Source organism: Botryllus schlosseri, chromosome 12 (assembly GCF_051294905.1).
Source record: "Botryllus schlosseri isolate E-star chromosome 12, Bs_hap1, whole genome shotgun sequence".
Classification (NCBI taxonomy): Eukaryota; Metazoa; Chordata; class Ascidiacea; order Stolidobranchia; family Styelidae; genus Botryllus; species Botryllus schlosseri.
The window spans coordinates 17,075,708-17,347,322 of record NC_137247.1 but is presented as its reverse complement, the minus strand read 5'-3'; the positions used below and the strand labels follow the sequence as shown (position 1 = coordinate 17,347,322).

The 271,615-nt window shown below is 39.4% G+C and overlaps 2 protein-coding genes and 2 long non-coding RNA genes across 5 annotated transcripts; all 4 read right to left on the bottom strand.

Annotated features, from left to right (window-relative positions):
- Positions 1-32,946: 32,946 nt before the first annotated feature.
- Positions 32,947-46,351, bottom strand: LOC145452258 (uncharacterized). Its single transcript, XM_080330467.1, has 4 exons — positions 46,142-46,351; positions 45,771-45,938; positions 34,992-35,159; positions 32,947-34,794 (listed from the first exon to the last, which is right to left on the bottom strand). The coding sequence occupies exons 1-3, from the start codon at positions 46,277-46,279 to the stop codon at positions 35,037-35,039; spliced, it is 429 nt and encodes a 142-aa protein (XP_080186593.1). The 5' UTR covers positions 46,280-46,351; the 3' UTR covers positions 32,947-34,794; positions 34,992-35,036.
- A 10,451-nt stretch (positions 46,352-56,802) lies between these two features.
- LOC145451758 (uncharacterized) lies at positions 56,803-254,584 on the bottom strand. Of its 2 annotated transcripts, XM_080329994.1 has the most exons (16): positions 254,517-254,584; positions 246,592-247,730; positions 240,929-241,091; positions 216,992-217,314; positions 213,664-213,831; positions 182,791-182,958; positions 164,742-164,909; positions 158,279-158,446; positions 132,327-132,494; positions 131,518-131,685; positions 99,914-100,081; positions 94,662-94,829; positions 81,716-81,883; positions 69,948-70,115; positions 61,726-61,893; positions 56,803-61,522 (listed from the first exon to the last, which is right to left on the bottom strand). In XM_080329994.1, the coding sequence occupies exons 1-16, from the start codon at positions 254,575-254,577 to the stop codon at positions 61,265-61,267; spliced, it is 3,792 nt and encodes a 1,263-aa protein (XP_080186120.1). In that variant the 5' UTR covers positions 254,578-254,584; the 3' UTR covers positions 56,803-61,264. The 2 variants fall into 2 exon arrangements, with proteins under 2 accessions (XP_080186120.1, XP_080186121.1); XM_080329995.1 differs by lacking the exon at positions 69,948-70,115.
- Positions 84,438-85,185, bottom strand: LOC145452943 (uncharacterized). The gene is made up of 2 exons (XR_013919596.1): positions 84,770-85,185; positions 84,438-84,587 (listed from the first exon to the last, which is right to left on the bottom strand). It is a non-coding gene; the product is annotated as an uncharacterized LOC145452943 (long non-coding RNA).
- Positions 124,418-124,802, bottom strand: LOC145451744 (uncharacterized). Its single transcript, XR_013919023.1, has 2 exons — positions 124,682-124,802; positions 124,418-124,498 (listed from the first exon to the last, which is right to left on the bottom strand). It is a non-coding gene; the product is annotated as an uncharacterized LOC145451744 (long non-coding RNA).
- Positions 254,585-271,615: the final 17,031 nt, after the last annotated feature.

The following is a 271,615-nucleotide window of genomic DNA, read 5'->3' as shown; positions in this document are numbered from 1 at the left end:
ATTTATACGTTTATCAGTTCAATGATGTGCGTCAATTCCTGTGTTACTATCAAATCCTACCTTCGTTAGTGATTGCTCATTTTGACTCGAGTAAAGTCAAGTCGATCGATATTTGAAGGTGACTCGAGTCGAGCATGCGTAATTGATAGACGGATATTCGCTGAAATCTTCTATATTTATATGTCTAAGCGCCGAATAATCCTGTACCCCAGCGGTATACAGATGCGATGTATGCAAGTGACATTAGTATTGGCCCAACTCATCCATTACCTTTGAAAAATTTTCGCGCTTCGTGCGCATAGTTCGTTAGTGAGCTATACACACTCACTTTTCATGACATGATTGTTGTCGATTCTGATTCGTAGTACTATAACTCTTGTTTTCATCCTTACCTAATCCGGTTTTCACCTATAGGACGACTAAAAAGGTCATCAACATTCAATTAGCCCGCGGAATGGTTCGCAAATCTCATGTATGTTAACCTTTGGCCGCAAAGGTTGGCCACCCCTGGTGTGGTGTGGAGTGTATCGTATAATGTCTATACTGTAGACAAGGGGTCTTCAACACGCGGCCAGCGAGGTCATATTTGGCGGTCCGCGACCTGATTCAACATTTCGGAAGAACGCTTGATAAAGCATTTATTTATTGCCGAAATTTACTTTAGTCAAAAAATATTGTTACTGATGTTCAAAATATGCTATTCTCATGTGCCCGATTTAATGCTACCGAATATTTTGATTATTGGGTACCCGTTCCGTAAAAATACGCATGATTTATATAAATATTCATTTCGTCGTCGGCCTTTACCACACCACAATGCACAAAGACCTATGAAGCTCGGGTCAAAACGAGTCTCACAAAATGTGCTAAAAAGGTCGTCAGCGAGAAATGCTTATCCAAAAAGGATTGATCTTATGATGACCGTAAATCTTAATCTTCGATATAAATATGTATAATTGTACACGTGCCTAAATGACTGACGCCGAATCTTCATGTCGGTACAATTTAATGACATCCCCAAAGAAAAAGTATAACTTGCCAGTGAAGAAATCGCAATGTTGAAATCGTGTGCTTCTTTTAGTTAAGTAAGTTTAGACGATTTAAAAAAAAACTTTGACTATGTTGCGGTCACGAAGTCACAAAATAACAACGTGCGACGAAGTAATTATACCAACGGACCCGCCCGAATATGCCTAACTAATAATTACGTGCCCTACATTTTTCGAAACAGCATCTCACTCAGCTCTACCGGTAGATCTGATTACGTGGGCTGAAAGGGATACAAATTTTATAGCATTAGATACGGAATGACCGATACAAACATGAATTATAGAAATATTTCGCGCTTCGCGCGATCAAGCTACAATTCAGTGGTCGGGAACCTATGGCTCATGAGCCATATACGGCTCTTTTGGGTAGAAGATATGGCTCTTCGATAAATTTTTAATTTTGTACTTAATTTCTCAATATTGCAACAACTTGTTAATAAATTTTCATGACGGCGGGAATAATTATTCTCGTGACATAGCAAAACATGTCTTTGAGAGGTCATGACAGTAAGGTATCCAATGTCAGGGGCTCGTGCGGCCATCTTTTCAAAATCCCCAAATTCAGGTTGGTGTCGCACCGGCGAATAACAGCACTCGCAAATTCGATCCGTACCAACCATCGCGCGCCTAGAAATCTAATCTTGGATTTTACGATACCTTCATTGACGAAAGAGAATAGCAGACATGGCGGCACTTGTAGGACAATGCAGTTTTCAAATACACATTGTCTTCTTGATATACACCGAGAAACAAAATGCCTTGGAAGTGACATTCACAATTACAAATTCAAATTAAAAACAACGCCGTACCTATCCATTTTCTTAATTGGTTATTAGCTTTCTAGCAGCACCAGTATGTGACGCAACGTTACGCCGAATATTTTAAAAGTCGATCATATATACTTGGATTTTCAGACTCAGCGCGACAATTGCATTTGATTAATTTCAGTGATGATAAATTCTAAGCTATTTACGATGAGTTGGGCTGTCACAGGCTAGGCTTGGCCCGTCGGTGCCTCGTCTGAGTCTTACTTCTCCTTTCGCGCTTTATTTTGGAACAATAAATATGAAAACTCCGTGATTTGGGTAACAATAATGTTAAAAATCTAGTCATTCATAAATACCGACAGAGGTACCAATAACCATTGAAGGGTTCACAAATTTCCTTTACTCACACCTGACGAAATCTGAGGCACTGCCTCAGGTTCCCCCCTAACCCCACGTCACTGACGTATCACACGACGCAGGGTATATACTGCTTTAGTGACCATGTTTGACTCCGCCCACCCATGTGTTAGAAAATATAGCGCACACTACGATTCCCATTTATTAGTGCTACCAATACGTCACGGATGCTCTGTTGCAGTGCTTTTCAACCTTTTTGAGCTTCATTCGCACTTTTTTTTGTAAAATAAATTTCATTCGCACAAACTAACCGAATATTGTTATAAAAAAAGAAGATTAAAGTACAACAATTGCTCAGATGTTCAACAAATTGGCTACTATCTATCTTAAGCTATTAAGTGTCTCATTAAATAGACTACTATTTTAACTCGTGTTGATTACAACTATTTCACTAAAACCCTTCTACCAGTGAGTAGTGTAGCTAAGGAATTTTGTCACGCACAAATCAGAGAGCGCCACGTCATCCTAATGGCCACGCCTCCAGGACACCCATTGTCACGTCACCCTAATGGCCACGCCTATATGACGCCCAATGCCACGCCTAGATATTCTAATGTTTTGTGAATTTCAATATTGATTTTCCATGTGTATTTAGCAATATGTATTGAATAACTTGCTTCCGAGAAATAAATAACATTCATTATACGTTAGATGATTAAATTCCAAGACTTTATAATAACTTGCTTTGGAAAAATAAATATAATTCAGATTATACATAACTTTCGAAAATATAAATAAATTCGAAAACTATGATGACTATGCAAGGCTATATTCTCCGGATAATATTATTATGTGTATTTAGGACTTTGTATTTTCACGGATAATATGAGCGACGCTGAACTAGGTGTGGTTTTATGATGATATATCAAAATTCTACATATCACTAATTAATTATTATAAAATGCGATTATGAGCGCTGCGAGTTGATAATATTAATCCCTACGCTTCTGATGCATCATTTTTTGGGATAAGGACCTTGATAACATTCAGAGTCTGCAACGATTGTTTGGATATACATTATAGCAATACCCCACAGAACTATAGGCGGTTATATTACTCTGTTGGTCAGAGATAACTCATCCGTCCATATTTTTAAACTTGATTTTATGTATACTAGTTACGGTCTCTGCAGGCTCCACATTTTACGACATATTTTCATTAGACGCAGGCAAGCGATTCTCAAGTTCGGAGCTACGGAGACAAATTACTCGCATGTGCGATCCGAGGTCTCTGCATCACAAGTTTGGAGCTATGGAAACAAATCACTCGCATGTGCACGTTCCGAAGTCGTGACAGCTTCAGTAGCATATAAGCAAATCCCAAGGCGAAAATAATCGAACGAAGTATAGCCGCAGGCGCGAGATTCGCAGGGCTCTAATTATACAAACACTCTCTCTGCCTGTACGCGAACCCTAGCGTTATAACGACAGGGTCCAATTTGAAGCCATAAATTTATTCAACTTCATTGAGATAGCCATGATTTAAAGATGGTAATCAAGTGTGACAATAGCACTCGTCAAGGTTATACAAACATAACCTTAAACTAATCTTTACTTCAAAAAATATAAAGTTATAAAAGTAAGCAGATGTGTATGAAAACCCGCTACATAGAAGTAAAAGTAGTCTATAAACATAACTACTTACTGAAAAATCGTTACGTTGAAGTGCGGTTAGTCTACGAACATAACCACTTACTTACTTTGAAATCTCTACTTGTACTTGTATTGGAGCAGAATTGTGACCGATGCATTAATGATTGTAATACTCTGTATTTTAAATTACCCACACCTATGAGTCGAAACGTTCTTAAGTAACTCATAATCGTGACCGATGCAAGACGTCGTGAAACAGCGCTTTCGCTCGATTCTTGTAGTGACCACATTTCATACGATTCAGTCCTTTTCATGTCACTAGAATAAGGGGGATTAAACCGACAGTGAAACGCCGCCGGCGTCTTATAACGTAATATTGTAAGCTGCGTCGGGTGCTGCTATAATGTTGGGAGCTAATATAGTAGAAAGTTCACGTCTGGACACCTGTAAGCAGGTGCGCATACTCCCGTAGTAAAACGCATAACAGAATTCACGCAAGAGTCGATATTGCTTTGTGATGATTTTGATGTTGTTCCATACCGAATAGGAAGATAGGACTCCTAATTTCCTAACTAACTACTTAATCCCTAGTAACGTAGTCAGACGCATATCGGAATTTACGCAAAATCGGTATTGCTCTGCAATAATTTTGACCACTATGTTTTGATAATAATTTGCTTCCGAGAAATAAATAACATTCATTATACGTTAGATCATACTCTTCCTTGATGTATTTACGGCTAATGCGACATCACTATGTTGGCGACAGGCCTGATTTGAGCACACTAATTTTGCGAATTAAACTTATCGCCCAACACGGACACTCAATGAAGAGCACCCTGGAGACCCACATAAATGCTCCACAATTCTTGACATATAATATATACTGAGCATATAATAAGCTGTCAAAACCTATACTTGAGTACTCGGGAATGTACAAGTACTTTACCTTTACACGACGTTTTTTGTTCAATGAATACTAATTTTATTGAAAAATAAAAATTATGTACTCAAGTAGGTTTTGTCCACACGCACCAACTACTCAAGTGTTTATGACACAGGAATGATTCATTAAGTATAGCGCAAGCAGGCCAAACGTATACTTGAGTACTCCAAAATGTACAATTACTTGGCTATGTACTCTCTCCACGTAAAAAGTGACTAGGAAAACCTATACTTGAGTACTCGGAAATGTACAAGTACTTTACCTTTACACGACGTTTTGTAAAATGAATACTCATTTTATTGAAAAATAAAAATTATGTACTCAAGTAGGTTTTTGTCCACACGCACCAACTACTCAAGTGTTTATGACACAGGAATGATTCATTAAGTATAGCGCAAGCAGGCCAAACGTATACTTGAGTACTCCAAAATGTACAAGTACTTCGCTATGTACTCCCTCCACGTAAAAAGTGACTAGGTTTTAGACTACTTTATCGATTTTCGATGTTGCGCAAATACCACAAACTTTGCTTGCTTTCAGGGATGGCAACGAAATGCAAGACAGACTTTACGCAAAAGTCTCTATTCTGAAAATTTTATCAAGGTAATAGTTTAAAAACTTATACTTGAGCACTACGAAAAGTACAAGTACTTTACCTTTTCACGACGTTTTTGTAAAATGAATACTAATTTTATTGAAAAAATGAAAAAATAAAAAAGAGCGAAAAATTACATTTTATCCCGGAACGCAACAAGAAAAATCGTATGAATTTGTAAACTACTTATTCATGACATAATAATAATTCTACTTGTACACTTTTTCACATTTTATAACACTTTGGTTTAAGTAGTACTTAACAGTTTCAGTTTTAAATAAAATACGGAATATAAATATAATCGAAAAATTCGGTAACCAATTTCGCGTAGGCTATGCATACAAATGAGGAAAGTTACATCAACGCGTGTTAACTAGTTGTATCGAGTTATCGAATGAGTTTTTCCTTACATCAAAACAACTAGAATGTGTAACTACATTAAAAAACGTATCTAAATGAGCTACAGGGCATTGTGATTATGCAGCATACCAAATGTCATCCCACATTTCATGATGGAACAACTTTAAAACTAACGCAGTTCTATAGCAACTTTTGCCTAAATCTGTTTTCGGTAGCGTGTACATATACATAGTCAGCTTTAATAACAGAATTACCATGCTAATATGTGACTCCTCACCTTGAAACTTGGTACGTAGTTGTAGGACATTGTGATTATGCAGCATACCAAATTTCCCCACGCATTTCATAATGGAACAACTTTAAAACTAACGCGGCTCTACATCGACTTTTTGCGTACATCTGTTTTGCGGGAGCGTATAGCACGTACCTATACATAGTCAACTTTAATAACGGAATTACCATGCTTAACATTGAATCCCAACTCTAGACTTGATACGTAGATGTAGGACATTATGGCAATGCACCATGCTAAATTTCATCACACATCTAATGATGAAACACCCTTGAAACTATCGCAGTCGAATACCGACTTTTACGCATATCTGTTTTTCGTGAACATAGCATATACCCTTACATAGTCAATTTTAATAACAGAATTAGCATGCTAAACATTAAATTCTCACCTTGAACGCTGGTACGCAGTTGTAGGCCATAATAACAATGCATCATACCAAATTTCGTCAGACATTTCATGATGTAACACCTTTAAAACCAACGCAGTTCTATACAGACTTTTGGCTAAATCTGTTTTTCCGTAGCGTAGCACGTAGGGGAGATGTGGTACCGATGGATCAAAAATTGGAAAATGAGCGCTGGCCCCGAAATGTTCTGCCGAAAACAGCAGACCTTTTGCTGGCTCAGCACTTTGATACAAGCTCTACCTATCGCGCACATATACATGAATATCCGCCTTTTCAAAAAATATTTATGGACGTTCAAAATTTGTTGCTCGAACGTGTCATCGGTCCCCACCCGGTGGGTCCAATGGCACACGACCCGGGGACCTATGACACATATACCCTAAAAACTCAGATGTGACTATTTTTCTTACTCAGTATAATAATCTAAGCTACAGCAAGCCAAAGAAGAATGTTCGGTCACAACTGTCAAAAAATAGAATAAATATTAACTCAAATGTTGTCATAAAATCACGTTTCGATTTAGGCTCGGACTTATAATTTTGAGGGTACATACATATTGCCTGAAAATCGTCAGTGTGACTTCCAAATACCTCGTTATAGCGATAAAACATCATATGCAATTATTACATAAACATTTTCTGTACGTAGGAATGTTTCATTTGTTTCATGATTAGTATGCTCGATTATTTTGCTTGATTTGGCTATTGTATCATCGGTCCCCACCCTACGAATTTTATAGATGAATCGAAAAAAAGTCCACTCAAGCGAAGTACTGAAAAAAATATTAGGTGCCATTATATAGCCTGATACAAGCCCTTCACTTCGCAATAAAAATTATTGCTGGTTTGTTCGTGTTGAAGGTTACGAAGAAAAACGTATATGTCGATCTAAATTTAGTTTACACCCCCCAAAACAAAAATCCTCTGTGAGAGACCCCATAGCTCGTGCACGTCGAATTTTTTTGTATGTGAGGAAAGATTTTGCCAGCATGCAATTGTAGACAAGCTCACGGAGTGTAATCATGGAATTATCATAGAGAATTTTCGAAGTATTTTCGGTCCCAGTGATCCATCGGTACCACATCTCCCCTACCTATACATAGTCAACTTTAATAACGTAATTACCATGTTAATAATCGACTCCCTACCTCGAAACTCGGCACGCAGTTTTAAGACATTATGACAATGCACCATGTCAAATTATGTTACGCATTTCATGATTGAACAACTTTACAACTAACGCAGTTCCATACCGACTTTTGCGGGAGCGTGGCACGTACATACTCAACTTTAATAACGGAATTACCGAGCTAAACATTGAAGGCGCAACTTGAAGATTGGTTCAGAGGTGTAGGACATTATGACAATGGAACATATCAAATATCATCACACATTTCATGATGGAACACCTTTAAAACTAACGCAGTTCTATACCAATTTAGCGTGAATCTGTTTGCGGGATCGTAGCACGTACCTATGCGTGATCAACTTTAGTGATGGAATTACATATGTAGGCCTAATTATGTTTCAACACTTTTACAATGATTCGTCTTGCTTCCTATAACATCCCACTCGATGCCCTCGTTATTAGGCTGTAATCTCAGCCTGAGCTATGTCTTGAACCCTACGCAACTCTGCAAATTGTTTCGATTTATTCTGTCCGTTTCAATTTAAGATAAGGAAGCCCATTTCACTCAATGAACCGATGCCTACGGTACTGTACAAAATTTTCTGATTAATTCTTCCTATGCTTATTAATCATAAGAAAGATGATTTGACACCTTGTTCGCTTGAGCTGAGCAGTAGCGCTTGGAGTGGAATTTTACGGGGTATGTGGACTTCTTTCGTAGGGCTCTATGGCATAGGATCATACTTTACGCTCCAATTCGATTCCCACACATTCCATATAATTACTAACAGAACCATTGAGTACCAGCCTTGACATTTTCCGTAGTACTAGATGGCATGTATACAATTTCAGGACATCCGACAGTACGACGGAGACTATCAAAATATCGAGAGAAGCCCTCTATTCTTTTCTGAAATAATCAAGGTTTTATCAGGACTTCTCTTCATATAAACTCCAGCAGAATCACTAATAACCTCTCAAGTTTACTCAATTTACTTTAATCTGATACTCGTGTACCAAATCCCTATTTTGCGCAAGTATGATAGAGGCTATCGCTCGATACTCAACGATTCGTAGTTTTGCTGGAATACAAGTACAATTAGGGATTGAAAAGTAACTGATATAGGTGGTTATGTTTGTAGGATATTTACACTTCTACTTACTGGGTTTTCAGGAGAAACTACCTACGTTTAGGACTTTATATTTCATAGTAGTTTTAGGTTACGTTTGTATCACCTTGACAAGTGCTATTATCAAAAACTGCTTTTGCTAAACTCTTACACTTTCACTAAACTTCTACACCGAATCTTGTAAAGTAGATAGAAAAGGAAAACTATTAACATAAGGTAAGTGAGAAGCACGCAAATTTCGATTGCATACAAATGCCACAAACTGCGCTAACTTTCAGAGTTGTTAAGTATAGAAGTACTCGTACTTCTTGAGAATACCCAAGTAGGTTTTTTGCCTACATGCACCACATACTCTCAAGTCCTTATGATATTGGAGTACATCAACTTCATGATAGCCAGAGTATTAAACAGTAATATACCTAGAGTACTAACGTTTTACGCAATTTTATGTGGTTTTGGATAACATCTAAGATGTAGGCTCACTTTGAAGGTTACTTCGTAAAACTTAAATATTGCGCAGTGAGAGTTCGCAAATTCTCGAAGTATTTTTGTTATTTTTATTGCGATAAGTCATTCTGCAGCGCGAAAATGCGTCGTAGGATATATATATGAAACTAGCACCACTCATCAAGACCGCTGAAAACAGTACATTTCAACATTTAGTAGCGCTAAATTTCTAGTAAAGTACAAGAAGTGATGATTTCCGAGTGAGGTAAAAAGTAAGTATTGCAGGTATAGTTTACCTGAAAACCGAATACTCTGAAATAGAAGTAGATGCAGTGTAAATAGTTAATCACTTGATTAAGTTTAGTGCAAGCTGATAAAACCTATACTTGAGTACTACAAAATGCACGAGTACTTCGCCATCGCCTCCCTCCACGTAATAAGTGACTACGGTTTAAGACTGCTTTTACCGATACTCGTCGGTTTCAGTTTAGAGATAGAATTCGGAAACCAAATAATTTCATAAACATAAGCTAATTTAATGAATTTACTCGAATGTGCTATGCCGCGCTGATAAGAATAATTATAATATACTTATCATGTTAAAGCGATTTTTCTAGCGTAGAAAATCTTTAAAATGTTGTAAGCAGGCCAGTATGAAGATATTCGTTGTGCTGAATAAACATAAAAAATACTCTAGACTACTTTATCGATACTTTACAATTTCAGGTTTAGATAAAATTTGTCCCTTTCACCTATAATTACAACTCCTCGCTATCTAAACATGTTTAGAATATATTATTTGCGATGATACGAGCCCGTGAAGTACTCAAGTAGCTTTTCGTAGGATATAGATGAAAGTGACAACACTCACCAAGACCACTGGTCCACTGAAAGAAGTACATTGTAGCAGTAAAGTCCTACTAAAGTACAAGAAGTAATGATTTCCGAGTGAGTTAAAAAGTAAGTATTGAAGGTATAGTTTGGTCGAAAAAGCGAAAAACTCTGAAATAGAAGTAGATGCAGTGTAAATAGTTAATCACTTCATTAAGTATAGCGCAAGCAGGCCAAACCTATACTCGAGTACTGCAAAATGTACAAGTACTTCGCTATGTTCTCTCTCCACGTAAAAAGTGACTAGGTTTTAGAATACTTTATCGATACTCGACAGTTTCAGTTTTAGATAAAATTTGGTAAGACTTTAAATTTTAAAGTAGTTTGAGCTTACGTTTGTATCGCCTTGACAAGTAACATTATCAGACATGAAAATGATACTATCACCTAATATAGAAGTTAACACACGTCAATGTGCTTCGGAATTCACGAGAAATTGCATACTAAGAGAAGTATATTCTTGTCTACACGATAGTGGAGACAATATTTAAAATGTGTACCACCTAAAAATAGTGCATTGAACGCTCTCTCATTCACGAAATTTCATGCTGGTGACGTCATATTTTTTGATACGATTGTTGATATACAATGTTCTTTCCATTTCTCTACTATTTGCTGACGATTACCCCTGACAAGTGTCAGCCGAAAATATTCGGGTTCATTTCAATATGAATATACTATTCAATACTATGATTTATGTTCATTTGCACAATTATTTCGGGCCCTTTTCAAGCTCCGGCCCTTTTCAAGCTTGGCCGCTCTCCAATTGGGCGGTTTGGGGGCCCCAGTTACGGTCCTGCCCGAAATGAATGAATCGAAAACGAATGATCGCGCAAACTGTGCTGTTTAGCGATGAGTCAGCTCATATGTTCTGTACTTGTCGCCTTCAACATTGCATCTTGAAATTAAGGTATAAAATTGTAATATACCTCGCGGACCGGCAGGAATGTCGTCGCGGACCGGCACCGGTCCGCGGACCGGCGGTTGAGAACCACTGGTCTAGAGTATTTTTTATGTTTATTCAGCACAACGAATATCTTCATACTGGCCTGCTTACTACATTTTAAAGATTTTCTACGCTAGAAAAATCGCTGTAACATGATAAGTATATTATAATTAATCTTATCAGCGTGGCATAGCACATTCGAGTAAATTCATTAAATTAGCTTATGTTTATGAAATTATTTGGTTTCCGAATTCTATCTAAAACTGAAACCGACGAGTATCGGTAAAAGCAGTCTTAAACCGTAGTCACTTATTACGTGGAGGGAGGCGATGGCGAAGTACTCGTGCATTTTGTAGTACTCAAGTATAGGTTTTATCAGCTTGCACTAAACTTAATCAAGTGATTAACTATTTACACTGCATCTACTTCTATTTCAGAGTATTCGGTTTTCAGGTAAACTATACCTGCAATACTTACTTTTTACCTCACTCTGAAATCATCACTTCTTGTACTTTACTAGAAATTTAGCGCTACTAAATGTTGAAATGTACTGTTTTCAGCGGTCTTGATGAGTGGTGCTAGTTTCATCTATATCCTACGACGCATTTTCGCGCTGCAGAATGACTTATCGCAATAAAAATAACAAAAATACTTCGAGAATTTGCGAACTCTCACCGCGCAATATTTGAGTTTTACGAAGTAACCTTCAAAGTGAGCCTACATCTTAGATGTTATCCAAAACCACATAAAATTGCGTAAAACGTTACTACTCTAGGTATATTACTGTTTAATACTCTGGCTATCATGAAGTTGATGTACTCCAATATCATAAGGACTTGAGAGTATGTGGTGCATGTAGGCAAAAAACCTACTTGGGTATTCTCAAGAAGTACGAGTACTTCTATACTTAACAACTCTGAAAGTTAGCGCAGTTTGTGGCATTTGTATGCAATCGAAATTTGCGTGCTTCTCACTTACCTTATGTTAATAGTTTTCCTTTTCTATCTACTTTACAAGATTCGGTGTAGAAGTTTAGTGAAAGTGTAAGAGTTTAGCAAAAGCAGTTTTTGATAATAGCACTTGTCAAGGTGATACAAACGTAACCTAAAACTACTTTGAAATATAAAGTCCTAAACGTGGGTAGTTTCTCCTGAAAACCCAGTAAGTAGAAGTGTAAATATCCTACAAACATAACCACCTATATCAGTTACTTTTCAATCCCTAATTGTACTTGTATTCCAGCAAAACTACGAATCGTTGAGTATCGAGCGATAGCCTCTATCATACTTGCGGAAAATAGGGATTTGGTACACGAGTATCAGATTAAAGTAAATTGAGTAAACTTGAGAGGTTATTAGTGATTCTGCTGGAGTTTATATGAAGAGAAGTCCTGATAAAACCTTGATTATTTCAGAAAAGAATAGAGGGCTTCTCTCGATATTTTGATAGTCTCCGTCGTACTGTCGGATGTCCTGAAATTGTATACATGCCATCTAGTACTACGGAAAATGTCAAGGCTGGTACTCAATGGTTCTGTTAGTAATTATATGGAATGTGTGGGAATCGAATTGGAGCGTAAAGTATGCTCCTATGCCATAGAGCCCTACGAAAGAAGTCCACATACCCCGTAAAATTCCACTCCAAGCGCTACTGCTTAGCTCAAGCGAACAAGTATTTCGTACTTTAGGTGTCAAATCATCTTTCTTATGGTTAATAAGCATAGGAAGAATTATTCAGAAAATTTTGTACAGTACCGTAGGCATCGGTTCATTGAGTGAAATGGGCTTCCTTATCTTAAATTGAAACGGACAGAATAAATCGAAACAATTTGCAGAGTTGCGTAGGGTTCAAGACATAGCTCAGGCTGAGATTACAGCCTAATAACGAGGGCATCGAGTGGGATGTTATAGGAAGCAAGACGAATCATTGTAAAAGTGTTGAAACATAATTAGGCCTACATATGTAATTCCATCACTAAAGTTGATCACGCATAGGTACGTGCTACGATCCCGCAAACAGATTCACGCTAAGTTGGTATAGAACTGCGTTAGTTTTAAAGGTGTTCCATCATGAAATGTGTGATGAAATTTGATATGTTCCATTGTCATAATGTCCTACACCTCTGAACCCATCTTCAAGTTGCGCATTCAATGTTTAGCTCGGTAATTCCGTTATTAAAGTTGAATATGTACGTGCCACGCTCCCGCAAAAGTCGGTATGGAACTGCGTTAGTTGTAAAGTTGTTCAATCATGAAATGCGTAACATAATTTGACATGGTGCATTGTCATAATGTCTTAAAACTGCGTGCCGAGTTTCGAGGTAGGGAGTCGATTATTAACATGGTAATTCCGTTATTAAAGTTGACTATGTATAGGTACGTGCTACGCTACGGAAAAACAGATTTAGCCAAAAGTCTGTATAGAACTGCGTTGGTTTTAAAGGTGTTACATCATGAAATGTCTGACGAAATTTGGTATGATGCATTGTTATTATGGCCTACAACTGCGTACCAACGTTCAAGGTGAGAATTTAATGTTTAGCATGCTAATTCTGTTATTAAAATTGACTATGTATGGGTATATGCTATGTTCACGAAAAACAGATATGCGTAAAAGTCGGTATTCGACTGCGATAGTTTCAAAGATGTTTCATCATTAGATGTGTGATGAAATTTAGCATGGTGCATTGCCATAATGCCCTACAACTGCGTATCAAGTTTAGAGTTGGGATTCAATGTTAAGCATGGTAATTCCGTTATTAAAGTTGGCTTTGTATAGGTACGTGCTATACGCTCCCGCAAAACAGATGTACGCAAAAAGTCGATGTAGAGCCGCGTTAGTTTTAAAGTTGTTACATTATGAAATGCGTGGGGAAATTTGGTATGCTGCATAATCACAATGTCCTACAACTACGTACCAAGTTTCAAGGTGAGGAGTCACATATTAGCATGGTAATTCTGTTATTAAAGCTGACTATGTATATGTACACGCTACCGAAAACAGATTTAGGCAAAAGTTGCTATAGAACTGCGTTAGTTTTAAAGTTGTTCCATCATGAAATGTGGGATGACATTTGGTATGCTGCATAATCACAATGCCCTGGAGCTCATTTAGATACGTTTTTTTAATGTAGTTACACATTCCAGTTGTTTTGATGTAAGGAAATACTCATTCGATAACTCGATACAACTAGTTAACACGCGTTGATGTAACTTTCCTCATTTGTATGCATAGCCTACGCGAAATTGGTTACCGAATTTTTCGATTATATTCCGTATTTTATTTAAAACTGAAACTGTTAAGTACTTCTTAAACCAAAGTGTTATAAAATGTGAAAAAGTGTACAAGTAGAATTATTATTATAACTAGGGCGATTTTTTTTTGACATGTCAAAAAAAGTCAAAATAAGGTCAAAATTTTGGCGTTAGGTCAAAAAATGTCAAAATTATCAAAATATTTCGCAACCTGCATTTTATTTGTATCGTAGATTTTGCGCAATCGGTAAACTTATCGTTTGACATTTTGTGGTTTGTAGCCTACTTTATAGGCCTACCGTGGCAGACGGCGCATTGACTGCTCATTTTGAATCATAAACAGTCAAATGAAACAACTAGGTTGACACGGTGTTATGCTCAACGTACCTCAATATTCTAAGTGAAGCAAGACTGCGTGGGCATTGCATGGTTCTTACAAAAATTGAGATGTACACCATTGTCAGAATGAAGCAACACGGTGTGTCACCAGCAGTGTACGCACGCACAACTTCAGTGCTGCCAGCCAATCGCTGCTACAGTTGAACGTTCTTTCTCCATTCTTCTTGCTGTTGTTGTTTGTATATTGATGGTGTTTGTCGACTACAATGGTCATTTACACCAGACCGATATTCCTTATTTTCGATTCCGTATCCGCCGAGTATCTGCCGACTTGTAGCACGGCCCACTTCTATGCTTTGTGTAAGACACCGCTTATGCGGATGAGATGACAAGGAGGAACCCTAGATAAACCTTTAACACTTGGGTAGGAATTCTGGAGTCGACCTCGGTCGGACTAGAACCTGAAACCCATTGGTGTTGTAGCTGTGGTTTATCCCACTGTGCTATCTTACCATATCTCCATCCTTGGCAAGCTACTAAGTAAAGACAGACACTTTTTACCCGAGAATCAGGGATATCTAGAACTAGATATCTAGATATCCCTGCCGAGAATGCAGCAAAGTATCTTTCGTTGTACTACAACAAATTTTAATTATTTTCACCATAGTACATCATGTACTGGAATTCATCATAGGGCCAGATTCTGTTAAAATAATATTTCGTCATGTAAAAATTTGTCAGTTTTTGAGTCAAATAAGTAAATTCAGGGAAAACTACTTCGTAAGGACAGAAAATTCAAACCAGAAATGAGGATAAGTCGTAAAATACTAACATTTTTTGGGGAAACACCTAATTTGCATACGTTAGGTCAAAATTTGGTCAAAATTTAGTTTTTTAAGGTCAAAAAATGTCAAAATTTAGATTTTTTAGGTCAAAATCTTTCGTTTTTTAGGTCAAAAAAAAATCGCCCTAATTATAACACATTTGAATAAAATATTCATATTGATTCCCGAAGCTTTTCGGCTGACCCTCGTCAGGGGAGTATCGTCAGCAATAATGCGAGAATTCAAGTAACTATGTTCAGCAACAATATATATTGCTAATTATGACGTCACACAGAAAATATACAAAGTTAGGAAAACGAGAGAACTGAAGCGTTGGCATGGAGATAGCGAAGCAAAACAAGTTAATGCGCGATTTTCAAATGATACACAAATTCTTTCTGTTGGCATAAACTAGGTTTACTCATAGTGATGATGGTGGACTCAAGAACAGACAAATGAAATAAATTGCGACCCTTAGCCAATACAGAGAACATGTCCTCGTGGTAGTTAGCAGCACACGTATGATTTTCTAGTAAATGTTTGCCGATAGACGATTTTTGACTCATGGCCTGGTTATGTTCTAGAACAAGCGGATTGTTATGCGGCAATTTCGAGATATATGATTTGACAGACGGTGAGATGTGTTCTTTAATTCGGTCCTGCAACCGTTTGGAAGTTCTCCCTACGTACCGACAATCGCAGTGGCACTTGAATTCATAAATAACGTTACTTTGTTGTAAAGCCGGGAGAACGTCCTTTCGGACTGCAGGAAACATTGGTATCGTGGTAAAAACAACATTGGTTTTCACCGCTGGATAACAGCGATGGACAGCTGAAGTTATCTGTTTCTCAAATCGATAAGAAACCGGGCCAATCCAAGGTAGATGAATGTACACATCCCTATTTTCACGAGAGACTTCTTCGGGGGTTTCGTTTGGCTTGGTATCATTCCGATGACTTAACTTAGTATTTATTGTCCGCTTGATGACATACTCAGGGTATCCGCAGTCAATGAAAATTTTACGGATGTAATCAAGTTCACTATTCAATTTGACCTCTGAACAAATCATCAACGCCCGGTGGACCAAGGTGCCGATTAAATTGATTTTACGACTTTTTGGACTGAAAGAGCTCCATCGAAGGTAATGACCCGAAAACGTGGGCTTCCTATAAACGGAGGTAAGGAATTGGCCATCCCGTTTCTCCACAAGAACGTCAAGGAATGCCAGCCGGTTGTTAATTTCTTTTTCCGACGTGAATTGCAATGCTGGATGTAATTTGTTCAAATTTTCTAGGAAACTATCACAGTCACATTCATTATTGAAGATCACGAACGTGTCATCGACATAGCGATGGTATGATAAGGGCGGTTTACTACAAGAAGAGAAGAGCTTACCTTCATGAAATCCTACAAATATATCGGCTAGGATAGGACCCAATGGTGAACCCATTGCTAAACCGTCAATTTGCAGGAACATGATATTGTTGAAACTAAATTCAACAGAACACACAGCGTTTCTCATCAATTCGATGAAGGTAGCTCTCGAGAAAAGAGGGGGTATTAGCTTGCCGTTATATAGAGCATCAGCGCAAATATTCAACGTCTCATTTAGTGGCACGTTGGTGAAGTCTCGCTTGCCCCGATGAGAAGAATATCATCAACTTATCGGATTACGCACTGTCCTCGACCGAAAAGTTCTCTTTATCGCATGGGTTAAATTTCTGCATTCCACCAATTAATGTCAAGAGTGAGGAGGTTTTCTCTGAATTTGAGATTCTAATAGCTCAATTGAAGCATCGTGAAGCAAAATCAATCAATGACGTGCCAGCTCTCAAAGCAAGACTTACGGACCTGGCACATTCGTATTGTGGATGTCCGGTCGACAAAGCAGATTTCCTGATGACAAAGGAATGCTTTCGTGCCATAAAATCTCTGCGAAGCAACCCTGATATCCACATAACTAAACCAGATAAAGGTACAGGCGTGGTAATTCTAAACAAGAAAGATTACGTTTCAAAAATGATGACTATTCTCGATGATAAATCCAAATTCGCCGTACTTGGCCCGGTCTCGGAATACGACAAAACTGCAAAGTCTGAAAGACGACTACAGCGACGCCTTCGAAACTTGAAAAACGATGACGTAATATCCACTGAAGAATATGACTCCATCAGGCCTGTTGGGTCCCAACGACCACGTATGTACGGATTACCGAAGACGCATAAAGACGATGTGCCACTCAGACCGATACTCAGAATGACTCGGTCAATGCAACACAAGTTGGCGAAGTGGTTAATCAACATACTGGAACCTGTTCGCGAACTTTACGGGTCGCATTGCGTACGCGATTCTTTCACCTTCGCTGATGAGATGCGTCGCTCACAGCTATCCGCGCGCGATAATTTCCTATGCTCATTCGACATAAAGAGCCTTTTCACCAACGTGCCACTAAATGAGACGTTGAATATTTGCGCTGATGCTCTATATAACGGCAAGCTAATACCCCCTCCTTTCTCGAGAGCTACCTTCATCGAATTGATGAGAAACGCTGTGTGTTCTGTTGAATTTAGTTTCAACAATATCATGTTCCTGCAAATTGACGGTTTAGCAATGGGTTCACCATTGGTCCTATCCTAGCCGATATATTTGTAGGATTTCATGAAGGTAAGCTCTTCTCTTCTTGTAGTAAACCGCCCTTATCATACCATCGCTATGTCGATGACACGTTCGTGATCTTCAATAATGAATGTGACTGTGATAGTTTCCTAGAAAATTTGAACAAATTACATCCAGCATTGCAATTCACGTCGGAAAAAGAAATTAACAACCGGCTGGCATTCCTTGACGTTCTTGTGGAGAAACGGGATGGCCAATTCCTTACCTCCGTTTATAGGAAGCCCACGTTTTCGGGTCATTACCTTCGATGGAGCTCTTTCAGTCCAAAAAGTCGTAAAATCAATTTAATCGGCACCTTGGTCCACCGGGCGTTGATGATTTGTTCAGAGGTCAAATTGAATAGTGAACTTGATTACATCCGTAAAATTTTCATTGACAACGGATACCCTGAGTATGTCATCAAGCGGACAATAAATACTAAGTTAAGTCATCGGAATGATACCAAGCCAAACGAAACCCCCGAAGAAGTCTCTCGTGAAAATAGGGATGTGTACATTCATCTACCTTGGATTGGCCCGGTTTCTTATCGATTTGAGAAACAGATAACTTCAGCTGTCCATCGCTGTTATCCAGCGGTGAAAACCAATGTTGTTTTTACCACGATACCAATGTTTCCTGCAGTCCGAAAGGACGTTCTCCCGGCTTTACAACAAAGTAACGTTATTTATGAATTCAAGTGCCACTGCGATTGTCGGTACGTAGGGAGAACTTCCAAACGGCTGCAGGACCGAATTAAAGAACACATCCCACCGTCTGTCAAATCATATATCTCGAAATTGCAGCATAACAATCCGCTTGTTCTAGAACATAACCAGGCCATGAGTCAAAAATCGTCTATTGGCAAACATTTACTAGAAAATCATACGTGTGCTGCTAACTACCACGAGGACATGTTCTCTGTATTGGCTAAGGGTCGCAATTTATTTCATTTGTCTGTTCTTGAGTCCACCATCATCACTATGAGTAAACCTAGTTTATGCCAACAGAAAGAATTTGTGTATCATTTGAAAATCGCGCATTAACTTGTTTTGCTTCGCTATCTCCATGCCAACGCTTCAGTTCTCTCGTTTTCCTAACTTTGTATATTTTCTGTGTGACGTCATAATTAGCGATATATATTGTTGCTGAACATAGTTACTTGAATTCTCGCATTATTGCTGACGATACTCCCCTGACGAGGGTCAGCCGAAAAGCTTCGGGAATAAATATGAATATTTTATTCAAATGTGTTATGAAGTTCTGTACTCCTAATTATTATTATGTCATGAATAAGTAGTTTACAAATTCATACGATTTTTCTTGTTGCGTTCCGGGATAAAATGTAATTTTTCGCTCTTTTTTATTTTTTCATTTTTCAATAAAATTAGTATTTATTTTACAAAAACGTCGTGAAAAGTTAAAGTACTTGTACATTTCGTAGTGCTCAAGTATAAGTTTTTAAACTATTACCTTGATAAAATTTTCAGAATAGAGACTTTTGCGTAAAGTCTGTCTTGCATTTCGTTGCCATCCCTGAAAGCAAGCAAAGTTTGTGGTATTTGCGCAACATCGAAAATCGATGAAGTAGTCTAAAACCTAGTCACTTTTTACGTGGAGGGAGTACATAGCGAAGTACTTGTACATTTCCGAGTACTCAAGTATAGGTTTTCCTAGTCACTTTTTACGTGGAGAGAGTACATAGCGAAGTAATTGTACATTTTGGAGTACTCAAGTATACGCTTGGCCTGCTTGCGCTATACTTAATGAATCATTCCTGTGTCATAAACACTTGAGTAGTTGGTGCGTGTAGACAAAACCTACTTGAGTACATAATTTTTATTTTTCAATAAAATTAGTATTCATTGAACAAAAAACGTCGTGTAAAGGTAAAGTACTTGTACATTCCCGAGTACCCAAGTATAGGTTTTGACAGCTTATTATATGCTCAGTATATATTATATGTCAAGAATTGTGGAGCATTTATGTGGGTCTCCAGGGTGCTCTTCATTGAGTGTCCGTGTTGGGCGATAAGTTTAATTCGCAAAATTAGTGTGCTCAAATCAGGCCTGTCGCCAACATAGTGATGTCGCATTAGCCGTAAATACATCAAGGAAGAGTATCATCTAACGTATATTGAATGTTATTTATTTCTCGGAAGCAAATTATTATCAAAACATAGTGGTCAAAATTATTGCAGAGCAATACCGATTTTGCGTAAATTCCGATATGCGTCTGACTACGTTACTAGGGATTATGTAGTTAGTTAGGAAATTAGGAGTCCTGTCTTCCTATTCGGTATGGAACAACATCAAAATCATCACAAAGCAATATCGACTCTTGCGTGAATTCTGTTATGCGTTTTACTACGGTAGTATGCGCACCTGCTTACAGGTGTCCAGACGTGAACTTTCTACTATATTCGCTCCTAACATTATAGCAGCACCCGACGCAGCTTACAATATTACGTTATAAGACGCCGGCGGCGTTTCACTGTCGGTTTAATCCCCCTTATTCTAGTGACATGAAAAGGACTGAATCGTATGAAATGTGGTCACTACAAGAATCGAGCGAAAGCGCTGTTTCACGACGTCTTGCATCGGTCACGATTATGAGTTACTTAAGAACATTTCGACTCATAGGTGTGGGTAATATAAAATACAGAGTATTACAATCATTAATGCATCGGTCACAATTCTGCTCCAATACAAGTACAAGTAGAGATTTCAAAGTAAGTAAGTGGTTATGTTCGTAGACTAACCGCACTTCAACGTAACGATTTTTCAGTAAGTAGTTATGTTTATAGACTACTTTTACTTCTATGTAGCGGGTTTTCATACAAATCTGCTTACTTTTATAACTTTATATTTTGTGAAGTAAAGATTAGATTAAGGTTATGTTTGTATAACCTTGACGAGTGCTATTATCACACTTGATTACCATCTTTAAATCATGGCTATCTCAATGAAGTTGAATAAATTTATGGCTTCAAATTGTACCCTGTCGTTATAACGCTAGGGTTCGCGTACAGGCAGAGAGAGTGTTTGTATAATTAGAGCCCTGCGAATCTCGCGCCTGCGGCTATACTTCGTTCGATTATTTTCGCCTTGGGATTTGCGTATATGCTACTGAAGCTGTCACGACTTCGGAACGTGCACATGCGAGTGATTTGTTTCCATAGCTCCGAACTTGTGATGCAGAGACCTCGGATCGCACATGCGAGTAATTTGTCTCCGTAGCTCCGAACTTGAGAATCGCTTGCCTGCGTCTAATGAAAATATGTCGTAAAATGTGGAGCCTGCAGAGACCGTAACTAGTATACATAAAATCAAGTTTAAAAATATGGACGGATGAGTTATCTCTGACCAACAGAGTAATATAACCGCCTATAGTTCAGTGGGGTATTGCTATAATGTATATCCAAACAATCGTTGCAGACTCTGAATGTTATCAAGGTCCTTATCCCAAAAAATGATGCATCAGAAGCGTAGGGATTAATATTATCAACTCGCAGCGCTCAAAATCGCATTTTATAATAATTAATTAGTGATGTGTCGAATTTTGATATATCATCATAAAACCACACCTAGTTCAGCGTAGCTCATATTATCCGTGAAAATACAAAGTCCTAAATACACATAATAATATTATCCGGAGAATATAGCCTTGCATAGTCATCATAGTTTTCGAAATTATTTATATTTTCGAAACTTATGAATTATATTTATTTTTCCAAAGCAAGTTATTATAAAGTCTTGGAATTTAATCATCTAACGTATAATGAATGTTATTTATTTCTCGGAAGCAAGTTATTCAATACATATTGCTAAATACACATGGAAAATCAATATTGAAATTCACAAAACATTAGAATATCTAGGCGTGGCATTGGGCATCATATAGGCGTGGCAATTATGGTGACGTGACAATGGGTGTCCTGTAGGCGTGGCCATAAGGATGACGTGGCGCTCTCTGATTGGTGCGTAACAAAATTCCTTAGCTACACTACTCTAGTGTTTGGATGACCAGGTCTTGAAGTCTTTTCTGCACTCCTATCCAACATACAGCGTATTTTTCAGGAGTGAAAAATGCTTGCTGGACAACATTTTGAGATTTTGAGAGCTGACAAAAAGTTCTAGGAGGCTCCGCGCAGTATGTCGTTTGTGTGAATAACTCACCTGTTTGTGTTGAGGCTTTTGTCTTATGTCTTGGAATACAAGGTCCAAATGATCAAGGAGAGTAGGCACATTAGAGCTCGCTACCTTATTATACGTTGCTCCAACTTTTTTTTCGATTTTCCATTTTCCGTCTCCAGAGTATGTGGTAAGAGCAAATAAACTCACGATACTGTGTGTTCTGCTCTCTAGCTCAATCTAACTTGAGAATTCATGACAGTTTAATAGCGTTAAAGTAGTTTTTTAGACTACCACAAAATCTGAGTTTTTGTGGCATCTCGCGACCCGAGCCTCACCCATGAAAAGGAATTCATTTTTAATATTACTGTAGTATGCTATGATGTGACGGACATGCATGACATACAGAACGCGCGCACAACAATTCTATCCAACACAGCTCTACAAAATATGTCTGACGCACGCGATTTCAAATTATGGTGAATTAAATTCCTTTGCGTGTCGCAGTTGTACTACTGTCTAATGCTAATCAGGTTGCAAGAACGAGACTATTCCGAGCTGACAATGGAGCATATCCATATCGAATGAATTGGCCATCCAGTATCGGTCATTTTTTGGCCAAGATTTTGTCGACACTTATGTTTTGGCATCGCATTTTATCAGCTGTTTGTTAACCAAAACTTTCCGTCTTCATGTGACCCGACGCAGAAGGGGTTGGCCTCGAAATGAATGAGTCTCATAGACGTGAACTCGCTCGTTGCACATCCCTAGTCCCTACAGTAGTTCACCCGACGGTCTTCGACCATGTTTTCCAGAAAAACGGGCAAATATTATCATGAATTCTCATGATAAAGCTTATTAGCTCCAGTACCCAACACCGTGACCTTAGATTTGTAAAAGCTATCGCAGGATCTTTGCAATAAATTCTACAAATACATATTAACAGATAGCTCTGGCACCGTGTCGACCCAAAATTATATATTTTGCAGTCCATACTTTAATAACCCTTGAAGAGGTAAGATTTGCGTTACAGTAACCTACAAATGGGAGTCTGTGATTTACTACTATCCTCGTGCCTCTCATTACGGAAGTATGATGATTGTTTAGCGAAAGTAAGCAGAAAGTTAATTCAACGTCATTTTCCCAGCATGTCGCAGGCTCAGACGGGCTGATATACTGTAAGTCTGCCACTACACCAGCTTCCAAACAAAGCTTTTGGTTACGTAACAATTATATAGTGCGAAAATATTAATTCACTACGGCTTGTGAGAGCTACGACTAGTGGTGCGTCGTAAATTAAACAAGTTTTTACAATTGCGTCGCAACAACAAAATTTAGTTACACTGCCCTTGAATTTCCTATAAGGTTTATTTGAATTATTCCAGGTCAGAAAAATTGACAATTATTATTTGCGATTTTTATTCGCACTCATACGGGATTTTCATTCGCACTGTTCGCACCATGCTCGTCATTCGCACTGCAAATTTTTTCATTCGCACAGGTGCGAACCGTCACACAGGTTGAAAAGCACTGCTCTATTGTGACGTAACAGTTGATTGACATGTATGGCTCCTTGAGAGTTACAATTGAAAATATTGGGGCAATATGGCTCTTCGGTCGAAAAAGGTTCCCGACCACTGCTATAAGCCAATCGTTGCTCACACACTGAAATTTAAATCCTATCCTAAGAATCGGCACAACCTACTTTCACCCCTAATTTTAACGAATCGATTGAGGGTGGCCAACTTTTAAAATGTCGGTGATGTTTTTAACACATGTGCGTTATCATAGAATAAACATTTATGTTGTTATAATAGATTTGTATTATCTCCATGTCTTCGGTTGCTTCATATAGCCCAGGGGTGGCCAACCTTTTCAGCCAAAGGGCCACATTCGATTGACGAACTATTGCGCTGGTCACTAGCCGCGCAATGCGCGAAAAGTTTTCGAAGTTCATGTAATAAAAGCTTGCGTTACGGCTTATAATTACAATTTTACTGTGATGCGGCTCGCGAATGGACTCAACTGTTGAATGCGGCCCGTGAGCTGAAAAGTTTGCCCACCCCTGATTTGTACTATCTTGTAATTTTCCAAGTTTTTTATTGCTACTGTAGTATTGGAAACAGTTTTTCATGGCTGAATTATTTAGTTAACAAGGCATGCTTAGCACACCTGTTAATAGGCCTAATTATTATATGTTGTGCTTGTCAGGTTTTAATAAAAATGTACTCTAATTGAAATTATGATTACCCAAAATTTTTATCAAATTACAATTACATTTACACAAAATAAAAATGCTTCAATTTAAACTACAGATATAATTACATGAAAAAGTTATTTAATTACATTCAGCTCAACTAAAAATTACAATTGATCCAACACTGGTGTGAACGGTTGATACAAAATCGGTTTTATCCAATTGCGTGAATATTAAAACAGGACAATCAGAGGCCCAAGATTATAAATCAATCGAATGACAGACAGTCGTTACTCACTTGATTGAACCAAGTCATCGCAATTTGTATCTTTTCACTGCATAGTACTGACCAGAGTCATATGACTGGACTCGTGTCAGGTTCGAGTAGCAATTTTTTTGTTGACTTGACCTGACTTGATATTATAAATGACTCAAGTTACTTAGTGTATTCACCATACTTATACTCGTCATTGCGGACGACTTGAACAAGTTATATGACACGAGACATTCTCATACGGCAAGATTTGAGCCTGTTGTATCAATACTAGTGCTGGCACAAGGATCGGAGTACTCGAATATGAATCGAACATTAACTCGAATGATTCCAGTCGAGTAGTGAGAGATGATATCTTCGATTATACTAACCTTATACGCTCCTTGCTACTAAGCATGAATTACCTAACAATAAAAATTGTACTTTCGATGGTATTTCCGACTGTGGAAGTCTTCAAACCTTGAAGGGTCGTATTGCAATATCATGCGAAACATGCGGGCTAGTTGAAAGCTACGCATGTTAGGGGAAATGGCATGTCTATGACGTCGTGATCAATCCACAGCATTGTAAGAAAGTGGAATGACAAAGGGATGGTAAAATACGAAATAATTTTTGTTGTGACGTAGAAATGCATTATAATCATTGTGGTGCCATAAAGGTACATATTTGAACCTTCCGCATCATGCATACTGATGTATCGTCATGATGATTAATACTGGTATACTCAACTAAACTCGAACACTAACTTTCGAATGGGGATCTAATCACTCAGGTACTCGATTTTGCCTAGCTATATCACTGATATTGGAAAAATATCTCCAGAATATTTCTTTTATCAGTTTGAAAACAAGTTAAGAGTGAGGAAAGTGAGTATATCATGAATCTGAGGCCTTCGATATCAACCAAGAGTTTCCAAAAAGTGAGTTGAACGTGGCTGAAACCCGATAATGAGCAGTGAACATTATGACCTGGACCCGGACTCGAGACTCAACACTATATGAATCAGCTGCGGCAAATCCACTTACAGATAAATCGTTGTCTTTACACCCAATGCAGAATTTGGAGAGTTTCTGTCTCGTCAAATTGCAGTTTTCGAACTGTAGCTCTTTGCAACCAATTGAGTTCAGAGTATATGCGATTTCGAGATAATCGTCGACTGGCATGTTGACATCTAATATATGAAGACTTGATACCTATAAATTAAGGTCGACTTACTTCCTTGTTAATTTGGAAATGGTGAAATATTAATTGTCCATGTAAATAGCGATATGACTATGTATAGAATCGCGTGTGTGACGACCTAGACTTATTACTAATACGACGCTTTCTATCGTAACGATTTCGATAAAAATATATTTCACTAACATAAATTTTATAAGCTATTTTTTTAACTTACCAATATTTGATTTATCTTGCAGGTTGACCCGAAACATTTCAACTTCTGTTTCGAGAGGTCGCAATCTCCGAAACCTACGGCTGAACATCCAGTGATGCCGATGATAGTCGCGACGTCATAAAACACATCTGCTGCCATCTTTCCATCCAATATCGATAGTTTCGTGAGCTGAATGACGTTCAGATTTGTTCAGATTTGTTTGGATTTGAAACAAATAGGGTAGGCCTGCTGGTTTACGCCATCAAGTGACTAATTTAAAAAAAACTCTTGTTCCCCGTTAAGATTTCAACTAAAATGCATATAAACCCTCATCGGCCAAATAGGTAGTTGAGTTTTATACATGAACGTCTAGTCCCTTTAGCTATTGTTTGGATGGCCGAGTCGTTATAAGAACCATCCAGCATCTCTATCCATAATACACCGTATTTTACGCGAGTAAAAAATGCTTGCTGGTAGAAATCGTTTTTACGAGTATGATACAAAGATCCCGAAGGCTCCAGTTCGTCAAAGGAGTGAAAATCCATATCTTTGTTTTGATGCCTCTGCCTAATGGCTTGGAAAACAAGCTCCAAGGGATCAAGGAGTGAAGAAACATTTCGGCTCGCAACCTTTGTTACGCTGCTCCAACTTGTGTAAATGTAAATTAAATGAGTCAAGCAAAGAAAGTCACAATAACATGCGTGTTGCGGCTCTTTATCTCAATCTAATTTGAATAGCAGTTCAATAAATTGACTCACGGTGCTCGGCAGCAATAGCCTTGTATAATGTCTCTTCCGGCCAGAAAACAACGCATAATGGAATCAATCCAGATATGCAGGAACCCGATGTGAAAAGTTGATACAAAATGGGTTTAATTGAATGGCGCGAATATTAAAACAGTACAATGAGTAGGCCTATATATGTCACTGGACACAGATTACAAATCATTAGTAAGGCGAACAGTCGTTGCTCACTTGATTGAACTAAATCAGTGTTTCTTCCAGAGGTGGTCAAAGCAGTCAAGAAAGCTACTCAAGTAGAAGTAGAAGTAGCGACGGAAAAATCTACTGAAGTACAAGTAGAAGTACTTTTTCCATAAGCAACCTAAAACTACTTGAAGTAGAAGTAGAATTGACCGACTTTAAATCTACTCAAGTAAGTAAGTAGTTGTGAAAATGATCCTAATTCGTTCACATGGATTGTCAAAAGGTGCAAATTGAACTATGCGAAAGGTGCCGAGCTCGATCGTACTAATCCTCTGTTTTCTCGAACAGCACGTTTTTGAAAATATCATGCTATGGCGCCTTCCGCCCTATTATAAGGCCCGTAGTTTAGTCGAAGAGCAATACGGAGAAGTTGTATAGGATACGGTGTAAACACTTGGCGCGATTAGCAAACGGTAATAAAAATATGGTGGACCGTAAAATTGCCATATGGTGTAGCTTTATTTCTGGAGAATAAAGGCATTACTGCACTTGCTTTTATATTTCAACATGTATGTTATCCAGACAAAAGAACTGATATTAATTAGAACTCAACGTATATGATACTGGGAATTGAAAGTGAAGTATAAATACTACTTCAAAAAACAGAGCATGTATTTCATGTCTTTAGTCCAGAAAGTTTCAAAGGTGGTATGCTAAAACAGCTCTAAAACTAAAAGAAAAGTCAGAGTCCACTTTTCCAGATTAGGACACACCATGGACATGCTAGATAACGATATGATATGCTAGGTTGCGAAACATCAGTTTCAAACGTTGTGATGAGCCATATATACTGTGATGAAATATTTCATATGGGCGAAGAGCGACAATGTGGTGTGAACGGGACCACGCTAACCCGCTACCTAAATTATATTCACCGATACTTTCGTGAAACCATAGTGGTCACACCATATCCCTTGCGCGCGAAGCGCGACGAAAATTCTGGGCTCTACTCAACTTTTATGAAAATTAAATGTTAATACTCCGTGAAAGCAGCCCCGAAAGTCCTCAGGCCATCTTCCTGACTGGAGGATTGAACTACTTCTACTTGACAAACTGAAAATAGCGAAAAGTAAGTAAGTAGATCACAAAATATTATGAAGTAGAAGTAGAAGTAGGGAAAATCAGATCTACTTGAGTAAGTACCCGAAGTAGAGGAACACTACTTGAGTACTTCGAAATAGTAGAAGTACTTCGTTGCTGACCACCTCTGGTTTCTTCACCTGGGTTCCAGCGACCCCAAGGAGCGTTTGGGATTTTTAGGTTGGTAGAAACACTCAACGGGCACTCAGGGGGGCGCTGGGCTCAGCGAGGCGGCATGGGGGACGCTGAAGAAAGATAATGTCGCGGTATATGATGTAGCAGGAACAACTGATTACACTGGCCAACAAAATGAAAAAAAAAAACATTAGGCAGACCATCTGAGAGCCGTTTCTGGGGTTTTTGAGGTTGCTGATTACGAATATCGCATTAGTTTTGTCAGATTGGCTCTTTGGAAGAAGATATTTATACCCCTAAAAAAGCCAAAAATTACTGTATTTACCCTTAAATATTTCACATGGTTGGAAGAAAATTGTAGTTTTTTTTTTAATTTTATACTGCACATAAATAGCTAATTGACTATGAAGAACCCTCAGGTTATTCTCAGTCATTCTATCAATATTAACATGACATGATTAGAAATATTTGTTTGTCAAAAAAGCAGTTTGTCAATCCTTGAAATAATACTTTTGCCGACCTGAAATACATATTCTCCTGTATCAATAAGTCATTCTACCAAGATTAAAGAGGAGTATAAAGCTGTAAAATTTGTGCTTGAAAGGCTTAGCTACAATACTTCTATGCGTCTCATTTCTCTTGAGGAGTATAAAGCTGTAAAATATGTGCTTGAAAGGCTTAGCTACAATACTTCTATGCGTCTCATCTCTCTTAAATGGATAATTTTCCACTGAGTCAACAAAGTGGGTATACCTAGTAACCCTACTAAACGAGAAGCTTAAATCTGGTATCTGGTATATTGGAGTACCGACGAAAGATTCCAATTTCACTTTAGCATGGAGCTCACCGCATGTAATTTCTCCTAAAATACAGCAAATAAAACTTTTTAGATGATCACAAAGCACCCAGCTACAAACAATTGGTCCGAAAATTCGTATCTGCATATCGAAAACTTGAGCACAAACATGAGCATAAAAGTTCACTTCTTGTTCAGTCATCTGGATATATTTCCTGATTTCCTTGTTGATTAGCAAGGGTAGAGGTTCTACCAAGACACCGGAACAGCAAAAGAAAGATATCAGGGCAGATGAGATGAACAATTGAACATATTATGTCTGACCATTGACGGAACCGTTCGAGGAATTGCACTGGATGTAGCTTACAGGCGAAAATCGTACAAAAACAATTGTGATTTAAAATATATCAATAATATCATATTCCAACTGATTATTTCAAATTCACAATGAGAGGTTGCCTTAAAACTGATTGAATTATTGCCACGTTATTTGATTATCCAGGTAAATACTTATTTACATGACTGGGATTTATTTATGTACATGATATCCGTGAAAGTCTGTAACTATGATAAATGTACTTCCCCTAAATATAGTGCTGTTGCTGTATTTTGATTTTAAAGAGTCTTCTGTGTGTAAAAATAACAAGTAGATTGAATTTCTGAACTTTATAGTACGACTGAGCCCATTTTACATCTAGTCATTACCGCGAAAATGGGGAATTTCGGTCAAAATAGCCCCATGGGTTATCTCCACGACAAGAGCCAATTTGAAAAAAAAAACAAGGTCATATTCGAAATCTGTCCCCTTCAGAACCCCCAAAATTACTCTTACTTTGTCTGCCTAAAAATATGTGTTGACCAGTGTTATATAATAGAACGATAGTTCCATACATCCCTCAATTGACATTGCAAATTAACATTCGAGAAAATCTGTCAAATCCAATAATGTTTCGTTGCGCAAAATATAAACCCACGATGTTTGCAACATGTGTCCACGAAAGCAGTGGTTTAATAATTCAAGTAAAATAAATTGCGGCTTCTTTTAGACCACTTATTCCCCGTTAAAACACTACCGTACCGCTAGGTCGAGTTATTCAACACATAATGTTTCGACGGAAGTATTGTATCGTGTACCGCGCGAGCTTGTCGAAATCGAAGAGGCACCGTGTCACTTTTGAGAGTGAGAGCCCTTCGTACAATAAAGAAGCTTTGAAGACTTTCAGCTAGAAAAATTAAAGTTTTAATTGTAAAATTGAAATAAATGCAAAAGGAAAGAAGCTCAGGATAACTACAAATTACAAAATGTTTGTTCGCATTTACATTTCCACTCAAAAACTGTTGGATTGCATTTGACGAACATTGGGATGCGAAAAGTTTCTGACCCCACTGAATTGGCTATGATTGACCGTAAGATTGGCAGAACACCTCTTCAAATGCGTGATCAAGTTTGATGAAGCTTTGGTTGAAAACTTGAATTACTTTTTGCAATTGTTGCATCACGCCTAAATACTGGTTAAAGATTAAAAAAACTCTAACAGTTGTGTAGGAATTGGTTCAGTACAGGTTTCCGAATAATTTATTTTCTGCTCATCCATTTTTGAAATAGTACGATTTAGACCAGCGGTTGGCAAACAGCATTTTGCGCGGCCCGCGAAGACATCGAGAATATAATTATTGATTGTACGTTTTCTTGATATATTTATCATGATATTGATTAGGTTATAAACTTGATATTTCATTTCCTGATTCTAATGTTAACACATAGATCGACCTTTGGGCCTACGCATTTTATAACGCTTCGGTGGTCAAACATTCAAGAAAATCAAAACGAAAACGTAGAATCCACATATCTATTAGTCAGTGGTCAGTGGTCACTGGTCAGTGGAAACCTATGGCTTGTGAGCCATATATGGCTCTTTTGGGTATAAGATATGACTCTTTGATAAATTTTTAATTCTGTACCTAATTTATCAATATCGCAACAACTTGTTAGTAAATTGTCATGACGGCGGGAATAATTATTCTCGAGGCATAGCACAAACATGTCTTTGAGAGGCCAAGACAGTGGGGTGTCCAAGGTCAGGGGCTCCTGCTGCCCTCGTTCCAAAATCCCAAAATTTAAGTTGCTGTCGCACCGGCAACTAACAACACTGGCAGATGGCACTTCTTCGTTATTCCCCACACATCGAAAAAATGATCCCCATGACACCAATAAATGCTTCCCATGAACAATAACAGAAAAATTTATAAACGTCAAAATGAATATTGTTTTTCGCGTTGGGGTGGGGTAGACGGATATTAGGAATGGAAGAGGGAGATATTAGGGTGGGTTGGGGTTAGGATATCCTAAGATTAGGGTCGGGAGATATTAGGGATGAGGAGGGGGATATTAGGATAGGGTAGGTGAGGGTTCGGATATCCTAATATTAGGGTTGGGGATATTAGGGATGGGGATATTAGGATAGGGTAGGTGAGGCTTCGGATATCCTAATATTAGGGATGGGGGAGGGAGATATTAGCGTGGGTAGGGGTTAGGATATAATAAGATCAGGGTTGGGGATATTAGGGTCGGGATGGGGGGCATTAGGGTGGGTTAGGACATCCTAGGATTAGGGATGAGGGAGGGGATATTAGGGTTAGATTAGGATATCCTAAGATTCGGGATGGGGATATTAGGGTGGTTAGAGTTAGGATATCCTAAGGGTTGGGGATATTAGAGCCGGGAGACATTAGGGTGGGTTAGGATATCCTAAGATAAGGGTTGGGGATATTAGGGATGGGGGATATAAGTGTGGGTTAGGGTCAAGGATTGGGTTAGGATATCCTAAGATTAGGGTTGGGAGTGAAGATGACAATATTCCCAACCCTAATCTTGGGATACCCTGACCCCAAATATAACCCTAATCTTGGGATATCCTAACCCACCCTAATCTTACCCCACGTCACTGACGTATCACACGACGCAGGGTATATACCATGTTTGACTCCGCCCACCCATGTGTTAGAAAATATAGCGCACACTACGATTCCGATTTATTAGTGCTACCAACACGTCACGGATGCTATATTGTGACGTAACAGTTGACTGACATGTATGGCTCCTTGAGAGTCACAATTGAAAATATTAGGGCAATATGGCTCTTTGGTCGAAAAAGGTTCCCGACCACTGCAATAAGCCAATCGTTGCTCATACACTGAGATTTAAATCCTATCCTGAGAATCGGCACAACCTACTTTCATCCCTAATTTTAACGAATCGATTGAGGGTGACCAACTTTTGAAATGTCGGTGATGTTTCTAACACATGTGCGTTATCATAAAATAAACATTTATATTGTTATAATAGATTTGTATTATCTCCATGTCTTCGGTTGGTTCATATAGCCCAGGGGTGGCCAACCTTTTCAGCCAAAGGGCCACATTCGATTGACGAATTATTGCGCGGGCCACTAGCCGCGCGAAGCGCGAAAAGTTTTCAAAGTTCTTAGGTCAATAATATTGAGGCTTGACTATATTGCGGGCCTGCTGTATATCGCTGGGCTCAGTTTGTAATGACTGGACTATTCGACGCCTGGACAAGGAACATATCGATATCGAAAGCTTCGACCAACCAACATGCATCAATAATTTTGTGCCTAGGTTTCATAGTCGACGGTCTTTCTGCTAGCGCAAAAGCAAGTTCGCATATGTTGATCGACACTTTGTCTCGTAATCGCGAATATAGATAGACTCAATCTGATACATTAGGCGTTCTTTCATTTTCACAAAGGGATAACAATATTAATAGCAAGAAATCGAGTGACAACATGTTGTGCGAAGCGTGTAGAAATTTTTTACTTTTGAAAAATCTATCGCATATCATTTTGAATTATTGTAGTGTACGAAGATCTACCAAAATCTGACTGGCTCATGTATCTGCCAATGCGTCGGAACCGATATTTTAGTCATCACCTCTCGAGTGTTGTGGCCAGACTAATCAAATTTTTGGTTGGAGTTGCAAGTTCACAATCTGTGCAATCCATTTTTGATAATGTTACTAATTTCTGAAATTACCTCGCGGGCAACTCAAAACCTTCTCGCGGGCCACGGGTTGGCCGGCCCTGATATAGCCTAATGTAATAACAGCTTGCGTTACGGCTTATAATTACGGTTTTACTGTGATGCGGCTCGCGAATGGACTCAACTGTTGAATGCGGCCCGTGAGCTGAAAAGTTTGCCCACCCCTGATTTGTACTATCTTGTAATTTTCCCAGTTTTTTATTGCTACTGTAGTATTGGAAACAGTTTTTCATGGCTGAATTATTGAATTAACAAGGCATGCTTAGCACACCTGTTAATAGGCCTAATTATTATATGTTGTGCTTGTCAGGTTTTAATAAAAATGTACTCTAATTGAAATTATGATTACCCAAAATTTTTATCAAATTACAATTACATTTACACAAAATAAAAATGCTTCAATTTAAACTACAGATATAATTACATGAAAAAGTTATTTAATTACATTCAGCTCAACTACAAATTACAAATGATCCAACACTGGTGTGAACGGTTGATACAAAATCGGTTTTATCCAATTGCGTGAATATTAAAACAGGACAATCAGAGGCCCAAGATTATAAATCAATCGAATGACAGACAGTCGTTACTCACTTGATTGAACCAAGTCTTCGCAATTTGTATCTTTTCACTGCATAGTACTGACCAGAGTCATATGACTGGACTCGTGTCAGGTTCGAGTAGCAATTTTTTTGTTGACTCGACCTGACTTGATATTATAAATGACTCAAGTTACTTAGTGTATTCACCATACTTATACTAGTCATTGCGGACGACTTGAACAAGTCATATGACACGAGACATTCCCATACGGCAAGATTTCAGCCTGTTGTATCAATACTAGTGCTGGCACAAGGATTGGAGTATACTCGAATATGAATCGAACATTAACTCGAATGATTCCAGTCGAGTAGTGAGAGACGATATCTTCGAGTATACTAACCTTATACGCTCCTTGCTGCTAAGTGTGAATTACCTAACAATAAAAATTGTACTTTCGATGGTATTTCCGACTGTGGAAGTCTTCAAACCTTGATTGGTCGTATTGCAATATCACGCGAAACATGCGGGCTAATTGAAAGCTACGCATGTTAAGGGAAATGACATGTCTATGACGTCGTGATCAATCCACAGCATTGTCAGAAAGTGGAATGACAAAGGTATGGTAAAATACGAAATATTCTTTATTGTGACGTAAAAATGCATTATAATCATTGTGGTGCCATGAAGGTGCATATTTGAACCTTCCGCATCATGCATACTGCTGTGTCGTCATAATGATTAATACTGGTATACTCAACTAAACTCGAACACTAACTTTCGAATGGAGATCTAATCACTCAGGTACTCGATTTTGCCTAGCTAGATCACTGATATTGGAAAAATATCTCCAGAATCTTTCTTTTATCAGTTTGAAAACAAGTTAAGAGTGAGGAAAGTGAGTAAGTGAGTTGAACATGGCTTAAACCCGATAATGAGCAGTGAACATTATGACTTGGACCCGGACTCGAGACTCAACACTATATGAATCGGCTGCGGCAAATCCACTTACAGATAAATCGCTGTCTTTACACCCAATGCAGAATTTGGAGAGTTTCTGTCTCGTCAAATTGCAGTTTTCGAACTGTAGCTCTTTGCAACCAATTGAGTTCAGAGTATATGCGATTTCGAGATAATCGTCGGCTGGCATGTTGACATCCAATATATGAAGACTTGATACCTATAAATTAAGGTCGACTTACTTCCTTGTTAATTTGGAAATGGTGAAATATTAATTGTCCATGTAAATAGCGATATGACTATAATCGCGTGTGTGACGACCTAGACTTATTACTAATACGACGCTTTCTATCGTAACGATTTCGATAAAAATATATTTCACTAACATAAATTTTATAAGCTATTTTTTTAACTTACCAATATTTGATTTATCTTGCAGGTTGACCCGAAACATTTCAACTTCTATTTCGAAAGGTCGCAATCTCCGAAAACTACGGTTGAACATCCAGTGATGCCGATGATAGTCGCAACGTCATAAAACACATCTTCTGCCATCTTTCCATCCCATATCGATAGTTTCGTGAGCTGAATGACGTTCAGATTTGTTCAGATTTGTTCGGATTTGAAACAAATAAGGTAGGCCTGCTGGTTTACGCCATCAAGTGACTAATTTAAAAAAAACACTCTTGTTACCCGTTAAGATTTCAACTAATATGCATTTAAACCCTCATCGGCCAAATAGGTAGTTGAGTTTTGTACATGAACGTCTAGTCCAGCGGTTCTCAACCGGGGGTCCGCGGACCCCTAGGGGTCCGCGAAGCAATTTCAGGGGGTCCGCGAGACCTCTAAATTTTTAAAATGGTTGATAACCTAATTTTTATTTTTATTTTAAATTTGAGAAAGCATGAGGCAGTTTCGCACCACAACTGCTAAAACCTCATGACTCATATCATCATCATAATCGTCTGACATGGACTATCGTAGTGTGGAAACTCATTTTCATTGCCAATTTTCCAATAATTAACCTGCTGATACAAACATATTGATGTTTAGAGACGTTTTGTTGAGGTTTGTGAGGTCGTTTGAAATAAAAATTTCCGAAGTATTTCCACAATTTGTCACAATGCAGGGAACAGCTTCTTGGAGGTACAGAACTTTAATATACAATTGAATAGTGTATTCATATTGAAATGAACCCGAGTATTTTCGGCTGACACTCGTCATAAATCGGACAATGATATACCTGCTCTTAAAGCTCGGCTATCAGATTTGGCGCATTCTTATTGCGGATGCCCTATCGACAATGCTGATTTCTTGATGAACAAGGAGTGTTTCATTGCTATCAAAGCATTACACTCCAACCCTGAAATACACATCACCAGTTATATTGGTATGCAGCCTTGCCTTGTTAATGTTCAATTGTTCATGGTCGAAAATGTTTGCTTGTAAATATATATGTAAACCCGAACAGAACAAGTCGTTTCATGACAGTCTTTCTCTGGTTGGAAAACCTGAAACCATTCTTTGGAGCATAAAATTTGTCTATAGCCTACTTTTAGATTAGGATTTCAGTTTGACGGCAGAAACTCTCTGCGGGCCGATCAAAATGCCGTCGCGGGCCCAATCCGGCCCGTGGTCCGTATGTTGCACGTCCCTGCGCTAGATGCTGGACGTGATATGTTCATAAAAATGTGTTTCTTTATTTTGGTGCCACAAACGTTGCGATCTCACCAAAAGTATCGTCGGAACCGTTCTGCGTTAATATTGCATTAGCCTCAGTATATCTTTGCGGAAATGGTTTTCGGCACTCCTCGTTCATATCAAAACGAAGACGGGATTTTCAAGACACCACCACGTAGGCTACTTCAAGAAATACTGCAGCAAAATTAGCTTTGAAATGATAAAAGTCCACAAAAATAGTATGATGTTATTTTCAAGAAAAATCATTATTTTTCTGTTTATCACAAGCCTACAGTTCATATTTGCACATGACAGATGACGGTTGCACCATAATAGAGCTAAAATTGAACTAAAACTGAGGGGGTCCGCGAGGGTCCGTGACGGTCAAAAGGGGTCCGCGAAGCCAAAAAGGTTGAGAACCACTGGTCTAGTCCCTTTAGCTATTGTTTGGATGGCCGAGTCGTTATAAGAACCATCCAGCATCCCTATCCATAATACACCGTATTTTACGCGAGTAAAAAATGCTTGCTGGTAGAAATCGTTTCTACGAGTATGACACAAAGGTCCCGAAGGCTCCAGTTCGTCAAAGGATTGAAAATCCATATCTTTGTTTTGATGCCTCTGCCTAATGGCATGGAAAACAAGCTCCAAGGGATCAAGGAGTGAAGAAACATTTCGGCTCGCAACCTTTGTTACGCTGCTCCAACTTGTGTAAATGTAAATTAAATGAGTCAAGCAAAGAAAGTCACAATAACGTGCGTGTTTCGGCTCTTTATCTCAATCTAATTTGAATAGCAGTTCAATAAATTGACTCACGGTGCTCGGCAGCAATAGCCTTGTATAATGTCTCTTCCGGCCAGAAAACAACGCATAATGGAATCAATCCAGATATGCAGGAACCCGATGTGAAAAGTTGATACAAAATGGGTTTAATTGAATGGCGCGAATATTAAAACAGTACAATGAGTAGGCCTATATATGTCACTGGACACAGATTACAAATCATTAGTAAGGCAAACAGTCGTTGCTCACTTGATTGAACTTAATCAGTGTTTCTTCCAGAGGTGGTCAAAGCAGTCAAGAAAGCTCCTCAAGTAGAAGTAGAAGTAGCGACGGAAAAATCTACTCAAGTACAAGTAGAAGTACTTTTTCCATAAGCAACCTAAAACTACTTGAAGTAGAAGTAGAATTGACCGACTTTAAATCTACTCAAGTAAGTAAGTAGTTGTGAAAATGATCCTAATTCGTTCACATGGATTGTCAAAAGGTGCAAATTGAACTATGCGAAAGGTGCCGAGCTCGATCGTACTAATCCTCTGTTTTCTCGAACAGCACGTTTTTGAAAATATCATGCTATGGCGCCTTCCGCCCTATTATAAGGCCCGTAGTTTAGTCGAAGAGCAATACGGAGAAGTTGTATAGGATACGGTGTAAACACTTGGCGCGATTAGCAAACGGTAATAAAAATATGGTGGACCGTAAAATTGCCATATGGTGTAGCTTTATTTCTGGAGAATAAAGGCATTACTGCACTTGCTTTTATATTTCAACATGTATGTTATCCAGACAAAAGAACTGATATTAATTAGAACTCAACGTATATGATACTGGGAATTGAAAGTGAAGTATAAATACTACTTCAAAAACAGAGCATGTATTTCATGTCTTTAGTCCAGAAAGTTTCAAAGGTGGTATGCTAAAACAGCTCTAAAACTAAAAGAAAAGTCAGAGTCCACTTTTCCAGATTAGGACACACCATGGACATGCTAGATAACGATATGATATGCTAGGTTGCGAAACATCAGTTTCAAACGTTGTGATGAGCCATATATACTGTGATGAAATATTTCATATGGGCGAAGAGCGACAATGTGGTGTGAACGGGACCACGCTAACCCGCTACCTAAATTATATTCACCGATACTTTCGTGAAACCATAGTGGTCACACCATATCCCTTGCGCGCGAAGCGCGACGAAAATTCTGGGCTCTACTCAACTTTTATGAAAATTAAATGTTAATACTCCGTGAAAGCAGCCCCGAAAGTCCTCAGGCCATCTTCCTGACTGGAGGATTGAACTACTTCTACTTGACAAACTGAAAATAGCGAAAAGTAAGTAAGTAGATCACAAAATATTATGAAGTAGAAGTAGAAGTAGGGAAAATCAGATCTACTTGAGTAAGTACCCGAAGTAGAGGAACACTACTTGAGTACTTCGAAATAGTAGAAGTACTTCGTTGCTGACCACCTCTGGTTTCTTCACCTGGGTTCCAGCGACCCCAAGGAGCGTTTGGGATTTTTAGGTTGGTAGAAACACTCAACTGGCACTCAGGGGGCGCTGGGCTCAGCGAGGCGGCATTGGGGACGCTGAAGAAAGATAATGTCGCGGTATATGATGTAGCAGGAACAACTGATTACACTGGCCAACAAAATGAAAAAAAAAAACATTAGGCAGACCATCTGAGAGCCGTTTCTGGGGTTTTTGAGGTTGCTGATTACGAATATCGCATTAGTTTTGTCAGATTGGATCTTTGGAAGAAGATATTTATACCCCTAAAAAAGCCAAAAATTACTGTATTTACCCTTAAATATTTCACATGGTTGGAAGAAAATTGTAGTTTTTTTTTTAATTTTATACTGCACATAAATAGCTAATTGACTATGAAGAACCCTCAGGTTATTCTCAGTCATTCTATCAATATTAACATGACATGATTAGAAATATTTGTATGTCAAAAAAGCAGTTTGTCAATCCTTGAAATAATACTTTTGCCGACCTGAAATACATATTCTCCTGTATCAATAAGTCATTCTACCAAGATTAAAGAGGAGTATAAAGCTGTAAAATTTTTGCTTGAAAGGCTTAGCTACAATACTTCTATGCGTCTCATTTCTCTTGAGGAGTATAAAGCTGTAAAATATGTGCTTGAAAGGCTTAGCTACAATACTTCTATGCGTCTCATCTCTCTTAAATGGATAATTTTCCACTGAGTCAACAAAGTGGGTATACCTAGTAACCCTACTAAACGAGAAGCTTAAATCTGGTATCTGGTATATTGGAGTACCGACGAAAGATTCCAATTTCACTTTAGCATGGAGCTCACCGCATGTAATTTCTCCTAAAATACAGCAAATAAAACTTTTTAGATGATCACAAAGCACCCAGCTACAAACAATTGGTCCGAAAATTCGTATCTGCATATCGAAAACTTGAGCACAAACATGAGCATAAAAGTTCACTTCTTATTCAGTCATCTGGATATATTTCCTGATTTCCTTGTTGATTAGCAAGGGTAGAGGTTCTACCAAGACACCGGAACAGCAAAAGAAAGATATCAGGGCAGATGAGATGAACAATTGAACATATTATGTCTGACCATTGATGGAACCATTCGAGGAATTGCACTGGATGTAGCTTACAGGCGAAAATCGTACAAAAACAATTGTGATTTAAAATATATCAATAATATCATATTCCAACTGATTATTTCAAATTCACATTGAGAGGTTGCCTTAAAACTGATTGAATTAATGCCACGTTATTTGATTATCCCGGTAAATACTTATGTACATGACTGGGATTTATTTATGTACATGATATCCGTGAAAGTCTGTAACTATGATAAATGTACTTCCCCTAAATATAGTGCTGTTGCTGTATTTTGATTTTAAAGAGTCTTCTGTGTGTAAAAATAACAAGTAGATTGAATTTCTGAACTTTATAGTACGACTGAGCCGATTTTACATCTAGTCATTACCGCGAAAATGGGGAATTTCGGTCAAAATAGCCCCATGGGTTATCTCCACGACAAGAGCCAATTTGAAAAAAAAAACAAGGTCATATTCGAAATCTGTCCCCTTCAGAACCCCCAAAATTACTCTTACTTTGTCTGCCTAAAAATATGTGTTGACCAGTGTTATATAATAAAACGATAGTTCCATACATCCCTCAATTGACATTGCAAATTAACATTCGAGAAAATCTGTCAAATCCAATAATGTTTCGTTGCGCAAAATATAAACCCACGATGTTTGCAACATGTGTCCACGAAAGCAGTGGTTTAATAATTCAAGTAAAATAAATTGCGGCTTCTTTTAGACCACTTATTCCCCGTTAAAACACTACCGTACCGCTAGGTCGAGTTATTCAACACATAATGTTTCGACAGAAGTATTGTATCGTGTACCGCGCGAGCTTGTCGAAATCGAAGAGGCACCGTGTCACTTTTGAGAGTGAGAGCCCTTCGTACAATAAAGAAGCTTTGAAGATTTTCAGCTAGCAAAAGGAAAGAAGCTCAGGATAACTACAAATTACAAAATGTTTGTTCGCATTTACATTTCCACTCAAAAACTGTTGGATTGCATTTGACGAACATTGGGATGCGAAAAGTTTCTGACCCCACTGAACTGGCTATGATTGACCGTAAGATTGGCAGAACACCTCTTCAAATGCGTGATCAAGTTTGATGAAGCTTTGGTTGAAAACTTGAATTCCTTTTTGCAATTGTTGCAGCACGCCAAAATACTGGTTAAAGATTAAAAAACTCTAATAGTTGTGTAGGAATTGGTTCAGTACAGGTTTCCGAATAATTTATTTTCTGCTCATCCATTTTTGAAATATTACGATTTAGACCAGCGGTTGGCAAACAGCATTTTGCGCGGCCCGCGAAGACATCGAGAATATAATTATTGATTGTACGTTTTCTTGATATATTTATCATGATATTGATTAGGTTATAAACTTGATATTTCATTTCCTGATTCTAATGTTAACACATAGATCGACCTTTGGGCCTACGCATTTTATAACGCTTCGGTGGTCAAACATTCAAGAAAATCAAAACGAAAACGTATAATCCACATATCTATTAGTCAGTGGTCAGTGGTCACTGGTCAGTGGAAACCTATGGCTTGTGAGCCATATATGGCTCTTTTGGGTATAAGATATGACTATTTGATAAATTTTTAATTCTGTACCTAATTTATCAATATCGCAACAACTTGTTAGTGAATTGTCATGACGGCGGGAATAATTATTCTCGAGGCATAGCACAAACATGTCTTTGAGAGGCCAAGACAGTGGGGTGTCCAAGGTCAGGGGCTCCTGCTGCCCTCGTTCCAAAATCCCAAAATTTAAGTTGCTGTCGCACCGGCAACTAACAACACTGGCAGATGGCACTTCTTCGTTATTCCCCACACATCGAAAAAATGATCCCCATGACACCAATAAATGCTTCCCATGAACAATAACAGAAAAATTTATAAACGTCAAAATGAATATTGTTTTTCGCGTTGGGGTGGGGTAGACGGATATTAGGAATGGAAGAGGGAGATATTAGGGTGGGTTGGGGTTAGGATATCCTAAGATTAGGGTCGGGAGATATTAGGGATGGGGAGGGGGATATTAGGATAGGGTAGGTGAGGGTTCGGATATCCTAATATTAGGGTTGGGGATATTAGGGATGGGGATATTAGGATAGGGTAGGTGAGGCTTCGGATATCCTAATATTAGGGATGGGGGAGGGAGATATTAGCGTGGGTAGGGGATAGGATATAATAAGATCAGGGTTGGGGATATTAGGGTCGGGATGGGGGGCATTAGGGTGGGTTAGGACATCCTAGGATTAGGGATGAGGGAGGGGATATTAGGGTTAGATTAGGATATCCTAAGTTTCATGATGGGGATATTAGGGTGGTTAGAGTTAGGATATCCTAAGGGTTGGGGATATTAGAGCCGGGAGACATTAGGGTGGGTTAGGATATCCTAAGATAAGGGTTGGGGATATTAGGGATGGGGGATATAAGTGTGGGTTAGGGTCAAGGATTGGGTTAGGATATCCTAAGATTAGGGTTGGGAGTGAAGATGACAATATTCCCAACCCTAATCTTGGGATACCCTGACCCCAAATATAACCCTAATCTTGGGATATCCTAACCCACCCTAATCTTAGGATATCCTAACCCCCCCTAATAACCCCAACCCTAATCTTACGATATCCCAACCTTGACCCTAACCCACCGTAATACCCCCTTCCCACGACCCAAATATCTCCCACCCGACCTTAATATTCCCCTAGCCCTAATCCCAACGCGAAAAACAATTTATTTTGACGTTTATAAATTTTCACATGTTCATAGGAATCATTTATTAGTTTCATGGTGATCACTTCTGAATGTGTGGGGAATAACGAAGAAGTGCCCAAATTCGATCTATACCAACCATGGCGCGCCTATAAATCTTGGATTGTACAATACCTTGATTGACGAAAGAGAATAGCAGACATGACGCCACTTGTAGGACAATGCAGTTTTCAAATACATAATGTCTTCCAGATATACACCGAGAAATAAAAGGCTTTGGAAGTGACATTCACAATTACAAATTCAAATTAAAAACAACGCTGTACCTATTCATTTTCTTGATTGGTTATTAGCTTTCTAGCACCACCAAAAATGTTGTGACGCAACGTTACGTTACGCCGAATATTTTAAAAGTCGATCAAATATAGGCCTACTTCGATTTTCAGACTCAGCGCGACATTTGCATTTGATTAATTTCAGTGATGATAAATTCTAAGCTATTTACGATGAGTTGCGCTGTCACAGGTGAGGCTTGGCCCGTCTGTGACTCGTTTGAGTCTTACCTCTCCTTTCGCGCTTTATTTTCGAACAATAAATATGAAAACTCCGTGATTTTGTTAATAATAATGTTAAAAATCTAGTCATTCATAAATACCGACAGAGGTACCAATAACCATTGAAGGGTTCACAAATTTCCTTTACTCACATCTGACGAAATCTGAGGCACTGCCTCAGTTTCCCCCCTAACCCCACGTCACTGACGTATCACACGACGCAGGGTATATACTGCTTTAGTGACCATGTTTGACTCCGCCCACCCATGTGTTAGAAAATATAGCGCACACTACGATTCCCATTTATTAGTGCTACCAACACGTCACGGATGCTATATTGTGACGTAACAGTTGACTGACATGTATGGCTCCTTGAGAGTCACAATTGAAAATATTAGGGCAATATGGCTCTTTGGTCGAAAAAGGTTCCCGACCACTGCAATAAGCCAATCGTTGCTCATACACTGAGATTTAAATCCTATTCTGAGAATCGGCACAACCTACTTTCATCCCTAATTTTAACGAATCGATTGAGGGTGACCAACTTTTGAAATGTCGGTGATGTTTCTAACACATGTGCGTTATCATAAAATAAACATTTATATTGTTATAATAGATTTGTATTATCTCCATGTCTTCGGTTGCTTCATATAGCCCAGGGGTGGCCAACCTTTTCAGCCATAGGGCCACATTCGATTGACGAATTATTGCGCGGGCCACTAGCCGCGCGAAGCGCGAAAAGTTTTCAAAGTTCATAGGTCAATAATATTGAGGCTTGACTATATTGCGGGCCTGCTGTATATCGCTGGGCTCAGTTTGTAATGACTGGACTATTCGACGCCTGGACAAGGAACATATCGATATCGAAAGCTTCGACCAACCAACATGCGTCAATAATTTTGTGCCTAGGTTTCATAGTCGACGGTCTTTCTGCTAGCGCAAAAGCAAGTTCGCATATGTTGATCGACACTTTGTCTCGTAATCGCGAATATAGATAGACTCAATCTGATACATTAGGCGTTCTTTCATTTTCACAAAGGGATAACAATATTAATAGCAAGAAATCGAGTGACAACATGTTGTGCGAAGCGTGTAGAAATTTTTTACTTTTGAAAAATCTATCGCAGATCATTTTGAATTATTGTAGTGTACGAAGATCTACCAAAATCTGACTGGCTCATGTATCTGCCAATGCGTCGGAACCGATATTTTAGTCATCACCTCTCAAGTGTTGTGGCCAGACTAATCAAATTTTTGGTTGGAGTTGCAAGTTCACAATCTGTGCAATCCATTTTTGATAATGTTACTAATTTCTGAAATTACCTCGCGGGCAACTCAAAACCTTCTCGCGGGCCACGGGTTGGCCGGCCCTGATATAGCCTAATGTAATAAAAGCTTGCGTTACGGCTTATAATTACGGTTTTACTGTGATGCGGCTCGCGAATGGACTCAACTCTTGAATGCGGCCCGTGAGCTGAAAAGTTTGCCCACCCCTGATTTGTACTATCTTGTAATTTTCCCAGTTTTTTATTGCTACTGTAGTATTGGAAACAGTTTTTCATGGCTGAATTATTAAATTAACAAGGCATGCTTAGCACACCTGTTAATAGGCCTAATTATTATATGTTGTGCTTGTCAGGTTTTAATAAAAATGTACTCAAATTGAAATTATGATTACCCAAAATTTTTATCAAATTACAATTACATTTACACAAAATAAAAATGCTTCAATTTAAACTACAGATATAATTACATGAAAAAGTTATTTAATTACATTCAGCTCAACTACAAATTACAAATGATCCAACACTGGTGTGAACGGTTGATACAAAATCGGTTTTATCCAATTGCGTGAATATTAAAACAGGACAATCAGAGGCCCAAGATTATAAATCAATCGAATTACAGACAGTCGTTACTCACTTGATTGAACCAAGTCGTCGCAATTTGTATCTTTTCACTGCATAGTATACTGACCAGAGTCATATGACGGGACTCGTGTCGGGTTCGAGTAGCAATTTTTTTGTTGACTCGACCTGACTTGATATTATAAATGACTCAAGTCACTTAGTGTATTCACCATACTTATACTAGTCATTGCTGACGACTTGAACAAGTCATATGACACGAGACATTCTCATACGGCAAGATTTGAGCCTGTTGTATCAATACTAGTGCTGGCACAAGGATTGGAGTACTCGAATATGAATCGAACATTAACTCGAATGATTCCAGTCGAGTAGTGAGAGACGATATCTTCGAGTATACTAACCTTATACGCTCCTTGCTACTAAGTGTGAATTACCTAACAATAAAAATTATGCTTTCGATGGTAGTTCCGACTGTGGAAGTCTTCAAACCTTGATTGGCCGTATTGCAATATCACGCGAAACATGCGGGCTAATTGAAAGCTACGCATGTTAGGGGAAATGACATGTCTATGACGTCGTGATCAATCCACAGCATTGTCAGAAAGTGGAATGACAAATGTATGGTAAAATACGAAATATTCTTTATTGTGACGTAAAAATGCATTATAATCATTGTGGTGCCATAAAGGTGCATATTTGAACCTTCCGCATCATGCATACTGCTGTGTCGTCATAATGATTAATACTGGTATACTCAACTAAACTCGAACACTAACTTTCGAATGAAGATCTAATCACTCAGGTACTCGATTTTGCCTAGCTATATCACTGATATTGGAAAAATATCTCCAGAATCTTTCTTTTATCAGTTTGAAAACAAGTTAAGAGTGAGGAAAGTGGGTAAGTGAGTTGAACATGGCTTCAACCCGATAATGAGCAGTGAACATTATGACGTGGACCCGGACTCGAGACTCAACATTATATGAATCGGCTGCGGCAAATCCACTTACAGATAAATCGTTGTCTTTACACCCAATGCAGAATTTGGAGAGTTTCTGTCTCGTCAAATTGCAGTTTTCGAACTGTAGCTCTTTGCAACCAATTGAGTTCAGAGTATATGCGATTTCGAGATAATCGTCGGCTGGCATGTTGACATCCAATATATGAAGACTTGATACCTATAAGTTAAGGTCGACTTACTTCTTTGTTAATTTAGAAATGGTGAAATATTAATTGTCCATGTAGATAGCGATATGATTATGTATACAATCGCGTGTGTGACGACATAAACTTATTACTAATAAGACGCTTTTTATCGTAACGATTTCGACATAAATATATTTCAATAACATAAATTTAATGAGCAATTTCTTAAACTTACCAATATTCGATTTATCTTGCCGGTTGACCCGAAACATTTCAACTTCTGTTTCGTGAGGTCGCAATTTCCGAAAACTACGGTTGAACATCCAGTGATACCGATGATAGTCACGACGTCGCAAAAGACATCTGCTGCCATCTTTCCATCCCATATCGATATTTTCGTTAGCTGAATGATAATGAAATCTCTCTGTTCAGATTTGAAACAAATAGGCTAGTATAGTTTAGGCCAGGGTCGGGCAAATTCTCCAGTCGTCGGGCCGGATATAGGAAAATTAGATACATTATCCACATATACAAGGAATAAATCGTATTTAATGAATATATTGAAACGACAGCAATGTCACTTCAAAGCCATTTCTCGTCGATAATGACGAAGGCAATGTGGATTTGAGAAAAGCATATTGTCTGACAGGCGCCTCCATGTCTGCTTCTCTCTGATCAATTAACACACGGTGCAATCCTTGATTAAGATTTCAATGCGTTCGATAGACCCGGTACCCCAAATTTACCAAGATATCAATTCATGAGGTTTGAGTACAACGCAAATGCCGATAATGCAAGTCTTCTCGCTTCGACGAACCTACGCGTGTGCTACACTCTCGTACGCTGTACACATACGTATATAATAACATACAGTCAGGAACGTAACATCACTTCGTCAGCCCCTCCCCCAAACTTTGATATTGTCCCCCCCTAAACGCTAAATGAGCGAAGCGCGAAAAATTTCTATAATTCATGATTGAATCGGTCAATATGATAGGGAATTGTATATATTGCTATCATTTTTTATCCTCTCTCTGTTCACGTAGGCCTACTCATGTTTACCGGTAATAGAGCAGAGTGAGGTGTCTTGGAAAATGTAGGGCCCCTAAATAATAATTCAACACCTTCGGGCGGACCCGTTGGTATAATGACTTCGTTAAATGATGCTATTTCGTGACCTCTTATCTGCTATGACAAAAGATATTGAAATCGCCCAAACTTACTAAACTAAATGACGCACACGATTTCAAATTTATATTTCCTTACTGGCTAATATCATTGTTCCCTGCTTTATGGCATTTGTCTTGTGGAGTTCAGAGCGCCAGGACAGGAACATTCGGCGCCAGCCATTTAGGCGCCAATGGACATTTAAACATATATTTTAAACTTGTATATATATGTCAAAGTTTTCGGTCAGTACAAGGGCAGTCCTTTTCGGCCAAGGTCTTATCGCTGCTGGTCGGTCTGGCACACTTCTCGGAGTCGCATGTTGCAGCATGGCCTATAACTTCATATGTCTTCGTGCGTCGTGGCGCGGTAATGGCCAACGCCAAAGTCTATATTTCTATAAATCTTGCCTATTTTTGTTGGGGGAAGGGTACCCAATAATGGCAATTGTCAACATTAAATCGTGCGCAGCACATAAACGTTTGGAAAAGTTTGCATCAATTTCTAATGAAATACTTCATAATTCATTTAAATTCGCGAAATAATTTTGGCCCCCTTCGACCTCGGCTCCCCCCAATTCGGGGGTTTGGGGTGCGGCAGTTACGGTCTTGCATACAGTCACTAAAATTTGACGTTTAAGCAAGAAGTGGGGAATCTCGGCAGACAGGGGCCCCGGGCCAGATTATCATGTGAGACGGGAAACTGTCCGCGGGCCGGACAAAATCTCATCGGGGGCCGTATGTTGCCCGCCCCTGGTTTAGGCCATCAAGTGACTAATTTAAAAAAAGCTCTTGTTCCCCGTTTAGATGTTAACTAAAATGCATTTAAACCCTCTTCGGCCAAATAGGTAGTTCGGTTTTGTCCCTTAAGCTATTGTTTGGATGGCCGAGTCGTCATAAGAACCATCCAGCATCCCTATTCATAATACAGCGTATTTTACGCGAGTAAAAAAATGCTTTCTGGTAGAAATCGTTTTTACGAGTATGACACAAAGGTCCCGAAGGTTCCAGTTCGTCGAAGGATTGAATATCCATATGTTTGTTTTGATGCCTCTGCCTAATGGTTTGGAAAACTAGCTCAAAAGCGATTAAGGAGTGAAGAAACATTTATGCTCGCAACTTTATGTTACGCTGCTCCAACTTGTGTAAATGAAAAGTAAATGAGCCAAACAAAGAAAGTCACAATAACGTGCGTGTTTTGGCTCTTTAGCTCAATCTAACTTGAAAATTCATAACAGTTCAATAAAAGTTATTGGCTCACGGTGCTCGGCAGCAATAGCCTTGTATAATGTCTCTTCTGGCCAGAAAACAACGCATAATGGAATCAATCAAGATATGCAGAAACCCGGCGTGAAAAGTTGATACAAAATGGGATTAGTTGACTGGCGCGAATATTAAAACACAACAAAGAGTATATATGTCACTGGACACAGATTACAAATCATTAGTAAGGCAAACAGTCGTTACTCACTTGATTGAACTAAATCAGTGTTCTTAACCTAGGCTAGAGCCGCCAAGGAGCGTTTGGGATTTTTGGGTTGGTAGAAACACTCAGCAGGCGATTAGGGGGGCGCTGGGCTCAGCGAGGTGGAATGGGGGACGCTGAAGAAAGATAGTGTCGCCGTATATGAGCAGGGACACATGATTAGCCTACACTGGCCAACAAAATGAAAAAAACAGGCAGACCATCTGAGAGCCGTTTCTGGGGTTTTTGAGGTTGCTGATTACGAATATCGCATTAGTTTCGTCAGATTGGCTCTTTGGAAGAAAATATTTATACCCCTAAAAAGCCCAAAAGTATTTACCCTTAAATATTTCACTTGGTTGGAAGAAAATCGTAGTTTTTTCTAATTTTATACTGCACATAAATAGCCACTTGACTATGAAGAACCCTCATGTCATTTTCAGTCATTCTATCAATATTAACATGACATGATAAGAAATATTTGTATGTCAAAAAAGCAGTGTGTCAAGCCTTGAAATAGTACTTTGGCACAACGGAAATGCATATTCTCCGGTATCTATCAGTCATTCTACCAAGATTAAAGAGGAGTATAAATCTGTAACATTTGTGCTTGAAAGGCTTAACTACAATACTCGTATGCGTCTCATTTCTTTTGACTGGTAAATGGATAATTTTCCGCTGAGTCAACAAAGTGAGTATACCTAGTAACCCTATCAAACGAGAAGCTTAAATCTGATATCTGTTATATTCGAATACCGATGAAAGATTCCAATATCACATTAGCAATGTTCACCGCATGTAATTTCTCCTACAATGTAGCAAATAAAACTTTTTAGATGATCACAATGCACCCAACTACAAACAGTTGGTCGGAAAATTCGTATCTGCATATCGAAAACTTGAGCACAAGCATGAGCATAAAAGTTCACTTCCTGTTCAGTCATCTTAATATATTTCCTGATTTCCTTGTTGATTAGCAAGGGTAGAGGTTCTACCAAGCCACCAGAACAACAAAAGAAGGATATCACGGCAGATAAGATGAACAACTGATGATATTATGTCTGACCATTGCCGGAACCTTTCGAGAAACTGCACTGAATATAGCTTAAAGGCGAAAATCGTACGAAAACAATTGTGATTTAAAATATATCAATAATATTATATTCCAACTGATTATTTCAAATTCACAATGGGTGGTTTCCTCAAAACTGATTGGATTAATTCCACGTTATTTGGGGTAAATACTTATATACATGACTGTGGTTTATTTATATACATGATATCCGAGAAAGTCTGTAACTATGATAAATCTACTACCCCTAAATACAGTGCCGTTACTTTTGATTTAAAAGAGTCTTCTGTGAGTAAAAATAACAAGTAGATTGAATTTCCAAGCTTTATGGTACGACTGAGCCAATTTTATATCTAGTCATTACCGCCAAAATGGGGGATTTTGGTCAATTAGCCCCATGGGTTATCTCTACAACAAGAGCCAATTTGAAAAAAAACAAGGCCATATTCGGAATCAGTGCCCTTCAGAACCCCCAAAACCACTCTTACTTTGTCTGCCTACAAATATGTGTTGACCAGTGTTATATAATAGAACGATACATCCCTGGATTAACATTCGACAAAATCTGTCAAATCCATTAATGTTTCGTGGCGCGAAATATAAACCCACGATGTTTGCAACATGTGTCCACGGAAGCAGTGGTTTATTAATTCAAGTAAAATGAATTGCGGCTACTGTTAGACCACTTATGCCCCGTTAAAACACTACCGTACCGCTAGGTCGCGTTATTTATCACATAATGTTTCGACGGAAGTATTGCATCGTGCATCGCAGAGCGTGTTGAAATCGAAGAGGCACCGTGTCACTTTTGATAGTGAGAGCGCTTCGTACCATAAAGAAGCTTTGAAGATTTGCAGCTAGAAAAATTAAAATATAATTATAAAATTGAAATAAATGCAAAAGTAAAAAAGCTCAAGATAACTACAAATTACAAAATGTTGGTTCGCATTTACATTTCCACTCAAAAACTGCTGGATTGCATTTGATGAAAATTGGGATGCGAAAAGTTTCTGACCCCTCTGAATTGGCTACGATTGAACGTAAAATTGGCGGAACGTCTCTTCAAATGTGTGATCAAGTTTGATCAAGCCTTGGTTGAAAACTTGAATTACTTTTTGTAATTGTTGCAGCAAGCCTAAGCACTGGTTAAAGATTAAAAAAAAAACTCTAACAGTTGTGCAGGAATTGGTTCAGGACAGGTTTCCGAAAAATTTATTTGCTGCTCAAACAGCATTTGCGCGGCCCGCGAAGGCATCGAGAATATAATTAGTGATTGTACGTTTTCTTGATATATTTATCATGATATTGATTGGGTTATGAACTTGATATTTCATTTCCTGATTCTAATGTTAGCACAATAGATCGATATTGGGGCCTACGCATTTTAAAACGCTTCGGTGGTTAAACATTCAAGAAAATCAAAACGAAAAACGCAGATTCCACATATCTATAAGTCAGTGGCCAGTGGTCAGTTGAGATCTATGGCTGTCGAGCCATATATGGCTCTTTTGGGTATAAGATATGGTTCTTTGATAATTTCTTAATTTTGTACTCAATTTATCAATAGCGCAGTAACTTGTTAGTAAATTCTCATGACGGCGGGAATAATTATTCTCGAGGCATAGCACAAACATGTCCTTGAGAGGTCAAGACAGGGGTGTCCAAGGTCAGGGGCTAGTGCTACCTTCTTTTCAAAATCCCCAAATTTAAGTTGATGTCGCACCGGCGACTAACAACACTCGCAAATACCAAGTATTCCTTACCGTGATTCCGTATTTGCCGACTTGTAGAACGGCCTATTTGGGCCTTTTTATGACACTGCTTACTCGAATGAGATTGCGAGGTGAAGGCCAGACAGAACCTTAATACTTTAGATGCTGATGGGTGTATGTAGTGTACCTTGTTCGGAGTCGAAACCGTAACCTGCATCTCGTGAACCAAGCTTCGCACATCAAAATGATATGCCTTTGTAACGCTAAGTTTTTAAAAGCACGTATGACCAATTTTTTTTTGAAACGCAATTCAATGAAACATGCGTCACGCAAGCAATTACATATTGGAGTTCATTATTGTTCTCTGTGGGTGGCATTTGCACTACACGGCACAAATTGGAAGGACTAGACTACTCCGTGCCGACCATCTCGACGGCCGGACTATGTCTAAGGTTTGGGCCAATCAGCAATATTTTTGCACCTCGCCTTTCCCAATCGGTTGCTGGTTTAATTCATGTTTTCATATATCCCGAACAGGAAATACTTATGTTCAATAGTCGCCACGCGCTCGTTGCGCACCCCTCCCCTAGACAAAAGCGTCACAACGGTCTCCAACGGTGAAAGTGATTAAAAGAGAAGTACTGTTTTTTCACAATTCCGATCACGGTTAAATCAATTTCAAAGACGCCACTTCCAATGGTTCTATCGCCTATCGGTATATCTAATCACGTGCAAGGAGGGAAAAGCAGAAATTGAGATTCAATGCCAATGATTTTGACAAAATTCATTCAATTTTATTTCGTGTTTTGCGGTAGTATACATCATACACTTACCTTCACTAGCAATAAATGGTCACAATTTCGGTGCGTGGTAAGCCGATATAAATCAATAGACAAGTTTGGAGTTCCCGCTACGTATTCCGTCTTTTTCGTGAAGTACAATTTTTGTATCACAATGAATCGCCATCCCACCACTTTCCCCATGATCTAATGTTATGCCGGCCGCCGAGTTCAAAGCGTCAGCATTCAGTAACTCAGTCTGCAGCAGGGTGCTCAATCTCCCTTGTATAACGGGCTGCATGTAGGGATGGTATGAACCTCTGAAAGGTTCAGGTTCGTGTGAACGCAATGTTCAAATCGTTTTTTTTTTTAATTGAGTAAGTTAACCCTTTGACTATGTTGCGGTCGGGAAGTCACTAAATAACAACGTGTAACGTAGTAATTGCAGAGGTGGTCAGTAACGAAGTACTTCTACTTTTTAAAAGTACTCAAGTAGTTTTCGTATACTTCTGGTACCTACTCAAGTAGATCTTTTTTTTGCTACTTCTACTTCTACCTCGTAATATTTTGTGAACTACTTACTCACTTCTCGCTATTTTCAGTTTTTCAAGTGGAAGTAGCCTAGTTTAATCCCACAATAAGAAAGATAGCCTGGGGAATTTTGTGGCTGTTTTCACGTAGTACCAACATTTAATTTTCATAAAATTCAGGTAATACCCAGAATGTTCGTAGCGCTTCGTGCACAGAAGGGACAAATATGTGTTTTAACGAAAGTATCGCTGAAAATAATTTGGATACCGGATTGCGTGGTTCCGTTAACACCGCATTGTCCCCTATATCAATTATTTCATCACAGTAAGTATGGCCCCCCATAACGTTTGAAACTACCGTTTCGCAATCTAGCAATTACCTACTATACCTAGCAGCCCATGACGTGTCCTAATCAGGAAAGGTGGACTTTGACTTTTTTAACGTTAGACCTGTTTTTAGCAGACCACAGTTTAAACTTTCTGGACAAAAGATATTAAATATATTTTCCGCTTTTTAGAAGTAGTATTTGTATTTTTTTATCAATTACCACGAGTTTTATACGTTGAGTTCTAATTATAGTTTCAGTTCTTTTGTCTGGAGAACATACATGTTGACGTATGAAAGCAAGTTTAGAAATGCCTTATATTTTCCGAAAATAAAGCCATACACACTATATGTCATTTTTACGATCTGCCATATTTTTAATTAGCCCAACGTATGCTAATCGGGAAAAGTGTTAAAGCCGTATCCGACACAACTTCTCCGTATTGCTCTTCGACTGAACTATACGGGCCTTGTAATATCGGGGAGGGCGCCATGCCATGATATTCTCTAAAACGGGGTGTTCGAGTAAACAAAGGATTAGAATCGACGGCGGAAATAATTATTCTCGTGGCATAGCACAAACCAAATATGTTTCTGAGAGGCCAAGGCAGTGGGGTATCCAAGGTCAGGGGCTCGTGCGGCCCTCTTCTCAAAACCCCCAAATTGAAGTTGCTATCGCACCGGCGACTAACAACACTCGCGAATTCGATCCATACCAACCATTGCGCGTCTAGAAATCTTGGTTTGTACGATACCTTCATTGACGAAAGAGAATAGCAGACATGGCGGCACTTGTAGGACAATGCAGCTTTCAAATACACATTGTCTTCCTGATATACACCGAGAAACAAAATGCCTTGGAAGTGACATTCACAATTAAACACAACGCGAGACCTATACATTTTCTTGATTGGTTATTAGCTTTCTAGCACCACCAAGAATGTAGGCATGGGACGCAACGTTACGTTACGCCGAGTATTCTAAAAGTCGATCATATATACTTCGATTTTCAGACTCAGCGCGACAATGGCATTTGATTAATATCAGTGATGATAAATTCTATTCACGATAAATTCTATTTACGACGAGTTGGGCTGTCACAGGTGAGGCTTGACCCGTCTGTGCCTCGTCTGAGTCTTACTTCTTCTTGGAGCTTTATGTTCGAACAATAAATATGAAAACTCCGTTATTTGGGAAATAAAAATGTGCATAATCTAGTCCAGTGGTTCTTAACCTTTTTTCCTCCAGCGCCCCCTTTCAAAAATGATCGTGCTCCAGCGCCCCCCCCAACTTCATATTGTAAGGAACCCTATCGTGATTTCGATGGTCAGCAAAGTTTGTGTGGCCTGGTTGCCCTAGGTACCAAAATTTTCTATAATGCATGAATGAATAGGTGGTAATTACATATAGAAGTAGAGCCCGACCGATTATCGGGTCGCCGATAATATCGAGTCGATATCACGCTTGGAGAGAAATATCGGTATCGGCCATTGAAGGTAAAAAAAATATCGGCCATTTTTTGTGACGTCGCAACATGGTGGCAGGGAGTCCGAGAAGTCGATAGAAGACGTGATGACGGTAAATTATAAAAATAAATGGCCAATCTGAATATAGTGCATACTGCATACAGGGCAGTAGGCATGCCCACTGCCCATCTGAAAATTATTAGAGATAACTAACCACCGTTATGCCCCACTGACTTCGTGGGAATCCCCTGCAGTAATCGATCACCAAAGACAGAGAGCAGCTGGATGGATAGTTGTCTGCAGAAGATTTCAATCAGTACCGTAAGAGAAAGAAGAACTTCAATCATGCTGGACTGACCCCCGTGATGATAGGGAAAAGCGTCGCGTCGAAACATTTCTCTGAAGATAGTGCTATTGGTTCCGTACCAACAGAGCTAATTATACCAGTAATGTATGAAGTCGTCTGACGCTAACCGAGGCCTGCGGGGCCACCATGATAGGAAATATGCGAGCATAGAGGGCAAGAAAATCAAGAATACGTGGAGTAAAGCCAATAATTGATACGAAAATTTTTGATTCCATGATGACATTGGCCAATTCTGACGAAAGACCGTAAAATATTGATCAATTGATTGTTGAAATGCTGGTCATGGTTAAGGCACAAGGGGGATGGTTGGAGCAGTTGCAGACGTGGACATTTTGAGTTGCTTTGCACATTCTCTTCAGCTATTTGTTGATGATGTGCTGAAGGCTCCAGGTGCACTGCCAGAAGAATATCAATATTTGGTGAAACCATTGAAGGAAAGATACCCTGCAAGGGAGCGGTAGAACCGAAATGAAGAAAGATTTCCAATTCTTGCAGTGCCACTAACTATGGTACCAAGTGAAAGACTGCTCACTGTGTTTAGTACTATATACATCATTTATGGAAGACCACAGAAGTTCACTCCTTGGAGAAAGGGCCGAGAAATTGTGCTTCGTGAACTGTAATCTGCAACTGCTGGATTGATGCTTTTGATATATTTTTATAGTCCCTAGATCGTATTTTTCATGTTCAAGCATATCAATGGCTGTAAAGTTGTTGAAATAAATGCTCTGAGGTGCTAAATATGGGCCTTGGGCTAGATTCCATATCTTTTGAATATCGGCTGAATATATCGGGGTTATCGGTGGAGGTACTGGATATCGGTCTTATCGGTATCGGCTCAAAAATCCAATATCGGTCGGGCTCTATATATAAGTCGCGATAAACTGAGTGAGCTGTTGTATAGGAAGATAAAGGGCACGTAATTAATAATTAAACATATTCGGGCGTGCCCGCAGGTACAATTATTCGTTACCAGGGCCGTAACAGCAATTCGTCAGCCCCCCCAAACAAAAAACGTTGGTCCTGGGCCCCCATCGGGTGATAAACCAAGCATCCGGGGGACTTCACTCCCAGACCCCCATTAGGCTGTCCTCTATTTGCTGAAAGCCTATTAGGTATCTACATTGGGTGTCCATTTACTGAGGCAGCTACTCTCCCCTAGTCGCGCGAAGCGCGAAAAATTTCACTAATTAATGATTGAATTGGTCAATATCATCAGGAATTACATGTAAATTGAGATTAATTTTTATCCTCTCTCTGCTCACGTAAACACATTTACCGGTAGAGCTGAGTGAGGTGCAATGTTCCCTCTAAGCTGCGCACGTGCGCAGTGCTGACACCGTCTCTGCGCACAGAAAATCTACGTTGCGCACAACAAATCCGAAGTTATTACCTTTTTTTAGTCGATACGCACTGTTGTCCAGGGGTCAGCGCAGTGAGTTGTTGAGTGTGCGCAGACTCATCAAAACTTAAAGCGAACATTGTGAGGTTTTTTGGAAACTGTAGGGCCCGTTACTAATAATTGAACATTCGGGCGGGCGAATCCGTTGGTATGACTTCATTGCATGATGTTATTTCGTGACCCCCTGTCTGCAATATCAAAAAATATAGAATCGCTCAACGGGTATATCGCCCAACAGGAATATCCCTGTCGCCCAATCGTACTAAACTAAACGATGCACACGATTTCAGATTGGTATTTCTTCATTGACATACGTCTTCTGGGGTTCAGATTGCCAAGACAGGAACATTCGGTGTCAGTCATTTAGGCGCCGATAGACAATTAAATCTTTATGTATTTTGAAGGCTATATGTAACGAAGTTTTCGGTGTTAATTTGCTCTGAATACTCATTAAGAATATGTCCTATCACCACATCATCTACTGCGAAGCCATTTTTCTCCATCGCCCCCCCATACCGCCACCCTGAGCCCAGCGCCCCCCATATCGCCCCCTGAACGTTTCCGCCCCTTTCAAAATCGCCAGCGCCCCCTGGGGGCAAGGTTAAGAACCACTGATCTAGTCATTTATAAACACCGATAGAGGTACCAATAACCATTGAAGCGTTCACAAATTTCCTTCACTCATTCCTGACGACATCTGAGGCACTGCGTCACTCTCGCCCCTTACCCCACGTCACTGACGTATCACACGGCGCAGGGTATATACTCCTGTAGTCACCATGTTTGACTCCGCCTACCCATGTGACAGAAAATATAGCGCACACTACGAATCCCATTTATTAGTGCTACCAATACGTCATGGATGGTATATTGTGACGTAACAATTGATTGGCACGTAAGGCTCCTTGAGAGTTACAATTGAAAATATTGGGCCAACATGGCTCTTCGGTCGAAAAAGGTTCCCGACCACTGCTATAAGCCAATCGTTGCTCAAATACTAAAATTTAAATCCTATCCTGAGAATCGGCACAACCTACTTTCATCCCTAATTTTAACGAATCGATTGCGGATGGCCAACTTTTTCAATGTCGATGATGTTTCTAACACATGTGCGTTATCATAAAATAAACATTTATATTGTTATAATATATTCATATTATCTCCATGTCTTCGGTTGCTTCATATGGCCTAATGCAGTTTATCCCAACCTTTTTCCACCCACGTACCAGTTCGAGGTTTTATGCAGTGATCCCGTACCACCTACAAGTTACACGCGCCGAAGGCGGTCAAAAATGTTCCACCATTTATTACGTCATAAGCACGTATTTGACCTACGCGAGATGCAATATCAAATTCTAATAAACTATAGGCATTATCAGTCAGGGCTAATGGGATGCATGGAATTGTTTTTTCACCACCAGTCACAAGAAGAACAGCCTAATGAATTAACAACAAACAACAAAAGTCGATTTATTCAATGCGATGGCTGCATTTGTTTATTTTCCAATAGCAAGGGGCGGCTAACCTTCTCGACCAAATGGCACATGAGATTTGCGAACCATTGCGCGGGCCACTTGAATGTCGATAACCTTTTATTTAGCCACCCAATAGGAGGGAACCGAATTAGGTAATGATGAAAAGAAGACTTATATTACTACGCATTAAAATCGATAACAATGATGTCATGAAAAGTAAGTGTGCATAGTGCACTCATGAAGTAACCGCGCGAAGTGCGAAAGCTTTTCATAGTTAGTGAATGAGTTAGGCCAATACTAACGTCACTTGCATATATTGTGGGTCACGTCTGTATACCACTGCTGGGCTCACTTGGCAAGCACAGGATTATTCGGACATATTAATATTTACGATTTCGGTGTGAACATGCGTCTATCATTTTGTGCAAAAGTTTCATCGCCGATCATCTTCATCTCTGCGAGTGCAGACGCGAAGTCGGATGTTATACGGCACGTTTTCTCATAATTGCCAGTATAGTTAATTGAGTAGATTGGGAGTAGTTTTTTTTATTCAGGAAGGGCTAGAAAAAGCAACAAATTGAGTGACAATAAATCGCGCGACGGGCTAAGACTAATATCAAGTCAAATAAATCTACCACGAAATATTCTACTTTATGGTCATATAGGGGGATCTACGAAATATCATGCTGGCCCCTTGCTACCCCAGTGCGTCGGAACTGGTATATAAGTCATCAACCTCCAAAATTTCTGGGTCAGACTAATCAAGTTTTAGGTGGGCCTTGGAAGTTCACAGTAAATTACCTGAGTAATTTATTATTTGATAATATAACTAATTTCGAGAATTATCTCGTGGCCACATTTGGCCCGCGGGCCACGGGTTGGCCGTCCCTGCGCTGGCTGGTCGATGCCTGGCATACGTTTCCTCAAAGCGCATCGAAAGTCATGCATGGGCGCAACAAGTCGGTTTCATTTATTCGACTTGATGGTCGTATAGGGATGGAAATCCTTGCTCGCACTCCCACGTAGAAGGGAAAATATACAGCTGGGGAATAGCGTGACAAGCTAGCGTCGAATACGAGGAGGCGATGCTACAAAATACCTCAAAATCAACCTCACCTGAACTAATAAGTCCCTTCTGTCGAAAAAAATCAGAAACTACTCGCGTACCACCTGGAAGACCTTCGCGTACCACAGGTTGGGAACCACTGGCCTAATGTAATAAAAGCTTGCGTTGCGGCTTATAATTACGATTTTACTATGATGCGGCTCGAAAATGGACTCAACTGTTGAATGCGGCCTGCGAGGTGAAAAGTTTGCCCAGCCCTACTTTGGACTATTTTGCAATTTTCCAAGTTTATTATTGCTACTGAAGTATTGGAAACAATTTGTCATGGCTGAATTATTGACTTAACGAGGCACGCTTAGCACACCTGTTAATAGGCCTAATTATTTTATGTTGTGCTTGTCGGGTTTTAATAAAAATGTACTGTAATTGAAATTATAATTACCCAAAATTTCTATGAAATTACAATTACATTTACACAAAATGAAAATGCTTCTATTGAAATGACAGATATAATTACATGAAAAAGGTATTTAAATACATTCATCTCAATTACAAATTACAAATATCCAACACTGGTGTGAACGGTGGATACGAAATCGGTTTTATCCAATTGCGCGAACATTAAAACAGGACAATCAGTGGCCCAAGATTATAAACCAATCGAATGACAGACAGTCGTTAGCAGTGTTGGGATCAAGTCACTACCTTCGAGTCACGAGTCATTTCGAGTCATTGCACATTTTGACTCGAGTCAAGTCAAGTTAATCAATTTTCAAAGGTGACTCGAGTCAAGTCAAGTCACTCGATTTTTGGAGGTGACTCGAGTCAAGCCGAATCAAGTCAAGTCAAGTCACGAGTCAAGTCACAATTCAAGTCAAGTTGCCTTTTCGAAGTATTGGGCCTGATTAAGTTATTGCGTTTTACTAGCTGTCTGAAATACAGGTTGAGTGGTCATTGATTTTGAACCGATGAACGAATATACAGTTAAATATATATGCGAGAAGGCACTGTATCGCTCACATATAAGTAGGACTGCTAAACCTCTGTTTATAGTTACCAGCCCAGATAGAGAATAGATACGAATTGATAAGATGTAACATATTACGCATTTATAAATCGATATGATACAATTCGAGCCTGGGCCAATGATTGAGGACTATATAAACTGTATTCGAATTCAGTTTCAATAATACAATAGGTTTGGTTTAGGTACAAACAGAGAACAGAATTTTCTTTACTATACTAGTTTACGACAACGTAAGCTGTAAGCTTCGATCACTTCGTTTGCGGTCAATTTATTTGTGAGAGAACAAGGGAGGCTCAGTAAAACGCACGATAATTGAATGATTGGTCGCTCTCACGGGTTACACCAGCGTTTGACGAACAGTTCGAACATATGCAATATACAGTGATTTTGATCGACACCGACTACTTGATGACTTGAAATTGACTCGTGAATTTTGCTCCGAGTCACGAGTCAATCCACATTTCTGATAGGTCGAGTCAAGTCAAGTCAAGTCATTTTACCAAAGTGACTCGAGTCAAGTCAAGTCATACGAAAAAGGTGACTCGAGTCTGACTCGAGTCAAGTCATGACTCGAGTCATCCCAACACTGGTCGTTAGTCACTTGATTGAACCAAGTAATCGCAATTTGTATCATTTCACTGCATAGTACTGACCAGAGTCATATGACTGGTCTCGTGTCGGGTTAGAGTAGCAATTTTTTCTTGAATCGACCTGACTTAATATCACAAATGACTCAAGTTACTTTGTGTATTTACCATAGTTATACTAGTAATTGCTGACGACTTGAACAAGTCATATGACACGAGACATTCTTATATGGAAAGATTTGAGCCTGTTGTATCAATACTAGTGCTGGCACAAGGATTCAAGTACTCGAATTCGAATCGAACATTAACTCGAATTATTCGAGTCGAGTATAGTAGTGAGAGATGATATATTCGAGTATACTAACCTTATACGCTCCTTGCTACTAAGTGTGAATTAACTAACAATAGTAATTATGCTTTCGATGGTATTTCCGACTGTGGAAGTCTTCAAACTTAGATTGGTCGTATTGCAATATAATGCGAAACATGTAGGCTAGTTGAAAGCTACGCATGTTAGGGAAATGACATGTCTATGACGTCGTGATCAATCCACAGCACTGTCAGAACGTGGAATGACAAAGGTATGGTAAAATACGAAATATTCTTTATTTTGACTTAAAAATGCATTATAATCATTGTGCTGCCATAAAAGTGCATATTTGAACCTTCCGCATCATGCATACTGCTGTGTCGTCGTAATGATTGATACCGGTATACTCAACTAAACATGAAGACTAAATTTCGAATGGGGATCGAATCACTCAGGTACTCGATTTTGCACACTGACATTGGAAATGTATTTCCAGAATCTTTCTTTTATCAGTTTAAAAACAATTTAAGACTGAGGGAAGTGAGTATACCGTGAATTTGAGGCCTTCGATATCAACCAAGAGTTTCCAAAAAGTGAGTTGAACATGGCTTAAACCCGATAATGAGCAGTGATCATTATGACTTGGACCCGGACTCGAGATTCAACACTACATGAATCTGCTGCGGCAAATCGACTTACAGATAAATCGTTTTCTTTACACCCAATGCAGAATTTTGAGAGTTTCTGTCTCGTCAAATTGCAGTTTTCGAACTTTATCTCTTTGCAGCCAATTGACTTCAGAGTATTTGCAATTTCGCGATAATCGTCGGCTGGCATGTTGACATCCAATATGACAAGACTCGATACCTATAAATGAAGGTCGATTTTCTTCCTTGTTAATTTAAAAATGGTGAAATAATAATTGTTCATGTAGATAGCGATATGATTATGTATACAATCGCGTATGTGGCGATCTAGACTTATTACTAATACGACACTTTTTATCGTAACGATTTCGCGAAAAATATATTTCAATAACATAAATTTAATGAGCAATTTTTTTAACTTACCAATATATGATTTATCTTGCCGATTGACCCGAAACATTTTAACTTCTGTTTCGTGAGGTCGCAATCTTTGAAAAATACGGTTGAACATCCCGTGACGCCAACAATAGTCGCAACGTCGCAATAGACATCTGGTGCCATCTTTCCATCCTCTATCGACAGTTTCGTGAGCTGAATGATAATGCAACCTCTCAGATGCGATTACACAAAACAAATGATTGATCTTTCCAGTACTTTTAAACCTTTTTGAGCACCATCTGCACATTTTTGCAACAAAATTGTCATCCACCCAAACCAACCTAAAATTGTTATACAAAAATAAAATGAATGTACTTAACAATATTTTGTTTACATGTGCAACAAGTAAGCTATTGGTTTAGGACATCAAAGTGTCTAATTAAAAAGACAAATCTTGTACCTCGTTTAGATATCAACTATGATGCACTGAAGCACTTTTCGGCCGAAGAGGTTGTTGGGTTTTCAACAAGAACGCTTGGTCACTCTAGTGCAGTGGTTATTCAACTTTTTCATATCGTTACCCCCAAGAAGAAAATGACGGGATTCAATTATCCCTTTTCAAAACATAATAATAAAAAACAGCTCGCACTCAATGAATTGTAAAACAGCCCAAAGGCGACGTCATAATGTACTCTGTAATGTACTCTCAAGTCATAGGGGAAGGCTGATGCTGTTTTCGTGTTATCAAGTGGTCAAATTCATGCAACGAGTAGGATAATAGACAGCGTCTCATGTAATTGTCAATCGCACATTTATTTCGTTTTGATAGATAGCATTGCACAAAATCCTACTTCACAGCATTGAAGTAAATTCAATCAGAAGGTTCTATGACATCACGACAAAGATTGGTTATTCATTTTGTAGGCTAACCCAAAGGGCATTTAGATGATTTCAGACTTAATTTTACAGACTAGACTAGACCCCTGCACTTTTCAATACTAACAACTATATTTCTACGATCTTGTTACTACATTATAGGTGTAAAGCTAAACTTAGACGCCCATTGCAGTCTTTCAATTTCCAGTACGCACAGCAGTAGATGATCCGCAATACTGCAAAATAAATTGGACTTGTCGAGCACTATACTAAACTACATTCGACCCTGTTATTCACAATCAATAGTGGCTACTATGATATCACAGCAGGGATGACGTGTTATATTAAGTGAAACAAAATATATACAAGCTCGGAAAAGTATATGTTAGCCTACATTAATTACATACTTCAGTACATCGTTATAAGTATATAAAATTACCTCAATTTGAATTAACCCCCCAAAATGGGTAGATTACCTCTTTGGGGGTAATTAACCCCAGGTTAAGAACCACTGCTCTAGTGCTTGGGTTGCCAAGTCTTTAAAGGAACAATACAGCACCCCTATCCCAAATACAGCGTATATTCCGCTCGTGAAAAATGATTGCTGGCGGAAACAATTACTAGTATGACACAAAGGTCCCGAAGGATCCAGTTGTCAAAGGGTTGAAAAACCCATATACTTGTTTTGATGCGTCTGCCTAATGGCTTGGGAAATAAGCCCCAAAACTACCAAGGAGAAGAGTAACATTACAGCTCGCAATCTTGTGATACGCTACTCCAACTGATGTAAATGTAAAGCGAATGAGCAAAGCAAATCAATGAAAGTCACGATACCAAGTGTGATTTCCGCTCTTCAGCTCAATCGGACTTGAAAGTTCATGACAGTTCAATAACCTTATATTGGTTACGGTACTCGGCAGCAATAGCCTTGAATAATGTCTTCTCTGGTCAGTAAAATATAACGCCTAATGCATTGGTTCCCAGCCTATGGTACGCGTACGGCCTACGGGTAAGAGATCTATAGTCTTAAGCATTGGATTTTTAATTGAATGGCGCGAATATTAAAGTAGGACAATGAGTATATATATCACTGGATGTAGTGTTCTGCATATCTCTCCGTAGTGTTCTGCATGGTTCTGCACATCCCTGAGTTCTTATTGCACATTAACATTCGACAGAATCAATCACATGTATAAATTATTCGTCGCGCTCCACGCAAAATATACACCTGTAATGTTTGCAACATGTTTCCACGACAGCATTGGTTTATCAAATTAATGTACAGAATTGGTGTAATAAATTCATGTAAAATGAATTGCGCGTACTTTACGATCGCTTATTCCCAATTAAAACACTTCCGTCACGCTAGTTCGGGTTATTTCCTTAAAATGTTTCGAACGAAGTATTGTATCCTGCAGTGCACAGCGTGTCGAAATAGAATAGAGAGAGACGCACTGTTGAGGCACTTTTGAGAGTGAGAGTCCTTTGCACATTAAAGAAACTTTAGGCTAAAATACACATGTATTTAGGCGCTACAAAATAAAATCTTTGGAATATTTATTCATCGTATCATAAAGAAATAAGCTATTTAGTGTTGTGAGCGTGACCCACAACGTCACATGAACGTCATGGGGTGATTTGTTTGAATTACCTTTATAATGAAGTTAATAACTGGGTGCAGTACTCAATTCAATGAGAGCTAAGATCTCTACCACATCCCCAGTTGATTTACTATACTTACACAAAGCAATATAACAACATCCAATACCATTAACTTCGCCGTATTGCCAATCGCAAAGGTAAATCTGGCGGGCTCGAATCATATGGTATGAGCCAATACCCAATGGTTGTTATAATAGGGTTATCATATTTTTCAAATCCGAAAAGAGGACACTTTTTCAAAATTTTCAGACTTACAATACCGGAGCAAGATCCTGAAAAAAATGTAAATTTCTCCCGACTTTGTCGTCTTTTGTATAAAAAAGAGGTCAACTTCCCAGCTCAGCTTCCGAAATAGCCGCCTGAGCGTTACTCCAGTGCTGATTTACTGTATTTCAGTCGAATTTCACCATGTATTTAACCAAACTTCTCGAAAAAGAGGATAAATTCTCAAAAAAGAGGACATTTCGGCATCCGCCGAGGACACTTTCAAAGAAGTCAAAAAAGAGGACAAAGAAGACGTATGGTAACCCTATGTTTTACAACTTTGATTTGATGACGAATATAGCACAGTCATTTATTGTAGCATTCATTAGTCGAGTGATCGTCGGGTTGCGATTCAAGAGCTAAATATTGCCAATAGTCAAGTCCCAACTCGAAAATACCGACCGCTCTTCGACCTCTTACCCATTGTTTTTACTGTGGTCCTGAAAATATGGGGGGGGGAGGGCACCAGCTCCTCCTTGACAGTTATCGATAGAGGTGCCCATTAGACACTGTAGAATCATATTAGCGGCGGAGCCACGACTTATGGAGCGGTGCACTATATCTATACATACTGCTAATATATGAGCGTGCCTGTCCATGGCAAATTACCTGCCAGTCCGCTAGACATATCACAGTTTTACATCTATATCTATATTCTCAAATGCGAGAACTTCAAATTATAAATTCATTTAGAAATTTGGTAGGCATTTTTGTGCATGTTATCGGTATGGAGATCATGATGGTCTGCTTAACGCAGGTCACAATTGTTTAAGTGCTGTACAAAACTGTTTAAAGGTAGCCCAAAGCTCGTACGTGTAGAAAAATTTCGTTAAATTTAGGCGGTTCGATCTAGCGACATTTACCAGTAGAATAAAGGCTAGGAAACAGCAAACTCGCATTTCTATAAAAAGAAACCGAACAATACAACTGAGGTAAGAGGTTTTAACGTCACGTAACCCTGCAGAAACTTGAATAGATCGACGGATCACACGTCAAATATCAAAAAGCAGCAACAAATGAAGATTCCAATATCTACTTTTTAGTTGCAAACATTTGTCGAAATGACAATTCGGGTAAATGTTTATTATTATTGTTAGGCTTGCCGGTCCGTAGCACTTATTTGGGAGTTTTACCGGTCCGCGAGTTCGAAAACCTTGAGCAACACTGCTATAGACAGTGGTGAAACACTATAGGGTATAACCTATTGTCTCATACGAACTTATTGTTCATACAAACCCGAAATGTAGGCTACTACCGTTAAATCGTTGTCTATACATCCCGTGAAAAACTCAGTGAGCTTTTGCTTCGTCAAATCGCAGTTTTGGAACTTTATATCTTGCAGTGTGAACTGAACATACATACCCGTTACCTAAATTATATCCACCTATACTTTCGTGAAAGCATATTTATCCCTCCATGTGCGCGAAGCACGACAAAATTATTGGCTTCACTTCACTTGTATGAAAATTAAATGTTGGTACTGCGTGAAAACAGCGCCGAAATTCCTTAGGCTATCTTTCTGATTGCAGAATTTAACTACTTTAGCTTGAAAAACTGAAAATAGCGAAAAGAAAGTAAGTAGATCATAAAATATTATGAAGTAGAAGTACAAGTAACGGGAAATTAGATTTCCTTTAGTAAGTACTGCAAGCGGAAAACTACTTGAGTACTTCGAAAAAACAGAAGTACTGCGTTACAGACAACATCTGGTTACAACCCTGCCTCTCACTATAAAGTTCTCCCGCATGATTGAAAACTCTTTCTGAAGGATCTGATGTTGCAGTCTTGCTGACAAGTTCTAGAGCAACAGCCTTGAGCTAAGGAAATTGATGTTCTTTTTTCCAGTCACTCAAACAACACAGTTCATGCTGCCACGCTCTGCTGTGAAATATCTTATTTCCACTTCATCGACTAATATATTTTCTTCGGTCAGATCTGAAGCAATCTTGCACGTTTTTCTTGATGCAGTTAAGGGCATGAAATTAACAAGCCTGTGTTACCTATCTGTTTTCTCCGGTGCTTTTCTGTTTGTGTTTGAAACTGGAATGTAGCTCACAGAGTAAAAGCTACTATGCCCGCATGGCTTCTATTCGTCACATAACTGTACTATATCAGCAGTGCGATGGTGGATTCACATTGGATTTCTCTGCGGTAGATATTCTTGTTTACTAGCCGCAGTGACGTGCGGTGAGGTTCATGACTGGTGAGGCACGCCCCCCTCAAACATACAAGCACACACACAAAAACAAACACTTACGCACATAACAACGGCAGCGGGCATAGATAGCATTTTCTGTGCACCTGCACACCAATAGCCGTTGCAATTCCATATTTTACAATACATGTAGGACTGGTCGCTATTTTGCTAAATGGGCAGTTTAGACGGATAGTAATTACTATCTCTTCAAGTACCGGTATAAATTATTCTAAGCGCATGAAAATAGCATAGTCAGTTACAAATTTGTTCCGTAAAAAAACACTATTTGCCGAATTTCGAAGGAAAATGTACTAGGCCAAGTCAAAATACACTAGATCTAGTGTAAAAACACTAGGAGTGGCACCACCGACCAAACAACGACAACGCAGGCTATGTAAGTGTAGCTATCACATACCACAATTAGGGGTTATAGGTATTGCAGTCGAACACAGCATAAAGGACACAGACAACGACAATTTAGCTTATGCAAGGAGCTATCACATACCACAATTTAACGTAGCTATGGATGTAAAATATCCAATTTAACGTAGCTATGGATGTAAAATACATAACAGCTACACAAGTAAAGGAAAGTATTGGCTCCGCATTGCGTGTTGGCCGTCGCTACTATATAATTCCTAGTTACAAGACGGTTGGATTCCGGCATCGATAGCGCGTTCCATTGCGCTTCGACTGTCCAATTGTTAGCGAATAGTGCATGAATCAGATTCGTTTGTGCCTCACCTGGCCATTGTTTCTTTGCGATGGCATTGTCTGTAATAAAGCCGAATGTCACCTTCATTGGCGATTTTGAGGGGGTTCTGGTGCTCTGACACTGTTCATATTTGGATTTTCGGAATCAGTGTGACGATAGCCTTTGATTGATACTAATTATTACGAATTCCGGGCTATTTGTGATGAATTGCATTGTCGCAGGTGAGGCACGACCCGCCCGTGCCTCACCTGTGCCTCACCTTACGTTTTCCGCTGTAATTTTTGAATAATAATTAAGCAGATTGATGATGTTGGGTGATAAAAATGTTCAAATTTAGTTATTTATTTATCGATGTAAAACATCAATAAATCATCGACTCATCGAGGGTTTTCACGATTTTCACTTACTCACCCAGACGACAGGTGAGGCACTGCCTCACCTGCCTCATTGGACCGCACGTCACTGACTAGCCGCAAATACCGCGTACAATGGAAATTTTCAGGAAAACAATAAATTACAATAATATTATAATTAAAGCATAGAAACATTTCACTAAATAGATTAAAATTAGATAACTGTCATTTGGCTCTAATTTAGACAAATTAGACAACTAGAACTATCTAGTCGTCAAGTTTGTTTTCAGGCATTATCATAATAATGGTGATTGTTTCATCATAGAAAGGAAACGGTTGTAATCTATTCCAAGGATTTTATAGAATTTGGTTTCCGAACTTGTGAATCAAATATTATCTTTATATTCCCGACCAGGGGTTCTCGACCGTTTTTTAGCTGTGGCCCATTTTTCGACTTGAAAATGTTATGTGGCCCACCTGTGGAGTCAGAGTCCTGTTCAATGTGTGGTAATCGCCGCCGCCAATATGATATTTTTCTAAAATATGCGCATTTTTCTCTTACTATTCATATTTACATTCAGACATGTTGGAATATTTTCAAGTTAAATAAATCTCCAACAAACAACTAACGAAATAATGTTTGACAATTTCGAGCTTCCCCAATTGGGGGTTAGGGTTTCGACAGTTACGACCCTGCAAAATTTCCTACAATAGGAATTGGAGAACTACTGACTAGTGTATCTATTGGTTATTAACTGCTACGGTTAGGTAATGATATGACAAAGCGACTCTGTCTGAACGACTAGGTGCTCTGATAGAGCCGACAAGAGTTAGCCAAGTCAAGAGTCGCCATCAATTACTATTCGTTGCGCTTGTGCAGTATACTTCCAGCAGAAGCGGAAAATTTATAATAAAGTGGTATTCTGGCTATTTTTATGTTACCATAATACGACCTGCTGAAGTACCGTAAATCACATCAAATATACTTCACTCCGAGTTGACGGCAGTCACTTGTCAAAGGCAAACGACGCACGACCCTGTCAGAATACTTGGTTATTTCAGTTTATTTCAGTTTAGGTAACCTCCAGTTATTGCATAGACTAAATTATTTCCGTTGCTGTTGGCCATAGGTTGTCATAGCTCAGTGGAAAAAAGCCGCCGTTTCCCTTCCCATTTCCACTTGTACATTATGACTCCATCCGTGCCACTAAGTCTCATCAGAGTCGGATGAAAAGCTTTATGTATCACACGTAGATTCCGATAATATAAATATATTTTTGAATATATGAACATAAACAATGCAACTAAACATTCACGAATTCTACAATTTTCCAAATAGCTCTATGGCCCACGTCAAATTATTCCTGTGGCCCACCAGTGGTCAATGGCCAACCCTTTCAGAAACCCTGTTCCAGACTTTTTAAATTCACATGGAAATGCTGCAGCTCCTGAGGTATGCGCAATACGAAACTGATGTTATGTGCCATGGTATATTATATTTACTAAATATGCGATATCCCGAACGATAATTCTTAACACTTGATCCCTGTAAACAATTTATGTCGCCCGCGATACATATGTATTTTTGTCGTTGCCTAGATTCACGAACAATGCATGGGCATCACGTGTTTTTACAGTGTATATCATGACTTATAGAGCCTTTGCAGCATTACTTTCTACTTTAATAGCAGCGCTGACTAGTTTGAACACATTTGTCGACAACACTACAACAACGGTGTAACCTCTGAAGAACGATATAGCTGTCACGGAGGACAACGGGATAATTCGAAATAACTATTACAGTAACTTCAGTTGATACAATTCACCCATGAATTCGCTACAAATTAAATCTTGTGAATAGTAACTATATTGTACAACTTTCGTTATGATATACTGCAGTTTTATTTGAACTTGCGATGGTACCAAATTGTAACACGAAAATTCAACTATGGAAATGAGTGTGGATCTATGCTGTTTCACTTCTTATTGATTGGGCTAAGTTTCCATGTCGTCAATGCAGAAATCATTTTCAATTACAACATCATGATATTTGACCATCATGTGTTCTCATAACAGAGCAATGCACTGTTACTTGCAGCAGTCAAAGGAAGAGGAAGGGCCGTATGTTCATTAATATTTACAGTATCGTTTAAAATCAACTGAATATTGCAGTTGCAATCTTCACAATAAATGCACTCACCGTTATTTCGTTTTCGTTACATCCGGTGTAGAATTCAGAAAGCTTCCCACTCGTCAATTCACACTCTTGAAAATATATATTTTTGCAATCGATGGACTTGAGTATAAAGGCGATTTCGTGGTAGTCGACTGGTGACATGTTGGGATCCTTTATGTGCAGCGTCGAGAGCTATGTGAATGATAATTGTACGAATATTATTACCACCGAATATGATAATTGTTATAAGGCGAAATTAAATCGACTTGCAACGTAGAAAAATAAATTGAGCAACAAATGACGTCAACTGCGGTGATGTCAGAAAATATTCTTTAGCGTGAAGTGGACCCAGTGTATCTAGTAGCCTAATGAAATGATAGATATTTGTTATTTTCAATACAAAACGTACTGCTTTACAATTAAAACCCATTTTAGGGTCAATACTGACTTGTCTATACCGCGATCCAAAATTATCAATTCTAAAACATATCAATGCCTAAACCAGTGGTTCTTGACCGCGCCTCCAGCACCCCGCAATGTGCGCTGGCGATTTTGAAGGGGGCGGAAACGCTCAGGGGTGATATGGGGGACGCTGAAGAAAAATGGCTTCGCAATAGATGATGTAGTAGTAGGACATATCCTTATCGAGTATTCAGAGCAAATTAACATTCCACAAAACATGTCAAATCCCAAAATTTCTGGTCGCTCTACGCGGCGATGTTCGCTACATACATAAATGTTTGAAAAATGTACTTGGTTATTATAGTTCATGTAAAACGAAATGCACGTATTGTTATTTTCAACAATGTTTCGAATTAGGTATTATATCCTGCGGCGCACAGCGTGTGAAAATCAGAGAAGGGGGCACTACATATCACTTTTGAGAGTGAGAGCCCCTTGTACATAATATATGTTTTGAAGCTTTGTGCACGAAATGAATAACTCAATATATTTGCATTAGAGAGATACGAAATTAAATCGTCAGAATATTTCTTCATCGTATCATAAAGGATGATACTATTTAGTATTGTGGTTCACAACCTCACATGAACGTTATATAATATGAGTTGCTTTGTTTGGAATACATTCATGTTAAAATTCATACCTGGGTAAAGAACTAAATGCAGTGTTAGCAGATATATGCATCCCATTTTCAGTTGGCTTACTTTGTCACACAAAGCACTAAGACAAAATCCAATACCATTAATTTCCCCGTATTGTCAATCGCATCATGTGAATTTGGGATGGTTCGAACAACAAGGTAGGAGACATCACCGATTATTATTATAACTAGAGCCCGACCGATTATCGGCTCGCCGATAATATCGAGTCGATATCACGCTTGGAGAGAAATATCGGTATCGGCCATTGACGTTTAAAAAATATCGGCCATTTTCGTGACGTCACAACATGGTGGCAGGGACTCAGAGAAGTCGATAGAAGACGTGAGGACGGTAAATTATAAAAATAAAGGGCTAAGCTGCATAAAGTGCATACTGCATACAGGGCAGTAGGCGTGCCTATCTGAAAAATATTATAGATAACTAACCAAACACCGTTATGCCCCACTGACTTCGTGGGAATCCCCCTGCAGTAGTCGATCACCAAAGACAGAGAGCAGCTGGCAGAGATGAGCACGGATTAGGATTAGGTTTTGAAAAAACAGGATTTGTGAAATTTTGTCGGATTTGGATTGGATTTGGATTAGACATTTTTTTCACAACGGATTAGGATTTGGATTGGATTTACCTATTTTATGGGAGATTGAAATGTCGTGTGGCGAATGGCGACAAAATTTATTCAGATCAGTTAATAATGTACTTATGGTTACTAAGTTATCTTGAATCAAGGGAATCGGTGGTTGAGAAAGAAAATTTTCGAATCATTCCATTGCATAAATTAGTTTTTTTTCTTCTGAATTTCCAGTTTGAATCGGATTAGGATTGGACATGGACTTGAATATGAAAAAGTTATGGATTAGGTTTTGGATTTGGATTTGAAGGTTCGGATTTGGATTGGATTAGGACATAGAAATTTCAAATCCGCTCATCTCTGGCAGCTGGATGGAATGATGGATAGTTGTATCTAACTGCATTGCAGAAGATTTCAATCAGTAGGAGAAATGAGAACTCCAATCATGCTGGCCTGACCATCGTGATGATAGAGAAAAGCGTCGCGTCGAAACATTTCTCTGAAGATAGTGCTATTGGTTCGGGACCAACAGAGCTAATTATACCAGTAATGTATGAAGTCGTCTTGACTGAGGCCTGCGGGGCCACCATGATAGGAAATATGCGAGCATAGAGGGCAAGAAAATCAAGAAAACGTGGAGTAAAGCAAATAATTGATACGAAAATGTTTGATTCCGTGATGACATTGGCCAATTCTGACAGAAGAGCGTAAAATATTGATCAATTGATTGTTGAAATGCTGGTAATGGTCAAGGCCCAAGGGGGATGGGTGGAGCAGTTGCAGACGCGGACAATTTGAGTTGCTTTGCACATTCTCTTCAGCTGTTTGTTAATGATGTCCTGAAGGCTCCAGGTGCACTGCCAGAAGAATATCAATAATAATATCAATATTTGGTGAAACCATTGAAGGAAAGATCCCCTGCAAGGGAGTGGTGGAACCGAAATGAAGAAAGATTTCCAATTCTTGCTGTGCCACTAACTATGGTACCAAGTGAAAGATTGCGCACTGTATTTAGTACTATATACATCATTTATGGAAGACCACAGAAGTTCTCTCCTTGGAGAAAGGGCCGAGAAATTGTGCTTCGGGAACTGTAATCTGCAACTGCTGGATTGGTGCTTTTGATATATTTTTATAGCCCCTAGATCATTTATTTCATGTTCAAGCATGTCAATGGCTGTAAATTTGTTGAAATAAATGCTCTGAGGTGTTAAATATGGCCCTTGAGCTAGATTCCATATCTTTTGAATATCGGCTGAATATATCGGGGTTATCGGTGGAGGTACTGGATATCGGTCTTATCGGTATCGGCTCAGAAATCCAATATCGGTCGGGCTCTAATTATAACAACCTTAATGTGACCGTGAATATGCCAGACACAATTATTATATGGTTTATTAGTCGAATGGTCCTCAAGTGCGATTAAAGCGCTAAATATTTCCAATACCAAAGTCCCGAAAACACCGACTGAACTTTGATCTCATACCAGAACCGAAACTGTTGCAACCCAAATCCCCAATCGGCGAGCTTAGAGGGTGCCCTGAATTATTTCGGCGAATGAACATAAATTACACATCATGTTTTGACGAATCCAACGAAAAAATACGCATTATATATATAGAAAATAGAAATTGGCATTTCTGCGTCGGCCATTACCACGTCATGATTCACGAGAACATATGAAGTTCCGGCCAATATGGGACGCCGAGAAGTGCGTCTAAAAGATCGTCAGCGAGAAAACCTTAGGCGAAGAGGATTGCCCTTACGTTGACTGTAAACTCCGATGGATATAAGTCTAATTGTCCATATGTGCTTAAATCGCTCGTGCTGAATTATCATGTCGTCGTAATCTGCACCAAACAGGACAAATAACATCCATCAAAGGAAAATTATTTTCCAGTGAAGAAATGCCAATTTTGAATCGTCTGCTTAATTTAGTGTAATACGTTTATGCGTTTCAATATCTTTTGACTATATAGCGGACAAGAGGTAACAAAATAACAGCATGTAACGAAGTAATTGTACCATCGGGCACGCCCGAATATGTTCAATTATTAATTACGTGGCCTTCCTTTTCCAATACAACAGCTCACTCAGCGCTGCTGGTAAATCTGATTACGTGGGCCGAGAGGAAAGAAAGTTTAAATCGACATATGTGCAATCACCACCTATTCATTTATGCATTATAGAAACTTTTGGCGCCAAGGGCGACCAGTAGGCTACACAAACTTTCCTGACCATCGAAATCACGCAACTGGTTCTTGGGGGCGAAGCCCCCAGAACTTCGGTTTATCACGCTGTGGGCGCGCAAGACACTCGTTTTTCTAGGGGGGCTGACGGAGTGCTGACGGCCCTCCCTCTTACCCCCTTGTCGTTATTACAGTCCTTACAATATGAGGCGGGAAGATAATTTTGGAAAGGGTGCGCTGGAGGAAAAAGGTTAAAAACCACTGGCCTACACGATTAGACCAATTACCACTCGAATTGTATGCGAAGTCGTCTTATTCATAAAATCTTACTTTTATTGTCGTGAGGTAGAAAGAAGAAAGATTTAAACTACAACAATGCTCTTTACAATTATATTTATGTTTTATCAAAACGAGGTTTCCGAACCAATCAGTCTAAAACAGAGGTTCCAAACCTTTTTGCCATTCACGGCATCATTTAGGTTACACATGTCGCCTACGGGCGCCTTCCAGGGTATATAGTCGTAATGTTCTAGCTTTACTCATGTTTAACTGACAAGGGTCCATGTTCATTTCCGGTGAAATACGGACTTTATTCATGTCGGCTGATACTGTAGGCACCGGAATCGGGAGTGGTTATGTTATGAAATTGGCTACGGTCGCAAGAAACACGTCATTATAATTCGCATACAGTTTCAGATCATACATGGAAAAAAGGTGCCAAAACTCAGTGGTGCTTATCGCCTCTTACAGGCAATGTGCACCACGAGACGAATTTTTTGTAATGTCCATTGCGTCTTTGATCTTCGCATCCTCGGGGACGAATTTCATTCTTATCCCTCGATCAATCATGCAGTCTATCAATCTCGGAAGTTAATCCAAGTTACGGTAATCAATTATTTCAATAACACTTGATACAACTAGATACTCAAAATTATTATTTATATATTATTTATAGTGAAACTGGTAAATACACACATATCCCCGGGAAAAACCTGCCCCAAAAAGAAAATCGCAAGATTCAAGAAGATTTGCAAAATTTTCAGTAATACAGGTAAATTGTTTTTCCTGTGCAATACATGAGGATGTCAGAATACAGAATTGCCTTAGAATCTAAGGCTTAGATGAAGTATTAGCAAGGGTAGCAGAGGAGAAGATGATTGAAAATGAAGAATCGAAACTACAGAAATCATGCGGTGATTTACGCGTACAAACGTAATTTCAGTCCAGTGGTGCATTCATGGCCTTCCGAAGAATATACACGATGCCCAATAACGTGATCTTTTTGATCATGTCGAATCGTACGTTTCCCTCAATCTGTTGGATATGACTCATGGGATTTTTGCTTGCGACACCTGTAGCGCCAATGACTATCGGTACAATTTAAGATTTATTTTGTATCGCCACATCCTTTCACATTCCATTCCGAGGTCTGCGTATTTTGCCTGTTTTTCTGATTCCTTTTTTGTATGTTTTGATCAACTTGGACGACAAGCCTTGTGAACAGACATTCTCTTTTCATATCAATTGATCATATTTGGGCGATTGCTTCTGATTTTGCAATCAGTTATAACTGGTACACCCCACAGAGTTTTTTCTTGATCGCCTTCTGTCACTGGTGCTGTACTTTATCATACCAATTTTTTGTCGAATTCAATATGTTATAGTGTTTGCATAATTCGAGATGAATGTGGTACCCGATCCGGATGTGTCTCTATGTGTATTCGGTTGCTTCAAGTGCGCCACAATCAGCCAAGATATATGCTGGAGTTCCATTTTGGTTGTGGCTCATTCTGCTTATGACGTCAGTGTCCTACTTTGGAATTCGTTTGCCATAATACAGTGGTTCTCAACCGGGGGCCCGCGAAGCATTTTCAGGTGGTCCGCGAAGCCTTGAAATAATTCATAACCTAATTTGTATTTTTTAAATTCGGAATACCACGAGGTAGTTTCGCTTCATTATTAGTAAAACTTCAGAACTCACATAAACAGAATGGCCATCGGAGATGAAATGTCCTGCTGTGCAGACTCATTTTAATTGTTCAATTGCCGCGATATCCAGCTGATACAAACATTTTGCTGTTTGGATGTTGTTTTGTTGGGGATTGTGGAAAAAAAGTTGGATGAGTAAGGTCAATCACGGTGACTTCGAAATGTTAACAAAAAAATTTCTCCTGTGATATACACAACTAGTCTTTCCGTCTAATAACTTCAAGATAAGCTGCTAGATAGAAATGACTAGGCTTGGCGTTATATGTTCAATAAAGAAATTTGTTGTTTGCCCTTTTAGTGCCACATTTGTTACGATCATACCCAAATGTGTCGTCGGAAGCGTTATGCGTTATTATTTTATTACATTCGCATCCACCTATATCTGTGGAAATGGTTTTGGGCACTCGTTCATATCAAATCGAAGGGCTATGGCGCGCTATGGCACGCTAACTGGGTATGGACTATACGCCGCGTTCCCTCTAGGGTCCGCAACCGCGACTCGGCGAATACGTTGGTCAGCACTTTATTGTACAACAGAAACTCGAACAGACTAAGGATAAAACATCGGATAAAATAGACAGCGTCGGTCCATCGTAAGATAAAAGCCGGCGTGCATCTAACGATTGTCTTCTTTAAATAGGCGGAACCCTGACACAATGATCAGCAATGATGGTTAATTGGATGATCAGGCGTCGAGAGGGTATGTGCGGTACACCAATCCGCCATAGGCCTGATTTTCAAGAAATGCAGTTGTAGATTTCGCTATGAAATAATCGTCAACCCAATTTCTACATGAATAAAACACTATTTAATTGTATATTGAAGTTCTGTACCTCCAAGAAGCTCTTCTATGAATAATATATGATCTTATGTTCAAAAAAAGTCATTTTGTTGCTGTTTATCACTATAAGCTGTAGGCATCATTTGCACAAGACTGATGACGATTGCACGATAATTGAGCTAAACTTGAAGCAAAACTTCGTGTGGGTCCGCGAGGTCCGTAACGGTCCGAAAGGGGTCCGCGACGACAAAAAGGTTGAGATCCACTGCCATAGTACTTTGTAGGAAGCACTGCCAAAACGGAACCTTCGATTTACTGTTTCCTGCCAGAGTTTGATATCATTCATAATAATATTGTTAATATTGCAAAAACACAGTGTTTCTTATCGCCTATTCCATGCTATGTGCACCATGAGACATATCATTTTGTATTGTCCATAGCGTCTATGACAGTGACCTCAACCTTTTTGTCTTCGCGGACCCCGGTTGAAACCACTGGTCTATGATCTTCGCATTCACGGGGAGGAATTATATTCTCTTCTTTCAGTCAATCGTCAGTCCCTCTCGCTCCCATGTCTCTCTATCATGATCTCTGCTGCCGTCTTATAGCACGGCTCACTTTCAGCCTGGGCTTCGCAGTGTACTACCGTAATAACGAGATCGACGATGAGAAGCCCAAGAAATCTCTTACAGAAGATGGCCAGAACCGGGATTTGAACAGATTTCCATTCGTCTGTAGACTGCCACCAGTAGAACACACCGGTAGATTTCATGAACTGGATGCGTTCGAAAATTCAGACCAAGTTTTAAATGATGATGCATCTTCGGGTAGGACAATTGGTCTTAGTCACTTTGTAACATCCTGTTTTTTCGTAACCTCCTATCAGGATCTTAGGATTGGTGAATATATATTGGAATCGTCCAAACGCCCCAGAAACATTTTTTGTGGGAAGCACACGATGCAGATTTGGTTTTTCTATATGTGGCGCATCCTCCTCTGCTATTCGCATCTGTACTGTGAATCTCAGATTGCAGAGGGCGTTACTTAGGGTTACCATACGTCCTCTTTTAAGAGGATTTGTCCTCTTTTTTGACTTTTTTGAAAGTGTCCTCGGATGACACCCTTTGGTCCTCTTTTTTGAGATTTTGTCCTCATTTTTGAAAATTTAGGTCACATTTAGAGCAAAATGCGAGTGATATGCCGTAAATTAGCACAGAAGTGACGCTCCAGCGGGTATTTCGGAGTGAAAAACGGCGATTGGGCTATCAGCGAAACGTTGACCTTTTTTATAGTCAACCACCTAGCAATGTGGAGAGAAAAAACGGTATTTTGAGCTCTCAGCTAAAAGTTGACCTCTTTTTTAGGCGATCACAAAGTGGGAAAAATTCACCGATTTTTGAGAATTCTTCTCCGGTTTTGCAAGTCTAAAATTTCTGAAAAAATGTCCTCTTTTTAAATTTCCAAAATATGGTAAGCCTAGCGTTACTGTATTAAAATCGAAAAATGAAGTGGCAATGAATCGCGTGTAGCGCGAAGAAAATTGCATAATTAATTAAAATCTCTCAAAAATTTGTCATTAAATTCGTGAATTCAATTTGCACGTCGACGGGCACCAACACATACTAACTGGAATTAAGTTTCGACAGCCGTATAAATATTCGCAGGTTGGCCACCCCTGTACTATATTAAAGTATGCTTGGTACCTGGTAGGTTTGTTTGTTTTATTCACACAAGATTAGCGCTTATCACCTAGGAAGTTATTTGCGCCCAGTACATTAATTTCAGTAATGTCAGATGTCTTTTACGGCCTTTTCGTCATATTACGGACGACTTCCATGCACTCAATCATCTTCCACCACCAGTTTCTCTCTATTTTCAGGCGCCAGCAACTTGATCTATCACTGCCGACTTTCTTGGCTCGGGTCACTATCACTCTATGCCAGTGGTTCTTAACCTTGCCACAAGGGGCAGGGGCACCCCAAAGGGCGCTGGCGATTTTGAAGGGGGCGGAAACGCTCAGGGGCGATATGGGGGGCGCTGGGCTCAGGGGGCGATAAGGAGGCGCTGAAGAAAAATGGCTTTGCCGTAGATGATGTGGTAGTAGAACATATCCTGAATGAGTATTCATAACAAATTAACATTCCACGAAACATGTCTAATACCGAAATATGTGGTTGCGCTACGCGACGATGTTTGCTACATATGTTTTCCTAAATGTATAGTTGACTGTACTGGGTTATTATAGTTCATGTAAAACGAATTGCACGTACTTTTCGATCGCCAAATTCCCGTTATGTTAAAACACTGCCGTCACGCTTCCTAGGGATATTTTCAACAAAATGTTTCGCATTAGGTATTATATCCCGCAGCGCACAGCGTGTGAAAATCGAAGAAGGAGGCACTGTATATCACTTTTGATAGTGACAGCCCCTTGTACATAGAATAGGTTTGAGAGCTACAAAATTAAATCGTCAGAATATTTCTTCATCGTATCATAAAGGATGATACTATCTCGTGTTGCGGTTCACAACCTCACATGAACGTTACATAATATGAGTTTGTTTCGAATACATTCGTGTTAAAATACAGTATACAGTACAGTATACAGTACTAAATGCAATGTGAGCAGATATATGCATCCCGTATTTAGTTGACTTAGTTATAGTTACAGAAAGCATTAAGACAAAATCCAAAACCCTCAATTTCCCCATATTGCCAATCGCCGATGTGAATTCGGTACGGTTCGAACCAAAGGGTATGAGACCGTACCCGATTGTTGTTATAACAACCTGGATTTGACCCTGAATACACCACACATAATTAATATACGGTTTATTATAGACGAATGGTCCTCGAGCGCGATCAAAGCGCGGGATATTTCCAATACCGAAGTCCCAAGAAGACCGACTGAACTTTGACATCTTACCAAGACCAAAACTGCAGACCTGCAACCCAAACCCCCAATCGGTTAGCTCGAAGGGTGCCCTAAATTATTTCGGTGAATGAAAATAAATTAAACATCATGTTTTGACGACTCCCCCACGGAAGAATAAGCGTAATTATAGAAAATAGAAAAAGGCATTTCGGCGTCGGGCATTACCACGCCTCGATGCACGAAGACATGAAGTTCCGGTGAATATGGGACTCCGAGAAGTGTGACAAAAAGATAGCCAGCGAGAAAACCTTAGCCGAAGAGGATTGACCTTATGTTGAGCGTAAACTTCGATGGATATAAGTCTCATTTTACATAGGTGCTAAATCGCTCGTGCCGAATTATCATGTCGTCGTAATCTGCACCCCATAGGACAAATAACATCCATCAGAGAAAATGATTTGCCAGTGACAAAATACCAATCGTGAATCGTGTGCTTACTTTAGTTCAATACGTTTATGCGTTTCAATATCTTTTCACTATATATAGCTGACGAGAGGTAACAAAATAACATGTAACAATTTAATTGTACCAACGGGTACGCCCGAATATGTTCAATTATTAATTACGTGGCCTTCATTTTCCAATACAACAGTTCATTCAGCGCTACTGGTAAATCTGATGTCGTGGGCTGAGAGGATAAAAAGTTTATAAAGACATATATATGCATTTACAACCTATTTCATCCGTGCAATATAGAAAATCTTGGCCCCCAGGGCAACCAGGCCACATAAAGAAGCTGACCCTCGAAATCACGCGACGGGGTTCTTAGGGAGCGAAGCCTCATGAGTTTGGTTTATCACGCTATGGGTCCCCAGGATAATCGTTTTTAGGGGGCTGACGAAGTGCTGTTACGGCCCTCCCTCTCACCCATTGTTTTTATTACAGTCAGGGCCGTAACAGCACTTCCTCAGGACCCCCCAAAACGTTGGTCTTGGGGCCCCCATAGGGTGATAAACGCGAAAATTTTCGATAATTCATCATGAAATCGGTAAAGAAGATCGGGAATTGCATATACATTGCTATCAATTTCTTGTCCTGTCTGCCAACGAAATCAGATTTGACGGTAGAGCTGAGTGAGGTGTCTTTGAAACTGTACAGCCCGTAAATAATAATCACACATCTTCGGGCGGGCGGACTTGTTGGTATGACTTCAGTATACATGATGTTATTTCGTGACCTCCTGTCTGCTATATCAAAAAATATAGAATTGCCGAAACGAACTAAACTAAAAGATCACACGATTTCAAATTTGTATTTCATCACCGGCTTCACCGAGCGAGATAATGTAAAGGTGATGCGTCCGGCTTCTCGTGCGGTAGGTCGTGGGTTCGATCCCTGGCCGGGTTATACCAAAGACCCGAAAATTGGTATCCGCAGCTATCTTGCTAGGCGCAGAGCAATCACAGATAGCATGGAGGAAAAAAAAATGGGGGCGCAGGCTAGATGACCTCACGGCCGTATCGCAACTCCGTCGTCAAAGCATCTCGATGGTGCAGGCGAAAAAGAATATCATCTCTCTCTCTTTCCCTGCGGGATGGTATCTTGTGAGTTTGTGTGATTGCCAAGACAGGGACATTCGGCGCCAGTCATTTAGGCACCTATCGACGATTACACCTATATGCATTTGGTATAAGTTTTCGGTCAGCATAAGGGCAGTCCTTCTCGGCCAAGGTTATCTCGCTACCGATCGTTCTGGCACACTTCTTGGGAGTCGCATGTTACATGGCCTGCCATGCCATGATGCGTCGTGGCCCGGTATAATGGCCAACGCCGATATGCCCATTGCTATAACTCTTGCGTATATAATCAAGATATTTGGCAACTTGAAAAGGTTGCATAAATTTTCAAAAAATACTCTAAAATTTATGCTAATTCACGAAATAATTTGGGCCCCCTTCGAGCTCGCCTCCCCCTAATTGGGGTTTTGGGGTGCGGCATTTACGGCCCTGATTACAGTCCTTACAGATAGACCTACAACACAAAGACACTTGTCGGAGTCGAGACTCCAACCAACAACCATTGGTGCTGTGACGGTGTCAATATGCACACTGTGTCACTCGGTTCCCCGTATACCAGACAGGTATTTTGTGAGGAACTTGTTCTTCGCTTCATTTCAGCTCCTATGACTATATAATGATTTATACGTACGTCAAGGTTTTTGTATTTCAAGAACGTATGAGATGAATATGAAAATCGTTATTCTTACTGTGACTTGACTTTCTTGGAAGCTCTTCCGGAACGATTCCAGTTTTTCCTTTGACAGATTACATTCGGAGAATGCTACACGAGTGCTTCTACACGCTTTGACTATCATCGCGACGTCAGAATACGCGTTCAGAGACATTTTTGGTTCTATGAAGATCAGTCCCTGAAACTGGGTGAGAATAAAAGTTTACAAATTATATTTTGCAGGTATTCTGATCAAGGTATGCACAAAAATGAACACGTGAATTAGCCTACTAAAAAGCTTACAATAACAAAGTCATAACATGGTGTCACTAGGCTATTGCAGCAATTATAGTTAACCATATGCCAAAATGATTTCTTGTAATCTTGTCGCAGAGCGTGGCTGTTTTTAGTACTGTATTACATGTTGCTGTTGTTGTTAATAACGCATATAATTGGCGCTTGCAACTCGTGGTTATTTGCGCCCACACAGTAAATTTCATAATTGCATAATGGCTTCTTTGTTTTCGGCTCATTTGCTGCCCCCTTTCACGAGTTCGGCTCTCTCTTCGTCTGGGCTTTTCAATGCGCTGTATTACAGCGGAATCGGCGATGAGGAGCCCAGATTAACCTCCGACACATAGAAACATGGCAGAGCCGAGACTCGAACCATCAACCATCGATGTCGTGACTACAGCGTTTAACCAACTGCGCCACTCGCTTCCCCACTGAAGTACATGTATTCTTTCTTTAGTGAGAACGCTCATTACAATGCCCCATGACATTTAGGCAGGCATCTTTAACATTAATTAGCCTAAGTTGTAGGTAGAATTGAAATCGATGGAGAATAATTATCCGCTTTAAGGTTGGACAATTGATATATTCTGACTTAACAACCCAATCACGACGTTTAAAGGTCAACTATATCGACCAATACAACTTTGGCTCATTCTGCAGAGTTTTTCATTCTGATTCCAAAAATATACCTCATACCTTCTAAAATTAAGTATTTCTTGAGATATCGCAGTGCAAACTGCCGACTTCTGAGAAACGGTTGTAAAATCAGCAACCGTGTCGATGACGTACTACCAGGATGTTTTGCCGAAACATGGAAAACTGAATGGGATGTCTACTTTAAGTCAATCGTAGGTTGTTGTCTTCGCCTAAACTGCCTGATGCTTCGTTGTTTTGATCCGTCGTGCCCGACTGGAGTTTTCCATCTTCATTTTATGGTACTTTAGGTTCTTATAATTTGCGAGGCCCAGTGTACAACAGGGAGTACAGAAGCGAACGTGCAAGGCAAGTATCAAGTTCTGTTTACATATCATGTATTGATTCCATGGAAACGCCACCTCTTTAGGGTGAGGGCGGCTAGCTACTGTCGCTGTGTATAGGGTTTATTACAACAGTGTATTCACACCATATTATAGCATATAACGTTGACTTCCTATTGGAATGATGTCGAGTGTCTATAAGCTCGTGTAAGAGCTGGTAACTGACAACCTCCAAACCTTCATGAACCTGCTAACCACAAGCAGATATCATTCGATCTGGCTTTCATTCGATCAGAGACAACGGCAGTCAACTATTGTAGGGTGTTGCAATTTATACCGCTGATACAGCTATGAGACAGATGTGAGACACCTGCGCTTGCGGGACCATGTGATAATATCCAACATTGTGTTTCCACGCCATATTAGGAAACGAATAAGACTTCCGATTGTAATGATCACGAGTCTATATAAGCGCATGTTTAGTTGACTCGAGATGAGACTTCATGCTAACCTACTGAATTACGTTTAATAAACTGTGTATGAACAATATATCTGTACGAAGAACTACAACGCAGGACATTCTCTCAGTTAAGTACTCAGACAGCCTCAGCCTATATTGGACTGGACATCATTCTGCCTGAGTTATATTCACAGAGACATAACCTTATAAAGTTGTTGCACTACCCAGCACTTCAATGAAAACAGATGCAGAGAGCGGAAGAAAATCAAGTCCGGATAGACGTTTTTTGCAGTAAAACATGTAAAATACAAGGAAGGCTGTCTTGTTAATAAAAGTGCTCATCGATGTACAGTATTGTTGAGTAAGCTGCTGTAGTCATTGATTACTTGGAGGAGAACTTTGTCATCACACTTCCTCTACCACAAATGATACTGTACAAAGGTGAAGAACGAGTTCTGAAGTCACATCTATCATTGAATCGTTGACCACGAGGTGTGACCAGAACCCCTTCCCTCATTGCTGCTGCACGCGCACGATGGCAACGAGATCAAGCCATCAGATAGCAGAGAACTTAGTTCGGCACATCATGATGACGTCGCATCACGGGAGGTAATTGTTATTTCAACCTCACTTTCCCTAACTACTACATAGTTTTGTAACTTCAAACAACTACCCCTGATATAGGCTTACTTAAAAACCCTTGTTCTTGCTGCTGGCTTTCACTTTGGATATTGAACCGGTGTTAGAAAAAAAAAGTAAATCGAGTGTTAGTGAGTGTATATTATTGAATTTATGCGGTAAATGATTATTTCAGCGACGTTGACAATCCTGGCTGAGGGCATCATGCTGAAGCATATAACATCAAAAAAAGAAAAATCGCTGAAAAATCCTGGAAATAGCAAGACTTATTCACACAGATTTATTGGGATTATTTCCTTCTATGACATTATAATTCTTGCGATTCTGTATGTAGTAAAACCTAATAAAAGATTCTGACTGTTCTATATGTATTCGAATCGAGTAAAAGCTTTCGAGTAAAGTCATTTTATTACATACAAAGATGAAGTGAGGGTAGCGGACTGTGTGAGAACTGATCAGCGGTGTCGAAATACTCCGAATCCAGTGCATGCGGCGGAGCTGAATTCCTGTCTGAGTGAATCTAGTCGGCTCGAGCGTCTCTGAAAAGTCGATATGTACTAGTTATATGCATCAGTCCTCAACCTTAGATCCTCAGCATACCGCAAAATCGTACATGCATACAGTACACTAATTGTTTCAGACGTGCAATACCAATCATTTGGCAAAACGGTACGGTACTTTCGTCGTCCAGGAATGCCCAAGTAATTGTTCAATGGCTTACCTCTACATGGGAATTCCTCAATAGTGTCAGAATCAGATTTACTAGACACCGTGTCGCTATCAGTTGACTCCACAGCTTCTGCAGAGGTTGAAATTATCCCACTTCAATACATACACCACAGCCGCAGCATCAGAAATCCTCCTGGTACTACGTCATCGACATGGTTAATTGATTTTCCTACCGTTTTGGTCTGAGGTGGTATTTTGCGACTTTTGCTGCTCGATATCTCAGAACATACTTGATTTTAGAAGGTATGAGGTATATTTTTGGAATCAGCATGTAAAACTCTGCATAATGAGCCAAAGTTGTTTTGGTCGATATAGTTGACCTTTAAAAGCAAATCGTACTCTCATTAGGTCTTTTCATAGCAATCCTTATATCCCTTCTTGATATGTGTTAAAGCTGATGTCCCAAGCGTAATGGCAATCGCCTGATTAGGAAGTAATCGCAGTCGCAATCGATTTCTTCGAACTATTCACCACATGACTGTATATTACAGTGGTTTCCAACGTGGGCGATTTGGCGGTCTAGGGGGTCGAAAATGACGAAGGGGGCGATAGGGGGCGAAAATGGACAAAGGGGGCGACAGGGGGAGAAAATAGCGAAGGGGACGATAACGCGTCAGAACGGCTAACCTTTTTTTTAGTCAACTTACGGAAACGGGAATTTAGTTGCAAAAGAGTCTCGTATTCTACATCGAGCCGGAAAGTTGACCTTGTTTTTAGTCAACCCGCCGGTGATTACAGTTTGTATGTCCATCTTCGGTACACAAAATTTGGGGGGCGATGATCGGTGTTGAGCTTGAAAAGGGGGCGATGAGTCGAAAAATGTTGGGAACCACTGAAATATTCCAACAGAATTACACGGCACAAGTCCCCTCTCAACTATCAGTCAATAGTCATGCAGCTGTATACCACAAAAAAAGTATTGGCATTGACATCGTCCAGTAACAACACTCACTGTTCTCTGCCGCTAGAGTGAACCAACGTAGGTCCAATTCAAACATTTGAGCGATGGGCTTGCGTCGTATACAAACAAATTTTCAGTCAGACATGGACGACTAAAAAATTTCCAGCCTTTCCAAATTGGACTACAATTAGAATTTGAGCTACCAATTGTTTTCGAAATTAGACTAAAATGAGATTAGAGATACACGATGTTTTCCGAATGGATCAGAATTGGAATTAGCCTATAGCTACGCGGTTGTTTCCCAAATTACATTAGAATTAATATTACTGAGTTTGCCGAAACTGGGATATTTAATAAAATTCCGAATGAGAAAGAAATACAGAGAAATTCAAATTCAGTTCCTATCAAATCAGAGTTCATTCTTATAAGCATCAAAAGGATGAACATCTGTAGCCTACACTGAGCATGACTGACCTCGCACCATACTTTTCTCCTACTTGACTCAAAACTCTTTACGATGGGGCTGATGTTGCAGTCATGCCTTATGCCTACGAGTACTTGAGCAACAACTTTGAGATGAGGATAGGAATTTTCTCTTTTCCAATAATCCAAACAACCAAGTACATTCACCACCGCTCTGAGGCGTAATATTTTATTTTAACTTCATCCACTAATATATTTTCTTTGCCTAGATCTGAAGGGATCTTTCAAATTTTTCTTGATGCAGTTGAGGACATAAAAGTAACAAGCCTGTGTTACGGTGTCTGTTTTCTCCGCTGCTGCTCTGTTTGTTATCGAAACTAGAATATTGGTAACAGAGTAAAAGGTACTATGCATGCATGACTACTATTCGACACAATAACAACTATAAATGTACTGTATAAGCCAGTGTCTCTAACACTTTTTTGAGCTACCTCCCCCTGGACAACGAATAAAGTGCCACCGTCCCGACACCCCCTCACCATTACAAGCAGGGCTTTGGAGCAGCCGTAAATTTAAACTGCTCCAGCTCCGGATCCGGAGCTTTCTTCTATCATACATTAGCTCCGGCTCCAGCTCCGGATCCGCATTTTTACCACTGCTCCAGCTCCAGCTCCGGTTCCGGCTCTGAAATTATCGAATGGGCCTGTCTATATCAGGGGTGGCCAAACCGCGGGCCAAATGTGTCCCGCGAGAGGGTTTTGCGTGGCCCGCGAGGTAATTTCCTATTATATTATCAAAAATGAATTTCTCAGATTGTGAACTTGCAATGCCAACCAAAAATGACAAGTCTGGCTGCGACACTTGGGATATTGATGACTACAATATCAGTTCCGACGCATTGACAGATTCAGGGAGATATGAGATTTTATGACTTTTACACATATTCTTACCAAAAGATAGCCTTTTACAATCAAGTGAAATGTCATATTTAACGGATGCTACAGATACTTTTCCGGTTCAATTTATGCTTTCACTACGTGTAGTTGGATTTAAGCCACAGTCCGAAGGTGAATTTACAGAAAAACCACGTGGTAGCTTATCCACAAACAATGGCGACCTTGAGGCTAAAACGCCTACCCCATCTGTGGGGTAAAACGCCCCACCCCTCAAGTCTAGTAAATGTGGACTGAGTAGTCGTTTATGGGTTCATCAAGAATGCTTTCTCGGAGAACGTCACTCCCATCAAATTTGCTATTCAGCTGTGGAATATAGGCTATTCCTCCGACTAAACAAGATATATCTCAATAACTTCCGACTTGTTTTTGACTTTCATGATCAGTTGGCATTTCTGGGTGAAATTTGTTTATAAAATATCCGGTACGCCATGATGAGGCGGAGAAGCATGTATATGGATTAAATATTTATCGGTTACTGAGTGGTATGCTATATTTAATAGGGTATAATTAGGTAAAAGCCATTGGAGGCGTTTTGCCCCACCCCTGAAACAAATCGTCAAATTGGTGGACATAGATGAATGATAATTTTACATATGATAATTGATACTTGGACTTTCCATACGATCGTGGTAGAGTGGGGACGATATCTCGCGCGCAAATTCCGAAATTCAACCCATTTCGACCAGTTTGGTGGATATTATGACGTTTCCCGCTTAGGGTAGGCGCGCTGCCCCACTCAAGTCTAGTTGGCACCAGAGTTGGATCAATTGTAATTTGTAATTGTAATTGAATGTAATTAATTACATTTTTCAATGTAATTGTAATGTAATTGTAATTGAACCATTTTTATTTTGTGTAATTGTAATTGTAATTGTAATTTGACAAAAATGTTGCTCAATTACAATTTCAATTACATTAAATTGCTATTGAGACCTGACAAGCACAACATAAAATAATTGACTTATAATGCATTCTCTTTAAATGTCGACAAGGAATTTGATGGATCCATTCGCGGAAGCCCTTGACTGCGCCCTTGCAGGCGAAGTTTTGTATTTTTACCGCTATGCTGGCCTCGGCTGCCATTGTATACAATTATTAGATTACTAACCAACGGATGGATTCGCAGCACGTGACTCACGATTGAATACGCCGAGAAGCGAACTGCTGAGCCGGCTAAAACAGCAGAATTGATAGTTCGATTGCTGGCGATCCAAGCGTCGAAATTTGATATGCATGGTCCTAATCGCACTGATTCCGCAATAAAAGTATATTTCCAGGCAATGGTACCATCCCAAAATAGTCGTGAAAGTCTGGGAATCGGCATTGTTCTGAACAATCGCTGGGCGTAATTGGTCATTGTTGTGGTCATGCTCCTGCGGCGCTCTCACTTTTCAGAACAGTCGGCCTTAAACGGCTATTTTGGAGCAGTTACATTGCCCTGACGAGATTTTAATTTGTATTTTCGGAATTAGTGTATAAATAGCTTACGATAAAGACCAGATGCATCAAATTTAGACGCTTGGATCGCCAGCTCTAGGACTACAAAGTTTGCTGCTTTTAGCCGGCTCTGCAGTACGTTTGTCGGTTCATTCATCCGTGACTCACATCTTGCGCATCTATCCGTGGGCTGGCAATCTACAGTACGATTTCAGATCACGATGCTGCACCGTTACTTCGTCTGGCTAACTAACCAGACCACTGGATATTATATAACGTCTTATCTGAAAAAGCACGGTTTTGTTTTTACTCCTCATCCTAATTCCTACGTCCCTCGATAAAAATAATGATATTTCTTTATTTATATAATATATATACGCAAATCCAACACGTGCATATATTATAATACATTTTTCAACGACATACTGCATACTGGAATAGTTCGAAAACGTTTTTTCTTTTTATAAATTAATGGGTATATGCGCATCATGAATGAAACATGAATACTTGAATTGTTGTTAATTAGTTAATTACGACGCTACGGTTGTCAAGGAGCACGGTTGAATTTATGATTATTCAATTACATGTTCAACAGCAGCAATTGTAATTGTAATTGTAATGTAATTGAAGCATGCAAGGAGTAATTGTAATTGTAATTGTAATTTGATATTTTTAGGATGGAGTAATTGTAATTGTAATGTAATTGAAACATGCATGAAAGTAATTGTAATTGTAATTGTAATTGAACTGAAATAATGTAATTGATCCAACTCTGGTTGGCACTACGATGTATTTCTGTAGCCGTGTGGACTGTAAAAAAACGACAAGATTACAGTTGAATGTTTATTTCTTCATCAACAATAGAATTAGGAGAGGAAATAAAATATTTAGTAACATATACTTAAATGTAATTCCGAAACACTGCTGTGTTTATAAATGCAGTGCCATCAATGGCAATGAAATGTGGAAGAACAGTTCTTTCCCTTCATTTCCTTCCAACGCAAAGGACAGGAAGTATTGGGAATGCAGAGTAATAAGGCATGACTTGAAGCCTATACTTCCACAAGCTTCATTTGCTCCTACCACTTTTGCAAGGAAGATTTTGCTGCTAGTGCATTAGATACACCAATACAGTTTAGAAAATCACGTCTAAAGAGAGGTGCGATTCCCAGTCACAATCTCCGTGGTGAAGCACAAGATACGCGCATTGCAAAAAGGCGGACATTGAACTCCATGCGTGGTCAACTGTCTTCCTCCAATGCTGTGGATTATTCCTATTCAAGAACTAGTTCTGTTGAAGATATAGAGATATATGTTAGTCTAGCTCCGTTACGAATAACAAATTGAATTTTTTGGCAATAAAGAATAGAGAAATGCGAGTTCGAATTATGACTTTAGTACTTGGCTGATCATAACATCCAGATAAAATTCCTGGAGTTTGGGGATGTTTTGTTTCCAGTCAGGGTCTCTTGATACTTTGCAAATCCGCATATCTTTTGTAGTCCAAACAGAAAAATGTGCCCAGTCACTATTTGTGACATACATTTGGGCCTGAATTTGATGCCAGTAAGAGATATTTACTTGTAATCATCCAGCAGCAGTCAAATAAGAGATCTTTTTGTGTGATATCTGCCCAAGTTCGAATCTCATGAGCTCATCGACTGTTGTTACGATATCTCCAGCGGCACTTTATCTCAATCACACCAACTGCCGATACGGTCTGCTCAGGCAGAATCATCTATCAGGTGAAGGAGTCATATATCCACATGGAAAAAGAACACGTTCAGTCTTTACTACATTCACATGAGTGATGCTACATAGTAGCCTACATATAGTAGTCTTGAATAGCCCTTTCTTCGTGCTATAAGCGCCACATAATGAATCCCTGTTCATACTGCACTGTCCCTAAAGTGATTTGAAAAGAGATGGATGATTTGGAGTACCTGCTGTCTTGTTCCTCTCAACACAGTCGAAAACCCCACCAAAATTGCTACTTGTGAGTCGAAGAGCCCTGTATTTGCCCAATTCTGCACATTCTTTCTGTTCTGATGTCCTATTGGCAAGGTACTTAGGTTTAACATACGTCCTCTTTTAAGAGGATTTGTCCTCTTTTTTGACTTTTTTGAAAGTGTCCTCGGAGGACGCCCTTTTGTCCTCTTTTTTTAGATTTTGTCCTCTTTTTTGAAAATTTAGGCAGATTTAGAGCAAATTGCGAGTGATATGCCGCATATTAGCACAGAAGTGAAGCTCCGGCGGGTATTTCGGAGTGAAAAACGGTGATTTTATCTCTGAGCGAAAAGATGAACTTTTTTTTTTAGTTATCCACCTGGCAATGTGGAGTAAAAAACGTTATTTTGAGCTCTGAGCAGAAGTGATGACCTTTTTTTAGTCAACCGATCACAAAGTGGGAAAAATTAACCGGTTTTTCAGAATTTGACTCTGGTTTTGCAAGTTGTAAATTTCTGAGAAAGTGTCCTCTTTTTTGATTTCCAAAATATGGTAAGCCTAAAGCTACCTAATCTGCATATGACTAACTTTGTTGGCTTCGAACCATAAGATTCAGGTGATGGCTTTGAAGATTCCATTTGAAGGTTAAACGATGGGGATTCTAAATCAGGATCACCAGATGACAATGTAGGATTTGTATGTGCAGCATCCACAACATTGGAGGAAGACAGTTCATGACACTGCATGGTAGTGGTAGGAGCGTATGAAGCTTATTGAAGTAGGCTTGAATTCCTGCCTTCTTGCTCTGCATTCTTAAGCCTTCCTGTACTTTCCGTTGGAAGAAAATGAAGGGAAAGAACTGTTCTTCCACAGTTCATTGCCATTGGTGGCACTGCATTTATAAACACAGCAGTGTTTCGGAATTAGATTTAAGTATATGTTACTAAATATTTTATTTCCTTTCCTAATTCCATTATTGATGAAGAAATAAACATTTACCTGTAATCTTGTCGTTTTTACACAGTCCCCTCGGCTATAAGAATACATCGTAGTGCAAACTAGGCTTAGGTAAATGCAGCGTCCTCCGTTGCTGCGCCGCTTCTATGGCCATTGTCTCTCGACCAATCAGCGTAAAGTTAGGTTTACGGCCGTATATTATAGCATCTTATGAAATACGTCGGAGCCGGAGCTTGTTCGCGCTTGCGCATTTCATTTGTTAATCCTGATTTTATAATCATTTGTAATCAAGCCTTTTCTGATAGGCTGTTCTTACCGCTATATAAAGCGTCTGCGAACCACCATTTGTTGGTTATTTACGTTGACGCAAAATTAATTGTAAATCTTACATTAGTTACGTTTATCTCAATTCTGTTACGTTCGTCGGCCGTATGTTGCTGTTGCTGTGCTAAGTGTCAGCTATCTTCATCAAGTTGTATGTTGCTGTTGCTGCACTACGTGTCTGCTATCTTCATCAATTGGATGTTGCTGTTGCTACACTTCGTCAGCTATCTTCATTCGGCTTCGACTGGAGCGTGCTATTATGTTATTAAAGTTATGGAACACGCGTATGAATTACAACGATTAGCATCCGTAGATAACCCCATAGACAGGCTTCTGCGCCTATAATCGGCAGCGCAGGATTCGGACTGTCGCGCAGAAACAATTTACAATTAATTTGCAATTTGCAATCAATTCGCCGGTGGAAGGTTTCCGTCGAATGTTCTCTACATTGAAGAGGGCGTTTTCTTCGTGGACGGAGCGGATGATTGCGATGTTTCCACAGTCTATGTTCACCGTTTCGAGAATCAGGAGCTCAAGTTCCATTTCGTCAGTTCAGTTTTCGTATTCCAACAACGCGTTGATCTCGTCTACAGCATTCTCCGTTTGTCTGAAAGTCACATCGATTGCATGGCTGCCACATTCAGGATAATTGCAAAGATAGCAGCGCAATTGCGTGGAGAGTATATTCTTCTCTCTACAGATGATATCACCAGGGACCATATTCACTCGGGTGCTTGAGTCACAGTTGCCGACAGAGATGCACAGACGTTGGATGCGGAAGATTGGTCCGTTGCGTGAATGCGACGAAGACGTAGGTTCTGTGTTGTGTGATTCCATTTCAACAGAAACGACCTCTTGGAGATGAATGAGAACTCTACCTGACGATGAAGCTGATTGGCATTCAAGGCAGCATAGGGTCGAGACGGAACAATTTATCTGCACATACATTGATTCCTCTGCGCAGTCGCTTCAGTTTCGCCCTCGCTACCGTTCCCTCCATGTATTAACGCTCATCGTCTGTTAGATTTGTGTCAGGCACCTCGCACCGAAAAGGTAATTTGGCTATTTGAGAAAATGTGCCGACCAAAGCCTGAAAAATTGTTATGATTCCGAAATATTCATTTCGAGCTGTTGCACGTTGCGGGGACTCCTCTGAGATTATTTTGACTTCTCCGATGGTGACGAATTTTCGAGATTGTGATACGATTCATCCGACATCGAGAGTCATCATCACGCGCTGGAGTGAAACAGTCCAAGTTGAGTCGCGTTCGCTTGTCTGCGTTCATTCATTGTGATTTATTCTCGTAGCTTGTAGACATGCTGAACGCCTCGTTACCAATTCAAAGTGATCTATTATCATCGCTTGTGTAGAGTTGCTGACTGCTTCCATATTTATTCCAAATAATATATTCTTCTCGCCTGTAGAGATGTCGAACGCCACCCTACCATTTAAAAAGTGATTCATTCTCATCGCTTGTAGAGCTGGTGAACGCCTTTCTGCTATTTAGGGTGATATATAAAGAATGTATTTTGGATCGGAGGTTCAGCAGCTCTTTGTATGTTGGTCATTGTACAATCTGACTTTGCCTTGTACAATCTCACTTTGCCTATGTGGATGATGATTCGAGTGATTCGGAACGTGTATTACATTGACAACTCTGTTGACTGGGATCAGTCAAATGGGGGAGTGTTCGCGCTTGCGCATTTCATTTGTTAATCCTGATTTTATAATCATTTGTAATCAAGCCTTTTCTGATAGGCTGTTCTTACCGCTATATAAAGCGTCTGCGAACCACCATTTGTTGGTTATTTACGTTGACGCAAAATTAATTGTAAATCTTACATTAGTTACGTTTATCTCAATTCTGTTACGTTCGTCGGCCGTATGTTGCTGTTGCTGTGCTAAGTGTCAGCTATCTTCATCAAGTTGTATGTTGCTGTTGCTGCACTACGTGTCTGCAATCTTCATCAATTGGATGTTGCTGTTGCTACACTATTCGTCAGCTATCTTCATTCGGCTTCGACTGGAGCGTGCTATTATGTTATTAAAGTTATGGAACACGCGTATGAATTACAACGATTAGCATCCGTAGATAACCCCATAGACAGGCTTCTGCGCCTATAATCGGCAGCGCAGGATTCGGACTGTCGCGCAGAAACAGAGCTACTCCTCAAATAACGGGCTCCAGCTCCGGCTCCGGCTGAATTTTATGTAGAGCTCCGGCTCCGGCTCCAGCTCCGGTGAAAATGCACGGCTCCGGGGCTCCGGCTCCGGGCTCCGGATCCGGATGCGGCTTCAAAGCCCTGATGCCAAGTCATGAAACGAAAGTTGTTCTGCATTTAATACACCTAATAAAGAGACGGATGAAGCTGGTGTATCGTTATCATCATTCTCGTCATATCGAGTCGGAATTTTTATAGGAACAATCTCATTCTAAAATCCCCAGTGTTCACTTCATGTAGGCCTAATGGCAAGTCGCTTTCTTCTGTGAGTTAGAAACTTGGTCACGGCGCTGAGAAAACGTTCTTTAAAATGTGAGGGGGAATGGAAACGACGAAAATGCGAACCCAAATCCAGTGATCCAATCCAATTAAATCGTTTGCGTAGTAACAATATTGTCCAAATCTTGTTATGATATATATTTTATTGTCAACTTGCGAGGGCACCATATTGTGTGAATTGGTGTCAGCTATGAAATTGGGTGTGGATCCGTACTGTTTCATTTCATAATAATCGGGCCAAGTTTCCATGTCGCCAATGCGGAAATCATTTTCAAAAACAACATCATGATATTTGACCATCATATCATCTCACAGCAGAGCAATTCAGTGGGCATTATATTTGCAGCAGTCGAAGAAAGATAAAAGGCCGTTTGTTCATTATTTTTTACAATTTATTTTGAAACAAACTGAATATACTTTACATTAAATGTACTCACAGTTATATCCTTTTCTTTACATCCAGTGTAGAATTTAGAAAGCTTCTCCCTCGTCAATTCACACTCTTGGAAACATATATTTTCGCAATCTAAGGTCTTGAGTGTAAAGGCGATTTCGTGGTATTCGTCGGCTGACATATTGGCATCCATTATATGCAGCTTCGAGAGCTATGAGTAAGATTGCATTCAAAACAAACGGTGTTTTAAAACACTTTGTTCAATTTTTTTTTCAAGTTGTAAAATTATGCCATAATTGTGTAAATAGGGGAGATGTGGTACCGATGGATCAAAAATTGCAAAATGATCTCTGGCCCTCAAATCTTCAGCCGAGAATAGCAGATCTTTTGCTTTCTCAACATTTCGATACAAGCTCTACCTATCGCGGACATTTACATGAATATACGCCTTTTCAAAAAAATTTATAAACGTTTAAAATTTGTCGCTCGAACGTGTCATCGGTCCCCACCCGGTGGGTCCAAAGGCACACGACCATGGGACCTATGAGACATACGCTCTAAAACTCAAATTTGTTAACTTGTTTTGTTGTGTACTATAAGCTAAGCTACAGCAAGCCAATGAAGAATGTTTCATCGCGACCTTCAAGAATAAAATAGATTATATCAACTAAAATGTTGGCATAAAATCATGTTTTGATTTACGCCTGAACTTACAAAATTAATGCCACATACATATTACCCGGAAATCGACATTTTGACTTTCAAATACCTCGTAATAGCGATAAAACACCACAGGTAATTATGATTTACTGCCTATATATATGTAAGAGAGTTTATGTTCTTAAGTGATTAGTTGGTCCATCTATTTTGCTTGATTTAGCTATGGTACCATAGGTTCCTCACCCCATAAATATTGTAATTAACTTGAAAATAGTCCACTCGAGGATGATATTGATTCGAAAAATATGTACCATTATATACCCTGATACAAGCCCTATACTTCAAATCAAAAATTATGGCGGGTTTGTTAGTCTGAAAGGAGATATAAAAAAATGAAAACGTCGATCCAAATTTAATATACACACCCTAAAACGTAAATCATTCGTCACAGACCCCATAACTCACGCAGGTCGAATTTTTTGCATGTGAGGAAAGATTCTGTCCGCATGTAATTGTAGACAAATTCACGGGGTGTAATCATGGAATTATCATGGAGACTTTTTCAAATATTTTCGGTCCCAGTGATCCATCGGTACCACATCTCCCCTACGTTCTAACAAACATGTTGTGTGAGGCTACGGACAATTACCTCCCGATATAGCCGACGTATGATGATATGGGATGGTTGGAACCCTCTAAATAGTCGGTTTAACAGCAATAGTGTAGATATTTCGTATTGTGATAAGAAAGTTTTGCCGTGGTGTACCAGACCGGTAACGTGATATGCGCCACATTGTCTCTTTTTTCACAATTAATGAGAAATTACGAAATAATTAAATAAATAATTATACTTTGAATTAACCCAACTTCTAAACTGACGAGCCGCTGCTTTGGATACCTGACAAACGAACTGTATATATCGATCCGGTATATGCCGCTACTCGTATAACGGTAGTTCGAAATATCTGTATCAGGTGAATTGTAGACAGAATTTTATGTTCGCTTCATCTCATTCTCATAAGGTCCTACTTGAAACGGGCACCAATCGTTATTTCGCAATATTTTACTTAACATCTGGATCTTTCGTTCTAGCCATCCGCTTATACGTGGGTCGAAGATACGATCAGGACTGAAACAGAATTTAACCCCAGCCCCCCAAACGGTGTCAATAAAACTTTTGACGGGCAATACCTCACACATCCGTTTTACGACCGCATTTTTTGAAACAACTGGATAAAACGTTTTGATGAGATATGAATTCACCGTGTATTAGCTGTCAAGTACAAATATTGTTATTCCTTTCTATACCCTATCATAGGGTTACCATATTTTAGTGAAGCAAATTCCGGACACTCTTTAGCGCCCACTGGCGGATTTTAAAATGAGTTGTAACTCATTGACCGTCAATATGACGTCACACTGGCAAAGCATTCTCCATCGACTTTATACACCAGTGGTTCTTAACCTTGCCCACAGCGCCCCCCAGGGGGCGCTGGCGATTTCGAAGGGGGTCGAAAACGCTCAGGGGGCGATATGGTGGGCGCTGGGCTCAGGGGGCGGTATGGGGGGCGCTGGAGAAAAATAGCTTCGCAGTAGATGATGTGGTGATAGGACATATCCTTAATGAGTATTCAGAGCAAATTAACACCGAAAAGTTCGTTACATATAGCCTTCAAAATACAGGTTAATTGTCCATGGGCGCATAAATGACTGACACCGAATGTTCCTGTCTTGGCAATCTGAACCCCAGAAGACGAATTCCATCTGGCAGGGAAAAGTTATATGTCAGTGAAGAAATACCAATCTGAAATCGTGTGCGTCTTTTAGTTTAGTACGATTGTGCGACATCGATATTCCTGTTGGGCGATATCCCCGTTGAGCGATTCTATGTTTTTTGATATTGCAGACACGGGGTCACGAAATAACATCATGAAACGAAGTCATACCAACTGGTTCGCCCGCCCGTATATGTTTAATTATTAGTAACGGGCCCTACAGTTGCCAAGAAACCTCACAATGTTCCCTTTAACTTTTGATGAGTCTGCGCACACTCAACAACTCACTGCGCTGAGCCTTGGACAACAGTGCGTAACGACTAAAAAAAGGTAATAACCCCGGATTTGTTGTGCGCAGCGTAGATTTTCTGTGCGCAGAGACCGTGTCAGCATTGCGCCCGTGCGCAGCTTAGAGGGAACATTGCACCTCACTCAGCTCTACCGGTAAATGTATTCACGTGAGCAGAGAGAGGATAAAAATTGATCTCAATTTACATGCAATTTCCGATGATATTGAGCAATTCAATCATTAATTAGTGAAATTTTTCGCACTTCGCGCGACTAGGCGAGAATAGCTGCCTCAGCAAATGGTCACCCAATGTAGATACCTAATAGGCTATCAGCAAATAGCGGACAGCCTAATGGGGGTATGGGAGTGAAGTCCCCCGGAAGTTTGGTTTATCACCCGATGGGGGCCCAGGACCAACGTTTTTTGTTTGGGGGGGGGGCTGACAAAGTGCTGTTACGGCCCCGGTAACGAATAATTGTACCTGCGGGCACACCCAAATATGTTTAATTATTAATTACGTGCCCTTTATTTTCATATACAACAGCTCACTCAGTGCTACTGATAAATCTGATTACGTGGGCTGAGAGGATAAAAAGTTTATAGCGACTTATAATATATATGTAATTACCACCTATTCATTCATGTATTATAGAAAATTTTGGTACCTAGGGCGACCAGGCCGCACAAACTTTGCTGACCATCAAAATCAAGATATGGGGTTCGTGGGGGCGAAGCCCTCAGAAGTTCGGTTTATCACGCTATGGGTGCGCAAGGCAATCGTTTTTAGGGGGGTTGACGAAGTGCTGTTACGGCCCTCCCTCTTACTCATTGTATTTACTACATTACTTACAATATGAAGTTGGGGGTGCGCTGGAGCACGATAATTTTTGAATGGGGGCGCTGGAAGAAAAAAGGTTAAGAACCACTGGTATACACTATACAGGAATGGATTGGAACATAGGTCATGAATTGGGCCATTTGTAATGTGAGATCTGGTGATTGATACTTGCTAGGGTCCGCAATAGATTACTCCACGGGCCGGATGAAATCATCTGGCTGGCCGTGTCTGGCCTGTCAGGATTGTATTTGGCAGTCCTGCTATACTGTTAGGTCGGTGGGCTATCTGTATATGTGTTTTAATCAGATCCGAAACAACGTCTTTTCTCCCCCCCCCCCTTCCGCCCTAAAAAGCACTGATCTTGGGCCCACCATAGGATAGTCGATGTAACTTGTTGGGTACTTACTATATACATTTGGCTGTTAAATTTTATGTATGAATTCTGCCAATAATATTGATTCTTCCCTATTTCTTTCCCACTTGAAAATGTTCCGTGGCAAAGCTCAACATCATCGCGATCCCCAGATAAAGGCGAACGACACCAAGATTTGGAACCACTGTCTGTGATAGAAACATCCAATCGGACTTAACCAGCTCTAGGAATATACCGTAAGCTTATAATTGCGATTACAATCAGACTTTTTTCAGTAAATGATCGTTATTTATATTACTTTTGATTGCATTTTTGGAGAGGGTGGTGCCTGCTGCCCATACTAATATCATTATACGTTGCATTAACTCGCGCGCGGCGCGAAAAACAATTTTGAATAGCATAAATCTGCTTGAAAATAATATTGTTTATGTTGATTTACGAAAAACTTTTGAGCCTGCTTCAAGCCTTCTAAATTCCGGACATTTAGGCATATTTTAGAAATTCCTCCCGGACGCGGATTTTTCGGTGAAATTCCGGACATGTCCGGGTAATTCCGGACGTATGGCAACCCTACCCTATCAGCCCCGTGGTCAGATTTACCGGTAAACGGACGCTCGTCTCCGAAACTTTAGGGCACGTAATTCATAATGATAACATCTTCGGGTAGGTAGGTTGTCATTGTATGTTGGTAATTTACGTTTGTCTATCTGCTATATAGTCAAAAGATACTAGACCCGCACAAACGTAGCATAATATTTGGAAAACTAAAAGAAAAACCTTTTCGTGAGATGCACACAGAGATTGTCATTTCTGAACGGAGCACATCAATTTCATATGTGGCTGACCGGGTGACATTTGTATTGTGGCACTCAGATTGAGAGGACAGGACCCTCCGTCGCAACCCTTCAGCGTGGCTATGGACAATTGATCCACATTCACACAGTGTCGACCAAGGTCTTTCTGTGGTACTTCGTAAAGGCGCATGTTAGGCGAATCTGCATATGTATTGATGTGTCGTGGCGTAGTAACGACCGGCACCGAAATCCTATTTCTATAAATTATGCAATTGGTGACATAAACGGCAAATGCCATTATTACGTCTCATTTGAAAAGACTGTTTTTTCTTCCTATAATGAGAGTTTTCATCGTAATCAACTACTTCATTATTTGCTGTAATCAAAACATTGCTCCCGAGATTCTGAAGTAATTGTTATCGCAATCGATCACATTCATGAAGTAGTCACCCCATGTTTGGTCTATTTATCAGTACTGTGAATAAATAAATATAATAATAATGCCCAGTTTGTTTCAAGTACGCACGAGATGCATTGGAAAATATTCTGATACTTGAGACTCTTACCGCAACTTGACCTTCCTGGCAGCTATTTCGGAACGATTCGAGTTTTTCCTTTGACAGATCGCAGTTACTGAATGTTACATGTGGGCATTTGGTCGCTTTGACGACAGTTGCGACGTCAGAATACACGTTCGACAACATTTTGGGGTCCGTTATTGTCAGTTCCTGAAGCTGGATGAGAATAAACGTTGGCAAATTATATTTACCAAGTATTTCAGCCAAGGTATGCATAAAATTAAACACATGAATGATTGAAAAGCTTAGTTACATAAATTGGTTAATAGTTATGACTGTGTCGAAGAAGATTTTTTATAACCTTTGGCGCAGCTTGCAGATGTTTTTGGCACTGTATTATTTGCATTTTTTCGTTAATGAATGGCTGGCTAATCACAATAGAATGTCACATTCACGAATGAATATGACCAAATCAACAAATTAGTGCATATGACAGCAGTAGGCCTAATGCACGACACAAGTCTGCTTCCTCTAAGTCTAAACTATTAGCCATGCATCTGTATACCACAAAATGTTGTGGAATTGACATCTTCCAATAACAGCACTCACTGTTCTCTACCGCTAGTGAATCAACGTAGGTTGAATTCAAACATGTGGGCGGCGGGTCTGCGTCGTATATAAACGGATTTTCAGCAAGACATCTAGACCATTTTCAGCTTTTCCAAATTATATTACAATTGGAATTAGTACTACCAATTCTTTTCCAGATTAGAGTCGAATTAGAATTACTTAATTCGTGAAATCTTGGAAATTAAATGAAATTCACATTTAGAAAGAAGTACAGCAGAATTCAAGTTCAGTTCATTTCAAATCAAATTCCATTCTTATAAGTATGCAAATGGTTAATGCCTATACATCAAGCTTGACTCGCCTCGCACTATACGCTTCTGCTACATTGCTAAAAACTATTTACGATGGAGCTGACGTTGCAATCATGCCTATGACTTCTCTTTTCCAGTATTTTTTTGCTCGGTTTTGCGGTATTCATGGTGTTTGTCGACTACTATAGTCATTTACACCAGGCCGATATCCTTCTTATTTTCCGTAACTGCCGACTTATATCACGGCGCACCAGTAGTAGGGTTTGATCAAATATACGCAGGCCAATCCCAGAAGGCCACGTCGCCTTAATTGCCACGCCTACATTGCCACATCATCCGCCCATTGCCGCACCTATGGGACGCCCCTTGCTACATAATCCGCCCAATGAATTTCAATACCGATTTTCTGTGTGTATTTAGCAATATGTATTGAATAAATTGCTTCCGAGAAATAAATAACATTTTGCATAACATTAAACCACAATTTACGACCTATTTTCATTAGACGCATACAAGCGATTCCCAAAATATTATGTATATTTGTATTAGTGATAAACAACATTCATTATACGGTAGTTGATACTTTTCTCAGCTATTCTATTATGTGTATTTAGGACTAATGTCATCCGTCCATATTTTTAAACTTGATTTTATGTATAGGCCTACAAGTTACGGTCTCTGCAGGCTCCACATTTTACGACCTATTTTCCTACACATCATTACTATTTAATTAATATAAAATGCGATTCTGAGCGCTGCGACTTGATAATATTAAGCCGCGATTCGAGTTCTTGCGTTCGAAACGTACCTATTCAGTGCTAGAAGGACTTTTCGTAAATGAGCACAAATATACCAACGGACTAGCCGCAGGCGCCAAATTCTCGGCGCTATAATTAAACAATCACCTTCGCTGCAGGTACGCGATCCCTAACGTTATAAAGATAGGGACAAATTAGCCGCACTTTGAAATCTCTATGATGCATGATTCTTTGTGATAAGGACCTTGGTAACATTCAGAGTCTGCAACGATTGCTATTGAGCATAGACTAAGCTCGCTTTCAGAGTTGGAAACTAAATGCATATGAAAATTTAACTAGGTTTTCCCCGCACGAATCAAATGTAGGCCTACTCAAGTGTTTATGAGGTGGCGAATAGCTCGAAGGTTGTTGGTATGCAAGGACGTCACATAGAATTGTGGAGTTTTCTGTAAACTATAATCCAGTGATCTATTTTCAATCACTATACTTTTATTAATCTGAACTAAGTATTGTTATTAGGCAAACCCCGGGAATGTATCCTCTGATAAAAGCAGGAGTAATTCGTTATCCGTGAAATAAATAAATAGCGCGCAATATGAGCGGTGCTGCGATGACTGACAAATAGCCTACTTTGAATTAATGTATAGAAGTAGCGATTTCGAACTACGTATGATAATGCTCGATCCCGTTGCGAGTATACGTAACGACAGCAATGCACTTCGGATTAAGATATATGAAAAATCGACAGCGTACCGCGTATAGCTACTATCGTACAAAATGGTCGCTAACCTCTTTGTGCACCAGCTGTAAATCTCACAAGCAACAAGTTTCAAGATTCCAGTTATTGCGCCAAGTCGTTATGTTGACGAAAGCGTATATTGTAATATCATGATCGATTTGCATTCGTTGGTCACAAACTGTCACTACTCTAAATAATTATTTTCCACTCAAACACAACAGCATACTTGTCGCCATTCGTTTTCATCAAGCACGAGTTCAATAAACTTACTTACTACGACATGAATTGGTATTTTTATGTTGTGTAAATAGGTAATGAACGTATTGTTTGCTACAATATTTATAATATGCTAATTTTCCTCACTTTTAGCAGTGTCTGGTTGCATTTTCCAGTACCAGTACCAATGGGCGAAATCCTAATAGTGTGGTTACTTTACTATTTTATACTACTAATACAATGAAATGTCGGTCTTGGCCATCTGAGTCTCTAGTCATATGACTTAGTTTGAGTCAAGCGCAATGCGCAAATGCACAATCTCATCATGACTGCTATATACAGTATGTCATCATAGTGACAAAGTAGCAGCATTATTCATAGTCATATATGAGTATATCATGAGTATTTTCAATAATATCGTACACGGTTTATCTGGGTAAGGCAGTTTTACTTCGACTCAGCACTCAACACTCAGCAGACGCTACCGTAAAATCGCATGAATACCATTACGAACAAAACCCTCAAAATGTCACTCTCTAGTACAGAGGTCTCAAACTCAATTTATCGATTTTCAATGTTGCGCAAATACCACAAACTTTGCTTGCTTTCAGAGCTGGCAACTAAATGCGAGACAGACTTTAAGCGCTCCGAGATAAAATGTAATTTTTTTCGCTCTTTTTATTTTTTCAATAAAATTAGTATTCATTTTACAAAAAACGGCGTGTAAAGATAAAGTACTTGTACATTTCGTAGTGCTCAAGTATAAGTTTTCAAACCATCACCTTAACAAAATTTTCAGAATAGCAACTTTTGAGATATCAACTCTGAATCTACAAACCAATGAACAATATTCAAACATGTTACACCCCCGTGTTTCCATGAAAATAACAAGACATTACACATTCAGTATACTTCACGATTGTTCATAGATACCAAGTATTCGCGTAAACGAGGTGTGTGACATTACATACATCATGGATAACATCATGGCCGGCACTACAAGCATCATGGATTACAAATTCATGTTCTGATTGAAAGTATCTGACAACTGTGAACTAATTCTTCAAGTTTGTTCATTGTGGCGTAACGACCATTTTTACGAATCCATAACTGTATCATTTGATATCGTTGCTCGGTTAAGTTATAGCAATCCATGTATTGACATTCGGCAATTTCATTGTCAGATAGCTCAAGTTTTTCGCGTGCAAACCTATACCAGTTCATCAGGTCAATTCGATCCATTATGACGTATATATCATTAGCAGTAATCTTTGACATATTCAATCTACAGCGTACAGCGAATAATCATGTAATAAATATTATACGTTGTATATTGCCTTGCACTTACTTCAACTGCAATGTTGACGTAATCATATCTCAGCGTTACTGGAACTAAGCAAAGTCGCTCTCGTAATATCTAAAGTAATCGCATGTGACGTAATCATGAACATGCTGCAATACGCAATTGAAAGTAATCAACTTACGCAATGACGTAATAAATATCTCAGCGTTACTGGACTGGAACTATGTCATCTCTCACACAACCAAAACCTCTCTCGTATTGGAACCACACCCACATCAGTCAAATACGCGAACCATGCACAACCATATACCCAGACTTTCGTTGAATATTCACGACACCAACAAATCTGTACATCTCCTTTCCCTCGACATCAATGATAGAATCCTCATCCCAATGCGCAGTACGAATGGTGGGTTCATCGGGTGTAAAATCCAAATCAAATGACACCAAGGTCTGCTTTCTCATTTTCAATATTTCCACCACCGCGTCTTGTCTGTGTCTTAGCACTACCGTGTGAGGATGGCGAAATCTATGGGTGCTAACACGGATGGACATGATATTCTTCGATATGATCAACTGAAACCACGGATGTGGTGGGTTAGAGTCTTGTCGTGATGGTCCGTTTCGAAATGCAAGCGGATGAACTAGACCAAAAGTTTCGAAGATGTGTTTTATAATTGCTCTAGGTGTGAAATAGACATCGCACTCTTGCGGGGAAACAACACGAATTCAGTGTTCACACCGCAGAAACACAGCCGCTTGGTTAACATCACAAAACCGCAATTGAACTCAAGATTGCCATACACGGAATCGCTGTTAACGATGTCTGACTGCGGCGTTTCGACGAGTAACGAATTCTCGTATTTGGTATTGATTGTGACACATAGTCAAAACAGCGACAGTTTTCACACCCCGATACATACATTGAACCAACTGATGTAAGGTGAAACACTACGTTCGCAGCAAAAAAGTTTGCAGGGTATGACCACCACCAACATATAGAGTAGTGAGTGAGTAATTATCCTACATACCCCGATTTTACTATATTCCGAGATCCGGATCACGATTCAAGTCTACCTGAGAATCCGAACCACCCTGTGAAGTTGATATATCAAGTTGTGAACCGTGAAAGGGTTGTAATCTCGGTGAAATAGTGTGCGACACATTTTTCCACAAGTCGAATGCATGTCGCTTCATACTAAGACCATGTCACGGTCAAATATGTGTGTTTTTCTGTCTCCAAGTCAGCTACCCCCACATTGAATGTACAGAGTCGGTGCATGTATGAGACTTCAGAACATGAATTTGTAATCCATGATGCTTGTAGTGCCGACCATGATGTTATCCATGATGTATGTAATGTCACACACCTCGTTTACGCGAATACTTGGTATCTATGAACAATCGTGAAGTATACTGGATGTGTAATGTCTTGTTATTTTCATGGAAACATGGAGGTGTAACATGTTTGAATATTGTTCATTGGTTTAGGAGCGCGCGGGAATGTTTTTTATGCTTATACAACTCAATGAATACCCATCGACCTGCTTACTACATTTTAAAGATTCTCTCCACTATTGTGTATACAAGAATATACTTCTCTTAGTAAGCAATTTCTCGTGAACTCCGAAGCATATTGACGTGTGTTAACTTCTGTATTAGGTGATAGTATCATTTTCATGTCTGATAATGATACTTGTCAAGGTGATACAAACGTAAGCTCAAACTACTTTAAAATTTAAAGTCTCACCAAATTTTATCTAAAACTGTCAAGTACCGATAAAGTAGTCTAAACCCTAGTCGCTTTTTACGTGGAGGGAGTACTTGTATATTTTGGAGTACTCAAGTATAGGTTTGGCCTGCTTGCGCTATACTAAATGAAGTGATTGACTATTTACACTGCATCTACTTCTATTTCAGAGTTTTTCGGTTTTCGAGCAAACTATACCTTCAATACTTACTTTTTAACTCACTCGGAAATCATGACTTCTTGTACTTTAGTAGGACTTTACTGTTACTAAAATGTTGAAATGTACTTTTTGTCAGTGGGCCAGTGGTCTTGGTGAGTGGTGTCAGTTTCATCTATATCCAACGAAAAGCTACTTGAGTACTTTACGGGTTCGTATCATCGCAAATAATATATTCTAAACATGTTTAGATAGTGAGGAGTGAAAGTGACAAATTTTATCTAAAACTGAAACTGTAAAGTACCGATAAAGTAGTCTAGAGTATTTTTTAAGTTTATTCAGCTCAACGAATATCTTCATATTGGCCTGCTTACTACATTTTAAAGATTTTCTACGCTAGAAAAATCGCTCTAACATGATAAGTATATTATAATTAATCTTATCAGCGCGGCATAGTACATTCGAGTAAATTCATTTAATTAGCTTATGTTTATGAAATTATTTGGTTTCCGAATTCTATCTAAAACGGAAACTGACGAGTATCGGTAAAAGCAGTCTTAAACCGTAGTCACTTATTACGTGGAGGGAGTCGATAGCGAAGTACTCGTGTATTTTGTAGTACTTAAGTATAGGTTTTATCTGTTTGCGCTATACTTAATCAAGTGATTAACTATTTACACTGCATCTACTTCTATTTCAGAGTATTCGGTTTTCAGGTAAACTATACCTGCAATACTTACTTTTTAACTCACTCGGAAATCATCACTTCTTGTACTTTACTCGAAATTTACTGCAACTAAATGTTGAAATGTACTGTTATCAGCGGTCTTGATGAGTGGTGCTAGTTTCATCTATATCCTACGACGCATTTTTGCGCAGCAGAATGACTTATCGCAATAAAAATAACAAAAATACTTCGATAATTTGCGAACTCTCACTGCACAAAAACGTTAGTACTCTAGGTCTATTTCTGTTTAATACTATAGCTATCATGAAGTTGATGTACTCCAATATCATAAGGACTTGAGAGTATTTGGTACATGTAGGCAAAAAACCTACTTGGGTATTCTCAAGACGTACGAGTACTTCTATACTTAACAACTCTGGAAGTTAGCTCAGTTTGTGGTATTTGTATGCAATCGAAATTTGCGTGCTTCTCACTTACCTTATGTTAATAGTTTTACTTTTCTATCTACTTTACAAGATTCAGTGTAGAAGTTTAGTGAAAGTGTAAGAGTTTAGCAAAAGCATTTTTTTGATAATAGCACATGTCAAGGTGATACAAACGTAACCTCAAACTACTTTAAACTAATTGTACTTGTATTCCAGCAAAATTACGAATCGTTGAGTATCGAGCGATAGCCTCTATCATACTTGCGGAAAATAGGGATTTGGTACACGAGTATCAAATTAGAGTAAATTGAGTACACTTGAGAGGTTATTAGTGATTCTGCTGGAGTTTATATGAAGGGAAGTCCTGATAAAACCTTGATTATTTCAAAAAAGAATAGAGGGCTTCTTTCGATATTTGGCCTAATATGGCACATTACACTTGCTGGATATAAGAGGTCGACACTCCCAATCAGACATCACGACTGACTCAATGATTGCTTGCGATCTCACTTCTCGATACCAGACGCCTCGCCATACAAGTCTAATAAAGTATTATAACAGACAAAATTATTTCTTTCAGATGAAACAACCCAATTAAGAGCCAAGTGACAGCGTCGCAATGCATTTAAATAAAATTGACTATGTGTAGGTCTCTGTTATGTTCTCGCAAAACAGATTTGCGTAAAAGTCGGTATTCGACTGCGTTATCTGTAGAAATTTGAAAAAATTAAAAGTATAAAGAAGGTTTCCATATGGCGCAATCCTTCGAGTATTCTCAGAAGGAACTGTATACATCCTACAGTAAAATGGATGCGATTAAACGATGAAGAATTTTATTCTTAAAATATTACATGAGACAAAACATACGAAAGTAGTGTAATTAGTCGCTCGTGATTCGCAAAATACCGGAAACCAGAATGTTGTATATCGGAAGTGAGAAACAGTGTATTTTGAGCTAGCTAGCAGTCGAAAATCGGCCTACGGAGCTTCGAAAAAGCGTCATTGTGCGCTTCCCGCGATCGATTTTGAAAACAGGTGTTTTAATGCGAAGTCACCTACATATTCTGCGGAGACAAATGACTATGGTATCCTGTCCACTGAATCACTACGCGAATTGCTTCCTGTGGAACAGGTTGGTCTAGAAGCAATCCGTGAGCGTAAAACAGGTGTTTTAATGCGAAGCGACCTACATATTCTGCGGAGACAAATGACTATGGTATCCTGTCCACTATAGTGGTTGTATCGTGAATTGCTTCGCGTGGAACAGGTTGGTCTAAAAGCAATCGTGAGCGTACACAATACGAACCAAATACAACCGCTCAGCGCAAAACTGACTCACTGTGTTAAGTATATCACGAATCACATATGACACGAAAATATGCATCAACCATTGTGTATTGTGAAACAGTAGACACACATACATATCATTCTTGTAACTCTAGAATTCGAGTTAATTGGTCAATCTTTAATCTTCCATCCTGATTTTTGACGCGCGTTAGTGCATACTTTCTCCCTTTTTTTAAACCAGGCGAGGTCCATTGATCGAGTTTGACAGTTCCGGTGTCATCGCTTAACGTAAAACTATGTAGTTTGAGGTCTTCGCCATTGACGGGGATGGATTTTTCCTCGTGGTCGGTACATATCGCATTGATTGAAATATATTTTTCGCTGCCTATGGTGTTACAGCTTACAACGGCGTATTCGTCTGGGGTGTGTTTTGATCTGCCATGAATAGTAACAGACGAACTCCGACCTAGTAGCAAAGTAGGTTCCCCTGTGAACTTATCGAGTCGAGCCCAGGCTGTTTTGATGAGTAGTCGCTTGCGTTTTCTAAAAGCTTTTTCGATGGCTTTGAACAGTTCTTGGTTGAAACAAGTGAAGGGTATAGTATTGTTGTCGTTGTCTATAAATACACCTTTCAGGTAACTACTAACGAGTCCCTTTTTCGGGGAGGAAACAAACTTTACTGCAAGCGCAGGTCCGATGATTTTCCAATGGTCAATCCTTGTATACTATCCATTGCCATGATGTCCAGATAATGATCATTGTCGCGGGGTTACCGTATTTTATAGACCTAGTCACGTGACCATAAAGGCGTAGTTACTCGGTTTAGAAGTTTGATGAATCGCCTGAACAGACTTGGTTTGAAATAATCCTTGCAGGAATTCTGTAAATAAAATCATAGTGATGAGCTAGCTAGCAGTCGAAAATCGGCCTATGGAGCTTCGGAAAAGCGTCATTGTGCGTTTCATGGACGCGCATTGTGTATTTCGCCGAGCTAATTATATTGTATAACGTGCATATGGTTGATTTTCCACGATCGGTTTTGAAAACAGGTGTTTTTAATGTGTAGTGACCTACATATTATGTGCAACAAATGACTCTGACATCCTGCCGAGACCAATAAATACCTGTGGTAAATGTGATACCGGGGATCAACGTTTGACAAGCTGCATGTGTAGAGTTAACCATGCACGCGTTAAAATGCACGGCCCTTGCGCTAAGTAGGCATGATAAGTCTACAATCGCTCAACACCCAACATGACTCTGTATGACAAAATTATTACGCGTGGATATACAATCACTGTGTTAATTTTCACATCCGAAATACAGATGATCTTATCTCAAGCGAATCCATGTGATATATTGCAATATATCGTGATGCTGTGTTGCAGAATCTTATGATGTGATTATCAGCTAATATTTCACAAACCTAATCGTTTACACTAATCAAGGCCATCGAACAGCAGTATCAAGGGTTGAAACCATGCCACTAGTTCAATGATCCGGTTTTTTCCTGTGTCAAAATTGAGTTTCTGGATATGGTATCACCTTTGCGTCCCAACATGTTACAACCCAACAGATTCAATTACTGAAATATCACTTGCACCTTACTCGACAAACTCAAACAGTGCATGTATGTATATGATGAAAAAAAAAGGTTGCATGAGCATAAATCACTGTAACCAGCAACCTAAATAAATCCTGGTTATATTTATGTCCCAACGACCTGTCTTTTTTATTCAACTTCAAAAGGAGTTTATATTCTGTGGGACAAATGACTCGGGTGTCCTGTCGAGTATCGTAAATGTAATACGAGGAATCACCGTTTCGCAAGCCGGATGTCGGATCAATCGCTTACCGTTACCATGATAAATACAATCGCTCAACTGACTCGCTGTATGACAAGTATAGCTTCATTGGTGTGGATCTGTATCATACAAGTTATATTGTTTTCCCTGAAAGCGGCGTTTACTCACTTGGTTGATAGCTGCGTCATTTGACACACCACTGATTGGTTAATACTTAATTCCGTGCATCCTCTCTACGCCGCGTGCTAAATGTTTACAAGCACTTTAATCATCACGAAAGCAAATTGAAATATGTTTGCTACGTCGAGCTTATTCGGGTAGACTTGAGTTATAGGTAGAATACAGGACATCAAATAAATCGCAATATTGACTACTCCACAATCGGGTTAATGAGAATGGTATTGCTGTTCATAAGTTATTGCTAAAATCTTTCTATTTCTATCCACTTAAATATTTGTCATCAGAAAATTCGATCCACTAAAAGAACTTGATTTGGTAACATTAATTCGATTATTTTAGCAACTTGTCGTCAAATTGTAATCGAAATTCGACATCCTTAGCATGTATCGTTAGGTAAGCGTGCCATACTGGAAATATATCCATACATTCCTTCCAAAATACAGCATCGATTTCGATTTCAGAAGCATATACTTCCCCGAAACTATCCCAATCCAATTTTCTCCCTACAATGGCTTTCTATAACGCGATGAATGACCTATATTCTGGATAATCAGTTTATTTACATTTTTTTTCTCAATTTTTCGAACCACCTGTCTTACAATGACACAAGTATGATAGCGATGACATGGTAATAATAGAATCGCGGCAGGGATCCCCTCCACAATGTAAATGGTTATTACTCATTACTATCTTCATATGAAACACCTAATTACAAGATTCCAAAGGTACAGAAAAGTTTAGGTCGAAATAAATAATTGACTTCATTCTATATTCTACTGCTACAAAACCGAGATTGGTTGGTTACACACCGTAAACCTAACGCTATACATTGTAGTCGAGCAATCTCGAGCTTGAATATGTCAAGACCTCTGATTATTTCTATCTGGCGTGTCGGAATATTCAAATAATCCAACAATGAAATTATTGCTTAAAAAAGATCACTGCTTCAGTTTATCTGGCACGTATCATTATTTTATCCGACTTATCGAAATATTGAAAATAATCCAACACAAAAATCACATTGGAATTTTATTGGAATGAATATTCATTTTATTTTCTGATCATTAATTAATGACGATATACCACATATACTAAAGGTGATAAGAGGATGTACCATCAATCAATACTTATGGATCATGATGAAGTTGAAATTCCTTATGGAATCCATCATAAAACTACGACCGAATTGGATGTAAAGAATATTGTGAATGGTCTCATGGAGAACTCTCGCATGTACGAGTTAGAATTCCGCCAAAGCCATCTTAATGAGAACCTTGTAAAGATGATATTGGACCAAATTCGCGAATTTGCATTTGAGGTAAACATATTCACACATTTCGCTCACAGTCACTGAGCAAGTGAACATTATAAACCACGTTCAATTTAAGCATGTTATCCGTATAATATACAGAGGTGGCTTAAATAAAAAACTTTCATAATGACCGCATTGTTTCATATTGATATTGTTATTACGGGCGAATTGAAGGTATCGTACCGAACAATGCTTAATTGCGCACCAGTGTAGCCATTTATCGCAATAGTCGTACTAGAGACTAGTGAGAGTTGATGAGGGGGTTGATTATTCATCACCTCAATTACTGCTTTACGGAGGAAAGTTTTGCATTTGTAAAGGTCCGAATAAAAAAACTCAGCGTCACAGCCCACGAGGGCATTGACAACCTCTTGCCAGCCATCTGCGAGTTGATGAACGAGTGTGGTTCGACAGAACTCAATCTGGGAGAGAGTAGCGGATCTAGCGATTTTCTGCTCGTTTTGAGTCAACTTATCAGGCAGCATCAGGTATTGGCGATGGAAAAATCCGGAGACTAAACTAGTATAAATCCTTTCCAAATGAGATCTTCCCATATAGCCTAGGTGAAATTGGAAAAACTCGATCTCAGCTACGGCGAAAACATCGACTTTACGCAACTCGAGACTATTATTTCAAGCGATCTAACCTGTTTGTCACTTGTGAACTCGCACTTGCAGTCAAAGAATTTTGTCGCCATGCAGGTCAAAAACAGTTAGGTATGGGTCTTGGGGGATTGTTGTTGAGTAGTGGTCAAGAGTCACATTCTTTATTGGTGGTTGCACAGAGTTCATTTGAGACGAATCATAGAAATTCTATTTTATCTCAGAACATTTCACCAATCTATTATGACGGGACTGGCTAATCAACATTTCTCTGTTATAACTTTGTAGTGTTTATCTTCATCTCTGATTAATTGTGGTCGTAAATTGTTAGTTTCTCATATTCGTTTACCTACAATATCTTGACATCAGTTATAATCATTTGGATGAAGAGTGTATGAATGCACTGCCGCCCTTATTTTCTAAAGACAAAGTGGTTACTCTTGTGATGAAAGGATGCGACCTTACACCCGATGAAATCGATGCTTTTGAATGTTTTGGTGAAATCGAGGTAGCCACTCGTTTCCACAATTTTGCGTGTCTTTTTCAGAATAATTTACTGTATTTTGTAGGTTGAAAAACTCGATCTAAGTTACAATACGGATTTGGAACCGGTAGGATTGCAAGAAATCGGACGCTTCGTGAAAAGGCATAACACGAAGGAAGTTCGACTCTCAGCTTGCGAATTGGATGAACAGTCACTAGCGTCGTTGAATAATGGTCTCGGAAATCATAAGGTGATCCATTTTAGCTATAGATCTGTCTTGTTTTCTTACAAGTGAAATAATAAAGCATAATGTAATACTAATGTGGGTTCCAATCATATAGTCAGGCATGGCATTTCATTTTTTGCGAGCGAATTTATCATCAATAAGGCATTCCTGATCACGTCTGGCGATAAAAAAGTGTCATTGCTTCTAAGCGGAAGGTTTTCTATAGCTTATTCATATTAATGGTAGTTTCGATAGTTTCTTCAATATCCTATCGACGCTCATTATTTTTTCTGTATTACACTAGTTTTGCGATGAGGCGCCGAAATTGATCAAATTGCTCTGTCGCCGATAAATATTGTTATTACAGCAACTGAGTGGTTTGTAGCGCCGTAAAATATCTGAACATCACACTATGTTATAGCTGCATTCGCTGGATTTGAGTAGAAATCCTGAAATTTCCTCCAGCTACAAAACAGTAACTGAAATCCTGCACAAAACCCGCGTTGAAGAATTCGATCTGAGTAATTGCAAGATGCTTTCCATACAAATAAGGAATCTTAGCGAAGAGATGGGGGAGCGATGCCCTACAGTGAGTTCTTTCTGCTCTCTCATGGATCTCAATAAAGCAATGTAGTTTAGATTTCGTTACTGAAATTGATCTAAACCGCCTAATATTCAATTATTCAATGAACAGCTAAAGGTATTCGACCTCAGTGACAGCGATAGAACAAGAATCGACGAGGAATATGTGACTATCATTCAGAGCTTCGTGAAATATCATCCTGAATGTCGCCAACTCAAACTGATTTTACCGCGCTTGAATGGCGTAGACAGGGAAACTTTAAGGAAGCAATTGTATTCGTCCGGTAAGACGACATTTCCGCATAAATATGCATCTATACCAGTGGTTCTCAACCTTTTTGACCTCGCGGCACACTTTGAAAATGAAGAATAGTTCGCGGCACACTAGCACAATGGTTCTGAACTCTTTTGGCTTACGGCACAGGCAAACTACGAAAATGCGTATAGCAGCAATCACAGTCTTACAGAGGTGGTCACTGACGAAGTACTTCTACCTTTTCGGAGCGCTCAAATAGGCTTTTCTCTGCTTCAAACAAGATACTAAGTTTTCTTCTATCTCAACTGACATGTCACAAATACGTCTATGAATGGTAGTGTATCATTTGACATGGAAATCGTTTTCCATTCTTCCCAACCACGTTTTTACAATTTTATTGCAGGCCGGAAGAAGAACTTTCTCCGCTTCCGTGTCAGATTTTGAATTATCAGCTATAACCTCTGTTACCACGTAACTGGCCTGCTGAGATCTCGTTCAAACTTCAGGCTGAGCCTAATTTCTTAAGATTGGCTTGGCAATAAAGTCTGCCCACTACCGCATTGTCGATGTAATTAACCGTCGCATCGAGGAGTCCAATCACGATCGCCACTAATTAATACAGAGGCGTAGAGGTGTATTTACGTGGATGACAAAGCATTTCCGCGCAGATAGTGTAATAGCGCCGGTGAGGATAGCAATACCTCACTAGTGTTACTGGCAGCCACCTGCAGTTCAATTGTAGTTTCAATAAACCGAGATAATAAGCCTCAGCGGCGGGGAAATTTGTTAACTGATATAATTTGATTATCTTACTTTTCAATTCTCAAATTTTTCGCCTGCAACAAAACGTTGCGCCCTGAGCCTACATTTTACCTGCAGTGCTGGCACGCTACCTAACAATCGCAATGTTAATATCTATGTTGGCAATTCTAATTTGCAAACGTGAAAATCACTTCCAAATGAGTTCATATCTGGATGGTGAAAATGCCTTCCTAGGTGTTGGGGGTTTATATAGGCTCATACTCGTCTTCCGGTCTGCAAAAGCAGTGTCTTACAAAAAGTGGGCCGTTCTATTAGTTGGCATCTCAGGAATCAAAATAAGTAATATCGGACTGATCTAAAATGATCAATTGATCATCGATGGCGGAAACGTGGCAAGATTAATACTACAAATAGAAACAGAAAAAGATCCTCAACCTGCGTCATGTCCCTGTTCTGTCTCCGGTTCTGATGGGGGTGACAAGTAAAAGCTGAACACCTTCGGCCACACCTCAATAGCACGGTACAATGGTCCGAGTTAAGTTATCACCGTCCCAAATGCTACTATATGTGGGCAAACTGGCGTATCACACCCATTGACGGTGGAGGCCCCAGTTTGACTCATGGCAATGCAGTAGCAAGTTATGAAGCGTCGCAGATTTATGAGATTCTCCGCCCCTAAACGTTGCTGTGCTCAAAGCGCCAATCCATGACCTAATGGGGGCGCCAGATTGAGATACTAGATTGAGATACTGTAACTATCGTCGTCTCGACATCCTTACATCTGTTCACTGCATCGAATTGTACATCGGGTAAATTCAATAGAAAAACCAACAATGACATACTCAAAATTTGGATTTTTGTTATACTTCGACATAATTTGCTCGCGGCACACCTGAGCAGTCCAATTGGCACACTAGTGTGCCGCGGCACACCGGTTGAGAACCACTGATCTATACATTGAAATTTGGTGCCCTTATTCCTTCACTTTATATTACTTATCGTGTTCGCTACGGCTTGATAAAATTTCATGTCTCTGTGTTAATTAAAGCATGAATTAAAGCACCACAATCACAACCTAATTGAAACCACGAGTCTGCAACCAATATTCTGATTTTGTTGAACAGTTATAGTTAATAAATATTTTTATTGGTATCATTATGATAACAATATCTTCGAGACCTGTGTATGGCATACCCGGGAACCGTATTATAAAATTGTACCGATTTGACAGAATGCATAGAGTTGAGATGTTTCGATTCTAATTACATGTGGTATTATATGGGTTTCGTAAAACGAGACATACAATGCGATTTCCTAAAAGGTTCATCTCTTTTTGCGTTGCTTTAGACCGGACGCGTATAATATACACATTTGGATAACGATTTTCTTTCATCACATGAACAATATGTTCAGTGTTCACCCACGCGATAAAGCAAATCAGTAGTCCACATAAGACTTGCAAATGTTTATCACACTCATAATAGTACACTAACGGCAACTATAGTCGGCGATATACTGCAGGTTTCGATGTGATCGGCTGACCAATAATAAATCGCGCATAGCACTCACATCAGTGCAATAATTGGCTTCAGGTGTTTGGTAGGTATTTCATTACGACGGAAGCACGTGAACCGAAGTTTTGGTCGTGATTAATAGTGACCGAGCTGTAAACTATGGTTGTGTTTAATCTGTGTGTGTGTGTGTGTGTGAGAGTGTATGTGTGTGTGTGTACGACTGTGAAGCTACAATCTACGATATCATCCCCGTGCTTCACTTGTTAAGATCCGTGCTTAGCATTTTCGAGACGCATTACGACTGAATTTGCAATCTCGCTAGTTTTACGAACCGGTATATGCTTGTGTCGCGACAATGATCAGTGGATGATCATGATCAAGCTTCGAAAATGGATGAACACGTGTTTTCAAGCTTGTTAACAACTCATGAGTGTGCACTTGTCAGTTAGTTTGCTCACACGTAAATAATAGAGATTTTCGCTGCGCAGGGAAGATGTTGTTTAAATCTTTATAAACCAATTCACATTGCATACAATCCTTACCGCTTCGAACTCGGAAAGTCAATTTGGTAAACTCAATCACCAGATCCGATAATCACCTGAAGCGATAAACCAAAACCAACAAATAATGTATAGCTTCAACTAGGCCCACATGTCGATACACTGTCAATACGAAAAGTTACAATGTGTATGATGCTACAAATTCCGTGTGTTCCATTCTGGTTCAGCTCATTCATACAAAGTATTTGAAGAAATTGTTGCTTGTGCAGTTATGGTGTGAAAACTGGATGTAAATAAAGCTTGATGGATGCTATCTCGTTCTGGAAGTATATTGATTCTATCATCATGTATGCTTGAGGTCACCGACATTAATACGATAGAATTGTTACTGTACAAATGTTTTACAGTCGATAGTTTACTGTCTGTAATAATTACACAACAAGGTTGCAGCTCAAACGATTACCGCATTGCCATGAGAGTTAATTATGATTCCACCGATGTTGTGCACCATAATATATTGAAAATTAATTTTCACGAGCTCCAAACTTGCATCGCGAGATCAATAAAATCGATTTTGTAAATTCAATCTGGTGAATAGACGGCGGAAGACTTGTAGATCTAGAATGCAATCAGTCATATTTGTCCATCATGATACATAGTTATTCGAGCAAATTTAACAGTGATGCTATCGATACAGTGAACAGCACAAGGGGGTGATATATTCACAGTCAAATATGGTAACCATGCATACATGGTGATAGAATCAATATACTTCCAGAACGAGATAGCATCCATCAAGCTTTATTTACATCCAGTTTTCACACCATAACTGCACAAGCAACAATTTCTTCAAATACTTTTTATGAATGAGCTGAACCAGAATGGAACACACGGAATTTGTAGCATCATACACATTGTAACTTTTCGTATTGACAGTGTATCGACATGTGGGCCTAGTTGAAGCTATACATTATTTGTTGGTTTTGGTTTATCGCTTCAGGTGATTATCGGATCTGGTGATTGAGTTTACCAAATTGACTTTCCGAGTTCGAAGCGGTAAGGATTGTATGCAATGTGAATTGGTTTATAAAGATTTAAACAACATCTTCCCTGCGCAGCGAAAATCTCTATTATTTACGTGTGAGCAAACTAACTGACAAGTGCACACTCATGAGTTGTTAACAAGCTTGAAAACACGTGTTCATCCATTTTCGAAGCTTGATCATGATCATCCACTGATCATTGTCGCGACACAAGCATATACCGGTTCGTAAAACTAGCGAGATTGCAAATTCAGTCGTAATGCGTCTCGAAAATGCTAAGCACGGATCTTAACAAGTGAAGCACGGGGATGATATCGTAGATTGTAGCTTCACAGTCGTACACACACACACATACACTCTCACACACACACACACAGATTAAACACAACCATAGTTTACAGCTCGGTCACTATTAATCACGACCAAAACTTCGGTTCACGTGCTTCCGTCGTAATGAAATACCTACCAAACACCTGAAGCCAATTATTGCACTGATGTGAGTGCTATGCGCGATTTATCATTGGTCAGCCGATCACATCGAAACCTGCAGTATATCGCCGACTATAGTTGCCGTTAGTGTACTATTATGAGTGTGATAAACATTTGCAAGTCTTATGTGGACTACTGATTTGCTTTATCGCGTGGGTGAACACTGAACATATTGTTCATGTGATGAAAGAAAATCGTTATCCAAATGTGTATATTATACGCGTCCGGTCTAAAGCAACGCAAAAAGAGATGAACCTTTTAGGAAATCGCATTGTATGTCTCGTTTTACGAAACCCATATAATACCACATGTAATTAGAATCGAAACATCTCAACTCTATGCATTCTGTCAAATCGGTACAATTTTATAATACGGTTCCCGGGTATGCCATACACAGGTCTCGAAGATATTGTTATCATAATGATACCAATAAAAATATTTATTAACTATAACTGTTCAACAAAATCAGAATATTGGTTGCAGACTCGTGGTTTCAATTAGGTTGTGATTGTGGTGCTTTAATTCATGCTTTAATTAACACAGAGACATGAAATTTTATCAAGCCGTAGCGAACACGATAAGTAATATAAAGTGAAGGAATAAGGGCACCAAATTTCAATGTATAGATGCATATTTATGCGGAAATGTCGTCTTACCGGACGAATACAATTGCTTCCTTAAAGTTTCCCTGTCTACGCCATTCAAGCGCGGTAAAATCAGTTTGAGTTGGCGACATTCAGGATGATATTTCACGAAGCTCTGAATGATAGTCACATATTCCTCGTCGATTCTTGTTCTATCGCTGTCACTGAGGTCGAATACCTTTAGCTGTTCATTGAATAATTGAATATTAGGCGGTTTAGATCAATTTCAGTAACGAAATCTAAACTACATTGCTTTATTGAGATCCATGAGAGAGCAGAAAGAACTCACTGTAGGGCATCGCTCCCCCATCTCTTCGCTAAGATTCCTTATTTGTATGGAAAGCATCTTGCAATTACTCAGATCGAATTCTTCAACGCGGGTTTTGTGCAGGATTTCAGTTACTGTTTTGTAGCTGGAGGAAATTTCAGGATTTCTACTCAAATCCAGCGAATGCAGCTATAACATAGTGTGATGTTCAGATATTTTACGGCGCTACAAACCACTCAGTTGCTGTAATAACAATATTTATCGGCGACAGAGCAATTTGATCAATTTCGGCGCCTCATCGCAAAACTAGTGTAATACAGAAAAAATAATGAGCGTCGATAGGATATTGAAGAAACTATCGAAACTACCATTAATATGAATAAGCTATAGAAAACCTTCCGCTTAGAAGCAATGACACTTTTTTATCGCCAGACGTGATCAGGAATGCCTTATTGATGATAAATTCGCTCGCAAAAAATGAAATGCCATGCCTGACTATATGATTGGAACCCACATTAGTATTACATTATGCTTTATTATTTCACTTGTAAGAAAACAAGACAGATCTATAGCTAAAATGGATCACCTTATGATTTCCGAGACCATTATTCAACGACGCTAGTGACTGTTCATCCAATTCGCAAGCTGAGAGTCGAACTTCCTTCGTGTTATGCCTTTTCACGAAGCGTCCGATTTCTTGCAATCCTACCGGTTCCAAATCCGTATTGTAACTTAGATCGAGTTTTTCAACCTACAAAATACAGTAAATTATTCTGAAAAAGACACGCAAAATTGTGGAAACGAGTGGCTACCTCGATTTCACCAAAACATTCAAAAGCATCGATTTCATCGGGTGTAAGGTCGCATCCTTTCATCACAAGAGTAACCACTTTGTCTTTAGAAAATAAGGGCGGCAGTGCATTCATACACTCTTCATCCAAATGATTATAACTGATGTCAAGATATTGTAGGTAAACGAATATGAGAAACTAACAATTTACGACCACAATTAATCAGAGATGAAGATAAACACTACAAAGTTATAACAGAGAAATGTTGATTAGCCAGTCCCGTCATAATAGATTGGTGAAATGTTCTGAGATAAAATAGAATTTCTATGATTCGTCTCAAATGAACTCTGTGCAACCACCAATAAAGAATGTGACTCTTGACCACTACTCAACAACAATCCCCCAAGACCCATACCTAACTGTTTTTGACCTGCATGGCGACAAAATTCTTTGACTGCAAGTGCGAGTTCACAAGTGACAAACAGGTTAGATCGCTTGAAATAATAGTCTCGAGTTGCGTAAAGTCGATGTTTTCGCCGTAGCTGAGATCGAGTTTTTCCAATTTCACCTAGGCTATATGGGAAGATCTCATTTGGAAAGGATTTATACTAGTTTAGTCTCCGGATTTTTCCATCGCCAATACCTGATGCTGCCTGATAAGTTGACTCAAAACGAGCAGAAAATCGCTAGATCCGCTACTCTCTCCCAGATTGAGTTCTGTCGAACCACACTCGTTCATCAACTCGCAGATGGCTGGCAAGAGGTTGTCAATGCCCTCGTGGGCTGTGACGCTGAGTTTTTTTATTCGGACCTTTACAAATGCAAAACTTTCCTCCGTAAAGCAGTAATTGAGGTGATGAATAATCAACCCCCTCATCAACTCTCACTAGTCTCTAGTACGACTATTGCGATAAATGGCTACACTGGTGCGCAATTAAGCATTGTTCGGTACGATACCTTCAATTCGCCCGTAATAACAATATCAATATGAAACAATGCGGTCATTATGAAAGTTTTTTATTTAAGCCACCTCTGTATATTATACGGATAACATGCTTAAATTGAACGTGGTTTATAATGTTCACTTGCTCAGTGACTGTGAGCGAAATGTGTGAATATGTTTACCTCAAATGCAAATTCGCGAATTTGGTCCAATATCATCTTTACAAGGTTCTCATTAAGATGGCTTTGGCGGAATTCTAACTCGTACATGCGAGAGTTCTCCATGAGACCATTCACAATATTCTTTACATCCAATTCGGTCGTAGTTTTATGATGGATTCCATAAGGAATTTCAACTTCATCATGATCCATAAGTATTGATTGATGGTACATCCTCTTATCACCTTTAGTATATGTGGTATATCGTCATTAATTAATGATCAGAAAATAAAATGAATATTCATTCCAATAAAATTCCAATGTGATTTTTGTGTTGGATTATTTTCAATATTTCGATAAGTCGGATAAAATAATGATACGTGCCAGATAAACTGAAGCAGTGATCTTTTTTAAGCAATAATTTCATTGTTGGATTATTTGAATATTCCGACACGCCAGATAGAAATAATCAGAGGTCTTGACATATTCAAGCTCGAGATTGCTCGACTACAATGTATAGCGTTAGGTTTACGGTGTGTAACCAACCAATCTCGGTTTTGTAGCAGTAGAATATAGAATGAAGTCAATTATTTATTTCGACCTAAACTTTTCTGTACCTTTGGAATCTTGTAATTAGGTGTTTCATATGAAGATAGTAATGAGTAATAACCATTTACATTGTGGAGGGGATCCCTGCCGCGATTCTATTATTACCATGTCATCGCTATCATACTTGTGTCATTGTAAGACAGGTGGTTCGAAAAATTGAGAAAAAAAATGTAAATAAACTGATTATCCAGAATATAGGTCATTCATCGCGTTATAGAAAGCCATTGTAGGGAGAAAATTGGATTGGGATAGTTTCGGGGAAGTATATGCTTCTGAAATCGAAATCGATGCTGTATTTTGGAAGGAATGTATGGATATATTTCCAGTATGGCACGCTTACCTAACGATACATGCTAAGGATGTCGAATTTCGATTACAATTTGACGACAAGTTGCTAAAATAATCGAATTAATGTTACCAAATCAAGTTCTTTTAGTGGATCGAATTTTCTGATGACAAATATTTAAGTGGATAGAAATAGAAAGATTTTAGCAATAACTTATGAACAGCAATACCATTCTCATTAACCCGATTGTGGAGTAGTCAATATTGCGATTTATTTGATGTCCTGTATTCTACCTATAACTCAAGTCTACCCGAATAAGCTCGACGTAGCAAACATATTTCAATTTGCTTTCGTGATGATTAAAGTGCTTGTAAACATTTAGCACGCGGCGTAGAGAGGATGCACGGAATTAAGTATTAACCAATCAGTGGTGTGTCAAATGACGCAGCTATCAACCAAGTGAGTAAACGCCGCTTTCAGGGAAAACAATATAACTTGTATGATACAGATCCACACCAATGAAGCTATACTTGTCATACAGCGAGTCAGTTGAGCGATTGTATTTATCATGGTAACGGTAAGCGATTGATCCGACATCCGGCTTGCGAAACGGTGATTCCTCGTATTACATTTACGATACTCGACAGGACACCCGAGTCATTTGTCCCACAGAATATAAACTCCTTTTAAAGTTGAATAAAAAAGACAGGTCGTTGGGACATAAATATAACCAGGATTTATTTAGGTTGCTGGTTACAGTGATTTATGCTCATGCAACCTTTTTTTTTCATCATATACATACATGCACTGTTTGAGTTTGTCGAGTAAGGTGCAAGTGATATTTCAGTAATTGAATCTGTTGGGTTGTAACATGTTGGGACGCAAAGGTGATACCATATCCAGAAACTCAATTTTGACACAGGAAAAAACCGGATCATTGAACTAGTGGCATGGTTTCAACCCTTGATACTGCTGTTCGATGGCCTTGATTAGTGTAAACGATTAGGTTTGTGAAATATTAGCTGATAATCACATCATAAGATTCTGCAACACAGCATCACGATATATTGCAATATATCACATGGATTCGCTTGAGATAAGATCATCTGGATTTCGGATGTGAAAATTAACACAGTGATTGTATATCCACGCGTAATAATTTTGTCATACAGAGTCATGTTGGGTGTTGAGCGATTGTAGACTTATCATGCCTACTTAGCGCAAGGGCCGTGCATTTTAACGCGTGCATGGTTAACTCTACACATGCAGCTTGTCAAACGTTGATCCCCGGTATCACATTTACCACAGGTATTTATTGGTCTCGGCAGGATGTCAGAGTCATTTGTTGCACATAATATGTAGGTCACTACACATTAAAAACACCTGTTTTCAAAACCGATCGTGGAAAATCAACCATATGCACGTTATACAATATAATTAGCTCGGCGAAATACACAATGCGCGTCCATGAAACGCACAATGACGCTTTTCCGAAGCTCCATAGGCCGATTTTCGACTGCTAGCTAGCTCATCACTATGATTTTATTTACAGAATTCCTGCAAGGATTATTTCAAACCAAGTCTGTTCAGGCGATTCATCAAACTTCTAAACCGAGTAACTACGCCTTTATGGTCACGTGACTAGGTCTATAAAATACGGTAACCCCGCGACAATGATCATTATCTGGACATCATGGCAATGGATAGTATACAAGGATTGACCATTGGAAAATCATCGGACCTGCGCTTGCAGTAAAGTTTGTTTCCTCCCCGAAAAAGGGACTCGTTAGTAGTTACCTGAAAGGTGTATTTATAGACAACGACAACAATACTATACCCTTCACTTGTTTCAACCAAGAACTGTTCAAAGCCATCGAAAAAGCTTTTAGAAAACGCAAGCGACTACTCATCAAAACAGCCTGGGCTCGACTCGATAAGTTCACAGGGGAACCTACTTTGCTACTAGGTCGGAGTTCGTCTGTTACTATTCATGGCAGATCAAAACACACCCCAGACGAATACGCCGTTGTAAGCTGTAACACCATAGGCAGCGAAAAATATATTTCAATCAATGCGATATGTACCGACCACGAGGAAAAATCCATCCCCGTCAATGGCGAAGACCTCAAACTACATAGTTTTACGTTAAGCGATGACACCGGAACTGTCAAACTCGATCAATGGACCTCGCCTGGTTTAAAAAAAGGGAGAAAGTATGCACTAACGCGCGTCAAAAATCAGGATGGAAGATTAAAGATTGACCAATTAACTCGAATTCTAGAGTTACAAGAATGATATGTATGTGTGTCTACTGTTTCACAATACACAATGGTTGATGCATATTTTCGTGTCATATGTGATTCGTGATATACTTAACACAGTGAGTCAGTTTTGCGCTCAGCGGTTGTATTTGGTTCGTATTGTGTACGCTCACGATTGCTTTTAGACCAACCTGTTCCACGCGAAGCAATTCACGATACAACCACTATAGTGGACAGGATACCATAGTCATTTGTCTCCGCAGAATATGTAGGTCGCTTCGCATTAAAACACCTGTTTTACGCTCACGGATTGCTTCTAGACCAACCTGTTCCACAGGAAGCAATTCGCGTAGTGATTCAGTGGACAGGATACCATAGTCATTTGTCTCCGCAGAATATGTAGGTGACTTCGCATTAAAACACCTGTTTTCAAAATCGATCGCGGGAAGCGCACAATGACGCTTTTTCGAAGCTCCGTAGGCCGATTTTCGACTGCTAGCTAGCTCAAAATACACTGTTTCTCACTTCCGATATACAACATTCTGGTTTCCGGTATTTTGCGAATCACGAGCGACTAATTACACTACTTACGAACATCCATTATCTTGATAATGCCATTGCTATAGATGTCAGTCCGATTCCGACAAACACGAGTCCCTTCCAAACTTTATTGTAGTCGAGAGCGGTATTATCAAAGAATCCTACAAAGCCATCCTGCAACAAAAATAGAAGCCCTAATGATCGTACGGAGGAAAGTTATCGTGTCGGGAACCGAATTGGAGGGTAAAGCTGAGTTTCATCATCGAGAGATGATATGGGCTCTGGAGAGCAGATACACTATATATCCATGCTAAAAGATAATTTATAATTCCTAAGCAAAGCATGTAAATCACCTACCCATCCTCCATTTTTCATAATCCACTTTAGTCTTCTGCTAGCAATGTAATTTCCGACTGTCTGTATGATAGCTTCTATATGGTCCCCGTGATGTTCATCCTCGTTCTTGCGAGCAAGAATGCTACCGACCACAAAAATGGAGACAATCCTACCCCAATTTTCTTTGGTATCTTTGTAAATTTCATCAGCTATCATCAGGAACATTCGCTCATCGGGTAAATATTCTTTATATTTTTCATTGACTTCGACATCAATAGCGGAGACGTTTGGAGACTGCGTTTAGGACAGTTCGATGTCGCTCGAACATTTCATCCCCAACTCGACGTAAGGTTCTCTCTGCTTTCGTATTTACCTTAACGCATGAGCCGTCGAGTTCGTACATGATAAAATTCCTGGTCAAGGAATATGCTTCGGATATAATTTGATACTTTTCTTCAGTGACCGAAGGTGATACTCGTGATAATTCCATGCTTTGAGGAGAATAGCGAGTCAGAGCTTATTTCGAGATCTAAGCTACTTTGAAAATGAGTATCCTAGGATTTGCATAAGTTTCATCTATATCGTACAATGCGTTTTCGCGGTCCAGAATGACTTATGGCAATGAAAAATAGTAAAAATGGTCTCTTAAGCATTGATCATGGTTTTGTTTTCGAAAGATGTCGGGATGTCGGTATCATATTTTCTAAAACTTAAACTAGGACCCGGATCCGGATATCAACTCTGAATCGACAAACCAATGAACAATATTCAAACATGTTACACCTCCATGTTTCCATGAAAATAACAAGACATTACACATCCAGTATACTTCACGATTGTTCATAGATACCAAGTATTCGCGTAAACGAGGTGTGTGACATTACATACATCATGGATAACATCATGGTCGGCACTACAAGCATCATGGATTACAAATTCATGTTCTGAAGTCTCATACATGCACCGACTCTGTACATTCAATGTGGGGGTAGCTGACTTGGAGACAGAAAAACACACATATTTGACCGTGACATGGTCTTAGTATGAAGCGACATGCATTCGACTTGTGGAAAAATGTGTCGCACACTATTTCACCGAGATTACAACCCTTTCACGGTTCACAACTTGATATATCAACTTCACAGGGTGGTTCGGATTCTCAGGTAGACTTGAATCGTGATCCGGATCTCGGAATATAGTAAAATCGGGGTATGTAGGATAATTACTCACTCACTACTCTATATGTTGGTGGTGGTCATACCCTGCAAACTTTTTTGCTGCGAACGTAGTGTTTCACCTTACATCAGTTGGTTCAATGTATGTATCGGGGTGTGAAAACTGTCGCTGTTTTGACTATGTGTTACAATCAATACCAAATACGAGAATTCGTTACTCGTCGAAACGCCGCAGTCAGACATCGTTAACAGCGATTCCGTGTATGGCAATCTTGAGTTCAATTGCGGTTTTGTGATGTTAACCAAGCGGCTGTGTTTCTGCGGTGTGAACACTGAATTCGTGTTGTTTCCCCGCAAGAGTGCGATGTCTATTTCACACCTAGAGCAATTATAAAACACATCTTCGAAACTTTTGGTCTAGTTCATCCGCTTGCATTTCGAAACGGACCATCACGACAAGACTCTAACCCACCACATCCGTGGTTTCAGTTGATCATATCGAAGAATATCATGTCCATCCGTGTTAGCACCCATAGATTTCGCCATCCTCACACGGTAGTGCTAAGACACAGACAAGACGCGGTGGTGGAAATATTGAAAATGAGAAAGCAGACCTTGGTGTCATTTGATTTGGATTTTACACCCGATGAACCCACCATTCGTACTGCGCATTATGATGAGGATTCTATCATTGATGTCGAGGGAAAGGAGATGTACAGATTTGTTGGTGTCGTGAATATTCAACGAAAGTCTGGGTATATGGTTGTGCATGGTTCGCGTATTTGACTGATGTGGGTGTGGTTCCAATACGAGAGAGGTTTTGGTTGTGTGAGAGATGACATAGTTCCAGTCCAGTAACGCTGAGATATTTATTACGTCATTGCGTAAGTTGATTACTTTCAATTGCGTATTGCAGCATGTTCATGATTACGTCACATGCGATTACTTTAGATATTACGAGAGCGACTTTGCTTAGTTCCAGTAACGCTGAGATATGATTACGTCAACATTGCAGTTGAAGTAAGTGCAAGGCAATATACAACGTATAATATTTATTACATGATTATTCGCTGTACGCTGTAGATTGAATATGTCAAAGATTACTGCTAATGATATATACGTCATAATGGATCGAATTGACCTGATGAACTGGTATAGGTTTGCACGCGAAAAACTTGAGCTATCTGACAATGAAATTGCCGAATGTCAATACATGGATTGCTATAACTTAACCGAGCAACGATATCAAATGATACAGTTATGGATTCGTAAAAATGGTCGTTACGCCACAATGAACAAACTTGAAGAATTAGTTCACAGTTGTCAGATACTTTCAATCAGAACATGAATTTGTAATCCATGATGCTTGTAGTGCCGGCCATGATGTTATCCATGATGTATGTAATGTCACACACCTCGTTTACGCGAATACTTGGTATCTATGAACAATCGTGAAGTATACTGAATGTGTAATGTCTTGTTATTTTCATGGAAACACGGGGGTGTAACATGTTTGAATATTGTTCATTGGTTTGTCGATTCAGAGTTGATATCTCAAAAGTTGCTATTCTGAAAATTTTGTTAAGGTGATGGTTTGAAAACTTATACTTGAGCACTACGAAATGTACAAGTACTTTATCTTTACACGCCGTTTTTTGTAAAATGAATACTAATTTTATTGAAAAAATAAAAAAGAGCGAAAAAAATTACATTTTATCTCGGAGCGCTTAAAGTCTGTCTCGCATTTAGTTGCCAGCTCTGAAAGCAAGCAAAGTTTGTGGTATTTGCGCAACATTGAAAATCGATAAATTGAGTTTGAGACCTCTGTACTAGAGAGTGACATTTTGAGGGTTTTGTTCGTAATGGTATTCATGCGATTTTACGGTAGCGTCTGCTGAGTGTTGAGTGCTGAGTCGAAGTAAAATTGCCTTACCCAGATAAACCGTGTACGATATTATTGAAAATACTCATGATATACTCATATATGACTATGAATAATGCTGCTACTTTGTCACTATGATGACATACTGTGTATAGCAGTCATGATGAGATTGTGCATTTGCGCATTGCGCTTGACTCAAACTAAGTCATATGACTAGAGACTCAGATGGCCAAGACCGACATTTCATTGTAATAGTAGTATAAAATAGTAAAGTAACCACACTATTAGGATTTCGCCCATTGGTACTGGTACTGGAAAATGCAACCAGACACTGCTAAAAGTGAGGAAAATTAGTATATTATAAATATTGTAGCAAACAATACGTTCATTACCTATTTACACAACATAAAAATACCAATTCATGTCGTAGTAAGTAAGTTTATTGAACTCGTGCTTGATGAAAACGAATGGCGACAAGTATGCTGTTGTGTTTGAGTGAAAAATAATTATTTAGAGTAGTGACAGTTTGTGACCAACGAATGCAAATCGATCATGATATTACAATATACGCTTTCGTCAACATAACGACTTGGCGCAATAACTGGAATCTTGAAACTTGTTGCTTGTGAGATTTACAGCTGGTGCACAAAGAGGTTAGCGACCATTTTGTACGATAGTAGCTATACGCGGTACGCTGTCGATTTTTCATATATCTTAATCCGAAGTGCATTGCTGTCGTTACGTATACTCGCAACGGGATCGAGCATTATCATACGTAGTTCGAAATCGCTACTTCTATACATTAATTCAAAGTAGGCTATTTGTCAGTCATCGCAGCACCGCTCATATTGCGCGCTATTTATTTATTTCACGGATAACGAATTACTCCTGCTTTTATCAGAGGATACATTCCCGGGGTTTGCCTAATAACAATACTTAGTTCAGATTAATAAAAGTATAGTGATTGAAAATAGATCACTGGATTATAGTTTACAGAAAACTCCACAATTCTATGTGACGTCCTTGCATACCAACAACCTTCGAACTATTCGCCACCTCATAAACACTTGAGTAGGCCTACATTTGATTCGTGCGGGGAAAACCTAGTTAAATTTTCATATGCATTTAGTTTCCAACTCTGAAAGCGAGCTTAGTCTATGCTCAATAGCAATCGTTGCAGACTCTGAATGTTACCAAGGTCCTTATCACAAAGAATCATGCATCATAGAGATTTCAAAGTGCGGCTAATTTGTCCCTATCTTTATAACGTTAGGGATCGCGTACCTGCAGCGAAGGTGATTGTTTAATTATAGCGCCGAGAATTTGGCGCCTGCGGCTAGTCCGTTGGTATATTTGTGCTCATTTACGAAAAGTCCTTCTAGCACTGAATAGGTACGTTTCGAACGCAAGAACTCGAATCGCGGCTTAATATTATCAAGTCGCAGCGCTCAGAATCGCATTTTATATTAATTAAATAGTAATGATGTGTAGGAAAATAGGTTGTAAAATGTGGAGCCTGCAGAGACCGTAACTTGTAGGCCTATACATAAAATCAAGTTTAAAAATATGGACGGATGACATTAGTCCTAAATACACATAATAGAATAGCTGAGAAAAGTATCAACTACCGTATAATGAATGTTGTTTATCACTAATACAAATATACATAATATTTTGGGAATCGCTTGTATGCGTCTAATGAAAATAGGTCGTAAATTGTGGTTTAATGTTATGCAAAATGTTATTTATTTCTCGGAAGCAATTTATTCAATACATATTGCTAAATACACACGGAAAATCGGTATTGAAATTCATTGGGCGGATTATGTAGCAAGGGGCGTCCCATAGGTGCGGCAATGGGCGGATGATGTGGCAATGTAGGCGTGGCAATTAAGGCGACGTGGCCTTCTGGGATTGGCCTGCGTATATTTGATCAAACCCTACTACTCGCACCTCTAGGCTTTTTGTAAGACACCGCTGACGCGGATGAGGTGGCGAGGAGGAGCCAAGGTAATCCTCCAACACTTAGGTATTGGAATTCTTTTCCAGTAACTCGAAACATCCAGTAGCCTAAATGCTCACACGCTTTGCTGCTAAATATGTTATTTTCACTTTATCCACTAATATATTTTCTTCTGAAGATCTGAAGTGATCTGCATCATTTCTTTTTCGATAAAGATGAGGGTATGAAAGTGGATAAGCCTGTGCTAACTAGCTCTTTTACGGCGCAGCTATTCTGTTTGTGATCGCAGCTAGAAGGTGGTTCGCAGACTGCCAGCTACTATGCCAGCATGTGTATTCTTCGTCACAATAACTACTATAAATGTATTGTGTAAACAATGCGATGGCGGCTTCGCACTGGATCTCCCTGCACGAGGGAGATATTCTTGTTAACTTGCTGCAAAATGCCGCGGACGAAAAGGAATTTCCAGGAAAACAATAAAGGATACATTAATATCATTATTAATGCACAGAAACATTTCAGAAATTAAATTAACTTGAGATTACTGGCATTTCGTTCTAATTTAGTAATATTAGACAACTATAGTAGTAGGCCTATCTAGTTGTGAAGTCGGGTTTCAGGCATTATCATAATATTGGTGATTGTTTCACAATATAAACGCAATGGCTGTAATCGACGCCAATGATTTTAATTGATGTGATTTCAGCGATCGTGATTCAAATATTATCATTAGATTCCAATGGCTTTTATATTCACAAAGAATTGCCGCAGCACGCGAGGAATGCGAAGTTGGTGTCGTGTACCGTGAGATTATATGACACATTTGAATAATATCTTCATATTAATTCACGAAGCTTTTGGCTGACACTCATCAGGGGATATCTTCATGAGGTTTTGTACTCCAAAGCGTCTCTTTGAGAATATGTGACCAGATGCAAATAGATTTCCAGAACGCTAATCCCTGGTGATCTGTTGCCAACAATTTATGTCACCCTCGATACAAATGTCTTTGTCATTGCCTATATTTGCGAAAAAAATGCATTTATACAAGTTTCCGAAAAATTCGGTAAAAACTAAATCTTATGCACAGTAACTATACCTTCCAAATTTCGTTATGGTATACATGCTTCAGGTACTGCCATATTGTAATATGAAATTCAAATACGTAATGGTGTGTGCATCTGTGCTGTTTCATTTCTTCATAATTGGGTCAAGTTTCCATGTCGACAATGCGGGAATCATTTTCAATAACAACATTATTATGATATTTGTTGTTGTTGTTGTTGTTGTTTGTGGTACTCATTTCCATAATGGTCATTTACACCAAAACGAAATTCTGCCGACTTGTATCCCCGCACGGCCCACATCTATGCTTTTGTAAGACACCGCTTACCCGGAAGTGGCGACATAGCGGAGTGGTATAATCAACAGCTGCAACACCAATGGGTCGACTCCAGAATTCCCACCTAAGTGTTGGAGGTTTATCTAGGCTCCTCCTCCCAATCTCATCCGCGTAAGCAGTGTCTTATAAAAGCCCAGAAGTGAGTCGAGCTACAAGTCGAACGCTACGGAATAAAAATAAGAAGATTGGCCTGGTGTTAATGACTATAGTTGTCGACAAACGCCATTATTACCACAAACAAACAAACACCGCTTAAGAGAGAGATGACAAGTAAGAGCCCGGATAAACCTCCAAGACTTAGGTAGTACGCATACTGCGAGTACTGGAGTAGGCATATTTGCAGGAGAAGAAGGGCCGTTTGTTGATAAATTTTTACTAATTCTTTCAAAATCAACCGAATACTGCAGTTACACTCTTTACATTAAAGGTACTCACAGTTATATCTTTGTATTTACATCCGGTGTGGAATTTAGAAAGCTTCTTCGTCGTCAATTCACACTCTTGGAAATGTATCTCGTTGCAATTGATGGACTTGAGTGTAAAGGCGATTTCGTGGTAGTCATCGGCTGACATAGTGGGATCTATTATGCGCAGCTTCGAGAGCTATGAGTAAGAGAGACTACTGTCGAATATTATAATATTTATTAAGTGAAATTAAATCGACCTGCACTGTGGAAAAAAAAATTCAGCAATAAATGAAGTCAACTGCGATCTTCACCGAAGATATTCTTTAGCGTAAATTATACCCAGTGTATATATATATAGTAATAGCCTAATGAAATATTAGGCATTTTCATTACAGAACGTAATGCTTTACAGTTAAAACTCCTTTCGAAGTCAATTACTGATTTGTTTATACCGAGATTTAGATATATGAACTTCAATTACATTGCGATATCAATTCTTAAACTATTCGACCAATTGCAACTCGAATTTTTGTGACGTCGACTAATCAATACAATGTCACTTGTGTTGTCGTGATGCAGGAAGAAGAAAGATTTAAACAACAATCATTCCATCAACATAACTGTGAAGTTACAGTCGCCATTTCCATTATCATTTCTGTTTTGCAAAACGCCGTATCGGAACCAATCACCCCAAAGTGAAGTATGACTGGTACCAGTGAGGTATTTTGTGAGGAATTTGTTTTTCGTTCCATTTCATTCACTATGGCGATGTTGATTTATAGGTACGGCTAACTATTTGGATACGCATGTGATGAATAAAACAATCGTTCTACTTACTGAGACATGACTTTTCTGGCAGTTCTTCCGGAATGATTCCAGTTTTTCTTTTGATAGATCGCAGTTGTAGAATGTTAGAGCAGTGCAATTGCACGCTTTGACGACAGTCCCAACGACAGAATACGCGGTAAAAGTCATATTAGGATCAATGATGGTCAGCTCCGGAAGCTTTATGAGAAAAAAAGTTGACACATATATTTTGCAAGAATTTCGACCAATTCATGTAAAAAAAATGAACACACGAAATATTAAAAAGCTGAAGTATACAAAACTACAAATCATAATATAGTGACAGCATAGTCAACCATTTTTAGTTACGTATGAGTCAAAGACGATTTCTTGTAATATTTCGCAGCTTGTAGCCGTTTTTGGTACGATATCACTTGTATTGCTTCTTTAGTGAAATGTCTAATCACTATCCCAAATTATGATAGCACATTTAGATAGGTATGTATGGTGATAAAATATATAAATTAGTGCATTTAGAAACGGAGATACATGGCACATAGGTTCATCAAATCAATTTCTTATCAGCTACCAGTCATACATATGTATGCCATAAATACGTAGTGAAATTTACATATTTCTATGACGTCACTAACTGCTCTCTACCGCTAATGTGAACTTACTCGTGCGAATTCAAGCTTGCGTACGGAGGGCGTGCGTCGTACAACAACGGATCTGCAGGCACTATGATATTAATGGTGATACTTTATTCTTAGAAACGTAACAGTTGCAATCGATGTCAATGATTTTAATCAAATTCAATTCTGCGCAAGAATAAAACTGCAATAACCCATCGCAATTGTGAATGAAATATTTTCATCATATACCGAACCCATCTAATATTGGCAAGGAAATGCCGAAGCGGGTGAACAATGCGCACTGTGAGATACTTATGTGACGTAAAATATGATTACTGACTATAGATGCGCGATTTGCCAAACGTTGATACCGGAGGTTCTGTTACCATCAATTTTTGTCGCCTGCGAAAGAAATGTTTTTTTAGTCGCAATGAATGCATCACGTATTCTACTGCAGTGCTTTCAAATCGGGGGGTCGCGACCCACCATTCGGTGACGGAGGTATTTCATCAGGTGGGCCCAGAAGAATGTTACAGTTCGCTAATCCATTTGTCCTTCAATTTGTACTCCGGAGGCTCTGCGAACGTTGTTTGGAAAATGCAATCCAACGTGAATATATTCAGAAAATAAATGTCGCGACGCAAGCTTTACTCGGGACCCTTTTGTCTTCGACGTAGAAGAAGAATCACCGCTTGTGTACGTGCTTTCTCGTTTGTAATCATCTATTAAGTGCACTCGCGTCTGCTTGATACACTGGTATTCTCAAATTGTCGCCCAATTTCACTCATGGGAATCTAATTTGACTCGCCACTCACAACGGCCGTCGAAATACGTTATCATTCGATCACTCATATCTCATCTCACCACCTCATCCGCGTCAGCGGTGTCTTACAAAAATCCTAAAGGTGGGCCGTGCTATAAGTCGGCAGTTACGGAAAATAAGAACAATATCGGCCTGGTGTAAATGACCGCAGTAGTCGACAAACACCATGAATACCACAAAAACAAACAAACAAACGCATATCTCATGGTGGAACGCACAATAAAACATTGCATTCAAATTGGGTTACGAACTGAAAAGGGTCGAGAAGCACGGTTTTAGAATGTAGATCGCACCTTATTACACCCGGGCGGCCCTATTTTTACTTTCTATTTCATTAGCATCGTTGACTAGTTTGAACATCTTTGCCAATGACAGCACTGTGAAAACTGTGCCCACCTTTAAAGGAGGAAACAAAAATCACCCTAAAAAGTGGACGCTATTTCCACCCAGGTTAAAAACTTAATATTTTTCTCCTGCCCATGTGAACACCAGCCGTTCTTATCCAGATGACCTCTTGCGCTCCGTCACGGTGGGTATATTGCAAGCACGCACTGGGCACTAGGACAGCGCCCAACCTAGATTCGGTTCTAGGTATATCTTTTTTGATAACGAGTGTAGAAGATGTTCATAGATATACAGTATCAAAGGCGAGCACTTACCGTGGTGTGGTCTCATTTTGATTTAATTATATTCCTTAATTGGTTGATTGGTTGAACGTTATCTGCTGTATGTAGGGTTGCATTTAAAACAAAAATTCATTAAAAACAAACATGTTCAAAACAAAGCCGTTGTTTAAAACAGGTTTTTATTGTTTTTTTAAGCCATTACGTCACGAATATCCAATTGTGATATCATAGTGGATTGACATTGACAATTGAAAATAGGGTAAATATCGCTCCTTCGACAAAATGTCTCTTTTGAACCGACTCTTTTGAGGGTTCCAACCATCCCATATCGATATACGTCGGTTATATCGAGTTGTAATTGTCTGTAGGCTCATACAGCATATTTTTTGGAAAGTATTTACACAATTATGGCCTAATTTTACAATTTAAAAACAAAAAACAAAAATTTTTTGAAGCCCTTTGTTTAAAACAATGTTTAAAACATGTTTTAAATAAAGTGTTTGAAAACGCCGTTTGTTTTAAATGCAACCCTAGCTGTATGCCTAGGTATAAGACCATGGCGTTTCCGTCCATTATTTGTCTTAGTTAATAAAAGCCTTGGATGTAAATAGGTGTATTCGATTCACAACAATTTTAATACCAATTTTATTAAGACGAGAGCAGCTGTACAGTCATGTCGGTCGATGGCGGTCGATGCCCTAACCTCATAAGGGTACCTACTCTTGAGGTATTACCAAATGCTCCGGCTGTTCAGAAGACATTCTGTCATTGGGAACGACAACCGCAATCCTACATAGCTTCTGCATCCTTATCCGATGCCACTATAGATAAATCCGCATTACTGTTTGGATTCATCTCAGCGGACGTTTACGCATTGATAAGAGAAAAGCAATCCCACGACGTAGCTCTGAAGTGGTTACAGGATCTTTTAACAAACCGAGTGTAGAGTGCCAACGAGACCTTTCAGGAATTTCACCAAAGCTTATCAGCGCTCGCAAAGGATTGTGATGTCAAGAGTGTCACCGCCGAGCAATATCGTCAAGAATCTATTAAAGATGCTTTCATCAGAGGTTTGAAATCTTCCCATATACGTACGAGACTGCTTGAATACGAGGAACTACCACTGCAAAACGCGATTATCATTGCTATTTCACTGGAAAAAGCTTAAGAGTTTTCCACTTCTTATAAAGTTAATGACGTCTATGCACGTTTCGTTGCAAGCACCTTTTACGTTCCAGCCAGCCTGCGAGAGACCAGGGTTGCCACTGGGATATTTCGAAAAAAAACAGATGTGGAGGCCAAACGAACCCAGAAAAACCCAAATCCTATATTTTACTCGAATTGAACTAAAATAGCTGTGAAATTGGGACCTGACAGTCATCCTACAGGCATACAGTCATAGGAGCCTTTGATGTTTAACTTCCAACAGTTCATACTATACATTTTGCTCTGTTATCTCTGAAAATCCCACAAAAATATGTTGTTTTCCTGTCGACTAGTTCGCGGCTTCAATTAATTGATAGTGTATTAATTAGAGATCATTGCACTCAGAAAGTTCGTAAGAATGCCTTCCATTTCCTATTTCTGAGGGTGATTTTCGCATATTTTCATTACCGGACCAGATTGAAAGTAGCTTTCATTTGATCAATCCCGGGACAATCACTTTTACCTAGGATAATGACACAGACTCATGTTGAGTTGAAAAAATAATTGCCATAACTTAGGCTTACCATATTCCGGAAATCAAAAAAGAGGAAACTTTTTCAGAAATTTTCAAGTTACAGAACCGGATTGAAATTGTCAAAAGTAGGTTAATTTTGACCCACTTTCTGATCGGTTGACTAAAAAAAAAAAGGTCATCTCTCGCGCTCAGATCTAGAAATCACGTTTTTTACTCCACATCGCCGGATGGATGACTAAAAAAAAAAAAAAAAAAGGTCATCTATTCGCCCAGCGCTAAGATCAGCGTTTTTCAGCCGTCGGAGCTTCACTTCTGCGTTATTATGTGGCATTTCACTCGCAATCTGCTCTTAATCTGCTCTAAATCCTAAAAAAGAGGACAAAATCTCAAAAAAGAGGACAAAAGGGCGTCCTCCGAGGACACTTTCAAAAAAGTCAAAAAAGAGGACAAATCCTCTTAAAAGAGGACGTATGGTAAGCCTACCATAACTGCCAAATCATGGAATTCAGGGTGTATTCGAATGTGCTGATAACCAACCCAGGCACTGAATAGCTTTCTGAGGGTATCCCTGTGTGAATTAAATAGAATCATATAACGATCATCGCCTGGTCTACCCATGTGCATAGGCTATAAAGTTACATGTGATTTATCGATAAGCGACGAATTTGTTGGATGGATACTAAAATTCAAGTCATAAATTGTCTCAAATTGTAAGACAGCGTTTCCAACGAGTTGCCCTATGAACATGACTTTATTCGACCTGGAAGTTAGTATGCAATGAAGCTCCGTCACATCAAGCCCAGGTCTCTCATTTTAGTAGTGAAAAAATCTCTCAAGACTACGTCGGTACAATAACAGCGAAATCCATCGACAATGACGAACCTCAATGCGTGCATTCTACAATATCATGATCTTACTAACCTATAATTTTCGAGCGTAAAACTGACCTGATGAACATGATGTTAAAAAAAAACAGATTTCAAGGACAAAAACCCAGAAACCCAGGTGATGTTAAAAAACAGACCTGGATGGAAAAATCCAGGAGTGACAGGTCTGCGAGAGACGCACCGGATCCTCAGCTTCACACGGTTCCGATAATCAGTAGTAGAGTGTCCGAAGTAAAATCGATGAAAGAATGCATTTTCTGTGGAGGTACACATGCCGGCAAGCGCAACCAGTGCCCAGATTTGATGGTTGCATATTATAAATGTGGCAGACTGGGCATTTCAGGAAATTTTGTAAATCCAAAAGCAAATACCTGGCTGGTGCTCCGAAATGTTTGAAGTACTCGACGATACCCCTCACAACTGCACGGTTGATATTCGATGTCATGCTCGATTCCGGAGCTGACGAATGTTTCATCAAACTTGATATTGCAATCAAACTAGCTTTGTTTCCACAGGGACCAAGTTACAGTATCAAATTATCTTCTAATAAATGCGCCACTGATACTCTAGGACACGTTACCGTCGTATTCATAGTGGTGCACAAGCAGGTTATTTTCGAATTCAAAGATGGTAAGAACAAGCCATTTACAGTAGGCCGAGAGTCTAACTTGTTACTAGTGACTTCCAAAGTCGATGAACCGCTTCGTATATTCCAATTCTTGAGTCCAGATTACAAACCCATTGCCGCTCCTTCTCGAAGGTATAGCAAAAATGAATACGAATTTATTGAAGGCAACGTACAGAAGCTCATGAGTGACGGTATCTCAGAACCGAGTCATTCGCCTTCGCGTGCTCAGCCATTAGTACCTGCAGGGACGTGCGGCTTAGACGAAGACTTTTCATTGACTATTCGGTAACTATCAACAAGTACACCAATTTGTAGGCTTATCCACAGCCACGGGTAGAAGATATCATCAATGAAGTCTCTAAAGGCAAGTAGGCCTACTATTTAGGAGGGCTGGGAAAATTCGAGTACCCATAGTTGATTCAATTCTGAATCACGTATTCTGCTTCGAGTCGAGAAATCCAGTATCACTCATTATGACGTCATAACCGAATGTAGTATGCCAAACAGCCAAAGTACAAATATTTACCTTTTATGGCACCATGAAGAATATAATGCCCGTTTTCCATCACATGAAAGATACTTAGAAATTTTTTGGATCAGACCGATATCATTGTACTATGACTTTGGAAATGTTTTATTCTCAGTAACGTTCGTAGCTCTATACTATATGTATTGTATACTACAGTACCGTCAGTCAAGGTTTCAAGGCTTTTACAGTGGAAATTAGTATTGAAACTATAATTATCGTTGATAAATTAACTTTCAGTGGCGAGGAGAGTATAATTTCAGTACTCGAAATAATCATATTTTACAACTCATATAACTTGGGTGTACATATGGTCGTCCGTTGTTCCACTCACGTCACGAAACCCAATGATCTAATCCACGAATCAACTGTGAGATTGGGGTTTTAGGTCCACTATGGTGGGATCATTCTGGCAAGCTTCAAACAATTCTTTGGCGAGTGGGATACAGCACAGAAGTGGAGCAAGAATTTTTTTAATATGCAAGTTATTCAATGTACATTGTTCATTGTATGTCTTGTACCTACTGAAGTTACGATGTCAGAACATTCAATCCAATGATACACTCAATTCATGTGTCTCTTACATTATGCACATTGATGTTCACGGCCGGACCTTTTAAACCGACTTCAAAGAATGATGTGCTGCGCTAAATCCTCAATCCGTTACGATTCGTTGCGGTGGTGATCTATATTTCCACAAGACGTTGATAATAATTGATGATAAATTGCAATTATGAGTATTTTTTATGTTGCAATAATATGACCTGTCGAAGTACCGTAAATCTGCATCAAATACACTTCAGTCCCAGTTTAATGCACACCATTTTCAACGGCGTTTCCCCCCTTCCATTTTCTACTTGTACATGGTGACACATGTCTCACTACATCCCATCAGTAGGGCGATTGTTTTTTACCTAAATAACGGAAGATTTTTACCTTAAAAAAACTTAATTTTGACCAAATCTTGAGTTAACGTATGCAACTTGGGTGCTTTCCCACATATTGTTAAAATTGTACTAAGCCTAATTATCTTCATTTCTGGTTGAATCTGTCTGTACTTACGAAGTAGTTTGGCTTGAAAAAAACTTTTTTGACTCAAAAACTGACAAATTGTTACCTGAAAAAAATTTATTTTAACGAAATCGGTCCCTACGAAGAATTCCAGTAATTACATCTCCTATTACGGAAGAAATAATTGAAATTTGCTGTAGTATAACGAAATATATTTCCTACATTCTCGGGTAGAAGTTGTCTGTCCTTACCAAATAGCTTGCCAAGAATGGAGAAGGAACGTTCAACAGCAGCCGTTGTTGTCTGCGAACACTGCTGCTTCATTCTGACAATGTTGTCTACATCACAATTTTTCAACACACTCTTCTTGATATAAGAACCATATACAATGCCCACGCAATCTTGCTTCAGTTAGGATATTGCGGTCCGTTGAGCATAACACCGTGTCAACCTATTTGTTTCATTTGAATGTTCATGGTTCATAATGAGCAGACAATAGGCCGTCTACAACGGTAGGCCTATAAAGTAGGCTGCAAGCTGTCAAATGTCAAATGATATGTTCACCGACAGATAGTGTAATGGTTATGCGTCCGGCTTCTCGAGCGGTAGATCCTGGGTTCGATCCCCAGCCGGGTCATAACAAAGACTCGGAAATTGGTCTCCGCAGCTATCCTGATAGGCGCTCAGCAATCACGGATAGCATGGAGGAGAAAACAAACCGGGGGCGCAGACTAGATGACGTCATGGAGCCGTATCGCAACTCCGTCGTCAAAGCATCTCGATGGTGCAGGCGAAAAAGAATATCATATCTCTCTCTCTCTCTCTCTCTCTCAGTGCAAAATCTACGATGCAAACGAAATGCAGGTTGCAAATAAAATTGACTTTGTAAAAAAATGTGACATTTTTTGACCTAACGCTACAATTTTGACAAAAGTTTGACATTTTTTGATATGTCAAAAAAATCGCCCTACTCATCAGAGACGGATGAAAAGCTTTTTCAGGCCTACATATAATTCGATAATATGAATATATTTTTGAGAGAATAACATAACAAATACCAAAACACCAAAATGCTCCTATGACCAGTAGTATATACGATCGCTGGCACATTGGTGGTGAATTTTGCATGGGGTAGTATAGGCGGGGTGGTGACTCGTATTGAAAACCGGGGGTGGTGACTCGTACTTTCAGACCCCCCTCTCGGCCGTGATTCGTAATGGGTTCTTATGGACGCGTTCATGATTCGTACTTTTGGGTATAGGCTGCGGCGGTGACTCGTATTGAAAACTCGGGGTCGTGATTCGTACTTTTGGGTATAGGCTGTGGCGGTGACTCGTATTGAAAACTCGGGGTCGTGATTCGTACTTTCGGGTATAGGCTGCGGCGGTGACTCGTATTGAAATACTCGTGTTGGTGAGTCGTATTTTCAGGTATAGGCTGCGTTGGTGATTCGTACTTTTGGGTATAGGCGGCGGCGGCATACTAACGTGAAACTCGTGGTGGCATGCTAATGTTTTTAGGTATACGCGCGGCGACATGCTAACGACGATAATGTGTCTGTCATGTATTCTTACAGGGTCTCTGCTGATTCACCATGTGTTTTTATGGGTGCGGTCGTGAATCGTACTTTTAGGTATAGACATCTCTCGCATATCATACTTTCGGGTATAGGCATCACTAAACAGGAAATTCACTAATCCGCAGTGCATTGCGCGATTTTGAAAACCAGATGTTGGTGGTTGTATTTTGGATCTGTGTGACCCACTAAATACGTCCGTTTTGGAAATTCGGAGCGCGCACTATCGTATCGATTATTCCACTAATCCAGTCGGTGCTATTACATTCAGCAGTATTCAGTATTCAGCAGCGACACGAAAAGCGAGCAACTAATAACCGCGCTCGTAAATTAATACTTCAAAAAGTGTAAAATAGATTGCAAATCCCGCGATCGCTAACAAGATAATGTCTCGGACATAACCATTTTTAGTGACTTGGTGTTAAAGACATACCGATCACTCACAAGGTAATATTTCGGTAATTAGTTTAGCACAGAGCCGGCGTAGACGGTGATTCGAAAACCAACAATTTGACACTTTCTGGTGGTCGCTATATGTTTTGACACTTCCACAGTGGCTGACTTTAGTTGCGCGATAAGAATTATGAGAATATTCAATCAATGTATCAATTTGCCAACTCGAAATGAAACTTACTACACAAACCAAGTTGATTCGTATCTGAATGTGTTAATTCGGTACAATTCTAATTATTTTGAGAAATCTTTTCGTGATCTTTTGACTCGACCATAACCCGAATATTACTGACGCCGACTTTCAGCCACATCGAATTATTCGCACATTCCGAGCCGCTGTTTTCACACTTATAATCAATACCAACTATAATTCTACAAGAATCAAGAATCACAAGTATGTGCATTATACAGTTATTATCTTTATCAACATGAAATCAAACTCTTAACAAAAACACGCACCTTATCACTCGTCAACTCTATCATGAAAATCCTCGAGTCCTTATCATCAAAAATGTTATAGCGCGGCGTCGGAATCCATTCGTGGGATGTACTAAAGGTAAATCCAGATAATCCAAAATGAAATATTTGGACTTTGACATAGTCTGAATTGAAATATATTGACAAACATGACTACCAACTTTGATCCAGTCACATTTCAAGATCATACTTTGAAACAATCCTTGAAACTTACAACTCTATTCACGACTGAGTTTTCCGTTTATCAGTTTCAGTAAATACTATCGCGATATTTTAATGTGTTACTACACACAATAGAATCAATCAATGAAATAACACCTGTTGTAAATATTTCTAACTTGACAACCACTTGTGCATACCGCGATCGACTTGTGACGCGATGAGTTAAAACGGAATATTTCAATCTATTTGTCGAAACCTTGAGCAAACTATCAGGTTATTTTTTGTTGCAATCGAGTGAACGGAAATAGTATTACGTCTCAACATTTCAACATCTTCCCATACACAAAAGAGTAAAATACAAAAATCCTTGTCAAGTCAATCCGTTTGTAACTTACCCAACCAAAACAAAAAGTATCCTTACGGAAAGTAGACAAGACTACGCAAGTAATCACTACAACCAACAAACATATCAAGTTCGGTTTTAGGCATATACCACCAACTCGTCTTATTGGAATGTCAGCAACTCTTTACGGTCATAGTTACAACCACATAAACTAATTTACCCTGCCCACACGTCATGATCATTCCTGAAATCAACACAAACTCGACCACTGACTTGAGTTAACCACAAAACGGCATCAAGTTTTTAATCCACTTATAGCTGACATATTATTCGAATACATCGATGGAGAATATTATTGAACTCGTCGGTATTGTTACTTCAACAAATTACACCGGCTGCGAAAGTTAATATCGAATGGTAAAACTTGATCACATATTTGTTGAACACAGACATGACAAAGAACATGATCGTGATTTTATAAACTAGTCACATTACTTTTCACATCTATCAATATCAGAATACAAGTCATCAAACTTTTTGTTAAATGTAACATAGCACTTTTGGAATCGGATTCGTTATAGTCGTACAAATTGTATTAAACCCAACATCAAAACAAAAGGACTTTTTTAGTTCATTGAAATCAAATCATTCGTCTTCGACTTGTGCTTTTTTAGATTGCCCGCGACAATTCGTTTCGAGTGAGTTGTAACCAAAGTCAAGATATCTTTGTGTCCACAGATATGGAAGATGAATATAGCTAACACAATCACGAATCGACGTTTCAGAGTATTTCACGGATGTAATAAACTTGTTAGTGTCACCTATCTAAAAGTACGCAGGCGTTCGATTTCCATACCGACTGTTGCGGTGTTTAGGATTCACTTACAATAACCACGGGTGAGGATTTAACATCAACGTCGTTACTTGTGGTATTCACAACAGAGAATCGAAACATTACACAGTGTGAAAATATATCTTTGATATCAAAGCATTATCCCAAGTATACGATTAATAGTCAACTCCGTTCACACTTTCTATAGAACGTGCTAAATGTAAAATATCACTAGGTTGCACTCTAAGACTTTGATCATTACAAAAGTAAATTGGAATATGTTTGCTGGATGCATTCAATTCAGCTAGAAATGTCTAGTGCACAACAATCGTAATATCAAGGAAGTACTTGCTATCACTAAACGTGTTTTGTATCGTTGTTCATTTGTAGTATTGATTGAAATTGTTTTTGAACACTCAAATAATAATTCCCGACATGAAACCAAGCTGCTGAAAGTCGTTACCATAACAAAGAAACAATTTGTACGATGTTTGGCCAATGGACCATATAGTTTGGTGTACTAGAATTATTTGTGTAACACATACACCGACAATGCAATCGAAATTTTTTCCGTTGTCATTCGCTAAAGTAAATGTCATCACAATACTCTGTCACTAAAAGACGTTACTCGGACGTGCTTGAATTCTAGGCATAGTTCTGATTTACCCAACACAAGACCCAAGGACAACCCTAGTTTCAGTCGAACACAGATATCCAAAATATCGCACACTTCGCTATTCCTAAAGCGCAAACACCTGATACAAAATATTACTTGTTGTGTTGTTGCGGCATCATCTTCACAATATCACCCTCAATACAAATGATGTTTATGTGTAACATGCTATTGATTTGAATCACACCCACCTGACGGAAGAGGATTTACTCAATCTTTACAAAATAGATATTGACCAACATCACATCGCCGGATTGTATCTGTTTTGCTGGATACGAGTTATGTTAGTTTAACAGTAAACAAATTTCACCCTCTTGGATTATGAACTCAATGCGTTAGCAGTCATTCAATATTTTGTTTGTGTCAACTAGTTACTTGGTATGTTACTCCACAACTCTTACAAAAGTACGAAGGGTATTAACATCACACTAAGTAATTAACTTTACTCGATATTCTCGCATTACGAAACTAAAGAATGGTTGGTTAGACTCTACAAACTGTTTCGATACCTCAAGAACTTTATTGTCTGAATGGTTGGTCACGTATCTTAATAATCAAGTAGTTCAACACAGAACTAGTATTAACAGAAACACCAGAGTTGTTTACACAAAAGTTTGTATGTGTACAGTATGCGAATACCATTTGTAAGTCCAGCACAATTGTGGTATCCATCCGAGTTTAGTTAACACAATTTACGACACCGAGGTCGCCTCATCTTTCGTAAGACAACAAACCAAGGCTTCAGGATATGTCCATGTCATAGCAATAAATCAGCTACTCCAACAACAGAGTACATATGTTTTCTAGTTACGGTGCTTACATCTTACACACAAAACAATTTACTTTGCTAACGAAAAGTGCTGAGTCATCATATGATTGTCCTCACAACAATAAAACTAAAACATACTATCATACAAAATGGTCGTTATAGTTTGCACCCCAACGGTACATCGTAAAAGTAACAAGTTTCGAGAATCCAGTTATTCAAAAAAACGTGGAAGTGTTTCTACGCCAAGTCGTTATGTTGACGAAAGCGTATATTGTAATATCATGATCGATTTGCATTCGTTGGTCACAAACTGTCACTATACTCTAAATAATTATTTTTCACTCAAACACAAAAGCATACTTGTCACCATTCGTTTTCATCAAGTAAGAGTTCAAGAAACTTACTTACTACGATATGAATTGTTATTTTTATGTTGTGTAGATAGGTAATCGTTATTTTTAGTAACACTTTATCAATGTCATCGAGTTGTGCGAAAAGATTTACATGTGGTCTTGCGGTTTTAATCGAAGCACACATCATGATCTAATGTAGAGTCGTCTCTATTGTACAACAACTCGGTAATCGAAATGTATGCATTAACATTTAAACAGCGATCCTGTTTCGTCGCACCAAAAATATGTTCACTGTCACAATACTCTGCACAAGACGTGCAAATCCTTTTCACCCTCATAATAGTATACCAACGACCACCGACGACAACGTTCAACAATACCAACGACACTAAACATACGATATCTACCCAAGTAAAATTACCATTTTCACCTGAAGGTCAGTCGTTGCAGTCGTTGTCAGTCGTTGAGTCATTGCAATGTGGCTTATTGGTATGACATTGTTATCGGGTGTGATGACATTCGATCTACATCAAAACTACCGGCTATGATAATTTCTGTGGATCGAAGGCTTACTCCCCGATGTTTGTATACCAACACATTGCATGCAATGTCACACACCTCCATTTACGCGTATACTGTTGTGGGCAAACAAGCGCGACGTATGTCTGGATCGTATTTTTTTTCGTGGAAACACAGGGTGTAACATGTTTACTTTGAATATTGTTCATTGGTTTATCGATTCAGAGTTGATATCCGGAACCGGTTACGTACTTTATCAAGGTTTCCGATTTCAAACTGAATGTCGAGACATACATTGACCAATAAAGACACAATATAGTAAATATGTGGGGGAAAACTCGACCCGGAATTGTTATCGCGATGGGTGACATAAATCCAACCATTTTCCGAACACCGTTATCCACATACCAACCATCGTCGAGGAGGTGTTTTATTCAGACATTTTGACTCTGGAAAATCCAAAGCACGAACCCGGACATCACAGAACTATCGAAGCCTATTGTCCAATTTTCCAAAACATGCATTTCGGTGTACAAGAGCATATTGTATGTGGTTAACCAATGATATTGATGTGATACGACTGATGAGGGTATACTCTGAAACCGGTAGTCCGTGTATATTTCCGTCACTGTTCGTTGTAATCTATTTCAAAGTATCGTCAATATAACAAATACCCAATTGTCAGGTGTGTTTGTCAGATTTCAAAATGAAAATGGTTTTGTTACTCTAGGAAAAGCTAGATGACCAAGAGAAAATGTATTGTTACACTGGTAAACGCCGGATCTCCAAAGGAAAATGATATTTTTACTAAGTATAACGACGACCCACCGAGTGAAAATGGTTTGTTGTTCAGGGAAAAAATATATTCCCAAGTGAAAAAGGTTTGTTACCCAGAGAAAAAATATATTTCCAAGTGAAAAAGGTTTGTTACCCAGAGAAAAAATATATTTCCAAGTGAAAAAGGTTTGTTACCCAGAGAAAAAATATATTTCCAAGTGAAAAAGGTTTGTTACCAAGAGAAAAAATATATTTGCAAGTGAAAAAGGTTTGTTACCCAGGGAAAAAAATAGATTTCCAAAGGAAAAGGGGTTTGTTACTCTAGGAAACGATAGACCCTCAAGTGAAAATGTATTGTTACTCTGAGTAAACGATAAATCTCCAAAGGACAATGGTATTTTTACTTAGGTAACGACTGACCTTCAGGTGAAAATGGTAATTTTACTTGGGTAGGTATCGTATGTTTAGTGTCGTTGGTATTGTTAAACGTTGTCGTCGGTGGTCGTTGGTATACTATTATGAGGGTGAAAAGGATTTGCACGTCTTGTGCAGAGTATTGTGACAGTGAACATATTTTTGGTGCGACGAAACAGGATCGCTGTTTAAATGTTAATGCATACATTTCGATTACCGAGTTGTTGTACAATAGAGACGACTCTACATTAGATCATGATGTGTGCTTCGATTAAAACCGCAAGACCACATGTAAATATTTTCGCACAACTCGATGACATTGATAAAGTGTTACTAAAAATAACGATTACCTATTTACACAACATAAAAATAACAATTCATATCGTAGTAAGTAAGTTTCTTGAACTCGTACTTGATGAAAACGAATGGTGACAAGTATGCTTTTGTGTTTGAGTGAAAAATAATTATTTAGAGTATAGTGACAGTTTGTGACCAACGAATGCAAATCGATCATGATATTACAATATACGCTTTCGTCAACATAACGACTTGGCGTAGAAACACTTTCACGTTTTTTTGAATAACTGGATTCTCGAAACTTGTTACTTTTACGATGTACCGTTGGGGTGCAAACTATAACGACCATTTTGTATGATAGTATGTTTTAGTTTTATTGTTGTGAGGACAATCATATGATGACTCAGCACTTTTCGTTAGCAAAGTAAATTGTTTTGTGTGTAAGATGTAAGCACCGTAACTAGAAAACATATGTACTCTGTTGTTGGAGTAGCTGATTTATCGCTATGACATGGACATATCCTGAAGCCTTGGTTTGTTGTCTTACGAAAGATGAGGCGACCTCGGTGTCGTAAATTGTGTTAACTAAACTCGGATGGATACCACAATTGTGCTGGACTTACAAATGGTATTCGCATACTGTACACATACAAACTTTTGTGTAAACAACTCTGGTGTTTCTGTTAATCCTAGTTCTGTGTTGAACTACTTGATTATTAAGATACGTGACCAACCATTCAGACAATAAAGTTCTTGAGGTAACGAAACAGTTTGTAGAGTCTAACCAACCATTCTTTAGTTTCGTAATGCGAGAATATCGAGTAAAGTTAATTACTTAGTGTGATGTTAATACCCTTCGTACTTTTGTAAGAGTTGTGGAGTAACATACCAAGTAACTAGTTGACACAAACAAAATATTGAATGACTGCTAACGCATTGAGTTCATAATCCAAGAGGGTGAAATTTGTTTACTGTTAAACTAACATAACTCGTATCCAGCAAAACAGATACAATCCGGCGATGTGATGTTGGTCAATATCTATTTTGTAAAGATTGAGTAAATCCTCTTCCGTCAGGTGGGTGTGATTCAAATCAATAGCATGTTACACATAAACATCATTTGTATTGAGGGTGATATTGTGAAGATGATGCCGCAACAACACAACAAGTAATATTTTGTATCAGGTGTTTGCGCTTTAGGAATAGCGAAGTGTGCGATATTTTGGATATCTGTGTTCGACTGAAACTAGGGTTGTCCTTGGGTCTTGTGTTGGGTAAATCAGAACTATGCCTAGAATTCAAGCACGTCCGAGTAACGTCTTTTAGTGACAGAGTATTGTGATGACATTTACTTTAGCGAATGACAACGGAAAAAATTTCGATTGCATTGTCGGTGTATGTGTTACACAAATAATTCTAGTACACCAAACTATATGGTCCATTGGCCAAACATCGTACAAATTGTTTCTTTGTTATGGTAACGACTTTCAGCAGCTTGGTTTCATGTCGGGAATTATTATTTGAGTGTTCAAAAACAATTTCAATCAATACTACAAATGAACAACGATACAAAACACGTTTAGTGATAGCAAGTACTTCCTTGATATTACGATTGTTGTGCACTAGACATTTCTAGCTGAATTGAATGCATCCAGCAAACATATTCCAATTTACTTTTGTAATGATCAAAGTCTTAGAGTGCAACCTAGTGATATTTTACATTTAGCACGTTCTATAGAAAGTGTGAACGGAGTTGACTATTAATCGTATACTTGGGATAATGCTTTGATATCAAAGATATATTTTCACACTGTGTAATGTTTCGATTCTCTGTTGTGAATACCACAAGTAACGACGTTGATGTTAAATCCTCACCCGTGGTTATTGTAAGTGAATCCTAAACACCGCAACAGTCGGTATGGAAATCGAACGCCTGCGTACTTTTAGATAGGTGACACTAACAAGTTTATTACATCCGTGAAATACTCTGAAACGTCGATTCGTGATTGTGTTAGCTATATTCATCTTCCATATCTGTGGACACAAAGATATCTTGACTTTGGTTACAACTCACTCGAAACGAATTGTCGCGGGCAATCTAAAAAAGCACAAGTCGAAGACGAATGATTTGATTTCAATGAACTAAAAAAGTCCTTTTGTTTTGATGTTGGGTTTAATACAATTTGTACGACTATAACGAATCCGATTCCAAAAGTGCTATGTTACATTTAACAAAAAGTTTGATGACTTGTATTCTGATATTGATAGATGTGAAAAGTAATGTGACTAGTTTATAAAATCACGATCATGTTCTTTGTCATGTCTGTGTTCAACAAATATGTGATCAAGTTTTACCATTCGATATTAACTTTCGCAGCCGGTGTAATTTGTTGAAGTAACAATACCGACGAGTTCAATAATATTCTCCATCGATGTATTCGAATAATATGTCAGCTATAAGTGGATTAAAAACTTGATGCCGTTTTGTGGTTAACTCAAGTCAGTGGTCGAGTTTGTGTTGATTTCAGGAATGATCATGACGTGTGGGCAGGGTAAATTAGTTTATGTGGTTGTAACTATGACCGTAAAGAGTTGCTGACATTCCAATAAGACGAGTTGGTGGTATATGCCTAAAACCGAACTTGATATGTTTGTTGGTTGTAGTGATTACTTGCGTAGTCTTGTCTACTTTCCGTAAGGATACTTTTTGTTTTGGTTGGGTAAGTTACAAACGGATTGACTTGACAAGGATTTTTGTATTTTACTCTTTTGTGTATGGGAAGATGTTGAAATGTTGAGACGTAATACTATTTCCGTTCACTCGATTGCAACAAAAAATAACCTGATAGTTTGCTCAAGGTTTCGACAAATAGATTGAAATATTCCGTTTTAACTCATCGCGTCACAAGTCGATCGCGGTATGCACAAGTGGTTGTCAAGTTAGAAATATTTACAACAGGTGTTATTTCATTGATTGATTCTATTGTGTGTAGTAACACATTAAAATATCGCGATAGTATTTACTGAAACTGATAAACGGAAAACTCAGTCGTGAATAGAGTTGTAAGTTTCAAGGATTGTTTCAAAGTATGATCTTGAAATGTGACTGGATCAAAGTTGGTAGTCATGTTTGTCAATATATTTCAATTCAGACTATGTCAAAGTCCAAATATTTCATTTTGGATTATCTGGATTTACCTTTAGTACATCCCACGAATGGATTCCGACGCCGCGCTATAACATTTTTGATGATAAGGACTCGAGGATTTTCATGATAGAGTTGACGAGTGATAAGGTGCGTGTTTTTGTTAAGAGTTTGATTTCATGTTGATAAAGATAATAACTGTATAATGCACATACTTGTGATTCTTGATTCTTGTAGAATTATAGTTGGTATTGATTATAAGTGTGAAAACAGCGGCTCGGAATGTGCGAATAATTCGATGTGGCTGAAAGTCGGCGTCAGTAATATTCGGGTTATGGTCGAGTCAAAAGATCACGAAAAGATTTCTCAAAATAATTAGAATTGTACCGAATTAACACATTCAGATACGAATCAACTTGGTTTGTGTAGTAAGTTTCATTTCGAGTTGGCAAATTGATACATTGATTGAATATTCTCATAATTCTTATCGCGCAACTAAAGTCAGCCACTGTGGAAGTGTCAAAACATATAGCGACCACCAGAAAGTGTCAAATTGTTGGTTTTCGAATCACCGTCTACGCCGGCTCTGTGCTAAACTAATTACCGAAATATTACCTTGTGAGTGATCGGTATGTCTTTAACACCAAGTCACTAAAAATGGTTATGTCCGAGACATTATCTTGTTAGCGATCGCGGGATTTGCAATCTATTTTACACTTTTTGAAGTATTAATTTACGAGCGCGGTTATTTGTTGCTCGCTTTTCGTGTCGCTGCTGAATACTGAATACTGCTGAATGTAATAGCACCGACTGGATTAGTGGAATAATCGATACGATAGTGCGCGCTCCGAATTTCCAAAACGGACGTATTTAGTGGGTCACACAGATCCAAAATACAACCACCAACATCTGGTTTTCAAAATCGCGCAATGCACTGCGGATTAGTGAATTTCCTGTTTAGTGATGCCTATACCCGAAAGTATGATATGCGAGAGATGTCTATACCTAAAAGTACGATTCACGACCGCACCCATAAAAACACATGGTGAATCAGCAGAGACCCTGTAAGAATACATGACAGACACATTATCGTCGTTAGCATGTCGCCGCGCGTATAACTAAAAACATTAGCATGCCACCACGAGTTTCACGTTAGTATGCCGCCGCCGCCTATACCCAAAAGTACGAATCACCAACGCAGCCTATACCTGAAAATACGACTCACCAACACGAGTATTTCAATACGAGTCACAGCCGCAGCCTATACCCGAAAGTACGAATCACGACCCCGAGTTTTCAATACGAGTCACCGCCACAGCCTATACCCAAAAGTACGAATCACGACCCCGAGTTTTCAATACGAGTCACCGCCGCAGCCTATACCCAAAAGTACGAATCATGACCGCGTCCATAAGAACCCATTACGAATCACGGCCGAGAGGGGGGTCTGAGAGTACGAGTCACCACCCCCGGTTTTCAATACGAGTCACCACCCCGCCTATACTACCCCATGCAAAAATCACCAATGTGCCAGCGATCGTATATACTACTATGACCCACCAACTTGAGAACTCCTGCGCTACACCATGATGACATAACTTTCACGGTATTTGCCGCTTGCGGTTCACTTTACCAATTTTGCAGATTACTATTAGATGTCACGAATATAGTAGCGGCTTATCAACGTTACATCAATTCGTTTATTTCAAAGTATAAATGACAGGGTGTCGTTGCGTATTTGGATAATATTACAATCTATTGCGCGACCAAGGAAGAGCATGATGTCCGCTTGAAAGCATTTTTAGATTCCGCAACAGCTTGTCATATCACCACCATTACAGAGGAATCAAGTTTCGGAATCGAATAAATACAATTGCTTGGGCACAAAATATCTCATGGCAACATAAGTCCGGACCCTGACCACATGAAGCCGCTCCTGGAAATGGCCGCGCCAACGGACTCGAAAGGTTGAAGCGTATGCGGTATGTTTTCATATTATTCCAAATTGATTCACAACTTCACGGCAAAGATTGGGCCTCTTATTCGTTCAGCCGATTTTTATCTCGGAGCTGATGCTATTGCTGCTTTTTTATCAATTAAAGAAAGAGATAATGAACTCGTGTCTAGGATGAATTTACGAAGACATACCATTAACAGTTGAGTGTGACACGTCAAACTGCGCTACTGCAGCAGCTTTGAATCAGTGTGATCGGCCGATGGCGTTCTTCTCTCGCACCCGTTCAAAACCGAATCCAACCATCCCGCCATTGAAAATTCTGTCGCAATCATTGGATCGGTTGGAAAGTGGAATTACTTGCTTGTCAATCAGAAATTCCTTCTTGCTACGGATCAAAGAGCTTTATCTTATTTAAGAAGATGCATCACAGCAAAATCAAGAATACAAAACTAGCGCTCTGACTGCTTGAGCTCAGCTCTTTCAACTATAACATCTCGCATCGCGCGGGAATCGGAAACGTCGCTGCAGACACCTTGTCTCGTATTTGCTCAGTAATTGGTTCACCTCAAAATTATAATGAAATCTATGCTCAACTTGGTCATCCCCGAGTTAGCCGATTGTTCCACTTTGGTAAATCCAAGAATTTAGCGTATTTCACGGAAGACGTGAAACTATCTGTTCAAGCTGACATATATGCCCCAAACTCAAACCTACATTTTATCAAGAAGATTCCCGCCGACTGATAAAAGCCAATTATCCCTGGCCAATAATATTAATCGATTTCACAGGTTGGTTCTGGTGAACGTTAATTCATTTTAATCATTGTTGACGAAAGATCACGCTTTCCTTTTGCATTTCCACCTACAATATGACGTCAGAAACAGTCATTGAATGTCTAATGACGTTGTTCAGTCTCGTTGGATTGCCTAAATATGTAGGGGAGATGTGGTACCGATGGATCACTGGGACCGAAAATACTTTGAAAATTCTCTATGATAATTCCATGATTACACTACGTGAACTTGTTTACAATTGCATGCTGGTAAAATCTTTCCTCACATACAAAAAAATTCAACAAGCGCTAGCTATGGGGTCTCTCACAGATGTTTTTTTTTGTTTTGGGGGGTGTAAACTAAATTTAGATCGACATATACATTTTTCTTTGTAACCTTCAACACGAACAAACCAGCAGTCATTTTTATTGTGAAGTGTAGGGCTTGTATCAGGCTATATAATGGCACTTATTTTTTTTCAGTACCTTCCTTGAGTGGAATTTTTTTCGATTCATGTGTAAAATTCGTAGGGTGGGGACCGATGATACAATAGCCAAATCAAGCAAAATAATCAAGCATACTAATCATGAAACAAATGAAAAATGCCAACGTACAGAAAATCTTTATGTAATAATTGCATATGATGTTTTATCGCTATAACGAGGTATTTGGAAGTCACACTGTCGATTTTCGGGCAATATGTATGTACCCTCAAATTTATAAGTTCGAGCCTAAATCGAAACGTGATTTTATGACAACATTTGAGTTATTATTTATTCTATTTTTTGACATTTGCGACCAAACATTCTTCTTTGGCTTGCTGTAGCTTAGATTAAAATACTGAGCAAGAAAAGTTGTCACATCTGACTTTTTTAGGGTATATGTGTCATAGGTCCCCGGGTCGTGTGCCATTGGACCCACCGGGTGGGGACCGATGATACGTTCGAGCATCAAATTTTGAACGTCCATAAATATCTTTTGAAAAGACGGATATTCATGTAGGCCTATATTTGCGCGATAGGTAGAGCTTGTATCAAAGTGCTGAGCCAGCAAAAGATCTACTGTTTTCGGCTGAACATTTTGGGGCCAGCGACCATTTTCCAATTTTTGATTCATCGGTACCACATCTCCCCTACACAGCGGTAGATCGATGTCATTCATGTCGAAAAGAATGAACGATTTCCTAACGATGAAAGGTGTTGCAACAAGTCAATCAACCCCTTGTCATCCCACTGGTAATTCCTAATGTAAGAGAGCCAACCAAACTGTTCGGAGAGCAGTGAAACTACTGCTTGCCCGGCACCAAATGCCACTGTCCTCATTGGAGGAGGTACTCCAAGACTCATTGCATTGCATCAGATCTATAAATTGTGCACCACACGGTCGCTTTTTTTTTCTTCTTTTCAAAGGCGATCAATGAATGGCTCTTCATTACCCGATTGGATTTTCAGGCCGGGCACAGTTCTACAGCATGGGTTCATCCTCGATAAGAGTGACCCTTGATGCGATAAGTGTATTTGCTCGATGCTAATCCGAAAGATGCTTTGATTCGCTATCCAGATGGAAGAGAGTCGACCGTCTGCACTACAGACCTTGCTCCATATCGGCATATGACCGAGGTCACCGAATCCTCGCCTCACAGAAAGAAATTTTTTCCTTTTCAATCGGACTTGGATATGCCCTCCCGCGAAATCGAACAGGAAAATGTTACTCAGGCCGACGAATACGGTAGTGCGAACGCCAATATCCCTGCTCAAATCGCTGAAAATGAGGATGCTCAAAGCCAGAGGTTCGACTCTATGACGCTCTTCACGGACAAGAAGAGCTCCTGATAGATATGGGGACTTTGTTTCCCGTTAGTTACTCCTCAGTACTAATGCTTGTTTCATTAGGTGGGGAGATTGTGGTGATCGCTATCGTCTCAATTCAGTTTTGCTATTATTGCTCAATTGTAGTTGTTGTCTGAACCAGTGCTTTACAACCTGTGTGACGGTTCGCACTGGTGCGAATTAAAAAAAATGCAATGCGAATGACGAAGGTGGTGCAACTGGTGCGAATGTAAATCCGGATGTGTGCCGATGAAAACCGTGAATAATTGTTAATTTTCCGTAGTGGAATAATCCCAATAAACCTAATAGGAAATTCAAGGGCAGTTCAACTGTTGTAGTGTCGAAGCAATTATAAAAACTTGTTCAACTTATGACGCCCCACTAATCGTAGCTCTCAACAAGCCGTCGTGAATTGATATTTTCGCCCTATAAATATTACGTAACTAAAAGCCTGGTTTGCAAGCTAGTGTAGTGACAGACATACAGTATATCATCCCGTCTGAGCCTGCGACAAACTGGAATAATGACGTCAAAATGACTTTCTGCTTTCTGTCGCTAAACAATCATCATATTTTTGTTATGACTGCTCAAAGTGTTCAGTTACCGCAAGGCATGAGGATAGTAGTGAATGCGGTAACGCAAATGTTTACACCATCAAGTGTTATTAAAGTATGGACCGCAAAGGGTATAATTTTGGGTCGACACAGTGTAGGCTACGTAATATTTGTTGAATTTACTGCAAAAATTCCTGCGATAGTTTTTACATATCCCAGGACACTGCTGTGTTGGGTACTGTAGCCAATAAGCGAGACACGCAAAAAATATGGCTTTATCATGAGAATTCATGATGATATTTGGGATGAACTAGTGTAGGGGTGTGCAACGATCGAGTTCAGGCCTATGATACGCATTCATTTCAAGGCCAACCTCTTCTGCGTTGGGGCACATGAAGACGTAAAGTTTCGACCAACAAACCACTGATAAAATGCGGTGCCAAAAACATAAACGGCGACAAAACCTTGGCCAGAAATGACCGATGCGGGATGGCCAAACCTTCCGATATGGATATGCTCCGTTGTCGGCACGGAACAGTACCGTTTTTGCAATATGAGTAGACAGCAGTACAACTGCGACACGCAGAGGAATTTAGTTCACCCTAACTTGAAATCGCGTGCGTCAGACATGCTTTCCCAGGGATGGTGTGAACGTGAGGTTCACGTTCGCGTTCTGGGTATGAACCTCGGAAATTTAGAGGTTCACGTTCACAACAGAACCTTGGTAGGTTTTGCACTGTGAACTTTTTCATATATTACAATTTTCACTTCAATATGACATCTTTCGTTCATATTTATTGCATTTCAACTGCGGGCCACTCTATGCATGGCGCTGGCAGTATAAAATTCAACAGTAAACGAGCATGCACCTTGACAATCTCAAAAGTTTTACTCGTTTTGTTACAAAAGTTTGCTCGAAATATCCAGCATAATTACCGTTTGTGAGCATTTAGTGACTCTCTGCTGTGATCTTGACCCGCAATCACACAACATCACGAGCGAAATGCGTAGTCAGCAATGATGCTTATTCCACCAATCAATCGTTTTCTGATGTAAAAAATCTAGCAGGGGTATACGGGGTCAATCTTGACTTCATAGGTTTACTGTATCATTAAAACCAAATCCGTACGATTGATGTGTTGGCTACTGCTGTATAACTTGTTATTGGGGTAAAATCGGTAGCAACTATAGAAACCCGTTTCACACTCTGCTCAATATCATGTAGCAATACTCAGACGCCGAATACATTGTCTGGTCTGGCCTTGACCGTTAAGGCGTAAGCTTTCATTCCCTAGTAAGTGCTCGTCAAAATTGTTGGCTAAGCGACGGAAAATATTGAGTTCATGGGATTATTATATTCTTTGATTGACTCAGTTGATACATTCAACGCCACTATGTACCTCGGCATTGTGGCTTATGTGACCCGACTCGTCGCTAGTCATCGTGTACACTGTACATTGATATAGGCTATCACTTCACTGAAAGATAGGATTGGAATTAGCAATATGACGTCACGTGACGTCATGAGGTTCACGTTCGCGTTCACACAGAACCTTTCAAAAAGGTTCGCGTTCACACGAACCTGAACCTTTCAGAGGTTCACACCATCCCTAAATTGCTTTGTACAGCTGTATTAGGGAGAATTGTTGTGTGCGCTAATTGTGGTGTCCGTAAAATCGTAGCATACTACTGTAATGTTAAAAATTAATTCATTTTCATTGGAAAGGCTCGGGTTGCGTGATGCCACGAAAGCTCAGATTTTGGTGGAAGTCTAAAAAGCTGCTTTACCGCTATTAAACTGCTATGATTTCTCACGTTAGATTGAGCTAGCAGAACACACTGTATCGTGAGTTTATTTGCTCTTCTCACATACTCGCGAGACAGAAAATGAGAAATCGAAAGAAAAAAAAAAAAAAATTGAAGCAACGTATTATGAGGTAGCGAGCATTAATGTGTTTACTCTCCTTAATCGTTTTGGACCTTATTTTCCAAGACATGAGGCAAAAGCATCAACACAAACATGTGGGTTTTACACCCTTTCGACAAACTGGAGCCTCCAGGACCTTTGTGTCAGCTCTCAAAAACGATTTCTGCCAGCAAGCATTTTTCACTAGCGAAAAATACGGTGTATTTTGGATATCAGTGCGGAACAGATTTTTAGACCTGGCCATCTAAACACTAGTAGACGCTCATGTACAAAACCCAACAACTTGTTTGTCCGAGAAGTGTTTTAGTGATATAGTTGCACTAAAAACGAGCAGAAAATGTCGCCTTTTTAATGAGAGACTTGATAGATTCAGCTACATAGTTGCCAATTTGTTGCATTTCTGAACAACATGTTAATAGGTATCTTCATCTTCTTTTTGTATAGAAATTTTCGGTTAGTTTGTGCGAATGGAATTTATTTTACAGAAAAAGTGCGAATGGAACTCAAAAAGGTTGAGAAGCACTGGTCTGAAGGTTGTCTGCTGTAGGCCTAAGTATAAAACCAATGCGTTTCCATTCATTGCTTATATTAGTTAATAACAGCCTTTGATGTAAAGAGGTGCATTCGATTCACAACAACTGTAACTGTACCTGTACCACTGTGGCTGTCATGTAGTACAATTGAATAATTCAAACCTAATATTACAGTAACTTCGGCTCATACAAATCTCGCATAGATTGGCTATGGCTAACAATCGAAATTCGTGCGTAGTAACAATTGTCCAGATTTGTTCTGATAGGCATGTTTACTTCAACTTGCCATGTTGTCATATTGTAATAAGGAAACTCGAATATAAAATGCATGGTGTGCATCTGAACTCTTTCATTACTTCGTGATTGGGCCAAGTTTCCATTCCGCCTATGCTGAAATCATTTTCAATAACAACATCATTAAATTTGACCATGTCTTCTTGTAGTCGAGCAATTCACTCAGTTTTGCTTGTATTGCAACAATTCAAAGGAAAGAGAGAGAGTCATTCATCCATTCATTTTTCAATATCGTTTCAAATCAACCGAATACTGCAGTTACACTCTTTACATTAAATCGGGGGTGGGCAGAGTACGACCCGCGGCCCAGATGTGACCCCTCCGCCGTTTTATGCGGTCCCCTAACGACTCTAGAAACGTTTTAAAAGCGACTTACTGAACTTTTCATTTCACCATGAAAAAGTCCTAGTGTGATGTTTATTTTCTATCTAATCTCAATTCAATGAAGTGCGTTCCGCGAATGGATTCAAATGCTGAATGCGGCCAGCGAGCCAAAAAGTTGGCCCACCCATGCATTAAATGTACTCACCGTTACATCGTTGTCTTCACATCCAGTGTAGAATTGAGAAAGCTTCTCGCTAGTTAAATCGCAGTTCTCCAAGTATAGTTCTTTGCAACTGACGGCCTCGAGTGTAAAGGCGATTTCGTGATATTCGTCTGCTGACATTTTGGGATCGCTTATGCGCAGAGTCGAGAGCTATGAATAAGAATTGTGTGATCATTATTATCTTCGAATAATATGAAATATGTGACGCCAAATAAAATCGATTTGCAGCGTGGAATACCAATTTCAGCAACAAATGGCGTCAACTGCGGTGATGACCAAAGATATTCTGCATCGTAAACCAGATCCAATGTATATAGTGGCCTGATGCAGTCATGCATATTGGTAATTTTTTATAGCCAAACGTATCACCTTACAGTAAAAGGTTCTTCCATGATAAATTACTTATTTGTTTATACCGATATGTCTTAATCACAATGCGATATCGATGCCCACACCAGTGTTGTGAAACATGCAGATCGCCAAACGATTTCATCCAGCACGCGAAGCCATTTTCAGTAGATTGAAAAAATGCTTGTGTCGTCAGGCACATTTGTAACCAATTTTGTAATTTTTAGTCGGAAATTATTCTACTAAATAATCCACTAAGTCAGGAAATGTCGAGCAGGTTAATATGCCACATTACATCTATCCGACATGGTATTGTCTGTTCACTCTACGCACCATTAAGAACAAGTCGGCAACATTCGCAACCAATTCTGAGAAGGCAATAAATTGCACACTGAATTTAGAGTTTTATGGAGAAAATTATTTGAAAGTAGTTATTCAGAGAAGCGAAAACGCCAATGCAAAACCGTTATATGCAGGTTACATGAAGAATATATTCGTTACACGATAAAATGTTTCAAATAAATTTGATCGCAGAGCTGTATCTCTTCTAAACTAAAAACCTCCCGACCTCCCGACAACCCGTATCGCGATTTTATGATAATAAGGAATCAAATTCTAACGTCCTCGTTTACAGTTAGTACCTCTTGTATTGCTCGACGCACATCGCATACGCGAGGCTAACGGCAGAGTACAACTATAAAGACCAAGGAATCAAAGACATCTGACAACTTATATTGTCGTTGGAGTCAATGTTTGGAAATTTATTTATACTGTCAATTATCGTATTTTTGCGAATTCCGTTGTTTTCGAATATCGGTGTTGCTAGAATAGAACCCCATGATATATTACATTACTTTATAATCAAGTATTCAAGTGAAAAACAAGCCATGGATTTCGAGGTAACATTATGCATTCGTTGCCTGTTGCTGCCCGCGTTCGACCTGGATCTTTGAATCTGGCCCGAGAGGCAAGTTGAGGTTGACACCCCTTGCCCAAACGATTCGACTAATTGCCACTCGAATTGTTTGTGAAGTCGACTTATTCATACAATGTGGTTTTTGTCGTGATGTAGAAGAAATATTTAAACAACAATAATTTCACTAACAAATCTGTGCAGATACAGTTGCCGTTTTCATTATTATTTCTGTTTTATCAAAAGGCGCATTCCGAACCAATATACCATGAGTAATGTATGCCTGGTAGAATGACGTAAGTACACTTACACGTAAGTTACCGGATAAAGATAAATAACGATGTGAATAACAACATCAGCCAGCAAAAGAAAGCTGGTCTGCTCGGCGAGAGTACTTATTCTTTGCACCCTGTTAGCCGCTGCAATTCTACATTCTACAATACATATTTCATTTTTCTCCGTTAGCGAAGTATTCAGTTATTATGATCGATTCAATACAGGCAGTGATGGCTTTTAGGTGGACGAGGTGGGCGATCGCCCGCCCCCCCCCCCCCACTGATCAAAGGGGCCCCTATTTGGATTATGCGCTTTTTCAAGGATAATAACGAATAAACATGGAAATACGTGTACCAAACAAGAATATGATTCCGTACAGATGTGTCAATCATCATCAAATCTCTGCATTTGTTAGATAAGTCCCGTATTCCGATAATCATCACGTCTTGGCATGCGGTAGAATTATATAGTTTTGATGTAGTCCATCCTTGCACACATGCAATAATAGACATGGCCGAATCCAGCACCTGGCCAAACCTGGCCGGGGTGAAAGATGGATAATAATAATAGATGCGAAAGGGGGTCTGGGGGGGGCGGAGCTACGTGACAGACATATTAATTGACCATTGATCTTGAATCAAATAACGAATATAAAGTTAACGACACATGCAAATATGGGTTGTATAGCTCACGCACACGTTGAACAGCTAATAAAATATGTCAGTACCTGCATAGCTACATGCTACATTCTGTTATTATCATTCAAAATTGAATATCGAAAACGAAACCTCGAGAAGTTTAAACAAATTGATATGATACAACACACTATGACACCACCTGTCTACACATTCGTGAAAATATAAACGCATAAACTATATTTGTTTGATTTAAAAATCAAACTAAAAAGTTGGTAGAGGTGAGCACTGCACAATGTAACCGCTGAGCCGTCTAAAACGGAGATACGTTATCGCTATTAGGTTAATCTACTACTACTACGATCATTTCGTTTGCGGTCAATTTATTCGTGATTTACCAATACGTGACTGTTTGCTCTCACAAGTGATACTGGTGTATCGCGAACAATCCAAACATTTTAGGCCCATGTTTAAAACATGTTTTTTATTGTTTATTTTCTTAAATAATGACGTCACGAATATTCAACTGTGACGGCATATTGGATTGACATTGACAATTGAGAATATAGGGTAAATATTGCTCCTTTGTCGAAATATCTGTACTGTTGCTGTGGAAACGACTATTTTGCGGGTTTGAATTAGTGATGAGCATCGGAGCGGAGTCGGAGTGGATTCGGAGCGGAGTTTTGCCGATTTTGTGACAGTCGGAGCGGAGTCGCAGTTTACTACAGATATTTTTTCAGAGTATTGTAACTTTTGTCTCCGATGTCTTTGGATAGCTCTGACCAGAATACACTCTTGATTATGATAACAAACCAAAACACAGACAGTTGAAAAGTTGTAATATGACGGGTAACATGCAAAAGGATTGCCAAGTGCATAAAAATCAGCCATCTGCACTGCAATTGGGGACTCGAGAGTAGACAATACTATGAGGCCAACCCTATTATCACATTAATTTAGTAAAACACATTACCAAGTGTACCATGGTTGCCACTGTTTCGGATACTTGACGAGATTCATTGGAGTATCTCGGAGATTGGGATTGAGCTCTTCGGAGTCGGAAGGAGTTTTCCTCAGACACTAAAGTTGTCGGAGGGATTCCGAGTCTCGCAAAGCACTATCCGCTCATCACATGGTTTAAATCATACCATATCGATATACGTCGACAATATCGGGTGGTAATTTTCCGTAGACTCATACAAGATGTTTTTTCAAGTATTTACACAATTATGGCATGATTTTACAACTAAGAAAAATCACAATTTTGTTTTTTAACACTAGAACTAACGGAACTTCGAACTACCTAGAACTACCTTGTGGCTTTTTTGACGCATGTTGAATTTTCTTCGATTAAATGCATTCAACGGAGCTAAAATCAGCATAAATCTCAACAAACGGCATCAGAAACCATTGTTTATTGCGCTCACAGCTACTTGCAATATTTTAGACACACCTTAGTGCAACACTTATATAACAAATCGCCGTATTTTGGTGTAACATATAATTGTTGTTCTGGTACGCATTTGGTATTTGGGCGCGTTCTTCAAAACTTTGGAGTAGGTTCCAGATCCGCTTTAGCCACATCACCATTCTTGGTTATTGGTGACAGAGCTTATCAGATAAGATTTGCATGATGCAATCTCGCAACTAATCCTTGATTTGCATATTTTTATAGTATCGGCATTTTGGCAAGTAGAAGATCATTCACATTCTAAGAAAACATGCACGGACCATCGTCGACTTGGTGGTTCCTCATAGAATACTGCCTTGCAACCTGGCCAATAATATCCCCCTGTTTTTGCTTCGTTATGACATTTAACCGTCACTGGTTTTTTGTTTGTGTTGTTTCTGAAGGAAACAGTTACATCCGGTTGGGGTGAACTGAATATATATGTGTACAACTTCGATCTCTACACTGGCATCTCGCCGTTACGCTTATCAATAAGATGATAGCTTTGAAAAGTGTGGCTACATGAAGCTGCCTGTGTTCCTTCTGGTCCTGGGTAGCTTCAAGCAACTTTTGACAATAGTGTCAACTGGGACTTCGTTTGCTTCTCCAAGCGTATACAGCCACATTCACGTAACATTGTTTCAAGATGGATTACACCAGACTCTTCACATTACTATGCTTTGCAAATTTATAGATTATAGAAGAGGTGACTGACCTATCCTTGCCCAAATATGAGACGCCCTTGTACAAATACTCGGTAGCAGCAGCGTCCACCATCTGACATTTTACCCCAATTATTTCCTGGCATTTCGACCATGTAATAAACGAAAACTATACTATTTTTATCGAGTCTACACCTTTTTTTACTCCTTATGTCAATAGAAAGCTCATGAGTGCCATAGACCTGTTCCTCGGGAGGGTCTGACTAATCATAATGCACTCATGCCCCCAGTCCTCATATGCATTCAATTTACTAGATCCAGCTCCCTCTCCCCCCGAAGATACATCTCGTAGACCAGAGCAAATGCCCTTAGCCCTTGTACAACCCCAGTATATTAGTATGGACAATGCAGATATCGGCTTGGTCTAATGGTACATTTCAAATGTCATGTCCTGTAACACTAGGCTTACCATACTTCCTCTTTTAAGAGGATTTGTCCTCTTTTTTGACTTTTTTGAAAGTGTCCTGGGAGGACGCCCTTTTGTCCTCTTTTTTGAGATTTTGTCCTCTTTTTTGAGATTTAGAGCAGTTTTAGAGCAAATTGCTAGTGATATGCCTCATATTAGCACAGAAGTGAAGCTCTGACGGTTATTTCGGAGTGAAAAACGGTGATTTTAGCTCTGAGCGAAAAGATGACCTTTTTTTTTTAGTCAACCGATCACAAAGTGGGGAAAATTAACCCGGTTTTTGAGAATTGCACTCCGGTTTTGCAACTTGCAAATTTCTGAAAAAGTGTCCTCTTTTTTGATTTCCAACATATGGTAAGCCTATATGTAACACGCTGAGCTTCAGAAATATAATATTACAGAGCTTTGGTGACTCCGAACGAGGAAGATCCACGGCCTTCTATTGCAAGGGTGCTAACACAGTTAGTCCAAGTCGATATTAACAAAGTTCTGTTGTTACAAACGACTTTTCTGCGTTTAGCAGATACATAACACTTTCAAGAATATGAAACTGCGATGCTTTAAGGTAGAAACACTGTAATGCGTCAAAAAAGCCACTCGGTAGTTGTAGGTAGTTCTGTGTATAACTTTTTTATTTGTACTAGATGAGTGATGAAAATCATAGGTAAGGTGGCGTACATAAAATAAATAAAAGTCAAGAAGTTTCAGCCGAACAGCGTAGGATTTGACTGAATGCCAGCTCTTCAAAAATGAAAATGCCTCAAAAAAGCCACTTGATCGTTCTAGTGTTAAAAAGGCCTTCGTTCAAAACACTGCTCAAAACACGTTTTGAACAAAGTGTTTTGAAACATCGTTTGTTTTAAATGCAACGGAAAATATGGAATGTTACATTAGGATATCGGTTAAAATGTCATAATTGCAGTTGGAAAACATCATAAATGCCACAAACAACAACAACAACGACAACAACAACAACAACAACTACAACGCAGACTATGGAAGTCGCTGTTACATAGCCTACCACAATTGAAGGTGGCCAAAGATCGAAAATACATAACAGTTATATCAGTGAGGGATGTATTTGCTCCGAATTACGTACTGGTCGTCGCTTCATACAACACTGAAATCGATAGCGCATTTCACTGTGCTGTGATTGTCCGTTTGTCAGCGAATAGTCAGTGCGGCAGATTTATCTTTGCCTCACATGACTATTGTTTCCCCGCGCTCTCATTGTACGAATATTCGGAATCGATGCAACAATGGCATGTGATTGATACCATGCAGTTATTATGAATTCTGAGCTGTTTATGGTGAATTGCATTGTCGCAGGTGAGGCACTTTCCGCCATAACCTCACCTGTTCCTCATGTCTATTTTCGCGCTGTATTTTCAACAATACATATGGAAATTGGGGATGTGGGATGGAAAATGTTCAAATGCAGTTATTTATGAAGATAGAAGGTACATATCATGATCATTGAATGTTTTCACATTTTTTTCATCCTGGCGCCAGGTGAGGCACAGGCCTCACTTCCCTCCCTGACCTCACGTCGGTAGCTTGGTACCAGTTAGGTGAGGAATTTATTTTTCGTTTTATTTCAGTCATAATGAGAATGTTGATATATACTTTTATAGGTAAGGTTTTGTATTTGAAGTACGCATATGAGATGAATAAGACAATCGTTATACTTACTGAGACTTGACTTTCCTGGCAATTCTTCCGGAACGATTCCAGTTTTGCCTTTGACAGGTCGCAGTTGGAGAACGATACACTCGTGATTTTGCACGCTTTGATTACAGTCGCGACGTGAAAGTACGCGTTGAAAGTCATCTTAGGATCCATGATGAACAGTTTCTGAAGCTGGATGAGAATAAAAGTTGACAAATCATATTTTGCAATAATTTTGAACAACGTATGCACAAAAATGAACACATGATTTATTTAAAAAAAGCTTGCATACACAAATGATAACACCATAGTTCACAATTATTAGTTATGTATGCAAAGAAGATTTATTGTGATCTTGTTGCCGCTTGTAGCCGTTTTGGAACGCTTTAAATATTGGCAAAGGGTTGCATTAAAAACAAATGGTTGTATTAAGCACTTTTTGAAAAACATCTTTGAACAGTGTTCAAACAAAGGCTTTTTAAGAACAAAATTAAGTTTTTTTGTAAGTTGTATAATTATGTCATAATTGTGTGAATATTTTACAAAAAAACATGTTGTATGAGCCCACGGGAAAATTACCACCCGATATAGCAAACGTATAGGCCACGATATGAGATGGTTTGAACCCACCAAATAGCCGGTTCAACAGCTATACTACCTAGATATAGATCATTGGTAGGGAATGAATGTTCTAACGATGATAACCGCTGACCATAAAATGCTGCGTAATGATGTAGTTCTGGTAAAAAAAATTTTCAGTCTGTATGCGGCAGGGGTTGGAAACCTGTTTCGTCAAAGGAGCTATATTTACCCTACATTTTCAATTGTTAATGCCAATCCACTATGACGTCACAATTGAATATTCGTGACGGTATGGTTTAAAAAAAAACAATAACAAACATTTGTCGGAAACAGAATTTAGGAAATGTTCAAATTGCATATGTCTAGTCTACAGGCACTTAGTCAAGTAGTCAAGGACTAGGACTTTCAGTCTTTCTTAATCATGTGTTCGACCCAGGCAGCTATAAGCTAAACTACAAATATTTTCAATTTTGCCAAGTGGAAAGCCGCATTTGGTTATATTTGCATCAATTTTACAATTTTACAGAACCAGACGATGTATTAACCTTGTCACAGTATCACGGGATAATTTCAAAAAATGCATCAATTTGTGACTGCATCACGAAGATGCATATTGCGATTTTATCCCTCTATGCTGCTTAATTGTAATTTGCAAATAATTTCCAATTGTATCTATATCATGGGTGGCCAAAGGGCCACATGAGATTTACGAACCATTGCGCGGGCAACTGGAATATTGATAACCTTTTTTTAGTAGTCGGACAGGAGCGATCAGAATTAGTTAACATTGAAAACAAGACTTATATTACTGCGCTTTAAAATTTATAACAAATATATCATAAAAACTCCATGTGCAACTGTGCAGTGTGGAGTCATGGCCTGGTCGCGTCAGGCGCGAATTTTTTTAAAGGTATGAATGAATTCTATCAATCAATATGTTACCTACAAATATTGGTGGTGACATCTGTATATCAAAAAGTTCATTTGGCAAGGACAGGATTATTGGCGTTTAGACATAGCAATATCGACGGTTTCGGTGAATATGCCTATATCACAGTGGTTCTCAGCCGGGGGTCTGCGGATCCCTAGGGGTCCGTGAAGCATTGTCATGGGGTCCGCGAAACCTCAAAGTTTCAAAAATGTTTGATAACCCAATTTTGATTTTGTTTAAAACTAGAGAAATCACGAAGTACTTTCGCTTCACAACTGTTAAAACCTCCGGATTCACATAAACAGGTAGCCGTCTAGTAATTAAATATTCCACCGTGCAAACTCATTTTAATTGCCAAATTGTCAATGGTCTACATATACTAACAGTCTAACATATTGCTGTTTAGGGATGTTTTGTGGGATTTTTGAAGTAAATTGTTTGCAGATATCCAGTTCTCCTTTGATATACAAATGACCGCTAGGTTGCATTTAAAACAAAAATCAATTTAAAACAAACATGGTTGAAACAAGGCCCTAATTTAAAACCTGTTTTTATTGTGTTTTTTTTTCTTTTTTTTTCAAGCTCGAATATTCAATTGTGACGCAAGAGTGGATTGACATTGACAATTGAAAATATAAGGTCCTTTGACGAAATATCTGTACTGTTGCCGTTGAAACGACTATTTTGCGGGTTTCAACCATACCATATCGATATACGTCGGCTATATCGGGAGGAAATTTTCCGTAGGCTCATACAAGATGTTTTTTTCAAGTATTTACACAATTATTGCATATTTTAACCACAAAAAAACACAATTTTTTTTAAAAGGCCTTCGTTTAAAGCACTGTTTAAAACATGTTTTCAACAAAGTGTTTCGAAACACCGTTTGTTTTAAATGCAGCCCTAATGACCGCTATTCCAGAATAACTTCAGGATGAGCTGCTGGATAGAAATGAGTAGGCTGGACGACATATAAGTCGATGTATGTTGCCAAAGGCGTCGGAAGCGTTACGAGTTACTATTACACTCGCCGCCACCCATCCTTGTGGAAATGGATGTCCGACACTCGTTCATATCAGATCGACGGTGCGGATTTTCAGGTCCTGGCTCCTATTTTAAGAAATGCAGCTACAGAATTCACTTTGAAATACCAAAATGTCTTCCCAATTTTCACATCAATAGTATGATGATATTTTCAAGAAAGGTCATTTTGCTGTTGGTTATCACCAGCCAATTTGCACAAGACAGATGACGGCTGAACGATAAAAGAGGTAAATTTGAAGTAAGACTTGTGGGTCTGCGAGGTCTGTGACGGTTCAAAGGGGGTCCACGAAGACAAAAACGTTGAAAACCGCTGCATCATTTGGTGCAAATACTTCATCGCCGACGATCTCGCTGCGAGCGCACAAGCGACGTAGCATGCTTGGCGACAGGTTATATCCTAATTGCGAATATAGTTGGATGCAATCTATGAATTACGCGTATTTACAATTATCAGGTGGGGGCTCCCAAGAAATCGAGTGACAATAAATCATGCGAAGTGCTAAGAAAAATTTCAAGTCAAATAAATCTGATCCGAAATATTCTACTTTATGGTCATATACTAGGCTTACCATACGTCCTCTTTTAAGAGGATTTGTCCTCTTTTTTGACTTTTTTGAAAGTGTCCTCGGAGGACGCCCTTTTGTCCTCTTTTTTGAGATTTTGTCCTCTTTTTTAGGTTTTAGAGCAGATTTAGAGCAAATTTCGAGTGATATGCCGCATATTAGCATAGAAGTGAAGCTCCGACGGGTGAAAAACGGTGATTTTAGCTCTGAGCGAAAAGATGACCTTTTTTTTTTTTTTTTTTTTTAGTCATCGATCTGGCGGTGTGGAGTGATAAACGTTATTTCGAGATCTGAGCAGAAATGATGACCTTTTTTTTGTTTTTTGTTTTGTTTTTTAGTCAACCGTTCGCAAAGTGGGAAAAATTAACCGAATTTTGAGAATTTCAGTCCTGTTTTGCAAGTTGCAAATTTCTGAGAAAGTGTCCTCTTTTTTGATTTCCAAAATATTGTAAGCCTATCATATACGAAGATCTGCGATAAATGTGGCTGGCCCCTGGTTACACCACTGCGTCAGAACTAAATTTTTTAGTCATCATCAAATTTCGCGGTCACGCTAATCTAATTTTGGTTGGCCTTGCAATTTCACCTGATGTTATAACTAATTTCGAGAATTACCTCGCAGGCCACAGAAAACCTTCTCGAGGGCCACATTTGGCTTGCGGAGCACGGGTTGGCCACCCCTGATCGTATCGTTACTATTAACAGTGATTGATGGTACATAAAATTTTATTAATATTCCTTTGAAAGCAATTGTTTTCATGCTAAAGAGGTCGGAATCGGAGTCGAAGTCAGGGTCATTTTCATAAACTTCGACTCTGATTCAGACTCCGACTCCGCAGTCAGTATTACTCCGACTCCATCAAGCGAAAATTAGCCGAACTCCGACTCCGACTTCACCGACTCCGACTCCACAGCCCTGGTGTGAACCTCATAAATTTAGAGGTTCACGTTCACAAACGAGCCTTGGTAGGTTCTGCACTGTGAACCTTTTTCATATATTAAAGTTTTTCACGTTTAATATAACATCTTTGGTTGAAACTCTTTGCATTTCAACTTCGGACCACTCTATGCATGGCGCTAGAAGCATAAAAAATGAACGCCAAACGAGCATGCACCTTGCCATTCTTAAATATTTTACTTTGATTTAATACAAAAGTTTGCTAATATTCGGCTTTCCGTTTGTGAATATATAGTGACTCTCTGATCTGAGTTTGACTCGCAATCACACCACATAATGAGCGGAATACGCTACATGTAGGTGGTCAGCAAATGATTCTTATTTAAGCAACTAATGAAATAGATATAAAGGGTGCGTCGATCGTTGTCTAATGTAAAAAATTCTAGCATTCCGACGGAATCCATAATAATTTTACATGGTTATAGTATTATAAAATCCAATTCCGTGCGTTTTGGGGTGTTGGATACTGTATAAATTGTTAATGGGGTAACATCGGAAGCAAGTATAGAAAACCGTTTTACACGCTGCTGATAATAAATATAATAATAGTCGGGCACCCGATACATTGTCCGGTCTGACATATAGACCGTTAGGACGTAAGCTTATATTCCCTTTCAATACCCCATAAACATTGTTGGCAAAGCAACGGAAGATATCGATTTTATGGGAACATTATATCATTTGATTGCTCCAGCTGAGTCAGCACTCAGCATTTACATCAGCATTGGGGCATAATTTGGCCTGAGATGTCGAGCTAGGTATCGTGTACAATAGGATGGTCCATAAAATCCGAATTTTGGAAAGTTGTTGGTCTGGCCCTGCCAAAATGTTCCTTTTGGTTAAAAAACACAGTGTAAAATTTTATTGATATTCAATAATGTTTGGAGGTAGTTCAATGGATCAGAAATTTTACCTATATCAGCTATGGAGCATAGTAAATCTATAGTTGCTATTGGGTCAACGCTGGAAAGCCTGGAGTACCTCGTCTGGTTAATAGCTGATCATTGGTGGGGGTACCATGATGACCAATATCATTTTATTTTGCCAATAAAGCACTGTTTGAGGGTGTTGGGGTACATTTTGTGGAAGTCAGCAACAACCCCAAATGCAAACTGCATTTGCTCCTCGTTTCATTGTGAGATGGGCATAAACTTCGTGAGGCATTGCTTTGTACGCTATGTGTGGTCGTTGCAGACGAACAATGGAGTGTGAGTGCGAATATTGTCTACATATCTAATGTACGGTGAGGAGGGTTGTAGGAAAATTGGGGTTTCCGTCTGCGGGGTTGATTGGCGTGGCGATGTTTGATGACGATCTGGACAAGGGTACCAACCATATTATAGTTGTTGTTATAAAAGAGACGGACTATTACAGGGGCGGGCAACATACGGCCCGCGAAGGGATTTTGTCCGGCCCGCGGACAGTTTTCCGTCATACATGATAATGTTGCCCGCGGCCCCAATCTGCCAAGATTCCCCGCTACTTTCTTACTAGGTCAGTTTTATTGACTGTATGTTATTATATACGTGTGTGCGCACTAATGCGCACCATGCGGGAGTGGAGAGTGGAGTACGTCGAAGCGAGAGGATTTGCATTATCGGCACCTACGATGTGCTCAACCCTAATGTCGTTTGTCGTAATCATGGTGTTTGTCGACTACAATGGTCATTTGCACCAGGCTAATATATTTTTATGTTAGATTCTGTAGCCGCCGACTTGTAGCTTGGCACACTTCTAGGCTTTTGTAAGACACTGCTTATACTCAACTCAAACGGGTCGCGGGCCACTTTTCAAATTTCGCATAGGACGCGGACCACATGAATTCAATATCGAGATTAATTATACCACGCATCAGTTAAAGAACGACACTATCTCGTCACCTGCTCAACCTAATGAATTGATATCTTGGTAAATTTGGGGTATCGGACTTATCGAACGCCTTGAAATCTTAATTAAGGATTGCACCGTGTGTTGATTGATCAGAGAGAAGCCTGTATGGCAATGCTATTCTCAAATCCACATTGTCTTCGTTATTATCGACGAGAAATGACTTTGTACCGACATTGCTGTCGTTAAAATACATTCATTAACTACGATTTATTCCTTGCATATGTGGATAAATGGGTTAATAATGTCTCGATTCAGCGATCCGGCCCGCCAAGTACTTAATTTTCCTATATCCGGCCCGCCGACTGGAGAAGTTGCCCGCCCCTGGACTATTAGAATATGTATGTATTAACTTCAAACACATTCCACAGAAGACTTGAATCTATAGGGTTACCTTATTTTGGAATCGAGAAAGCAGGACACTTTTTTAATATTTCCAGACTTATAACTTGGACTTAGACGTAGTCTGTTTCATTTCAAGGTTCTCGAATAGTCTATAACAGTGGTTCCCAACCGGGGGGGATTTTGAAATTTTTAGGGGGGAATCTGGCTTAATTTTTTTAGGGTAAATCTGTCTTTGACATTGTATCGGAATATACACTGGGTTCAGAAGGTCTTTAGATTTTTATGGTATAGAACTGTTAAGTAGAAATTAGTTCTTTACGATTGTATGTTTCTTTGGCAGATTTCAAGCTAGGTGTATGTTTCAATGCCTTCCGTAGATATTACACCCCCCGATAAAGTGAGGCTCACGATACGATTTCGTTGGGTCCACGACAGCCTATCTCGACCAAATTGCTATTAAGCAGGAAAACGTCAAGCCGAATTCAGCACAAGGCCGCTAGTGAAATTGTTTAAATTGTTGGCTTTTTAAGACAACATATATGAGCTAACGTGAAAAACATACCGTACCAAATTCATCGATTCAACTCAAGTCAATAGCATGCGGACTTGGTGATTTATTCTTCGTCAGCGGCTACCCAACCGCTCAAAAACAGGTCAATTTGACTGTACTTTACCAAAGTATAGTGCGGTCCGTATTCGCCATAGTTCGGACATATCTGAATATGTTTGGCCATTAATTGCTCAGCCAACAAATGGTTGCGCGTTGAAAAGCACATTTTTTTAGTCACAGGCAACTTTTTCATAGGGGGGGGGATTTTAGCTCAAATATCGGCCAAGGGGGCCACGAGACGAAAAAGGTTGGGAACCACTGGTCTATAATAGAACTCGAGTAACCGATTCTTTGTCGGCAAAAGGACCGACTCTATTCTCTCCGTGTATTTCATTAGTGTTGCGTCTCTGGCTATATATTATAGCAAATTTGTATTGCAGTAATTGCATTTTTGCTTAACGCTCTCGTTCTGTGATTTCTCTCGTTGTTGTTGTTATACCATTCTTACGTCACACTACCTATTTCATCTTTATATTTCGAATTACAATCTCCGTATTATACTGACGGCCACTACCGACGAGGGTCAGTTGAAAAGCTTATAGTGAATAAATGGCGAATATGAATGTGTTGTTCGTTGCAAGACTTAGAATTGCGGAGTAAAATTCGGAAAAATGGTAAATTTTTCCCAACTTTGTTTTTCTTTCACATTCTCCGTTGGTTGATTAAAAAAAGGTGTTCACTTACGTTCGAACCACGAATGTCCTGTTTAGCGTCATTTATGCCCATTTTCACTCAAATCTATCAATCAAATTAGCTCAATAAGGTGTAATTGCCAAAAAGGAGGACATTTGGGCGTCCTCAGGGTCAGAGAACATTTAAAAAAAAAACGAAAAAGGATGACAAATCCTCCTAAAGAGGACGTATGGTAATCCTACTTAAATCGACAGAGAATAGTCTACAATCAGGGGTTCTCAACATTTTTCACCTCACGGACCGGTCAAATTTAGAAAATTATTTGGCGGACCGGTGGGCTTTCAAAAATTGAAATTAACCCAAAATGTATGCAACCGTTTTTTTTAACTATAGTGTGTCAGAGAGTGATATTTAGAGGGCTTTGATCGTAGTTAATAATGTTCATGATGGCATCCATGTGATTTTACGGCAGTGAGTCTGCCTTGTTGTGCTACCTTGCTCATAGCCCAATACCGCAAGACGTAGGCTACTCTGACTACTACTACTACTACATCCAATGCGTACATACAAAAAAATGTTGGTCTTGGGCCCCCATAGGACGAAATGCCAAACTTATGGAGGGCTTCGCCACATACCTCACAGTTGTATGGATGTTTCACCAGTAGGCTATACTTATGTGAGCACATACATTCTACTCAATCTAAGCAGATCGTTTTATGTAGCCTAATCGCGCCAATAGTGAAAATTTCCGATAGCTCATGACCGAATCGGTCAATAATATTAGTACTTGCATATACCGCTATAATTTTTTATCCTCGCAGAATTGTGAGATGTCGCTTCGAAAGATTTAAGTCACGTGAAAACTAAGTAATCATTCGGTCGGGTCTGTTGAAATAATTACTTCGCTGCATGTCCTTATTTCGTGACCTACGGTCTGTTATATAAAGAAAAGACATTAAAATCGCCCAATCGTACTAAACTAAAAGCCGCACACGATTCCAAATTGGTATATCTTCACTGGCAAATAATTTTCTCTATGGGATGGAATTTGTCGTGTGGGGTACAGATTGCCAGAACAGCGAGATTCAGCGTCAGCCATTTAGGCGCCTGGACAATCAGACAAATATATATCAAAGTATTCGGTCAATAAATCGCAGTCTTCTTCGCTCAAGGTATTTTCGCTGCCGAATTTTAGGCACACCCTTTGGAGTCATATATTTGATTGAACTTCAGTATGTACAGCCTTTTGGAGGTACAGAACTTCAATCAGGGCCGTAACAGCACTTCGTCAGGTCCCCCCCAAAACTTTGGTCTTGGGCCCCCCATAGGGTTATAGGCCGAACTTCTGGGGGCTTCGCCCCCCAGACCCCCCACCGCCCGTACCCTGTTTAACACTGTCAATGATATTGTTGGGAGTTTGTTTGGTGAATCAGCTTTCATCGCCCAAGCGTGCCAAGCGCGGAAAAATTCTAGAATTCATGATTGAATCGGTCAGTATGATCGGGGATTGCATATATCTTGTTATCAATTTTTATCTTCTCTCTGCTCACGTAATCAGATTTGCCAGTAGAGCTGAGTGAGGTGTGTTTGAAAAGGTTAAACATCTTCGGGCGTATACCCATTGGCAGGAACGAAACAGTACCTCGCCAGGCCCCCAAAAACGTGGGTCTTGGGCTCCCATAGGGTGTAAAACGACCCCCCCTATCACGTTGTTCGCGTTTGTAACGAAATCATCTGTACTGTATTGTGAGGCAGCGCGAAGCGCGAAAATTGTTGATAATTTATGATAAAATCGGTCGATCAGATCGCCGATTGCATATATATTATGCTATCAATTTATTGTCCTCTCTACTCACGTAATTAGATTCACCAGTAGAGCCGAGTGAAGTGTCTTAAAAACGGGACGGTCCGCAAATAATAATTAAACATCATCGGCGGGCGGACCCGTTGATATGATTTGTTACATGATGCTATTTCGTGACCTCCTATATATCTGCTATGTCATAAGATATGGAAATCGTCAAAACGTACCAAACTAAAATACGCACATGATTTCATACTGGTATTTCTTTACTGGCAAATAATTTTTTCCGTGCGGGACGGCATTTGTCCTGTAGGGTTATGGTCGCTAAGACAAGAACATTCGACGCCAGCCATTGAGGCGCCTATGGACAATTAAACGTATATGTGTATATATCGCAGTTTTCGGTCAGCACAAGGGCATTCCTTTTCGGCCAAGGTCTTCTCGCTGCTGATCGTCCAGTCACACTTCTCGGAGTCACATATTACATGGCCTCTAACTTCATATGTCTTGGTGCGTTGTGGAGCAGTAATAGCCGACGCCAAAGTCTCCCATTTCCATAAATCATGCGTATTTTTGTTGGGTGACGGGGACCCCAACATCAAGATACATGAAAATATTAAATCGCGCCCAGCGCAAATTTTTGAAAAAGTCACATGAATTTCTAAAAAATTACTCTATCATTCATGTTAATTCACGAATTAATTTTGGACTTCCTTCGATTTCGGGCCCCCACCCACAATTGGGGAGTTTGCGGTGCGGTAGTTACGGTCTCGACTCTAATATAGCCGTTTTAACGCGCCATCGCCCCCCTATCGCCCTTCGTTATTTTCGCCCCTCTAGACCGCCAAATCGCCCCCTGAGGGGCAATATCGCCCTCGTTGGGAACCACTGGCCTAGACCTTTTCAGCCAAGGTTTTCTCGCTGCCGATCGTTCTGGCACACTTCTTGGAGTCGCATGTTATATGACCCCAAACTTGATTGTATGTCTTGGTGGGTCGTGGCGCGGTAATGGCCCAATACCCAATAATAAAGACAAATGGCTACTTGAATTCGCGCGCAGCGCGAAAAAATTTTGAAAGACTTGCATAAATTTTAAAAAAATACTCTATGATTTATGCTAATTCACGAAATAATTTTGGGCCCCCTTCGAGCTCGGGCCCCCCCCCAATTGGGGGGTTTGGGGTGCGGCAGTTACGGTGCTGACTTCAATATACAATTGAATGGTATATTCATATTGAAATGAACCCGAATATTTTCGGCTGACACTCGTCAGGGGTAATCGTCAGCAACTAGTAGATAATTCAAAAGAACAGCTACAGCAACAGCTCTACTAGTTGCTGAGGATTACCCCTGACGAGTGTCAGCCGAAAATATTCGGGTTCATTTCAATATGAATATACTATTCAAATTAATTATGTGTTGCTGCGTCATGGCCCGGTAATTGCTGACGCAGAAATGCCTATTTCCATAAATTATGCGTATTTATTGATGAAGGGCACGCAATGAGCAAGACACTCAGTGACACTAAATCGAAAAGAAATACTCTATAATTTATTTTTATTAGCGCTATAATATTGGGCCTTCTTCTAATTGAGGGGTTTTGGTTACCCAGTTACGGTCCTGCACAAAATGAATGGATCGCAAACGAATGATCGCGCCAACTGAGTGGTTTAAAGAGAAAGCTTGTACTTGTCGCTCGCATGTCGTCAAATGACACGTCTTGAACTTCAGGTGCAATCTAACATGTTTCCAGCCCTAATGTTACCTCACGAACTTCTGAATCAGTTTAAAATTTGATGTTTTATTTATTTTATCAATCGACAAGCCTTCAACATATTGCATCTTGAAAAAAGGTATAAAATTGTAATATACCTGACGGAACCGGACCGTCAGGAAAGTCGTCGCGGAACGGCGGTTGCGAACCACTGGTCTACAGCACTTATTTTGAGAAAACCTGCGACTTTCCAATGGTGCCTTGAATATCCAGCAGTTAAGTGGAAGCGGCAGTCTGGTTTTATTGCTAAAAAATCTTCACACTCACATTGTCTGTCTCCGATGACCACACAGAACGTCCAACGCAATGCTTCATGATGTTTATGTCCATCTCACACAAAAACGAGGAGCAACTGCAGTTTGCATTTGGGGTTATTGCTGACCTCCACGAAATGTGCCCCAACACCATCAAACAGTGCTTACTTGGCAAATTAAAATGATATTGGTCATCATGGTACCGCCTCCAATGATCAGCTATTAACCAGATGAGGTAATCCAGGCTTTCCAGCGTTAACCCGATAGCAACTATGAATTGACTATATAGCCTATGCTCCATAGCTGATATAGGTAAAATTCAGAGGTGGTCAGTAACGAAGTACTTCTACTTTTTCGAAGTACTCAAGTAGTTTTCCTCTACTTCTGGTACTTACTCAAGTAGATCTGATTTTCGCTACTTCTACTTCTACTTCGTAATATTTTGTGATCTACTTACTTACTTCTCGCTATTTTCAGTTTGTCAAGTAGAAGTAGTTTACTCCCCAATCGGGAAGATAGCCAGAGGAATTTCGGGGCTGTTTTCACGGAGTATCAACATTTAATTTTCATAAAAGTTGAGTAAAGCTCAGAATTTTCGTCGCGCTTCGCGCTCAGTGGATACGCAGTAACCAGTATGATTTCACGAAAGTATCGGTGAATATAATCCAGGTAGCGGGTTGGCGTGGTTCCGTTCACACCGCATTGTCGCCATTCGCCCATATGAAATATTTCATCACAGTATATATGGCTCATCATAACGTTTGAAACTGATGTTTCGCAATCTAGCATTTACTTATCATATCGTAATCTAGCAGTCCAAAGCGTGTCCTAATCTGGAAAGTGGACGCAGACTAATATGGAAACGTGGAATCTAACTTTTTTTAGTTTTAGAGCTGTTTTAGCATAACACCTTTGAAACTTTCTGGACTAAAGACATGAAATACATTTTCCGGTTTTAGAAGTAATATCTATATTTCACTTTGAAATTCCCAGTATCATATACTTTGACTTCTAATTCATATCAGTTCTTTTGTCTGGATAACATACATGTTGAAGTATAAAAGCAAGTGTAGTAATGCCTTTAATTTCCGGAAATAAAGCTACACAATATGGCATTTTTACGATCCACCATATTTTTTATTACCGTTTAATAATCGTGCAGTGTTTACACCGCATCCTCTACAACTTCTCCGTATTGCTCTTCGACTAAACTACGGGCCTTATAATATGGGGGAGTGCGTCATATCATGATATTTTCTAAAACGTGCTGTTCGAGTAAACAGAGGATTAGTATCGCATTTCCATATCAATACTATAATTTTCATCCCATGATGCGGACGAATGCTTATGCTGTCGACAATTGGATATCTCCTGGTATGCATCAATATGAATCAAGCTCGGCACCTTCCGCATAGCGCAAATTGCACGTTTTGACAATCCATGCGAACGAATTACGATCGTTTTCAGAACTACTTACTTACTTGAGTAGATTTGAAGTCAGTCAATTCTACTTCTACTTCAAGTAGTTTAGGTTGCTTATGGAAGAAGTACTTCTACTTGTACTTGAGTAGATTTTTTCGTCGCTACTTCTACTTCTACTTGAGTAGCTTTCTTGACTACTTTGACCACCTCTGGTAAAATTTCGGATCCATTGAGCCACCTCTAAACATTAATTATTATCAATAAAATTTGACACAGTCTGTTTTTTACCCAAAAGGAACATTTTGGCACGGTCAGACCTACAACTTTCCAAAATTCGTTTTTAAGGACCACCCCAGTGTACACTGTACAATGTACATTAATATATCACTAAATTGAAATGAAGGATTGAATTTAGAAATATGGCGTCACGTGACGTCATAGGTTCACGCTCTCGTTCACGCGGAACCTTCAAAAAAAGTTCGCATTCACACGAATATGAACCTTTCAGAGGTTCACCCCATCCCTACTTTTTATGATACAACAAACATATTCAATCAAGATAGATCCCGTACGCCTGATATATTTTTTGCGCATAATTCGCTGATTACCTACATGTAGTGCATTTCATTCTTGATTTTGTGTATTTGCGGGTCAATCTCCAAATATTCCGAAACGAAAAGAGGAATATGTCCAGCAAACTTTTGTAACAGAGCAAGTAACATTTTTGAAATTGCCAAGGTGCATGCCGTTTTTATGCTGACAGTCTCATGCAGATAATGCTCAGAAATGCAAAGAACTATTACCGGAAGATGTTATAATGACGTGGAAATTGTGATTTATGACAAGGTCAAAGTGCGGAACCTACCAAGGTTCGTTTGTAAACCCGAACCTCTAAAGTTTCGAGGTTCACACACACACACAGAGTACGCGAAAGTGTACCTGACGTTCACACTATCCCTATTGCCTAATCACAATGAATGCATCACGTTTTTTGCCATGTAGATCACGACTGATTGCACCTGGGCGACGTTATTTTTACTTACTGCTGGATTAGGCACACTGACAAGTTTCAACACCTTTGTCGTCAACAGCGGTGAAACTGAACTACTGTGGCTCTCACGGAGGACAACTGAATAATTCAAAATTACTGCTACAGTAACTTCAGTTTATACAAATCTCCCATAGATTGGATTCAAACTAAAATCTGTGCGTAGTAACTAGTGTTTACATTTCGTTTTGATCTACATTTTAATACAAGAATACAAATATGCAATCGTGTGTACATCTGTACTCTTTGATTTCTTCATAATTGGACCGCATTTATACGTAGGGAATATTGAAATCATTTTCAATAACAACATCAATTAATTTGACCATGTCTTCTTGTAGCAGAGAAATTGACTAGACAATGATTGTAGCAATTCAAATGAGAGGAAGAATCCTTCATCCATTCATGTTCAATTTTGTTTCAAATCAACCCCGGATACAGCACTTTACAGCAGGGGTGGGCAAACTTTTGAGCTCACGGGCCGCATTCAACATATGAATCCATTCGCGGGCCGCAGTATATAAAATTGGGATTATAAACCAAAACGCAATATTGGTTATTATTTTCTTCTATGTTGCAGACTGTCCACTGTTATGCTTATCTAAATGAATACACTTGATTACTTCACTGCCATGGAGGTGACGAGTAACAAGGCCTTTATTGGCCATATCGTCACCTCCAGATAATGTTCCCTCTAATTTTTGACGCATCTGCGCACTCTCACCAACTCATTGCGCAGACCCTTCGACAACAGTGCGTAACGACTAAAAAAAAGGTCATCACTTCGGATTTTTTGTGCGCAACTTAGATTTTCTGTGCGCAGAGACCTTGTCAGCATTGCGCATTTGCGCGCGTGCGCAGCTTAGAGGGAACATTGCTCCAGACAACTTTTTATGTTTGTCGAAGCAATAAATGTATGTCTGTCTATCTGTCTGTCTGTCTGTCTGTCCGTATTTGATTATATAGTGAGGACATGGAGATAATATATATGCATATTTAAAGCAAACCAAACTAAACATTGCTTCGATGATATCGTACACGCGTCAGAAACAGAGGCGAGATTTCATAGGCTGGTCGACCTAAATAACTAATTTGTCAAAACGATAGAGATGAAAGTCAGTTGTCCCGATTCTTAGAACAAGATTGAAATTGAAATCTGTGAACAGCTATCTGTTTTCTTCTTTATCTTTTCTAATTCCACTTTTGGATCAGTTCCAGGACACACAATGCTGACAGCATCATAAACATATTAGCTTCAAACACGCTTCTACTATGTGTAGATGAAATATATAAATACCCTAATTCTACGCAAACAGAGAACGAATCTACCTAAGACACGCCCGAATCGTGTTTTATAAGCACATCACTGAAATGATTAAAACTGGAGTGGCCAATCTGGAATCACACTAGTGATCCGAATTATGTCAATCTCGTTTACGATTTCTGTGATGTTTAGCAGTTGAAACCTTTTAAACTTCGTGGGTCATGAGATCGGGCTGTCGCGCCAGAAATTAAACATCATAAATAATATAGGAAGTATTTACCTTAGAACAGTGGTTCTCAAACTTTTAAGACACGCCCCCTTATGACGGTAAAAGAGTTCGCACCCCTCCCTATCGTCATATCACAAAACGCAACCAGGACGCTAGCAAACTTATCGGATAATTAGATGGCATGGAAGGTTACGGCTGTAGCTAACAGATTTTTAAATATGAAATTCAGACTGAATACAGAGTAATAATTTTGTATGGGATGTAGATCGCGCGAAGCGTGAAAAATTTTTCGGTTGAGCTCGGCTTTGCGCCCCCCTTCAGATGCTTTCACGCCCCCAAGGGGGTGCGTCCCCAGTTTGAGAACCACTGCCTTAGAATTATCATGGTGAAAAAGTTTAATCAAGTCCCAGCATTAATTCGATTTTTAGTTCGCATTTTATCAATATTTTAATAAGTTTCTTTAGACTCTCGCGAGCCGCACAGAACGGTGTGGAGGGCCGCATGCGGCCTGCGGGCCGTAGTTTGCCCACCTCTGCTCTCCAGCGTATTTTAATTTTATTTCTAAATTACATTGTTATTAAATGCTGCTCATTGAATGTGTTGCTGTAGATGTTAGGTGATGTGAAAGTGACGGTTGATTAAAAAATATATATTTGCCGTCATGATTCGAAACAATGTTAAAATGATACATTTTCAACTATCTTTAAACCCATATCCACGTTCTACTATTAAGACACTAAAACAGTGGTTCTCAAACTGTTTTAGGCACTCCCCACGGAGCCATGGCGCAGAGGTGGCTGGAATCGGAAAACATGGCACTCGACAATGGAGACTGATCTAGCACAATGCGGACTGTCGCTTGAAGACGCCCACGAGCGCCTACGTTGAAGACGCTTAACACGAGCCACAAACTGATTATCTCGATGTTCTTTTGTATCCTGTTTTCTTTTGCCCGTTTCATTTTATCTAATTGAAAAGTCGATATATATATAGGCACACCCCTTTTATGATAGCGGAATATTTCGCGCCCACTTATCATTATTACATAAATATTAAAAAGAGCAACCAAAATGCTAGCAATCCCAATGGATAGTTTGATGGCGTGAAAGGTAATGGCTGTTGATGAGAGAATTCTGAAATATCAAAGTCGGACAATACACGGAGAAATAACAATGAGATGTGGGGTAAATGGCGCAGAGCGCGAAAAATTTATTTATTTAACCTTGGTGTCGCGCCCCCTTCAGATGCTTTCACGCTCCCCGGTTCGAGAACCACCGCACTGAAATGTATTTGGGATAGTACAAAGGTTGTTGTCTTGATCGCTGCCTTTCGAGTAGTGTAGCTTAAATAGCCATGATGTTGAGCTAAGCATGCAGTTTTTCTGCAATTCGCCTTCCCTTGACCGAGTGTCTGTCTTCGCGATTTTGTCATAAGACCTACTTTAATTAAAATGCTAAATCTCGGTGAAATGCCCGGCACAAAGTAGAAGATTTAACTCTGGTACCAGTATACAAATATTTAGTGCTCTAAGCCAGTGTTTCTCGACCTTTTTGACTTCGCGGACTGGTAAAACTTCTAAACAAATGTTGCGGACCGGCGAACCTTCAAAAACCAAATCACCCTAAATTAAATTGCGTCAAATGCATGCAGTTTAAATGTAATATTGGAAATTTCACTTAATGATATCTTTTAAATAATATATATTGATACCTGGATGTATTGAAGTTTTTCCAAGGCCAAGCTGTTAAAGACCATTAACCTGATTGCGACTGGTCGGTATCCTTTGAAAGAAATGTGACTTTGCTCTTTGCTATTGCGTCTATTATACTTCTAACTGTCGCTTAATCGCACCGTCGTAATCATAATAAATTGGTTAAAAGTCCCCGTATCTATAACATATACCTTCTCCAAAACAAATTGTAGGCTAATTTCAAAGAGTTTCTTGAACAGTGGTTTTAGAAAAGGTCATTAAAAATGTATTTTTCTAAGTTGCATAATTATGCCATAATTGTGTAACCATACTCCAAAAAAACAAAAAAACATGTAGTATGAGCCTACGGGCAATTTGCACCCGATACGATAAAATATGATGTTCTAATATTTAAATAATGGGTAAGGGATGAATTACTTGCATTTTGGAACTGGGATATAAAATTCGAATAAATCTGAAAACGTGCCACGGACTGGCACCGGTCCGCGGACCGGCGGTTGAGTACCATTTCTCGAGACCTTCTGTGAATTTCAACTTTCGGCTTCCTTTTTTTGGCATGCCTTTGATCCTTTATGGGTGATAGATATGATGAGTCATATAGTAATCGCGAAAACTGATTGACTTGTTTTACGAATTAGGGATTTGGAAACGTATCACGTAACAATTTGAAACACAGACCGTATAATATATAATGTGATAATGGCAACAAAGAATGTTTGAACTTAACTATATGGAAAGAGTGATTTCTTGTGACTTTGCTACATTGACTTTATTTTGAATCTGGATTAGACATGCGAGGTACGTGGACAGCGTAATCGTTGCGTATTAATGAACAGGCTTCAGAGTAAACGAATTTCCTGTCCAGTTGATACGGCATATGGCGTACGGCCTACGCATCAACATTCAGAAAGCAGGTTTTATGTTTTCAATTCCAAGCATCCTCTCGATCGCCGCACAGAATAGCTCCGCGGGTCGCACTTTGTCCAGTGTCTGCTCTACAGTAAATGTACTCACAGTTCGATCATTGTCTTTACATCCAGTGTAGAGTTGACAAAGCTTCTCTTCCGTCAGATCGCAGTTCAGGAAGGATATATTTTGGCAACTGATGGACTCGAGTGTTAAGGCGATTTCGTGGAAGTCTTCGGTTGACATGTTGGGGTCTACTATGCGCAGACTCGAGAGCTATGAATAAAAATTGTGTGAACAATATTATCTAGGAATATCATAAAAGTATGTTACGCAAAATTAAATCGATTTGCAGCGTGGAATAACATCATCGCCAACAAATGGCCGCAACTGCTGCGATGGCCGAAAACTATTTGCCACGTAATAGGACCCAATGTATATAGTAGCCTGATGCAACCATGCATATCAAAAAGTATTGCTTTACAAGAAAAACTTTTTTCATGGTAAATTTCTTATTTGTTTACACCGAGATTTAGAAATATCGAGTCATAATTGCAAAGCGATAGCAATTCCTAAGCAATTCGACCAATATCAACTGGAATTCTTTGTGACGTTGACTTATTCGTACCAGGGAGCTCTAAATATCTCTAATTCATACAATGCCACTTTTCGTGTACTGATTAAGTAAGATGAAATTTCGACAACAATAATTATATTAAAAAGTCCGTGAAGATACTGTTAGCGCGTGAGTAAGGCATTGCCTTGTTTCGTGTGATTCTTGTGTATTTTAATTTAATTGTCGCGCAGTGTGATCATCATCATTATAAGTCAAGTTTTCTTTCTCGGTGTATTCAATTCAATCAGACTAGTTTTTGTTGGCTAACTTTGCTCAACAGACCGTTAGAAGACTCGTGGGGCAGTGCATCGTTGTGAATCGTACATTATACGTTTTCTCTATATTCGAAGAGCTTCTTTGAGGTACAGACTGCGATATACAATGGAGTAATATATTCATATTGAAATGACCCCGAATATTTTCGGCTGACACTCGTCAGGGGTAATCGTCAGCAACTAGTAGAGAATTGGAAAGAACATCGTTTATCAACAAACTATATTCCTGTGTAACCTATACGTACTAGGTGTGCTGTTTACGTTCTACCAAGCATCAATTGGATTAAAAGTTTTTGATATACACCGGCGTTGCATTAAACGTCAGGATTAGACAGTTTCGGCGCCTATAGTCACCACACGATCATTTCACTTGTCGCGCAGAAACAGTTACTGTTGGCGATTCTTTATAATTTATGTTTTGTCCAAACGCAGTTTCCTAATCATTCATCCTGAAGTAAAGTTTGCCTGACACCAACTAGTGGGCGTGGAATTTTTACGCATGCGGCATGAGATAGGGTTTACATATTTTGAGACCCAAGAAAGCGGATACATTTGACATATATAGCATTAGAAGACATTGAAACGGGATATTTCAGGAAAATGATAATCGCTCGTTGGTTGACTACAAGCAAAAGAAGATCAATTTTCCGTGTCGCCACCTAAGAATCGAATACCAAGTCCAGTTTAGTTTAGGTTGACTAAAAATAGTTCATTTTCCGAGTCCTCACCTACATAAACCGGATTTAGAAGTTGTCCTTTTGTAGTCAACCTTCGCATCGATTATATTACAAGGTAGCGCTATGATTCCTTTACACTCCCGCCAAGCAAAGAGGTGAACACCGCGTCATTGTTATTTCACAGCGGTAACCAGGCCTGGCGTATCGTGGCGCAATTCACTGTTTAGTGCACGTAGGATCGTTTTAGCATTAGTTTGTTTATTACAATAGGGTTAGATAGGTTTATTCATTCATTGTCTCGCTGTTTTCTTATCTGTTACTGTTTTGATGTCTGTTACAGTCAACGTAAATCTATAAATATAATAAACCAACAATGAACAATGAACAATAATTTTGTTATAACTGCATAACGTAAGGCTACATTCAATGGTCAGTATCTTTTATAGGATACTTTTTGCCCCGTGAAAATGTAAAATCAATTTGATAAGGACCCTGGTACGAAGGGCACTCATGATTTGCAGTAATGGTAAATTGGATTCTGAAATAAATACCATCAAATCCTTTTCTTCTGCCGTGGATTTGCACAGTTATAAACAGGTGTAAAAATAATTTAAGTCCTCAGTGAATCATTATTTGCCACAAGTGGAATCCCGTGTCATATTTACTATGGCACCTTTACTACCAACTACACGAAGGGATGTGCTACCTGCGATTAATCAGAGTAACATAATTCACCAATATACGTGTCAATGCGACAGTCGGTATGTGGGTCGCGCGTCTCAGCGTTTGCAACAAAGAATTCGTGTATATGGTACACGTCGAATCAGAAAATTGCAGGATGATGACATATCTTCTTCATCATCATCACAGTGTCAAGTTACCATGCGTGATTACTTGATTATGATCAATTAACAGCATTTAATTCTGCCATAGGACTGCACCTTTTGAAACACCCCGAGAGCGCAAAACAATAAAAATAGTAATCAGTTTTCCACATGGTTGTTCGTGGTCGTTCTCTTTTTCATTTAAAGTTCATCCAATCAACAATTATAAAGCTGCAAAAGCCGATCCTCGGCCGTCAGAAAGAGCATCTGTATACCCTGGGAATATTTCATTAGTGTTGTGTTGTCATTCGGTTATTTTACATCCGATAATATGTCTGTTATGCGGTACCCTCGTTGCTATGCAACTACTTGTCATTATTACGTCACAATCACCAAATTCCATATATATTTCGAATTCGATTAACCGCATTTACTGACGTTCGCTCCTGATGAGAGTTAGTCAAAAAGCTTCGAGTGGAATAAACTTCGCAACATGAAAGTATTGCTTCCTGCAATATTGAAGTTGTGTACTTCCAAAAGCTAAATGATAGTTCCGCTACTATTTTTCAGTGTGAAAGCCTAGATACCTTGGTTGGTCAAATCACAGCACGCGAAACACATAGTACAAAGCAACGAACGTTACTGGAAATAACACATTTCCAAAGTCCTGAGCATCCCACCACAACAATGCCACAAAGTGGAACGAAATTGGTATAGACGAAAAATATCAAAGTACCTTTAATGTGATGGATAACATGCATTATATTATTTGTGGTGGCAAAAAAGTACTTATTTGAACGTTGACATATTACATTCTGTTATAATAATAATAATAACAATAATATAATAATTTATAGAGCGCCGAATATAACAATATATTATTACTACACTAGGGCGCTGTACATAAAAGGCAATAAAATATAAAAGTAAACGATATGTATAAAAGACGAAGTGCATAGTTGTAGGGCGGAATGAACACTACTTTAGTTCGAACGCTCGAGTGAATAAAACGGTCTTGATTTTGTGTTTGAAAACACATAGCGAGTCACGTAGTCTGATAGAAAATAGAAGATTGTTCCACAAAATGGCGGCCGAGGAAGAAAAGGTTCTCTCGCCGTAGGTCGATTTTCTGACTCTTGGAACAGTCAGGAGCTTTTGCGACTGAGAACGTAGCGCTCTTCCGGGATCATACATTGTCACTAGCTCACGAAGATACGCTGGTGCACATCCCTCCAAGCATTTGAAGACGTACAGAAGAAGCTTGTATTCAGACCTAAGTTTCACGGGTAACCAATGAAGGGATCTAAGAATCGGCGTTACGTGATCACGCTTCCTTGACCGAGTTACGAAACGAGCAGCGATGTTTTGGATCTTTTGTAGCTTGTCGATGCAATTTTGGTTTACCACGTAAAGCAGAGCATTTCCATAGTCAAGCCGTGATATCACCAGCGACAGTATTATGGCTTTGCATGCATACTCAGATAGGTAGTTCCGGATTCGACTGATCTTGTGGATATACATGAAACAGATCTTTGATGTATAGTCGATATGTTTTTCCATTGAGAGCATGCCGTCAAAGTGAATACCAAGGTTACGTACACAGGTCTTGGCTTGGATGGTGTCTGGTCCGAATCTGATGGTGAATTGCTTGTGGTCGATGGGGCGTCTGGTTGGCGTAAAAATGATGAGTTCAGTTTTCTCTTTGTTTAACTTGAGACGATTTTGTGTCATCCAAGAGCTCAATATCGATAAGACATCGCTGTAACTTGGATGACACGCTCTCCCAATCATTGCTATTTCTCATAAGACCGTATGCCTGTGTATATCATTCGCGTAGCAATGGTGGAAGAAACCATGGCGACGGCAAATATCTCCGACTGGCTTCGTGTACATGAGGTAGAGCATTGGGCCGAGAACAGAACCATGTGGTACTCCTGATTCGATTTGAATCTCTGACGAACGGACACCATCCACAGATACGCACTGCATTCTATCTTTCAAATAAGATTTTACCCATTCTAATGCCACGCCGGAGATTCCGAATACATGATGGAGCCGGTCCACCAATAGAACGTGGTCGATTACATCGAAGGCAGCGGAGAGATCCAGCATGATCAGAGCGACCATGTTTCCGTTGTCGAGGGTAGAATCATTGTCATTGTGGACACGTAACGTTGCTGTTTCAGTCGAATGTCCGCCACGATAGGCAAACTGATTCATGTCGTGAAGATCGCACTCGGTCACATGGTCCACAATGCGTTTGTTTGTTTTGGGGTATTCATGGTGTTTTTCGACTACTATGGTCATTTACACCAGGCCGATATTCTTGTTATTTTCCGTAACTGCTGACTTATAGCACGGTCCACCTCTAGGCTTTTGTAAGACACCGCTTACGCGGATGGGGTGGTGAGGAGGAGCCTAGGTAAACCTCAAACACTTAGGTGCAATGCGTTTGGCGACAACCTTTTCCAGAAGTTTTGAGAGATGCGGAAGCTGCGATATCGGTCGATAGTTTTGCATCAGGTCGGGGTCAAGAGTGTTCTTCTTCAGGAGTTGGGTCACCACAGCTCGCTTGAAGCATTGCGGTACCACGCCGTCGAACAGCGACCGATTTATGATTTCGACGACCAGAATTGCCAAGTCCGAGAAACATTCCATGAGAATCCAAGTTGGTATAGGATCAAGATCGCATGTCTTTGGTCGTGTACCAGAAATGAGCTCTTTAATCTCATCAACGTTAGTAGGCGATGGATTATCCAGAGCGGCACCGTTGAAATTTTCCTCGTTTGTTTGTCCTTCTGATCGGTGTCGGTTGCCTTGCTGAGCAAGCAGAAGAGTTTCTTCTTGTTATCCTTGCATTCCATTATCAAGTTGTTGTAGTAGCTAGATTTTGCTTTGACTATCATTCTGATCACTCGAGTGCATTGTTCTTGGTACATCTGTCTATGGACGACTAGTTTAGAAGCTCTCCGCTGACGTTCAAGTTTTCTCCGCAGTCTTTTCGCGGTCCTGGTGTCATTGCTATACCAGGGTGAGCAGCGCAAGACAATTGATTTCGTGATTGGTGGAGAGTGCTTATCAATTATTAGGCGAAGCTTCTGATTGTAGTTTCGAACCAGGACTTCGCTCGAGTCGTCGGAAGATTGGAGTCTGACGTTATCTCTGATGTCGTTTGAGATATTCGCAATCGATGCTGTCGAAAACTTACGAAACGTTATGGCGTCAGAATGAATGATATTCGAATACTCGAGTGGACTCGAAGCATAATGCGTGATTCAGAATCGAATCCATCAGGTACTCGATTTCGCCCAGCCCGAGATATATCTCAATCAAGTATATTGAGTGTCCCTGCTGCCACTGTCTTGGCTGGTAAAGGTGGACCTGAAGCCGAATATGACGAATGTATATAAGCCATGGTCAAGAAGAAAGTGGACGGCAGATAGTGCAATCCATCGTTACCGCGTCAACACCAGCGAATCAGACGACACAGTTTGGCAATATTATTGCAGCGATGTATAATCGAGTATCTGCCCTGCAAATACACGAATCCAGGAGAGATATGCTTGTGGTCCACATTAGGGATGGTGTGAACGTGAGGTTCACTTTCGCGTTCTGTGTGTGAACCTCGGAAATGTAGAAGTTCGCGTTCACAAACGAACCTTGGTAGGTTCTGCACTGTGAACCTTGTTCATATATTACAATTTTCACTTCATTATATAACATCTTGGGTTGAAATATATTGCATTTCAACTGCGGGCCACTCTATGCATGGCGCTGGAAGCATAAAAAAAACACTAAACGACCATGCACCTTGAAAATTTCAACAATTTTACTTGCTTTGTTACAAAAGTTTGCTCGAAACATCCAGATTACCGTTTGTGAATATTTAGTGACTCTCTGCTGTGAGCTTGACCCGCAATCACACAACATCAGGACCGAAATACACTACATGTAGGTAGTCAACGAATGATGCTTATTCAACCAATCAATGAAATTTATATCGTAGTCTGATGTAAAAAATCTAGCAGGCGTAACTTGTTAATATGGTAATATCGGTATAGCAAGTATAGAAAGTAAAAACCCGTTTTACATTTTGCTCAATATCAACGTAGCAATACTCAGACGCCGACAGACATTTTTCAGTCTGGCCGTAAGCGTATATTCCCTTGCGACTCCTCGTCGAAATTGTTGGCAGAGCGACGCAAGATATTGATTTCATACGAATATTATATCATTTGATTGCTCCAGTTGATACAATTGGCGACATTTAAAACGTCAATATGTACTTCAGCTTTGTGACATTATGTGGCCCAAGTCGTCGCTAGATCGTGTACGTACAAGTACATGAATATAGGCTATATCACTGCACTGGAATTGAGGGTTGGAATTATCAATATGACGGTACGTGACGTCATGAGGTTAACGTTCGCGTTCACACAGAACCTTTAAAAAAGGTTCGCGTTCACACGAACCTGAACCTTTCAGAGATTCACACCATCCCTAGTCCACATGATCAAAAGTCATTCGCATAATGGTTTCAGAATGAATTGGGAACGTCACGTACATGGGATAACGGAGGAAGAGAGAGCTTACAACTACCGATGACTTCATCAAGTTTTGTCTCTGGTCAACTTTTTCGTATGACTTGACTTGACTGGAGTCACTTCGGAAAAATGACTTGACTTGACTTGACTCGGAGCTTCAAAAATGTGCATTGACTCGTGACTCGGAGCAAAATTCACAAGTCAATTTCAAGTCATCAAGTAAACGAGTTCGAATAAACCACTGTATATTGTGCATGTTCGGATTGTTCGAGATACGCCGGTGTCACTTGTGAGAACAACCGCTCATTCACTGATTCGACGTTACACTATCCTCCATTGTTAGATCACAAATCAATTTACCGCAAACTAAACGATCACAGCTTACGTTGTCGAAGTTGTAGTAGAAGATTAATCTAAATAGCAATGTGTCTCTGTTTCTTAAACGGTTCAATGCTGACGTTGCGCAGTTTTCACATTTACCAACCCTCTTGTATGATTTAAATCGAACAAATATAGTTTGTTAGTTTATATTCTCACGTATGTGTAGATGGGTAGGGTATTAGGATATTGTACTATATCAATTTTTTTCAACTTCTCGAAGCTTCGTATTAGGTCCTATATTTTGGCTGATAATAACTGACTGTAGCATGTAGTTGTTGGTAGGTGCACAGTTAGGCCTACTCACGTATTTTATTAGCAGTTCTACGTGTGCGTGAGGGATACAACGTCTTTTTGCATGCATATTAACTAGATATTCGTTATTTGATACAAGATAAATGATCACATAATCTGTCTTTCACACAGCTAGCAAAATGTAATGACTTTGAATCATCACTCATACTTCGAAAATTCAATTTAACTTGAATTGTGACTTGACTCGTGACTTGACTTGACTTGACTCGACACTTGACTCGAGTCACCTCCAAAAAAACAGTGACTTGACTTGACTCGAGTCAACTTTGAAAATCGATTGACTTGACTTGACTCGAGTCAAAATCTGCAATGACTCGAGATGACTCGTGACTCGAAGGTAGTGACTTGATCCCAACACTGCAGTGAGATGCAGCTAACCCATCGGCACTTTGTTATGCGTATCAAAGATAATCGAACCATACTAAAGAGTTTATAGCAGTCGTTCTCAACCTTTTTTTTACAAGCACCCCCTTTCAAAAATTGCCTGGGTCTGGCGTCCCCCTATTTCAAGAACTGTAGTAAAAAATAATGCGTAAGTGGTTGCAGTCTGGTTTCGCGTTGGGTCGTCACTATTAGACCACTCGACTGGTTAACGGTAGATCTATAATTATATGTGCTATTTTCGGGATCAAATCCGGGTTGTTATAACAATCATCTGGTAAGACCCACCGGCTCATAGCATTTGGTTCGAGAACGATGTACACATCCTGAATTCTCCTTTGCGATTGGCAATACGAGGAAGTTAATTTATTGGGTTTTGTTTTATTGCTTTGTTTGACTACTAAATCAACTGAAAATGTGGCAGAGATTTGCTCACATTAAACTGCACCAATCTCTTGACTTTAACATGAATGGGGGTAACAAGACTAAGCAGTATCATCTTTTATGGTACGATAAAGAAATATTCTGACGATTTAGTTTTGTAGTTCTCAAATATAGTATTAAACAAGTAAATTAAAGTAATCATTCTGGCCAAAAAGCTTTAAAACATCCTCAATGTACAAAGGGCATCACTCTCAAAAGTTGTACATAGACACTCTAGCCTACATTGCCTTTTCGATTTCGACACGCAGTGCACTGCAGGATACAATGCCTAGTTCAAAACATTTTGTGGAAAACAACCCGAGCTATCAGAATATGAATCAGTTTACTAATATTTTCATCATTTCAAAATACCACAAAACTGCGATACAATGAAATGATAGGAAGGTATCGAGACCAATTGGAGTAGCTAGCGTGACGGGAGTGTTATAACGGGGAATTGGCAATACAAAAGTGCGCCAAATTCATTTCACACGAATTAAAATACACCACTGCATTCATGGAAATATTTTCGGAAGATATTTCGCGATGACAACAACGGCAAACGTTGTGATTAGCCAGATTTTGTCGAATGTTAGTTTGCAATGAGAATTCAGGGATATATAAAACTATATTGTTCTACTATATAATCATATGTGGCTACTACACCATCTACTGTGAGGCCACCTTTCTTAAACGTCCCCCATACCGCGCTCCTGAGCCCAGCCCCCCAATTTCTCCCCTGAGCGTTTCCGCCTCCTTCAAATTTCAAATCTCCTCTGGGGAGCGTTGGAGACAAGTTCAAGAACTAGTGGTTTGTAGCATGTTTTTAAATTACTCCTTTACATTTTTACGCAATAGTGGATAAAAGTTGCAGTAAAACTTGAAAAATGAAAATGAAATGAAAAAATGAAAATAGAGAAAAGTTGCAAAATGTTGCACCATAAAATCCCTTTAAACCGCTTAAAACGGGGTGTGTGTCAAACATACGGCCCGCGGATGCATCCGGCAGGCCAGGTGATATCATTCGGCCCGCAAAGCAATTCTGAGTAGATTGAAAAATCGGTGTATTATCCAGCACATTTCTAACAAGTGTTAAGATTTTTAGTAAGAAATGCTTCCATTAAATAGTCCTTCGAGATAGCACATGACGAGTGTGTTTTTAGACCACATTATAACCAGTAACCACCCGACTGCGGTGCTGTGGTTTCTAGTCACCATTAAGAGCAGATCACTGATATTGACACCCAAATACGAGAAGTAAAGTGCGATTTCATTTCAATGACTAAAACTAGTTATTCATAGAAGAGACAACACCAGGAATCTTGATATGCAGTTAACATTAGGCTTACCATACGTCCTCTTTTAAGAGGATTTGTCCTCTTTTTTGACTTTTTTGAAAGTGTCCTCGGAGGACGCCCTTTTGTCCTCTTTTTTGAGATTTTGTCCTCTTTTTTAGGATTTAGAGCAGATCTAGAGCAAATTGCGAGTGAAATGCCACATATTAGCGCAGAAGTGAAGCTCCGACGGCTGAAAAACGCTGACTTTAGCGCCGAGCGTATAGAAGACCTTTTTTTTTTTTTTTTTTTTTTTTTTTTAGTCAACCGATCACAAAGTGGGTAAAAATTAACCTATTTTTGGGAATTTCACTCCGGTTCTGTAACTTGCAAATTTCTGAAAAAGTGTCCTCTTTTTTGATTTCCAAAATATGGTAAGCCTAGTTAACATGGAAAATATAATAGAGGTCTGCAGCCTCGAGAGAAACCCGAATCGCTGTATAATAATATTCCAACGTCCACATTCACAGTTAAATCTTTTGCATTCCTCACAATGCATACGCAGGGTTGATGCCAATATATCAATGAAACGAAGGGAGCATAGATTTATGCCAACTTATATCATCGTTAGATCCACTGTTTTATCGGCTTATAACTTTATGCAGCCACCCAGTCATCGTATTATTGCCAATTCCACTGTTTGCGAATAAAAGATGCAGCTAGAATAGATCTATGATCCGTAATATATTGTAATATACTATTTAACTATTGTAAATGCACGCAGGATTAAACTATTGTAAATGTACGCTGGTTAATGAAGTATTCAAATGAAAAATAAGAGCATAGATTTTGAGGTATTTGGGTATGGGGGAATTTTGGTACGGCCTGCGAGCGATCCGAAGTGTTGAATCCGGCCCGCGGCTGTAGGTGAGTTTGACACTCCTGGCTTAACACATCATAGTACGTAGATTCTGAGTATCTAGGAAGCTGACGGAAGCTGCAAAAAAAGTTGCAAAACTTGCCCTATTAATCACTAATCAATTTATATCAACGAAATTGATATCAAGAATGCAACGTTGTCTAATGTAAAAATCCATCAAGCGTACGGAATCTATCTTGATTTTACATGCTCTTATTGTATCATAAAAACCAAATCCGTTAGATTGGGCGTTAGCAACTGTATTTCACATAATTTATGGGGAAAGTGGAGAAATCGCTGTTACACTCTTGTCAATATAAATGCAGCAATAGTCTGAATACATCCGTCCCGTTTGGAGCCTAGTCCTATACGAGATTGATGGCAAAGCGACGAAGATATTGATTTTATGGAATTAATATTGCATTTGATTGTTCCAGTTGATACCAGAGGTGGTCAAAGTGGTCGCTACACAAGAAGAAGTACAGGTAACGTCGGAATTTCTACTCGAGTAAAAGTAGAAGCGAGGTTTAAAAGTAAGTAAACTACTGAAAACTGTCAAGTCTAGAAGTAGTGCAAAATCATAACTACTTAACAAGTAGTGCGAGTGGGTAAAATCTACTTCAAGTACTTCAAATAGTAGAAGTACTTCAGTACTGAGCTGACCATTACTGGTTCATACATTTAGTGACGTTCAATAAGTCAGCATGTAGCCTACTTCAGCATTGTGGCATAATGTGGCTTGAGTATAGGTAGGAATGGTGTACTTGTACATTAATATATTACTTTGCGGAAATGTAGTGAACAGACGCAAAACTATCGTATCAGACATACAGCTAACGGTAAAAAGGTCATGAAATTGCTTGAAATGATATTCGCCGGCAAGTCATTTGAGAAGATGCACTTCATCAAGACCGAGCGGTTTGTGACGGAAAATGGAATCGTTTGGAGATTTATCACCGCAAGAAGTCTGTTTAGACCAGTGGTGCGCCTTCCTTGGGGGGCGTGAAAGCATCTGGAGGGGTGCGCGAAGCTGCGGTCAAATGAATTCGAAAGGAAGGCACCAAGCGTCACAGGAAGGTCTTGCGCGATAACCTCCAGGAAATCACTAAGCCCGCTATCCGTCGTTTGGCACGTCGTGGCGGACTGAAGCGTATCTCCGGACTCATCTACGAAGAGACCATAGAGGTGTGCTTAAGGTCTTCCTGGAGAACGTCATCAGAGACGCGGTCATATACACCGAACACGAAAAGAGAAAGACCGTCACCGCTCTGGACGTAGTCTACGCCTTGAAACGTCAAGGACGAACTCTGTACGGGTTCGGTGGTTAAGCGACTCGCTGCTGCGATCACAAGAGCAGGTCACTGATATTGACACCCAAATACGAGAAGTAAAGTGCGAGTTCATTTCAATGATTAAAACTAGTTATTCATAGAAGAGAAAACACCAAGAACTCTGATATACAGGGTACATATCCGGTTACATTCATAGTTATTGCTCTGTATATACTCCAAATTTTATATTTGCGCATTCTCTCATCAACAGTCATAACTAGGGCAAGTTTCTGCAACTTTTGTAACTTTTTTTCGCAGCTTCCGGCAGCTTCCTAAATACTCGTAAGATATGTAGAATGCTGTTTTAAGCTGTTTGAAGGAATCTTATTGTGCAACTTTTTGCAACTTTTGTCCATTTTTTTCATGCAACTTTCTGCAATATTTTGCAACTTTTTCGATTTTTCATGAAAGTATTTTTGATTTTGGTGAAATACACGGCCAAATTCGACTTAAATACCGTAAATCGGCACTGAATTAACGGTCTTACGGGTATCTCGGGAGCTGAGCTGGAAACTTGGCTTTTTTTTTAGTCAATCAATAGAGAATGCTGGTGGAAAACTGCATTTCGGGAGTGGAACTGGGAGGTTGACTTTTTTTTTAGTCAACTGAGCAAAATGTGGTCTATTAGTGCAACTTTTGTGAAAATATAAATGCAACTTTTCACTCCACGTTTTGTTATAAATAAATGCTACTTTTCACGGATTTAACTGCAACAAAAACTTTCCCTAATCATAACCTTTAATGCCATCTAACTATCCGTTTGGACTGCTAGCATTATGTTGCATTTTATGATATAACGACACGGGAGGGGGCGGGCGCGAAATTTTTCACTATTTGAAAGGGGGACGTGGCTAAAAAAAAGTTGGTTTAGAGCAGGGGTGGGCAAACTTTTGAGCTCGCGGGCCGCATTCAACATCTGAATCCATTCGCGGGCCGCACTATATAAAATTGGGATTATAAACCAAAACTCAATATTGGTATTTGATTATATAGTGATGACATGGAGATAATATATATGCATATTTAAAACAAACCAACGATTGCTTGGATGATATCGGACACGCGTCAGAAACAGTGGCGAGATTTCATAGGCTGGTCGAGCTCAATAACCAATTTGTCAAAACTATAGAGATGAAAGTCGGTTGTCCCGATTCTTGGAACAGGATTGAAATTTAAATCTGAGAAAAGCGGTCTGTACATAGATTTACTAATTCCGCTTTTGGGTCAGTTCCAGCAGGACACACAATGCTGACAGCATCATAACCATACTAGCTTCAAACACGTTTCTACTATGTGTACATAAAATATAAATACCCTAATTCTACGCATACAGAGAACGAATATACCCAAGACAGGCGCGAATTGTTTTTATAAGTCCATCACTGAAATAATTGAAACTGGAGTGGCCAATCTGAAATCACACTCGTGATCCGAATTGTGTCAATCTCGTTTAGGATTTCTATGATGTTTAGCAGTTGATACCTTTCAAACTGCGTGGGCCTTGGAGATCGGGCTGTCACGCCAGAAATTAAACATAAAAAAAATACTATGGGAAATATTTACCTTAGAACAGTGGTACTCAAACTTTTTAAGACACGCCCCTTATGATGGTGAAAGATTGTGTGCCCCCTTAGCGTCCAGGATGCTAGCAAACCCAACGGATAGTGTAGCGGTCACTGCAACGACTTGTTGCAAGACACGCTGCTGGTATAGTGCTTGATTGGAGTCGACGCTACAGCTACAGTTCCCGTTGTACGCACTAGTCAACTGACTAATGACCGCTCTGAGTACTGATGAGTACTGAGTACTGAATCCTGATCACACACGCAGATCCAAGAAGCTTTCTTTAATAGCACAGAACAGTCAAATAGTAGTAATTAGTGGTCATAAACTTGTAGATTTACCAGGATCAAATCATACTGCAATATATTAACAAATATAGAAAGAACAGAGTTAGATGAATCTATTTGTCTGTGTACGACTCTGCGAATGAGTCGCGAACACGTTCGCTTCGGCGCTACACTGGCGATATCTCAAAGCATGTGGCATGTGCTTCGCAGATTACTTTATCAATAAGATTAAGGACGCGGGAAATGAGGTTAGGTGAAGGGGTGCGTGAGAAGATTACTGGCACCCTGCTGGGACCGATGTTACAGATAGTTTGATGACATGGAAGGTTACGACTGTGGATAAGAGATTTTTAAATATGAAATTCAGACTGAATACGGAGCAATAAACATTAACTGGATGCAAATCGCGCGAAGCGCTAAAAAAAATTTCAGTCGAGCTCAGCTTCGGGCCCCGCTTCAGATGGAGGCGTGCCCCCCAGTTTTAGAACCACTGCCTTAGAATTATCATGTTGAAGTATACTAAGAAAACGATTAATCACATCCCTGCAGCAATTCCATTTTTAGTCCGCATTTTTTCAATATTTTAAATAAGTTTCTTTAGACTCTCGCGGGCCGCACAGAACGGTGTCGCGGGCCGCATGCGTCCCGCGGGCCGTAGTTTGCCCACCCCTGGTTTAGAGGATCATATCGGAAAAAGAGGAACAGAAGTTTGAAGAGCCTCTAGGAAAGATATTTAGGAATGCCTTTTTTCGGCATACCGGCTATACACCAGTGGCGGCTCGTCATATAGGGCAACTGGGGCATTGTCCCACTTAAAATCCGGTACAATAACAATTGTTTACCATTAATAGACGCACAGCAATCTATATATACCAAAATCACAGTGAAAATCGTATTCTTCTTGTCCTTTGGCTTGTAAATGCCGTTATATAGCGAAGTCTCTGCGAAAATCGAATTCTCTTCTGTGTTTTGGCTTTGCGAATGCCTATGCAGAGGCATGCCCCGGTAGCACTTATAACAAGCTTTCGCTGTCTATTCTCTCAAAGCCGCGCACAATAAACAAACGGTGATTTACTCTCTCCTATTCATAAAATTACCGAGCAAGTGGGGCAAAATAGGTCTGTGCCCCTAAGGTGTGATGTAACAATCGTATCTATATCTGAACTCGGTTACCGTCATATGCAGGGGCGGGCAATTATTTTCCTCCGCGGACCAAATGAGAAATAGAAAATACGTTGGCGGGTCAAGTGAAAAATCTTAGGTATATTATCCAGTGTATCTTATTATTTCGTAATTACATTGTTAATAAATCCTGCTCAGTAAATTTGTTGATGTTACGTAATGAGAAAGTGGCGATTAATCAAAAAAATATATTTGCCGTCGTGATTTGAAACAAAGTTGAACATGATACATTTTTAACTTTCTTTAAACCCCTATCCACGTTATTCTATTAGGACACTAAAACGGTGGTTCTCAAAACTTTTTTGGTCACGCCCCACTTTATGATAGTGAAAAATTTAGCGCACAACCCCCACGCTATAACGATATCACAACACATTCAAAATAGCTACCAGAATGCCAGCAATCCCAACGGGTGGTCTGATGGCATAGAAGGTTATGGTTGTTGATGAGAGAATTCTGTAATATCAAAGTAGGACAATACACAGATCAATAAATATACCATGAGCTGGAGGTAAAGCGCGCTGAGCGCGGAAAAATGTTCATTTAACTTCGACTTCGCCCTCCATTCAGATGCTATCACGCCCCCCAATTCGAAAACCACTGCACTGAAATGTATATGGGATAGTACAAAACATGTATTGCTCGCTGCATTCCGAGCAGTGTGCAGTTCAAATAGCCATAATGTTGAGCGAAGTTTGCAGTTTTTCTGAAATTTGCTCCATTGACCCAGTGGTGAGAAGGTGTGACCTAACCTATATGGAAAGAGTGATTTCTTGTGAATTTAATTGTTTTTCATACTTTGCCACATTGCCTTTATTTTGAATCTGGATTACCCATACGAGGTACGTAGGCAGCGAAATCGGGACATATTAATGAATAGGCTTCAAAGTAAGCGAAGTTTCTGTTTAGTTGATACCGCCTATGATTTTAGTCCACGCATCAACATTCAAAAATCAGGTTTAATGTTATGAATTCCAAGCAGCCTTTCGCGGGCCGCACACAATGGCTTCGTGGGCCGCATTTGGCCCGCGGGCCGCACTTTGCCCAGGTCTGGTCATATGCGTTTAGTCGACCTTTGCTGGTATTGGTCGATTTTGATGGTGTTGCACACCATGATAATTCTTGAAACTTGGTATGTCATGTCGTGATGGTGGTATTTAACGCTGTCCCAAGTTACAGGGTTTATACTTAAAGTTTAGGGTAGTAATTCCGTTTCCGAAAATGAGTGTATGCTCATCCGTCATGTATCGCAAACATATTTTACTCAAAAGCCGGTATTGGTATCCATTGATTTTGACGATGTTCCATACCGAGATCGATCATGACATTTGGCACGGTAAGTCCTAATGTTAGTATCGAACGCTGTAGCAAGTTTTGAGTTTGTCCCTGAACTATATTAGTGGTAAATTCGTTTCCTAAGTCGAGTGAGAGCAGACTCGTCATTTATCGCTAACAGATTTTACACAAAGCCGGTATTGGTCTCTATTGATTTTAACGATGCTCCTTGCCAAGATTCGTCATAAGCTTTTGCACGGTATGTCTTGATTTTAGTATCGCACGCTGTGCCAAGTCTCAAGGTTGACACTCAATGATTAGGGCAGTAATTTCGTTATCAAGGTCGAGTATGGTAGAGATGTGCGCTGAACTGACACTTTAGCCTACAACGCATTACGGATTTCACGCAAAAGCTAGTGTATCGTATCTGTACTAACGTTAACTGTGTTCCATACTGAGATAGGTGATGAGATGATGATATCATGGATATCATGAAACAGTTTACCAACATTACGGCTTTCATCCACGTATTTATTCGGTAATATATTTTCCAAAGGCGATTTCGCAGAAGACCTATAGACAGTAATAAAGCCGTATGTGTCGTGTTACAGTCTCCAGTTTCAAGGCCAAAATCTCCTATGCTGTACCGAAACCGAATTTCCGAGGCTGCTAATCTTAGTTCTTCGGACTGATGTTTTGGATTCAATATGACTGGCCCAATCTATGAGATAACAATTGCGTATGTGTCCGAACTCGTTGACCTTTCCAGTTAGGCTTACGCAATGTCTCGAGTTATCGTTATAGTAGGATTACCATACGTCCTCTTTTAAGAGGATTTGTCCTATTTTTTGACTTTTTTAAAAGTGTCCTCGGAGGACGCCCTTTTGTCCTCTTTTTTGAGATTTTTTCCTCTTTTTTGAAAATTTAGGCAGATTTAGAGCAAATTGCGGGTGATATGCCGCATATTAGCACAGAAGTGAAGCTCCGGCGGGTATTTCGGAGTGAAAAACGGTGATTTTAGATCTGACCGAAAAAATGCCCCCCCTTTTTTTTTTTTTTTTTTAGTCATCCACCTGGCAATGTGGAGTAAAAAACGTTATTTTGGGCTTTGAGCAGAAGTGATGACCTTTTTTTTTAGTCAACCGAACACAAAGTGGGAAAAATGAACCGGTTTTTGAGAATTTCACTCCGGTTTTGCAAGTTGCAAATTTCTGAAGAAGTGTCCTCTTTCTTGATTTCCAAAATATGGTAAGCCTACGTTATAGTCATTTCCATTTCTGCAGATAATTAGTCAGGTCAAGTGCGAACATGAACCGTGTTGAATCTTTGTTCCGTACGCCGTTCACGCAGTTACCACACTTCAAGTCACAGCTCACCGGCAGACCTCTCGTGGCGCATACGTCAAAATCACTGTTGTCAGAAATTCATGTTACCGTACCATAATTAAGTTATTTGTTTACGTTGGAAAACGCCATTGTGACGTCATGTTGATAAAAAGTCGCTTGCAGCTAGCATTTGGGACCCCGGGAAATCCCGATCCCGGGATCCCGGGCTTTGAATCAATCCCGATCCCGGGATTAATCCGAATGGAATCCCGGGATTTGTAAACAGCATCTAGCAAGGCTTACGCAGGGCCATCTCTCTTATTTTTGTAATAACGCAGTGTCACAAACTCGGCTGATTGTCTGAAACAGTGGTATCAAACACGCGACCCGCGTTGGCCTTTTTCATTTTCAAGTATTCGACAATATTTAACTGGACAATATCTTATTTCGGATTTGAGAACTTGAAATTCTCTCTAAAACCACTCCATAAACCTGAATCGCTATCACATGTCAAATGCCCACTAGCTGCGAAATTATAACGCGGCAGCTTTCACGATTACATGATGCATCTGTCGTCTCGCATGGTGTCTAACTGTGTATATAACTCATTATATCGCCAAATTATGCAAAGTACATCAAAATTTTTATTGATACATTTAAAAATATGACATTTTCATGAATATTACAATAGTTAATCACATTTGCAAAATGTGTATGGAATGCCAGTCTGCAAGGTCCGTCATATAAGGCATACTTGGAAATACATATTATTCCCCTACTTGAGGGGTAGCCAACCTGCGGCCGTAGAAGGAAATTTGTGCGACCGTGGACACGTAATTCAATTAGTAACTGTTGGCGGCCGCCAACAACATGCAATTTGAATTTACGAATGGACTCCCGATTTATTGATAGCTTTTAAGAAATCTTGACATTTTCTTCGCGTCACCCGCGATTCAATGTGACTGCATTCTTCGATTTTAATATAGTAGGGCCCTTTGCAATTAGAGCCCCACATTACAGATTCGAACAACAGAGGAAAATGATACGCTCCATATAGAAATACAAACTCGGAATCCTCTCTATACTGAAAATCCTGATGGGAGGTCAAGAAATAACAGCATGCAAAAAAGTAACTAATAACAATTGGCCCATCCGAAGATGCATCATCATATATATCGTGCCCTAAATTTTCGAAAACATCCCATCCATCAACTCTACCGGTGAATCTGATCACATCCATATGGGCTGAGAAAGGATAAACGTTTGATAGTAATATGTAAAACTACTCATATTAATCACGAAATTCATTAGTAAATGAGAACAACTTTTCTTGCGACAATGTACAGACCCGCGATTTTGATGAATATAGCAAGACTTAATAGAGACTTAGTAGAGACTTAATAGAGAAGTCGGAGCTCACCAGAAATGAACATAGACATCCTAACAAGGGCATTTGCGGTATAGCTAGTTCATTGCGACTATGCTCTGAAATGCGGCCGTAGGCTTCATGAGTACTCCAAATGCGACCGTAAATGGTCAAAAGGTAGGCCACCCCTGCCCTATTTGATGCTGCGGCCCGCCGCGTCATCGGAAACTACGAAAATCGCCCGCGAGCTAATTTGAGCTCGAGACCCCTGGTCTTAACGAGGATACTCTTAAAGCTCTCATGTTTTGCATCAATAATAAATTGAATAAATGTTGTTTCTATAGCTTGTATGTGTAATTTACTAGTTTTCTTCTAATCCCGGGAAATCCCGATCCCGGGATTTCAAATTTGATCCCGAAGTCCAAACCCTACTTGCAGTCCTTGCCCCACCACCCGATATGGTCACGAGCCGTCATTGCTATACACAATACTGACGGACATTGAAGCGACTCTTAATCGGTATCCCCTCGCTTGCCACGGCTCTAGTCCTTTGGATCCGACACCAATCACGTCAAAAAGTCCTAACTATCGGACGAAATCTACGAGAATGACCGGAGATTCGTGGAAGAGGTAATGTGTCAGTTGCAACTTGGAAGAGGTAATGTGTCGGTAACCGTTTCCGATATCTATTAAGCTTACTTCAATCATTTTGGAAGCGATGGATATTGCCGAAATTGCAGTAAAGGGGCAAGTGGAAACAAGAAGAATCGCCGATCAAGGTTAGTGACGTCGTTTGGGCGTACCTTATACCGTTAGAAAGTGACAAGAGACGGCGTCGCGGATGCAGTTATTCACCGATCGCAGAAGTAGGCTAAGTAGTGAGAAAACACCGAATTACTCATGAAAACTCTTTTATTGCATGGTAAAATCAATTCAAGCATGTGAAGAAGAATTGGTACACATGCCATCTTATAAACTACTTGCAAAAACAAACATATAACAATGTAACATGTAGCATGCAAGCCTCGACCATAAGTCTACGGTGAATGAAATGCATCACTTAAGTATTCAAGCCAGTGTTGGGATCAAGTCATTACCTCCGAGTCACGAGTCAGTTCGAGTCATTGCACATTTTGACTCGAGTCAAGTCAAGTCAATCGATTTTTGAAGGTGACTCGAGTCAAGTCAAGTCACTCGATTTTTGGAGGTGACTCGAGTCAAGTCGAGTCAAGTCAAGTCAAGTCACGAGTCAAGTCACAATTCAAGTCAAGTTGCCTTTTCAAAGTACGAGGCATGATTACTTCATTGCATTTTGCTATATAGCTGTCTGAAATACTGATTGAGTGGTCATTGATTTTGAAATGATGATCGAATATAGAGTTAATAGGGATGGTGTGAACCTCTGAAAGGTTCAGGTTCGTGTGAACGCGAACCTTTTTGAAAGGTTCTGTGTGAACACGAACGTGAACCTCATGACGTCACGTTACGTCATACTGCTAATTCAAACCCTTTCTTTCAATAAAGTGATAGCCTATATTAATTACGCGATACCTAGCGACGACTCGGGCCACATAATGCCACGATGCCGAAATAGATATTGGCGTCTTAAACGTCGCTAAATGTATCAACTGAGCAATCAAAGGACGTAATACTCCCTTTAAAATCAATATGTTTCGTCGCTTTGCCAACCATTTCGACCCCCTTAACGAGTTATATAGCAGTAGCCAACACCTCAATCGCACGGATTAGGTTATAATGATGCTGTAAAGATTGACCCCGTAACGCCTGCTAGATTTTTTGCATCAGAAAACGATATCAATCTCATTGATTGGTTGAACATTGAACAAAAATCATTCGCTGACTACGTATTTCGTTCGTGATGTTCGGTGATAGCGGGTCAAACTCACACCAGTGAGTCACTAAATATTTACAAATGGAAAGCTGGATATTCCGAGTAAAATTTTGTAACAAAGTAAGTAAAACTTTTGAGATTGTCAAGGTGCTTTCACGTTTAAAGTTGATTTATAATGCTGCCAGCGTCATGCATAGAGTGGCCCACAATTGAAATGCAATAAATTTGAACCAAAGGAAGATGTTATAATGAAGTGAAAATTGTAATATATGAAAAAGGTTCACAGTGCAGAACCTTCCAAGGTTATGTTGTGAACGCGAACCTCTAAATTTCCGAGGTTCACACACAGAACGCGAACGTGAACCTCACGTTCACACCATCCCTAACAAAACTACGTAAGTAATTGCATAGCCACAGTTTGTAGTTACCAGTCAAAATAGAGAATAGAGAAACGAATTGATAAGATGCAATACATTACCCATTTACAAATTTATATGATACAATTCACTTCTGCACCAATGGTTGAGGGCTATATAGACTATATTCGAATTCAATTTCAATAAAACAAGAGGTTCGGTGAAGATAAGAAGCAGAGAACATAAATTGACATTTTGCTATTAAAATACTTTACTATACTAACGTAAGCTGTAAGCGGTCCCTTTGTTTGCGCTCAATTTATTTGTGAGAGAACAATGGAGGCTCAGTAAAACGCCCGATCATGGAATGATTGGTCCCTCTCACGGGTTACACCAGCGTTTCGCGAACAATCCGAACATATGAAAGATACAGTGATTTTTATCGACACCGACTACTGGGTGACTTGAAATTGACTCGTGAATTTTGATCCGAGTCACGAGTCAATCCACATTTCTGATACGCCGAGTCAAGTCAAGTCAAGTCATTTTAGCAAAGTGACTCGAGTCAAGTCAAGTCATACGAAAAAGGTGACTCGAGTCTGACTCGAGTCAAGTCATGACTCGAGTCATCCCAACACTGATTCAAGCTATACGTCTTGCTCAACTTCGCAGAAATTTTTCTCACAGAAGCATTTACCAGCTTATGCTTCTTATTGTAAAATATATTCACAATAATTTTGCTCGCGAATTTCAAAGCTCGATCGCAATGATCATAACACGCAATCGCCCACCAAAATGATGAAAAACATATTCGTCAGTTTCCCTCACTGCAACTTGGGGAACCATCTAGGATTAAAAACTGGATGCTACAAACTTGGCGAAGGGTTCTGAGGGACCAAGCAGTTCCCCACGATCGACTAAGTCGAAATAGCGTGAACTTGCGCCACCGGACTCATCAAAAAATAACTTGGAACATATCTGTCAAGCCTATTTTTTTGAGGACATTCTTACCAATGTACTCAGAAACAACACCTCCTCACTGTCAAGACGTAAAACTGATCCGGTCATTTAAATCGCCACATCATCAAGACTTGTTTGAAGTGGTGAAAATGAGTTGAACTTGAAACACAAATATCATGGCCTCGATGATTTATGTCAATTTTTAGGCTGGAGCGGAACAGCATCATCTTTTCAAGATTGGCAACTTCTGTTAACCACCAAAAACCTCGTTTACTTTTACCATGAAAACTTTCGTTCAATCGGGTCACTTTGTAATTTTCATAGAATAACATATACCCCTCTGCAAACAAGTATGCAATAAGCTCTGACTGCAGAGTTTCAATCAGAGCTTTTAAGGCAGAGGTCTCAAACTCAAATGTGCTCGCGGGCCAATTTCCTACTTTTTGATGGCGCCGCGGGCCGTAGCACCAATCATAGGGTAATTCAATGTATTTTCAAGTAGGGCTTATGTGACGGGACCTTGCATACTGGCATTCCACACGCATCGTAAACATGTGATTTACTATTGTGAATTCACGAATTGACGCCTGTCACGAAAAATATCACATTTTAAAATATTTGAATTTTTTTTTTGCTGCACTCGGCATATTTGCTGTATAGTCGTAAACGCCATGCGAGAGTACAAATGCATCAGGACATCGTAAACCCTGCCGCGTTATAATTTTGCAGCTAGCGGACATTTGACGTGGCACAATTATAGGTAGAATATTTTAGAATTATACAAAGATTGATCTGATAGCAGAGCAATGGAGCTGTACAGGTATGAATTCGGCATACCCGCAATTTCATCATCAGCAAAACCTTGTTGGCCAATTGTATACGGTTCGAAAATAATGATCACAATGCATTACGCGAAATGGGAGAGAGGATAAAAACGTAATTTCGTTGCACATGTCGATATGACGAGCACGAGCCGAGAAATTCCCTCTTATCTTTGCTATGAATCGTATGAGTAAATACTCGTTCTTTCGTGATAGCTCTTTAATCGGGCCGCGAAATTGGACAGTGTTATTGAGTATGCAAATATGCATGCTAATTAGAATTCATTACTGCGCATCAAATCATTCACTCCAGTAAGGATTTTCGAGCGTAAATAGGGGATGGCCCAAAACCCCATGGTATTTTATGTTGGAGACAAATTACTGATTTGATACGCGATGTCCAATTTGTAATCATCTGTTTCGGTAATTCATTCTTGATGTCTGCTTGATACTCTAGTATTCCCGGATTATCGCGCACTGTGACTTGTAAATGCGCATTGTGAAATGTGCCTACTGCATAGTTTAATTCGTTATGGGCATGGCGCAATGTAGGCCTACATGGCACAGTGTTAAATTCGATTATTCGATTTTTTTTCAACCGGAAAATAATATATTCAGATAAACTTGATCGACACCGGATCGACTGGTAACGAGTGCACCAATATCCAACTTCAAACCATTGGCCATTCGGTACAAATCGAATTTCTTTTGATCACGTCGTTATATCCCTCCATATTGCTCTTACTACAATTGCAGTTGAATAATAATCGAATTGATCTGTATGGCTTAATGTTAACGCGGACAGTGCCAGTGTTAAAACGCGGCATCAGAATTCTAATGCTGCACACAGCAATGGCACGGAGTAAAGTGCGTTCTAGTGCAACTATGATGTTATCGACAATTGACAAGTAATCATGATGTCGTCACAAGCCGGTACGGCGGCAACTATGTCTTCGTTGCTGCATCCGATGTTACTGACGGCTGTCAGACTCTAGATTAGTATAGGCCTACTATAGATAACTAACCTACGGGTAAATTAGTAATCTGTATAGACCAGGGTTGGCCAACCTTCTCGGCCAAAGGGTCACATGAAATTGACGAACGAGTGCGATGCCGACTAGCCGCGGCAGGCGCGTAAAATTTTCAAAATTAATATATATTATTACTTGGGTATATTGCGGGTCGACTGTGTACCGCCCGCTGGGCTCAGTTTGCAAGGACAGAACTATTCGTCTTCTGGACATATCGATATCGAACATTTCCGCTAATAGACGACAATCATTTTGTGCCTGCATTTCGTCGCCGACGATCATTCTGCGAGCGCAAACGAGCAAATACTTTCTCTCGTAATTACGAATATAGTTTGATTCAATCGTGACGTGACTGGAGCCTGGATCTGCCAATGCGTCGAAACTGATTTAGTCATCAACATCCCAAGTGTCGCGGCCAGACTAATCATATTTTTGGTTGGCCTTGCAAGTTCACAATCTGAGCAATTCAATTTCGATAATATAACAGATTTCGATAATATAATGGGAAATTAGCTCGCGGGCGACTCTAAACCTTCTCGCGGGCCAGGGGTTGCCCACCCCTGATATAGACAGAAACCTCCGATAGTTTTCAGAGCGGGGCCGGAGCTGGAGCCGGAGCAGTGGTAATAATGCGGCTCCGGAGCTGGAGCCGGAGCTAATGTATGATAGAAGAAAGCTCCGGAGCTGGAGCAATGCAAATTTACGGCTGCTCCATAGCCCTGACCAGCAGGCTAATGGCAATTTTACAATTAGAATTAGTTTGCACAGTCGAATATTTCATATCAGGCGACCATATGAATGATGCGAGTCTTAAAGTTTTATCAATTACGAAGCGAAACTGGCTCATGCTTTTCCTAAATGAAAGAATAACTAAATATTAGGTTGTCAATCATTTTACAAATTTAGAGGCTTTGCAGACCCCTGAAAATGCTTCACGGACCCCCGGTTGAAAACCACTGCTCCGGTCATGGTATATGGTATGGAATGGTATGGTATGGAAGTATGGTATGGTATGGATCCATATTTTGGTATGGAATATGGAACAATGCAAGTATGGTATGGAATGGAAGATTTTAATCTATGGTAGGGAACGACATTTCCATACTTCCATACTTTGGTATTTTATACATTTTATCGGGATCTGTGCAAGCTTCATGTAGCGTACGTTGTTCGCTGTTCACGGAATACGGTCGCTTTTGTTATGTGTGAACTATTGAACGCTGTGTAGGAACAAATACACGCTTATGCAACGGTTTTTGGAGCATTTCGAATGACATGATTTTGTCATGCAATAATAGCAACAGTAACGTTGATCCGATATTCGACCGAGTCCAGACACGACGTCTCCGAGCAGACTTGGACAACTAGAAAATTTTCAGCTTTACCAAATTAGATTAGAATTAGATCACTGGCATTTCGCTTTAATTTAGTGAAATTGGACAACTACAATTATCTAGTTATCCAAGTCTGTCTCCGAGCATAGTCTGTCATGTGACGCAATAATTGGAAATGCAGGCTACTCCAACTACCTCATTCCTTGAGTGACGACAGCTTACAAGCAATCATGCTGCAACGTACTAATAGCTCAATGTGATTGATAATTATATTTCTTCTGAAACACTGTCCGCCACATTTACACTATTTACGTACCGAGATATCTTATTGGTCATATTTCAAACGCTCTCGCATTAGAATTATAGATCAGGGAGTGCAGTAGATATAGTTTGAAATTCTCGCCACGCTAACCTCAACCAAATACTGCACTAATAATCACGCACATCGCTGCAGTATTGATCGCTTGCAGCTGGAATATTTTGTGGGTGCGCCTATATTATAAATTATTGTGCGAATATTTACTTCGAACTTGCATGTGCCTCATGCCAATGTATCGGACATGCGATAATATTCTTATGGTGGGTCCTAGACAGACATGGGGTGATTACTTCATGGTTGTAATCGATTGCGATTACGATTACTTCTGAATGACGCGATTACGATTACGATTACGATTACAGCAAAATCAGGAAGTAGTCGATTACGATTACGATTACATTGGAAAAGTAATCACGATTACTCATGACTACATTTATTTCGCATCTTAGAAGCTATGTTGGAAGACAATATATGGATTGCGCTGAAGAGGCCTAATGAGATAACAAACTTCCTTTAAAAGAGATGCGTCATTTTCTTGTTACGTCATAATGTACCCATTGACCATTTTTATAAAGGTCAATTTATCGCGGCCAATGATTTGCATTCTTGCCAGGGCCATAATTGCTGCACCCCAAATTTCCCAATAGGGTAGGGAGGGAGCTCGAAGGGGACTCAAAAAGTGTTTCGTAAACCAACATAAGTTGAGTATTTTGAGTATAGAGTATTTTCGAGAGATCTAATTAACTTGAAAATCCTCTCTAGATCAGTGATTCCCAACCGCGGCTCCGAGCTAGCCTACTTGCGGCTCCCATTGACGTTGGAAAATCCAACAAAAATATTATAAAATCAATTTAGAAGAAACAAAAAAATTGATATTCAAAAATTACGCTAGCTTGGCTTGGAATCTGGAGTTTATAATTAAGGGTGGAGACCAATTTCTTTGCTGTCGAGTAGCGATTATCTACTCAGCAACGATTTCGTTACTCAACTCACGTCAAAAATTATGCTCACACTCAAATGCGTTTGGATCGTCACTCAAATTTAAGTCTGGTCATAATCAGACTTAATTAAGTGCAGGTGGTCTTACAACACGTTTTACAACGCTATCTGACGATCAAACCAATAGATCATTTGACTTGATTGCTAAGTTCAACGGCCGCATTGACGGAATGAATGCTTTTTTGCCCATGATGAAAATGTTTTCAAGTCCTATTGTAGTTAACGTGGCCACTGACCCTGGTAATTTACAACTTGAGTTGCTAGACATGCAGTCAGATATAAAGACATGACAATTTGTTTGTGCGTATCACGAAAGTTTTTTTTTAGTCTGCTATACGCTTGAGCCACTACAGTGTTGGATTATATAACAAACCGGAGGTCACGAATTAACAACATACACTAAAGTAATTATAACAAGATACCAGAGGTTATAATTATGAATTAGGCCTACGTGCCCCCAGCTCTACATGTAGGTAATTGTGTGGCGAGATAGCGCCATGGCTGCAACGCCATTGGGTGCAGAATGCAGGAAATCGGCCTGGAGTAACTGACCGTTGTAGTCGACAAATACCAAGATTACAAACTCTACAGGTAAATCTAACCATCGAGGGCTGAGAAAGGATTAAAAATTAATAGTAATATAATGCAATTATTGACGAAATTCAGTCTTCAACTTGCGATTACCACCCTATGGGGGCCAAAGACCGGGGGACGAATTGCTGTTTTTGTCCTGATTTCAGCTACAACCCATGCTAACATGATATATAAGCCTATGGCCATGGTGGCAGGTCCCAATGTTGAGTAAAGAATTGTGAAATATTGATTGGCGCCCGTTTCAAGTATAGAGTCATATGAGAATAAGACGAAGCGAACATAAAATTCTGCCTACAACTTAATACAGATATTGTACTGCTAGCTGTAGTTACGAGAAACGGTAAAAACGGATCGGTTCTGATATATATATATCACCAGCTGTTGATTTTTACTGCTTCGTTATGGAAATCGCAATGTTTTATTTGACGAGTACAAAATTTCAAATCTTTGTCCGGTGTACGTACGTACTAGATAGGCCTACTGCTCGCCAAGCAGCTGCGGTCAAATTGCGTTTAACTAAGCATAAGCATAACCAAGCATCAACTCATAAGTTACTATTTGAAACTAGGCGGAGCGGAGATAAATTATACTGCTGCGAGGTAGTGGCGTGTGGAACGTGTTGATAACCTGATATACAGCACGGCGGGTGTTCTACTGTTCTTACAATGACACTAATGTACGACGTACGTACATCGAATATCTATTTAGTGTGGATACTTCTTACGCAATGACGCGCAAAGCTAATAGGCTGCTTCTCACGTAATAATGAGCTGTGGCGTTTGACAATCAGACTTTTGCGCTGTCACGAGCCTGTTATAATATCTCTTCCTTGTTCACGAATGTTCAGTTTATGTCACAGTCCTTGCAAAAATAAAAAGTAATCGTTCTTTCACAGAGAAATCGATGAGATATGGGAAGTAGTCGATTGCGATTACGATTAATTGAAAATGCTGTATTCGTCGTAATCGATTACGATTACTAATCGCGATTACCCCATGTCTGGTCCTAGATAACAATCCGCTGACGATCTCATTTTGCTCGCGGAAGCTGTAGACCAGTGCTTTTCAACCTGTGTGACGGTTCGTACTAGTGCGAATGAAAAAAATTGCAGTACGAATGACGAAGGTGGTGCGAATAGTGCGAAAGAAAATCCGGATCAAGTGCGAATGACGAAGGTGGTGCGAATGGTGCGAATGAAAATCCCGGATGAGTGCGAATGAAAATCGTGAATAATCTGACCTGGAATAATTCAAATAATTCAAGGGCAGTGAAACTTTTGATGTTGCGACGCAATTGTAAAAACTTGTTTCACTTACGACGCACCACTAATCATAGCTATCACAAGCCATAGTGAATTAATATTGTCGCACTATAATTATTACGCAACCACAAGCCTGGTATGGAAGCTTGTGTAGTGGCAGACATACAGTATATCAGCCCGTCTGAGTCTGCGACAGGCTGGAGAAATGACGCTAAATTAACTTTCTGCTTAATTTCGCTAAACAATCATCATACTTTCGTAATACCTGTTCGACTAGTGTGAGGAACGAGGATAGTAGTAATGTAAATACCATCAGTAGGCTACAGACTCCCATTTGCAAGCTACTGTAACGTAGGGTTACCATATTTTGGAAATCTGGAAAGAGGACACTATTTCAACATTTTAAAAGTTGCCAATCTGGCGGAAATTCCTGAAAAATGGCAATTTTGCCCACTTCGTGGTGGTCGGTGACTGAAAAATAAGGTCAACTGTCAACTTTCTCGCCCCCGGTTTTTTCCTTCACATTTTTGTTATTTATTTTTTTAATAAATAGAAACTTTCTTCTCCTGTAGCAATGCGGCTACTGGTTGGAATTGAACCGAATTTGGTGGTTAGGCTTCAATTAGGTAACCTAACAATTTTATCAAGTAGCAAGTACGATTTGAGAAAAAAGGTCATTTTGAAGAGCCCTACTGTAGACGTTCACGGCACCTCACCACCGTGAACTAAACCTCACCAAAACAGACTCTGTAAAACTATTACCAGGAATTAGATTCGCATCATGGCTGGTTAAGGCAATAATTAAACCAGAAATATAAATAATACATGTGCTAGAAAGGGTACTTTACTTATGTTATTGAAGTATTTGAAAGTATGGAATATGTATCAAGTATGGTGTTGAACAATGTTGGTATGGTATGGAAAATTGCAAGTATGGTATGAAGAGAGTAAGGTAAGTATGGAGTATGAAAAATCCTCGTTCCATACTATACCATACCATGCCCTGCCACTACTGTAGAAGATCAGCTATTACGTCACATTTCTAGTTCATGATTATAAAACATGACCCGATAATGATTGGTGACTGAAAATTGTAATTTGTATTGGAACGACCTTTCGTAAAAGTACTCGATTTCGAATTGACTTGGTGATTAAATAAAAATGACTCAAACGTTACAATCAGAGAAGGACTTGTGACTCTGAACGGTGACTTGGTAATCCTACGGACGCAACAATCTATGAAACTGTCATGAGGAACAGTATATCAAAAGGTCGTATAGCATGCGTTGCGTCGGCTATATAGTTATCTAATTAGGTCAGTATGGCAACCATCGTCATTATGTGATCCCCGTGACGTATAGTTGGTTGCATGCTAGGTGATGTTATTATCGGTGACGAGTAAGGTAGTAGTACGCTTCACAGCTGTAAAACCAATGAATTCATCGGCGACTGGACATTTCTATTCCAGGGGTTCTTAACCAGTGCCGGTAGACCCCTTCGGGGTACGACGAACCACATCAAAGGGTACAATCGCTAAGGTTGAGAAGCAATGCTATTACTATGGCTAAATAATGATGATATTCAAGTTGGTATTGATATGTTCCAATAATAATCGGAGGCAAAATATAACGCTATTTGACTTTGGCAATGACAGTAACAATAGCCTACTTACCACGACTATATCGTAACCCGGATTACGCTGCACCGCTCAAATGCTCTGATATCAGATCAATCTTCAGTAGAAATGTTAAATATTCTACATACAATTGTGGTACGTCAAAGGTCCACTAGCTGCAATATTAGAACCCGACAGCTTGTCGATATCATGACGCATCCTCATGCATGATATCTATAACTGATTATTATAACAAATTAATTACGCCCGGCACAAAAACAATTACTCAAATATTTTAAAATGTGATTCTTTCCCTGTCAAGCGGGAACAAGACAATATAGTAAAATACATTTCGCTGTGTTTGTGGGATGCATGTCTGCCATCTCCATTCACATAAGGCCTACTTGGAAATTATACATTGAATATCCCAATTATTGATGCTGCGGCCCGCCGCGTCATCAAAAACTAGGAAATTGACACGCGAGCGCATTTGAGTTTTAGACCTCGGCCCTAGTGTGCGATACTTAGGTGTACGTTGTGTTAAGCTTTGTAATCCAGTTCGTGTTTGAGTGTTCTACACGACGGTTACCTTTCTTGAACGAAGCACCGAATTGAAACTTTTCGAACACTACTGTGGGCAGACGGCATCGTCTTCAAACTCTCACGATGTAAGGTGTTGCAGTATTTACACGGCTCGACTTTGATTTATCCGTTTTGCAATTCGCTGATATATTTTGGTAATTTTGTTACTAAATTTCAACAAGGACATTTGGAGGTCATCGGAAGACTTTCGGTTTTTTTTGTAAAAAGAGGAGAAATCCTCTGAAATGAGGACATATGGTACCTATAGCATGAGATGGATAGGAAATTTATTCCCCGCTTACTGAGACTTGACTTTCCTTGCAGCCCGTCCGGAACGATTCCAGTTTTTCCTTTGAAAGATCGCTGTAGAAGAAAAGTACAGCAGAGCATTTGGTCGCTTTGACGACAGCTACGACATCAGAATAAGCGTCGGAAGGCATTTTAGGATCGCTGATGACCAGTTCCCGAAGCTGGAAGAGGATAAAAGTTGTTAAATTTATTTTGCAGGAGTGGCAACCTACATTTTACTCGGTACCAGAGCGCGGAATCTAATATAATAACTTTATCAAGGCAAATGAATATATATGACGAGTGAATCGATATTTTGTTGCTTTTAAAACAGTAATCCCATCCTAACTACCAGTCATGCATTATATTCATATGGTACGTGTATTAATTCTTCTTCATACAATCATACACCCGTATTCCGGAATTATCGCGCAACTTGTCGGCATCCATTTTAAGCCATTACTCATACGAAGCATTGTGTGTGGCGAGACAGAGTTGTGATCCAAAGCTGCAACGTCAATATAGGTTGCGGGTTCGAGGTCGACACTCGACAGCATAATCCCATCCCAAGTGTTGGGGGGTATATCTATAGATAAGCTCCTATATACTCGCAATTTCACCACGAAAACAGTGTCTTTAAAAAGCCAAGAAGTGGGCCCTGTAACTAGTCGGCAGCTACGGAATCAAAATAATGAATACCCATATGGTGTAAATGACCACCACAGTCCACAAACGCCATGAATACCACTAAACAACAACAACAACTACGCGCGTGGCGAGATAGCCAAGTGAAATAATTTTTAGCTGTGTAACATCAATGGGTTGCGGGTTCGAGTCCGAACAAGGTCAACTCTAAAAATCCTATAGATAAGTCAGTTTGATTTGTTTGTGGTGTTCATGGTGTTTGTCTACTACAATGGTCATTTACACCAGGCCGATATTCAGTATTTTTATTCCGATCTGCCGACTTGTTGCAAGATCCATTTGTAGGAGTCTAGATAAACCTCAAGCACTTAGGTAGGTACTCTGGGATCGACCTCGGACGGACTCGAACCTGCAAGCCGCAACCCATTGGTGTTGCAGCTATGGATTATGCCACTACGTTATCTCGCGACCTAGGCTATATCACTATGTTCTGCAGGATTATCTAGGCTCCTCCTCGCCATCTCATCCGTGTAATACATGTCTTATAAAAAGTCTGAAAGCACTTTGTCAGCCCCCCCCACAAAAAAAAAAACGTTTTTGTGAGCACTATAGGGTGATCCACCAAACATCTGGAGTGATTTAATTTCCCTACATATATTTGTATTGGAATTTGTAAGGGAATTTAAGTTAATAATATTGGTAATTGCATTATATATATTAGCATTAGCCGACTATATTTTTTATGCTAACGTGAACAGATTTACCGGTGGAGCAGAGGGAGGTGGTTTCTTCTATAGCTTTGACCAGGGATAGGCAACCTTTTTATGCACTGCGGACTGGTTTCTAAAGAAAACTGTTCTCTCCGACCGCTGTTCAAAGACACAAGCGTATATGACGTTGGAATTTGATTGCACCCCATACAGCAGTGGTGGGCAAACTACGGCCCGTGACGACATTTTGTGCGGCACGCGAAGGCATCGAGAAATGTAATCGAAATATTGGAAAAATACATAGTACAAATCTAATTATTAGAGAGACATGGTTAGACAATTTTTGCGCAATTGTTTTGAGGTGCGGCAATTACGGCCCCGCTTATGACGCCCATGCGGCTTCCGTACTCATTCTTGAAAAACTAGCGAGGAACTCGAATCCATCTACCTTCGGAATTCGTTACGTAATGCCCACATGCTGCGCTGTCAGAGTTGTGGTGTCAAGGTTACAACCAGGGCTTTGGAGCAGCCGTAAATTTAAACTGCTCCAGCTCCGGCTCCGGAGCTATCTTCCATCATACATTAGCTCCGGCTCCAGCTCCGGAGCCGCAATATTACCACTGCTCCGGCTCCAGCTCCGGCTCCGGCTCTGATATTATCGAATGGGTCTGTCTATATCAGTGGTAGCCAACCCGCGGGGCAAATGTGGCCCGCGAGAGGGTTTTGCGTGGCCCGCGAGGTAATTTCCTATTATATTATCGAAAATAAATTGCTCCGATTGTGAACTTGCAATGCCAACCAAAAATTACAATTCTGGCTGCGACACTTGGGATGTTGAGGACTAAAATATCAGTTCCAACGCATTGGCAGATCCAGGGACCAGTCACATTTTCAGTAAATCGTGGTACATTACAATAAACTAAAATAGTAGCGAAATTCTTCTTCACGCTTCGCGTGTTTAATTGTCACACGAGTTCTTGCTTGGTAGCCTACCCCCTACTGAAAATGAAAAAAACGCCTAATTTACCCGATTGAGTCTAACTGTATTCGCAATTACGGGAGAAAGTCTTTTCGCGTTTGCGCTCGCATGAAGATCGTCGACGGTGAAATGTAGGCACAAAATGATTATCGCATATTATAGGAGACCTTCGATATCGATGTGGCCAGACGCCGAATAGTCGTGTCCTTGCAAACTGAGCCTAGCGGGCGGTATACAATAGACCCGCAATATACTCAAGTAATATTATTGACCTAGTTTATTTATAAACTTAATTTTACCCGCTTGGCGCGGCTATAGCACCGTGCACTCGTTCATCAATTGCATGTGTCCCTTCAACTGAAAAGGTTGGAGATTCCTGGTCTATATAGATAACTAATCTACCCATAGGTTAGTTGTTATCTATAGTAATCTAGAATCTGTCAGCTGTCAGTAACATCCGATGTAGCAACGAAGACATGTAGGTGCCGCCGTGCCGGCTTTTGACGTCGTAATGAATACTTGTCAATTGTCGACAATATCATAGTTGCATTAGAACGCACTTTACTCTATGTCATTGCTGTTCACAGCATTAAAATTCAGGCCTGCTGTTCAATTATGATAAATCAGCAGATGTGGTTGTTGCATATATAATAGCATCTTATGAAATAGGTCGGAGCCGGAGCTACTCCTCAAATAACGGGCTCCAGCTCCGGCTCCGGCTCCGGCTGAATTTTATGTAGAGCTCCGGCTCCGGCTCCAGCTCCGGTGAAAATGCACGGCTCCGGGGCTCCGGCTCCGGCTCCAAAGCCCTGGTTACAACCTTAATTTCATACTTGTCAATGTGTTGAGGACAATAAGATTATTCCGTGGGTGATGTTGCGATTGTGATTTAGATATTAAGGAAAACAACTAATTTACGAATGAATGTGAAGAGTCATCGCATGGATATTCCGATCCGATGTTATTGAGACTCAATATAACTGCCGGCGGCCGCAATTATGATATTACCTTGAACGTATCAACAGATGAGAGAAGTCCTTTCAAGAGTTCAATCAGATCTTGGTTCAAAGTAAAATGATCCAGTTTCACTTCTGCGAGATGTGACAGTCTTTCAATCATTGAGGCCAATAATATGTAATCGTTCGATAGCAGGTATGGCAGATCGATGATGATGATTCTCTGTACTTTTTTCTTCATATGCTTTATAGTCTCATCTCCAGATTCACTAAGGAGCTTGAGTGTTTGAAATTCTTTTATGGTGCCGTTTTTCGTCATGTCACCAAGATACTCCAATAATATTTTCCTGCACTCCTTGATGGAAGTTGTTCTATCTAATAAAATAATATTCATGATGAGAATATTTCAAACGTCAAATTGTGTGACATATGTTTGATACTTTGATATTCCATCACAGGAGTAATACTTCTGTTAGTAGTCTATACCTATTCAGAGTGTTATACATACCTTTCTAAGGTAAAGCATTGTGAGGTGAAAGTTTTACACTTTACACACGCCGATATATTTATAGGTCCACCGATTACTGTCCATTTGGGCGGCTTCCAAACTCAAGTGATACAAATTACTAGCGATTTTAACAAACATCATGTACTTCTTAATTTAGAACATGGGAAACGTCGGGTAATAGTATCGTCACTCACGCGACGAATTTCCTTTTGTCGGTCGTTCGGAACTCACCAGGGGTGATTTAGATTTTAAAGTGGCGAAAACACTTGATAGTAATAGAAATCATGCGGTTTAGTCCAGGACAGGCAACAACAGCCCTTTAGTTAAATTTGCTTACATCGAAGAAGTTTCATCATCGGCCTATTTTGTCGTTATTTATATAATTTTCCATTTTCTTTCAATATATTTTTAAATTTTTTTCAGTATTATGTCAATTGTTTATTCAATTTTATGCCAATAATGTATTCAAATTCTATTCCTTTGTTCGTGTGTTCTGTTGTTTTTAATTCTTCAACAACAACAACAACAACAATAATAATAATTTCATACAGTGCAGTAGTTGAGTAGAATCATTATTACAATAGTATTCTAATTGACCTTCAGTTCAGACAAAATTTAGGCTGAGTCGAAAATTAAATGATTGTCAAAGGGGTCCGTGACAACAAAAAGGTAGAGATAAGGGTTACATTTAAAACGGAAATCAATTTAAACATACCTGTTTAAAACATGTCCCCCCCACTTCATATGAAATCTGAGTTGATTCTAATAAGCATGAGAATGGCTAATGTCTGTACAGCAAGTCTGACTCGTTTCGCACTATACAGTTCTGCTCTCAATCTGTTTTGGTGTCGGAACCGCATTTCAAATTTCAGAACTTCAGTCCGAATAAACATACCCAAGTTTACTTATGAAGAACAATTTAAGGCACACACATATACTTCTATAGCTCCTAAAGCGGTTATTTTTACATTGAAAGACACGGATTTGCATATCATTACAACAACGTAACATATATGTCGTTATCCGATAGCTCTCCACTTTCCATACGTACATAGCCTATTCGTGCGGAGCCGGTCGACAAATTCTCTGGTCCTACTCCGATCCTGTTTTTAAAGCTCTGGTCCGACTCCGGTCCGACTACTAGGCTGGATTCTAGAAATGACCGTGATCCGGTCCGAAAAAACTCCGATAATCATTATCTACTCACTGGATGGTATGGAATATTGATTGAAACAATGCGAACAGGACATTAAAAACACAAATATCAAACCCAGCCCCTATCTGAAGCAATCATACATTCTTTGACTTAGCATGTGGTTTATTTCCATGAACGTTTCACGTTAACTATTGATTTGAGGATGGAAGAGAGTAACGCTCAGTGATGAGCACCGGAGCGGAGTCGGAGTGGAGTCGGAGCGGAGTTTTGCCAATTTTGTGATACCCGGAGTGGAGTCGGAGTTTACAACAGATATTTTTCCGGAGTTTTACGGAGTATTGTTAGTTTTGCCCCCGATATCTTTCGATAGCTTTGACCAGAAGACACTATTGATTACAAACCAAAACACAGACAGTTGACACCTTGTAAAGTTGTAATATGACCGGTAACATACAAAAATGATTGACAAGTGCATAAAAATCAGCCATCTGCACTGCAATTGGAGACTGGAGAGTAACCTAGTGATCTAGCAAGGCATTTCCGCTGAGCAGTGTCTGTAGTTAACAAACTTGAAGACACCCAATATCGTTCGCAGCGCATCATTTTTCCCTGCAATGAGATGCAGTCTTTGAATCCACTGCTGAATGTCATCATATTATGAGATAAGATATCCAGAATCTTCCACGTTGCTGTCATTGCAGTCTTCTATAGTCACATCATATTCCTCCTTGCGTATTTGTTTCGTGACTAATTTTCATGCTACCCCAGTAATTGTGCGAAACATTTACAATCAGCAACATACAGCGGGGCTTCCCTAAGGTACAGCCTTTGGCTACCCTGATTCTTCCAGCAAATTGATGATCATAACGGAATATATCCCATTATCCTGATGACATTCAATATAGTAATAGGTCCATTTTGTGAAAATGTATTCCCAACGTTGGTATCAGTTGAAACAAGATAATATTCGATACCACTTTTGTGATAACTTTTCGCAACTTTCATCGTACTTGCAATTTGCAGTGAGAGATATCGATAATAAGTGTTACATCAATATTACCTTTATATCTGTGAGAAATATACATATAACAAGCAAGTATCTGGATGGAAACAATAATAACTTATGCAATGTGTTACATGATTTAATGACATTGCGACGAATTTTCGCTAGTAAGATCCGCTCACAGAGGCATACCAGCATCTAAGCCCGCTTTAAAGATTTCAACAATACATAAATCACTAAGGTAAGCTGATCTTACCCTGTAAAAACAGAATATTCCGAATTTCTGAACAGCCACACTAAATAACTACAACCGTCTGATTTGCTCTGCTCGCATCAACTCAACTACGCTTCCTTCAATATTGATTGACGTAGTCAGTCATCCAGAACTCTTCTGAATTTTCGTCATGTAATGTTTGGTTTGATTGAGAAATGACTTTGATGTGATATGAAAAATCAGCACCGCAATCAAGTTTCTGCTGCTGGTCTGTCTCAGACTCCAAATTCCAGATATCATGTATCAGCTTCAAAATTGGAAGTCACTAGTCATTTAGTCAACTTCAAGGAGCGTCGATCGGTGCGTCAGTGATGCATCATGTATGTTTAGTGCAGTGCAGTTCCATCAACTGTTTCATGGCGATGCGGAACTTAATTTACTGAAACCTGTGATGTGATCGTCGATTTCAGTGGTGTTAGTGGTGGTTAGTTCGAACTGACTGGTCTTCCTTCGTCGTTTTAATATAATGGCTGAAGCACCGTCGACGTCAAGTGGGTTACTCACTAAGACGCAGAAAAAGAGTGACGTGTGGAAGGATTTAACTCTGATGCTGCATGATAATAACGGCCAGTATACTGGGTTTGCGAGATGTCAAAATTGCAATGTTCAGCTAAAGCATCACAAGTTGACAAGTGGTACGTCGCATCTTCGAAGACATATCGAAGCTTGTAAGAAGAATTGATCGCAGTTGAAATGCAAGTAAGCGAGTAATCGAAGGAAAAGGTGATCATGGGGAACACTGATCGCCGGGTGGAGAATACCGAAGAAGTGCCGGTTTGCCGTGGTGTTGTGCAGAAGACGTTTTGCCATCCAGATTTACGGTGAAACGTAAGTTCGATGAGGAGGCTTCATCTTTGAAGCAGAAGCTGTCAGAGGAACTAAGAGTTGCTATCAAGTGTTATGGGCTGGCTGGCATCACCACAGATATGTGGACCGATCTAAAGGGTCGCAGTTCTATTAGCTTGACTGTCCATTTTGTTGGAGAGAACTTGACTCTCAGAAGTAATGTTGCGACTGTTCGGCAATTCACGGATACTAAAAAAACTGGTATGAATATCAGACAGGCTATCGAAAACATCGAGTGGGATTCTTCGACAATGGTCTGAATATATTTCGGGGACTGGACAAGATTCTTCGGGTTATCTCGGAGTCTGGGATTGAGATCCCCGGAGTCGGAGGGACTTTGCCTCAGAGACCAAAGTTGTCGGAGGGACTCGGAGTCTCGAAAAGCAGACTCCGCTCATCACTGGTAACGCTGTCATATTCTTAGTAAAAAACTACTGATCCGTCTCCAATCCGGCTTCGGTCCGTGCTCCGCCCTAATAGCCTATATAAGCACTAGTTTGTGGAAAGAGCATACACGGAGTGATATAAGACTTATTGAGATTTATTCTCGACTATTAACCATTACCTTGATGTTAGTAAAATAGTATGGGCATTGGGCACAAACTCATGACTAAGGTATGTTTACTAGCAGAAGTCAAGAATATCACGTTATGTGACGGGTAGGCATATTCGTCCATGCGTTTTTGACACTAGTTAGTAAGGTAAAGTTTGCAGTAATTCTTTTCCGTGGTTTTCAGAGGCGACCTTGCGAGGCTTAGACATAAATAACACACGTTATTTTACCATCGACATACAGAAATTGACGATAACTATTCATAGACAAATTCCCCTAAAATATGGCACCCCGAGCAGTGTTGGGATTTTTCGTGTGACTTGACTTGAATTGACTCGAGTCATTTTCCAAAAAATGACTTGAGTCGACTCGACTCGGTGGTTCCCAACCTGTTGTATGCGTGCCAACACTGGTACGCGAAGGTCTTCCAGGTGGTACGCGAGTATATTCAGTTTTTTTCTTCGGCTGAAGGGAGCTATTAGTTCAGGTGGGTTTTGAGTTTTTGAAGCCGTCGTCGTCGTGGTAAGGTCGTCGTTGTGGCTAGGGGCCATCCCACCAATCACGACCTAAGGGGAAGAGATCTCGCCATAAAGCATTGGGATGCTTACCTAACCAAATTCCGTTTTAATATATTTGACCACAAGAATTCCAAATGGATCCACTGCAGAAATCATCAGGGCAAGTTTATGCGACTTTTGCAACATTTTTACAGCTTACGGCAGCTTCCAAAATACTAGGAAGATATGTAGAATGCTGTTTTAAGCTGTTTGAAGTAATCTTATAATGCAACTTTTTGCAACTTTTGTCCATTTTTAGTGCAACTTTTTGCAACATTTTGCAACTTTTTCGACTTGTCATGAAAGTATTTTTGATTTTGGTGAAATACACGGCTAAATTCGACTGAAATACCGTAAATCAGCACTGAAGTAATGCTCTTACGGGCATTTCGGGAGCTGAGCCGGAAAATTGACCTTTTTTCAGTCAATCAATTAAGAATGAGGATGGAAAACATTAGTTCGGGATTGGGACTGGGAAGTTGACTTTTTTTTATTTAACCGAGGAAAATGTGGTCTTTTAGTGCCACTTTTGTGAAAATATAAATGCAAATTTTTACTGCAACTTTTGTCGAAAATAAATGCAATTTTCCACGGATTTAACTGCAACAAAAACTTGTCCTAGAAATCATATACTGCGCCTTAAACATTTTTGACCGTCTCCAGCGCGCGTAACTTATGTAGGTATATGAAACCTCGAAATGGTAGGCCTACGTGGGAGGAAAAAGGTTAGAAATCACTGGATTAATTCATCGTATCTTATATAAGTTTGGATTGTTCGCGATACGCCGGTGTCACTAGTGAGAGCAACCAGCCACTCACTAATTGTATGTCGCACTGGACATTCATTGTTACATCACCAATAAATTGACCACAAACGAAATGATGGCAGCTTAGGTTGTCGTAGAAGTAGTAGATCAGGGGTGGGCAGCTATGCGGCCGTAGAAAGGGATTTCTGCGGCCGTGACACGCAGTCTAAATTGTATGTGCTGGCGGCCGTCGACAGGCAAATTGAATTTACGAATTGACTCCCGAGTTTTTCAGAGACCTTATTTAATCATTAAATTTTCTTCGCGCTAGGTGCGATTTAATGCTACCCTTCATTTTCCGATTTTAATATAGTAGCAACCTTTGCAATCCGAGCCCACAGTACAGATGTGAACAGCAGAGGCAGACGATGCGTCCCATATAGAAATGCCAGCTTGGAATCGTGTGCATTTGGGCGATTCAAATTGGGAGGTTAAGAAATAACAGGATGTGTTAGTGACTAGGTTGGTTCAACCCAAGATACATCATGATGTGTAACTAGGGCTGGGCAAAACCGAGTACCTAAGTAATTCAGTTCTGAATCACGTATTACGCTTCGAGTCGAGTCGAGTATTCGAGTGTCACTCATTATGACTTTACACCACAATTTACTATGTGAAAGTTCAAATATGTATCTTTTTTGCCACCACAAAGAATATGCTGCCTGTTATCTGTCACATTAAAGATACTCCGGTATTTTTTCGACACTACCGATTTCATTGCACTTCCTGACCATGTTGTGAGATGATCATGACTTCGAAAATGTGTTATTTTCGGTAACGTTCGCAACTTTGTACTAGGCATCAGTAGTGTAGTTGGAATCGTTTGTTGCAGGCCAATCAGAGAGCGCCACGTCATCCTAATTGCCACGCCCATTTTCATCCCCTAAGGGAACATTCATCTGCTACGTCATCTGTGCCACATCATCAAGCGTCACGCCTATAGTGCCACATCATCCATCCATTGCTATATCATCGCCGCATTGATTGCCGCATCTTGATACTTTTCTCAGATATTGTATTATGTGTATTTAGGACTAATATCATCCGTCCATATTTTTTAAACTTGATTTTATGTGTACAAGTTACGGTTTCTGCAGTTTCCACATTTTACGACTTATGATTGCTGCGTCAAAACTTACCTTGGCTAGAATCGACAGATTTTCTATTATGTGTATTTAGGACTATGATTGTATTTAAATTCCTATTCAGATTATACATAAATGCGAAAACTATGATGTCTATGTAAGGTTATATTCTCCGGATAATATTATTAATATCAAAATTCTACACATCATCACTAATTACTTAATATAAAATGCGATTTTGAGCGCTGCGACTTGATAATATGAACCCCTACGCTTCTGATGCATGATTTTTTGTGATAAGGACCTAGGTAACATTCAGAGTCTGCAACGATTGTTTGGATATACATTATAGCAATACCCCACTAAACTATAGGCGGTTATATTACTCTATTGGTCAGAGATAACTCATCCGTCTATATTTTTAAACTTGATTTTATGTATACAAGTTACTGTCTCTGCAGCCTCCACATTTTACGACTTATTTTCATTAGACGCAGGCAAGCGATTCTCCAGTTCGGAGCTACGGAAACAAATCACTCGCATGTGCGCGTTCCGAATAGTCTTGTAGAATAACAGCTTAGTAGCATATACGCGAATCCCAAGGTGAAAATAATCGAACGAACTATAGCCGTAGGCGTGCGATTCGCAGGGCTTTATTTATACAAACTCTATCGATGCCTGTACGCGAACCCCAGCGTTAAAACGATTAGGTCTTATTAACACGTTCTGAAGCCGAAAATTTAGTCAACATCATTGAGATATCCATGATTTGAAGATGGTGATCGAGTGTGACAATAGCACTCGCCAAGGTTAGACAAACATAACCTTAAACTACTCTCTACTTCACAAAATATAAAGTTATAAAAGTAAGCAGATTTCTATGAAAACCCGTGAAATAGAAGTAAAAGTAGCCTAGAAACATAACTACTTAATGAAAAATCGTGATTCTTGAAGTGACCACATTTCATACGATTCAGTCCTTTTCATGTCACTAGAATAAGGTGATTAAACTGACAGTGAAACGCCGCCGGCGTCTTATAACGTAATAATGTAAGCTGCGTCGGGTGCTGCTATAATGTTAGGAGCGAATATAGTAGAAAGTTCACGTCTGGACACCTGTAAGCAGGTGCGCATACTACCGTAGTAAAACGCATAACAGAATTCACGCAAAAGTCGATATTGCTTTGTGATGCTTTTGATGTTGTTCCATACCGATTGGGAAGATAGGACTCCTAATTTCCTAACTAACTACATAATCCCTAGTAACGTAGTCAGACGCATAACGGAATTTACGCAAAATCGGTATTGCTCTGCGATAATTTTGACCACTATGTTTTGATAATAACATTCATTATACGTTAGATGATACTTTTCCTTGATATTCTATTATGTGTATTTAGGGCTAATGCGACATCACTATATTGCCGACAGGCCTGATTCGAACACACTAATTTTGCGAATTAAACTTTTATCGCGGAACGCAACAAGATAAATCATATGAATTTGTAAACTACTTATTCATGACATAGTAATAATTCTACTTGTGTACTTTTTCATATTTTGCAGCAATTTTAGTAGTACTTAAATAAAATTCGGAATATAAACTAATCGAAAAATTCGGTAACCAATTTCGCATAGGCTATGCATACAAATGAGGAAAGTTACATCAACGCGTGTTAACTAATTGAATTATGTAGCTTGTAATTCATGCAAGTTGCGAAACTTCTACACTGAATCCTTTAAAGTAGATAGAATCGAAAAAACTAATCGAAAATATTCACGAAGTTTGGATGCGACATATTTGGGTTTTTTAAAATCATTCATGCCCATGATTCGAAATACTTTAACTAACTTATGTTTTCGACATAAGATAAGCGTGAAATGTACAAATTTCTATGTTGCGCAAATACCACAAACTTTGCTTGCTTTCAGAGCCGGCAACTAAATGCAAGACAGAATTTACGCAAAAGTTGCTATTCTGAAAATTTTGTCAAGGTAATAGTTTAAAAACTTACACTTGAGCACTAAGAAATGTTCAAGTACTTTATCTTTACACGACGTTTTTTGTAAAATGAATACTAATATTATTGAAAAAATAAAAAATAAAAAGAGCGAAAAATTACATTTTATCCCGGAACGCAACAAGAAAAATCGTATGAATTTGTAAACTACTTATTCATGACATAATATTAATTCTACTTGTACACTTTTTCACAATTTATAACACTTTAAGTAGTACTTAACAGTTTCAGTTTTAAATAAAATACGGAATATAAACTAATCGAAAAATCCGGTTACCAATTTCGCGTAGGCTATGCATACAAATGAGGAAAGTTACATCAACGCGTGTTAACTAGTTGTATCGAGTTATCGAATGATTTTTTTCTTTACATCAAAATAACTAGAGTGTGTAACTACATTAAAAACGTATCTAAATGAGCTCCAGGTCATTGTGATTATGCAGCATACCAAATTTCATCACACATTTCATGATGGAACAACTTTAAAACTAACGCAGTTCTATAGCAACTTTTGCCTAAATCTGTTTTCGGTAGCATGTACATATCCATAGTCAGCTTTAATAACAGAATTACCATGCTAATATGTGACTCCTCACCTTAAAACTTGGTACGTAGTTGTAGGACATTGTGATTATGCAGCATACCAGCAGCATACTTTAGTAGGACTTTACTGCTACAATGTACTTTTTTCAGTGGACCAGCGGTCTTGGTGAGTGTTGTCAGTTTCATCTATATCCTACGAAAAGCTACTCGAGTACTTCACGGGTTCGTATCATCGCAAATAATATATTCTAAACATGTTTAGATAGCGAGGAGTTGTAATTATAGGTGAAAGGGACAAATTTTATCTAAAACTGAAACTGTAAAGTACCGATAAAGTGGTCTAGAGTATTTTTTATGTTTATTCAACTCAACGAATATCTTCATTTGGCCTGCTTACTACATTTTAAAGATTTTCTACGCTAGAAAAATCGCTGTAACATGATAAGTATATTATAATTAATCTTATCAGCGCGGCATAGTACATTCGAGTAAATTCATTAAATTAGCTTATGTTTATGAAATTATTTGGTTTCTGAATTCTATCTAAAACTGAAACCGACGAGTATCGGTAAAAGCACTTATTACGTGCAGGGAGGCGATAGCGAAGTACTCGTGCATTTTGTACTACTCAAGTATAGGTTTTATCTGCTTGCGCTAAACTTAATCAAGTGATTAACTATTTACACTGCATCTACTTCTATTTCAGAGTATTCGGTTTTCAGGTAAACTATACCTGCAATACTTTTTAACTCACTCGGAAATCATCACGTCTTGTACTTTACTAGAAATTTACTGCTACTAAATGTTGAAACGTACTGTTTTCAGCTGTCTTGATGAGTGGTGCTAGTTTCATCTATATCCTACGACGCATTTTCGCGCTGCAGAATGACTTATCGCAATAAAAATAACAAAAATACTTCGATAATTTGCGAACTCTCACTGCGCAATATTTGAGTTTTACGAAGTAACCTTCAAAGTGAGCCTACATCTTGGATGTTATCCAAAACCACATACGATTTCGCTTCGAACGAGGTATCCTTTAAAATAAGGTAGAAGTAGTCATTTCCGAGTAAGTAAAACATTAGTACTCTAGGTATATTACTGTTTAATACTCTAGCTATCATGAAGTTGATGTACTCCAATATCATAAGGACTTGAGACTATGTGGTGCATCTAGGCAAAAAACCTACTTGGGTATTCTCAAGAAGTACGAGTGCTCAAGTATAAGTTTTCAAACCATTACCTTGACAAAATTTTCAGAATAGCAACTTTTGCGTAAAGTCTGTCTTGCATTTAGTTGCCGGCTCTGAAAGCAAGCAAAGTTTGTGGTATTTGCGCAACATCGAAATTTGTACACTTCACGCGGGGCCTACGATACTTATGGCCTAATATGGCACATTACACTTGCTGGATATAAGAGGCCGACACTCCCAATCAGACATCACGACTGACTCAATTATTGCTTGCGATCTTACTTCTCGATACCAGACGCCTCGCCATACAAGTCTAATAAAGTATTATAACAGACAAAATTAGTTCTTTCAGATGATACAATCCAATTAAGAGCCAAGTGACAGCGTCGCAATGTATTTAATCATCAACACACAAGAAGACAATGTAACGAGAATCCCCAACTTGGGCATGTAAATCCAATATCATAAGGACTTGAGAGTATTTGGTACATGTAGGCAAAAAACCTACTTGGGTATTCTCAAGACGTACGAGTACTTCTATACTTAACAACTCAGGAAGTTAGAGCAGTTTGTGGCATTTGTATGCAATCGAAATTTGCGTGCTTCTCACTTAGCTTATGTTAATAGTTTTCCTTTTCTATCTACTTTCCAAGATTCAGTGTAGAAGTTTAGTGAAAGTGTAAGAGTTTAGCAAAAGTATTTTTTGATAATAGCACTTGTCAAGGTGATACAAACGTAACCTCAAACTACTTTAAACTAATTGTACTTGTATTCCAGCAAAATTACGAATCGTTGAGTATCGAGCGATAGCCTCTATCATACTTGCGGAAAATAGGGATTTGGTACACGAGTATCAAATTAGAGTAAATTGAGTACACTTGAGAGGTTATTAGTGATTCTGCTGGAGTTTGGATGAAGGGAAGTCCTGATAAAACCTTGATTATTCCAGAAAAGAATAGAGGGCTTCTTTCGATATTTTGATAGTCTTCGTCGTAATGTCGGATGTCGTGAAATTGTATACATGCCATCTAGTACTACGGAAAATGTCAAGGCTGGTACTCAATGGTTCTGTTAGTAATTATATGGAATGTGTGGGAATCGAATTGGAGCGTAAAGTATGCTCCTATGGCATAGAGCCCTACGAAATGAGTCCACATACCCCGTAAAATTCGACTCCAGGCGCTGCGGCTTAGCTCAAGCGAAAAAGTATTTCGTACTTTAGGTGTCAAATCATCTTTCTTGTGATAAATAAGCATAGGGAGAATTAATCAGAAAATTTTGTAGAGTACCGTAGGCATCGATACATTGAGTGAAATGGGCTTCCTTATCTTAAATTGAAACGGACAGAATAAATCGAAACAATTTGCAGATTGGGTAGGTATCGTATGTTTAGTGTCGTTGGTATTGTTAAACGTTGTCGTCGGTAGCCGTTGGTATACTATTACGAGTGTGAAAAGGATTTGCATGCCCTGTGCGGAGTATCGCAGTAGTGAACATATTTTTCGCGTGACGAAACACGATCGCTGTTTAAATGTTAATGCATGCATTTCGATTACCGAGTTGCTATACAATAGAGATGACTCTACATTAGATCGTGCAGTGTACTTCGATTAAAACCATAACACAACATGTAAATCTATTCGCACAACTCGATGATGTTGGTATAGTGTTACTAAAATTAATTATTACCTATTTACACAACATAAAAATACCAATTCATGTCGTAGTAAGTAAGTTTATTGAACTCGTGCTTGATGAAAACGAATGGCGACAAGTATGCTGTTGTGTTTGAGTGAAAAATAATTATTTAGAGTAGTGACAGTTTGTGACCAACGAATGCAAATCGATCATGATATTACAATATACGCTTTCGTCAACATAACGACTTGGCGCAGGAGAAACACTTTAACATTTTTTCAATAACTGGAATCTTGAAACTTGTTGCTTGTGAGATTTACAGCTGGTGCACAAAGAGGTTAGCGACCATTTTGTACGATAGTATGTTTTAGGTGTATTGTTGCGTGGATAATGATATGATGATTCAGCACTTTTCGTTAGCAAAGTAAATTGTTTTGCGCGTTAGATTTGTGGAAAGTAAGTTGAATACATACTATTTTGTGGAAGTAACTAGATTACCGCGATATCACTGGTAGGTCTCTCAAGCAGTCACCGTGGTTTCAATTTTGTAAGATGTCGCGTTGTCGGTATAATGTTTTCTAAAAGTCAAACTCGGCCGGCTATCATGACTGTGTAGGACTTACGATAAACATGTATTGATATTAAAGTTGACTATGTATAGGTACGTGCTACGCTACGGAAACACAGATTTAGCCAAAAGCCTGTATAGAACTGCGTTGGTTTTTGAAAGTGTTACATCATGAAATGCCTGACGAAATTTGGTATGGTGCATTGTTATTATGTCCTACAACTGGGTACCAACGTTCAAGGTGAGAATTTAAGGTTTAGCATGGTAATTCTGTTATTAAAATTGACTATGTATGGGTATATGCTATGTTCACGAAAAACAGATTTGTGTAAAAGTCGGTATTCGACTGCGATAGTTTCAAAGGTGTTCCATCATTAGATGTGTGATGAAATTTAGCATGGTTCATTGCCATAATGTCCTACAACTACGTATCAAGTTTAGAGTTGGGATTCAATGTTAAGCATGGTAATTCCGTTATTAAAGTTAGCTATGTATGAGTACGTGCTATACGCCCCCGCAAAACAGATATACGCAAAAAGTCGATGTAGAGCCGCGTTAGTTTTAAAGTTGTTCCATCATGAAATGTGTGATGGGATTTGGTATGGTGCATTGTTATAGTATCCTATAATCGCGTACCAACTTTCAAGGTGGGAATTCAATGTTTAACACGGTAATTCTGCTATTAAAATTGACTATGCATAGGTATATGCTATGTTCACGCAAAACAGATATGCTTAAAAGTCGGTATTCGACTGCGTTAATTTTAAAGGTGATCCATCATTAGATGTGCGATGAAATTTAGCATGGTGCATTGTCACAATGTCCTACAACTACGAATCAAGTTTAGAGTTGGGATTCAATGTTAAGCATGGTAATTCCGTTATTAAAGTTGACTATGTATAGGTACGTGCTATACGCTCCCGCAAACAGATGTACGCAAAAAGTCGATGTAGAGCCGCGTTAGTTTTAATGTTGTTCCATTATGAAATGTGTGAAGAAATTTGGTATGCTGCATAATCACAATGTCCTACAACTACGTACCAAGTTTCAAGGTGAGGAGTCACATATTAGCATGGTAATTCTGTTATTAAAGCTGACTATGGATATGTACATGCTACCGAAAACAGATTTAGGCAAAAGTTGCTATAGAACTGCGTTAGTTTTAAAGTTGTTCCATCATGAAATGTGTGATGAAATTTGGTATGCTGCATAATCACAATGACCTGGAGCTCATTTAGATACGTTTTTAATGTAGTTACACACTCTAGTTATTTTGATGTAAAGAAAAAAATCATTCGATAACTCGATACAACTAGTTAACACGCGTTGATGTAACTTTCCTCATTTGTATGCATAGCCTACGCGAAATTGGTAACCGGATTTTTCGATTAGTTTATATTCCGTATTTTATTTAAAACTGAAACTGTTAAGTACTACTTAAAGTGTTATAAAGTGTGAAAAAGTGTACAAGTAGAATTAATATTATGTCATGAATAAGTAGTTCACAAATTCATACGATTTTTCTTGTTGCGTTCCGGGATAAAATGTAATTTTTCGCTCTTTTTATTTTTTATTTTTTCAATAATATTAGTATTCATTTTACAAAAAACGTCGTGTAAAGATAAAGTACTTGAACATTTCGTAGTGCTCAAGTGTAAGTTTTTAAACTATTACCTTGACAAAATTTTCAGAATAGCAACTTTTGCGTAAATTCTGTCTTGCATTTAGTTGCCGGCTCTGAAAGCAAGCAAAGTTTGTGGTATTTGCGCAACATAGAAATTTGTACATTTCACGCTTATCTTATGTCGAAAACATAAGTTAGTTAAAGTATTTCGAATCATGGGTATGAATGATTTTAAAAAACCCAAATATGTCGCATCCAAACTTCGTGAATATTTTCGATTAGTTTTTTTCGATTCTATCTACTTTAAAGGATTCAGTGTAGAAGTTTCGCAACTTGCATGAATTACAAGCTACATAATTCAATTAGTTAACACGCGTTGATGTAACTTTCCTCATTTGTATGCATAGCCTATGCGAAATTGGTTACCGAATTTTTCGATTAGTTTATATTCCGAATTTTATTTAAGTACTACTAAAATTGCTGCAAAATATGAAAAAGTACACAAGTAGAATTATTACTATGTCATGAATAAGTAGTTTACAAATTCATATGATTTATCTTGTTGCGTTCCGCGATAAAAGTTTAATTCGCAAAATTAGTGTGTTCGAATCAGGCCTGTCGGCAATATAGTGATGTCGCATTAGCCCTAAATACACATAATAGAATATCAAGGAAAAGTATCATCTAACGTATAATGAATGTTATTATCAAAACATAGTGGTCAAAATTATCGCAGAGCAATACCGATTTTGCGTAAATTCCGTTATGCGTCTGACTACGTTACTAGGGATTATGTAGTTAGTTAGGAAATTAGGAGTCCTATCTTCCCAATCGGTATGGAACAACATCAAAAGCATCACAAAGCAATATCGACTTTTGCGTGAATTCTGTTATGCGTTTTACTACGGTAGTATGCGCACCTGCTTACAGGTGTCCAGACGTGAACTTTCTACTATATTCGCTCCTAACATGATAGCAGCACCCGACGCAGCTTACATTATTACGTTATAAGACGCCGGCGGCGTTTCACTGTCAGTTTAATCACCTTATTCTAGTGACATGAAAAGGACTGAATCGTATGAAATGTGGTCACTTCAAGAATCACGATTTTTCATTAAGTAGTTATGTTTCTAGGCTACTTTTACTTCTATTTCACGGGTTTTCATAGAAATCTGCTTACTTTTATAACTTTATATTTTGTGAAGTAGAGAGTAGTTTAAGGTTATGTTTGTCTAACCTTGGCGAGTGCTATTGTCACACTCGATCACCATCTTCAAATCATGGCTATCTCAATGATGTTGACTAAATTTTCGGCTTCAGAACGTGTTAATTAGACCTAATCGTTTTAACGCTGGGGTTCGCGTACAGGCATCGATAGAGTTTGTATAAATAAAGCCCTGCGAATCGCACGCCTACGGCTATTGTTCGTTCGATTATTTTCACCTTGGGATTCGCCTATATGCTACTAAGCTGTTATTCTACAAGACTATTCGGAACGCGCACATGCGAGTGATTTGTTTCCGTAGCTCCGAACTGGAGAATCGCTTGCCTGCGTCTAATGAAAATAAGTCGTAAAATGTGGAGGCTGCAGAGACAGTAACTTGTATACATAAAATCAAGTTTAAAAATATAGACGGATGAGTTATCTCTGACCAATAGAGTAATATAACCGCCTATAGTTTAGTGGGGTATTGCTATAATGTATATCCAAACAATCGTTGCAGACTCTGAATGTTACCTAGGTCCTTATCACAAAAAATCATGCATCAGAAGCGTAGGGGTTCATATTATCAAGTCGCAGCGCTCAAAATCGCATTTTATATTAAGTAATTAGTGATGATGTGTAGAATTTTGATATTAATAATATTATCCGGAGAATATAACCTTACATAGACATCATAGTTTTCGCATTTATGTATAATCTGAATAGGAATTTAAATACAATCATAGTCCTAAATACACATAATAGAAAATCTGTCGATTCTAGCCAAGGTAAGTTTTGACGCAGCAATCATAAGTCGTAAAATGTGGAAACTGCAGAAACCGTAACTTGTACACATAAAATCAAGTTTAAAAAATATGGACGGATGATATTAGTCCTAAATACACATAATACAATATCTGAGAAAAGTATCAAGATGCGGCAATCAATGCGGCGATGATATAGCAATGGATGGATGATGTGGCACTATAGGCGTGACGCTTGATGATGTGGCACAGATGACGTAGCAGATGAATGTTCCCTTAGGGGATGAAAATGGGCGTGGCAATTAGGATGACGTGGCGCTCTCTGATTGGCCTGCAACAAACGATTCCAACTACACTACTGGTGCCTATGCTGCGACACGGCCAATCAAGGTTTCAAGGCCTCCGCCGTGGGAGTAGTATCAAAACTATATTTCTCGTTGGTAAATTCACTTGCATTTGCGAGGAGCGTATAATTTAAGTACTCGAAAAAATCGTCTTTTAATATCGACTGGAATTATTAAAATTAATTTTAATACTCGATTGAGATTCTAGTACTCGAAACATTGTGCCCAGCCCTACGAGTAACTTGCCCTGAATTTTCGAAGACATACTATCTCCATCCACTCCACCAGTGAATCTGATCACATGGGCTGATAAAGGATAAATATGTGATGGCAATATGTGAATCTACTAATAATAAAGTCAAAATTGATTCGTGAATCTGGAAAAAAAATTCGTGCTTTGCGCGACCGTTCCGTATCCCATGCAGTAATTATTCAAAACATGGTCATTCGCGATTTCGGTGGGTATAGTAAGCGGATACGAGAAATAATATTAGTCCGGAGTTCACCGTAAATGGGCATTGGACATGGACCGTTCAGCATGGGTATTTGGCGTCCAGTTAGTTCATTACGGCTGATACACTGGAATGCGGCCGTACGCTACATAAGTAATCGGAATGCGGCCGTGAATAGCCAAAAGGTTGCCCACTCCTGTAGTAGATTAATTTAATAGCAACTTATCTCTGTTTCTTAGACGGCTCGCTGCTTACATTGCGCAGTGCTCCCCTTTACAAACCCTCTCGTAAAGTTTGAATCGAACGAGTATAGTTTATACGTTTATATTCTCATGAATGCGTAGATGGGTAGTGCATTGCACTAGGGATGGTGTGAACGTGAGGTTCACGTTCACGTTCTGTGTGTGAACCTCAGAAATTTAGAGGTGCACATTCACAGACGAACCTTTTTAGGTTCTGCACTGTGAACCCTTTTCATATATTATGATTTTCACGTCATTACAACATCTTTGGTTGAAATTTATTGCATTGCCACTCTATGCATGGCACTGGCAGCATAACAAATCTACACGAAACGAGCATGCACCTTGATAATCACAAAAATTTATCTTGCTTTGTTAAAAAAGTTTGCTCGAAATATCCAGCTTTCCGTTGATGAATATTTCGTGTTTCTCTGTTGTGAGCTTGACCCGTATAATCACACAACATCAAGAGCGAAATATGCTACCTAGGTATAGTCAACGAATGATGCTTATTCAACCAATCAATGAAATTGATATCAATGTCTGACGTAAAAAATATAGCAGGCGTACCTGACCCATCTTGATTTCATCATATGTTTATTCTATCATAAAAACCCAAATCCGTGCGATTGGGGTGTTGGCTAGGCCTACTGCAGTATAACTTGTTAACGGGGTAATATCATATCGGTAACAAGTATAAAAACGCGCTTTACACTATGCTCAATATCAGCGTAGCAATACTCGGACGCCGAATACATTGCCCGGTCTGTCCTAGACCGTTAACGCGTAAGCTTATATTCCCTTGCAAGTCCCACGTCGAAATTGTTGGCAACGCGACGGAAGATATTGATTCTAAGTAGGCTTACCATATTTTGGAAATCTAAAAAGAGAACACTTTTTTAGAAATTTGAGACTTGCAAAACCGGAGAAGAATTCTCAAAAATCGGTGAATTTTTCCCACTTTATGATCGGTAAAAAAAAGGTCAACTTTCCTCTCAGAGCTCAAAATACCGTTTTCCTCTCAAAAATCGGTGAATTTTTCCCACTTTATGATCGGTAAAAAAAAGGTCAACTTTCCTCTCAGAGCTCAAAATACCGTTTTCCTCTCCACATTGCAAGGTGGTTGACTAAAAAAAAGTCAACTTTTCACCGTTTTTCACTCCGAAATACCAGGGCTTTGGAGCAGCCGTAAATTTGAACTGCTCCAGCTCCGGCTCCGGAGCTCTGTTTTATCATACATTAGCTCCGGCTCCAGCTCCGGAGCCGCATTATTACCACTGCTCCGGCTCCAGCTCCGGCTCCGGCTCTGAAATTATCGAATGGGCCTGTCTATATCAGGGGTGGCCAACCCGTGAGTCAATGTGGCCAGAGAGAGGGTTTTGCGTGACCCGCGAGCTAATTACCTATTATATTATCGAAAATGAATTGCTCAGATTGTGAACTTGTAATGCCAACCAAAAATTACGATTCTGGCTGTGACACTTGGGATGTTGATGACTAAAATATCAGTTCTGACGCATTGGCAGATCCAGGGTCCAGTCACATTTTCAGTAAATCGTCGTACATTACAATAAACTAAAATAGTAGCGAAATTGTTCTTCATGCTTCGCGTGTTTAATTGTCACGCGATTTCTTGCTTGGTAGCCTACCCCCTACTGAAAATGAAAAAAAAACGCCTAATTTACCCGATTGAGTCTAACTGTATTCGCAATTACGGGAGAGAATCTTTTAGCGTTTGCGCTCGCATAAAGATGATCGACGGTGAAATGTAGGCATAAAATGATTGTCGCATATTATTGGAGACCTTCGATATCGATGTGGCCAGACGCCGAATAGTCATGTCCTTGCAAACTGAGCCTAGCGGACGGTATACAAGAGACCCGCAATACTCAAGTAATAATATTATTGACCTTGTTTATTTATAAACTTGGAAAATTTCAGCAGCTTGGCGTGGCTATAGTGGACCGCGCACTCGTTCGTCAATTGCATGTGCACCTTTAGCCGAAAAGGTTGGCCATTCTTGGTCTATAAAGATTACTAATCTACCCATAGGTTAGTTATCTATAGTATTCTAAAGTCTGTCAGCCGTCAGTAACATCCGATGTAGCAACGAAGACATATAGGTGCCGCCGTGCCGGCTTGTGACGTCATACTGAATACTTGTCAATTGTCGACAACATCATAGTTGCACTAGAACGCACTTTACTCTCTATGCCATTGCTGTACACATCATTAAAATTCAGGCCTGCTGTTCAATTATGATAAATCAGCAGAAGTGGTCGTTGCATATATAATAGCATCTTATGAAATAGGTCGAAGCCGGAGCTACTCCTCAAATAACGGGCTCCAGCTACGGCTCCGGCTCCGGCTGAATTATATGTAGAGCTCCGGCTCCGACTCCAGCTCCGGTGAAAATGCACGGCTCCGGGGCTCCGGCTCCGGGCTCCGGCTCCGGCTCCAAAGCCCTGCGAAATACCCGCCGGAGCGTCACTACTGTGCTAATTTACGGCATATCACTCGCATTTTGCACTAAATGTGACCTAAATTTTCAAGAAAGTGGACAAAATCTCAAAAAAGAGGACAATTCCTCTTAAAAGAGAACGTATGGTAACCCTATTTTAAGGGATTATTACATTATATGATATCTGATTGCCCAACAGTTGATACATTTGGCGTTTAAAACGTCAGTCTATACTTCACAGCATTGTGCCATTATATGCGGCCCGAGTCGTCGCTTGATATCGTCTACATTATTATATATTATAGGTAAATGCTATCTACATTACAATTTTTCATCATGCGCTTCTTGATATAAGAACCATGCAATGCCCACGCAGTCTTGCTTCAGTTAGGATATTGAGGCACATTGACCAAACACCACGTCAGCCTATAATTTGTTTCATTTGAATGTTTATGATTCACAATGAGCAGACAATGGGCCGTCTACAACGGTAGGCCTATAAAGTAGGCTACAAGCTGTAAAATGTCAAATAATAAGTTCACCGACAGTGCAAAATCTACGATACAAACGAAATGCAGGTTGCAATAAAGTTTCAACTTTTTAAACAATTTTGACATTTTTTTACCTAACGCTACACTTTTGACCTAATTTTGACTTTTTTTGACATGTCAAAAAAAATCGCCCTAATTATAGGCTATCACTTCACTGAAATGAAGGGTAGGAATTAGCAATATGACGTCACGTGACGTCATGAGCTTTACGTTCGCGTTCACATAGAACCTTTCGAAAAGATTCGAGTTCACACGAACCTGAACCTTTTTTGACACGCGCCCCCCTTGGCGATGGTCAAAAAATCCGCGCCCGTCTGACCCCCCTTACATTTATCGTCATGTCCAAAAGAGCACATCATCTAATACAGAGGTGGGCAACCTTCCAGCTAATCATGGCCGCATTTCGATTACATTTGTAGCCTAAGGCCGCATTCCAGGGCATAGCCGTAATGAACGATCTGGACGCAAAATACCTATGGTAAACTGTCCATATCCATTCCCGGTGAACTCTGGACTATTATACTTTTCACAACGGCCTATTATACGCACCGAAATCGCGAGTGGCAATGTTATGAATAGTTGCTGGGAGTGCATATTTCAGAGCCGCGGATGAATTGTTATTTCTTGAGGATTCCCATTCCTGCTCAAATTGAGAAGGGCGCTATACTGCATTAAAATCGAAAAATGAAGTCTTGCTGAATTGCGCGGAGCGCGAAGAAAATTTCAAGACTAAATAAAATTTCTCGAAAATTCTGGACTGAATTCGTAATTGCAATTTGCATGTCTACGGCTGCCAACACATACTAATTGAATTAGGCGTCGCCGGCCGCACAAATTCCCTTGTACGGCCGCATGCGGCCGTACTGGCTGCCCAGCCCTGCTATAATAGTGTATACACATAAGGTATATCTTACGCCAATTTTGAATCCGCACTACAGTTGTTTAGACTTTTACATTGCTGACAAACTTCCCCAAACTTGTTTGAAAATAACAAAAAAACATTGAAAAGGACATCAATTAATTTCAAGGTAGGTTGCACTGAGACTAATCCTGATGCTGGTAGTGACTATACAGAGAGCACGGCGTCGTTCTTTCCCGCCATGCTAAATTTGATCAGTTTTGGAAATGAATTAAATTGTGTTGATTTATAGCCAATTTGAGGGCGAAACCGGGCAACCTATATTGCATCTAAGTCTGTCTTAGGCAGTGCAGTTCGCCAGCTATCAACAGCAGCTACCTAGCGCACAGAGATTTAGGCTACTGCCAAAGCTATAAAGTAATGAATGAATTGCACGTAGGAATTTCTCTAAATCTTCCAAGAATATTAAATATTTGCTCAAATGAAGTTGAAGTCAGCCTATACTCCGATGAGCGCGACTGCTGGAGTTTGAGTTTGACAAGCTTTCTAGAATACGAATTAAGTTTAATCTTCAATAATCGTATCTTCAGAATGGTTGTGAAACACATTTTTAGTCACAATTTATACAGACATTGACAAAATTGACAAAAATTTCTCGCGCCCCCCTGAGAGCCTCCTGCGCCCCCAGGTTGAGAACCCCTGTTTCAAAGGTTCACACCATCCCTAGTGTGAACGTGAGGTTCACATTCGCTTTCTGTGTGTGAACCTCTGAAATTTAGACGATTTCGTTCACAAACCGGCCTTGGTAGGTTCTGCATTGTGAACCTTTTTCATATATTACAATTTTCACGTCATTACAACACATTTGGTTGAAATTCTTTGTATTTCAACTTCTGACCACTCTATATATGGCGCTGGCAGCATGAAAAAATCCACACTAAACGAGCATGCCTTGACCTTGACAACTCGAAAACTTGACTTGCTTTATTACAAAAGTTTCCGACGTTTCTGTGTTGGGCATAGCATAGCTTTGTGGTGGGCAAACTACGGCCCGCGGGCCGCATGCGGCCCGCAACACCGTTCTGTGCGGCCCGCGGGAGTCTAAAGAAGTTTTTTTTAATATTAATGAAATGGGTACTACAAATCGAAATAATGCAGGGACTTGATTAAACTATTTCTTAGTATACTTCACCATGATAATTCTAAGACAGTGGTTCTCAAACTGAGGTGCGTCATCAGAAGTGGGTCGCGAAGCTGAGCTCGACTGAAAAAATTTTTCGCGCTCCGCACGATTTACCAACAATTTCATAATTGTTTCTCTATATTTAGTTTGAATTTCACATTTAAAAATCTCTCATCCATAGTCGCAACCTTCCATGCCATCAAACTATCCGTTAGGTTGGCTAGCAACCTGGTTACGTCTTGTTATATGACGATAAGGGGGCGCGAAATCTTTCACCATCAAAAGGGGGGGGGCGTGTCTTAAAAAGTTTGAGAACCACTGTTCTAAGGTAAATACTTCCTATTCTATTTTTTATGTTTAATTTCTGGCGCGACAGCCCGATCGAAACGGCCTACACAGTTTGAAAGGTTTCAACTGCTAAACATCACAGAAATCCTAAACGAGATTGACATAATCAGGATCACGAGTGGGATTTCAGATTGGCCACTCCAGTTTTACCTATTTCAGTAAAGTGCTTATAAAGACCGATTCGCGCGTGTCTTAGGGCATTTATATTTTATCCACACATAGTATAAGCGTGTTTGAAGCTATAACATGGTTATGATTCTGTGAGCATTATGTGTCCTGGAACTGAACCAAAAGTGAAATTCGTAAATATATGAACAGAACGCTGCTCACAGATTTAAATTTCAATCCTGTTCTAAGAATCGGGACAACCGACTTTCATCTCTATAGTTTTGACAAATTGGTTATTGAGGTCGACCAGCCTATATGAAATATCGCCACTATCTTTCTGACGCGTGTACGATATCATCAAAGCAATGTTTGGTTTGTTTTAAATATTATCTACATGTCCTCACTATATAATCAAATACCTATATTGGGTTTTGGTTTATAATCCCATTTTATATAGTGCGGTCCGCGAATGGATACAGATGTTGAATGCGGCCCGCGAGCTCAAAAGTTTGCCCACCCCTGGCATAGCCCATAAAAGACACACGCAAAAAAGTGGTTACGACAACATGGCTTGATCTTTAAAATGTGGCGATTTGTCTTAGATTGCCTTCTATGGAAAGCTCTAACTTGCGCGGCTGATACTCTGGCAGTATAGAGCGACGGAAAGAGCCCATAAGCCCATAAGCCCATAAGCCCATAAGCCCATAAGCCCATAAGCCTTCTATATTGATATGTCCGATTGTCAAATGCGTCGTCCTAGTAATCTGAGCGCCGCTGCACAAATTCGGTCCGCATGGAAAATAATGAACCCTAATTTGAAGTATCGTGCGCACCAGGTGTTTCATAGAACTGTGACGCGTACAACTGATTGCCTGTACGTTCACTATTACATACATGCTCATAAAACGCAGCAAACCTACATTAAAAATGCAAAATTCCGAGGTGTGAGGCTTGGGTTGCGAGATAACAATTAAACTCAGATTTAGGTCGCGGTAGAAAAAGTTTAACAACCACTCGGGCAACATATACATTTTATGGGCATTTTGTTCGATAAACGTATACTGGATATGTATTGGATGGATGGATGGATATACATACTTGCGAGGTACTTTTTCATCGTTTCGGTAACTTTTTCATTCAAAATCAACCCATACAGAAGTTGTCTGGTAAGCTCCATTCTACTATCGTTCAGTTGCTTTGTTACGAATTCCTGCATTTCCTCTCTGGTCAAATTCACGACGTGCAACGCGCAGCAAAATTCCTGCAAGTGTACTTCGCCATTAGGCAGATAAACAGATGCGTAGATGAAGAAAACATTTCGTGAGTTCACTACGTGTGATGACGTCAGGGTATATAGGCTACGTTATGATGTTCACATATTATTTAAAAGTATGTCAGTATGTCGGTATTTTCCATAACGATGTATTGGGCTTTGTGACCGGTTTGATTACGTCAACGAGATATGTACTCTACATTCCATGGAAAACTTTAGAATAAACCAGAACGAGGAAAAGACTAAAGGTATTTGAGTCTCGCGAAGCTCTGCATAGTGCTTATTGGCTATAACATCAGTTAACAATGTCTTGTTCGAACATAACATAAAATTTGCTTTTACTAGACATTATTCATTGGCTATATGTATATAGATCAGTGATTCTCAACCAGGGGTCCTGGAACCTATTTCAGGTAGTCCGCGAAACCTCCGAATTTCTAAAATGGTTGATAACCATATTTCTATTTTTTTACTTAGAGAAATCACAAGACAGTTTCGCTTCATTACTGGTAAATACTATTCAGGACTCACATCAACGAACTGGCCGTCTGCGATGAAATGTTCTACTGTTTAAACTTATTTTAATTGTCAAACTGCCCATGCACTAACATTTTGGTGTTTGGTGATGTTTTGCTTTGGTTTTGGAAAAAATGGTTTGGAAAAATCAATTTTCTCTAGTGATATGTACACAACCGCTATTATAAAATAACTTCAAGATGAGCTGCTACGTAGAAATGAATAGACTGAACGTTACGTGTTTCTCAATTTTGATGCAGTGTTGGGATCAAGTCACTGCCTTCGAGTCACGAGTCATTTCGAGTCATTGGACATTTTGACTCGAGTCAAGTCAAGTCAATCGATTTTCAAAGGTGACTCGAGTCAAGTCAAGTCACTCGATTTTTGAAGGTGACTCGAGTCAAGTCACGAGTCAAGTCACTAGTCGAGTCAAGTTGAATTTTCAAAGTACGAGACATGATTCATAAGTCATTGCATTATGCTGTTTTAAATACAGATGGAGTCGTCCCCATTTATTCCGAATCGAAAAAAGAGTATAGAGTTGATTATACACGCAATAAAGGCACTTTAACTATGCAAGTAGCGGTAGCCCCAGTCTAGAATTATCCGCCAAAGCACAGGATAAAATATGAAACCTCAGAATATTGAAAAAAGGCTATGGTGCATTACCTCACCCCCCAACTTATACATGATATACAATTATAAACGTATAAACGATATTCGTTCGATTTAAATCATACAAGTGGGTTGGTTAAGGTGAGCATTGAGAACTGTGAGCAGTTTATAGAGCAGAGATACATTGCTAGTAGGCTATATGACCTGACTATACTAATTTACGACAACGTAAGCTACAAGCTCCAATAACTGCGGTTGCGATCAATTTATTTGTGATATAACAATACAGGGGCGGTACAACGCATAATCATTTATTGATTGATTGCTCTCAGAGGTCACACCAGCGTATCAGTAACAATTCGAACGTATACAAGATACAGCGATTTAATCGACATCGATTACTCGATGACTTGAAATTGACTCGTAAATTTTGCTTCGAGTCACGAGTCAATCCGCATTTTTGAAACGTCGAGTCAAGTCAAGTCAAGTCATTTTTGCAAAGTGACTCGAGTCAAGTCAAGTCATACGAAAAAGGTGACTCGAGTCTGACTCGAGTCAAGTCATGACTCGAGTCATCCCAACACTGTTTTGATGTCAATTATGTCGCGATCATATACTCAAAGGTTTGTCGGAAGCCTTGCGCGTAATTAGTACATTCGCCATCACTTGGTCCGATATTAATTGAAAGGGATTTTCAGCACACCTTCATATCAAATCGACGGCGCGTATTTTCAAGACACGACATCGTATATCAAGAAATGCTGCTACAGAATTCGCTTTGAAATAGTAAAGCTTCCCAATTTCGATATAAATAATACGATATTATTTTAAAGAAATCATTTTGTTGCTGTTTATCACCAGTTAAAAGTTAATATTTGCACAATGCAGAGGGCGGTTTTACAAAAATAGAGCTGGATTTGAACTAAAACTGGGGTGGCGGTCCGCGATTCGAAAACCACCGATGTAGATGGACTATGTTTCTCTCAATATATAATATGAGCAATTTAAATCTAAACCTAAAGCAACGAAACGAAACATGATGGTGATGTAAGACTGGCACTGGCGAATGTCTAATAACTGGGCTGGATACTGTCGCTACCATTTGTATCGGCGGGGTCGCATTGACCAGTGGACTGCACCATTTTGTCACAGAAAGGTTCGCAAGTGATACTCCTGCCGCAACTCACCAACGGTTTGAGATGGCGGTCTATCGAATTTCTTGTTATTCATTAGTATTTGACCATACTATAAAAGCGGATTCAAGCTGCATGCTCTAAAAAGGATGAAATCATTTGAGTGGAATATGCACAGATTGGTGCAAAATAAAACCATGAAATAAACTACGATATGATGCCACGCTATTCCACATTGCGAATCCCTATTACATGTGTCCTAAACTATAAACAGACCAAACAGTCTACCCAGCAATACTAACAATGTCGCGAATTACTGAAGCATTTGAAACTGTAAACAAACGATGTCAATTAATTCATTTTCGAGGAGAAAAGTAGTCTACTATCTATTTTCCAGCCTGCCCGACTAACGTCACGTGGCGTTTGACATTCACTTCACAATCGTGATTTTATTTCGGCTTCAAAGATTAAAATTCGCGGAATGTCAGAATTGGCATTAAATTCGTTTCTGCACTAATCAAAGCAGTATTCCACAGGGCATCGATTGATCCACGGATCCTTACCGTAACACATACCCATAAATTTAACGGGATACCCACTCCCGATACTAAGAGTATATAGGATAAGTCACATTGGGTACTCGTACGGAGAATCAGAGAATTACATCAGATATTTGCGAATTCACTAGGCATTTTATGAAGTTTGATTTCAATTAAACTGGAACTTCTCTAGGCAGTAGTCAGAGTATGGTCTCGAGTGGCTCTCAGCCGTCGGTCGGGGGTAAGTTTCCTGCCGGTCCGGTAAATGAATTAGACTTTTATATCCTTATTTCAAATTTTATCAAGATCGATGCTTGTTAATTTATTAGAGAAGTGAAACCTCCAATTTCTATTGATTTTGAAATTTGAAAAGTATATTTATTCGTGATCACGTCATTGTTCATCATCTACCTTGAACTTATAGTAGATCACGATGCTGCAAGTGCTGTTCAAAGGTGTTTAAAAGTAGGCTACGACTCGTTCATGAACAGTAATGTGTGAAAGCTATATGTAAACGCTCAAGTTGAAACAAAGTTTGTTTTTCAACATGTAAAATTTATCGACAATTAGCAGCAGAATTGACGCTAGCAAACAGCAAGCTAGCATTTATTTCAAGAGAAACCGAGCTCAGGTAAATAATTTTTAATAGCACCCCGCCTTGCAGAAACTTAAATAGAACCACATTACACTCGTCTAATATCAAAGGTCAAATCAAGTTTCAAACGTTTAAACACATTTCTCGAAATAGCAATTCGGGCTAATTTTGATGTATTGAAAGTTCGCCGGTCTGCAACATCTATGTCAGAGGTCTCAAACTCAAATGTGCTCGCGGGCCAATTTCCTATTTTTGATGGCGCCGCGGGCCGCACCACCAATAATAGGGGAATTTAATGTATTTCAAAGTAGGCCTTATTTCCGCTTTTCGAGCATAGGTCTACTCCTGATAACTAGGCTATATTGGCATGTCATTACGGAAGTCAAACAGAATCAGCGTTTGATTTTACCTTCGAATGTTGATTGTTGGAACAGATCAATAACAACTTGAGCATAATGAATCTGTGCAATAACAATAGAAATGTGCAATCGCCGAAGAATCCGTTGGTGTTACAGCTGTGAAGCGTAGGCTACGACTAGTTAATACTCGCCACATTAAATTGGCGACAATAACACCCAATATGACACAAGATGTAACCAACTATACACCAAAGGGCCAACATAATGCGAATGTCGGTTGCCATACCAACCCAACATGCTTAGATATCTAAATAAGCTACGCAACGCAAGCTACGACCTTTTGATATTTTACTATTTCTCCTACCAGTTTGATAGTTTGTTCATAGTGTCCTATATGGTGTGGACACAAGTAAATCTAACGGCTCAGTGAAATTGGTCTTTGTCACACTTTCCATTTGGTCAAAGGCAATTTGACGGTAATTTTTGACCGGCTTGTCCTGCATTAGCCTACATTTGATAAGCATAAGACGGGTATCAATGGAAAGCTACCACGGTACTGATTGCGAAAATATAAATTATATTCGGTTCGTGGCCACTGGCCTTGGAACTCGCCAAAATAAGCCTCAAATGTTGCATTGTAAGTGAGTTTGGTATTGTTACGTAACGATATAGTCTGAGCAGCTCAGGAGCAAATGCGCACGAGAGTGAGAGTGCTCAATCGGTTGCGTAACAATGGCCAATACGCTTGCAGCTTGCGGTGCTCCTCGCCAGACGTCATTGCTGCGTCACAATACCAAACTCACTTACAATGCAACATTCGAGGCTTATTTTGGGGAGTTCCAGGTCCACCAACAGAATAAATTTCTATTTTCGCAATCAGTACCGCGGTAGCTTTCGATTGATACCCGTTTTATAAAATTTAGGCCAATGCAGGACAAGCCGGACAAAAATTACCGTCAAATTGCCTTTGACCAAATGGAAAGTGTGACGTACACCAATTTCACTGAGCCGTGAGATTTGCTTGTGTCCTCACCAGGGTTTGTTGCGTGCGTAGTTGTACCAAGTCACGGCATTCCGAGTCACAAAAGTCCTTCTCTGATTGTAACGTTTGACGTGACGAGTACGAGTATGAGTACGAGCAATTCTACAGAGGGTCGCGCCCAAGTCCGAATCACAATTTTCAGTCACCAATCATCAACGGGTCATGTTTTATAATATTAAACAAGTAATGTCACGTACTAGTTGATGTTCCACTGAGTGGTAACTTTTGAAAGTGATGTATTAGTGAAGTTTGATGAGTAGTTTTAGAGCGAATTTTAAAGCGAATTCAAAAATTGGTAGTAAAATATTGTCGAATACTTCGAAATCCAAAATGCCGTCGCGGGCCGCACAAAATGATCTCGCGGGCCGCGTGTTTGAGACCTCTGATCTATGTTGATGTTTTCCCGGTCCTCAATCCCAAATGGTTGAGAATCACTGGTCTAAGGGGTATGCTTCGGCAGGTAACGAAACCGTGCATAATTATTATTTGCTGAATAAATAATTCCTGATATACTTCTGAAAGTTTGATACTTTCAAACTCTCCAGGTCAAATCAATACGACGTGATGATGTGCGTGATTGGAATAATCATTTTACGTGGTTTGTCATGCTATTGAGGCGAATACGAAAAATAGTTTCAACCGGATAATTCCTTAGATATATAGTTTCCAAAAATCAGATAAACACTGACCTGCATCGTTTGGTGAGAGAACTGGGAGGATTTATCGAATGACGTTACGTTATCGCGATCATCCTCGATAACGGCCCCGGTAGATAAGAAGTCATCCAAAACCCTCGGATCGATTTCGTGACGTTTCAAATAACTATGTTCGAAAACAAATATATTTTCGCGCATTGCGTCATAAGCCAGCTTTGTAATAACATCATAATATTCTGCGGATGATGGACTGAGAAACTGACGGAAGAATGCTGACATGAGACCAGAAAGGCTATCGGGCAGAGAATTTTGATTATTTCGAAATATTTTCGTCATGTAGTTTAGGAACATAGGATTTCGACACAAAGTCAGCAATTTGGGGGATTTTTGTTGAAGTTTGACCAACATCAAATCGCTATTAGTTGATTGGGATAGTGTGAGTTGCAAGTTTTTGTCGTCTAGTCCTCTCAAAGCTACGAGTCTGTCAGGTTTTTGATCAGCTTTAATATTCAAGTAGGTGTTCCAACGCGATGTAGTGAGAACGCGAGCATCATGCCATATTCTGCCCGACATTATGTTAGCGATGATGCCATTGGCATTTACAAGAGTGGTTTCATCCATTATAGGGTAGCTCTCTTTGGCGAATTCCTCTAAACATTGATCAAGACCGTCAATGGTTATCAACATTTTGGGCGAGTTGTTTCTTAACCATTCTTCCCCAGCTTTTTGTTCAAGGGGACTCAATATAGTCATACTGTCGCTGGCCATTTGCTCCGTGAATAACAACTTAAACGCAGTCGTGGGGGTGCACGTTTGAAGCGTAGCGGCGGAGATGAAATGAACCAGTTGTATATTGTCCAGTATCTTAACACTCCTATCAGCTACAGCTAAGCAGTACATTCCGGAAAGAGTGGATTTTCCTGCCCCCGCTTCCCCAAGAATCGTAACATGATTGATCGGTTTCACGTCTGATGAATCGTGAATTCGATGGATGTTGATCTCTTCAATATCGCGGCCCAATAAAGACTTTTCGTCGCCATGATCGGACGTCGAACCTTTTGCACCTGTACCCGTCATATCTATGATCATCATTGTAGGTTGAGCTGTGAAAGTGCGATTTTGTGCGATCTGTTTTTGCAGATGCAACTTGGTCTTTTCCAGAAATCGCTGCTCTGAAAAATGATATCAGTTCTTTGATTTAAGCCCACACTAACAACCGAACAAAGGCAGTCGGTATCAAATAAATTATATTTTGTCGTGGTACGAACGTTGCGTTTGCTTGTTTGCACTAATTTCTAAATTTGCGATGTTTTATATTTCAACCATTTTCAAAGTGAAATTACTTAATTTTACAATTCGATTTTGTTGAGTGTAAAATAGTATTTGAATGGATTTGCATGACTTTTATGATAGAAATTGTTACAAGTACAACAACAGGTCGATAGGACCCATGCACCTTGCATACCAAACAACGTGCACCTGTCTGTGGCTCTCACAGCCACGCTGTGAAGATTCACTTTACAAAGGTGTCACACGCGACCAAGCAGCAACTATAATACAGTAGAAAAATCGAGTGCACAATCCTACCAAGACTACTTCTTCAAACTAATTACATCAGCACTTTCAATACATTTCGATTTTTACTTCTCTACTTTTGTTAAGCGATCTTATCTTTTTTTTAAATTATTCCATTTATATACACGTAATTGAGTAAAAATTCGCGGTATGGCATCGCGTATTGTACTTGGGTATCATCAAAGACTGAGTACTGAAGAGGGTATGAGGTGAAACAATCTGAGATTGCTGAGTGCTGGAGTTTGATCTTATGTCTCTCGTCCCCACTGTTATGACCACGGTACTAGTGCGGGGAGTGCACTAACCCTAAATACCATTGTAAAATTGACCTTCGTTATATCGGCATGATAGTGAACGTCATGCATCCGAATGATTCGGCACGTGGAGCAATAAAATATCAATAGAGATTTCACTAATTTGAAGGTACAGTAGACAGCGTTGTTTGCGTGGAGTATGACACAGAGTTTGAAATGTAGTAATCGTGCATCATTTACATGCCAGGCGATGCTATTGATACTATGAAAGACAAAATTCAAGCTAGTACAACTTAATTAGCTAATTACTACCCTTCACCATTACTGAAACGAGAGAAACTTCAACCAATTATATCCGAGGCCCATACATCCGTGGACACGTCTTAGGGATTTTGTATTTGAAAATATTTTTGCATACAAGTAGAAAGTAGTTCATCTAGTCTCTGTCTAATTTTGCAAAGTACTTGATCAATTCCTTAACATACCTGCTGTTTTCCACAAAAACAACTCTGATTAAGTAGTATCATTGGATTCTGTAACCACGTTTAGCTTCAAGTATATAGTATAAGTCAGTGGTTCTCAACGTTTTTGTCTTCGCGGACCACTTTTGACCGTCAGAGACCCAGTGGACCGCCCGATGTTTTCGGTCAAATTTAGCTCAATTATCGTGCAACCGTGATCTGACTTGTGCAAAATTCAACTATAGGATAGTCATAAACAGCAACAAAATGACTTATCTTATAAATAATATCATACATTATGTAGAAATTGCATCGAGTTTTATTATTTCAAAGTGACTTTTGCAGGTGCATTTATTGAAATAAGTGGTGGTATCTTGAAAACCCGCGCTGAAAACACGAGTGTTGAAAATCAATTTCCACAAAGATAGGTGATGGCGATGTAATATTTTCTCGTAACGCTTCTGACGACACCTTAAGACAGGGGCTCCCAACACGCGGCCCGCCGACGCTTCTTTTGCGGCCCGCAACATCTTCGATTATGAAAGCAAATACTACTATTATGGTATTGTCGGTATTGTTACATATTCATTTACCTATACTTAGTTCTCTCATCGCGCCGTCTCTGTTTTGTTTTTTGATAACTCACAGGGATAGTGTGAACCTCACAAAGGTTCGGGTTCGTGTGAACGTGACCCTTTTTGAAAAGTTCTGTGTGAACGCGACCGTGAACCTCATGACGTTACGTGACGTCATATTGTTAATTTCAACCATACATTTCATTGGAGTGATATCCTATACGTTTTAAATGTCGCCAAATGTATCAACTGGGTCAATCAAGTGATATGTTAATCTCATAAAACCAATATCTTCTGTAGCTTTGCTAACAAATCCCTAATAACTGGGGCGATTTTTCGACATATCAAAATAAGACGAGATTTTGTCAAAATTGTAGCGTTAGGTCTAAATTTGTCAAAATTGTTCACAAAGTCAAACATTTTTGACCTCTGCATTTCGTTTGTATCGCTGCTTTTGCACTGTCGGTGAACTTATCATTTGATCTATAACAGCTTTTAGCCTAATTTATAGGCCTACCATTGTAGAAGACCCATTGTCTGCTCATCGTGAATCATAAACGGTCAAATGAAATAAATAGATTGACATGGTGTTATGGTCAACGTACCGCAATATTCTAACTGAAGCAAGACTGCTTGGGCATTGCATGGTTCTTATATCAAGAAGCGCATGATGATAAATTGTGATGTAGACAACATTGTCATAATGAAGCAACACGGTGTGTCACCAGCAGTGTACGAACAACTTCAGTGCTGTCAGCCGACAACTGCTGCTGTTGAACGTTCTTTCTCCATTCTTGGCACGCTAAATAGTAAAGACAGACACGTTCTACCCGAGAATGTAGGACAGTATCTTTCCTTGTACTACAACAAATTTTAATTATTGCTACTATAATACGCGATGTAACTACTGGAATTCTTCATAGGGCCAGATTTCGTTAAAATAAAGTTTTTTTTTTCATATAAACATAAGTCAAAAAAGATTTTCGGGCTAAACTACTTCATAAGGCCAGGCAGTTCCATCAAGAAATCTTCCATTTTGAGGTATAAAATCGCCTTACTAATAGCTCATTCTGGTTTCTTTATATGCTCGAGTTGAAATTCGTACCGATTTTAAAATAGGTATTCGTCTATGGAATCTATAGTTTAAGAGAATAACGCGGGGTAGCACACTTTTATAAAGCGTTACACTCACCGCCACTGACGTGAACAAAGCGACAAGGAGGGGGAAATTAAACCACCAAAACGTATGGAGCAATAAATTGACTTTCGCAGAGCTAAATGGAACACCGTTGTGTCTTATTTGTCGAAGAACAGTTGTTGTAACGACGCGAGGAAGTTTAGAACATCATCATTGACAGTTTCATTCGGAGTTCAAAAATACATATCCATCTCTTCTTAGGAAAAAATCGTTGTTAGCTAACTGTCAAGCCCGGTAATTCATAATGCGGGACATTGCTAATATCGTCGACAACGTTACAGAGGCATAGTTCAAGATTGCTTGGAATATTGCTAAAGCAAGAAGTCAGCTTGAGGAGATGGATTTTGATTTTTGAGAGAACTTTAGCAGGCTGTGCAAATGGTTTGATTGGTTAACCCCAGATTTCTTCTCATATTACTGTCTTTAGCATGACAAGTGGCAGTGGCGGCTCGTGACAATATCGGGTGGTGGGGCAAGGGCTGCGAGCGACTTTTATCAACATGACGTCACAATGGCGTTTTCCAACGTAAAAAAGTAACTTTATGATGGTCACATGAATTTCCCGACAACAGTGATTTTAACGTAGGTGCCGCGAGAGGTTTGCCGGTGAGCCGTGACTTGAAGTGTGGTAACAAATGTTTTATTCATTTATTTTTAATCAAAGGATTATTTTACAAAATGTACGTGAACTAAGAATCGTCCCTATGCCACGAATCAAGTATCAGGTCATCCTTAGTAGCATGCGTTTTGATTTCATGGTAGAGTTATAGATTACGCAAATCGATAGACCCTAAAATCCGACCGTCACCCCAAATTCGAAATCCGGATCCAGTCCGGCCAGGTAAAAAAAACATTGAAATCCTGCTCCGGCTCCTGAACAGGACTGTGGCCATCTCTGGTTACGACCAGTTTATAATAGGCAACCAAAGCGGAGGCACCCGGCGTACGATTGGACAACTTCTGGACCTCTCATTTTCGCTCTAAAGGCAACTGCGTAAACTACGTACGGAATAAAGATTCAATACGATTCATGTTCGCACTTGACTTGACCTGACTAATTCCAATGACTAGAACTCGAGAGATTGCGTAAGCCTAACTGGAAAGGTCAACGAGTTCGGACACATACGCAATTGTTATCTCATAGATTGGGCCTGTCATATTGAATCCAGAACATCAATTTGAATGGTCTTTGAAGAACTAAGGACAGCAGCCTCGGAACTTCGGTCTCGGAACAACGTAGGACATTTTGGCCTTGCAACTGGAGACTGTGACACAACACATACGGCTTACTGTCTATAAGTCTGCTGCGAAATCGCCGTTGGAAAATATATTAATTAATAAATACATGAATAAAAGCCGTAACTTAGTATACTGTTACAAGAAATCATCGAGAAGTAGCATACGCAATCTCATAACCCATTCCGGTATGGTACACTGTCAAAATCAATGCAAACAGACGAACACCGAACTTTGAGTAAAATAGATCGAGGAATAGGCTGATCGAATGATCAGCTGTTAGCCGACATCGAAAATGAAATAGCTATCGCAATTGACAGGGGATTGTAAGCAAATGGTTTGAAGGTCACAATTTCACAGTGAAATGGACATTGGCGAACATAAAATTATGTGAATATTTGAATGCAAACCGAGAATCTTGGTTAGCTGTTTCATGCGATCATCGAGATATACCATTGGAAATATCATCACCGATCTCGTTATGGAACGCAGACTATAGATTAGCACAGACCGACACCGGCTTTTGCGTGAGATCCGCAATGACGTAGGTAGGCTAAGTATCAGATCAGCGCGCATCTCTACCATACTCGACCTCGAAAACGAAATAGCTGCCTCAATCATTGAGTGTCAACTTTAAGGCTTGGCACGGCGTTCGATACTAAAATCAAGACATACCGTGTGAAAGCTCATGACAGATCTAGGTATGGAACATCGTTAAAATCAATAGAGACCAATAACGGCTTTTGCGTAAATTTGTTGGCGATAAATGAAGAGTCAGCTCTTACTCGACTTTGGAAACGAAATTACCACCCACATAGTTCAGTGACAAACTTAAAACTTGTTACAGCGGTCGATACTAACACTTACCGTGCCAAATGTCATGACCGATCTCGGTATAGAACATCGTCAAAATCAATGGAGACCAATACCGGCTTTTGAGTAAAATCTGTTTGCTGTACTATGTACATGATAGATCAGCACACACTGAACTTCGGAAACGGAATTACTACCATTATCTTTAAGTAGCAAGCCTGAAACTTGGAGCAGTGTTAAATACTACCTTCACGACATATCATACCAAGTTTCAAGAATTATCATGGTGCGAAACACCGTCAAAATCGACCTATACCAGCAAAGGTCGACTCAACGCATATTACGGTAACCGAGTTCAGATATAGATACGATTGTTACATCACACCTTAGGGGCGAGTAGGCATATTTGCCCCGGTTGCTCGGCCATTTTACGAATAGGAGAGAGTAAATCACTGTTTCTTTATTGTGCGCGGCTTTGAGAGAATAGATAGTGTAAGCTTGTTATGAGCGCTACCGGGGCAAGCCCCGGCTAGGCATTCACAAAGCGAAAACACAGAAGAGAATTCGATTTTCGCAGAGACTTCGCTATGTATGGGCGTTTGCAAGCGAAAGCACAAGAAGAACGCGGGTTTCGCTGTGATCTCGGTATATATTGATTGCTGTGCGTCTATAAATGGTTAAATTGTTATTGAACAGAATTTTAGATGGGGCAATGCCCCAGTTGCCCTATAGGACGAGCCGCCACTGACAAGTGGAGAGCTCGAAGTGACAATGACCTTTGTGACGAAAACAGTCACCGTAATTGGATACTTGCTCGCTCACGCATTGAAATAAAGAGTTCCGTGATTGAAGGGTTGGATGGTACATATATACCTATACTTGTTGCTACCAATCGTAAGCATGTTTTAAGCCACTGGAAGATAACGTATACACACAAATACCAGCAACTGCAAACTTGCGAACGCTGTCCACAAATGCTCTAGAATGCATAAACAATTAAACACGTATTACGTTTCCGTATATGACTGGTTAAAACGGTGAATTTAATATTAGCCTACGATTACATCATATTAACATTCTGCGGCCCGCAACATTTTTTGATGTTAAAATACGGCCCGTTATACATGGTAAGTTGAGAACTCCCCCCTTAAGGCATCAAAATTGAGAAACAGATTTTTGAATGAACTTGCAGCTTAGCCATTTCCATCTAGCAGGTCATCTTGAATTTATTCTTGAATGGTGATTATGTATATTCGAGAAGAAAATGGACGAAAAAATTCCATTTCTAGCAACTGCTCACTAGTTTGCTGGAACTGAAAACTTGTAAACATTTCGAAGTTACCCTGATTGACCTTACTACTCTAACTTGTTATTTTTTCACAGACCCCGACAAAACATTTTCAAATAGCAATGTATGTTTTTTATCAATAGGCTGCTGTCAATTTAACAATTAAAATCAGTTTGCCCAGCAAGATATTTCATTCCCGACGGCAGTTTTTGTAATCTGAGTCGTGAAGTTTTACCAGTTATGAAGCGAATCTGTCCCGTCATTTACCTAATTGAAAAAATAGGCTATCAAACATTTTGCAAATTTGCAGGTCTCGCGGACCCCCTGAATATGCTTCGCTGACCCCCTGTTAAGAACCACTGGTATAAGTAATATAAAAATAATATACTATTCACATATCTGGATCAATTACGTCTTGAATCAAACTATCTAATTTACGAAGGCACAATATGTGAACTGACCAACGTGATCTACACATATTCGCAGGAGAAGATGTTACGGTTCATATTGATGACAGTCTTCGACGAAATTGATTAATAAGATATTTATTTAACTTACGCGCTGCGATTGTCAGTCTCTCTTCATTTAACTTCTTTTCTGGACTTTCAGGTGGATGCATAATATTGATATCTGTCACGAGCGTTCAATGGTAAATGACAACAATACGGAAATAAACTATTTCTCAAGGACATTGAATAGTCGAAAAATAGAAATTTGGAAAATCTATGGGTGGTGGGGCTCTGGTATTACTAAATGTAAATTATTTATGCATCTCGGTTCCATATATACATCAGTGTAGCGGGTACCCTCTTTGGCGTAATAATATAGATTGTTGAAAAGCACGTATAATAGCGCAAGCGATATTTGGCGGAAACTACAATCGAAATTTAATTTATTATAAGCGCTAACTACGAATGGGAAATTCTCTTGTAATATTACAGGCGTTGTCATACTTTCTCATGGATGTGGTCGATCGTAGAACCAAATTGGTCAAACAGAAAGAATCCGATTAGTGACAAAGCCAGCAAATATCCAGGTCTTTAATTCTTATATCTTGAATCTAGCCGTAAGTGCTGTGAAGGTCCTCACGCACCGCAGAAAGAGATCTCAAGGTATTAGGTAAGTACAGACTATGCTGGTAGGATCAGCAAAACCACAGCTGGTTTGTATAGCTTAGCATGTCCTACATGAATCAAAGATCATAACTGGCTGCATCACGACTAATGCTTGAATCAAACCAGTCTTGGATAAAAATGCATCTAGGTGATGCGGTAGTTACACTTCAGAAGAGTTCTAATGTAAGGTTTCTGGTCGGTCCTCCTATCATCTTCTGAACATAGGATTGTGTCCAGCATCCATATCACATGTCGTGCTGCACCAGTTTGACGATGACTAATACTTTACCTGCGCCCAGAAAAGCAGGAGTACTCGGCATAATCGCAGGCATATCAGAGAAGAGATTTCTCGGATTTATACTTAGTTCTACAAGTTCTTAATCATTCGCTGTTCCACCACTACCATCCATGTCTGCAATGGGTTATATTGTTGCTCTAACGTCTAAACATATCGTGACCTACTTTTAAAACTAAATATTCAATGACCAGGTGTCACATTTTATTGTTAAATCACCAACCGACAACATTCGCATACAGAATCATTGCCGTTAGCAAACTTCTTGAATTATTAGAAGCACATAATCAGCAAGCTGCTGCGATCGTGATCGTTCAAGGATACCTGATTAACCAATCAATAGCCGTAAATTCGTGATTTCATAGTCTTCTCGCCGTTCTATGAAAGCTGGCACGCCCACTCTACAGTGGCTACTTTCGAACGCATTTAAACAAATCTTACCGACATTCCTGCTTATTGCAGGCTCATTGACGTTTTTATCAATAATCTAAATAATGAGACATAGATACGCATCATTTTTGAGATTTTCCAAATTATGGACCACCCTAAAATATAGGCTACGGCATAGGACTCATGTCCTAGGTTCCTCATTCAGTGTCTAAAAATTAAATAGTTTGACTTATTACCGAGGATAAACACCTTATCATAGGCTATGACGTATGCCCTAGGTCCCTCTATTGGAGTTTACCATAGGAATTTGACATGGAACATCACTCCACCGTCTATTACTTTTTGCAACATATTACATCACAAGTGTGATCACAAGCAAAATCGCCTAAAAACTGCAGGAATTAACATTTCCTGGTAGTAACATCTGTCATTTGCAGTAAAACCAAGTATGGGACTTTTCTAACGAATGCAGAGATTTGATGATTAACTCATCGCTGTACGGTATCATCTTCTTGATTGGTACACTGATTGTCGCAGTTATTCGTCAAACGATAAAGTTTGAAAAAAGTAAGTAAACCAAGAAGGGGGCCTTTCAAAAGCGGGGGCCCCGGGCTACCACCCACCTCGCCCCCCCCAAAAGCCACCACTGAGTATATATATTATATATGTTGACTGCGTTTTTCCCCGGTGTCTGCTTGAGTCGAGTCTTTCTGAAGAGTTTTGCAATATTATATAACTTACCAATGTTATAGGTATTGATGTTTTGGTCACCAGAAACAATGTTCACGGTACTTTGTTCGAAGTTCAGCGACACTTGATCCCCTTCGGCCAATATCGCACTTTCTGGAAACAGGGAAGTGCGTATTTGTTGACGTGGTTCATATATACAACGACAGACATTCCAATCAACTTTGAAAGATTAATGAAATGACAACACAGCTATTGTAAAAAAGTTACGTTAGAAATTTTACTCAAAGCTTAAGAGGAAATAATGCGATAGGAACAAAAACTATATTATTTAAATATGAGGGGAAGAGAAAGGCCATTGTATAAAGCGGGTAATGCGGAAATAGACATCTTCGGATAAATAATGATTTTAATACATCTATCGTAATATATCATGGGCAAGTTAGTGGCTCTTTCACCACCATCACACATATTGATAGCTTGTTTGGGTTTCGGCTATAACAAGTTTTTGTGTGTCTGAGGTTTCTATGTTCGTTTGCTTGTGGCATTCATGGTCTTTGTAGACTACAATGGTAATTTACACCAAATAAATATTGTTCATTTCGTTCCGTATCTGCCGACTTGTAGCATGGCCCACTTCTAGGCATTTGGTAAGACACCGCTTATGCGGATGGCATGGCGAGGAGAAGTCTATATAGATAAACCTTCAACACAGAGGTAGGAATTCTGGAGGCATCCTAGGTCGGAATCGAATCCGCAACCTATTGGTGTTGCGGCCTTGGATTATACCACTACGCCATGTCGCCGCAGAGATTTCAGTGTGCTGCTTATCACTGATGCCACTTGGAGAAAAGTCTTAAAACGTCCACGTACAGAAAGAGCCGCGCTCATACCTTCGCAATAGTGCTCCGAATATGCATGGAAGAAAGTAAGAGGAGTAAGAGTGCGTGAGAAAAGAAAAATTCGCGCACCAGCATCATGAAATCATTAATATTGACCTTTATCACATGCATTGTCTTAGCGCACAAGACAGAAATAGGAGATAACCGACAGTGCTGTTTACGAAACATAAAAATATTTCCTAACGTGCTCAGTGTATAGGTATACAGAGTCATGTTTATGCTTGGCCCACGGTTCCTAGTGTACTAAGTTGGCAACAGAGTTTAAGATCATCCACGGTGGAATTAACGGCATGATATAGTAACGGCATGTGAACTTACCCAGATAGTGGTATACTTATATATGCGATAAATAACTCGGCGACCGGCCGAGTGCTGCTATCGCAGAGCTGGTTTAGAAGTCTATAGTTGGCATTGCGCAATATACAGTCTGATAGCGTGGAAATACGGTCCTAATCGATATAGCAAACAGAGCTGATACTCGGACCGGGACTTTCTGGTCACGGTCTAATTCAGGCATGAAGTTGAAACATATATGGGGTATAACGCTCATTGTCCATTGCGTGGTCGGTATGAACTGATTTTTAGTTGTTATTTTGAGCATTGTGACCGCCTGTTATGTGATTTTTTCATGTGATGAGTATCGGTATGGCACGTGAGTCTGACTGGAATGGCTTGGTGTTGTAAAAGCTTAAATACTAGCAGGGGTGCGCAAACTTTTCAGCTCGCGGACCGCATTCACCCTCTCAATTGATTGGTGGGCCGCGCTATAGTAAAATACTAATTATAAGCCAAAACGCAAGCATTTATTCGATTATAATGAAGCAGTGGTTCTCAAACCATTTTAAAAGCGACCCATATCCGAGTTTTAGTGGAATCTCGCGACCCAAGCCTCTCACATCAAATCGTATGCATTTTTAATAAAACTATGCTACAGTTTACGGGCATGTATACAATGTAGAGAACGCGCAGACAGCAGTCGTAGGCAATGCAGCTCTATGGACTATGTCTGACTCACGCGATTGCAAATTAGAGTGTGTTATTTGACAACGGGTAGCACTTGTACTGACTTTCTACTCAGACTATTCGGTACCAACCAGAAGTGGTAAAAGTAGTCCAGAAAGCTACTCAAGTAGAAGTAGAAGTAGTGACGAAAAATCTACTCAAGTACGAGTATAAGTACTTCTTCAATAAACCACCTAAACTACTTGAAGTAGTATTAGAATTGACTGACTTTAAATCTATTCAAGTAAGTAAGTAGTTTTGTAAACAGTCTTAATTCGTTCACATGGACTATCAAAAGCTGCGAATTGAGCTATGCGAATGGTGCAGAGAGCTTGATTCGTATTGATGCATCCCAGGAGGTATCAATTTTCGACAGAATAAGCATTGCTTCGAATCATGTGATGCAAATTATAGTATTGATATGAAAATGCGCTACTAACCCTTTGTTTACTAGAAGACCCCGTTTTAGAGAATCTCATGGCATGGCGCTCTACCCCATATTATATGGCCCCAAGTTTAGGCGAAGAGGAATAAGTAGAAGTTGTATCGGATACGGTTTCATCACTTTTCGCGATTAGTATACGTTAATAACAAATATTGTGGATCGTAAAAGTTATCAATCAATCAATCAATCAGGTTTATTAATATTTTCATCGTTTCAAAACATCACAAGACTGCGATATAATGAAAATATAGGAAGGTGTCGAAACAACTTGGAGTAGCCTGTAAGATCAGACACCCACCTTAGCCTAGGCGAAGTAAATAAGAGGCATACATGCACACTGAATGAAAAGTAATGCAGAGAATATAATACGCAAGCGACAAAATGAAGTGACATGTGGCGGAGGGCGAAGTCGAAGTTAGGTCGTGGCCCGGTAATCCTGAAGACTGGCTAGTAGTCATTTGGAAGAAATTGCTTGCATTTCGACTAGAATGCGGACATGGTAGCTTTATTTTCGGAAAATAGAGGCATTACTAAACTTGCTTTTAAGCTTCAACATGTATGTTCTGCAGATAAAAGAACTGAAAACAATTAGAACTCAACGTATGATACTCGCAATTGAAAGTGAAATGCAAATACCACTTCTAAAAAGCAGAAAATCTATTTCATGTCTTTTGTCCATAAAACCTCAAAGGTGATCTGCTAAAACAGGTGTAACGTTCAAAGAAGCTGGATTACGATATGATAGGAAATTGCTAGATTGCGAAACGGTAGTTTCAAACGTTATGGTGGGCCATATTTAGTGTGATGAAATATTTGATATGGGCGACAATGCGGTGCGAGAGAAACCAAGCAATCCGATACCTAAATTATATTCACTGATACTTTCATAAAAACATATTTGTCACTCCATTACTACTATGCGCGAAGCGCAACGAATGTTCTGGGTTGTACTTGACTTTTATGAAAATTAAATGTTGGTACTCAATAAAAACAGCCCCGAAATTCCTCAGGCTATCTTTCGTATTGGTGGATTAAACGACTTCTACTTGACAAACTGAAAATAGCGAAAAGTAAGTAAGTGGTTCACAAAATATTATGAAGTATAAGTAGAAGTAGGAAAATCTGATCTACTTGAGTAAGTACCAGAAGTAGAGGAAAACTACTTGAGTACTTCGAAAAAGTAGAAGTACTTCGTTACTGATCACCTCTGAAAACTAGGCACTCACTTGCGATAATCGGCTCATATGATGGGTTGATATCCTGACCACGTGGGTCGTGACCTCTTTCTGCCATTGAAACTATTTGATATCTGCTCGGATTGTAGTATTCGAATGATAAACGACAACTAGTTTTTCTAGTTATCTGCCGTGTTGGAACATTTACGTTGATATCGGTGATAATTGTAAGAGCACAGAATATAGTTAGAGCACCCTAAAAGAGTGATACTTCTATATCCGACCACTACTATCTATTTGACAGAACCTAGAATTTTCAAGGTCTAATTTTGATACCGGAAACGGTTTAAGCATTCGGAATCTTACCGCAATTAAAAATATCTGAAAATATCAATAGTATTAATACAAGCACTTGACATTACGGTATATAATCTGCAAACTGTAGTGTCTACTACTATACATTCATATTAGCTAAAACCTATTTCGCATGAAAATGATTAGCGCGCATTTAATATAGTGATTGAATATGATTACACCGGTCAACAAAATGAAAAAAAAATTTAGGCAGACCATCTGAGAGCCGTTTCTGGGGTTTGTGAGGTTGCTGATTACGAATATCACATTAGTTTTGTCTGATTGGCTCTCTGTCAGAAAATATTTATACCCCTAAAAAAGCCCAAAATTACTGTATTTACCCTTAAATATTTCACTTGGTGGAAAGAAAATCGTAGTTTTTTCTAATTTTATACTGCGCATAAATGGCTAACTGACTATGAAGAACCCTCATGTCATTCTCAGCCATTCTATCAATATTAACATGGCGCGATGCGAAATATGTGTTTGTCAAAAAAGCAGTTTGTCAAGCCTAAAAATTCTACTTTTCCAAAACGGAAATTCGTCTTCTCCTGTATCAATTTGTCATTATACCAAGATTAAAGAGGAGTATAAAACTATAAAATTTGTCCTTGAAAGGCTTAACTACAATACTTATATGTGTCTCATTTCTTTTGACTGGTAAATGGACAATTTACCACTGAGTCAACGAAGTGGATATACCTAGTAACCCTAGCAAACGAGAAGCTTAAATCTGGTATCTGGTATATTCGAAGATTCCAATTTCACATTAGGAGGAGTTCACAGCATGTAATTTCTCCTAAGATGTAGTAAATAAAACTTTTTAGCTGATCACAAAGCACCCAACTACAAACAGTTGGTCTGAAATTTCGTATCTGCATATCGAAAACTTGGAACGAACATGAGCATAAAAGTTCACTTCCTGTTCAGTCATCTTGATATATTTCCCGATCATCATGTTGATTAGCAATGGGAGAGGTTCTAACAAGACATCAGAACAAAAATAGAAAGATACCAGGGCAGATGAGATGAACCATTGATCATATTATGTCAGACCGTTGCCGGAACCTTTCGGGAAACTGCACTAAATAGCTTACAGGCGAAAATCGTACAAAAAAAAACAATTTCGATTTAAAATATATCAATAATATTGTATTCCAACTGATTATTTCAAATTTACAATAGGTGGTTGACTTAAAACTGATTGAATTAATGCCACGTTATTTGAGTATCTAGGTAAATACTTCTATACATGACTGGAGTTTATTTATGTACATGATATCCGTGAATGTCTGTAACTATGATAAATCTAATACCCCAAAATATAGTGCTGTTGCTGTATTTTGATTTAATATAGTCTTCTGTGTGTTTAAAATAACCAGTAGATTGAATTTCTGAACTTTATAGTACCACTAAGCCGATTTTACATCTAGTCATTACCGCGAAAATGGGAGATTTTGGTCAAAACAGCCCCATGGGATATCTCCACTAGAGCCAATTTGAAAAAACTAAGGTCATATTCGGAATCAGTGCCCTTCATAACCCACAAAACCACTCTTACTTTGTCTGCCTAAAAATATGTGTTGACCAGTGTTATCAACCGCTAAATAAGTGACGTATTTCTATACTTACTTCAATTTAGTCGCAATGCGGCGTTAGCCAGGCATTGTCATTTTGGGCATGTGTTACAAACATAACAAATATAGCTTATTTTGGGTATTTTCAGATTTGATTTTTGCAGTTTCGGCATCGACATGAATTCATATTTTCACACATGAATTAACCATCAAAACGCTTTAGGTTGGCCTTTCATAACAAACGAGATTCACGAAACGTGCAGTATTTACTTATTGTGCCATCAAACAGCAAGATTAAAAACAGAATTGAGAAGGGTGTTGGAGAGCAAATTCAGCCACTACAAATCGGACTGCTTGTGCAATAATTATTCTCGCTGCTCGCTCCGATTGGTGTGCAAAGTTCCTGTATTCACTCGGATTATTATGCCACTTATGATAACAATTGAATATGGTTGCTGACACGTTTGGATCACAGCCGTCACTACCTTATGAACGGTTAGAAATCATGAGTGGCTTTAATATCTAATATAATATGAAAATAATGTCCACCTGGCACATGATTATCGAAGAAAGGACTGGATGTATAGAGTTGGTAAGCATTGAAGGGGTAGCTTCTTGGTGACTTAGACATTTCGCCCTGTGCACGTTCATTGTTCAATAATCATTGATGAAACTATATCCCTATTGTCCAACCTGACACCGATTACACTGGACAACACAATTTCTGTTGACTTTGATCAGACAATTGATGTTGTCTAACTTTTGGGCGGTGAATTAAAAAACGACTTCCGTATTTCTCTATCACGTCAAGTTTTTGGGATAGGCACCCAACACATTGTCCCATAACCCACATAATAGCACTGCTTATAATATTTTGTGTTAATTGTATAAAACGTTTCAAAAACCACAAGCAGTCGAACGTAAATCAATAGACTTCAGATAAACATTTGCACTGCTTTATTTGGTTGATTTAAACCGATATTACTTCAACAGGACAAATAAAGTGCGAGCTGTAGGGTCCAAATGTACACTAATAACCTATAATTCTGTAGGTTGTCTAGTTTGATACTCGATCAATAGCCAGCTAACATATGTAAGCTCCAATCAACTCTGGTATCTAACCCCCATCATCTTCAGATGTCATGGGAAATTTTCTCCTTGCCCATCTCTGACTATGTCAAAGTTTTCATGGAAATTATTTAGATATTTTAGCTTTTTTGAATGTCTGCTATCCGACGTAAACATATATGGCTGTGACACATGTGTATCAGGGTTACACGTGCAATGTGCATCCTTGTTGTCTGACCACTAAGAGAACACAATTTTTCAAAGCTGATGCATATGATCCAATCGTGCACGCGAGATTGCAACAATTCAATGTTCCTGTATTATTCTCAATGTTTCTGTGTTATTCACGAAGACTAACTGAGTGTGCAATTGGTAATGCACCTAAGACGTTGCCATTTCGGAGAATGCCACACTTTATGATCCTTTTTGGGCTACCTATAGGCATTGGCCATTTACTTGAGTTGTAAATCGGTTTCCTAACTCCTCCAGTAATCCATGGTAACAGTACCATGCAGGCTTGGACAACTAGATAATTCTAGTTGTCTAATTTCATTAAATTAAAGCGAAATGCCAGTATTCTTATTTTAATCTAATTTGTTATATGTTTCTTTGCTCTAATTCTAATTCTAATCTAATTTTTTGTTTTCCTGAAAATGCCAGGTTTATCCTAGGAATTTTGCAGCGAGTTAACAAGAATATTTCTCTCGCGCTGGTAAAACCAAGCCATCATCGCCATACTTACTCCGTACCCTACAGCAATAGTAGTTATTATGACGAATAATTGCCTGCTAGCAATAGTCTGCGAAAAACATTCCAGTTTTTAAAACTTTACGGTAGTACAGGGGCGGGCAACTTCTTCAGTCCGTGGGTCGGACGTAGCAAAATTAAATACTTATCGGGTCAGATTGCAGAATCGATGCATTGTTCGCCCATTTATCCACATATACAAGGAATGTGTTTGGCGAGATAGCGTAGTGGTATAGTCCACAGCTGCAACATCAATGCGTTGCGGGTTCGAGTCCGACCAAGGTCGACTCCAGAATTCCTACCTAAGTGTTATATGTTTATCTATGCTCCTCCTCGCCATCTCATCCGAGTGAGCGATGTCTCAGTGAAGTGATATACAAGATAACTAGGCTAGCGACGACTCACGCCACATTATGCCACAATGCTGACTTTTAAAACGTCATCAAATGTATCAACTGGAGCAATCAAGCGCTATATTAATCGCATAAAATCAATATCTTTCGTGGCTTTGCCAACAATTTTGACGAGGACTTGCAAGGGAATATAAGCTTACGCCTCAATGGTCTAGGCTAGACCGGACAATGTATTCAGCGTCTGACTATTGCTACATATATATTGAGAATAGTGTAAACCTGGTTTCTATAAATGCTGCCGATATCACCCCATAAACAAGTTATACGGTAGCCGCACAAATTTGGTTTTTATGATACAATAAACATATCAAGTGAAGATGGATTCAGCACGCCTGCCATTTTTTACATTACACAACGACGTATTCTTTATATCAATTCCATTGATTGGTTGAATAAGCATCATTCGCTGACTACCCACAGGTAGTGTATTTCGTTCTTGATGTTTTGTGATTGCGGGTCAAACTCGCAACAGAGAGTCACTAAATGGGCCTACTCACAAAGGAAAGCTAATTATTTCGAGTAAACTTTTGTAACAAAGCAAGTAAAGTTTTTGAGATTGGCATGATCGTTTGTGTTAATATTTTTATGCTGTCATCTCCATGCATAGAGCTGTCCGAAGTTGAAATGCAGAGAATTTTGAACCAAAGACGTTATAATGACGCGAAAAATGTAGTATATGAAAATGGTTCGCAGTGCTGAACCTACCAAGGTTCGTCTGTGAACGTGAACCTCTAAATTTGTGAGGTTCACACACAGAACGCGAACGCGAACCTCACGTTCACACCCTCCCTAGTTGGAGGCAGAGGTGGTCAGTAACGAAGTACTTCTACTTTTTGAAGTACTCAAGTAGCTTTCTGCTACTTGGGTACTTACTCAAGTGGGTATAATTTACCGCTACGTCTACTCCTACTTCGCAATATTTTGTGATCTACTTACTTACTTTTCGCTATTACCAGTTTTTCAAGTAAAAGTAGTTTAGTCCTCCAATTAGAAAGATAGCCAGAGTCATTTCGAGGCTGTTGTCGAGGAGTATCAACATTTAATTTTCATAAAAATGGAGTAAAACCCAGACTTGTCGTCGCGTTTCGCGCACAGTGGGTATTGAGTGACCAATATGATTTCACGAAAACATCTGTAAATATAATTTAGGTAGCGGATAGTGGCTCCGTTCAAACCGCATTGTCGCCCATATGACATATTTTATCACCCTAGATATGGCCGATCATAACGTTTGAAACTGATGTTTCGCAATCTAGCATTTAGATATCCTATCGTAATCTAGCAGTCAGTGGCGTTTCCTAATCTGAAAAAGAGGAGTCTGACTTTTTTTTAGCTTTAGACCTGTTTTATCATACCACCTCTAAAACTTCCTGGACTGAAGATATGAAATACATTTTCCGCTTTTACAAGTAGTGTTTATATTTCTCTTTCAATTCGCAGTATCCAGGGCTGTGGAGTCGGAGTCGGTAGAGACGGAGTTTCGCTCATTTTCACTGGAGTCGGAGTCGGAGTCTATTTCTATAGCTCAGTGTTAGAACGCCTTGCAGTCGGTTTCGGTGTCGGAGTCGTGAAAAAAAAATACTGGCTGGAGTCGGAGTTTGTGAAAATGCTCCTGATTCCGACTCTAACTTTTTTAAATAATAAAACAATTGCTTTCAAGCATCTCTTAAGTTTACTAATAATAAATAAAATAGGATTAACATGTATCAACAATCAGTGTTTTCAGTTACGATATTGATAAAATTGGACCTTTATTGCTAATTGTATTAGATGATGAAAATTTTAACCAAATCGAGCAAACACAAAACTAATGAGGGAGTCACAAATCGGTGCAATTTTTGGACTTATACCATGATAATATTAAAGATTGAATACATCGTCTGGTTTTGTAAGTGACAACGTCAATTGTAAAATTGATACAAAATATAACCAAACGCTGCATCCCACTTGACAAAATCAAATATATTTCCCTTCTGATTACCGTGTATTAGTAGTGAAAGAGCGTGTGCTTGTCATCAGTATAGCGCATGTATAGTGAGAGAATTTGTACATCTCTTGTTGTTGTTGTTGTTGTTGTTGTTGTTGTTCACTCATACACTAGCTATACTGACTAGAACCAGGACCGTAACAGGCTGTTCGAGTAAACAGAGGATTGGTATCGCATTTCCATGTCAATGGTTAATAAAGTAGGAGTCGCAAAGGGTATAACTTTGTGTCGTTACCGCACCTAAGCTATAGCTGAATGAACGTAATGTTTGCTTAATTGACCGAAAAAGAAATCCGGTTCCTAATAGTCCCGCTTCCACAGGTTACACACCTTAGACCAGGGTTTGCCTAACTCCATATTCGCGACCCCAATTGGGTCGTTTGCCTAATATCTGAGGTCGCGGAGATGAAAGTTAAATTCCATTGAATATTACAAGAATGTCAATAGCGGGTGTTATTGCCGGCTCAATTCTGAATATTTTACTTAATTTTGTCTGAACAGGAGAAAACACTACCTCTGAGGAAAGCGAATCCAGTAAACATGGTATCAGATCATTCGAAGCGTCGTTTTAAAGCGCGACCAACTATAACTAAAGGCTGGTGTCTGACTATCAGTATGAATAATAAATTGTCGGGATCATAATAAAATAAATAAGACGGCAATTCTCCATTCCAGGAAAACTAGTAGTGACCAGTAGAGCTAAATGCAGGCCTTGCTATTTTTGGCATTTCGGGAACCAAATGCCAAAACTGTCGAAATAAAGATTGGAAAATGGCAAAAATAAGACTTTTGGAAAACAGATATTTTATGAAAGTTTTAGATATAAATGACAACTAGTATTGAAATGAGTCTGCAAGAATCGACAAAACAAGTAGGCCTATGCACGATTTCAACGCTAAAAATCCCCTAATTGAGGTCCGTGAACCCTTCGGAAGGTCGCGGTCTACCTGCATCCTGCATATACACCCTAGTTTTTTTTATAGCCGTGTGGATAATTTTTCATATTTTATTGATTTTTAAAGTCACCAATTGAACAGTTTGAAAGCAGCTTTCCTTCTTTTGTAAGTGTGCCGCGAGCGCGAATAATTTTCAGGTATGCCACAAATCGAAAAAATTTGATAACCTCTGGTTTAGACACTCACCTTTTTAAAACTCTCTACTTAGAATAAGATACCGGCAGACCCATGTTCAATTATTTTGGAATTTTCCCAATAGAGACGGGATCCAAATTAAAGAAAGAATTGCAGAATCCCACCATCTATACGCGTGGTTCCAACATTATTTCGGTGTCGGGCCGGATGTAAAATTTCAGTGCAAGTTTGGAGCCACACGAAATCATTCAAGTAACTATAACGTGTTTGATAGAGCTATCTTCACAGAGAAATGTTCATAGAATTACAGTAGGCCGATAGACAAGTGCGGCGCGGTTGTGAAACTCGGAGATCGCCATCTCGAGATGACGTAGAATGCAATATATATTATTATTATTATTGATGAAAAGATGAGTGACGCTTTTCGCCTGTAAGGCCAGGTGCGTCACGGACTAGAATGAGCGATATACCAAAATATGGACAAGAACCGATTTACAAGTAAGTACCACAAGATATAACAAATTCTGCAACATGGGATAACATTTCGGGGACGATCAGTAGATTTTCGAGTGTTGCAGTGATTTTGAGCTCGCGCGCCCTGTCGAATAAAAAGTTCCGATGAAAATCATATCGATTGCAGTGCAGCAAAAAATGCTCGACTGTTTCAGGTACTGTACAATGGTCGCATAGGTCGGTGTCGCTACATCCAATTTTATATAAATGCGGTTTCAGGCGACAATGGCCTGAACGAAGCCGAAATATTAATCGTTCGTAAAGCCTATGTCGATGCATCGATGGAAAGTGGCCATCAGTCAATGATTTATGGAACTGTCGATAGTGACCTCCTCGCTCATTTCGTTGATATTCGGCGTTCCAGGTCGCTCTACAGTATTGACGTACTTTGGCTTTCGCCTCAACGTGGCTAATTTCGTCTGGAAGCGTCTGAGAAGGGGTGTTTTCGATATCGGTCCTGGCAGCTTGCCAAGCCAATTTATCAGCTAACTCATTACTAGGGCAATTTTTTTTTGACATGTCAAAAAAAGTCAAAATTAGGTCAAAATTGTAGCGTTAGGTCAAAATTTGTCAAAATTGTTTACAAAAGTCAAACATTTTTTGACCTCTGCATTTCGTTTGTATCGTAGATTTTGCGCTGTCGGTGAACTTATCATTTGATATTTTACAGCTTGTAGCCTACTTTATGGGCCTACCGTTGTAAACGGACCATCGTCTGCTCATTGTGAATCATAAACGGTCAAATGAAACAAATAGTGACATGGTTTTATGGTCAACGTACCGCAATATCCTAACTGAAGCATGACTGCTTGGACATTGCATGGTTCTTATATCAAGAAGCGCAAGCTGAAAAATTGTGATATAGACAACATTGTCAGAATGAAGCAACACGGTTTGTCACCAGCAGTGTGCACACAACTTCAGTGTTGTCAGCCAACAAATGCTGCTGTTGAACGTTCTTTCTCCATTCCTGGCAAGCTACTTAGTAAGGACAGACACTTTCTTCCCGAGAATGTAGGAAAGTATCTTGCGTTGTACTAAAACAAATTTTAATTATTTCCACCAGAATACGTAATGTACCTACTGGAATTCTTCATAGGGTCAGATTTCGTTAAATACTAGTTTTTCACGTAAAAATTTGTCAGTTTTTGAGCCAAAAACGTTTTTTCAGGCCAATCTACTTTGTAAGGATAGACAGTTCCAACCAGAAATGAATATAAGTAGTACAATTTTAACATTATATGCGAAAACACCTAATTTGCATACGTGAAGTCAAAATGTGGTCAAATTTCAATTTTTTAGGTCAAAAAAAGTCAAAATTTGGATTTTTTAGGTCAAAATCTTCCGTTTTTTAGGTAAAAAAAAATCGCCCTACTCATTTCCACCGATATCAGCATGCCCCGGTACCCAGGCCAGGACAACAATGACGCCTTTCTGAACCGCTTGATTCAGCAAGCGACCACATTCAAATATAACATTCTGCGTTTGCTGTGCCTGCAGGTTGGTCATAGCGGATAGCACGCTCAGACTGTCCGAGAGAATCAATTATGTTTGTTGGTATGAGCCATTCTGGCAGATCCATTTTAGAACGTGGAGAATGGCTTGTGCTTCTATGGTGAAGATTGACTTAAGGGTGGAACACGGCTGGGAAAAGTTTATCATCAGCGACGGCATGGTAAATGCAAAACCGGCTCCCTCTGCTGATTTAGAGCCGCCAGTGTATATTTCAGTGGCATCCCTATATCGTTCGAATATGAAGTCCAGGACTATGGGTTTATGTGACAGAGGTGCGATATCTTTTTTAATGATTTTTGCAAGGTCTAAATCAATATTAGGTGATTGCATCAGCCATGGAGGCAAATTTGGAAGAGTTTTTCTTTCCAAGACAAGGTTATTCAGAGACTCGATATTGGTGGCGATGTTGAAGGTAATGAATTTTGGGTTCATGAGGCTATATATCTCCTGCCAAGAGTCTTCAAGCACTCCTAATGTTGGGTGTTCGTGAGCCTGGTAACGTCTAAGGTGGCAGCGATAGTTAAGGCTAAGCTGTTTGCGGCGCAGATGGAGAGGAAGTTCGTCACGTGATGCTTCCAGTGCACAAATGGGGGTGCTGCGCAGCAGCAGAGGCAGAGAGCTTGATTTCGTATGGTGCGTAACTTGTCCAGATACTTTTTCGGGGCGAAGTAATATGCTGGTAACCCATAGTCAATCAGTGAGCGTATCAGCGCCCTGAAAAGCTGCAGCAATGGTTTTTTACTCGCTCCCCATGCGGTACCAGTCACGACTCTGATTAGATTCAGTCTGTTGGAGCACTTTTTGGAAATCGTATCGATATGTTGCTTATAGTTGAACAATTTGTCAAACGTGATACCCAAATATTTGTAGGAGTCGACAAATTCAAGTTCATGGTCACCAGTTTTCAAGATGAGTGGAGGAATTTTCCTTTTCTTCGTGAACAGCATGCCTACGGTCTTTGCCTTGCTGATGGTAAACCCCCATCTGGAACACCAGTCGCTTATTACATCGAGTGATGATTGAATGGAAGACAGGAGGGGCTGGATAAGAAGACCACTATCCAAACAGCGCAGTCATCTGCGAACACCGCATGTTCAGACCGATGACCTAACGAGCTCGGTGCATCATTGATCATGACCGCAAACAGCAAAGGGCTGAGAACGCTTCCCTGTGGTATACCGTTCTGCAGTACATAACTGTCGGAAAGAGTGTTTCCTACGGTCACCTGGAACGTTCTGCCAGAAAGGAAATTTGTAATCCATCGGTGCATGTGTCCGCGTATACCAAGCTGGTATAGTTTGTACAGAAGTGCGTTTCGCCACACCATATCGTAGGCTCGACTTACGTCTAAGAAGACCGCTACCACCGATCGCTGATGATGGATATTCTTGTAAATCGTGTCGTGGAGACGCAGTATGTGGTCCAGGGTGCTTCGACCACGCCGGAAGCCGGACTGTGAGGGATGAATCAGATTTTTTGACTCCAAATCCCATCTTAAGCGATTGGTGACCATTACTTCCATGACTTTACAAATGTGACTCGTGAGAGATATAGGGCGGTACGATTCCGCAGAGGTAGGATCTTTGCCCTTTTTGACAATTGGGCAGACTATAGCATGTTTCCACGAGACTGGCAATTTCCCCGTCTCCCAGGATACATTGTATAGTTTCAAAAGATCGGCCCGACATGAGGATGATAGATTTTTTAACATCGAATACCCTATGAAGTCCTCCCCGGGTGAAGTGGATTTTCGGCTACGCAAAGCTTGATTCAGTTCGGCAAGAGTGAATTCGATGTTTCTATTCGAATTCCTGTGCCGATCTGGTTCGTTGTCAGCGGTAAGATGAACCGTGTTTTCAAAGTTAATGCAATATATATGTGTATGTGAGAGCTTTGTGGGGCATATACGCAGAGTGTTACACTGGTTTACGCAAAATTTCAGGTTTGGGTTTTGACAACTCATTTTGGCTAATTTTGGAGCGTATGTTTTTTATCACGTCACGTTTTTGAGATATGAAAAATCTCTAATTAAAACAAACAGTTGTTACATGTTACATCCCTCCCCCTCTGTCGTCAAAACAATGAATTCTGATGTCACAAATACTGTTTTACCTGCAATAATCTAGCTTTCATTAGAAAATAGGCATTCGATTTTAAAGTCAAGTTATTTGCGTTGTCTTTATTAAAATTTCATGCCTTGGAATAAAAAAAAATAGGCATGCAGGTTTGGGTTTAGACGGGAAATATAAATTGATAAACTACGTGCTATCACTCCGATTTTTATCATACAAGAGGTTCCTTAAAATCGGCGCACTCTGTAGATCAAGCACACTCTGCTATAAATAGAGGAATAAGTCTACGTCAAGGTAAGCTCTAATCAA

What these genes read in the sequence shown, in the direction of transcription:
- LOC145452258 (XM_080330467.1), bottom strand. Translation starts at nt 46,279, where the DNA reads ATGGCAGCAGATGTCTTTTGCGACGTCGTGACTATCATCGGTATCACT. An exon ending in GCAAGATAAATCGAATATTG is followed by an intron (nt 45,939 to 46,141) that starts GTAAGTTTAAGA and finishes CTTAACTTATAG; the next exon opens with GTATCAAGTCTTCATATATT. An exon ending in GTAAAGACAACGATTTATCT is followed by an intron (nt 35,160 to 45,770) that starts GTAAGTGGATTT and finishes AACGTCATTCAG; the next exon opens with CTCACGAAACTATCGATATG.
- LOC145451758 (XM_080329994.1), bottom strand. Translation starts at nt 254,577, where the DNA reads ATGCATCCACCTGAAAGTCCAGAAAAGAAGTTAAATGAAGAGAGACTG. An exon ending in CATCTGTTGATACGTTCAAG is followed by an intron (nt 213,832 to 216,991) that starts GTAATATCATAA and finishes ATCCTCTTCCAG; the next exon opens with CTTCGGGAACTGGTCATCAG. An exon ending in GCAAGATAAATCATATATTG is followed by an intron (nt 61,523 to 61,725) that starts GTAAGTTAAAAA and finishes CTTCATTTATAG; the next exon opens with GTATCGAGTCTTGTCATATT.